The sequence below is a fragment of the Solea solea genome, chromosome 8 (genome assembly GCF_958295425.1).
Source record: "Solea solea chromosome 8, fSolSol10.1, whole genome shotgun sequence".
In the NCBI taxonomy this organism is placed as follows: Eukaryota; Metazoa; Chordata; class Actinopteri; order Pleuronectiformes; family Soleidae; genus Solea; species Solea solea.
This window is the reverse complement of record NC_081141.1, coordinates 9,318,306-9,600,548: the sequence shown is the minus strand read 5'-3', so window position 1 is coordinate 9,600,548 and position 282,243 is coordinate 9,318,306. Positions and strand designations below refer to the sequence as shown.

General features: G+C 41.0%; 22 protein-coding genes across 37 annotated transcripts in view; 14 read left to right on the top strand and 8 right to left on the bottom strand.

Annotated features, from left to right (window-relative positions):
- LOC131464276 (dynamin-1-like) overlaps positions 1-8,043 on the top strand; it is a 15,276-nt gene extending 7,233 nt beyond the window's left edge. The window contains exons 13-24 of one of the 4 annotated variants that reach the window (XM_058636684.1): positions 1-48; positions 211-222; positions 480-593; positions 729-838; positions 1,018-1,129; positions 1,688-1,699; positions 1,882-2,049; positions 2,138-2,224; positions 2,867-3,021; positions 3,108-3,275; positions 4,871-4,906; positions 6,643-8,043. The exon at positions 1-48 is cut by the window's left edge and continues 4 nt beyond it. In XM_058636684.1, coding sequence (XP_058492667.1) covers positions 1-48; positions 211-222; positions 480-593; positions 729-838; positions 1,018-1,129; positions 1,688-1,699; positions 1,882-2,049; positions 2,138-2,224; positions 2,867-3,021; positions 3,108-3,275; positions 4,871-4,892 — 1,008 coding nt within the window. In that variant the 3' untranslated portion in view covers positions 4,893-4,906; positions 6,643-8,043. Of the gene's footprint in view, positions 49-210; positions 223-479; positions 594-728; positions 839-1,017; positions 1,130-1,687; positions 1,700-1,881; positions 2,050-2,137; positions 2,225-2,866; positions 3,022-3,107; positions 3,276-4,870; positions 4,907-5,160 lie in introns of all 4 variants that reach the window. The other 3 variants (XM_058636685.1, XM_058636682.1, XM_058636683.1) reach the window with 3 other exon arrangements.
- Positions 8,044-8,408: 365 nt separating this feature from the next.
- On the top strand, positions 8,409-17,192 carry LOC131464293 (rap guanine nucleotide exchange factor 1-like). The gene is made up of 23 exons (XM_058636704.1): positions 8,409-8,534; positions 8,666-8,805; positions 9,265-9,476; positions 9,564-9,720; positions 10,011-10,249; positions 11,222-11,327; positions 11,452-11,524; positions 11,773-11,901; positions 11,984-12,130; positions 12,469-12,698; positions 13,113-13,165; positions 13,244-13,355; positions 13,436-13,511; positions 13,883-13,967; positions 14,416-14,508; positions 14,641-14,826; positions 14,918-15,002; positions 15,114-15,208; positions 15,338-15,416; positions 16,023-16,124; positions 16,200-16,297; positions 16,399-16,539; positions 16,637-17,192. The coding sequence occupies exons 1-23, from the start codon at positions 8,501-8,503 to the stop codon at positions 16,770-16,772; spliced, it is 2,808 nt and encodes a 935-aa protein (XP_058492687.1). The 5' UTR covers positions 8,409-8,500; the 3' UTR covers positions 16,773-17,192.
- A 378-nt stretch (positions 17,193-17,570) lies between these two features.
- pomt1 (protein-O-mannosyltransferase 1) lies at positions 17,571-26,439 on the top strand. 2 transcript variants are annotated; one of them, XM_058636687.1, is made up of 20 exons: positions 17,571-17,728; positions 18,287-18,406; positions 18,502-18,608; positions 18,697-18,747; positions 19,916-20,062; positions 20,529-20,637; positions 20,739-20,798; positions 20,908-21,001; positions 21,166-21,321; positions 21,568-21,698; positions 21,779-21,874; positions 21,950-22,042; positions 22,496-22,592; positions 22,890-22,982; positions 23,085-23,199; positions 23,282-23,379; positions 23,676-23,789; positions 24,759-24,885; positions 24,997-25,174; positions 25,785-26,439. In XM_058636687.1, exons 2-20 carry the CDS (start codon positions 18,294-18,296, stop codon positions 25,954-25,956), a joined length of 2,151 nt encoding a protein of 716 aa, XP_058492670.1. In that variant the 5' UTR covers positions 17,571-17,728; positions 18,287-18,293; the 3' UTR covers positions 25,957-26,439. The 2 variants fall into 2 exon arrangements, with proteins under 2 accessions (XP_058492670.1, XP_058492669.1); XM_058636686.1 differs by having other exon boundaries at positions 17,572-17,728; positions 25,782-26,437.
- A 263-nt stretch (positions 26,440-26,702) lies between these two features.
- Positions 26,703-43,185, top strand: snapc4 (small nuclear RNA activating complex, polypeptide 4). Of its 2 annotated transcripts, none has more exons than XM_058636676.1 (22): positions 26,703-27,062; positions 29,028-29,141; positions 29,220-29,254; positions 29,373-29,469; positions 30,255-30,289; positions 30,370-30,492; positions 30,991-31,131; positions 31,216-31,300; positions 31,389-31,470; positions 32,580-32,681; positions 33,870-33,942; positions 34,019-34,183; positions 34,779-34,929; positions 35,009-35,115; positions 35,206-35,300; positions 35,425-35,519; positions 35,665-35,765; positions 35,957-37,510; positions 39,247-39,945; positions 40,288-41,104; positions 41,758-42,022; positions 42,684-43,185. In XM_058636676.1, exons 1-22 carry the CDS (start codon positions 27,044-27,046, stop codon positions 42,847-42,849), a joined length of 5,121 nt encoding a protein of 1,706 aa, XP_058492659.1. In that variant the 5' UTR covers positions 26,703-27,043; the 3' UTR covers positions 42,850-43,185. The 2 variants fall into 2 exon arrangements, with proteins under 2 accessions (XP_058492659.1, XP_058492660.1); XM_058636677.1 differs by having other exon boundaries at positions 26,703-27,067.
- Positions 43,186-47,977: 4,792 nt separating this feature from the next.
- Positions 47,978-55,619, top strand: card9 (caspase recruitment domain family, member 9). The gene is made up of 13 exons (XM_058636698.1): positions 47,978-48,178; positions 48,303-48,372; positions 48,636-48,773; positions 48,903-49,021; positions 49,123-49,329; positions 49,399-49,482; positions 50,493-50,714; positions 51,369-51,494; positions 52,265-52,453; positions 53,394-53,448; positions 53,527-53,636; positions 53,746-53,804; positions 53,882-55,619. The coding sequence occupies exons 1-13, from the start codon at positions 48,065-48,067 to the stop codon at positions 53,973-53,975; spliced, it is 1,587 nt and encodes a 528-aa protein (XP_058492681.1). The 5' UTR covers positions 47,978-48,064; the 3' UTR covers positions 53,976-55,619.
- Positions 55,620-56,952: 1,333 nt separating this feature from the next.
- On the top strand, positions 56,953-71,787 carry ccdc180 (coiled-coil domain containing 180). Of its 2 annotated transcripts, none has more exons than XM_058636679.1 (37): positions 56,953-57,110; positions 57,739-57,833; positions 57,923-58,002; positions 58,569-58,678; positions 59,576-59,704; positions 60,145-60,255; positions 60,442-60,537; positions 61,259-61,422; positions 61,510-61,617; positions 62,543-62,622; positions 62,741-62,829; positions 63,024-63,143; positions 63,988-64,161; positions 64,505-64,620; positions 65,776-65,902; positions 65,990-66,044; positions 66,229-66,341; positions 66,419-66,600; positions 66,714-66,883; positions 67,064-67,244; positions 67,321-67,467; positions 67,549-67,693; positions 67,812-67,928; positions 68,016-68,093; positions 68,176-68,259; positions 68,500-68,636; positions 68,731-68,780; positions 68,933-68,990; positions 69,090-69,158; positions 69,473-69,539; positions 69,713-69,848; positions 70,126-70,286; positions 70,362-70,487; positions 70,595-70,691; positions 70,905-70,983; positions 71,109-71,238; positions 71,344-71,787. In XM_058636679.1, exons 1-37 carry the CDS (start codon positions 57,051-57,053, stop codon positions 71,506-71,508), a joined length of 4,206 nt encoding a protein of 1,401 aa, XP_058492662.1. In that variant the 5' UTR covers positions 56,953-57,050; the 3' UTR covers positions 71,509-71,787. The 2 variants fall into 2 exon arrangements, with proteins under 2 accessions (XP_058492662.1, XP_058492661.1); XM_058636678.1 differs by having other exon boundaries at positions 70,893-70,983.
- Positions 71,788-72,571: 784 nt separating this feature from the next.
- entr1 (endosome associated trafficking regulator 1) lies at positions 72,572-78,316 on the bottom strand. The gene is made up of 10 exons (XM_058636701.1): positions 78,167-78,316; positions 77,061-77,179; positions 76,895-76,975; positions 76,502-76,605; positions 75,920-76,073; positions 75,407-75,480; positions 75,189-75,300; positions 74,241-74,303; positions 73,272-73,411; positions 72,572-72,965 (listed from the first exon to the last, which is right to left on the bottom strand). Exons 1-10 carry the CDS (start codon positions 78,207-78,209, stop codon positions 72,875-72,877), a joined length of 981 nt encoding a protein of 326 aa, XP_058492684.1. The 5' UTR covers positions 78,210-78,316; the 3' UTR covers positions 72,572-72,874.
- Positions 78,317-78,389: 73 nt separating this feature from the next.
- Positions 78,390-85,111, top strand: chek2 (checkpoint kinase 2). Its single transcript, XM_058636697.1, has 15 exons — positions 78,390-78,526; positions 80,081-80,399; positions 80,825-80,949; positions 81,136-81,268; positions 81,464-81,554; positions 81,631-81,727; positions 81,872-81,925; positions 82,030-82,094; positions 82,578-82,677; positions 82,868-82,954; positions 83,059-83,222; positions 83,320-83,435; positions 83,560-83,645; positions 84,710-84,820; positions 84,897-85,111. The coding sequence occupies exons 2-15, from the start codon at positions 80,090-80,092 to the stop codon at positions 85,005-85,007; spliced, it is 1,650 nt and encodes a 549-aa protein (XP_058492680.1). The 5' UTR covers positions 78,390-78,526; positions 80,081-80,089; the 3' UTR covers positions 85,008-85,111.
- Positions 85,112-91,130: 6,019 nt separating this feature from the next.
- On the top strand, positions 91,131-99,702 carry LOC131464288 (WD repeat-containing protein 5-like). The gene is made up of 13 exons (XM_058636700.1): positions 91,131-91,501; positions 92,279-92,387; positions 94,487-94,560; positions 94,666-94,755; positions 95,673-95,762; positions 96,465-96,548; positions 96,882-96,937; positions 97,076-97,122; positions 97,219-97,294; positions 97,770-97,803; positions 97,900-97,974; positions 98,192-98,279; positions 98,920-99,702. Exons 1-13 carry the CDS (start codon positions 91,427-91,429, stop codon positions 99,018-99,020), a joined length of 999 nt encoding a protein of 332 aa, XP_058492683.1. The 5' UTR covers positions 91,131-91,426; the 3' UTR covers positions 99,021-99,702.
- A 2,399-nt stretch (positions 99,703-102,101) lies between these two features.
- LOC131464291 (inactive phospholipid phosphatase 7-like) lies at positions 102,102-107,069 on the bottom strand. Its single transcript, XM_058636702.1, has 4 exons — positions 106,299-107,069; positions 105,642-105,964; positions 105,391-105,572; positions 102,102-103,470 (listed from the first exon to the last, which is right to left on the bottom strand). Exons 1-4 carry the CDS (start codon positions 106,478-106,480, stop codon positions 103,264-103,266), a joined length of 894 nt encoding a protein of 297 aa, XP_058492685.1. The 5' UTR covers positions 106,481-107,069; the 3' UTR covers positions 102,102-103,263.
- Positions 107,051-109,454, top strand: LOC131464292 (putative uncharacterized protein BRD3OS). Its single transcript, XM_058636703.1, has 2 exons — positions 107,051-107,198; positions 108,114-109,454. Exon 2 carries the CDS (start codon positions 108,204-108,206, stop codon positions 108,522-108,524), a length of 321 nt encoding a protein of 106 aa, XP_058492686.1. The 5' UTR covers positions 107,051-107,198; positions 108,114-108,203; the 3' UTR covers positions 108,525-109,454.
- A 466-nt stretch (positions 109,455-109,920) lies between these two features.
- On the bottom strand, positions 109,921-125,931 carry LOC131464282 (bromodomain-containing protein 3-like). Of its 4 annotated transcripts, XM_058636692.1 has the most exons (13): positions 125,789-125,918; positions 125,480-125,570; positions 121,365-121,669; positions 121,137-121,248; positions 120,015-120,152; positions 119,713-119,860; positions 118,588-118,757; positions 117,975-118,370; positions 115,616-115,744; positions 115,330-115,536; positions 114,876-115,108; positions 114,432-114,730; positions 109,921-113,914 (listed from the first exon to the last, which is right to left on the bottom strand). In XM_058636692.1, exons 3-13 carry the CDS (start codon positions 121,451-121,453, stop codon positions 113,796-113,798), a joined length of 2,040 nt encoding a protein of 679 aa, XP_058492675.1. In that variant the 5' UTR covers positions 121,454-121,669; positions 125,480-125,570; positions 125,789-125,918; the 3' UTR covers positions 109,921-113,795. The 4 variants fall into 4 exon arrangements, with proteins under 4 accessions (XP_058492675.1, XP_058492673.1, XP_058492676.1 ...); XM_058636690.1 differs by lacking the exon at positions 125,480-125,570 and having other exon boundaries at positions 125,789-125,931; XM_058636693.1 differs by lacking the exon at positions 125,480-125,570 and having other exon boundaries at positions 115,354-115,536; positions 125,789-125,931.
- A 1,285-nt stretch (positions 125,932-127,216) lies between these two features.
- Positions 127,217-135,182, bottom strand: LOC131464283 (nucleus accumbens-associated protein 2-like). The gene is made up of 8 exons (XM_058636695.1): positions 134,978-135,182; positions 132,031-132,766; positions 131,078-131,292; positions 130,239-130,498; positions 129,515-129,691; positions 129,293-129,398; positions 128,583-128,680; positions 127,217-128,165 (listed from the first exon to the last, which is right to left on the bottom strand). The coding sequence occupies exons 2-8, from the start codon at positions 132,475-132,477 to the stop codon at positions 127,543-127,545; spliced, it is 1,926 nt and encodes a 641-aa protein (XP_058492678.1). The 5' UTR covers positions 132,478-132,766; positions 134,978-135,182; the 3' UTR covers positions 127,217-127,542.
- Positions 135,183-137,716: 2,534 nt separating this feature from the next.
- Positions 137,717-149,146, bottom strand: qsox2 (quiescin Q6 sulfhydryl oxidase 2). Its single transcript, XM_058636919.1, has 12 exons — positions 148,763-149,146; positions 146,344-146,444; positions 145,390-145,438; positions 144,131-144,236; positions 143,941-144,031; positions 143,689-143,834; positions 142,371-142,517; positions 142,165-142,294; positions 140,699-140,821; positions 140,446-140,596; positions 140,171-140,359; positions 137,717-139,576 (listed from the first exon to the last, which is right to left on the bottom strand). The coding sequence occupies exons 1-12, from the start codon at positions 148,995-148,997 to the stop codon at positions 139,005-139,007; spliced, it is 2,040 nt and encodes a 679-aa protein (XP_058492902.1). The 5' UTR covers positions 148,998-149,146; the 3' UTR covers positions 137,717-139,004.
- A 1,011-nt stretch (positions 149,147-150,157) lies between these two features.
- cfap77 (cilia and flagella associated protein 77) lies at positions 150,158-153,882 on the top strand. Its single transcript, XM_058636732.1, has 7 exons — positions 150,158-150,604; positions 151,603-151,670; positions 151,767-151,869; positions 152,844-153,090; positions 153,179-153,284; positions 153,377-153,472; positions 153,703-153,882. Exons 2-7 carry the CDS (start codon positions 151,608-151,610, stop codon positions 153,844-153,846), a joined length of 759 nt encoding a protein of 252 aa, XP_058492715.1. The 5' UTR covers positions 150,158-150,604; positions 151,603-151,607; the 3' UTR covers positions 153,847-153,882.
- Positions 153,883-154,568: 686 nt separating this feature from the next.
- On the top strand, positions 154,569-157,024 carry LOC131463814 (barH-like 1 homeobox protein). The gene is made up of 3 exons (XM_058635866.1): positions 154,569-155,022; positions 155,652-155,835; positions 156,832-157,024. The coding sequence occupies exons 1-3, from the start codon at positions 154,680-154,682 to the stop codon at positions 157,022-157,024; spliced, it is 720 nt and encodes a 239-aa protein (XP_058491849.1). The 5' UTR covers positions 154,569-154,679.
- Positions 157,025-158,575: 1,551 nt separating this feature from the next.
- ddx31 (DEAD (Asp-Glu-Ala-Asp) box polypeptide 31) lies at positions 158,576-173,955 on the bottom strand. 2 transcript variants are annotated; one of them, XM_058636893.1, is made up of 21 exons: positions 173,865-173,955; positions 170,527-170,642; positions 169,169-169,333; positions 168,944-169,080; positions 168,717-168,792; positions 168,498-168,541; positions 168,324-168,394; positions 167,584-167,693; positions 167,416-167,457; positions 167,233-167,297; positions 166,812-166,931; positions 164,777-164,883; positions 164,277-164,503; positions 163,483-163,635; positions 163,333-163,392; positions 162,846-162,896; positions 162,594-162,733; positions 162,397-162,481; positions 161,654-161,765; positions 161,336-161,561; positions 158,576-158,931 (listed from the first exon to the last, which is right to left on the bottom strand). In XM_058636893.1, the coding sequence occupies exons 2-21, from the start codon at positions 170,629-170,631 to the stop codon at positions 158,787-158,789; spliced, it is 2,241 nt and encodes a 746-aa protein (XP_058492876.1). In that variant the 5' UTR covers positions 170,632-170,642; positions 173,865-173,955; the 3' UTR covers positions 158,576-158,786. The 2 variants fall into 2 exon arrangements, with proteins under 2 accessions (XP_058492876.1, XP_058492875.1); XM_058636892.1 differs by lacking the exon at positions 173,865-173,955 and adding an exon at positions 173,541-173,668.
- Positions 173,956-176,419: 2,464 nt separating this feature from the next.
- LOC131464241 (adenylate kinase 8-like) lies at positions 176,420-189,063 on the bottom strand. The gene is made up of 15 exons (XM_058636628.1): positions 189,014-189,063; positions 187,470-187,646; positions 187,296-187,380; positions 186,817-186,859; positions 186,618-186,708; positions 185,901-185,969; positions 179,569-179,650; positions 179,356-179,427; positions 179,064-179,264; positions 178,848-178,970; positions 178,552-178,641; positions 178,210-178,351; positions 177,266-177,346; positions 176,950-177,079; positions 176,420-176,821 (listed from the first exon to the last, which is right to left on the bottom strand). Exons 2-15 carry the CDS (start codon positions 187,551-187,553, stop codon positions 176,732-176,734), a joined length of 1,383 nt encoding a protein of 460 aa, XP_058492611.1. The 5' UTR covers positions 187,554-187,646; positions 189,014-189,063; the 3' UTR covers positions 176,420-176,731.
- Positions 189,064-189,815: 752 nt separating this feature from the next.
- On the bottom strand, positions 189,816-206,468 carry tsc1a (TSC complex subunit 1a). Of its 2 annotated transcripts, none has more exons than XM_058636241.1 (22): positions 206,367-206,468; positions 204,611-204,728; positions 202,615-202,718; positions 202,381-202,533; positions 202,142-202,286; positions 201,856-202,010; positions 201,008-201,081; positions 200,193-200,416; positions 199,449-199,519; positions 198,678-198,789; positions 198,315-198,406; positions 197,778-197,880; positions 197,348-197,649; positions 196,570-196,721; positions 196,295-196,362; positions 195,218-195,384; positions 194,873-195,055; positions 194,683-194,793; positions 194,291-194,413; positions 193,971-194,158; positions 193,706-193,846; positions 189,816-193,263 (listed from the first exon to the last, which is right to left on the bottom strand). In XM_058636241.1, exons 2-22 carry the CDS (start codon positions 204,720-204,722, stop codon positions 192,708-192,710), a joined length of 3,336 nt encoding a protein of 1,111 aa, XP_058492224.1. In that variant the 5' UTR covers positions 204,723-204,728; positions 206,367-206,468; the 3' UTR covers positions 189,816-192,707. The 2 variants fall into 2 exon arrangements, with proteins under 2 accessions (XP_058492224.1, XP_058492225.1); XM_058636242.1 differs by having other exon boundaries at positions 196,322-196,362.
- A 2,009-nt stretch (positions 206,469-208,477) lies between these two features.
- LOC131464166 (bile salt-activated lipase-like) lies at positions 208,478-214,986 on the top strand. Of its 2 annotated transcripts, XM_058636515.1 has the most exons (13): positions 208,478-208,537; positions 208,692-208,839; positions 210,388-210,507; positions 210,896-211,093; positions 211,932-212,062; positions 212,209-212,316; positions 212,399-212,522; positions 212,607-212,790; positions 213,411-213,614; positions 213,819-214,016; positions 214,105-214,212; positions 214,571-214,696; positions 214,808-214,986. In XM_058636515.1, exons 1-12 carry the CDS (start codon positions 208,478-208,480, stop codon positions 214,662-214,664), a joined length of 1,677 nt encoding a protein of 558 aa, XP_058492498.1. In that variant the 3' UTR covers positions 214,665-214,696; positions 214,808-214,986. The 2 variants fall into 2 exon arrangements, with proteins under 2 accessions (XP_058492498.1, XP_058492497.1); XM_058636514.1 differs by having other exon boundaries at positions 214,571-214,986.
- Positions 214,987-215,607: 621 nt separating this feature from the next.
- On the top strand, positions 215,608-227,158 carry dok2 (docking protein 2). The gene is made up of 8 exons (XM_058635235.1): positions 215,608-215,980; positions 216,072-216,209; positions 216,549-216,716; positions 218,636-218,744; positions 220,803-220,972; positions 222,902-223,171; positions 223,855-223,959; positions 225,102-227,158. Exons 1-8 carry the CDS (start codon positions 215,921-215,923, stop codon positions 225,969-225,971), a joined length of 1,890 nt encoding a protein of 629 aa, XP_058491218.1. The 5' UTR covers positions 215,608-215,920; the 3' UTR covers positions 225,972-227,158.
- Positions 227,159-234,317: 7,159 nt separating this feature from the next.
- Positions 234,318-281,960, top strand: grin1b (glutamate receptor, ionotropic, N-methyl D-aspartate 1b). Of its 4 annotated transcripts, XM_058635261.1 has the most exons (22): positions 234,318-234,760; positions 236,416-236,672; positions 240,117-240,251; positions 243,735-243,911; positions 252,890-252,952; positions 253,844-253,941; positions 255,509-255,630; positions 259,706-259,880; positions 263,755-263,905; positions 264,498-264,584; positions 264,715-264,850; positions 265,024-265,151; positions 267,237-267,401; positions 267,983-268,101; positions 268,704-268,816; positions 268,899-269,047; positions 269,258-269,415; positions 269,521-269,682; positions 270,200-270,309; positions 270,621-270,766; positions 276,502-276,609; positions 279,552-281,960. In XM_058635261.1, coding segments are annotated over exons 1-22 (2,826 nt in total). In that variant the 5' UTR covers positions 234,318-234,759; the 3' UTR covers positions 279,618-281,960. The 4 variants fall into 4 exon arrangements, with proteins under 4 accessions (XP_058491244.1, XP_058491245.1, XP_058491246.1 ...); XM_058635262.1 differs by lacking the exon at positions 252,890-252,952; XM_058635263.1 differs by lacking the exon at positions 276,502-276,609 and having other exon boundaries at positions 234,319-234,760.
- The last annotated feature ends 283 nt before the right edge of the window (positions 281,961-282,243 follow it).

Here is a 282,243-nt window from a genome sequence, read left to right as displayed (position 1 = left end):
CAGCAGAAGAGCAGTCAGATGAACAAGAAGAAAGCAGCAGGAAACCAGGTGAGTCACTATAGGTAACCTAAAGGGTGTGTGTGTGTGTGTGTGTGTGGGGGGGGGGGGGGGGTGGGGGGGGCTCTAAAAGGGTACTCATTCATATTTCTCCCTTATCTCCTCACCCTGTCTCTCCATCCTCTTCCCTGCCACTGTTGCCATCTCAACTAGGACGAGATCATGGTGAGTGATTCTGTGTGTGTCATTTCTGATGTAATCTGTAAAACTAATCACGCATTACAATAATAACTATATCTAAATGAATGATTACGTTTTTCACACAGTAAACTGGTTGTAAATCGCTGCAGCTTGACAAACAGCATTGATTCATTATGTTTTACACTTTGTTGAAAGTGGTACAACAGTAACAGCAATTATTAACTGACTATTATGCCACAGTGTCTTATTTGATGACACCATGATTCACCTGGTGTGTGCAGGTGATCCGTAAAGGTTGGCTCACCATCAACAACATCAGTATCATGAAGGGCGGAGCTAAAGAGTACTGGTTTGTCCTGACGGCAGAGACCCTGTCGTGGTACAAAGACGATGAGGTAACACTCACTCACTGCACATCCATGGGAAAGCGTGCTGAACCCTTATTTTCCTCACTGTATCGGACATGTGCACTTCATTTGTCCGCAGTTCTTACTGCGCTGTTACTGACTTGCTGTTGTTGCCCATTGCAGGAGAAAGAGAAGAAGTACATGCTGCCTGTGGACAACCTGAAACTGAAGGACATCGAGAAAAGCTTCATGTCCAGCAAACATATCTTTGCTTTGTTCAACACTGAACAAAGGTATGTGTTTGTAAAGATGCACTAATAAATCCTTTATAATTACAGTATCAACCTCATAGATAAAGGTCAAACGGCCATGCTTTGAGTGTATGCAGATGATACTGTGTTTTATTATGTATCAGCTAAATCAGTATATTCACTTTGAACATGTAATTAAGTAAAAAGGATTGATGTTATAGGAATGTGTACAAGGACTACCGTCAGCTAGAGCTGGCCAGTGAGTCTCAGGAGGAGGTGGACAGCTGGAAGGCGTCTTTCCTACGAGCTGGCGTATACCCTGAACGCAACGTGGTACAATTCATTCCTTTATTATGTTTATGATATAATTTTTACTCTATTATTATGAACACATTTATTGTATCAATGCTCAATAATTCCACAATATGTACTACATTACAATGTGTCTGATTTTGGCAGTAACTGGAGTGGCTGGAGTACAGTTACAGTGTTTTCTTTATAGTTTTTTTGTCAGCCTACAGTGTTGTTCATCAATGTTTCCCGAACTTTCTGTATGGAGACCTACTTTTTAAAGATGGCAAACTATTGTGACCTAAATCATAATGTGACAAGAGCAAATTTCTGCATAATATAGCAGCTCATTTACAGCCAGTTAAATAATTTTGATGTTGTCACCAAGTAACTTCGGAGAGATGTTTGGTAAATAAATTAAAACTTCATTATATGTGTTATTTAAAACATGAATTGTAAATACAAATCTCAAACTTGTAGGGACCTTGTGTTTGAATCACCGCTCAACAGTGTGTCCTGACCTGTGTTCTTAACAGTAACAGTGTCCTGTATTGTTGACTGTACTGTTAATGTTTTTTTCTTGTATTCCGCCTCCTGCAGGACAAAGAGAAGGTGAGTCTGATAACATTTTTCCTCAGAAAGTAGATTTTATGTAGATCTGCAATTTGCTGGTTTGGTTTTACTCATAGTAAATTATTGATCAGTGTACACTAGATACTTGTTTCACCTCACTGTTTTAACTTCAACATGTTCAAAGATGTGAGGTAGACAACAGTGTCTCCATTTTGTTCCAGGTGGAGGTGGAGGAGTCAAGTAGTGATGGGCAGATCCACAGTATTGACCCTCAGCTGGAACGACAGGTGGAAATCGTCAGAAACCTGGTGGACTCATACCTGTCCATCATCCACCGCACAGTCAGAGACTTGATCCCCAAGACCATCATGCACCTGATGGTCAACAACGTATGGCACACACGCACACAGTCACACGCACAGATACACAACTGAAGTGAGGTAATGAAATGAGTCATGAGACTTCTCTGCTCCTCAGACAAAGGAGTTCATCCATTCTGACCTACTGGCTCATCTTTACTCCTGTGGAGACCAAAACTCACTGATGGAAGAGTCTCAGGAACAGGTGAGGAGACAGATGGACAGAAAGATGGTTTATTCATCAGGTTTATTGACTTCAGCTGTAGTAATAGTAGGAGCACAATATCTCAATTCATTAACAAGACCTTAAATTGAACTTTTGTCTTACCTGTTCATTACATGAACATATTGTCCAGCTAGGTGTACCTGCAGATAACACACCTAACAAACTAACCACTGGGACAATGGCCAATATTTTGGGGATTCTTGTGTAGACAGGCCAATACTTTCTTTTTTCATTCACCATTTACTCATTACTGTGTTGAGTAATGTGAGTTGCAGTTAGACAATGTACACAACTTTATTTTGTCCCAGAAGTTTTGGGTTTACCTCTATGCTCCACCTCTGGCTCTCCTTATGGACCCTTTACCTGCATGCAACTAAAGACTATTCATAACTGACTGATCAAACCAGACACAGAAAACATGTCCCTCGCCTATGAGTTCTGTATATTCACATGTAGATGTTGTACATGATATGGCCCTGTACCCTAATGCCCAGGGCCTGAGGTTTTGGGGTTCAGGTATGAAAATGTAGTGGATACTTTTGGTCCTCAGAGATTAAATGTCGATGGTCCCCCTCTCTCTCTCTCTCTCCCTCTCAATCTCTGTCTATTTCTCTTGCCCAGGCTCAGCACCGTGATGAGATGTTGAAGATGTACCACGCTCTGCGTGAAGGCCTCAGTATCATCAGTGACATCAGCACCACCACCATCACCACAGCGATGCCTCCGCCTGTCGATGACTCGTGGCTGCAGGTGACGGGGATGCCATCAGGGCGCAGGTAACCTAGCAGCAACAACCGGTATACAGGTATAGGACGTCCTGTGTGTTCAGCATCACAGAGTTGTTCTCGCTCTGCCTTTGTAGGTCTCCCATGTCCAGCCCAACTCCCCAGCGTCGGGCCCCTCCTGGACCTCCTCGTCCAGGTGGACGTGCAGCCCCTGGGCCCCCATCACGTCCCGCAGTGTCACCTGACCCTGGACCCCCCTCAGTCCCTTCCAGGCCCAACAGAGCACCCCCACCTGGAGTTCCCAGGTAATTACACAATCATACAGAATGTGTTCACTGTAAAACTGTTATGAACATAAAAACCAGGTCAAAACTACTTTCATCAGGTATTGAAAGTAAAGTTTTTTCTAGTTAATGTTAACATGAGATATCTTCTAAACTGTTGTCACGAACAACAGCTTCTTTACATTGTAATCACACCTTGTAATATGAACTGAATGCATCATTTCTGTGGTTGCAGATGTTTTCAGTTGTTGAGTGTCTCAGGTCAGAGTGGTGATGTTTGGTTTAACCAAAATGAGTTGTCTGTTTTTGCTTTTAACGTTTGATTTGAACAAAGTGGAGGCAGGAGAAGTGTTATTGTTTTGTAAGAAGAAGAGAAAGTGTGTTGTGATCAGAGTTTCTTCTTTGTTGGTGCTGTAGACAAAAAAGCAGCGATCCACAAACAACCCACACAGACATGGAAAAGAAAGACGGGTCTGTCTTTCTTTCTTCTTTTCCTCCCTCTGCTCATTCTCTTTCTCCTCATCCTCAGACTCTACATCTGACAAGGAACAGTCCCTCATTTAGGAAAAACCCCAGGTTCCTCTCTGGGTCTTATTACAGGGAAGTTAGCTTAGCTTAGCATAAAAAGTGTAAACAGCTGCAGTGGCCACGGCCCAACAGTGTCAGAGCAGAGAATGAAGCTGAATTTGAAACTTAATTTAAAACTAAATTTTTAGACACTTTTTTAATTACTCAGATTTCTTAAGGTGGTTACTAACACATTTTCCCGTGGGGTAACAAAGTCAGAACTAATATTCATACCTTTACATGAAATTTAAATTGAGCTAGGCAAACAGTTTCTTTCTGTGTTTATGCTAAGCTAGGCTAACTACACACTGAATAACCTGTACTGGACTCTCAGACTCACACTGTCACCGCCTGTACATCCACCTTCACATGGAGCCATGTCTGTCTGTCTGTCTGTCTGTCTGTCTGTTTTTCTGTCCTGTTAGTCTCTCTCTCTCTCTCTGCCCGTGTCCTTGTCTATCTGTCTTCCTGCCATTGTCTCTAATGGTGCTTTTCCACTATACAGTTCTAGCATGGCACGGCTCTACTCTACTCTGTGTGGTATCAGGCACGTCGTTTTCCATTACTATAGAACCTCCTCAATGTGGGCGGGGTCATCTCAGCACGGCTGCATGAAACTGCTGTGACTCAAACACAAACTAGTGACGAGAAAAGCAGGTCTTTTCTTTACGTGTACTGAATCATTAGAATCCATTACTTAAAAGAGATGAGTTCAGTACGTCCTACATGACCGCACTCCGTGTCACAGACACTGAACTAAAACAAAAAACCCAAGTAGAGTCGAACCGAGCTGAGCCGAGCTAGAACTGTATAGTGGAAAAAAGGCCCACATCTGTCTTTTCTGTTTCTCTTTCCCCTCTGCCTGTGACTCTGTCTCTTTGTCTCAGTCCACCTCTCTGCTTTTCTGTCTGTCTGCCTGCCTGTCTTTCTGTTTGTGTGATCCTGTTCTAACAGTACCACAGGGCAAAGACAGAATCTCTCAGGTGTGTCAATATCAGAGCAGGTAGCTCTGCCCCTTGACCACTGACCATATATGGTTATTTTTTCAGAATCTCTATCAGTGACCAGTGAGGAGTTCACCAATGGTACGTCACATGTCTGTGTGATGTCACTGTCCTTCACCAACTGTTTGTGTGTGTGTGTGTGTGTTGCTCAATGAGATTGCCATACCCACCCACTCTCCCAGCATTTTAGCTAGCCATGTGATTGACAGCTCCATCAACTTGGTACTGACTGTCTGTTTGTTATCTCTCTCTCTCTCTCTCTCTCTCTCTCTCTCTTTCTCTCTCTCTCTCCCTCTCTTTTTCTCTGTTGTTTTCATTTATTGTGTCGTCTCCAGTCGGAGAGCTCCTGCATATCCATCATGATCCTCCAGACCAGCCTCAGACTCCTCCCTCTGACTCCTCCCTCTGACACACATATGCACACACAGACACAGAGAGAGAGAGAGAGAGAGAGAGAGAGAGAGTAGATTGAAAATATTAATGCTGGTTTAACACAAGTTCTAAGCACAGACTCCACATGTTTTATCTTGCACATTCACATTAATTAATCTGGCGCAAACCACACTGAATGGTTTATTTGTGCCAACTGGTTTAAGCTGTTTCTATAACATATATATATTGCTCAGGTCAATCAGAAGAGATACTCAGCTGGTCTCCCTGTGAAGAGCTAGGAAGCTTAAGTTTTATCAGCACCTTCTGCTGCACTGACCTAAACATCCACAACTCAGGCACCTGATGCACAAGTGCCACAGTTGTGTTGAAACAGGTTTACAGGTGTGTTCAGACAGACAATGGACATTAACTGCTGGTTTCACTCAAAGTAGCAAGCGCCACGTGAGGGATGTGGAGGGCAATAATGGGTATTGGACGACCCTTCTCCCCTATTGATGTCCCTTAAGAAAAATAAATGACCCACATTTATGACATCACAGAAACAGACAATCAATTGTCAGCAAATATTGTGATGTGTGAAGTAATTGAGGTATTATTTGTATTATAGTACATACAGTCCATACCTTTTGATTCTAAGTGGTTCTAATTGATCCAAACAAACTACTTTCTGAGCAGTCCTAGCTTGATTATGCATGGTCCGGTTGGTTCTACCAAGTTCTGATTATGTAGACCACACTGACGTAAGGTGCATTCTCACTGAACACAAAGAGATTTTTTACATGTAGCATTTCTCGTGCGGCTGTGGTTGCTGGATAGTTTGTGTTTATTCACCACACTTGTGCAAGTAAATACAACTGGTGACTACTTACTACAAAAGCGTATTGCTGTCATAGTGGAAACTACTTTTTAATCAGTATCATGTCATACTATATTGTATAAACAGGATGATACTATATTGTATCATTATATTGTATAAACGTGATCATGTATCACGTTTATACAATATAGTATCATGTTATATTGTGATATTGATCCAAAAAAAAAAGCAATAGGCTTCCGTACCTCAATACTAGCGCTAACTATGTTTATATTAGTGTAACCAACAGACTGAAGTGAACAATGCTTTCTGGTCATGCGATTCACCATAAGACAAATGTCAGCCACCTCTAACTGGTTCCACCTGGTTCCTGCCAGTTTTTTTACCAGTTTTATTTGGGTCTAACTGTGTCATCAGGCCACTAATTGGTGTGGACTTCTCTTTTCTGTGGATATTGCCTCTAACTGGTTTCTATTGGTCCAAGAAGAGTACCATTTGTTAAACATGACATGACGTTTGATCCTGCAAGCCCCTTCCTGTTTATTTTTCAGTTGATTTACTGTTGTTTTCTTTTTCTTCATGATCATTTTGTGTCCTTTGTTCCCAGTCGTCCCAATAAAGGTAGCCCCGCCCATGGAGAGAGCCCACAGTCTTCTATTGAAGGTTAACCTGAGCCAAGTGTTTGTTTCTGTCTCTACTGAACTGTTATACTGATACTCTGCTGATGATGTTCTGTTACTGTGAACCTTACAAGTAATAATAATGATGATGATATTGATTATCAGCACATTTTAAATGTATATAGCAAATGATCAGCAAAGTACTATTGCAATATTGAGTGTATAAATATGTTGTCTAGCTGTCCATCAGCTGTCATGAGGGTGAGACAGGTAACTACCTGTCTATCTGCCCCCTCACACTGTCTGTCATATTGTATCAAAACAGTAGCAACAGATTCATGCGATCATCAGGTTTTAAAAAGATCTGCCGAAGACTCCTGAGATGGCGCAGACAGGAAGATGTCTCACTCCTCTGGATGTTCAGGCTGCTCTGGGATCAGCCTGTTAGCATGTTAGCCTGTTAGCTTGCTGTCTGTATCACAAACTGGAGTTAAGTAACTGAGTTGTGTTTTGATCAATGCTGAACTTTTCTTTACAGTGTAAAGTTTGCATATTGTTTTAACTTATGTATTTATTTATTGATTATCTGCAGTTGTTATTGTGGCACTAGTTTGAACTGGTTCAAGCTATACCCTTAACCGTTCCTGGTTCACACTAGTTTAATTTTGTTCACACTAGGTCTGACTAGTACATTCTAGTTTCAACTAGTTTCAACAAACAAGTGGTGCACACTAAGTGCTTAATATTTCACACTAGTTTTGACTGGTTGTAACTGGTTCTTTCTGGGGGACATGTTCCAACTTTTATGTTGTGACATGTCATTTCTTATTTAATTGTCTACAAATTATACACATACACACATATATACATATATATATATACATATTTACGACTTAATGACTTAGTATGTTGTTTTGTCTATAGAGTTAGTTGAGCTCCGAGCTGCACTCAACACAAGGCGTGTCACCAAAGTGCGTTTGTATCTGTAAATTGTCCTGGTGTTCAGATCAGTGTCAGCATGACTGTTCAGTTCTGTCTTAAAATTGTGTCCTATAATTTTGAACATTCGGTATTAAACAATAAAGTGTTGCACAGGTGGTTCTGCAGCATGGGGTTGAATGCAGCTCGGCCTCACACACACTCCTGTGATAGTGGATAGTTCACTCCGTGGTGTTACCATAAATGTATGAAGATTTTAATGTACCATATCTGTGAGCAACATATACAGATCTATTAAACTGAAATATGCAGCGGCCCAGACTGAAGTGTATGTGTGTATGTGGGTGTGTTACACTGTGTGGATGTATGTAGCTGTGTTGTGTACCTTTGTGTCATGTGATCAGGGGCAACAGAGACATGTGGACATGAATAAAGTTTGTGTGAATGAAGATGATGAGTTTGGAGTTTGTTTTGTGACATTCACAAATCATTAATTAAATGATCTCCACGTGCACTCATTCAAGGATTGTCAAACAGGGTGTATAGAAGCTGGTGTGGTGAAATATGCTAACATTAATAGTCTTTTGATTCTGTAACCACGCGATATAAATATTTTGTGCTGGTTTCGCTGGATTCCCCTCATGTCAGATATGATTAAGTCTGAGCTGTAATGACTGCTTACAGCCAGAGGGGAGAGCTGCTGCAGCATCTTCCTCATTTATGCTGAAGGTTTTATTTAACCAAAACAGAGAGTAGAGAGAGAGAGAGAGAGAGAGAGAGAGAGATACAGGAAGAAGAGAAGAAAGTAGACACTGACACAGAGAGAGTAAGACTAACATGACAGCAGAGGATTAAACTGTTGCTCTGCTGATCTGTGACCAGCCCTCTGTATTTCTGTCTGCCCAAATGTGGACATCCAACAAAGCTGAGAGTAAGACAGGTAAGTCGCATCTTGTCCTTCAAGCAAACTGTAGCCAGTCGCAGACTAAAAAAAAACTGATTTCCTGTCAGTTTAGGTTTACCTGTTTAACCTAGTGATGCTGATGAAGATGGCTCTTTCCTCTCTTTTAGCCTCTCAGTTTGTGTCTCTTACCATGAGGCTAAAGGATAAACTCCACCCACAGTGGATCAGACGCACTGAGCGAATCAAACCTACTCAAAGACGTAAACCACCTGATCTGAAGCTGCAGGAGCACACACTTCAAAACAAGGTAGTAGGTATAGACACACAAACTGCATAGTGAAAATAGTAACACACCCGCTTATGTATGTGTGTCTATATATATATATATACATATATACAGTATGTATATATATATATATACATATACGTATGTATATGTACATATATGTATACACATACATATATGTATATATAGATATACAGTATATGTATATATATACATATATGTATATATATATATATATATATATAGAGAGAGATAGATAGATAGATAGATAGATAGATAGATAGATAGATAGATAGATAGATAGATATACTTACACATATACATATATAGATATGTATTAATATTACAAAACAAGGTATTTACACATTGTAACACAAGGTGTACAAAAACACACACACTGACCGCACAAGAGTTTAAAAGAATGTGAATCCTGATTCACTGGCTTATACACAAACTGACTGTGTGTGTTTCTGTGTGTAGTCTGGGTGTGTGTTGTTGGACCAGCAGCGGGCAGTTGTCAGCTCTCTGCAGTACTTCAAAGCTCTGGTGGACAGACTAGGTATAGACAGACCTGGAGCAAACAAACTGGTCCTGGACCAGTCTGTGGTGGGGGCTCTGCTGGGTGGAGCCACCAGTGGAGTTCTGGAGACAGTTCAGACTCTGGTCCAGCTGGAGCCACACCTCCACAAAAGGTATCTAGCACTGCTTGACTTAGATGGGATCATCAGAGAGTTGCCTGTCTCCTGGCTCTGACCTGTCTCTGTTTGTCCTGTCTACAGTAAAACCATCTCCACCTGTCTCACTCATCTCTATCAGTCTCTGGCTGAGCTGATTCACTGGGCAGATCTTGTGATTCTACAGGGCGTTTCCAATGATGACCAGGAGTCAACATCTAGCGTTACCACAGTGATCAGGGCTGTGTTGGATGGAGTTAAAGTGAGGACAAACATTGGACTGACATGTGTCCAACCGGCTGAAAGCAAATAGCCGTTGTGTCCAACAGATTAATTATGCCTTGTCCCACAAACACCTGTCCTCTCAGTTCATTTACTTTTTTGTTCTCTTCTTTATTGTCACATCCCACTAATCCCTGTCCCTTTCTATCGTGTTCTTTTGCCCTCTTCTGTCTTGTTCGTATTGTCCTGTCCTGCTATGATGTGACTTCTTAATTCCTGTCCCTTATTGTCTCATAGTTTTTCCTGTCCTTGTGCTGTTATGTCTATCAGGATCTGGTTCGATTGGCTGTAGAGAGACAAGAGGGCTCTGCCCCATTGACTCCAATCCAATTACAGCCTACTGTTGGACAAATGGGAGAGTTTGAGATGCTGACTGACAGGACTACTGCATCTCCTGTAGAGGAAAAGAACAGAATGAGGATGGAGAGGGGAGGGGAGGATCCAATGGTTTCCCCTCCTCCAAAACCACACATGCCACTCCCCCAGGTGCCCTTCCCTCAGGGACTCAGGTGAGTCCTGATCTTCTTTTTAGTGGAAAAAATATTGTCCCCCATAAACCAGAGCAGAGGGATATTGAGTTAGTTTGTCTTTATTTACAAAGGCTAATTGACATTCAGTTTATTTATTTATTAATTAGTTTATTTATGTTTTAAAGGAATAATACATTTTTGGAGTGTGGTTGTGTGAGGCACTCCTTTTTTTCCCTTTTTAAAATGTTTGCTTTTTTCTCACCGGGAGCTGCTGGTCTACATCTGCCTTGTTTGGTAAGAGTGTGTCAATTCAGTAAATCTGAATGAAGCTAAACATATTCTTCAAATATCACACTTGCTCCCTGCGGTTGTGAGAACATTGCTGACAGTCTCCTTCAGCTGTATGTAAGACTATAACTTTCAGTACCTCATACAACAGCACTTCTACCTGAACTATCATTTTAAAATCTATTGTATTTAAAACGGACGGATGACATCATCACTTTACCTACACAAATCAAATAAAAGCAGAAATCAGATCATTAAGTAACCAATGTTGAATGTTTTTAAATGTGACTGAGCAGAGAACATGTTTCATAAATAGGTCAGTGTCTGAAACAGGAAGTAGGAAGACATGGGGCTTGCCTCTGACTTCCTGTCTCTCTGTAAACTGACAGCAGGAAGTAAAAGTAAAAGAAGTGACAGAAAAAAGAACACAAGCTACTCTTGCTTCCTTTTTTATGGAATTTAAAGGACCAGTGTGTAGAATTAAGGTGTATCGATTACATATGAACAGAAATTGATCATTTATAGTATTTATTATTTCAGAATGAGCCCTTTATGTTACACATGGGCATGGTCCTCTTCCCCAGAGTCTGCCATGTTTGTATTGTAACCCAGAATGGAGAAATCAAAGGGGAGACTTTTTTTTGGATTCTCTAATTTTGGACATCAGCCCATTTCTGTCTCTGTTTTTGTTTGTTTCTGTTCCTTTTTCTGTTTCTGTCTCAGTCCTCCAGCTCTGCCTCCCAAAAGGCGTCAGTCAGGCCCCGCCGCCTGCAGGGTTGCCATAGTAGCACCATTTATACGACAATCTGAAGATGACACACAGACACAGGTGTCACTTTTTATTCGCACTCTGTCACGTTGTTACACTGTATATACAGTGTGGCCATTAAGTCGGATGGTTGCCATGGTAACTTACTGTCTAAAAACTGTGTGTGTATTTGTGTGTGTTTCAGGAGTATGAGGACAACGACTCTTTTAAGAAATGTTCTTCTTCTGCAGACTCAGCTGATGAAAATACACACTGTGGTAACAATCTGACACACGCAAGCACACCACACACACACACACACACACACACACACACACACACAATTCCAGTCAGCAGGGATATGAGTGACATCACTTCTTGTCAGTTGACATAAAGAAAAAAAACAGAAGCAGTGTTTGCTGTCTCTTCCTGTCTGCAGTAATGTGTTAAACTGTTGCTCCCTGCATGAGAAACACATGCACTTTTACACACAGGCACACAATCTGTGTTTTTTGTGTATTTACAGACACAGAAGCAGATCCAGACTATGAGTTCCTCCATACAGACCTCTCCTCCTCTGAAACTCTCCCTGCTTTTCCACTGCCCTCATCACTTCCTCCTGCCCTGCCAGAAAAAAGACGATGTGCTACTGCAGGTGAAAAAAAAAAGTCTGACCTGTCTCTTCATCCGTCTCTACTGTATGTCTCACCTGTTTGTTGTTAACCCCTAAACCACAGGCTTGACCAGCTCTCAGGCTCCACCTTCTTCTGAGTTTGACTTCACACCTTATGACCCCCCCCACTGCGATGATCCTGAAGACCCAGTGACCTCCCCCCTGTCCCACAGCGGGACTCCACCTCCTCTCCCTGAGAAGACACGACACAGTTAGTAAAAACAGTACATTTTTAACTAAGCTATGCTAAACAGATCCTGGTCCAGTCTCTTATTATGACTCAAAGAAGGTGCTGGATTTGGGATTTGGCTTCTGTAAACTCAGTGAGCAAACAGCGTGGAGCCTGTATTTATTCCAATAAAAGCAGCTGAAGTCACTTGGATCAGCTGATGTTTATAGTGAAACCAGTGATGTATAGATAAGTGTAATTGCATCACCTTGCATTACTTAGCCACTATATGATGTCCTGTAGTCTGATGCTTATTAAATCAGATAGGATGATCCTATCCTCAGGAAATAAATTCTTTCTCTCCACCCATCTGTGTTCAGTCCATCAGTACCTGCAGTTCTGCTCGTCCTACAGCATTCAGTCAGCAGCCATGTTCTACCAGACACCTCAGACCCTCAGTCAGAATCCCAGCATCAGACAGCAAGAGATGGAAACCACCTACCAGTTCACGCACACACACCTGGACACACAGTTGCCGCCTGACTTAGACTCCACCCCCTCACCTGAGGTTTTACCTGCTCCAGCTTTACCACCTAAGAAGAAACAGCAGGTAACAGTAGATGTTTCACCTGAGGAAACTCAAAGAGATACCAACTCAAAGTGTTTGGTTAGAAAATGAAGTTTTGCATACCTGATGCTTTGTGCTGGTGGGCTCGCCACATTGTTTACAGCAATGGTCACATAAGGATACATTTCATGCTGTCTGTCCACGCAAAGCCAGATGAACACATACTGTTTGCTAGTTACTTCCTGTCTTCAGACTTTTCTCAGGAATGAAAGCTAAGCGAAGCCACAGAACGACAATGTTGATATCACCTCATTCAAAGTGTTTGTGTTGGAAGTGTTTAGACTTTATTTCAACAATCAGGTCTTTAACCTGTAGAGGTCAGCATGGACTCATTGTAGTAAGAAGTGATGAAGAAGGAGAAGAAGAGTTTCTGTGACCTGCTTATGTTTTTAACAGGATGATGAGGATTCAGCCAAAGACACCGATAAACAAGTAAATTGCAGAGACCGGTAAGACATACATTTATCAACAAACTACAACACGACTGTACACAGAAACAGTCAGTAATGGCTCACTCGCTTCTGAAGTTTGCAGCAAGAGCAAGGGGAGGAGCATGGCCTGAGGAGCAGGGATGAGCAGGAGGAGGTGTTGCTCACCAACCACCAGGAGATCCTCCACAGAATTACCATGAAGACTGAGGTATAACCAAGACAGCTGACTGCTCTCCTTAATGTCTTCAGTTTCCCTGTTTCCTGACATCTAACCTCTCACTGTCTTAGGAGGAGGAAGGTCCAGATGTGAAAGCAGCCTCTCCTGAGATCCTATTGGTCTATGCCATACAGACTGACAGCACTGGTAAGTCTTTTTTTGCAGATGTTCTCCATCACACTCAACAAACACTTCATAACTTACGTTGTATTCATAAGATACAACAACCTTCTTAACCTTGGGGATAATTTTGGCAGTTGACAGATCAAAATCAAAATAGCATACAATACAGTTAACACTGGAAACTCTGTACCATTGATTAGATTTGCCTAAGATGGGGATGTTATTAAATTCATAAGTGTCACATGCTCAAGTCTAATCGGTGGGTCACAGCTCTAATAGGTTGAGAACCACTGCCTTATACAACTTATTCATAAGATACCACCTTATATTTGAAAGATACTACTTGGTATTCATGAGGTAATTCGTAATATTTGTGTGTGTGTGTGTGTATGTAGAACAGGTCCTGTATCGTGAAGCCTTCCTCTCCACCTACAGGACCTTCATCAGCTCAAGTGACGTCATCAACAAACTACACCACAGATATCCTCCTAAATAAAATGTAATAGTGTAAAGTGAACCATGCAGGACCCCTCTATAATTAATAGAAAGCAGAGCTTTAAGAATTAAACTGTTATCAGTGAACCAAAGGATAAATCATTTTTTCGAATTCTTTCAGGCTGCATCCCTGTAGGACATATTGACCTCTATGAAATCATGAGTCTTCATGTGTGGACTTCAAGTTTATACAGTTATTGTGGATTTGAAAGTGACAAGAAGACAAAATAGAGGAGGATGAGAGCATTAACAAACAGACTAGAGAATCTCTCTGTATGGAGATTATTAAGTTTTCTATCTTACTGGTCAAATGTATCTCATCTGATCTTCAGGCTTCAGTTTGTCCTGCTGAGACTATTGAGAAAAAACATTGCATAATGATCACAGTATGTGGTCAGGCTTGATTTTGGTGTAAATCTTTGACCATCAACACGTACAGATATGTATGTGATGGACATGAAGCTGCAGAGCTGAAAGCTGCCAAGAACACTTTCCACCTGCTGGTCAGCGTGGTGGACGAGCTGTGGTAACACACACACACGCATTATTAAAACAGACTTGGATTTGGTCTGACATGAATCAACTCCTGGAAAGTGAAAGATGAGCCTCAGTCGGTATGCTCACGTACTGCGTGTTGTGTGTGTTTTTGCGTGTGCAGTGTGATGGAGCTGGATTCTGATTTGCTGCTGCTGCTGACAGACATGGTGTTCAGGCTCCTAGTTGGTGGAGAGCTGGAACTGGCTCACCTGTTGCGCTCCACCATTCTGTCTAAAATGGAGCAGAAATGGCTTAGTGGTTCCACTCTGTCACTCCGCCCCCTTGCAGCTAGGGGCATAGCAGCCAGGTAATCTAATTCACCTGACTGGATGAAGACACTGCAGGCTGAGTTGTTATTGGTAAAGTTATGACTGTAACTTGTCTCCTCTTGTCTCCAGACCAGGAACACTTCTGGACTTCAGGAGTCAGGATTTAGCTGAACAGTTAACTCTGATGGACTCTGAACTGTTCTACAAGATTGAGGTACAATTTTTCTCTCACTTGTATGTGTGTCCACCTTTCTGCCCCTTGCAAGTCTGTCTCACCTGCATGTATCACACCTGTCTGAATCACACGTCTGTCACTTCTGTCTAGCTTCCAGAGGTGTTGATGTGGTCTAAAGAGCAGAATGAAGAGAAGAGTCCAAACCTGACTGAGTTCACTCAACATTTTAACAACGTGTCCTTCTGGTAAAACACTGACACAAACTGCTGCTACAAGACACTCTTTTCACAGTTCACTGTGAGATGAACAAAATGTAAATGACATGATATTGTTCTTCTGTGTGTGTGTGTGTGTGTGTGTGTGTGTGTGTTCAGGGTTCGTTCAGTCATCATCCTTCAAGACAAACCTCAGGACAGAGAAAAACTTTTGCTGAAGTTCCTGAAGATCATGAAGGTGGGAGGAAGTTATATTGAGAAATGTAGTAGTGGTAATAGGTTTATTGTGAAGCAGCATTATGACAACAACAATACACCAGAAAGGAAACCTGGCGTGGCCTCTGCTTATATCGCACTTCCATAAAAAAAAAATTGTTAATTGGAGTTAGCATTGGACTAGAATAGTAAGTCAGGATTTATTGTATGTGGCAAGGCAGTGTTGGTTAGGATTACTGAGAGTTTCCTGGGTTTATTTGAAGTTAGTTAGCCAGTTTTACTCAGGATTATACAGAGTTCCTCAAGATTACTTTGTCAGGATTAATTGGAATTAGTCAGGGTTTCTTAAGGTTGCTTGGATTAGTTATGGATAGTAAGGATGCTGGGTTAGTCAATGTTATGAGTAGCTGGAGTTAGTTAAGATTAGACAGGGTTAGTTGAGGTTACACATTTTGGATTAGACATGGTTATGCAGGGTACATGACTAGTCAATGTTAGTCTTTGGAGAATGAGAATAGGATGTTGGAGAATGTTAATACTCTGTATGCTAATGTATGTGACATGATAAGTGACGACTGGAGCTGCAATAGTGACATTACAGCCATCAGTAACATACTCCTGTGTGCAGCACCTACGGAAGCTGAACAACTTTAACTCGTACTTGGCCATCCTGTCAGGGCTGGACTCCGCCCCCCTACGGCGCCTGGATTGGCAGAGAAACACAACTGAGGTCTGTTTAAAAAAATCTGATTCATTTACTGGTGGTAATCGGTTCATAATGAGTCATGTATGGGGTTGTTTTCAGGCTCTGGAGGAGTTCAGCTCTTTGATTGACAGCTCGTCCTCGTTCAGAGCATACAGAGCCGCTCTGGCTGAAGTGGAACCTCCATGTATACCTTACTTGTATGTATAGCACAGTAAATATCGATTACCTGTCATGTCTTTGGTCAATACATGTATACGACTCAGTATACCTGTATCTCCTCTCTGACCTGTCTGTTTAGGGGTTTGATCCTGCAGGACTTGACCTTTGTCCACCTGGGGAATCCCGACACCTTGATGACATCACAGGGTTCAAAGGTCAACTTCTCTAAACGGTGGCAGCAGTTTAACATCCTCTACACTTTAAGGAGCTACCAGCAAGTGTCAGTCAGCTGCAGTACCGACAGTACTCTTCTATACTTTGGCGTTATGTCTGTGTTCCCTGTTTGAATTAACACCTGCATCTCTGTCTTTCTGCAGTTCTTACTCTCTGCAGGCCAATGATGACATCATTTTGTTCTTTAATGGCTTCAGTGAATACCTGGCTGAGGAGGCATTATGGGAGCTCTCTCTCAGGCTCCGCCCACGGAACGCCCAGAGAATCAACCAGAGATAACAGATTGAAACAAACTGAACTGGGACAAACTAACCTACTAACAAGGATAATCACAAGGCTTACTTTGAAACGCTTTGAATTCAAGAGTCAAGCTCCAAGAAATACATGGACAAACTTGCTAATTAAGATAAAGTCAGTTCCATACTGGGCTAGCGAGCTGCAAACACATCCCAGACAGAATGACTTTTTAATCTGTTCAAATACTAGTTTAACTGGCTATCATTGTGTTAACTCATGCTAATCTGGACTGAAGCCAGACAGAGATAGAGTTATACTGGTGCTAGCTATAATATTAATATTCATATATTAATGTATATTAATCGACAGTACAGATGGACATGTCCTCCTCTCCTCTCTGCCCTCAGAAATGTACTTTTATTTGCAGCAATAGTCCAATAAAGCCCCCCTCCTTCTCTTCTCCCTGGTTGTTGTGTTTGTGTGTGTCTATATATCTCACCTGTTCCAAGGACAACGACCTCAGATGTTGGACTGATGCTTTATTTAAATAACATTATTAAGAACAAGGTCTGGGTTTGACTTTTGAACATCTGAACACTAATATTGTGGAAATAAACAGATGCAGGACAAGTTAACCAAACCTGTAGAGAAACTAGTCGCTTCAGTAGAGCATTGTTTCTTAAACACTTTGGAAGGAGTGAGTGAATAAATATTAAATAATAGTGAATTTGACAAGTTAGCTCATCACAAAACAACCAAAAATAAAAAGGAGAGCCGACATCTGCTGTTACCATGGTGACAGCAGAGGCGCCAGGATGTCCAACTGAGCTCCGAGCGACTCGGCGAGTAGACAGACAGAACTAATACATCACATCGAGCGGCAGCTGCTGTAAACACACCGGGGGACCGTCAAAAACCCACCGTTTTGACCTTGCAGCTGAGCCGGGAAACTTACCGTCAACATTGTTGGTTTAAAGAGAACGGAGTGACGTCACCAGGTCAGCTGTTGCGTTAATGTGACGGGAATGTAACCGCAAATGCTTGATGCTAACGGCTGGTAGCCCTGCTAATCATCTTTGAACGGAAACAACCGGACCACAACTAGTGTTAGTCCGGTGTTCATAAACAGTATGAGTCGGCAGTTTGGCTGGAGTTCCCTGCTGAAACCACTGTGTGGTTGGATACTGAGGTCCAATACATCCAAAACGAATCCACCGTGAACACACACACACACACACACACAGGTTTGCGCAACTACTCTTTGGTCACTTGGACAGCCAAAACAAATCGTTATCCCTAACGATTACTATGCCTAACCCTTACCTTAACCTAACCACAATTTAAATCTTAACCCTAAACATAATCAGTAATCAGAAATGAGGTTCTGCCTCATTAGGATCAGGATTTCATAATAGAAACAAGCTACACATGCACACACTCCTCTCTCTTAATCTAACTTTAGTTTATTGTTAACTTGTTTTACGTTCATGGTTTCTTTATTTAATATTTCTTTATATAAAGTAGCACAGTGATGTTTTTGTGTTGTACACAAAAAGGGTACTGATGCTGCAGCTCCCCCTGGTGGTGACGGCTCAGGTGGATCTGGTCCTGGTCCTGGTCTCCCTGCTGGGTTTGTGGACCAGACTGAGCCACCTCAGCTACCCCAATGCTGTTGTGTGAGTGTTTGTTTAATTCACCCATGTGTCAGATACCACTTCCTAATACATTCAGCAACAATCAGAAGTCTCTGCTTTATTTCCGGTGTGTTTAGGTTTGATGAGGTGTATTATGGTCCATTTGTTTCTCTCTACATGAAGAGAGTTTTCTTCATTGATGACAGTGGGCCGCCACTTGGTCACATGATTCTGGCTCTTGGAGGTCAGTCACTGTATCACAACATCTGGTACTGCATGTACAATATTCAATCTTCATTATTACTAAATATATGTTGGTGTGTGTGTTGCAGCATACCTGGGAGGATTTGATGGAAACTTTGTGTGGAACAGAATTGGAGCAGGTAGAATTATCTTTGCTTAAATCCGGTTTGAACTTACCCTGCTTATTTTACTACAAAAGTGACAAATCAAACGTGTTTTACCTGTTTTACCCATTCATCAATGGTAAAAACTCCTGTGAATTCAGTTGGAACCTATCTGGCATATAATCTGGTAGTTTAAAACAATTATAACACAGTATATTTGAGTGTAGTAGGTGAATTCAAGAGGCTGGCATGACTGCAGTGGCAGGGAATATAAAACTATCTTTTTTTTAATCTGTTTTTAAACAAGCAAGCAAACGTATAAAAACAACATAACAAACAATAAAACAAATCAACAGCAAAAAAATCGTTTATAAAACAGCAAATGCACCCACATTGATTTAACAAACTAAATCAATTATTAATAATAAATAATAATTAATTGATCACACATTACATTAATCCAGTCCTCCAAAATGGGAGGACCCTGACATAGCCATTTATTTGTAAATACCTTCTTACTGGCAACCAGCAGTATTATGAACTGTGGAAAAGCCAAGAAGCTGTGGAAGTGCCTTAAAGCAGCTGAAAGCAGAAGTCAATCTTGATTTTTCTTTTTTAAATTTCCATGCTAACTCTTATCATCTTTGAATAGTTATGCATTTTAGAGCAACCCCAAAACACATGATAGTGGTTTGCTTCCACAGACCCACATCCTGTCCAGCATGTTGACTGACTCCCCCTGGGCTGTCAAAGTGCTGGTGTTGAAAAGAATCTGATCAACTTTTTACAATTAAACTCTCAAGTTAGTGAGTTGGATCCAAAAGATTTAACCCCTTTAAACCAGGTTTTGAGTGAAATACCTAACCCTTGGTTAGGCTTGTCAACTCTTTCAGTATCTATTTCGGTCTGTAGTTCAATGAATCCAAAAAAAGCATAACCATTTTGAGCCATGTCAAGTCAGGCAGTTGACGCTGCACAGGGCCACATTAAGTTGAATCAACCTAATGTTTGAAATGTCTGGGATAAACTAATTTAAACTAGTTATTGCCCAACTCATCTGAACTCCACTGCTTTTGTTTACAAGCTGGTTTGATTCTGTTTTAAATTAAAACGTGTTTTGTTGTACAGCGTATCCCTGCAGTTTGTGTGTTTGTTTTGTTGTACAGAGTATCCCTGCAGTTTGTGTGTTTGTTTTGTTGTACAGAGTATCCCTGCAGTGTGAATGTGTGGAGTCTGCGGCTACTGCCTGCTCTGTGTGGAGCTCTCTGTGTTCCTCTGGCGTACCTTTTGACTCTGGAGCTAAAGTTTTCTCACCTTTCGGCTCTGGGAGCTGCGCTGCTTTTGCTGCTGGGTGAGTATGTTCATTCAGTGTCAAACATACTGTAGTCTTCATAGCAACGCAATGTTAACTTCACATGGGTTCTTTCTTCATGAGTTATTAGTGGAACAATGGAATAATTAGTATCTCTGATGCCACACATGTGTGAGGCATTCATGGACTTTATTTAGTGTGGGGTATAAGTGGACTACATTATATGTGGGGGATTTAGAGACTGAAATGGGCATGGGGCATTCAGACTATAAACCGATCATGGGGTCATGGGGGGTCATGTCAAACACATGGAGTCCTGGCTTTACTGAGTGTGCTGCATTTGGGGTCTAGTTGAGTGTGGGGTTTTCCTGCTCTTAATTCCCTCTAGAACGCCCGACACTCTAAAGTGTGTGCTGGGCGTTCAGGCTCTGCTCTGAGTGCATCTTTGTCTAATGTCTGAACCTTTTCTTCCTGATTGACTCTTTCAACTTCTGTTGTTTTCCAGAGAACTCCCTGATTGTCCAATCACGTTTCATGTTACTGGAGTCAGTTCTCATCTTCTTTGTGTTGCTAGCCTTCTTCTCTTACCTGCGTTTCCATAATGCTCCCAGCAGGTAAGGGTGAACTTGATGGGATATTTCCTGACAGGTTTTTCTTGATTCTCCTGTGACTCCTCTGCTTCTTGATGCTAAACCTCCTGTCACCTCCTCCTCAGCTCCTGGCTCAGGTACAGCTGGCTGCTCCTCTGTGGAGCCTCCTGTGGTGCAGCAATTGGGTGAGGAATTGATCTCTTATCTCTGGCCACATTAGAGTCACTGTAGTTTCAACATCTGGCCATTTGTATTTATTACATTATCACATTTTAAACGTGCTTGTTTTGTCAGGGTGAAGTATATGGGCGTGTTCTCCTACCTGCTGTTGCTGGGTGTGGCCTCTCTGCACACCTGGAACATGATTGGAGATCGAACTGTCAGTCATGTGAGTCCAACTTTAGACTAAACGAGCTTTGAAACTGACTTTATAAAAATCAGTCCATATAATGTCTGTTCATTTTGTGTGTGTGTGTGTGTGTGTGTGTGTGTGTGTGTGTGTGTGTGTGTGTGCGCGCGCGCGTGCGTGCGTGCTTGTGTGTGTGTATATAGCTCAGTGTGTGTGTGCAGTGTGTGTGTAGATTTGTGTGTCTGCTGGTTGTTCCTGTCCTGCTCTATGTGTTCTGGTTTTATGTTCACCTTGGTATCCTGAACCGCAGTGGACCACATGACCAGTTTATGAGCTCCGCCTTTCAGGCAGGTCTGCAGGTATGAACACACATACACATCCATTAGGAGTGTTTCCATCCGCCTATTTTTATGTGCTTTTTTAATCTGCGTTAAAAAAAACCAAATAAATGATTCCCGTATTTTTTGATTTTTACATTTGAGGGAAAGTTGCTGTTTTGAGTGCAATACAAACACATTTAGGGAATAACATTCTCTTTTGTTTTAAATTGGTTGTACATTTTAATGGAAACGATTTATTGATTGATGGATTGTCTCTATCTTCAGGGTGGTCTCTCCAGGATCACTCAGGGTCAACCTCTGGAAGTTGCCTTTGGCAGTCAAGTGACTTTAAGAAGCTCTACCTCACAGACAATCCCCTGCTGGCTTCACTCACACAAAGCCAACTACCCAATCAGGTGCTGCCACCTCTCAGGACCAATGGTCAACCCCAAACCCTTGAGGTAATGTTTCTCTTTTTACCTGTGTGTTTGTTCAGGTATGAAAATGGACGGGGCAGCTCCCACCAGCAGCAGGTCACCTGTTATCCCTTCAAAGATATCAACAACTGGTGGATTGTCAAAAATCCTGGCAGGTAGGTCACCAGTCTTCCCGGTTGCAGGGAAATGTAGTCCCTGTCTTGTCTGTCTCACATGTCCTTCTGTGTCAGACAGGAGCTGGTGGTCGGCAGTCCTCCTCAAACTGTCCGTCATGGTGATATCATCCAGCTGGTTCATGGGATGACCTCACGCTACCTCAACAGGTAAACAAGTCATCTGAACATGGACTGTTTTGGTTCATGAAAAAGTCAACAGAAATGATATGGTTCAGTTGTTTGACAAGGGATCTTAGAATATATGGAGGATCAGAATGCTGTTAGGCTGGGACTCTACCAGTCTCAATCTCTGATTATGTCGAGTACTTACAGTTGTTGTCAGGTTGCCTTGGCTCTAGTGAGCATGCGAAAGTCAGGTTACATTACATTACATGTCATTTAGCAGACGCTTTTATCCAAAGCGACTTACAATGGAATTGAGTACAATCAGTCAGGGGTGGGATAGAACTTGCGACCATGAAGTCTTTCGCATACTGGGTACCGGTCTTAACCACTGAGCCACTCCACCCCTCCACAGGTTATTTTCTACTATCTAGTATAGTTGTTTTTCTGAACTAGTGGTCATAATGTGAAGTTGTGATGTTTTCTTGTGTGTTTCAGTCATGACGTAGCAGCTCCCATGAGTCCTCATCATCAGGAAGTCTCAGGTTATTTGGACTTCAATGTTTCCATGGCAGCTCAGAACTTGTGGAGAGTGGTGAGTAGTTAAGCAATCTTAGTGGACTGTAAGTCTTAATATATGATGTGTCTCTCTCCGTCTCCCTCCTTCCTCTGTCTGTCTTCACCTCCCCCAATACCCAAACCAGAGCAGAGCAAACCCGTCTGACACCGATAGGCATCTAGTCAGTCACACAGCATACCTAGGTTGCTGGACAGGACAGGTTTAAAAATACTGTTCATGCACATTGTGTGTTTTTATGTGTTTATGTTGCTGTTGTGCCGTCAGAGGTATAATGTGTGTGTGTGTGTCTGTGTTTTGTGTGTCTGTGTTCAGGATATCACAAACAGGGAGGCTGAGTCAGAGGTGTGGAAAACGATCCAGTCTGAGGTACAATTGGTCCATGTCAATACCTCAGCTGTCCTCAAGGTGCAAACAGGAAGTGACCACAGTTCATTGTGTCATTAAGTGTCCTCAGAGGTATAACAAGTGTGTGTGTGTGTGTGTGTGTGTGTGCATGCGTGTGTGTAGCTCAGTGGCATGTCTCTTCCAGACTGGGGTTTTCATCAGCTGGAGGTTGTAGCAGAGAAACTGTTTAAGGCTCGCAGTTTGGGATGGACAGTGGAGGAACATCGATATGGAACAAGTACGACTCTTATCCCTGACCCTTTTCTGTAAAAAAATATTAGTTTTGAAATTGTGGTCACTGTCTGTGTGTGTATGTGTAGGTCAGGAGCAGGAGGAAAGGGAGGTGGAGCTCCATTCTCCAACTCACATCGATGTTGACAGAAAAATTTCCTTCTGGGCAAAACTTTTAGAACTACAGGTATGTCTGTCCAATCAGATCATCTCCTTGTCTTGATGTTGCCAACATTTACATTCATCAAAAGTGTTTTTTAAACTAAGAGTAACCTGGTCATAAGTTTAGAGACAGAAGTTGTGATGTTATAATGTCATAATGATAATAAATACATTTTACCTGCAACAAGTTTAACGACTTGTTAAAACTAACAATTGCATTTCGTTACTTAGCATCATTATCAACAACAGCACCTCATTCTTTGATGTCATGTTTCCACCATGACAGCAGACTGATGATGTAATGTTGTAATCTCATGACAGTGGAAGATGCTGACAGTGAAACAGGACGACTCCGAACATAAATACAGCTCCTCCCCCTCAGAGTGGATCACCATGGAAACCAACATTGCATACTGGCTCCACTCATCCTCCAACGTAACACACATTCTTGTCTATCTATTGGTGTCTTTCCACCGGCTCTACTCTACTCGCCTCAGCACGGTTAAGTTGCGTTTCCAGTAGCATAGCACCTGGTACCAGGTACTTTTTTTTTTAGTGTGCTACTGTGCGTCACCAGACTGCCGGCCACTGATTGGTCAGAGTGCCGTCACAGGAATACACGTCCGACACAAGAATCAAGCTGAACAGTGCTGAACTGGAGATCAGTTAAAAAGGCTGAACAATCCTAAAAATGTGGGTTAATCTCCAACAATTACCAAGGAAATGTCTAAATTCTCAATATTTAACAGAGGAGTCTGGTGTAATTAGCAACAGCACCGCTGATCGCATGCAGCATCACACACCCTGCCGCTCTATTTCAGTCCAGTGACTGTGACTGACCATGGAGGAAGTACTGAACAAATATTTTTAAATAACTGATTCTAGTGATTTGATTCAGTTACACTTTACAAGTTTTACACTTTTACAAGTCACTAGTCACTTGTTTGTGTGTGTGTGTCGCGTGTAAAACAAAGCCACCGCAGTTCCACGCAGCCGTGCAGTGATGACTCCGCCCACGTTGAAACCGCGTCATGCCGTGCTGAGGCGAGGCAAGCCGAGTCAGGACCATGGTGGAAAAGGGCCATAAGTTTGTAAGGACACTCATAGACATGAATACTTTATCTCACCTGAACCGTAACAATCACAACAGCAGCGTGAATAATACTCATGAAACTGCTGATAACTCAAAGATGAATTTTAATGTTAAGAAAGGGCATGAATAAAGGCATCAAGTCTTAATCTTCATAAGACATGATGTTTCGACGACCAGACCAGTCCTCATGATGATTGTTTTTAAAATAGAGTGGTGAAATGTTGTTTAAAAGGAAGAGTTCAGCATAAAGCAGAGAGGTGTTTATATTTTGTGTAAAGCATAGTGGTACATAAGAATTTTGTTTACCTCAGGCTCAGATTCATCTTATTGGTAACCCAGTGTCCTGGGGTGTGGCCATTCTCAGCCTGTTGGCCTATCAGCTGCTGGCAGCCGTTTACCTGCTGAGGAGGAGGCGGGGCTTCAAAGACCTACCTGACGGTACAAATCCATCAGTCCCTTTTAAACCCTTCTAAACACTGTTAAAATTCTACATACACCTCTGATATTAATTTCAGCCTGTGATAATGTGTGTGTTTTTGTGTTGTTCAGGTGTGTGGAGTCAGTTTGTGTGTTTGGGCTGTGTGTGTGTTGGCGGCTGGTTGGTTAACTTTGTTCCCTTCCTGTTGATGGAGAAAACACTCTTCCTGTATCACTACCTGCCGGCCCTCTGCTACCTGTACCTGCTGGGCCCTGCCCTGCTCGAGCACACACACACTCATCTGCTCAGGTACGCACACACACAAACACACACATACACACACTTTTATTGACTAACTGTTCTTCAAGGAACGAACAAAGAATACAGAGGTTTCTGTGAATTTATATTACAGATGAAAAACATCCACAATTCACCATTTGCTGCACTGATGTAATATGAATATAAGATATTAATGGAATATATTCTATATCATTTGCTGTGCTATCATTGCTATCAAGTCTGTTTTTTCCACCTGAAAACTTTTTACAAAACTAATTTCTTGCACCAAAAGAAAATAAAAAGTTTTACATCACAACACAAAAGGGCTGTTGATCCACTGTTGCCTTCATTGGTAAGTTTAAATGTGTTATTTTATTAACCTTATACAGGCAGCAGTAGACCAGCAGGTCCTGTGTCCCCATGAGCCAAAAAAGCTAGTTTTCTCTGTCGACTTTGATGTAGGGCGTAAGTGGTTTACAAAATTGTCGGTGCGATAAAGCAGCAATCACATTTTTATCTTGTCTTTATCTACTATTTACTTTATTTTTTGTATCTTCACTCACAGTTCAGATGTAATGCACCAAAGATGTGTACTGTACATGTGTAAATAAGTTTATGAACTCTGTCTTCCTTGCAGCAGCGTGACACACCGGCGAGCACTAGTTGTCTGTGCATCAGCTGTGTTGTTTTCAGCCTTCCTGTCATATCGGACCTTCTGCCCTTTGACCTATGGCAGCCCCGAGCTCTCAGCAAATCAGCTGCAAAGACTTAAGTGGAAAACCACATGGGACATTCTGTACCGCCGACGCTAGAGAGAGAGAGAGAGAGAGAGAGAGAGACAGGTGGACAGATAGATGTCTCTCTATGAGAAAGGGTGCATTTGTTTTCCCAATCATGGTGAGGTGACTGAAAACCAAGAGGAAGAACCTGAATGCACCAACAGGTGCCTCATGTCAAAGTTAGAACATCAGTTCTTGGACCTTACTGTGAAACCCCACCTGATGGAGTAACAGAGAGGATTGCCAGAAGACAGATTCACATCTGAAATAAACACTAAACTGCTGCTGACAGACTTTATGTGTGTTTTGAGTAAAAAGAAAAGGAGAAAGAAAAAGCTCATGAAATGTGAAACATGTTTTTATTCTGACAATTTCTAAAGGACTGTGTGTATCTAGGCAGAGAAAGAAGAGGGAGACTTTAAATACTGTACACTTTCCATATGAGAATAAATATTGTAGGTTTTCCAATAAAAACCCATCCGAGTCTGGATTTCATGACTGACGCGTTCCCAAAAAAGTGTTCTCCACAATATCTCATGTTTTTAGATTTATTGAATGATGAAATTAAACTTAATTGATCATTTTTAGTATATGCTTTCTTTTTTTATTCATTAGTTTCCTGAATGGTGGTATTAATATAAAGATGATAACATAAAAACAATACTAATAAAGATATCAGAATAAACTATGTTTCATCTGAACCAAACCAAACAGGAAAAGTCATCCACCGGAACCAAAAACAGCGGTTGGACAGGAAGTACGTGCAGGGGAACATAATTAAGATCGGACAGGATGAGCGGCGGTTTGTTTGGTTATTTCTTGTGGCAGTGAGTTTAGACGTAGACGGAGAAACATAATATATTGTATATACATACAAAAACAGCTAAATAAACTCAGTCTCTAAGACATTTGACCCGGGTTTCGGTTACAAAGGCAAAACAGCGCGAGAAATGTTATCTCCCCGCAAAGCCTGCTGGGTATTATGTTAACGACAGACCTGCGTTGATTGGTGCTCCGAGGCGCGTGGAGCCAAAATAATCACAAGAGTAAAGAAAATAAAGACAAACAGGATTTCTATTGAAGGAGGACAAACACACAAGGAGGAGACGGAGACTGTGGAATGTCAAACAGCCCTACACGTAAGGTGTAGTACTTCCACTGCTAATTGTTGTGTTAGTACTGCTGGGTTCAGTACCGAGTATACTGGTACTGCTAATGCTCATCCCACTGAAAGCATTGCTTATCCTATATAAGTGTAGTACTTATCCTACTGAGTACTGATAGTGTAGTGCTAATGCTATTAAATGTAGTACTGTAGCATTTGTCTTACACATAGTAGTAAAGTATTATTAGAGGACATATTAATGTTAAGTGCAGTACTAATACTGCTGAGTGTAGTATTGATACTGCAGTGTAGCGGTCGACCGCTTATGTTTGGCCGATTAATTTGGCAATTTATTGCTCAGCCAATTATTACAAATAAAATATTTTTTGTTCTCAGAAGCTTGTTAAATGTTCCCAAGTTCCTAAAACTTAATTTATTTCATTTAAACATTTAGAGTTATTTTTTGATATGTTTAATATTTAGTTTATACATAATTTTATTGAAAATACTGTATATAATTTCTTTGCAGTACAGACATTAAGTGTAGAGACAGACCAGTAGTGTTGTTCAATAACTGATTACTGAAGCAAATTTGTTTTTTGTTTTTTGGTTATCATTAAACAGTTAAATTGTTATCAGATGGAGTAGGAAAAAATGAATATTGGCTAAATATATGATCCAAAAAATGGCTACCCTAATTTCTAAGCATCAGTATCAGCCATAGAACAACCTTTATCAGTCAACCTATCCATTACAAAATCAGAATCAATACTGCAGTAGTATCTCTGTACAAAGCACAATACTGCAGTATAATCAATATGTATTCAGTAGAATAGTGCATTAGTATCTGTGTTCACAGTATTATGTCTTAGTTGACCTAAAACACTAAGTGAACTATCAATAAGTAATTGAGCAGTAAGTGAAATCTGTTATTTTCTTGTTTGAAAACAGTGATACGTTGTAGAACCTGATAATGTAATAAATCCCTGATAATGTAATAACCCCGATAATGTAATAAAAATTTGCATTTGAGTCCATTGAAAATGTAATAAAACCTGATAATGTAATAACTTCCCGATAATGTAATAAAGTGCATTTCCCAATAATGTAATACACTTTTTACCAATAATGTAATAAAGTATTACATTAATGGGAGGTTATTACGTTTAAGTTTGGTTAAAATATGTTAAAGGGTTGCAGAGAAATTGGCTCACTTACTGTTTGGTGACCTCAACGTCATGTTTGATTGGCTGCCACGGCCAAGTGCCTTTGAATTTCAAGATGTTGAATGCATTCGTGTGGCATGGTCTGAAGATCATGTGAGCGATGTTTTGAGAAGATTACACAAAATGTGTGACAAGACAAGCCTTTGAAAGGTTATGGATCAAATCAAAGATGGCAGAAAATCCAATATGGCCGAAAAAAACATTAAGGATGCGTTGAACTCGGCTTGGCCCAAGGGTTCCAGTGATACATCATTTGTGAAAAACGGATGAACAAGTCAAAAGTTAATGTACATACATGCATGTCCAACTTTGTCCTGTTGGTGGCGCAAGAGCTCTCGAGCTTGCGTTGCTTACACAGTATCACCACTTGAACCCAAGTAACGGGTGGTCTGCTGTTAAATTATTACAATATTGGGGAATTATTACATTATCAGGACCTGCGAAATGAAGGCTAACCTGATAATGTAATAACCTCCCGTCAATGTAATACTTTATTAGATTATTGGTAAAATATTTATTTATTTTATATATATTATATAATATATATATATATATATTATATAATGCACTTTATTACATTATCGGGAAGTTATTACATTAAGAGGTTTTATTACATTTTCAATGGACTCAAATGCTAATTTTTATTACATTATAGGGGTTATTACATTATCAGGGATTTATTACATTATCAGGTTCTACATACGTCACTGTTTAAGCTGCTCAGTCAGGTCTGTGTCAGGACTGTCAGTAACAACCTATCTTTGTGTCCACAGACATGGCTGTCTCTCTGTCAGAGGAAAGAGACAGGATTCAGAGAGAGGTGGAGAAGCTGGAGCAGAGTCTGTCTGGACAAAACACTGACCTTCAGCTGCTGAGCAGTGATACAGGTACCTGTATGTCTGTCCTTTTGTTTCTTGAGTTATGTGTCTGTCTTCCTAACAGTAAACATGTGTTCCTGCCATCAGATGATGAATCAGAAAGTGATGAGAAAGAAGATGAGGTGAGACAGGACACACACACACCATCTGGGTTGAATTAGCTTCATATTATCGTTTTACATTTGTCATGGTCAAACTAAGATCCTCATTAGTGCATAAAAAATATGTGTGCGTGTTCAGTCTACAGCAGGCCTGTTGGCTCAGAGAGAAAAGATCCAGAAAGAGATTGAGAACCTGGAGAATGTCCTTGGACCGAATAGTCCAGTTTGTGTTTCAGGTAATTGTCTGTTTTTCTGTCTGTAATAATCATCCTTTCTTACCCATTGACATCAAATGCATTTGTTTAAAATGGCATGATGTTTAAACATCGTGTAAATTATTGTTTTTTCACAAGTGATTTATATCATAGAATGTATGTCAATCAGTGAGTGACTATATATAAAGATCAGTGATGCAGGCTTCATGACCTGAGGGATATTCTTCAAAGCGTGGTCCGCTACACACACAGCCATTCATGGCAAAGTGCATCAGGTCAAGTTAGTATGGAAGGAGGGAATTTATTAATTTATTTTGATGTATTGTTTCAGAGACATTTATGTTACTCTAAGCCACATGGAAAAAGAGATGACAGTCAGTGTCGCTATGCCCTTATGTGTCTCCACTAAGAGGGAAATGTAGAAGTCTGATCACTGCAGCTGGTTGATAAACGCAGATTTTTGTGTCACATATGGTGTTTCTGAACCATATTCACTGGATCTCACCAGAATGTTGATTTCTGGATGTGCTGCAAACTAAACTATGACCATGAACAAGTTATCACTGTGATCAAAATAACCTGGTGCTCTCCATTGTGGTTTGTCCTGGTTATATAGCCAGGCTTAAAGAGAGCAATCTTAATGATATGGAAAACTTCTGTATGTGAGCCACAAGCTTCTGTACAGCCACACACCAGGGAGCTTCCCTTTGGTAGCTGTCATGCCCGTGTTTGTTTGTTACAGTCTAGTATTGTTAATATGAGTCAAACTGTCAATAATTCTGTGTGTTTATGTCTGATCTCTGTAGGTAATGACAGCAGCAGCAGCAGCAGTGATGATGACGTAAGTGACACATACCCACTGTTTGCATCCGTTACAACAGGACAACTCAGTCATTACTCACTGTGTCTGTCTTTGTTCAGAGCGAGCTGGGTCTGTCTCAGTCCGTGGAATCCTGTCTTCAGATGAACCTGGTCTACCAGCAGGTGCTTCAGGAGACTCTGGGCCAGCTGGAGACACTACTGACTCACAATGTCAAACAACAGGTCAGCACTAACAAAACTAAAACAGCAATTCATCTCCGACATAAACAACAGCAGGTCAGTACTCACACGTCCAGTAAGATATAAAATTTAATGCCCTTTCTTTTAGTCATTATCGTGACCAACAAAAATAAAAAATCACAAAGCACAATATAACTGTGATAGTTATGAAAATGTGCATTAAATACAAAACATTTAATAAATCAACTTATATTTTTTATTGCAGATATGAAACAACAAGAATCTGATATACAATCATTTTAAAATATATGATCCCCAAACAACTGGAAAGATGCAGCCTACCCTTTGTGGACAACATTTCCAAGTTACTCACATACAATATTAACAATTATCCCAACAATAGGAATTCACTACGGCCCACTTATTTATACACTTAAGTGCATTTAATTATGACGTGAGATCTATGCTTTCCCATTCCTAGTCAGCACTGAGACACCCACAGACAACAGTCAGTGCTGATAACATGTTCTCTCTCTGTAGAAGGAACTGGTATCTCAGTTGTCTGGACCAGTCAAAGTGCCTCCCAAACAACAGACTACCTCCTCTTCCTATCAACCGCCAAACACCATGTACTTGGGACACTTTCTTAAACCTTACTTCAAGGACAAACTGACAGGACTGGTAAGACCCGATGATTAAACAGACAGACAGATGGAAATACTGTTGACAGCTGCCCAATGAAGCTCTGTCTTTGTCTGTGTCCAGGGTCCCCCAGCCAATCAGGAGACAAAGGAGATGGCTAGCAGGATGGCAGGATGTCTGGACGAAAATAAAGTGAAAATAAAACGATGTAAGAATAAACACAGATATTTTGTGTCCAAACTGTAATGTCTGTGTGTCTGTCTTCATGTATTCATGTGCCCTCTCTTTTTCTTCAGGGGAGAGTTGGCAGAAAACACTGATAATCCATGCAGTGTCCAGAGACAGTTTGAAGAAACTGATCCAGCCCAAACTATCCAGGTAACACATGTGACCATAGTTGTCTCTCAGCAGTTGCCTTGTTTGGGAAGGAGCAGCCTATGCAACCATCGAACACAGGTCTCTTGGTTTGTGGAGGCTTAACCGGAATTCAATTGTTTCCAAAATATGTCACCATTGTCACTTTGTAAAAAAGCTGCAGCTGGACATGGTACAGATCACTGTAACATGCACTGTTAGCTATTCAGCTGAATTGAAACCTGGGGCATACATATAGAATTGTGTTTTTCGCACATGTTTTTCTTGTTGGTGCCTCCTCCTTTCAAAAAAGCCTCTGGCTCATAATCAGTCCTAGGATATGTTGGTCTTAGAGGGATACACCCAAGCTGAACAATGTGATGCAGCCTTTGAAAGAGACAGAGCACATATCACTATCAGGTAGAGCTGCAACTAACGATTATTTTCATAATCAATTAATCTGTCGATTATTTTCATAATCAATTAATCTGTCGATTATTTTCTCAATTAATCGATTAATCCTTTGGTCCATAAAATATCAGAAAACCTTAAAAAATGTTGAGCGGTGTTTGTCAAACCTAGAAATGATGATGTTCTCAAATGTCATGTTTTGTCCACAAACCAAAATGATTAACTTTTAATGATTTCTTTGTTATCCAGAGCAAAGAAATAAAGAAAAAAAAAACTCATTTAAGAAGGTTAAACAATCAGAAATGTTGTTTTGATCATGAAAAAGCTTTGAACCGATTAATCGATTATCAAAATAGTTGTCAATTAATTTAATAATCGACTCATTGATTAATTGTTTCAGCTCTACTCAGGACACTTAGCTCCTCATAAACACCCAACACCATATTGGACTTGGCACATACGCCACAGAGCATCATGGAAACGGCCAATTTACTGTTAAGTCACATAACATGTAAATGTGACCATGTCAACAAGTTGGTGACTGAATAAACACAGACTCATTGAACTGCACAGTCTGTTGCCAGGACAACGGTTCAGGCAGGTTTAGGTTTAAACTTTAGGGCCAGTGTTTTTTAAACTTTCAGTGAGTGTTATTATTGTGAGGCCCATATTGACCGATTGATTGTCTCTCTCTCTCCTTGACCATCCTGTTTCTCTGTCAGGGTGGAGTACCTGACTCAGAAGCTGTCCACAGCACCGGAAACAGATAAGCAGCAGCTCAGGGAGCAGATAGACACTTTGGAGAAAGAAATTGACTGTCTCAGGTATGTGAAAACTTAGAAACCTAATGAGACATGCCCTGGTCCTGGTCGTGGTCTTGGTCGTGGACTATAGCCATGCCAATGTCCATGCACTGGTCAAGCCAGTTATAGGCTTGGTCATATTTAATCATGAAAAACCAGGAAAATTTAAAATGGTCATTTCCAGGCCTGGAAACATTTTCGAAAAATAAATGCAGAAAGTTTTGTGGTCATGGAAATCTCATTCACAAGATGGACCTTGATCTTAATCTTGTTGACTAGATAATAAGATGACAATACCAGTGTTTACCTGCAGGGTTTCCACAACACACGCAGCTAGCTACTGTCAAATTGCAACAGAGAGCGTGACTCTGGCTTATTTAGCTGACAGTTTTATTTACAATTTGATCTTGGCAAGCCTGACATGCTCTTTAAATCCTATTCCCTGTGTTTGATTGGCATAAATGGTCACAATTCTATACTATTTTAGTCTTAATATAGTGTGGTACATATTGACATTTTATTGATTATTATTGATTTTACAATGATTCTTTTATTATTGTTTTATAAGTATGTGGATTTTAGAGAGTAAATATTAGTGAAATGTCACAGGAAAGTCATTAAATGTATTGTAAAATTATAAATGAACCAGGGTGTCCGCGGGGTCTTAAAACGATTTGCAGGCAAGATCAGCTCGGGGTTCGCATCTTGCGACGGTGACCACGCCGCTCCTGGTGCAAAATAATGTCCGAAATCGCACAAAATAAACTCCAAAATCGTCAGACATGGGAAAATGTAAGTTTGCGGACTCCTGGTTGGAGATTTCAGCAATGGCTGAAGCCTGCTGCTGAGAACAACCAGGAGGCTTTTTGTACAGTATATATTGCAGAAAGAAGATAAGTGTAGCCTCGATGGGCATCAACACCGTTCGAGCTTTGTTCCTTTCCAGCTTATGAGTTCCTTTTGTATGGTTGTGCTCTATAGATTTAACTGCAAACTGAAACTTTTGTAAGTTAAATATGTATTGCTGATTACAGCTTGACATGGAGAAAATATTTTGAGAAGGTCTTGCAAAAGTCTTAGAAAGGTATTGAAATTAACTTCAGGAGTCCTGCATATTCCCTGATGAACCCTGTTTGAACCCTGTAAATGCACTGTACAATAGCATGATGTTTATCGTTTCTGTGTCATTATCTGTCTCTGATTGGTCAGAAAGAAGAAGGAGGAGGAGCTTATTGGTGAACGATTTGAAGAGCATGATTGGCAGAAAATCTCTAATATTGATGTAAATATGAAAATCAACCTTCATATGACGATGTGTTTAGACCCATTAGACTCAGTAATAACCCCCATCTTATCAGTTTGAAGGGACAAGAGACGCAGAGGACATCTGTTGTTTTTGGCAGAACTTCCTTCACCCTTCCATCAATAAAGCAAGGTGGAGTCAGGAGGAGGTGCAGCAGCTCCGGGAAATCAGCAGTAGACACGGAGAAAAAGACTGGAAGACCATCGCAGAGGAGCTGGGGGTGAGGTCTCCAGTCACTTGCCTGTTTTTGTCCTACCAGCCTGTCCCTTGTCATCTGTTAGGGCTGGATAACGCCACCAATCGAACCAATTGAAACCAAAGGTCTCAATTCGATTCGATTCGATTCATTTCCAATTTAATTAGGAATATTTCAGTTACAATACCACTCTTAGTTGGTTATGAAAACATTTTTAATGTCAATTATAAAAAGTTTCCTCATAGCTGGCATATGGAGAATATTTGTGTTAACATTAACAACAGAATCCAAAGCAGTTGCATTAATGTACTTTTTATTTAACATGACCAGCAAACTGATCACATGACATTCAAGTGCTACATTTAGATCCGAGGTAGATTGCATCACAAATGCCATTGCCTGTATTTAACAAAATAAGATCTAATCTAAGAAAAGATAATAAATTACATATACCAGCACATACATTTACAGAATGTAATAAACACCCTAGAATTCCAATTTTTCCCAGCAAGCTGTCATTAGCTGTGAAACGTAGAAGAAATCTGCTTTTAGCTCTTTTTGACCCTAACCTGCCTGTCTGTCTTATTGGTCTCTGTCCCTCCCTCTGTCCATCTCTCAGACGGGAAGAACAGCCTTTATGTGTCTTCAGACGTTCCAACGTTTTGTCTCAGAATCGTTGAGACGCAAAGCATGGTCAACTGCTGAAGACACTCAGCTCAAAAAGCTGGTGTACAAAATGAGGATCGGAAACTTCATCCCTTACACCCAAAGTAATGACATCATACTGTGACATCACACTGTCCCTATGTCACTAACACACTGTAAGTTTTACACCTCTGTCTGTCTCAGTGAGTTACTTTATGGAGGGCCGGGACCCCGCTCAGCTGATCTACAGGTGGAACCAGGTTTTGGACCCGAGCCTGAAGAAAGGCCCATGGACCAAACAGGAGGACCAGGTAAGCAGAAGCCAGGACTCATTAATGAGCAGTGAACTGTTAGCTTAGCATAAAGCTTCCGGTACCTTATTCTGATTCTCTGTTTCTCAGCTCTTGCTCCAAGCTGTCTCTCGTCATGGAGAAAAGAACTGGTGGAAGATCAGGTTGGAGGTTCCTGGACGTACTGACAGTGCCTGTAGAGACAGGTGAGACCTGATTGAATGATGATTTAGAGAGTCACAGTTGGTTTGATCATCTCTTAATCTCAACTCTTCATCTACATCTCTCAATAAACATGTCTGTCTGCCTGTCTGTTATGTCTATGTAAAGATATATTGACTGCCTGAAGGCAGAAACAAAGCGAGGACCATTTGATGAACAGGAGAGAAAACTGCTGCTGCAGCTGGTGGAGAAATATGGCGTTGGTATGTCACTGTAGTCACCCCTTATTCTGATTATTTTAGTTGACAGGAACAAATTTGAGTATTAATTAATGTGTCTTCTGACTAGTTTTTTTTCAGGTTTTTAATGATAATGTCCTTAAATGAGAACTGTCCACTGATGTTTCAGGTCGCTGGGCCAAAATTGCTGCTGAGATACCAAATCGTTATGACGCTCAGTGTCTGAGAGCGTGGAGGAAGCTCAGTAAAGAGCTATTACCTCCTGCCCAGGTACTTTTTTTCTGGAAGGGTTGGTTTTATCTGCACATTCTTCCCTCTGCTCACAGACAGTGATGTTATAGATTATGTTTCTCAGAAATAAGAAACATACTTTTCACCTTGTTATATCAATAACATAAATGTTATCAACATACATGTACAAGAACAAACGTTTTGATTGATGCAGCTCTATCTCTCAATAGAAAAGAAGAAAATCCAAAAATCCACCAAAGAGTGAAGGAGGAGTGAACAACAAGAAACAGACCAGGAGGAAACCAGTGAAAAAAATGGTTGAGGACAGCAGTGAGGAAGAGGAGGAGGATATGGTGGTTGAGTACATGGACAGTGATGAAGAAATGAAGGAACATCAGGGGGATGAAAATTTGGAAATGATTGAAGAGAAGGAGCAAGAAGGGGAGTACACGTTCCCTCCCATTGATGAGTGGATTCCAATAGATAAAGAAGAATATTTACCCTTTCTGAGCTATCGTCCAGTTGTGTTACCATCTACTTGTGACAGCCACAGTGGGGTACAAGTCCGATCGACTACTGTGGGCAAGTTTGGACTCTCTGAGTTCATCGGACCAAGGCCCAGAGAGCTGCGATGGGAGGAGCGTCACATCAGCAACAGCATGATGATGTTGTCACCTACTCAGCTCAAAGCCTACCTGAGCTATGAACTGGCCACGAGCAACAAACAGAGGTCCTGTCCCAAAGGCAAACGTCAGACGGGAAGAAAAAACCGTTGTAGCCATATAGTGGATGCAGAGATGTGCTCTCAACTTCAGGCTGCTGTGATCCCCTGGATCGGCAACCTGCTGATCCCATCAAAAACCAGCCTGACAGCAGCAGATACCCTGAGGGAGCAAGGAGAGAAAAGAAAGCTATCCTCCACTTCTGTCTTTGTGCTCCTGCTGCAGACCATGAGTGTGGACACCATTGGGTGCAAGGAGATGGTAGAAAAGAGAAAAAAGAAGATGGTCTTACATACTCAACCTGCAACGCCTTCCTCTGTTCGGAGGAGGGGTCCGCAGACTGTTGCAGAAATCGTAGAGCAACAGGTGGCGTTGGATGAGATGGATCAACAGCACAAACTGATTCTGAATCAGTTTGACTTTTTGCAGCTACAAAAGCACCAGAAACCACTGCTGCTCAATCAAAAGGTACAACCACAGCGACTCATAATGCTGCAGCAACGACACCCAGTTCCTCTTCTTCCCCCATCAATCCGTCCAAGGAATCACCCGGGTTTTCTTCAGATGTCTCCTGGGTCATGTCCTCAGGCTGTCTTTATTCCTCATCCCATCCTCAAACCTCAGCAACCTTGTGCTGCTACCCTCCAGAACATACCATCCTACTTCCTGAACACATCCCCTTTAACTCTACACAGACCTCCTATACATGCATCTTCTACTCCTCAACAACTGACTCTTCGTCCTGTGTCTATGGTCTCAACACTTCAGAACACAACACCTACCAGCTCCTCCTCGGTCCTCCAACAGGCTGTACCATTGCCTCAGGCCCTCATCCCTAACCAAACTGTTTCTACTGGTTCCACAATGGTCAATCAAACCAATACAACCACTTTTTCTAGCCAATCTTCCCAACCCTCCATTCCTCCCAACGGCAGTCTGAATTCACCCAGAGAGCAGAAGGAGATAAATAATCAGCAGGTTGTTTGCTGTAATGACATAGATGGGACACACGCAGGTGTGATGAAGGAGGCCAGAGATCTGCAGCAAGTCACTAAAACAAAGGTAACTACATTTTTGATATTCAGTAGCTGTAGATAGTGAGCTACTGTATAATAATTTTCATGGGATATCATGGAATATCCTGGTTAAATAAAATAAAATAAGTAAAGTATATATAAATATTTAAAAATGTCCCAACAATATAGCAAATGTATCCGTCAGTTGTAAAGGGATAGTTCAGGTTTATTGACATGTGATTGTATGAGGTACTGACACATATGACGCATCTCCATTATACAGTTCTAGCACAGCTCAACTCTACTTCACGCTTTTCCATTAGGTGTAGTACCCAGTATCTGGTTCCACGCGAGCTTTAGCTGATTCTAAAATGTGACATCAACATACTGCTGGTGCAAAGCCAACACAAAAATCAAACCGAACAATGTTGAACTGTAGATCAGTTAAGAAGACATAAATCTCCTGAAAACGAGTGTTAATCGCTGACATTTAACAAGGACATTTCTAAAATCTCAATATTTTACAGGAGTCTGGTGTACTGCCAAAAACCAGCAATCATGAGCCACATCACAACCCGTTCAGCCGTGTTTTAATTCAGTCACTCTGTCAGATGGCGTTTGCACTCAGGTCATGCAGGAAGTACTGAACCTAATTTTTTTACTGATTGTAATGCAGGGCTCTCAGGTCTCATGCATTGAGCGTGACAGTCACGCTTTTCGGTCTTTTGTCGCGCACTCCCGCCACACATTGTATTTCTCACTCTCAGAAACTGGAGCAGAGATACGACTGCAGTAAATACAATTTCATCGTTGCATAGTCCATTTTAGTCAGGAGGCTACTTTTAGTTGTAATATTTAATTTTTAGATTTTATATCCTGAAAAATCTGCCACCATCGCCTACAACAATCATAACCCACCACCACCACCACCACCGACACCCCTCACCTACCCCTGCCCTTCCCGGTGAAATCTCACTCTGAACTGACTTCAAAACTTGAGAGCCCAGCTAATGATTCAGTACACCTAAAACAACTGCTTTGTTGGTTAATTTGTGTATTTGTGTCGCTACTAAAACGTTACAGCAGTTTTGTGCAGCCATGCTATGTTACTATAGAAATGGAAAACAACAAACGACTCACCTAGTGCAATCTTCACCACCTTATGTGTATGCTATATTAAGAATATGGTCACTGCTTTAACTCACCATTAGAGGGTAAGTAAAACCACTCTTCTGGAGCTAATTATGCCCAATGCCTGCTTGAGGGCTGAGTGAGGGAGAGGAGGAGGAGGAGGAGGGAGAGTGGGCAGCAGTGCAGCTGCTGTAGTCTGGTAGTGAAGTCTGACACTGAGTTGCACCTGTGTGAGGTTGTAAGTGAGATGACCCTCTCAGTCGCTCACACCGTGCTGTGGAGACAGAAAGGCGACAACTTGACAACAGTGTTTATAAAAGGGGAGGAGCCTGGGACAACAAGCCTCACACTGATTAGACAGGATTACAAAAGTATGGACTAAGGAAGCCAGTAGCTTGTGTTTGATTGGAGAGGCAATTTTCTTCCCAACATGTATAATTTCAATACTTCCTGACACTAAACTTTGAAAATGTACACCTGGATCAGCAAATACCATTTATAGATAACTATATACAGTACATTTGAAAAAGGTCATTCTTTACATTACTTTAAGTATAAAAAACAAGAGTTTGTCTAATTAATTCAATCTCAGACAAACTGGGTTGGTGTCTCTTGAAATTTAAATTGATTATTGGTTATTGCTCCTTTCAGGCTAAACCCCAGAGGAAAGCTGCTTCGTCTTCCCAAAAGAAAGCCAAGTCCCACGACAGAAGCTCTCCTCCTCAGCCGCTTGACGCTCCTTCCATCCATCCAGCAGCTCAGACTGCACCCTCCTCTCTGGACACACCTCCTGTATCTCCTCAAAGACCTGCCTCTGCAGAAGTTATCAGTCAGGCTTCTTTTTCAGACCAAACTGAACCTGGTTCACTTGCACCCCCTCCAGTAAGAGAAACTGCAGTGAATATTCCTCCCATGTCTGTTGACTTGCCACTTTCCTCTTTTCATGGCGAAGGATCTGCAACTCAAAACCTCAGTTCTCCCCAATCTACCTCCTTATCAACCAATCAGCCCATTGCGTCGTCCACTTCAAGCTTCAATGCTCCTTTACACTGTGACCATGACTACATTTTCAATCCTGACTCTATTCCAATTCACCCAAGCCCCACCCACAAAGACACAAAACCCATGCACTGTAAATCGGGCACCGCCCCAAGCACGCTCCCCAAAAGTCACAGCAGAGGGAGGAAACGAGGCAGAGGGGAGGAGCAGGGCAGTGTGTCAAGCATTCTGGTTGACAAAAATCTAGGTTGGACAGGTGATGCCAGCAGTGGGGCTGACACATGTGAGACCCGACCTGGGAAAAGGGTTCGGAAGCCCAGTCAGAAAGTCAGAGATCTGCTGAAATTGAAGGTAAGATCTGCTGCCTCATTGTTTGTCTGTCTTTTCACCTCAACCATTAGATGTCGGACAGTAGATTGTTTGCTTTATTGCAATTTTCTTAAGATAATTGACTCAAAACCTAATGAAAAAAAAAACTTTGAAGTGGCTGTTTTCCTTAAAGAAAACACAAAATGATTCCATGGTTACAAATTAGGGGACTTGACCGTAGGCCATTTCATACTTTCGAGGTTTATGATGGAACACATACGCAACTCTCTGTGGACATGAATTGCAGAAAAATTGGAGAGGCCTCTCTTCTACCCTTAGTTCCTTCCTCCTTGTAAATATCTTTCTACATTTTTTTGTTTCTAGGCTGACGCCATGAAAAACAAAACATCTTGCAGGACACAACACACAGCTCAATCTACAGTTGTCAAACAACAGGAGACGCAGCAACCTGGGTTGCAATTACAACCTGGTCAGTCAAAGTTGGTCATGACGCATGAAGGACTTGTCCAGCTGGCCGAAGGATCTCCCCAAGGCATGCAACTTGCATTGGTCCAGAAAGTCCCCATATTACCATCTAACCCTGTGAAATCATTAACCAATCCACTAGCCACACCCACTTTGCGATTTGCCTTGAACAGTCAGAAACCACTTGCACCTCTTGCAGCATCTGGCCCTAAAATTATTAACTATCTGAATCAGCCACATACCTCTAATCCCCTCCCCCAAACCTTAGTCATTCAACGTATCCCAAGCTGTGGTTTGTCCTGCCCCTCTCCACCTTCCTCCCAGTTCTTTCTGCCTTATAAAGGTGTGGTCACAGGAGACCCGGCAGAGCCTCCTTCTGTCAGGAGAGAAGCTCTTCAGTTTGACCCCTCTTTGATGTTCCAGGAGCCACCAGAGGCAGTCCAGGATTGGCTGAGTGGAAACAAAGGGGTAGTGGTACCTGGATTGGGTGTGGCTTTGCCCTACCTGCCTCCCTTTGTCAGCAGTCTGAGCACACTCACTGCTCTACTGCAGGCCAAAAAGTCTCTAACTGAATCATCAAGACAGTTGTTTCCTGAACCACAATACCACAAAACTAAATCCAGACCTGGGACTGGTACTGAGAAATCCCACAGTCAACTTCCACCAGTACAGCCAGACTCCACCTCTGACGTCATACCAGCCATGAACCAACCAGGTAACACACACCTGCCAGGTGCACACTGTAGAGGGTGACCAAAACACATCTGGCTCCATCAGTAACACTTAACGTACATACATGTTGAGTGAGTTCAACTACTACTACATGTATTACCTTTATTTAGACCAGAGTGGGACTCCAGCTAACTTAGGTGCTCTATGCATGCGCCACATCCCCCCCCCCCCAGGTTAAGCCTGTTTGTATACTGGAACAAGGGCAGTAGTTGTAATGGGCCACATCACAACCCGTTCAGCTGTTAGTAATTGAATAGCATTTCCATGCGCAGTCATATTAGCTCAGGAAGCAGTGACAGTGCCTCTGCATAATAGGTGAAATATGACCAATGTTTTTAAATAAATGGTCAATTCTTTACAAAGGCTAACTCCATTTTCATTAAAAAAAAACAAAAAAAAAAACTCTGCTCCAGATCAACTGTCATTAAGCATTTTAGAGCCCTGAAAAGACACTTTAAGCTGAAGTGCAATTAGAGGTGCTGAAGATGCACATCTAAATGCAGATCATTTTTACTTGAAATTGCTAATCTAAAATGAAATTGTAGTAGAACGTTTTTAGCCAAAGAAAATGTCACAGTCACTGTAATACTAATTTTTTAACCGTTGATTGATCTGGTGTATTTTATCTCCCAACAGCTCCTTCTCTCAGCTCTGATCACCTGCAGGGCGAGGAGGGGAAGGAGGAGGAAGAGCAGCTTGTGGCAGCAGTGCGTCAGCTTGTGACAGAGCGTTTCTCAAGTAACCCGGCCTACCAGATGCTGAAGGCCCGCTTCCTGTCGTGCTTCACTTTACCCGCCTTGCTGGCCACCATCCAGCCAATGACATTTCCTGAAGTTGAGCAGAAGGAAGACGATGTGGAGGAGATGGACCCAATAAAAATCAATGACATGGGGAGACCGAGGTAAAATGAGCAGCTGATGGAGATTAATGTTTTTATTCTTGTAAATCTTAATGATCTAACACTTAAAGTAACAGTATCAAGCTTTGCTATTTAAAAGCACAGTGTAGTCTCATTACCATTTGTGATGTTGAAGACACTTTTTATGTTGATTTGTCTTGTGATTTACCTCATCTGTCCATCGTCCTAGTCCAAAAACAGGGAAGCTTGTGAATTTTGTTTATATATTATTTTGAACAATAGTTGAAGAAAATCAATAATCTGTTTCAATAACAGAAATGTGTAAATATATCCAGCCCTGGGGGTGGGGGTTGAGCAGTAAAGGCATTTTTGCCATTACTGAAAAGGAACCGAGAAGTTTCATGGATGTTGTGAAGGAGGACATGAGTTCAGTTGGTGTAACAGAGGAGGATACAAGGGATAGAGTGAGAGAGTCAGATGATCCACTGTGGCGACCTCTATAGGGAGAAGCCAAAAAAATGTGTAGCTATTAATATAAAAACACAATATATTAAATGAAAAGTCGTGAATACAAATCAGCAAATAACATGAGGTTAAACACGGTTAAACCTTTAAACCTGAGTCCATGATGCAGTGTCACTCAAGCACAAAAAGGCATCTTTATGATCTATGTAAACATGTTTATCTTTATTTCTTTCTCTAGAAATCTTGATTTGCTGCGTGATGAATCAGGAGCTCCAGCCGTTCATTTCTCAGGAATCACCGACACAGCCACCCTTGACCAGACCAGACCAGATTTAGAAATTAAATCACCACTGTCAAAAAAAACAAGAAAAACAAGAGAGAATAAAAGAAATAATAAGAAATAATGAAAGAAAAAAGATTCACACATTGTATTAGATTTCAGTTTTTATTTATTTGTAATTTCAATGTTGAAGTTAATCAGGTGTTGACTTGAATTTAAAAGGCACTTTAAGTTTTGGAAAACCAAAAACTTGTAAGATTAAAAATACTCACATTCTTATCATGGTTCAGTTTCATATGTTTTTATACTAATGTAGCAGAAGTAAAGAAAAAAAAGAACAGAACAAACTTTTTAAGTAGATATTGTGCAACAAATATGGCTTTATTTTTGAAATAGCCTCTCTGAATGAAATGCTCTGTTATTAAGAACTTAATATTTTGAAATAAAGAGTCTGAATATATTGAAGCAGAGTGTGTGTTTACTGTATATACAGGACTTGACGGCCTATTAGTAATTACACATTAAAGGTGACATCGAATTTGGAATTCTTCCTCACATGCAAACATTTGGGAGGCTCTTAAAGCCTATATGAGAGGTCAAGTTTTATCATACAGTGCCCACAAGGTAAAACAAATTAAAGAGAGACTAACTAAATTGGAAAGAGATATTAAAAAGCAGGAACAGGATTACATTACCACCAAAAAGGAAGAACACCTTAATACACTAACAAGAACAAGGATGCAGTATAATAATATATATACCAACAAAGAGGAAGCAGCTATGGCCAGAACTAAATATCATTATTATGAATTTGGAAACAAAACAAGTAAACTCTTGGCTTGGCAAATTAAAAAGGAAGCATCTGATAAATGTATACACTCAATATTAACAGAGGATGGCAGACTCCTTGATAATTCACAAAAACATGCAATGTGGGGATTAGGTAAATTGGACACTCTAAATTGACCATAGGAGTGAGTGTGAGAGTGAATGGTTGTTTGTCTCTGTCTATCTGTGTGTGGCCCTGCGATGGACTGGCGAACTGTCCAGGGTGTACCCCGCCTATCGCCCGATGTAGCTGAGATTGGCACAGCACCCCCCGCGACCCTCTGGCAGAGGATAAAGCGGTAGATGATGACTGACTGACTATATAAAACTGGGCAGGATGCTGATAATATTGGACGGAATGTATGGATGGAATAACCCTTCCCAAATTACAAGATGAGGACAGAGATCTGCTTGATGCAGATATATCTGAAAGGGAGGTACTCCAAGCCATTAATTCTTTACAAAATAATAAGACTCCCGGGCCAGACGGTTTTCCTGTTGAGTACTATAAGGCCTTTTCAAAAAAATGATTGACTCCCCTCGCAAATATGATTAAAGAAGCTCTAGAAAATAAAAAATGACCAGACTCATTGGAAATCGCAACAATTACACTGCTTCCTAAACCGGGTAAGGACAAACAGAAATGTGATTCACACAGACCCCTCAGCCTCTTAAATGCAGATTATAAGGTACTATCCAAACTAATTGCTCTCAGACTGGAAGATGTTATACCAAAGATAATATACGCTGACCAAACAGGCTTTGTTAAAAACAGGTACGGAGCGGATAATGTGCGGCAACTGCTCCACAAACTGAACACCGCTCAAAAAAATGTCTATGGATGCAAACAAAGCATTTGACAGGATTGGACCAAGCTTTCTATTCAGGACTCTAGAGGCTATGGGCTTTGGAGAGAAATGTACTCAGTATGTTAAAACACTTTTTAACGCTCCCAAAGCTAATATTTTAACATATGATATTCTGTCTAACACTTTCTCATTATCCAGAGGCTGCAGGCAAGGCTGTCCAAGCCCCCCCCTGCTCTTTGCGCTTGCAATTGAACCGTTAGCCATCCGCTCCAACACCTTCATAGCCGGAATTAAATTTGGTACAAGTGAACATAAACTTTCTCTGTATACAGATGATCTCCTATTATATATAACCGATCCACACGTATCAGTCCCCCCTATATCGAAATGCCTCAAAGAATATAGTGCAGTTTCAGGGTATAAATTAAATTACACTAAAAGTGAGATCCTACCAATAAATATACAGGACAACAACATTAGAGCTCTCACTGACCCATTGAAATGGTGCAACATTGGTTTCAAATACTTGGGTATACAAATTGGCAAATCGGTTGAATATATATTCAAACAGAACTATATGAAATTATTGGACCAAACCAAACTTAACCTTCAAAGATGGATGGATCTCCCACTATCTCTCATAGGCAGAATTAATACTATTAAAATGAACATTTTGCCTAAGTTTATTTACTTATTTCAATGTCTTTCGATAAATGTTCCCAAGAGTTTTTTCAAAGAGCTTAACAAAATTATAACTCCTTTTATATGGCAAAGGAAAAACCCTAGGGTCAAACTCATCTTACTACAGGCTCCATATTCAAGGGGAGGACTTAACCTACCAAACTTTAGGAATTATTATCTCTCCTCTCAGTACCGAACAATTTGGATCTGGCTGCATGCAGAGAACAGTGAGGTTAGATGGGTCCCAATAGAACAGCATGAGATGAAGTCTATGCACTTAAAGGATATTCCATTTATAGGTACAAAAAAATGTTTAGCCACACTCACAAACAATTCAATAATACTGAACACATTTGCTGCTTGGCAAGAATCTCACTCACTTCTCGACACAAATATCTCTTTTCTTAGAAGGGCACCTTTGTGGGGTAATCCCAACCTCTCACGCCACATAGCTGACTCAGTGTTGCGGTGATGGAGGGACAGAGAAATTCAAACAGTTGCTGATTTATATATTAATGGTACATATGCTAACTTCCAACAACTACATGAAAAATTCAACCTTCCTAAAGGTAGTTTCTTCAATTTCTTACAAATTAGAGACTGGGTTAAAGAGAAGTCTAAAGAAACATTCCCAGATATCCCAAAAGAAACTCCTCTTGAAACCCACCTATGTAACAAATTATGCAGCTCAACAAAAGGAATAATATCTTCTATATATGGTATCATCAATGGAAAGTTACCTGTGTATAATAAAACATCTACAAAAAGGAAATGGGAAAAGGACCTAGGCTGTGTTTATGAGGAGGCAGATTGGCATCACCTATAAGAACAAGCACAGACTGTGCTAACCTCCACAAAACACAGGCAACCACTGCAGTGAAAAAATGTATTCTGATTAACTGGAAATCTGAAAATTCACCATCATGAAGACACTGGATTAATGAGCTTGTGTCTTACTACACACCTGAAAAGATATAATATAATGTGAGAGGGAAGCATGCAGCCTTTGAAAACATTTGGGGCCCTTCACAGATATTCTGCCTACTCTGGACTTGGCTGACTGAGGTGATGTTGTGGGTAGTGTGTTGTTTTTATATGGATATGAATATTTATAGATGGGTGTATGTATAAACTGTATATATAGACTGTGTAGGTATATAAGTGAAAGGAAATTGAGAACCAGGGAGGAGGGTTTGTGTAATATTTTTGTTTAGTTTTGGTTCTTCTGATGTTTAAAAATGTGTGTCTGTAAGGTTATATATTTGTGTATGTTTCTTTTGTAAAATACATCTTTGAATTTTACAAACTGTAGATGTTTGCTACACACCATTAATATCCTGTAAGAGCTTCTGTTAATAAAAACAAATCTTGGAAAAAAAAAAAAAGGTGACATCGAATGCTGGTATCACACATATATGTTAGTTATGGAGGTCTACTTACATATATTAACTTGTTTTCATGGTTAAAAACCTCCTAGTCGCTGCAAACGAGCCGATCAAAATATCTCCTCACTGACGCTCTCGTCAGCCGCGCTGTTTCCGACCAAAACCACACCCCCAGAACGTGGACTGTGTTGTGATTGGCCAGCCAACGAGAGCTTTCCCACTGTCCTGTGATTGGCCAGGTACCTGGAAGTGACGTAATTAGTAGGCCAGCTCTCAGATACACAGCTCCCCCTCTGGCACGGTGGATGCTCTGCATCTCAGCAGCTACAACGAGAGTAGTTCTTCTTCTTCTGCGGTTGAATGTACGCAACCGGATGTGCCCGGACTAGTTCCCGCACCAGGAGGCACTATTGTGGTGAGAGGAGTGGTGAGGTTTTCTGATGACATCATCAGCATAGGGAAGTGCGCTTCGCAGAACCCAGGAAAACAATAAAACCCTATTTTCTCAGCAGTGGCTGAACTGTTTGTTCTGAAACTTTAGGGTTTCATAAACGAGGTAATGACGCAGATACACACACACAAACACAGCGTTAATTGGAGCTTCCGGTCTATGTCGCCTTTAACAACATTGATGTCCTCAAAGAGGGAACAGACACAGGAATATTAGAGCACACCAGTCAATAGAAGACATTTTAGTAGTACATCACTTGATACTTTCAATACCTTGGCCCAACCGGACATACCCTTCAGATGCATTTACTCTGATGAGCTTGTGATTCTCTACTATCCTTTTACTTGGAATCATCATTCTCAGGTTTCTCTTAGTCAACACTGCAGATATAGGTGACAATGATGTCAAGAAGTTGCAAAAGACAGTTGGTGGTCATCCAGTTGCCAATTCAGCATTATTGGTTACTTCACTGCTGCTACCACAGGAACACAGTTGAATGAAAACTCTTCCAAATAGGGGTCATTTTTTCAAACGTTACATATCATTGCTTGTCACCACTAGGTGGCATTGTGACTATACCTTGGCCATGGGGATACTGGACTGAGGAATCTGAGAAAGCTTATGTCTTCCTCCTAGTGTCTATGAAATTGTCCTTTTGGTCTGACTCATTGTTTTGAAAATTGGTTTCAATTCACCTCATATTGATGAGACCATCGGAAACTTTCAAAATACACAACATTTGTCCTTCCTCTTCTTACTTCTCTCATTTCTAACTTCTTCCTGTTTCTCTTCAGTTGACTAATTACCTGACAGACAAAGGATTGTAAATGCACTAATACCACGACGTAAAAGTATTCTGTTACCAGTATACTCCTCTTAAAGAGCAATGGAGTAGTCCATGGTCTCAGACTTGCGAGATAATGACCTCTTCAAATTAAGCTGTGAAATGTCCTGTAACAATGTTTCATAACCAATGTTCATATAAATCTTGTCAGTGCCAGTCAGAGAGGGTGGAGACTGAGCTGAAAACAAGAAGTGAAAGGAAGGACTTTTTCCTCAGAGAATGCAGAAGCACTGACACAGACAGAGATAACAGACAGACAGACAGACAGGTGTGTCAGACAGCAGCACTTTGTTGTGTGAGTGTGTGTCTGTGTGTCTGTGAGTGAACTCCGAGTACTCAGTATGGATGAAGTATGTGAGGATGACCTGTGCTGGCTGCAGTTGGATGATTACAGGATGCTGCTCATCAAAACCATCGACCCTTCAAGAATCACTCCGTACCTGCGGCAGTGTCAGGTAACACCTCTCCTCCTGCTGCTACAGATGCACCCGCCAAATCCATTTGTGGATCGTCTATGATCAGTCTCTTCCTGCTGCACGTGTTCTTCCCTCTTTGTTGTTTTGTGGGGCGTGCTGTCAGGTGATCAGCGCTGAGGATGAGGAGCAGCTCTTCAACGACCCCACTCTGGTCATCAGGAGGAGGAAAGTTGGTAAGAAACGTGATATTTGTTATGTTGCAGTCCCACTGATCACTGGACTAGACTGCAAAAATCAAGTAATAGATTAGTGTGTTAATTTAGGTGTCATGTTTACATAACCGGTTATCAGAACTGGAGCAGATAAAAACATCTGTCTGTAGGAGAATCATGTGACTGAGTAAATGCCAATCGTAGCCATTTCAGATCTTTTCCATGTGAAAGTGTCTTGTGACGGTCTGACTCCTGAACTGTGCTGTGACCTTTGACTTTTACAGGAGCCCTGCTAGACATCCTGCTCAGGACAGGGGTCAAAGGTTACACGGCCTTCCTGGAGAGTCTGGAGTTGGATTATCCTCAGTTGTACAGTCGAATCACAGGGAAGGAGCCTAACAAGACCTTCAGCATTCTCATTGGTCTGTCTTCCTGTCTGTCCTTTGGTCTCCCTGTCTGTCCTGTCTGCCTCAAACTTGATTCTATATTGTGAGTGACTGCAGTTTTACTGCTCATATTTCATTTGCTATGATGTCACTGTGAATGTTCAGACACTGCAGGAGAATCTGGTCTCACTCAATTCTTGATGTCAGAGCTCAGTCGCTTGCAGAGGGCATTACAAAATGAGAGAAAACGTCGCCAACAGGCCTGTTCTGTTGCTAAGGAACAGGTTGGTATAGCAAGCAAGTTACGATAGATATAAAGATTTTTACTTATACTTTGTGGTACAAATTGTCATGTTTTGGTGTGTTGTGCTGTTTCGGCCTGCAGGAGGCATGGTCTCAGCAGCAGCAGCTGAGGGACCATGAGAAAAGGAAATTGACTGAGCGTGTGCAGAAGCTTCGGGAGGAGCGGGAGCGACTGAGCGAGGAGGTGAAGCAGCTTAGAAATCACAACTACAGTCTGATGACTGAAATCAATACCCTGAACCAAGAGAAGAGCAACGCCCTGCTGGCCAACAGAGACCTGCAGATAGAGGTGAGTTGACCTCTGACCCCTGGTACACAGAGAGTGGATTTGACCTCTGACATCTGTGTTTGTTTGCAGGTGGAATGCCTCAAACACAATGTGCAGCGAGCTGAGAGCCAGACTCGACTGCTGAGACGACGAACACTGAGACCACAGCTGGAAGTATGGGCTTTTAAGTACACATCCTCAGCACTGACCTTTCTGTGTCTGAGATAATGACACTAGCCCTCATTGATTCAATTTCTGCCGCTGGGTACACACGGAAAAACAGATTTGTTTATGTCTATGAGGGTTAAGTCTGTCCAAACTGATTTGAATTAGAGTTGGTTATTTTTTGCACACACCAATTAGTGATAGTGAATTTGACCTCTACATTTAACCCATCATTATTATACAGCAGTAGTGAACACACACAAGTCCAATTACAGGGCTTGACCTTTATTAATAAATAGAGTAATAAATAGCTCACTTCAATCAGGCGCGTTTCCTAAATCCCTAAAAGTAGCTGCCGATATGGTTAAAAAGAGAATGCTGGATGCTTCGTTGTTAACCAACTGCAGATCGATCTTAAATTTTAAATTTTAAATCAGGTTTCTGATCCCACCACATTACAGAAACTGTGTACAGAAATGATGTAAAGTTGACTCAGTGGGACTCACAAGTGACCATTGGAGGTTATAATTGACGATTGAGTGGCTATGACATGTGGAGTCTCAATCACTTTATAAGATAGATAGATAGATAGATAGATAGATAGATAGATAGATAGATAGATAGATAGATAGATAGATAGATAGATAGATAGATAGATAGATAGATGTGTTACAGATAAATAGTGAAACACGGAACCTAAATAAATAAAACATTGCACTTTTAATTGTTAAAAGTTAAAAGAGTCACTTTTAAAAAGCCTGATGGCTGTGGGGACAAAGGATTATTGGAACACATCCAGAAAATACCCTTACACTTAAACAATAGCATGACACTAGCTCTCTTAAACTTGGAGTGGAACCCTAATTAATGTTTTTCCTACTATTTCATGCCAACAGGTATGTATCATTGCCTCTAATAGAAATGACCATAACTGCAGTTTCCTGTTATATATTCTTTGATAAATGAGGGCCATTGTCTCTAAAATGTATCAACTGACATGTTCAAATGTGTGTTTTTAGAGCAGGAATGTGACTGTACCCACAGAGACCTTTTTTCATCCCAACAAACTGGAGGAGCAGAAGGAGGAAAAGCCAGAGGAGAGAAAAGAGGAGAAAAAACAGGAGGAGAAGGAAGAGAAAAATCAAGAGAGGCCTGGGGTTCCTTTCCGTCAAATGAAGGTCCTTGCTACAGTGTTCAGACTGAGAAGAGATCTCCACCGAGCAGAGGAGCAGAGGTCCAAGGTGTGTGTGTGTTCTTGTATTTGTGGTTTTGAGAGGACCAAAACGAAACTTCAAAGGGCTAAGACAAAATAACACACTTGGACTTACTGATGGAGGCAGCAGTAGATCATAACTCACATGTCCCACATGTAAAAACACTGAGTTTTCTTCCTTTTCCTATTGGAAAAGATAAGGTAAGATAGTCCATAATGTGTCCTGCAGTGGGGAGATTAAGTGGAGAACATATAGTGTAGACATAAACAGGCACAGACATTATTAGGGAATCATTTGGTTAAATGGCTAAATACCCTTTTCTGTGTTTGTCTACTGGCAGCAAGCTTGTTCTAGGCATAGAGGGCATAGATGTGAGTGTCTAGGGCTGGTCCCTTGCGCACATGGCAGAGTCAGCTCAGAAACAAGCACATTAACAGCATGTGCTTATTTTAAAATGAGAGTTTGCTTGATAAATAAATAGGTCTTTTCCAGCTCATCTTAATCAAATCAAATGTTCATTGTCTACCTTGCTTTCTTTTATCGAAACTATACAAATATTTCTCAAAGCCTGATGGCTCTTCTTGTGAGGCTCAAGAAAATCTCCACACTTCTCACATCTTTTAAAAAATGTTTCTGAGATGATTTCTGATTGGTGGTGACATTGGGTGTGCTTGCTTTCAGAGTCAGGAGGAGAAAGAGGAGCTGGAACTGTGCTGTACTCAGCTGAAGAGTGACGTCAGGATGTACCGTCAACGGAACAAACAAACCCTCAAACAGCTGGAGGAGGTGATCAAAGAGAGAGACAAGGTGAGGCGGCGGAGGAGGAGGAGGAGGAGGAGGAGGAGGAGGAGGCTATGAAACCCCACCATTCACTTCTTACGGAGCTACGTCTGATTGACTGACCCTCAAATCGATTCCTCATGCACATGAATGTGTTAAAATTAAATGTGTCCAGTTTAACTCTGTATATAATATAAAGTTATGCTATGCTATTCTATTGTTTATGTAGGAAAAACTATACAATTTGTTTATCAAATAGCTTGCCAGTTGGTGAACCTAGCTCTTATTTAGCTCTTATATTAACATTCATCCCTGAGTATCTGACACATGAAGTTCTATAGGAACACACTAAACTTGGGTGTGACTTTATTCCTCGTTCTGACTTTCGAGGCAACTTGAACACATTTAATGTCCAGACGGTTGGGGGGGGGGGGGGGGGGGGGGGTGTTAAGGGGGGCATTTTCCTATAATAGTGCAGATGGCTTCGCACAAAAATGTATAAAAATGACACTCCAAATATTTTTCAGGACTTCTCTTATGAGCCACCTAGTCTAATGTGTGTATAATGTCTGAGTGGGAACACAGCAGGACAAACTCTGGATAGTTCACTGTGAAGTGGTGACTGTGTGGCCTCCAGTATGCCAAACCACGCGCCACATCTGATGTCGGGTAGTCATATGTGAACACACAATGTCCAGAGAATTGTGTACTTTTTCTGAAGATCACACATGAAAACTGCTTTGTACAGCTCTACGGATGATGATGATGTTTACAGTCTGTGTCTCTGGTCATTTCAGGCTCTGGCGTCACGGGCGGTGCACCAGGAGGAGGCACGGCTGCATCTGCAGGACAAGGATCACTACAGGGAGCAGGTCAGACAGCTCACTGAGCAGTCTGATAGGCTGGAGCTCCGCCTGCTAAAGTCACAGGGGGAGGAGCTACAGCTCAGAACACGCTTCCGCAAACTCACCTGCAACACCCACCAGGTGAGGAGAAGCAGAATGAGGGTGGTTCAATCACATAGATACACATGTTTATGCCCTTTGTATGAGTGTGTGTGTGTGTGTGTGTATGTATATATACTTATATGGAATTGTATGAGGGTGTGTGTATGTTTATATACTGTGTATGGAATTGTATGTGTGTGTGTGTGTGTGTGTGTGTGTGTGTGTATGTATTTATACTGTATATGGAATTGTACGAGTGTGTGTGTATGTATGTATATATACTGTGTATGGAATTGTATGAGTGTGTGTGTGTGTGTGTGCGTGTGTGTGTGTGTGTGTGTATGTATATATACTGTATATGGAATTGTACGAGTGTGTGTGTATGTATGTATATATACTGTGTATGGAATTGTATGAGTGTGTGTGTATGTATATATACTGTATATGGAATTGTTTGAATGTGTGTGTGTATGTATATATACTTATATGGAATTGTATGAGTGTGTGTGTATGTATATATACTTATATGGAATTGTATGAGTGTGTGTGTGTATGTATGTATATATACTGTCTATGGAATTGTATGAGTGAGTGTGTGTGTATGTTTATATACTGTGTATGGAATTGTATGAGTGTGTGTGTGTGTGTGTGTGTGTGTGTGTGTGTATGTATATATACTGTATATGGAATTGTATGAGTGTGTGTGTGTGTGTGTATGTATATATACTGTATATGGAATTGTACGAGTGTGTGTGTATGTATATATACTGTGTATGGAATTGTATGAGTGTGTGTGTATATATAATGTATACTAATGTATATACACGATATAATGAATTTTATGTGTGTATGTATATATACTGTGTATGGAATTGTATGAGTGTGTGTGTGTGTATATATACTGTATATGGAATTGTATGTGTGTGGATCCTGTACAGTATTAGTTATAATGTATAATCATGAATCATGTCTCTGTCAGGAGAGAAGTGTGAGCAGTGAGGAAGAGGAGGAGCCTCCTGAGAACACTGTAAAAGGTCAGACTCGTGTCATTTGACCAGCTGCCTGATTAAAAGTGACCTGTGTTGAATTAAACCATGTGACTCTGTGATCAGGAAGCAGTGAGACATCAGGGAATGAGGAAATAGCACCATTGCAGCAGCCAATCATGCCTATAGGAGGGGCTACGGGGTCTGAACAAAAGGCCAGCCCTGCTGCATCATGGGTAATGTACCTGAGGGTTCTTTCTGCATCCTTTTGTCTGTCTCTCATCTGTGTATATCCCTGTCTCTCAATCTCCACCCATCTCTCCTTTGCCACATCTCTCGGTGCAGGAGAAGCAGACAGATGACTGTCTCACCTCCAAGAGTCACCCAAACTTCTTTTATCGCAGGTGAGCAGAGATTTATCCAAACTGTGATAAATAATGTGACAACAGGCTTCAGCTTCTTTTGGTTTCCATCACAACAGGAAGCGAGCAGTCAGGTCAAAGGTCAGCAGTAAGGAGTACACATCTGGTAACCTTGATGACAGCAGTGGCAGTGACATCACCGAATGGGACTAAGCAGATCTGAGATCATGCACTGTGACCAGAGGTGGATAGTAACGAAGTAGATGTACTTCGTTACACTATTTAAGTAGTTTTTTTGAGGATCTGTACTTTACTTGAGTTTTTTTTTTATTATTAATCAGGACTTTTACTTTACTCTACTACATTTAAATATTAAAAAATATATTTTTACTCTGTTACTTTGACGTTTGCCACCTAGTTACCCATTGCAAATTAAAATAGAAATATAATTAATCTGGGATTATCTGGAATGGGCGTGTCAGAGAGGACGAGAAGAACGTATGGTACTCATGAAGATTAGAGGTAAGGGTGGGACGCGTGGTGCGGTGGAGATCAACATCAACACCTACACGGCACATGTTACCACACTGACAGCATCTCCTTTGGTAGAAGACGACAGTCACCCGTGGTTATACCTGGCAACAATGTTTGGTTACCTTGGGATGGGGGAAAATCCTAAAACATACAGAATAAAGTGCCACGAGATAAAAGCGTTTAAGAACTCTCCATCCAACCGTTTGTGAACCATTTTTGGTTGTTTTGCTTCTTTTTATGCATACTATAGAAACACTTTGTACTTTACTTGTACTTTTGATACTTGAGTATATTTTTTCACAAGATGCTTTTGAAACATGAGTGCATTTAATGTGAGTAACTTTAAGTCTTTTACTCAAGTGATTTTCTTATGGGTGACTTTAACTTTTACCATTTTCACTGGTACATTATACACCTCTGACAGTGACAACTTGCACAATGAAATGCTTTGTTAGATTCTGTATGATTCTGTGTTCGACATTGTTTTTCAATTGAAAGTGTCTGTAGTGGCACTGCTGTCCAGTCATTGATAATATGGTTAAAATGTATATTACGATCAGAGGTATATGGAATACTGGGAAACCACACTTACCTCATCAAAGTACCTCATCATAAAACCAGAGGTGTCAAGTAATGAAGTACAAATACTTTGTTACCTCACTTAAGTAGACATTTTGGGTATCTATATTTTACTGGAGTATTTATTTTTCAGCCGACTTTTTACTTCTACTCCTTACATGTTCACACAAATATCTGTACTTTCTACTCACACACACACACAAAAAAACCTATCCAGATAAATCGTGCCATCTGCATAGAGTGAATTGTGGTTGGATGAGAAGTATAAACATATACCATTCTGACATCCTATTGGTTTGTACGTGGTCCTTGGAGTGACGTGATTTGTCACACTCCAGCAGGGACACAGCAGACGACTAGTACGAAGATGTCCGTGGCAGAGACTCAAGAGAACTCGAGTGAAATGTGACATGACTTTGATAGAAGTCACCTATTAAATCATGAGTACATGAGTATGAAAAGCATTTGTTACGATATGTTATAAGAAGTATCGAAACCGAAAGTAAAATTGTGAAAATTCTTAATCATAAAAGATAAACAAGTTCTTAAGCCTTAAAGCCCCTTAATATCAGGTTATAATGAGAACTGGCCCACAACCTCCTCCACCTGTAGCTAGATTATAGACAGAATATAATACTAAATATGATTGTTAGCTATTGTCAAGAATAGTGAGCAAGGTTTTTATAATAATGCCTAAGTTTATGTGAATAACACTTGTATTTACCTTAAAATTATGTATATTTGATGTAAAAGTTTGGACAGACTTCCTCATTCAAGTAAATGGAAAGGTCTGTATGCATACAGTATATATATATATATATATAAATATATATATATATATACATATACATATACATATACATATACATATACATATACATATATACATATACATATATATGAGATAAGTGTTTTTATTACAGTTGTCCCTATGTTATTTAATTTCTAATTTCAATTTGCATCATAAATGTTTTGTTTTTTCATTGTTCCATATCATAACAAACATTTTTACTTTGAAATTCTGTGAAATATCATCATGAATATTGGTTTTGCTTTATTGTGATAAAATATTGTCATATGTTTTTAAGCGAATTTCCCACATTTTTCCTCATGACCACACTGGACACTTGTCGGCCCCCAGGTCATTTGAGTTTGAGATCCCTGGCCTGAAGTAATAATGAAGGTTTTTGGAGTATGGTTGTATGAGGTGCAGCATGTGGCCAGAGTTGGCTTTGCCATGGAAACATGAAAAGAAAAACAGATGTTTTGGGACTTAAAAAGCTCATCTAATACAAATCCACTCCTGTTACATCTTAATATCTTAGTAAGAAAAGGTTTGCCCCTGTATCCCACCATTAGACAGCCTTTTCTGACTGTCTTTAACTTGCAGGGGGCACAGCAGCTGTGGGTTTGCTGCTGCCTTCTTTGTGTCTCTTACAACACTGAACAACACTGAAGTCACAGTTGAGTTACACATTTGACTGCAGAGGCAGCAGCTGATCAACGACTCCTGAGTGCAATGATGTAAAATTGCTTGTTTTTCTATGAACTTTGGTGTGGCAGCCTGTCACCTGTTGGAAAAGATCGTCTAATGACCAAAAAGATGTATGTACAGTAACTTTAGTATAATATGTATTCTTACATATTAGTTACATTGCATCACTGGTTTAAATGACACGTTTAAGGACATAATGTAAAGAGGGGAATGGTTTGATAAATTCACATGAGTAATGGTTATGTCTTTTTTCTCTTTTAGTAGCGTATAATCATGTTATATTTTCATAAAATACTGTGTTGAAAAAGACATCATTTTAGGTGGACTGGAGGCATTTGTTAAACTTAAGTAATATAATGTCTCAGCAACACAAAGCAGAATTAAAAAACATGCATGAGAACAGTTTGAGCTTTTTGTAACTGCGTGCATGTATAAAAGTATGAAGTTAATGTTTGTTTCTTAGATTTGATTCCATGTGTTAACTCTCTGAGCGTGTATGTGTGTGATGTACGATTTACTCCGCGGTACCTGAACGCAGCCGTTGTCACGGTGACGGGAAAACTTTCAAACTTGCCGCACGGCTCGTACATACACACGGTTTAACGGACAGGTTTTGTACCGATAGACCGTGAACAAACACGGACAAACAGACCGTGAGACACACGGCCTCCTCCGCCAGCATGTGTGAGAGCAGAGCGGTCAGGAGCGGGAAGGTTTACCGGCAGCTGTTTGACGCTCAGGTGGGTCAGTGTTCACGTCAGCACAGTCTGTGATGAAATGAATAGATTTTTGTTTGCGTGGGGATTATGTTGCTGTTCTTTGGCAGTGGAGTTAAGAAGTCGTCCTTGTGAACAGCAGCCATTTTGACAAAAAAACAACAACAACAGGTGTAAATAAATTCATCATGGCTGAGTTCCATTTAGCTCAGTGTCACTGTTCACTGTGCTCCCTGGTTCTGTCAAAGTGTCCTGACGTACATGAACTGATCAGAGCCATTGTTAATATGATTTATTTTTACATTTGTTTCTGTTCCCACTTTGTATGCTGTTTTCACTTTATCTGTCAAGGCACTTAAAGATGATATCTAAATAATAGCAATCATTTTTGTGTCTAATTCCCTAGTAATAATAATAATCAGTGTTATAATTATTATTATACAGTATATTACATTTCTGTTTGGCCAGCCCTATAATTGGTGCGTTTACCTGTCAGGATTCTAAACCTGAGCTTAACCAGCTGTCAAACAACAATCTCATCTTTGTGTCATCTCTTTAACGTTGTCCTCCTGACATTCACCTGTCCTGACTCCTGTCTGTCTCTGGTTGTGCTGGTGGAATATTGCTGACACCTGCATTTGTGTGTTTGTAGGTTCAACTGTCTCGGTCACTGCTGGCTGGACGGAGGGACACAAGGACAGTTTGTCTGTCTGCTGACAGCAACACACATTCCAGCACTATAAGCAGGTAACCCAGAGAGAGAGACTCTTAATGTGCTTTCTTTATCATTTTGTTTTTCATTTCTGTTCACGATATTATTTCTATCTCTCTGTCAGATTGTTGTCGTCCTCCAGCAGGGGGCAGCAGGTGGATAATCATGAAGTTGATGACGTTAGCCAACTTCCTACCACTCTGGGTTAGTGTTATTCAACACTTGGTAAATTGCCTTGGGAATAATACACAACTCCTGATATGGACATCCTGGGAGGGGATGTTTATAGGTCACATCTTCAGGCTTTCCAAAATACTGTATTTCATCTTCTTATGTGTTATGATTCATTTTATATTGTATATTGAAAAAAAAAACAAAAAAAAAAACTGAACTGTGACAAATTTCACAAATAATAATTTCATCAGATTGCGTATAGGTTGTGCATCTCTATATTGCACATATATAGCCTCTGTATACACGTTTTAACATAAGAATGGAAAAAAGCAGGCAAGCTAATAGTGTTCTAAGGGTTAATCATATTGAATTATACTGATGTCTGCTGGCTAATGCAACTGAAATGACTGAACCTGTAATAATAGTAATAATAAATAAAAGACCAGTAAACTGATAAGATAACGTCAGCACAGGCTGATCAGATTTTGTAAATTAGATGAGGGTCTGGTTGGTTTGTGAGGTATAACACAACCACAGACTGAGGGACAGCATTATATCCAACACACAACCAGTAACAACCGCTCTCTGTCTTACAGCAGCCCATTGTCCAAGCTCTGACATCATGACACGTCTGACAGAGAAAAGGTGTAAAAATCATACAGAATCTCTCAGACGACTGGATGCTGAACTGACAAAACTCGCCGAGGTGGAGATATGTACTCATTTAACAAGCACGGGGCAGTTTACACATTGAATCAATACACCAGATGTAGTGTACACACAGTGATAGTATTGTGCAAAAGTCTTAGGGCACCACCAGCATTGTTGTTTTTATTTCTGTCATATTCTGTGATCATTTGCATTTCATTGGAATGGTGTGACTGGAAGTTGCTCTTATAAATTAGCAAACTGTCTATTTGTCCATAGTAGACATTTGTCCACATGAACTAAAAGGACAATAACATTAATAAGGGTTGCACACCAGCCAGGGTTGTGCTATTGTTCAAGTGTAAAAGTAGGTCACATTAAATACTGGACACAGAAGCAGTTACTTTCTGACAAATGTGTTATTTTAAAACTGCATACTTATACATACATACTGCCCACATTTTCTGTATTCAGACTTTTGCACAATACTGTATAATACAGATACAATACACACTAAAGCACATCTTAGGTAGGATTAGGGCTGAACAATTAATCAAACTTTTATCAAAGTAGCAACACAGCCAACTGCAATTTTCAAATGGCAGGAGGTGCAATATTTTTCAAAGCCAAAATGTGTGTCAAAATATCATTTTTGATGAATTACTGTCTTGATCTATACACATCTTATTCTACTGACTGAATATAACATATTTGTTTTGACAGAAATATCACACAGTAAAAAATGAGAGTAATGATGTAAAAAACTCGATATTTATTCAAAATCGTTCAGCCCTAGGTAGTATACAATGACACAATACATTTGAGGAAGTATCAACAGTATAGAGTATAGACACTGATGTGATACACCTATAGTATAGCACTGTATGCACACTGGTTTAGAATGTGGTTTACACCCTACACCTTTTAAAGTCTGATTGACATATTGTTCTGTCAGGTGTGTGAGACTCAAGTGAGGACCTTTAGTGAGGAGCTGCTGTCCTTTCTGAAGGAGGTGGACCTGCGGTTGGACACATTGAAGGACAGAATGGAACAGGTTGAACACCTAGATGATGTCACTCTGCAGGTACACAAGTTCATCTCCAGTGTCAACATTTTTCATCAAAAGTCAGTCTTCATCTGAGGGTCCTACGACACATGATATGACTCTGGGTGACATCACTTCCTAAGGATCTAATAATCTCTGATGTCATCAACAACAAACCTCCAGAAATCCACCTAAAAAACAGAGAATTTATATAATCCAGTACAGTGTCTCTGCAAACACCAGCTGATCACAGTGAAGTGACATATAGAGGGATCGTTTCATATCATGGCACAAATTCAAATATGTTATTTTGTGACTTTACATTTTTAAGAACAGTAACCCTGAATCTTGATAGGTAGTGTTCTTGGGGCTGTAGGTGAGACGCGGGTTACAGTTCATATGCTGACATAATTACACAGTTCCAACGTTCTACCTTTTATTCACACACTCACACATTCACACTCTGTCTCCGGGGATAGGACCTGTGTGGTCTCTGGGCGCAGGTGGAGAAGGAGATGAAACTGAAGAAGACGCGAGTCGTGGAGATGAACCTTAAACTGAGCGACTGTGAGACGCAAAGAACCAATGAGGTCAGACTATATTTTTGAATGAGATTACACTGACTAAATGATAGAAATGTTTTTTCTGCAGTGTGCAGGGTAAAGGTCATTGAGATGCTGGAGAGTCATGGCAGGAGGAATTGAACTCAGCAGTTAGTTGAGGGTCAAACAAAATCCGCTACAAGGTCTGTCTCTTACTCTGCTTTGTGTGGGTAGATAAGAGCTGTGCTCAGGAAGTATTGCCAGCTGCTGGAGAAGATCAGCTTCCTGCTGCCACCTGACATCCACAGACTGATCCACACTGAGGCCATGGTAACCTCTGACCTCTGACACACATCATAACTACAGCATAATTTAGCTGTCACTATAAACAAAGTGCACACAGAATATATACAAGAATTGAGAGTGTAAAAACAGAAACTGAGGAGTGAAAAGTAATTGTACAAATGTATAAATTGTGATCAGCCACACAGTGGTGCAGCAAGAGGTGTGCATGGGTTTCTCTGGGTTCTCCAGTTTCCTCCCACATGTCCAAAAAAAGAAAAAGACATGCAGAGCTTATATGACCATAGGTGAGAGTGAATGGTTGTTGGGGACCTGTCCAGGGTGTTCCCTGCCTTTTGCCCTATGTCAGCTGGGATTGGTACCAGCAGCCCTGCGACCCTCATGTGAAGGATAAAGCGGGAGACAATGAATCAACTGTGATCGAGCACAGATTACATAGAGAGTGAGGAGGATTTCCAAAGTAGGAGAGTGAAAGCAATTGAAGAAGTGTCAAGCCCAAAGTGAGAGCAAGCAGACTGAGGCCTCAGTGCGACCTTCATAACTGTGCTCAGTCACCTGGAATAACAGCTTGATTCTCCACAAGATTATTTTTCACCTCTCATTTTCTGTTTTTACACTCTTGATTCCTGTCCCTGTGCTTATTTATATTCTGTCTGTGATCTCATAATAAAGACAGCTTCATGACACCATAAATAACCACACCCTACTCCATGGAGGTATCCTGACAGTTCTCTTCTGTGGGTGTCAGTTATTGAATCAGTCTCTGCTGGCAAACCGTCGCAACCTGGCCCATCTGCTGCTGGTCCTCAAGGAGGAAATCCTGCAGCAGGAGTCACTCCTCCGTCTGTGCTGGGAGGACTTTCTGAGCCGCTGGAGAAGGAGCAGGGTCACTGAGGTCATAGAACACTTCAGGTGGGTGGACAACTAGGTCATAGACAGATCAAACAGGTGAAGAACTGTAAATAAACAGGTTCAGGATCAGTCATATTTCTCTTGTAGGAGTCTCTGCAGCAGTGATGAGGATCAGCAGCTGATCTCAGTTCAGCAGATAAATCAAACTCAGCCAGATCTGACTGAACAACGTTGTGACCTCATCTCCAGGATCAGGTAACAGCAGCGACTCCTGTGAAGAAACATTAGAACAAGTTCTATACTGCAGTGTACAACATTTCTGTAGTCAAGCAGACATGATCCTCCCTGCTCACTGTCACAGGAGTGTCGTGGGGGGTGTTGTTCCAATCTCAGCTGACATAGGGCGATAGGTGGGGTACACCCTGGACAGTTCTTCAGTCCATCACAGGGCCACACATAGAGACAAACAACCATTCTACTATTCACGCTCACTCTCACGGTCAATTTAGAGTCAATTTAGCTAATTCCCATATTGCTCGAACCCGGGTTTTCTTGGTGTAAAGGCAGGAGTGTTACCACTACACCAACTGTGTGGCCCATGAATTCATATACTAAGTATTATTCCTCTCCAATATAAATAACTGGTGTCTTTCAGTTCTTTTTTATTTATTGCTGCCTTTAAGTCATATCTGAGAATATATATATTTTTTTTTATCTTGCTCGGAAACTTTTATCCTCATACTGTATCTGTAATTCCACAAGCTCATTTTCTTTTCTTTTTCTTTTATTCTTTGACATGGAACCCTACTTGTACCTGAGTGTCTGTATACCTTAATAGCTTTTTAAAATAGATGTACAGAATGCCTAAGGTTCTTCATCAGAACCCACCTAAAAACTTAGGGCTGAGCAGCTTGTATGTCTGTGTTTAAGATTGTCACCATTGTTTTCCACTACCTTTCACATTTATACTCAAACAACACTACAACATGGTGTACACACTATGTAATCCCCTATTGAGTGAGTAGGGAGTGATTCATTGGTTTAGGTAACTTCAACACATTGTATATTGTTAACATCAGTAATGTGTCATGGTTTTGGTTCAGGACTTCCTCTCTATTGGTTTTGATGCTGGTAACTCCTGATCTTTCCATCACATCTTGTCTCTGTGTCTGTATTTTAGCTCCCTGGTCCCACCCACCTGCTCAACCGCTCTGGTATCTGATTGGTTCAACCAGCTGGCTGCTGTGAATCAACAGATTGGTACCTGTTGTCTAAATCATATTTATGTCCAATTTACCTCAGATCTCAGGAGTTAGATGTAATGTTCACAGAAATAGTACAAACTTCTGTGTGTGTGCGTGTGTGTGTGTGTGTTCAGACAGTCTTCATGCAGAATTCCTTCATCAGCTGAGACTGTGCTATGAACAGAAGTGGCAGCAGCGACTGACTGAGGTGGAGCACTGTAAGGTAACAACAACACACACACACACACACACACACACACTGTTAAATGTGTCTTCTGTATAGAAAACCAAAGGTCAGCTCAGTGTTAAGTTCCAACTTGTGGTTTGTGGCACTGTTTGAGATCAGTGACTGTTAAATAATGGAAGATTGTGTCTGTTGATCATGTCTGTTGTGTATATCACTGGTTCCTCCTGCAGGAGGCGCTCTCAGCTCTGCAGCTGTCAGAAGTGGAGGTGAATGATATTGTCAGCCTGCAGCTGCTGCCTCTGATTGGACGACTCCAGAATCAGGATGAAGAGCGATTGGCTGCTTTAGACGTTAGTCACACAAACATGTCGTCAGCAGAGTTCATACATTATTTCATATTTTCATTTTATATGTGAGTGTGAGTCTATGTGTAGTCGGCTGCTGCCTATTTTGTGTCTTTGTGTTACACAATGACACGTGTCTCCCCACAATGATCACACAAAGTGGTGTACCTAATAATTTGACACAAAATATACATGTTTGCTGTCATAAAGTGATAGTTTGTGAGGCTCACTCTCAGTGCAAACAGACTTTATCCAGTTAACAAAAGGCTAACCTAATAAAATCAACACCACTTTAAGTTCAATTGCTTGAGAAAGTATTTGTGGCTTTATCTCACATTTAGCCATTTTTGAATGGAAACTAAAGTCAGGGTCAAACATCCACAGAGAATGTTATCGTTTTTACGTCATAGCAAACAGGAGTTGTTGATCCACTGCTGTCTCCATCAGTAAGTTCAGATGCATTATTTTGGAGCTTTGTAAAGGGAGCAGTAGACCAGCATTATCCTTGGCCCCTGCTAACTAAACATATTGATCTTCTCTCTCGAATTTGTTGTGGAAGAATCATCAACTTACAAACCCACACAGTGTCAGTTGGCTGTCTGATGGCAAAGTGAAATGACAGCATATTCCTAGGATAGCTGGCATAAATGTTATTAGGTGAGAATCTTTTCAAATGGCCTTACCTTTAATATCTGTTTTACCTAGTGTCACTGCTGGCAGTCATGTTCTCACTGAGAGTGAGTCTGCCAGGGTGCAGACAGCTGTCTTATTTTAACCATTGACAGCTTGTATTACTGCCTTATTTCTTAATCCTGATCACCATCTAAAGAAGCGGGCTTTTTCTCCACAGGAGTGCTGTGACTCTGTGGCACGTCATGCTCTCAGTCTCAGCCGCAGCGTGTTTGTTGTGATGCGAGGAGCAGCGCTACTATGGGAGACCCACAATCGTAGGTTAGAGACAAGAGAAGAGGAATTACAGCAACATTTGAATGACCTCCGGCTCTCACAGCTGGAACAAATACAGGTGAGTCTGTCTGTCATGAGAGACACTGCTGGAGTCCAAGTGTTTTCCCTGATACTTCTGTTACAGCCAGGCTAGGGATATTCCCAATATACCAAGAAACCACCAGCAAAACACGAAACAAAACATTTTAAAAACAAAAATGTCTGCTGGAGGTCTGGCTGTGAATGGTTCAAGGAAAGTCCACTGCTGCTGGGATGATCCGGCCTCTCATACTGGAACCTCTGGTGCAGGACTAATCAGCTCCCATGATCCACCTACACACTCACACACTTCATCACACACTCACCTGCAGGCACATACACAAGGAAAAGGTGGTTGTAACACTGTGTTACTGTGTTGTCAGGGTAAGAAAATGCGACTGGATGACCTGCTGGCTGGACTCCGTGAGCAGAGCAGTGAGGACACTCTAAAAACTTCTCTGGAGAAAACTGTCCTCTACCTGCAGGAGATCAAAGACAGGTGTGGCAGGACACATGCTATTGCCCCTTAACTGTTTGTCTGTATACTTTTATTGCAGTTGATACCACAGTGACGTGTGTGTGCACACGCTTGTATTTGTCACCTTTTTAGGACATTTTCTTATATCAACACTGATTTTGTCAGGACTAGTAGTCCTAATGGGGACCAAAATCTTCTTCTACAGAGATCTTCTTCTTCTCTTCACACATTATATTACTACTAGAAAATAGTGGCTGAAAACATGTCAAAAAAAGTACAACTCTGTGTACCTTTTCCCACACTACTGCTTGCTCTGCCATTTTATTTTAAACTCCTAAAGATGAGGAAATGAAGTTGAGAAGAAGAACAGAAAGAAGAGCAGACTCCTGCTGTGAGGCTGCAGGTACCACTGATAGAGAGAGGAGGCAGCACTGTAGATAAACCAGCTCTTTTTTCTGTATTTCTGTAAAGAATGTCGTTAAACTGTGACCAAAATTAGGGCAATGTTGCTTCTCTATATGGCTGTGGAAAAGGCAGTGTGGAATGTGTGTGTGGCAGTGCATTAGGAGAGGACAGAACTCCTCCAGCACATATGAACTTGCATATACATGCTTTAGGCAGGGCCAAAGCAGGTGACCATCGCCTCTTTACATGAACTTTAATAAAGTGTGTTTACATTTAGATTCTACTCATTAAAGCCAATAAAGTGTTACTGTGTTGGACACGCCCCCAGTGTTTCAGGGCAGGGATTGTTGCTGAATTTCAGATGATTTGAAGCAATATTTTTTAACTCTTGTAGGCTTTTTAAATCATTCATATTTGGCAAGTTGGTGGTCAGAAGATTTTTTTTTTCACTTTACAAGGACTTTAAATTCTGGGCTAAGATGTTAGGGTTAGGTATTGTTTAGGCTAGCTGAATAAATGGAAGTCTGTGTCTCTCTGTGTTTGTCAATTTAATTTACATTAAATTCAAATAGTTTTATTGGTTTTAACAAAAATATTCTTGCAAAGCAAGTCAAAATTACATTTGACATTTGTGTATTATGTATATGTGTATACGTAACAATTTACAAATGACATTTTACACACTTCATATTACACAATTAAAATATATATTTGTATTTATATACTTTGTTAGAATAATAGAGTGCTCTTACAGTGACTCTTTGTGTCCAGCTATAGTCAGTGTATCTCTGAGCAGTGGGAGGTGTTGGATCGTCTCCCATCTCTCTTTCTCGACGAGCTTCTCTCCTACAGCAGCAGCCTGAGCTCTTTCTACCACCTGGGACACACCTACACACTGGTAACCACAGCAACCACATGTCGTCCTCTTCATCTTCTTCATCCTCCTCATCCTCTATGCCTTCCTCATCCTCTTCCACCTCCTCAGGGTCCAGATGAACTGCAGAAGTTTCACCTATCAACTATGGAATCCACTAGCCTGAGTCAGTCTTTCTGCCTGTTTCTCTGTTTTTGTCTGTTGGTTTAATTTTAGATCATTTTTTCAATTTTTTAAATTGTCATTTTGTTTTGTTTTAGTCAAGTTGTTTTTGTATTGCCTAACTGTCGATTGCTAAGTTTTGTCATGAATACCTTGGGTTTGCTTTGTTTATTTTATTGTTTGTGTAGCGATCAGTGAGAAACCTGAAACAGAGAAACCAGAGGAGATGACGCATAATCATCCAATCAGCTGTCAAAATGACGTTGACCCCGCCAAGCCTCCTCATGATTGGCTGACTGAGGTGAAACTCTGATCAGTGATGACTAACATTGACTGATTTTCTATTGGTCTATAAAAAAAAAACATTTGTGTTTGTAGGCAGAATCCTCTCTACTGGATCTCTATGACATCAGCAACTACATCACATTTACGTCATCAAGCAGTGTGACTTACACTGGCCCCGCCTTCAGATGCCCCATCCCAAACCTGCAGGAAAATCTGAAAAAGGAAACACATCTGAGCCTGTTTCCTTTGGAGCTGCTTTCACACACACTAAGCATGTCTGTATACACACACACACACATACACAATGTACCTTAATCATCACAACTAAATAGCATAAACCTAATTCACACACTATGTATGGCTAACTGCGTGTGCGTTTGTTGTCCAGGACTCGGACTCTTTTCTTGGACAAACTTGAGCAGCACTTCCATGGTGTCCTCGAGTCAACTGTTGCTATGGTAACAGACAAGAAGGAGGCGGTATGTTTGGACCAAGAGCTTCAACTGCAGCTGCTGAACCCCCAATACATCGAGACCCACTTATATCAACCTCGCCTGGGTAAGACTGCCTTGTAAATCAGCAGCTTGTTAATGAACTGCCAGAGTAACATCCCACCTTCTAATATAACTCACAGTGATGAGTTCTAAAACCATCCCCATAAGCAAAATCAAGAGCAGTATACAGTATACATATCATTTTCCATAAAATCAAGCCCTCATCTTTCAGTGTGTTTTTCAGATGAGCTGCTGCTTCATCGCCAATGTGTGGAGGTCCATTGTGGGGAGGTGTTGGATGTGTTGACCTCCTGCAGGATGGAGTTGCGGGAGCTGCAGGCCTCCATCAGCAGTCACAACAGCAAGATCACCGTCACCTTGTCCAATATGGAGGACAACATCCTGAGTGCCAACAGCAACCAACAGTAACAGCTGATCTGCCGTCATCTCACTAAGCTGTGGTTCAAAACATTCATCACACGTGTCTGTGTTTCTCTGTAGGCTGGAGGCTTTGGGCTCCACCCTGCAGGACTGTGTGAATCAACACATCAAACACACCCAGAGCTGTCAGACTGCCTTCAGAAAGACAGTCCACATCAGACTGGAGGAAGTCAGAAACAAAACAACAGGACTCCTGAGCTCATTTAGGTTGATCTGAGCACCTGCACACTCATATGACAAAGGGAAGGGAAGACTTAACAGTGATTACTATGTTTTCTCCTCCTGCAGGTTGTTCAGTGAAGGAGGTGAGTTTGCTCCTCAGGAGTTGAAGATGTTACAGAAGAGGCTGAAGGAGGAAACCAAGCACATCACTGCCACTGAGCAGTCCATCTTCTCTGAGCTGGAGGTGTTTGAGTCCAAGAGTTTACAGCAGGTCAACTACTGTCTCTCCACCACATCACTCATGCTGGTTCTCCTTATATCATATTAGTCCAGTATGACTGTGAGACAGGTATCAAACTGTCCAGTAAAGATGAGTTGTTCTCCTCCAGGTCAAGAAAATGTCTGATCAAATTGAGGAGAAACTTTCTCTGCGGATGTCTGAGGTGAAATTCATCGAGAAGATCGACAAAATTATCAACAGCACACGAATTCAGATCAGAGCTGAGGTACCTGTCTGTCTCTATCTATGTATGTCTGACTTGTCTGTCTGTCTGAAGTACCCATCTGTCTTTATCTCTTTGACCTGTCTACAGGCCGCCTGCAGTAACCAGCATCAGTCAACAATCAACAGCAGGTTGGAGGACATGAGGAGGAGTATGGAGGACGCACAGGTGCACAGTACTACCAATCTACCATCTATAAAATGTCTGTCATGTGACTCTCTGACCAGTCTACGTCTCTGTCTGTCTGCAGGTGTCTCCAGATCAGGTGTGTTGTATTGTGTCTTCAATTGGTGAAGACCTGAGGAGGCGCTCTCAGTATCTAATATTTGAACAGGTAGGTTATCCTACCTGTGTATTTGGAAAACATCAGCTTTCTTCTTCAACCATCTCCTGTCTCTCTGGTGTTTCATTATCACTGGACTAACTCATATCCCTCTGGACCAACATTGGAATGTTTTACTGTTTGAATTACCTGAGGCTTCTTCCTGCCCAGCAGGACTACCTGACTTACCTGGTCCTCTTAATGTCCATGTGCAATCTAAATAACATGTGTTTTGATGACTGTCCATTGCAGGAAGACCTCACTCTGTCAGCCTCACCAATGTCCAGGAAGCGCAACCAATCTGCTCCACCTGGTCTACTGCAGCCCAGCAAAGCAGGTGTAACTGTCCTGGATGACCCAGCTACAGACATCATTAAGTTCCTGAACAGGTACAAGCTGCAGCTGATGTCAGTGTATATGTATAGTGTTAAATATTAACACAAATGACAAAAAACATCTTCCTTCTCTGTCATGAAATGTCAGGTTGTCTTTGGTCCAGGAGGAGGCAGCCGCAGAGGACAGAGACAGAACAGGTCTGAGTCCACCTGTCCCCTTTAACAAAACTTCTAAAGAAGCACACACACACACACACACATTATAATCGTCCTGTCCTATCATTCATTTACAAAGATTTGTTTTGTTCAGTGCCAATAGGAACTGACAGCTGAAGTGTGTGTGTCTGCAGGTTTGAGTTCTGTGCAACATATTCATCAAAGATGTACTGAGTCTGTCAGTGCACGCAGGTACACACATGCACACACGCACACACACACACACACACACACGCAGAGTACAAGTGACATAACTCGTAACAGCTGTGATGTGTGTGTTGTGAGTGACAGGGGCTGCAGATCCATAAGGACTGACCAAAGGTTCCAAATCTTTGGACCAGAACCAGAACAGGAGCCACAGTAAGTGTTTTCACAGAATATATATGATGTGGACCTGGTACAGACCAGCTCCTGGTCTCTGACCAGTGGTAGGGAAAGACTGTGTTTTTGTCAGAGCACCTTCAAATCTGGATTTATAGATGTACCATGATCTGCCTACGTTACAATGTTGAGCCACATTAGTTCATGTCAGCACCATATTATTGTAATAAGTGAATCATTTTTATTCATTTGGAGGTGGACTACAGGCAGAGCCAAACTCAGAGTTACAGGAGTCCTTTTGGATCCTCTGTGTGACTGCCCCTATCTCTGATCTCACTGTGTTTGTGTTTCAGGTCTTTCATGTCCACAGTGAAGTCTATTCTATGGAAAACTAACAATGTCCTCCTGGTGGCTGCAGAAGTAAGAGACAGCATGAACCACACAATACTAGAAGAGGAGAGAAATAAGTAGACACTTGTCAAACATTTAAGTTACTGTTCGTATCAATTCATTGTCAAAGTCCAGCGAACTGAATTTAGTATGAGTTTAATTTAAACAAACAAACATTATCCATCTGTCTTTCTGTCTCTAAGGACTTTTACCAGAGTGAACGTCACGGCAGGTTTCAGCTGCTTCCTGAGATTTTGGATCAATGGGCTGAGAGCATGCAGCAAAGGCTGCTGGGATACCAGAAACAGGCCATGAAGCTAATGGACACAAGCAGAAAAGGTAACCACCCCCACACGTACCTGACCCTAACTTTAGAACTAGGTCTGAAATGTTCTGAATCAGGTTTTGTAAAGATGAACAAACAGCGATATAGAAATATTAAAATGAAAGGCCATGCTGGTAATAAGGTATGAGTGAAAATAAAGGCACATCACTAAAAAAGTACAGGTAGAGAGCATGTGATGCATTGTGGAAGCAATCTGTGTATTTTATTTCTATGGTCTGAAGTGGAGCAAATAACAGTCTCTCTTTCTCTGCCTATCTGTCTGCCTGTCAGCCTTGGCCAACCAGCAATCTCTGTTCAGGGACTTGCTGCATTCGTTACCCTCTGTTTTAATCAGCAACTATGAGCAACAACAGGAGGTGGGGTTTGTAGAGATGGTGGATGGACTCAGAAAGAAGCAGGAGGAGTGTCTGGCAGCCAGTGAGCAGGACAAGGTGTGAATCTGGGATCAATGTTGAGTACGTGTTTGTGTTCATTCTGTGTGAGACCATGTTTGTGTTCTTTTCCAGAAGTTGAACGTCCAGCGGCTGCGAGTGTCTCTTAGAGAAAATGAGCTGCAACTGGTTGTGAGCAAAGAGGAGGCCAGACAGCAGCAGCTGCACGGCACCATCTGCTGCTTACACATGGAACTACAGGTGAGACAGATACAGGTGAAATAGGACATGGAGAGCTGAGACTGCTTAACAACAGGACTCTGTGTGTGTGTGTGTGTGTGTGTGTGTGTGTGTGTGTGTGTGTGCAGGAGTGTATGCAGGCCCAAGGAAAGGAGTTTATAACTTCACTAGCCTCTCTGACAGAGAAACTGCTCTCTCTGCTGGACGACCTTCTCACACCTGCAGGTAACCTTTGACCTTTTGACCTGCGTGCCCCACTCAGACTTGGGTCATATGTGCGTTCTGGCCAATTAGAAGATAAACTTGCAGCCATGGGCATGTCTTAGGTGTAATGACAGTGTCACAAATATATGATTTAGTGTATCCTAAAGGCATTAGCACAGATTGTTATCAAGGCTATAACATGAGTATTTTTTGTTTCCATAGAAACCAAGCTAGTGTCACACCAACACTCAGACAGCACCGTTACCATGGAGACAGCACCTAAACCAGAAGAAACACCAGGCACAGGAAACAGGTACAGTTGAGCGGCGTGTTACATCACAGCTGTGACATCACAACGACACATCTGGATGTATGGTATATACAAGTGTGTGTGTGTGTGTGTGTGTGTGTGTGTGTGTGTGTGTGTGTGTGTGTCAGGACCTGGCCTGGTATACCATACCTGTCGCCCTATAGCAGCACTGAGCCAGCAACCACACCATCCATCACCACAACCAGATGCACCATGGGACATGTGACTGTCATAGAGCAGAGAGACGCTGCTGTGAAGGTGTGGACACACACACACACACACACACACACACCCATCCCAGAAAAAGACAAAACAATTATTTACTTCATGTATGTGATTCATTTGTGTGTGTGTGTGTTTCAGCGGTTTGAACAGCTGTTCAGATCGGAGATGCTGCGTTCAGATGTCAACAAACAAAAACAACTGAGTGAAATAGAGACGTGGAACGAACACTGGAGACAACAAATAAACACACTGAAGCATATCAACACGCTAACACACACTGACACCCATGCATCAGTACACTGATACACACACACACACACACAAACATCAACACATATCAAAATAACAGACACACTGGCACACATTCCTTTAAGTTGTAGCTAAAAGAGGGAGGGGCTAAAGAAGAAGGCATGAGTTAAAGGAGGAGGATCTTCAGTTGAAGAATGATGTGAAAAAGGTGAGAATATTATATAAGTTCTCCTGATGTTCAACTGTTTTGCTGAGGGATAATTATAAGAGTTATAAGGCACGGACACATAAACAAAAGGCTCACTGAATAAAATCCACACCTGCTTAAGTTAACATTATCTGCTTTTTCTTGCTGTTGGGCCATTTCACTTTGAAAACCACTCACTCTTGCTCCAAAGTCCATAAAAGAATCTGTGCTTTTTACATCACAGCACACAGTAGTTGCTGATCCACTGCAGCCTCCATCAGTGAATTCAAATGTGTTGAGTATTGTGTGATTTTGATGTTTGAAATCATTTGTCAAGAAGTGACACAAACTCACCAAACGAGGCAGTAAACCAGCAGCCTGTGTCTCTGTGAGCAAAGAAAATGGACTTTGGTGTGAGAGTGGGAGAGTGAGCTATTTACAAACTTCACTTTCAAGCCAAACAAGGATGTCTAATTAGGATATTTAGTGGTCAACATGTTTTAAGATATTGCAGACTTAAAAATTGGCTAAAAAATGTTTTTCCTAGTTATCTCGCTGGTAGTCATGTGAGACCAAATCAAACTGGTTCCTGCAGAGGTCACACACAGCACAGTCAGTGCTCACTGTGTCAGAACCTCGTACTAGCACACCAAAGCTGAACGATCACGTAAACTCAACCAAACTGCCAGTGTCTGCTGGGGCTACAAAGTAAATGCACCATGGTAACCGTGGTTACATTGTTCAACCAATGCTGAGACAGAAGTGTGGGTGTTTTGATGCACATGGATGAGACTGGTGTGAAAGAAGTTGGCAGTGATGTTACAGCTGTTACGGTGGTGATGTCACAGATAAGTGTTGGTTCCTCCCTTTTTAAGCACATGTAAGCCCCGCCCCCAGTCTCTCAGGTGTAACAGACAAAACACTCAAGTGTTTGATAAACAAACATAGAGGTTTAATTAGAGTAAAATATTCACAGCTGCACGATCGATGACATGTTTCAGTCCTGATGACACCGTCTGTTACAATGTCGCTGTCATCACTCTGTCCTCAAGAGACAATGTTCAACAAACTGACCAATCAGGAACCAGACGTCCCCCCCAGTTGCTGTGATGCCATTAGCGCTTCAGTACAGGTGAGGATCGAGACTCACAGAATGTCCTTTCTGTGCTGTTTCCATGACAACCATATCCTCATGTCCATCAGAGGGAAGGTGCAGGTGTAGTCTGGACGGGTTCAGGACTCTGAGCTGATGGTAGAAATCTTGTCGATGGACTGAAGGAGCTGCGAGACCAGGTGGAGTGTCTCTGCTTCCCTCAACAGCTGACTGAAGACAGACAGACAGACAGAAAGTTTTAGGCGCAGGGGCTTCCAAAAAATGTATAATTATAAAATTCCAGTGGTATAGGCAATGACATTCATTGGGCGCGGTCAGACAAACATGTCACAGACAGAAAGATGCACAGATGTTGGATTTTAAGTCTTCTCGTCCTGAATCTAAGCAAGCACGATATGTTGACAGTTGCTAGTATGATGCTGATTTACTGGTGGAAATGACATGTGTTTTTAACCCGTGGAACATCTGTACACAAGCACAAGGTGGCACCATCCTTGTTTGATGGCATGTACTGACCTGATGGAAGTGTGGGCGTGGCTTGCCGATTTGTTCAGATACTCAGACGCCACCTGTGCATTTTGCCTCATCGTCATAATGACCTGAGACTCTGCCGCCTTCAGACTGTCGTTCTCTGACCGCAGCAAGTCCACCTCTACCTACATCACAGACACACAAACTCACACTCTGTCCACATCTGCATACATCTCATACAGCAGGATCACTGTCATTATTGTAAAGTGAAGAAGCTGTTTTCATGTGTCATGTGACAAATTGAATCTTTGTACAAATAAAACTTTTGATTAATTAGTTTCACTGTTGTGACAAAAACACTTCATCTGTAACACAAGAGGTTAAGAGTAAATAATGCAGTAATGATGAGTCACTGCCTCGTCCTGAACTTTCATAGCACATAACAGTTGCATCAAAAAACAGAAATGGAACCGGAATGATGCCACAACCAAATTAAGTGCGATACAGTTTCCACATAATTTCACAAGTCAGATAATGTTAGTCTTATTGGTTCAGTTCTCTATGTAGCAAGACAAGGTAAGCCCATTGTCGTCACATAACCTGTCATTTCATACATAAAACACCATACCAACATAACAGGCAAAAGTGCTAAAAGACAAAAAAATAATCATAATACATCTTAAGGAGCTGCTATCTTGAATTGTGAGTTTGGAGCATGCGTTCAAATTAGTTGACTTGAAATTACAACTTTAGGAGATGCTCAAACTGAAATGTCCTACTTTCCTTCAACTGGAATGCACTATAAGTCTGATTTAAAGTCCAATGTCTACCTAGTGGCTCAAGCATCAGGGAATGAAAACATTTTATATAAAGCATCATTTAAGAACACATAAGAATTGGTGTGTCTGCATGTTCAAATGTTCTGCTTTTCTTTCAGCAGTTCAAGGTCAGGTGCTTTTCACCCCTCTTCAAGGAATGATGACAGAAATATTGTAAATAGTGAGAAAGACATACCTGTAGCTGTTGAAGCTCTGCCTTCAGTTTGGACACACAGTTCTCAGCCTTCATTGCTCGCTTCTGTTATATAAATAGATAAGTAGAAGTTATTTATAAAAAAGTCAAAATGTTGTCATAAAATAGAGTCATAAAATACATTGAAAGGGATTATTTGTTTTGTCCTAGACATTCACACAATCCACAGCAGGGCATTAACAGAAAAGCCGATGGGTCGACGTCAGTGGCACAAGTTGACAAGTCGCATGTTTTTTTGTTGCTCTCTGTGTGTGCACTTGTGAGTACACAATACAATCTCTCTGATTTAATTGAGAGTTGGGTAACCGGTCATCACGCTGAGGTTAGAGGTTCTGAGTGTGGCAGCGGGCGAGTCCAGTGGGGGTTTACCCCTTTAATCACTTTCTGTTGTGCAACTAAAGTTACCTGAAACAGCTGTGTCAATGTGACGACGTCATCAAGCGTCCATCTGAAAAATGGAAGTCATTCATGCCCTAATCCACAACAGTATATCTGCTTTTAATCTGTACTCACGTCTGTCATCATCTCTCATCTCTACCTCCTCACATTAGATGAACACAGACACAACAGATGACTGAGAAATCTCCCCATCTCTGAAAAGTGACACTTGTTTTATTTGTTAGACTCTCGCTTTCTCACTCTTTTTCCTTTTTTAGGTTACTTTGCAGCGTGGGCAGTTATCACTGCTGGAACAGTGAGTCTGGTGGAGGTGCACAAGTGTAGTTCTCTCTCAGATACTCAGATTCTCAAATTTACATTATGCTGAAAGGTTAGAATGATCAACATTCTGATCAACACCAAACATACTGTATGTTGCCTACCCAAGCTTTAACATGAAGCTTCAGTAGAAACATCATCCCTGGTGTGAATGAACTGACTGAGTGACGAGGACATGGATGTGACGTGACAAGTCCTAGTCCTAGTCCATACCGTCATCAGGTGGAGGTTCTGCTCCACAGACTGAACCATGTTCTCAAGATCCTGAGCCTCCTTCTCCTCTTTACGCCTCCTGTGGAGCAGCTCCTCAGTCAGCTCCACCACTCTGATGGGGAAGAGTACAAACACAGAGGCATGATGGGTAAATTGTCTGTTGTTCTTTTTAACTGGTTAATCTGTGCTGTAGTGGGATTGGTCAGGGGTTTAATCACCTGCGTTCATTAGCGTCTGAACTCCTCTGCAGCTCCCGGATGGTTCTCTTTAACAACATGTTCTCCTCTTTTACCTGAACCACACACACACACACACACACACACTAATGTGCTATCATAATTTAAACATAATAATTTCAACAACATAAAATGTGCTTTCTCCAGCTGTTGCTGCCTGGATAAAACCTTTGAATGTTTGAAAACATGTTCAAAAATGATGATTTCTGTTTAATGAAACACCAGAGTTTGCCCAACAATGCTGAGTTTAAAATGAGCAAAAATAAAACAAGGCACAAAAAGTCCTAAAATAAAAACCGCTTTAGTTCTTTAATTAAAAATGTGGTAGTAGTAGTAGTGGTGGTAGCTGATGTAATATATAGAGGTAGTTGTGTTCAGAAGGGTTCTTTGCTCCATGTCTTCAGTTCTGTTCTTTATTCCATGTTTTAAATGTTCTCCATTCCCTGTTCTCTGGGGTTCTGCTCTGGTCATGAAACACTGTTTTCTGTGTGTTACCTGTTGTATGTGGCTGTTCCTTCCACTCCTTCTCCTGAGGGAAGTGCCAGGTTCTGCCATGGAGGTCTCATCATCCCCTTCATAGTTCTCTCCTCCTCCTCCTCCTCCTCCTCCCCCTTCTCCTCTTTGCTGGTCATCAGGTTTTGAGGAGAACCTGTTTGATTGAGATCCAGCTCAAACTAAAGCTATGATGAATATTCAGTTTCAGATGATTTGTTTGATGTACAGCGGAATGTTAAACAATTTGTAAACTGAAAAAATATGTAAACTGATCCTGGATCAGATCAAGGTAACTAAATAAATGGTATCATTTAAAATAACATCTGCATATCACCGTTGTGTTGACTTAACTTTGGGCCTAATCCATTTCAGGGAAGTTAATATCAAACAGTGTAATTTGGCTTCTACAATAAGACATGATGCAATTTTAAGTTTATAATTGTGTATCTTCAATTGATTTTACAATTGGTCTTGACCTGGTCTGTCTTGGTCTTGGTCTCAATACCCTCTTGTATTGGTATTGTCTTGGTCTCGGTTTTGGCGGTCTTGACTACAAGTCTACCAGTCAAAGAGCAGACTGACCTGGTCTCCTCTTCATCATCGTCCTCCTCCTCCTCTGTGCAGAGGGAGGAAGTGCTGTCTACACCAGACTGAAAGCTCCGCCCCCACCCCTCCTCTTCTTCCTCCTGATTGGACAGATAGAAACAGTGCTGGTTGTTACTTCATATGAGTAACTGATGGTTAACCTAGGACACCAGTGACTGTGTTGTAAATAAAGTGGTTTTAAGTTCAGGTGTGGTCTTCTCCTGTGTCTCATGAAACCTTGTTTTTTTTGTCCTCATCTTCAAGAAAAAGTAGTTTTGTTTTTTTGACCGCATCCGATCTTGACCTTTTCATCCAAGAGCCTGGGAGCTGTGTTAGATTCAGATTGAACCTAAACCAGTGAGCACACATTGAGTCATGAAGTTACTCTACCCGTGGTGCCAGAGAGGGCTCGTGGAAGAAATGGCTTCTGACATCAGAGTCAATGGTTGAGGTCCCAACATCAAAGATGCCCTGAGAGCAGAGGGTTTACAGAGACAGAAACATAGTGAGTCAGTGAAACTGTAACTTTGCTACAAAAACTCTGTGGTCTACCTACCTCACTGAGTGCCTGATGCTCCTGGTCCTGGTCCTGGTCCTGGTCCAAGTCCTCGTTTTTCCAGCGTAGGAACTCTCTGAAGGAGAAGGGGTTCAGCTCACCAGGCTGCATCTCTTCATCTGGAGAAAAAAACCAGTGAAGAGTTATCATGAGAATCAGGTTTATTACTAAGGAGGTTTACACAGACATACATGTCATTAGTCTCTGATCTTGTTGATGTGAGCGGATCTAACAGACCTAATGTAGCTACAACAAAGATCTCACAAAGACCTATGGTGGAAAAACATTTCATTAATATAGACCTAATATAAATAAAACACAAAATAACATAGATCTCACTTGGAGATTTAACTTGGACCCAACTTAAAAAGACAGTTCAGGTTTTTTGAAGGGTGACACATCGTCAGAACTGACCCGACTGTACACATGTCCTTACTGTGAACCAGTAGAGACGTGAGGAAAAACACTTAACAAAAGGCTCACCTAAGTTAAATCTACACTAGCTTCAAAAATGTACGCTATTCTAAAAATGTGTTTGCCATTTTTCCAACTATAAACTGAAGTTTGTGTCTCTTTGTAAACTCCAGGCACCAAAATCCACAGTGATTTTTAACTGGGAAGGACACAGGACCGGGAATCTTCTGCTTGTATTTGAACTTACTGGATCAACAACTTATGTCCTGATGTAAAATGCTGAGTTAAGTGACATGAGCTTAAGTTTTCCAGTTGGTGTATATTTTACTAGATGAGCACTTGCTTTGTAAAGTTGTTAAAATTGTTTTCCTTGTGTTACCACAGGCAGCCATGATGTCAATAACAGTGGTCATGCTTGGTTCTCAGTGATGGTCAGTGAACGTCAGATCTGACTGTGTCAGTGCATTAACGGTTAAGGTACACAGAACAATAACAAATAAATAAATAAATAAATAAAACAACATAGATGTAAGACAAAGACAGTGGTGGTGATGATGAATCCAGATGTTGTGTGTCTCGCAGCTGTTAAACTGTGGACACACTCCGTGTCAACTTGAAAGTGAAATGTGATGTTTGTTTGTTTTGATCCTAACAAACAAACGTATTCTGGAGTGATCTGAACGTGGACTCACCGTCCGTGATGATCAGGGTCTTGGCTGTCCTCTGTTTGGACATGATGACGTAGGTGGTGGACACAGTCACTTATTCATCCCTGTTGTCCTCGTCGTCGTCTTGTTTCGGCGGATGCTCCCGAGTCCCGCCGTCTCTCCACTGCAGGACAAATCCAGACCCGGAAACACACCAGGCGGCTTCATGATCACGTGACCCTTTCTCTAACTTTTCATTGGCTGCAACCATGACATGACGTGAAGGTACGGCATGTTACAAGGAAATAGGTTTCCTACTTAAGTCCCGATAAAATTGTTCAGCACGTGTCAAGTGTGACGGTGTCCGGTTAGTTGACCTGCACAGCGAGACAAACGTCTTACCCGGTGAGTGTTCGACTAATGTGTTAACATGAATGTGACACGGCTCGTTTCCTCGGTGATGTGAGGAGGCTCAGTGGGCTGAGAGCGGATGTGATTTTTATTTTTAACCAAATGACATTTTTTAATGTCATTTAGTTCTGGATCACGTTCAGTACATCCTGAGTAGCAGGCGGCGGAGAGAGGGGGACTTAAATGTCTTAATGTCAAAAAACAAATAAACATCAGGCCTGGTTATGGGCACGAGAGGAGGAGGAGGCAGAGCTGGTGCTCACCGAGCTCAGTGTGTCTGCAGAGAGTTGCACGCACGCGTCTGACGGGAACGCGCACGATTGAAGTAGAAAACATTGACAACATTGAAGGTGATACGTTTTATTAATGAGTATAAGTTATCCGAGGACAGTAGTTTATGTTTTTACTTAGTGACTAGAAACGTTCTTCTTACTAACATTCCTGAAAACGAGTTCTATTTGACAGAAATTAATTCATGAGTTGTTACATAATGAGTGAAATGAAAACGATTAAGCCCACAATAACTTACAGTGCATTATATGACAAGTATCCCAAATGCTCTACAAAATAAAAAAAACGGGGTGCATTTTTCGGCAGAGCTGGTGTTACAGTTGCCAAGATTGGCTTCCCCTACTTTATTTTGCCAGGAAGCTTGTTACACATGTGAAATGAACTCTCATATGCAAGAAGTTATCCACATATTACATGGGCACCACCGTTTAATTCTAAATGCTCTACAAAATAAAATAAACAGGGGGTGCATTTTTTGGCAGAGCTAGTTCTACATTTTTATGTCGCCAGAACGTTTGTTACACATGTGAAATTAACTCTCATATGCAAGAATACATCCAAATATAACATGAGCACCATCACTTCATCCCAGATATATACAATGAACAGGGTGCATTTGTCTGCAGTGTTGGTGTTACAGCTGCCGAGATTTGCATCCTTCATTTTATTTAGCCAAGTAGCTTGTTACATATGTGAAATTAACTCTTGTATGCAAAAAGACAACAATTCTTCTGCACCTACTTTCGGCTTTATTCACAAAGCACAAAGCAAAACTTTATATGTCATTTCATTGCTTGAAAAACGCGAGTTGGGTTTGGTGTGAACAAACCCATTTTTACAAAATGTTTATCATCTTTGACCAGTCATTGGAAAGTTCAGAGAGCGAGAGAGAGAGAGAGAGAGAGAGAGAGTCTCCACTACACTTATTCTGCATAAAAGTCCCTTCAGACACCAACAAATGTGTCAACATTGGCAAAGCATTTTAGAATGGAAAGCTTTCCTCAGCCTTGGGTCATCTGTTGCACATACGTGGGTCTGCCTGTGCTCATTTGATGAGGGGAGATCAGGAATGATGGCTGCAATACCAACATATATTTTAATGACCTTTGGATACAACTGAAAAATAAACTATTGTTTCCAATGATCCTGCCTACTGCCGCTGTACAATAGGGCCTGATAAATATGATCTTCACCTGTACATTTTAATTGTGGTTAGTTCCAATGTGTAATATTTTGTTTTGATATTTTAATCTGCAGAGGTAGACCATGTCTGAGGAGGTTCCACATGAGGGTGACCAACCCCAATCCTCCCAGCCTGCCACCCAGTCTCAGGCACAGTCCACCCTGTCCCCATCACAGGCACTTTCCACTCAGTCTCCATCCCAGCCCAAGTCCCAGTCCCAGACTGGTTCTAGTTCATCTAGCGGACCAACCTCAGCCAGCCAGTCGTCCAGTGGCTCTGGGACCCTGAGCAGCTTGGACACCATTCCTGTCACTCTGGCATCTGTCCCAGAGGAGCCTGAACCACAACCCTGGGGCCGCCTGCTTCCTATGGCCCGAGGTTTCAGGAGCCTTGGTGAGTTCTGGCAAAACCTGGTTGTGACCTGCTAAGACATTAGCATATTGTTATTAGTTGTTATTAGTAGCACACATCATATATGACCACCTGTTAACTCTGACTTTCAGTTCAGGATGTCCTGGGTACAATCTGTATGTTAAAAATACAACATCACTGGTTCTGCTTGAATGCAACAGTACACATGTATAGTACAGGTCGTAATAAGTTTTGTTTTTGTCTGACGTGTGTGCTCGACTGCAATAACTATTAATTTTAAATCTTTAATTTTACAAATAGTAAGAGTGAAGCAGCACCTGTTTGTTTATGCCTTAAAAATAATGTATGTAATGGTGATGTGTGTGATATCTAATCCAATACAGTATGTGCTCATATGCTCTTATCCTTACAACTATTAATACTATGTAAAATTGTGTTTGTTGCAGACTGTATAGAAGACCACTACCTGTTTGGACGTGGTGCAAAGTGTAACTACATTCTGGATGATCCTGATGAACCAGGATCCACCAGGGCCAGAATCTACAGCAAGAGACACTTCAAGATTTACAGAGTAAAATGACTTTGTTACTACAACTGTAATTACTAATGCTACTTCTCTGTCTCCCCTGAGAACTATGACATCTACCACTACTACTGTTTACTTGTTACTGACTCGTCAGCGTGCATGCGTGTTTGGCACGAGTGCGGTCTGTGTCTCTCAGTCTCTCAGACTCTGTCTGGCTGTCCGTCTTCTCAGGTGGGCAGTGAGGTCTTTGTGGAGGACTACAGTAATAATGGGACTTTTGTTGATGGGATACTGATTGGAAAAGACAAGAAGCTTCCTCTCGTCAACAATGCTGTCCTTGCTCTGGCTGAGCAACGAAACAAAGGTGAATGAAATGTGACCTGTAGAAACTAGGCACAACCTGTGGAACCTTGTAATAATGTTCACAATCCTGCTGAGTTCTGCTGATGCATGGAGACATTTTTAAACATTGATTTGCTGAATAATTAACAAAAATAACTGTCAAAGTATTGATAAAGAAAGATTACTAGCTCGTCTTAACCTCTCTCTCTGTCTTCAGTCTTTGTTTTCATTGACCTGATGTCTGATGATCAGTCCAATTTACCTAAAGAGCTTCAGGAGAAATATCTGCTGACTCGACGCATTGGCACGTGAGTGTGACGCTTAACACGACTGTGATGTCACATCCTGCGCCTCGCTATACATTTGATTGTGTATGTGTTTCAGAGGAGTTTGTGGTGAAGTAAGACTGGCCTTTGAGAGAGGGAGCTGTAACAAATTTGCAGTGAAGGTCATAAACAAGTGCAACTTTAAGTCTGAAGGGGTGAGTCTGCTCCTCTGTTTCCTACAAACATGATGTCGAAATACGTTGTTTCTCAGAGCTGTGAAGTGACAGTCTGATGTCCCTCTGGACAGATTACAGCCAGGGACAATGATCATGTGATGCATGCTTTTATTCTTGTCACAGACAGCAACACGAAATGCACAGACCGAGATAGAGATTCTACAAAGAATAAATCATGTGAGTCTGAAACTAATGAAGAGACATGATACAAACTCTTGATGGTATTGGTCAAACACCAACGATAGCCCTCTTGTCTCCTCTCCTTCTGTCCTTTCCTGCAGCCATGTCTCATGAAGACATGGGACTTCTACCAGACAGAGGACAGTTACTTCATCGTGTTGGAGCTGTGAGATGGCGTTGGACACTTTTCAAACTGTTAGAATGTGAAAGTGATACTCTGTGGTGTTTTGTGTGGTTGTATGACACATAGTCAGCATTTCACATAAAGGTGACTGTGTTGTCCCCCTGTGTTTAAACATGGCTGCCAGCAGGGACACGAGGGAACAGATGTAACCAAAGATACCGAGTATAATCTATGTCTGCTTAGGTCTTTGATTTCTGCTTTATCTCATTAGACGGTGAACATATTCTTAAGGTATTGTTGACTTAAACTCACATAGATGTTATTAGTAAATCTCTTTATCTCAGTGTCTCTGCATGTTTTTACTGAGAGGAAGCCTGCCTATATTGTGTGGTGTCTAGATTCAGAGGTCATGTACAGTGCAGTCAGCATTATGTAAAATGCTTATTTTATGTCAATACCTAATACAACCACATTTAAAAAAATCTTGGAGTGGACCTTAAACAGCCAATGTGCTGTTTTCCTCAGAATGGAGGGAGGTGAACTATTTCAAAGAGTGAAGTCTCAGCAGCAGCTTAAAGAATCTGTGGCAAAGCTTTACTTCTACCAGATGCTGCGAGCGGTGCAGGTGAGCACAGCTGATGTCATGTTACTATGGTTACGAGTAAAACTCTATTATCCTCCATAGTCTGAATGTGCATTAGACACACCTGAAACAGAGTTGCAGGTGTGTAATTGTGAGGATTTAATGGATTTAAACATTTATTTGTAAATAAATAACCTGTGTGTGTGTGTGTGTTGCATATGTGCATGTGCAGTACCTCCACAGTAATGGAATCATCCACAGGGACCTGAAACCAGAGAACATTCTACTGTCCTCGAATGAGGACATCTGTCTCATCAAGGTAGACATTCAGTCATCATGTTGACTGACTGACTGGTTGGTTGTTTGGTTGACGGACTTCTCTTTCTTCCTCTCTCTCTCTCTCTCTCCCTCTGTGTGTACCAGGTGACAGACTTTAACCAGTCCAGAATCCTGGAACAGGCCGTGTTGATGAGGACACTGTGTGGGACTCCATCTTACCTTGCCCCTGAAGTCTTCACCCAGGCATCTACCACAGGATATGGTATTGCTGTGGACGCCTGGAGCCTTGGAGTCCTCCTGTTCGTCTGGTACGCTCACTCATACATCCAATCTGTCTTGCCTCTGCTCTGTCTCTGCTCTGACTGGATGTTTGATGGCATTACCCCCCCCCCCTCTGTCTCTCAGTTTGGGTGGTTACCCTCCATTCCATGAGAAATTTGGTCAACACTCTGTCACAGATCAGATCATCAGAGGTGAATTCACCATGGTTCAGTCCAAGTGGAGATGTATCTCTGATCAAGGTGCTACTGCAATACTACTGCAATATGAATGCAGTCAGTACTACAGTAAAACTACTGCAATAAAACAATGTGTTGTGTGTTGTGTGTGTGTGTGTGTGTGTGTGTGTGTGTGTGTGTGTTACAGCCAAAGATGTGGTGAGGAAGCTGCTCGTCGTCGATCCCAGTAAGAGGATGACAATACAAGAAGGTCTGCAGCACCCGTGGTTACAGGTATCAACTGGTACACAGAACTGCAGTAATACTGCAGTAATACTGTACATACAAACAAACTAGCTCAAGTTTTCATGCCCATCAAGTCTGGCCAGTCCAGAATCTTACATAGGTTTCTCATGGGGGCTTGAAATCCTTGAAAGTTTGTGAATTTGCAAAAAAAAACTCCCTAAATAGTAATACTATGGGTTATTGAAAGTGCTTGAAAGAAGTTCAGTAGATATTTAGGTGAATGCCCTTGTGTGTAACAACACCACCTACTGTTTCAATTCAATTCAATTCAGTTTTATTTGTATAGCGCCAAATCATAACATACATTATCTCAAGGCACTGTACATAGACAACATCATGGAGAGCGGAGAAACACAACAATTCACACAATGAGCAAACACTAGGCATCAGTGGAGAGAAAAAACTCCCTGTTGTTTCATGCACCCTGCGTTGCTTGATGTACGTAGTCGAGGCCTAGGCTGAGCAAACGTTGAGTCGTGATTACTAGCACTGTTGTGGACACTGTCTCTCTCTGCAGTTGACAGAAGTACGTGATGCCTGGGAAATGCAAATTCCAAGATCTTTGCCTCACCAAAGAAAATCACAGACTGGCTTATCCAGATCCCAAAGACAGATGCAGATGCAGAGTGCTGCAAATTAAAATAAAATGTGACGCCATGGATGAAGCGGCTATTACAAGTTGCCCTCCCATCTTAAGCTGTGTCGGCACATCTGGTCCATGAATTTGAGGGAATTGGTCCTGGAAAGTCCTTGAAAAGTCCTTGAATTTGATGTCAGTCAAGGCTTGGGAATCCTCCTTACATCCTGGTTCAGGGTCCTACATCCAGCTCAGGTCAGGTCTAGAGTCCAATCTGAAGTCTCAATTCATAGTTTAGGGATTTACATAATCCTAGGTCCAGGTCTAGAATCTTATCCTGGCTCAGGGTTTTACGTCTAGTTCCTGGATGTCAGATTTTGTTTCAGGTAAGAATATTTTAAGAATTGAAGGTATCACAGTTCTAATTACATGAAGAAGTTACTGAACCACAGTAAATGTACTGTAATATTTGTAGGATCCTGAGATGATTGAGACGGCTCATAGACTCATGTACCCCGATGGAGACGCCCCCACTGCAGAGGCTGCCACAGCTGCTGTTGCAGGAGACTACAGCGCTTCTTCCATGGTAACCACACATTCAAACGCATGTATTCTGTTCGTAAAACCGACCCCACCCACTGACTCCCCCCCCCCCCCCACAGGAGGTGGTGTCACAGTCCACTGGGAGGAAACGAGGACGAGATGAAGAAGATGAGAGGGAAGAGGATCATCCTGCCAAACGAAGCCAGCCCCCACCTGCTCACTTACTGTAGTGGACCAATCTGGTTCAGCCATTGCTCAGGTCATGTGACTCTGCTCCCTGTTCACTACTGAGAGACTTGTGTAAATAAAGTTTCTAATGTTTTCTAGTAAAGTTTTCCGTGTGTGCTGGTTATGTGATTGTGATCCATGTGTGAGCTTACAGGTGTTGTTCAGCTGATCATCAGACATCAAGAGGAAAAGGAACATTTTATAGAATTCTTTTTCAGCAAACTGTCCTACAAACATCACTGTTCTCTTATATTACAGATAACATTAGTGCAGATGAATCTGAGTATGATTCTATACTCCATGTAAATATATATGTGTATATATATGTGTATATATGTGAGATATAAATATATGTGTATATATGTGATATATATATTTATATATATGAGTAATATTATGGGTTTATTAAGACTGTCTCTCCATGCAGGTTTTTTAAATCTCACTGTACATCTTAAATAGACCTGACCTTAACCATTCCAATTACAGTGGAATAGTGTGTGTGGGGGGGGGGGGGGGGGGCGTTCTTTGTGGAATCCATGCGGTAAGGATCTTATGTGACCAAGTACTTTTTAATTTCTTTAGCCAATTGACATTTGAATTTGACTTTTGCAATATTATTAAGGTTTTACTAGGCTTTATTATTTTTATTACATGATGTGACTGAGTAGCGGGGTATTCATCTGATGGAACGATCTTTTGGGAATCTGTTTCAACCTTTCAGACATTCTTTGAGACAAAGCTAAACAAAGCTTGACAGTTAGTCTGGACCACAGCACTCTTAAGTTAATATAGTAACAGTTGTATCATTTAAAGGCACAATGATGCCTTTAAATGCCCCTAACAATCCCCTGTCAAGCCTTCCACCTATTCTCTTAATCCTGGACTCTTTCAGCGTATTCTCTGGGTAACGAACAAAAGTGAATGTTTCCCCATAAATCAATTGGCTACTGAAATTCCGACTCACCTCATGGCATTCAAGACTGCAGCAGTCAAACAAGATCTTCAAAAATGGAACCATTTACTAGTGTCTCTAGCAGGTAAGTGCAAACAGTAAAAATGAATATCTTACTGAGGTACCTTTACATCTTTCAATGCCCACCTATCTACCTCCCCCGATCATTTTTCAATCTTATCAACAGCATCATATCCATGTTCATTTGGGCAGGTAAACAGGCCAGAGCAAATACATCTTTGCTCCAGAGCAATCCCAGGCCACCTTGGGTATTATTGGGCAGCTAACACACAAAAGATTTTCCAGATTTTGTCCAGTTAGAGGCAAATTCATGTTCCGCATCACTCCAGGCACCCTCCCCCTTTCTCTCGCAAATTTTACATCCAACCCCATTGTGACTAATAAGTTAAAAATTTGGACTCAAATCAGGAAGCGGTTGGGAAGGCTTTCCCTTCCCCAAACTACATCTCTTTGTAACAATCACTTATTTGTACCAGCCAATAATGACTCACGCTTTGCAGCTTTGGAAAACAAAGAAACTGAGATGCCTGGGAGACTTGTACATAGACGGACTGTTCGCCAGTTTCAACCAACTACGCTTAATCTTTGGACTAGGACATTTCGTTTCTTCCAACTTCGAGACTTTACACAAACCTACTCTCCTCAGTTTCCTCAAGCTCCACCCCTCAGTGGTATAGACTTGGTTCTCCGAGCTAGATCTTTGCCCAAGAGCCATGTCTCATTCCTCTATAATCTCTTATCATCAACAAATGATTCATCTGTAAATAAGAGCCGGGCCAACGGGGAAACCGAACTTCAGATAAGCATTTCTGATGCTCTATGGAAAAAAGGGTTGGAAGTTGTTAACTCCTCCTCTAGCTGTGCCAGACTTCATCCAATATAAAGTACTCTTTAGACTACACTATAGCAGAGACAAACTCTTCAAATTTTATACAGACAGGACTACTGAAGATTGTGACAGATGCTCTCAGATGCCCTGCAATGTTCTGGACATGCTCTAAATTGTCTAACTATTGGCAGTCATTTATATGTCTAAAAACATGCAGGTTGTCATCAAACCTGGACAGTAAATGCACTTATTCTCCAGTGAAGATGCTGCCATCTGTAACTGGTGAAGACGTGTTGATAGATGGACAGAAAGAGGATGTTTGTGAGGAGAAATGAGGAGACAGTAAAAGTAGAATCTAAGGCAGCCAGCAGCTACTGTAGCCAGACACTCATATAATATGAAAAGCCTTAACACTATTTAAGGCTTCTGTTTATCTTTTTAACAGATATAGACCCAGTTTTCTATACTTTGTATGTTATATTTATCTCACAACCAATGGCATTTGGTGTCCAGGAGGCATGTGGGATTCTTTTGATCTGGTATCCACAGGGACTAATCCATAGACAAGGTGGCTAGTAATGAAATAACTGTGCATATTCAGGCTAAGCTAAGTGAGGGTTTTTCTAGATAAGTATACTTAGTACAGTACAGGTACAGTAGGTGGGTGAGGTTTTTGGTCTTATTTATTAATAATACCACAAGATCATTTCAGCATAATGTACATCTAAGAGAACACATTTACATCCTTTGCAACATCTCCCACATCACGGAGGCATTCACCAATCACAGGTAGATTCAAACAGTGACAGAGAGAGCCAAAGAGAGAGAGAGAGAACTAGAGCAGGACCGCTCCAAGCCTTTATGAGGCCCGAAGCTGAATTTGATTTGGGGAGCCCTCTCCTACCACCTCGGAGTAGCTTGACTATTATTGATACTAGAGGGAAGTAAAATCACAAAAGTGATTTTAATTTGCACTTTCATATTCAAAGTGAAGCACTAAGTGTGGTGATACTGACCTTGAATTAAATAAGTAAACCAGTTAATGACTTTGGTTTTTAAAACTTAGTGCAAATGTGCACTAAATGAGCAAATCTCAACTCCAAAATAAAACCAAATCGCTTAAGTTCAACACTATTTAGACATTGAAATATACCTAAGATATCTAGATTTCTTCAACATATTAAAATGTCTTTTTCTCCACACACTATTGGGGGAGTCCCAAGCAACCACTAAAACAGGAAAACCCCCACAAGTAACTGAAACCAATAAATCACCCCAGATCGTGTGCTGGCAGTATGTGAATGTGTATTATAGACGTGTGATAGAAGAAGTACTGCAAATTCTGTATAACTTCAAAAACTTCAGTGGTCATCAAGACTAGAAAAGCACTATATACAGCAATTATATGACTGGAGTATAATTTTAATATGTGATGTCTGATCACATGACTCAGTTGGTGAACTTGTGTTAGCAGAGACCTCACAGGCCATGCTGTTTAGTTACTGTTGTGTCATCAGCTGTGACCTGGTTGGTTAAACACTGAATCATGTGGTGCAGTAACCCTGTGGATAGTGTCTGTAGGATGCACAGTGAGAGTCATGTCACCCTCTCAGCTGCTCCTCTGCTGCCTTGTTGCTCTGTCTCTCACCTGTCTGCCAGGTAAGACATTCACATTTTCATTCTGACTCCTCGCCATAACAGATTCTGATAAGTTAGACCTTCGACCAGTCTTTAGTCTAATCACCTGTCTGGCTCTTGCAAAATGATGTGATTTTTGAACAAGTGGTAAGTGTATGTTGAAGCTGTGCAGAGCGGACTGTGCGCTCTGACTGACTGTTGTTTCCTGGGTTTGTGTTTGTGACCTGCAGCTGTTCTCATTCTAAATGTTAATGTGATTCAGGGAAAGCATGAGCCACTGACTTCTGACCTCTAACCTTCACAGTCTGTTTCATCAAGACACATCGCTGTAGTCCAGCGATGGTCGATCACAACAATTTCTCAAATATCAGACAATAATCAGCAAGAACAGGGATGCGTGTGTATGCACCAGGTATTACTTGTGTTGTCGGGACCTAAATCTGTTTACACAGTCACATTATGGGGAGAAAACTCATGTCCCAATCACGTAAATGATTACATTTCAAGGTGAAGACATGCTGTATGGTTAGGACAAGGTTAGGCCAGTAGTAGTTATTGTTAAGGTCTTTGGGAAATGAATGTAAGACAATGTAATGTCCTCTGAAGTCATGGAAACCAGACTGTGTGTGTTTTTCCCCTTTAGGGCCTTTTCTGGTATCAGCACTGACCTTGTCTGGACTAGTGGTCCTCATGGAGTCCTAATGAGGCAGAGCCTCGTTCTTGAAGTCTAGGGGTCAGGGCTAAGATATGAATTCTTGTCAGGTTAAGGTTAGGGAAATGGCTGTCCAAATGAATAGAAGTCAACGTAGTATCAGACAAATAGTGCACTCGCATGTGTACGTGTGTCCAGGGGAAAGTTGTAATAATCCATCTTTGAGCCCCAGACTGAGCCAGAGCTAGATGGTTAGCATGCTGAATTCATTGCACAAAGTGGTGTTGGAGAGTATAGGTTTTTTAAAGTGTGTTTGTATTGCGACTTGTCTTATACCAGCCTGAGACACATAGACTCTTGCCCTCGTTGAAAAAAAGGAAAGAAAACCAGATTTCAACCCCTTAACAAAAGGCTTATCTTATAAAATCACCACAGTTCAATATATCTGAATTGCCCCTTTAAATAACACATTGCTGTAAGGATGTGATGTACAGTAATGTAACTACTTAATGTATTATTGTTATAAATCAGTGCAATGTTGTCTGCAAACGAAAGACAGACAAAACAGTTAAGACTTAATAACATAATGAACCTTTTGCGTAAAACTTCTCAATCTCACCTCTGTGATCTCGTTTGACTTGTCTCTGCTGTTAATGCCTTTCCTGTTGTACCTGACTAGAGTTGTCGTGCTTCGTTGTTTAGCAGCTACAGGTACTTCTTTAATATTCTTTCTCATACAAACAACCGCTTCAGCTAAAAGGATGTGAAAACTAAGAATGATGTTGCTAGAAGATAGTTACTTAATCTGTTTCACTGGACACTTTTTTCCGTCTTTTATTTGGAAATATTCAACGTTTCTTTGAAGGGAGCAACAACTAGGAGGGGCTTATGTTTATATTATTTTTAATGTTCGTTATTAAAAATGTGTGTGTGTGTGTGTGTGTGGGTGTGTGTGTGTGTAGGAGTGTGTCTTCAGTGTTTTGGTTGTAATGTAGGTGGTGGGCGTGGTAAGGGGCGTGGTTATGTAGAGCTCGGATGCAGCAAACCAGAAGTCATCAACTGTAGTGGAACAAAGAGTGGATTCAAACTACGATCCTGCATCACAACATACAGTCGTGAGTATTTTTAATAATTCAATAAAGTCATAATGACTATTTTCTTCATCATCATATCACCAACCCCCAACTTTGTATATCTGTAGAGTCTCTGGACATGATCTTGTCGCGGGGATGTGCAACATCTCGTCACTGTCAGCAGGCTGAACTGCCCGGAGTCTTGGTCACCTGCTGTGATTGGTCACTGTGTAATGGCAGCAGGTGGTGGGTGGGCTCAGTCACAGCTGTCATTACCTGTTTCATCTCAGCTGCTTATTTTTTCTGCAAGGACACTGAGGCCTGGATCAATTACACCTGACTACATGGACTGAGGTCTGAATCAGACTGATGATGGATTAATGAAGCAAATTTAGTTAGTTATAAATAATCTGTCAGACATGAATTATAATTCAAGGCAGATTTGTTATGTATTTATGCAGATATTTAATTAAACTGATAAAATGTCAGTAAACAGTACAAATGTATTTGTTAAAGGTCTAGTCTGTGACCCTGGTGTTCCCCAGGGTTTTGGCTGGGCCCACTGTATGACAAACTTAAGCCAAATATACACTATGTGACTTTAACAGTTGTAGGATCACATATCATCCTACTCATTGCTATACTGATGGTACACTCTTATGTAGCTGTCTTTCCTGTTGGATCAATAATCTTTACATGAATTATCACAAAATCGATCTTATTAATAGTCTTTATTTCTTCTGTGGACAGTGTACATACAACTTTAGTTTATGATTTACCCATAATTTAACAATCATAATCAGAAATTAAATAAAAAATCTATAATAAAAAGTACATCATTTTACAATTCCAACATTATTTTACTTTGTTTATTTATTTAATTAATTAATTAATTTGAATTTCTTTATTGTATTTTGACCTTCTTCACCTGCCGTATAAATTTCTCGTCCGCATGCGCAATAGCAAATACGTGGTCGCCACACTTTGGCTTGTAGCTAATAGATGCTACAGGCTAACCTCTCACGAACCAGCAACAGGTATCTGTATTTTTTCGGAACCGATCCATATTTGGATCTAACCACGGCTCTTTTTTTAACAAGGGACCGGTTTTGAAGCGGGATTTGTCTGCTGAGGCCACAGCTCACTTACTGTTAGCACCGTGAGCTAGGTTTAGCTTTAGCTCCGCTGCAACAGTATCAAAACAAACAGAAGCTTGCAGCGGCTAGCAGCGGCTAGCAGCCCGGGAGCAGGACAACATGGCGACGGAGGAGAAGAAACCAGAGACAGAGAACATCAAACAGTCCTCAGCCTCCACAGGTTCCGGGAGTAAAGTGAGTATGGCCTTTATATTACATATATATCTATATATACACTATATATATTTTATATTTAATCGGTTTCACTATTCTTTTCAAAGCTTAGCTTAGTTTCTCTGATCTGTAGCTTCATCTGATAAACTGAAGCCTCTGTGTTTGTGCTGCTTTAGCAGGGTTGTCTCAGTTGATCATTTACTTTGTTAACCTTCATCTGATCTATACTCTTATTAACGCTTAAATACTTAGCAGCACTTGACTGTATCAGACCTCTCCACATTAACAATGTATCTAGTAATAATCAGGTGTGTGACAGTGCGACTTCAAATATAACGCAAAAAAGAGTGATATCATGACAGCCGAAATGAATGCTCGACTTAATGCTGCTTTGTGAATGTCTGATGTGCTGACAATATGTAATCTTTGTTCATTTGAGCTTTCTGCCTTCTTATTTACGTGGCACGTTTGTGGTGCTGCCATAGTAAAAGCATTATGAAGAAGCTCATCATGTGTTGCTGTTTCAGGTTCTAGGTAGCAAAAGTCAGCTTTTTATGTCCTGGTTTCCCATCTTGTGATACACTTTTATGAAATGAAATGAAATGAAATGAAATGTATAATACAACTTAAATTAGCCTGAGAAAGAGCTGCTTTCGGTGCTTGTCAAGACCCAAAAAACACTGCCGAGATGATGTTTAATTTGTTATTCATACATCATACCCTTTTCTTATTTATTTAACCTTCTATGAACACTCTTGCATATACAATTTGAATTGTGTGTGTTAATTTGTTTTCCAGTCTAACCCAGCTAAACCAAACTACACAGTGAAGTTCACATTGGCTGGACACACGAAGGCGGTTTCCTCTGTCAAGTTTAGCCCTAATGGAGAGTGGCTCGCCAGTTCCTGTAAGACTAACTGCACAAACTTTCACATGTTAGTGAAAGACTGACTTACTCTCAGTCTCCAGAAAACAGAATCAGTTTTAAATCACAAAAAACAAGTGAGGTGTTTTTATTTAGGCTACTATTATCAGAAATAATGGTGCCTCAAAGATATACCTCAAATGTAACGTGGTAAAACCACCGTGACACCAGCTGCAGTTCCTGTCATAAACATGACCCCATTTGTATGGAGGGCCAAAATTAAATAAATAAATACACCATTAAATCATTCATTGAATGTGTCATGAAATAATTAAATGTGTCATTAATTAATTAAATGTGTCATTAAATAATTAAATGTGTCATTAAATAATTACATGTATTTAATTTATTAAATATGTATTAAAATTAATTAATGACACATTCAATTATTTCATGGTCCATGTTGCAGTGGATCATTAATTTATTTTATCTGTCAAACTCGCCCATCAAAGTCAGAGGGCGGGGCTAACGCTGATCGAGTCTGATTCATTGCTTTGGTCTGAAATGGCATGGCTGCCATGTATCACAGCATAGCAGCAGAGAAAAGAAATATAAACCTGAAATAAATATTTTTCTGAGTCCCCGAGCGCAGTTTTAAGATCATTTGAGGTGAGAAATTAGTCATTTAGAATTCAAAAATGTGGTTTGTGTATTAAGATATGATGTATTATATATAGTTTGGGAGCAACGGTATCTGAGGTGATCAACTTCATCTCAGCGGATGCTCGGTGATTAGTGTCCGACGGAGAGCAGCGTTACCTCGGCCTGTCCTGATGAAATGTCTGAGCCAGCAGATCAGAAAGCAGCCAGCGTCCGCTGAGGCGAAGTTGATCACCTCATAGGCACCGATCCTGTGGGTGCGCCGGTGCTCGAGCTTGTATAGCTGGTTCAGTGTCACAGCACTGTGTGTGTGTGTGTGTGTGTGTGTGTGTGTGTGTGTGTGTGTGTGTGTGTGTGTGTGTGTGTGTGTGTGTGTGGTGTGTACAGGTGCAGCACGATCGATAGACAGAGATCGTGTTACTCAGTTTAATCTTGTAAATAAAACTTTCGGCAGTGAGCACGCCACCCCTATATAGTCAGAATTATATGATGGTATTTCTATATATAATATAATATAAATCTGAGCCTATGCCTCTGATACTATCGCTGCCAAACTATATATAATAGATCATATCTTAATACACAAACCACATTTTTGAATTCTAAATGACTAATTTCTCGCCACAAAGGATCTGAGCCAGCGGATCATTTGATCAGGACAGGCCGAGGTAACGCTGCTCTCCTTCGGACACTAAGCAGCCAGCGTCCGCTGAGGTGGAGCTGATCACCTCCTATAACATAAAAATGTATTTAAGGTATATATTTCTTTTCTCTGCTGCTATGTTGTGATACATGGCAGCCATGCCATTTCAGACCAAAGCAATGAATCAGACTCGATTAGCGTTAGCCCCGCCTTCTGACTTTGATGGGCGAGTTTGACAGATAAAATAAATTAATGATCCACTGCAACACGGACCATGAAATAATTAAATGTGTCTTTAATTAATTAAATGTGTCTTTAATTAATTAATGACACATTTAATTCTTTAATGACATTAATGGTGTATTTATTTATTTATTTAATTTTTGGCCATATATTTGAAGGCACCATAATTTAAAGTAAGTGATGACTCTTAAGCCTAAAAACCCAAAAAAAATTCTAAACAACATAAGTGGAGAAGAGAAGTGACACCATTACCTTGGGGGTTCTCTTTCTATTCCATTACTGTTCTCCATGACCACTGAATATTTTCCTGCTGAGGTCAGAATAAAGTTTGTAAGGTTTGGTGAATGATTTTTAAAGACTAAATAGTTTTTATGTTTATTAAACTTTAGCGTGTTGTTCCATTTAGGGTTAGAATCAGAATATTGAATCCTCTCTTGAATTGTTAACAAACTTCATTGTTGCTTCTGCTGACAGGGCAGATCAATCTTCTGTTAAGTTATTGTGTTTTCAAGGAACACATTCTGAGAGTTCATAAATTATATTTTATGTGATCCTGTGGTGATGTAGTAACCAACATGGTAATGCTTCTGTGCAGCTGCTGATAAGCTGATAAAGATTTGGGGAGCGTATGATGGCAAGTTTGAGAAATCCATCGTAGGACATAAACTGGTGAGTCACCTCATTTCTGATTCTGGTCTGAATTCAGTTTGCATTTAGATAGGTTCTGTTTCTGATATTTGGTCTGCTTGTGGTTCTGTGTCTCTGTGTGTGTAGGGGATCTCTGATGTCTCCTGGTCTTCAGACTCCAACCTGCTGGTCTCTGCCTCAGATGATAAAACACTCAAGATCTGGGACAACAATTCTGTAAGACAAACATATACATACGCATTTAAATGTTTGGTTTCTCTGTGATGTGTGAATGTAACCTGGATTTAAAACAATGTCAGTATGTTATGTTCACCTACACCTGTCAAGTCAAGAGTCTCTTGTTACGTGCACAAGGAAAAATCTGGTGTCGTATTGGCCAATAGAATTCTTACTTTCTAAATTTTCAAAAAAATTAAAATAACATAATGCTTGAATGAAGACAATTACAACATATTGTATACACAGATGAGTGCAACATGCACTGTGTGTTTAATAATTACATTAGATTCACTAAATTTTAGGTGTTTATCATAGACGATGTAAAACAATGTATGTGGTCTCTTTTCCTAGGCCAACTAGGAAAGGAGAATATATTGAATAAGGGGGTGACTCTGCTGCTTGTAAATATAACTCAGTTAGGATAGAAGTCTATGGGGTCTATCTCACTTAATTTTTAGTGTTTAAAATCATTTTCTGAGAATTTTATGTTCTCGATCACTAGTTTCTGATCTTATTCCATTTCGGAAATTATGTTCCAGTTAAAGGAAAATAGAAAAAGTATAGCAAAAATGAGTGAACACCTGGTTGCAGGTGATGCCAATGAACTTCCTGTTGCTAAATGACTTCATGACTGGTTGCCACTTAGCATTTACTTGCTGTTTTTGTGTGCAATTTATCTGAATTTATAAATTGAATTGAATATTTTTAGAGCGCCTATCCAGTCAATGTACCCACAATGGATTTTCCATTTTGGCTTTTATGTTTTTCTGACAGAGGTTGAAGTCTGATGCTTCCAATGGCTACGCACTTAACTCACTTCCTCACATTTTCAACCTGTCTCAGAGACATGCTCAAGTCTGTCCTAAAGTTGTCAAGTAATAAAGTAATAATAATCTCTCTCTCTGTCTCTTCAGGGAAAGTGTCTGAAGACTCTTAAAGGTCACAGTAACTACGTCTTCTGTTGTAACTTCAATCCTCAGTCAAACCTGGTGGTGTCTGGATCGGTACGACACACACACACACACACACACACACACACACACTACACGCTATACAGTTTGAAATGATAAAGTCCAGGCTTGCGTTTCAACAGAGAACAGTATCTTTACTTGGTAGGCGATGTGGGGGCTGTACTCGTGTAACGTCATGTCGTACTGGTGCAACAACCCAATGGACAAACAATGGAGAATACAGCAACCCTTTTTTGCTCGGTTTGTGGCTGTTTTTCTCAACAAGAATGAGAATAGACTGTAGGCACTAGCCTCAACTTCCATGGGATGTTTACACCAATTTGCGAGGGAGTGGTGTTTTTCTGTCGCCCAATCAGCTGACCGTCATGGGTGGAGCTGGTCTAACCATACCATACCATTTTATTCTGGTACCCCAAGGGAAGGGTACCAAAGAATGAAACAGTTCAGGCTGGTTATTTTTTTGCTATTCCCATGCTGTAGTGTACTAAATCAACCGTTCCACTTGGTGGAAACTGAGTGATTAATGTGTTATACCTCAGAAATGTGTAATGTATAAACATTATTATCAATTGTATATTAAACATCTATGACATTATGGTTGAAGAAAGTTCTGAGTTGTTGCCCACAATGTGTGTTCTTTGTGTCCTGTGTGTGTGTGTGTGTGTGTGTGTGTGTGTGTGTGTGTGTGTGTGTGTGTGTGTGTGTGTGTGTGTGTGTGTGTGTGTGTGTGTGTAGTTTGACGAGAGCGTTCGTATCTGGGATGTGAAAACAGGAAAATGTCTGAAGACTCTGCCAGCTCACTCAGACCCCGTCTCTGCTGTAAGTCCCGACTCCTGACGTTTGACCCTACTGCTGTCTTTGAATGTGTGATTAATGATGGATGTGATCAGCTGAGAGTCTATGTTCACATTACAGACTGAGAGTGACATGTTGTAACATTACTGTTACAGCTGTGTCTCAGAAGAACCAGACTAAACTTCATTGAATAATAGAAATTCATCTGCAGCTTTGTTGCACAGATGCAAAAGCCACTCATTTTAGTTAAGCCTGTAGTCTATGCAGCCCATGAAGGTGGATGTACTTTGTTGAAGTTTGTTCAACCACTCTCACCAACACCTGACTCTGACCTGTGACCCCATCTGTGTGTTTTAGGTTCACTTTAACAGAGATGGTTCCCTCATTGTCTCCAGCAGCTATGACGGACTGTGGTATGTCTACACACACACACACACACACACACACACCAGAGAACATTGAGGTTCAGTCCACCTCAGCTGCTCAGAACATTTCAGATCTGTACCACACTAATGTTTATTATTGTTTTTGCTTCATTTGCGTGTCTACAGTCGTATCTGGGACACGGCATCGGGACAGTGTCTGAAGACTCTGATTGGTGAGTTCATCTCTGAATATTACAGAATATCCCTTTAATGACTCTGATGTTACATGTAGATGTACACGTGGCACTGATATGAATCTCTTTCCTCAGACGATGACAATCCTCCAGTGTCTTTTGTCAAGTTTTCTCCCAATGGAAAATACATCCTGGCTGCTACTCTGGACAAGTGAGTATCTGTGAACACATGAAGGGCGAACATACTTGCTCATGTCATTTTAACTCCACTTTAGCCCGATTTATGCTCTTTTGTTCGACATTGACAATCATTTTACAGTGTCATGCTTTGTTGAAATCTCACTCTAATACATCTGTCTGTCAGCTTGTCAGAGAGAGATGAAAATAATAAAATAATTCAGCAGGTGTGCGACACAAGAAAAAAATGTACAACTCTTTTATTTGTCCAAAATACGTCAACATTTGGTTTGAGGTTAGTCATGTGTTGCACAATGGAGTATAAATCACACTTTGTTCCTAACTAAAGCTAAACCTGTTTCTCTAACATCAGTACATCTTTCTGTATCATAACGTGTCCTGTGTGTCAGTGAACGCATCACTGTCAGGATGCAGTGAGTGTTAAGTGTATAGAGATCTGTGCTGTTGGCTGATGTTTAATACTGTTATCTGTCTTCTCTGGTTTACAGCACATTAAAGCTCTGGGACTACAGCAAAGGAAAGGTATTGTATTGTTTGTTATTTATCGTTTGTCCGTCTGCCAGTCCGTCTGCTCACCTCCACCTTCAGTGTTAAAGCCCTGTGTCCTCTTGTTGTCAGTGTCTGAAGACGTACACCGGCCATAAGAATGAGAAGTACTGCATCTTTGCCAACTTCTCCGTCACAGGAGGGAAGGTGAGAGTTAAACTGTGTCATTATTTTCACACATTGTTATTCAGAGTAGAAGGAAAGAGCTTTGTGTTCTTTATAGAATACATAGCATTAGAGAAAAGAAGATGGCCCCAGTCACGGGGCGTAAATAACAAATTACATAATCGCATCTGATGCTACAATAGCTGATGATTACCCTTGTCTGGTTTAACCTTTGACCTGTGTGTCTGTGGTGTGGCAGTGGATCGTGTCGGGCTCTGAGGACAGCATGGTTTACATCTGGAACCTTCAGACCAAAGAGATTGTTCAGAAACTACAAGGACACACAGGTATGACCTTAAACCTTCTAATGTGTCTCTTATGTGGTGTTTCCCTGTGTTACGGTTTGGAACGGTAAAGTGGAACAGACGCTAGCACATTTTATTCTTCAGGCTTCTTGGATGGCCGCCTCAGTGACATTCATAGCGTGCATGTACCAGTGCAACGTTTTGCGGCTGTTTGTCCCAACAAGACATCAAGCTTTGTATGACGAGACTGCAGGTGTTGAAGAAACACCTGTAGCAAGGGATTTACATTTTTCTGTTCTCCGATCAGCCGTCTGGTGTAGCTCCACTCAGACTTTACCGTACCATTTTACTCTGGTATCCCAAGGGAAGTATACCAAAAATGAAACGGTTGGGGCCAGTTCGTTAGTTTCAGACTGTGCTCTGAGTAGGGCTGGGTATTGATATCGATATCTATACTTGTTTTTCAGTATTAGTTACATTAGACATTGGTCAAATTGTAACTTTCTGCCTTCATATTTAGATCTTCTTGATCTTCTGTACCTTCTCAAAACACAACACACACACACACAAATACAAAAACAGTCCGGGAATCTGGGAATGAGCTGCTCTGGAAGTGTTTCTAACAGAAAGTATGAGAAGAAGAAATGGTAGTCCTCTTACCTCAGTGTGTGTGTCTCTGCAGACGTGGTGATCTCTACGGCCTGTCATCCGACAGAAAACATCATTGCCTCTGCTGCGCTGGAAAACGACAAAACCATCAAACTGTGGAAGAGCGACTGTTAGAAGTGAAGAAGATGATCATACACACACACACACAGGCCTAGAAGCTGAACTGGTTTTAACATACACACTCCCAACGATCACACTCACAGGAAATGACTCTGTCCTTGATTAAGTTAAAAACTCTTGATCTTTGTATGAACTTTTGTTGAAACCAAAGTTCAGTTGAAAAAAATGTATAGAAATTTTGTTTTGACAAGCGAACAATATGAAACGGTAACATTTACAGGACGAGATCTGTAGAGAAACAGTCAGAGCTTTAGATACAGAACACATCTGTATCCTGTTTATTGACCACACAAAGTCCTGAGGCAAAGAGGGCGGAGCCTGTTTGCCAGCAGAGAGCATTTTGTATTTTTCACCCACGTTAGGTGAAGACCTGCCTGTACTGTGCCCTCGCCCTTGAATTCACTTGATCTAAGCAATGGTTCAGTTTTTTGAAGTTTTGTTGTGGGGACACACAAACAGGTTTTCATCACATAACAAAAGGTTCATCTAATGAAATCTCTGCCCTCTGAAGTCTGTGATGTCTTAAAAATATGTTTGCAGCTTCATTTATATAAACACAATTTATCTCTGTTAGGCAGCCTTTTTCCAAAGCCATTTGAGAAAGTTTAGCTTGAGGGGTCACAGGAGCTGCTGGTCTACTGCAGCCTTGTTTAATATGTGTCACTGAGTTCATCTGACGGAGACCGGGGCCACACGGCGGAATAGTGGCTAGCACTGTTGCCTTGCAGCAAATGATGGAGGCAGCAGTGGATCTACAGTTCCTGTGTGCGATGGTGTAAAATTGTAAAAATTAGTTGTTTTTTGCAGGAGTGTAAGCGGTTTACAGAGTGACACAAACTTTGGTTTACTCTATAAGAAAAAAGGCTGTCTAATGCTGAGATAGTGGCAACAAGGATAAACTTGTTACTCTGGAACGTGTGCTCAGCTTTGACTGTGTGTCAGTGCCTCACACAAATACTCATAAAAAAAACTGAACTATCCCTTTGATCTTAATACCTACATGTAACTATGAAGGCCAATTTGAGGAAAGGGGTGGGTCTTATCTAGGTCCTCTCCAAATAAGGCAGTGAGACGATTTGTGTCGGACTTTCTGTTTTTTAGTAGGTTCCTTAAAAGTGGACATTTTTAATTTTCTTTCACAATAAAAGCCTCCCAGTAATTCGGTGGAGAGACCAATTTTGCTTTTCTGGAAGTCTATGATTTTGTCCAAAAAAAAGTATTTTTAAAGGTATAATTTATTACTGCAGTTTTTGGTTCTCTATTCTTTTCCAACAGATGAACATAAACACATCATGGTGAAATTAACCATGGCAACAATGAAAAAAAATAAATTTGGTGAAACATGATTTTTTTTCATGAACAGTGAACTGAAGAATGTGGGAAAAAAATAGGTGGATCAGCCCTTTAAAGGCGTTTCAATAATGACTGAAAAAATACATCGTCTGAGGGCGTGACATTAAACTTGTGTCGTGCTTGAATGACAGCTCTACTCTGGCTTCACATAGTTTCCATAGTAACTGTGTGTTTGTGTCTGTGCTGTGCTTTCTGACTCTGTCCTGTAGGTGCATTTAATGCCAATAACACACCGCAGCTCTTCATTATCAGTGACTTGAGTCTGTTTCCTGTTCACACTCACACAAACACACGTCAGTCAGCTGACCATTAAAGACAACAATGAAACAACAGTAACAAATGTTGACTATTGTTCAGAAGAATTTTGCAGTTATTTGTAAATAAAGATTTTTGACTATGAGTTGCCTGCTGGTGTCTGATTTTTGGATCCAAGTATAAAATATTTTACACATGTAGTGCATATGTCACTTTTGATTGACATGTTAAAGCACATTTTTTTCAGTATTGCATTTCTTGTGTGATAACTTGCACCATGTCGAGTTAAATACTCTCATTATAATCTGTACCAAAATATTTTGCCTTAGAGGATTTACAGGCCAACTCTGAGTTTTCGGTTTCAGAACAACTGATCGGTATGTTCACTCTGAGTTAAGCGTGTGCGTTGGGAATGAAAAAGGTCATCATCAATGGAGCTTTGATACTACGATTCACCATGGCATAGGGTAAACGAAGAGCACAGCCTCCATTTTATTCCAGTTGAGCAGAAATATTAACACATACATACAGTGTAATCCACTCATTCATCATTTAACAGACTTTTATTTCATCAAAGGCGACATAGACCGGAAGCTCCAATTAACGCTGCGTTTGTGTGTGTATCTGCGTCATTACCTCGTTTATGAAACCCTAAAGTTTCAGAACAAACAGTTCAGCCACTGCTGAGAAAATAGGGTTTTATTGTTTTCCTGGGCTCTGCAAAGTGGATCGGCACTTCCCTATGCTGATGATGTCATCAGTATACCTCACCACTCCTCTCACCACCGTAGCGCCTCCTGGTGCGGGCACTAGTCCGGACACATCCGGTTGCGTACATTCAACCGCAGAAGAAGAAGAACTACTCTCATTGTAGCTGCTGAGATGCAGAGCATCCACCGTGCCAGAGGGGGAGCTGTGTGTCTGAGAGCTGGCCTATCTATTACGTCACTTCCAGGTACCTGGCCAATCACAGGACAGTGGGAAAGCTCTCGTTGGCTGGCCAATCACAACACAGCCCACGTTCTGGGGGTGTGGTTTTGGTCTGAAACAGCGCGGCTGACGAGAGCGTCAGTGAGGAGATATTTCGATCTGCTCGTTTGCAGCGACTAGGAGGTTTTTAACCATGCTCAACACTATTTCATGATGATATTTCGACGTGTAAATATAAACACAGTCACTGAAATGCTGTCTAGTATAGATGTTAGACTATATTTATTGAGATTATTAACATTTGAATAATTTGTATAGTCATAATACATACTGTATACTTTTGTGAGTAATGTACTGAGGTGTGGAAGGAATTTCCTCCTGCAGGACTGGTAAAGGACTAATTTTATTTTATTTTATTTACAACACACTACACTATGAGTAGTTGTGCTTGTGCCATACTATACACACTGCACTCATCATGTTATTCATTTGAAACTACAGTTTAGTACATGCACTGAAGAATCACTTCATTACTGATAAATGGGCAAAATTGTTTTAATCAGTTCAACAAAACAAATGCATAGTTTCAACTTTTCTGACAAACTATTTTACTCATCACCTTCAGTTCTGTTTCTCTTCAGCCGATCAGAAAACACTGGACTGGACTCATCAGGGTTTCACACTTTCATTTTCACCTCCTATTCATCCTTTCCTCACCAACATATCAACTGTCCACTTAAATCCAGTCCATTTCCCCAAATGTGTTATAGGCTTCATTTCATGAAAATTCCAGGGTCTGAATCCAAAACTCCCATATTCCTCAACATCTTATCCTGAGAAATAGTCTTTTATGTCTTTTATGAAACCTGAACAAACAAGACAAGGTCAAGCAGCTGAGAAAAAAATAATACAATTATAACAGAGATTTATTTAAAAATGTGTAATAATGATAAATAATCTATACATGATTGATTCCAGATTATGTTCTGATTCAATTATTTTAATATTCACAGTTTGTTTACTTGATTTCACATTTAGCAAAAATAAATAAACTTATTTTTTTGTTCAATTTTAAAAACAAAGTCTAGTTTTAGTAAAAATACATTTTTAAAGAAATGCTTAAGACATTAAGCCTGGCTTAAACCAGCAGCTCATTGTGACTGCATGTAGTGCAACAGGTTAAAGAGTTGAGTCATCTGTTACTTCAAGTGTTTTGTTTTCAGTTAATGATGAAAACTGTACACAACTCACTTCCTACTGACACATTCCACCAGAGAACAAAATCAACCAAACCACAACCTGAACCAGGTGGATCAGGTTCTAGACTCTATGAACAGGTCCCTGCAAGAATCTAAAAATCTAAAAGTATAGAAATTAACACCGCAGGACCAGTCCACTCCAGACCAGTTCATACTGGTCTAAACCAGATTAAGAAGAAGTGAAATCCAGTGTTATGTGCCATTAGAGGTGGACAGCCAGGGGACTGAATCCAGACAGGACTATGACAGTCTATAGCAGCATCACAATCAAGTCTAAACCAGTTTTAACCACATTGGTCTAAACCCAAGGAGTCTAGAACAGTGTCCCAATAAATATAAGTATATGACTGGCAAAAAAATCCAAAAGGACCAGTCAATAACCAGTCAACTAGAACAGCGTATGTTAGTCTTACTCCAATCTGAACCAGTTCAAAGTGGTTCTAAACCAGAGGAGTCCAGCGCAGGGTGCCAATGGAGATGAGGGTTTGACAGGTCGCAGAGTCAAGCCAAACAGACTCCACCAGAGCGAAGTGCAGGAAACCGAGAGTGAACCCACAGGCGACGTCCGACAGGTGATGTTTACCCAGCAGCACCCGAGACATGCTGACCAGCAACGCCCACAGGTACAGCAGGATCCTGAGAGGCACCTGCAGGACAACAATTCACCAACATGAAAATGTTCTGTTGATCCTCCTGTTACAGTAGAACCTGGTCCAGACTGGTCTTTAATGTGGTTTATTACATCCAGGTCAGGCTTTTAACATCTGAGTTCTGACATCAACACTCAGGTCGGTAGGTTTCAGCATGTTTTATGTTTCTAGGTATTTGTTGACTGCAGTAATATTAATAATGCAATAATCTATGATTAGTGCATCCATGATCAGCAGAAATCAGTCGATTTAAGTTCATTTGTTGAAACCAACATGACAACAAAACAAATTAAAAAACAGTTAATTGTTCACAAAGCAGCAATTAATAATTGAGTAATTAATTACTTCTAATGTATTACTAAGCTCCACTGTGTAACTAGCACCCATATTCCAACCATTCTCTTTCAACTTTGTTTTGGTATCTCACTATGTCACTCATTTATAAGAGAACTGGGGTTCATTCCTGTTTGATTTCACTCCTGTTTCTGAAATGATATTATTATTATTACTACATTATTATTAAGTTATAATAGTTGCTTTGTTATCAATTTACAAAATGCAACTAAGAGAAGACAAATCTTAATAAAATCAATATTTGTGACCATCCTTTGCCTTCAAAACAGCATGAGTTCTTGGAGGGAAACTCAGCAGGTAGGTTGTTGTAACTAAGCACAGATCTCTGTATATAATCCCAGACAAACACCATGATGTTGAGTTTAGGGCTCTGTGTGGGCCATACCATCACCTCCAGTACTACAGTGTTATGACATTGGCTGCATGTTGGAGGTTGTTGTCCTGCTCCTGAATAGATTGAGGGCCAGTCAGACGCCTCCCTGATGGTACTGCATGATGGACAAGTGTCAGCTTGTATTCCACATCATTAATCCTGACCACACCCCCAACTCCATTTGGAAAAATGCAGCTTCAAACTTGCCACAGTAACCAGTAACCACCATGCGTCACTGTTGATTGTACAGCTCTCCAACTCATCACTCCGGAGCACCTTGTGACATTTTTGATCACCCCAGTTCTTATGTGTTTGTGCATAGTTGAGTCACTTGGTTTTGCTTTTGTGTCAAAGATATGGATGTTTGGCTGAAATTCTTCCATGAAGATCACTTCTGGCCAGACTTCTCCAGACAGTATGGCTGTACCTGGGTCCCACAGGTTTCTGCCAGTTCTGAGCTGATGGCACTGCTGGACATCTTCTGATTTTGAAGGGAAGTAAGCATGATGTGACTTTCACCTGCCACACTACGTTTACAGTCCTCAACCGTGCCCATTTCTTGTTTCTTCAAAAGAGCTTGAGCAGCACATCTCTTAAAACACCAAATCTTTGCCCGAGAGAGACCTTGTTGATGTAGTTTAACTACCTTGTGTCTTGATGCTGTACTCAGTCTTGCCATGGTGTATGACCTGTGACATGAAACGGTCTTCTGTGGTAGTCTGGCTGTTCCTAACCCAGTTTTAAGTCACAGCTGTTTCTGTTTCAAACTACAACATCCCTGACTTTGTGTTCCTATGAGAACTGATGTTGGTTTGAAGGCAGAGGCGTCTCACAGCAAGTATCAGTGTGATTTAGATTTTTCTTTTGTTAACTAACTTTGCATAACCACACAAAACAAGAGATTGATTTAAGTTTTTGATTAAATTTAAGGACATACTGATGCACAAACGTGTGCGTCCATCTGATCATATTAAATCATGGGAACCTGTATCTGTGGTTTGATGGTAATAATTCATTGTAGATATTAAAACATTATTGTGATCACAGACAACGTTGTTAGCCAAGAAAACGATGACATTTTACAACAATTACAATGAGTTAGTGCAGGACGATTGCAGTTTGAAACTCTCTGCAAGTGTCAGGTCTGAGGATGGTACAGCAGGAAAGATGATAACAACAGAGACACTGACCGCCAGCACCAGGTGATTTAGCAGGAACTTGGAAACCATAACGGCTCGGCTGGCATGGGCTGCAGGAAAAGAATACATATCCATGGCAACGTAATCCAAAAACCCCGGGGGTAAATCCCAAGGTCCTCTGCGTTTGACCAACTTCTGCATCCCAGCGATGGTCATCAGGTCCAGTATCAGGGCTGCACAGACAGAGACATGGACTAAGTCCAGGTTCATTTTTCATATTATCATCCCTCCACCCATCTTACCCAGCATAAGGTTAACAAGAACTTCCTGTCCAGCCAGCGTGTTGCTCCTCCACAGACAGATCAGTGTCCCACAGAGCCAGGGTAGGGCATGTCCACTTAAGGCCAGCATGGACACCATGGAGCGGATTGGGGCCCCAGCGCCATGGGGCCTCACACACACACCCAGACGCTTCGACAGGCTGATGTCGATGGCCAGCAGCGAGTTGATGGCGATGCCACGGAATGACGGGTTGAGCTGCATACAGTCCTGCTCTGGCCAGCGAGACGCATCCTTCACACCCCCGTCTGCCGCTGCTCCCCCCTCTGAGGAGTCCCTGCTCCCCCTGAGGACATACAAAGTAACATGAGAGCAGTACAGACACACACAGGAAATGCTCTCCCTGTAATTTACTTTAAGGGATAGACACTTCCTGCACAGATGTTTCACAGCAGTTCCAAGACCAAGATCTGTAGTAGAGACTCAGCCTGTAACGGTGGTTTGGTCTCAGTGAATAACTGACATTTAGCAAAAAGGCTCTCCTCTTTAAGTCTGCGATATCTTTAGAATGTGTTCACCAGTTTATTTTTCAAACCTGAACACAGGACCTGAGACTGGGACAGGGTCAGAACTGTTAGTCCTAACCCTAAATGTCATTTGACGGTGTCTGTGAGTCTTACCTCAGCCCTGCGTCCTCCTGCTGACTCTGCTGTCTGTACACGGTTCTCCTTGGACCACCACTGCTCCTACCCTCCCCCACCACCTGCTCCCTGCGGGGTGGCTGGTTCAGCGACATGAACTCAGGCCGGTTCAGGACGTTGTTGCGCTCTCTGGCCTTGCACCGGGCCTGGCGGCCACTCATGGTGAGGTTCTGAAGGTGGGTCTGGTGCTGTGGAGCACTGCAGGACTGTGACAGATCAGGTCTGGGACTCTGAGGGACTCTGCTATAAATAGAGGAACTGGCCTTCTTCTCCTGTCAGCTGTTCACAGAGGCTGGAAAAACACTGAACACACACACCCACACACACACTCACACACACACACACACACACACTCACACACACACACACACACACAGAGGAGGGAGAGAGTAATATAGGCCGACAGCATATGATACAAAAGGAGCAATCCACCAACTTCTGTCTGTGAAATTCTAACACTTCCTCTAACCACCTGTAGGAATGACTTCAGTCCCTCACATTCAACTTGAACTTGAAAGTGTATTGTCAGCCCATTTTACATGTTTTACATTCTGTGGTAAAACTTTTAATGTTTAAACCTAAACACGGGCACGGATCATTTATAAAATTAAATTATCAAAGCAAACTTCGTCAGAATTATGAAAAGTCTGTTAGCAGCTGTTGGCAGGGTTCACCTCAGGGGAACCGTGTCCCTTTAGCCTCAGTTCCTATACGGACAAGGCTGCGGACGCACCGTTGCTATTGGATACAGCAGCAGCTTTGCGTGCTAACGATGCTAACAAACGCTAACCTCTCCGAGGAAAAAGAAGGAAAGCCATAGTTTTGTAGCCAGACGTTTAGATAGACCAACCGTGACGTCATCACCGTGTCAAACTTTGGGTAAGCCACAGTTAGCAGAGCTAACATGGGTAAACTGAGCTAACAGAGGCTAACTGAGCTAACGACGGAATTAGCCTTTATCCCTTGGAGTTGAAGTCAGCAGAATGAGCAGATATTACACGCGGCTAACTGTGCTAACACATTAATGTTGTAAAAGTCTGTAATCCACAGTCTGTTACTGAGTGCCAGGTGACTTTAGCACTGATATCCTTATAATTCTTATGTTACTGCGTGTATAAATGACATTGTTGTACTACTAAACCTATGACTTGATACAACTGTTATATCTGCCCCTGATCTCTCTCTTGTGTCTCTACCTTGCCTCCCTCTTTCCCTGTCTGTCCCCCACCTCTCCTCTGTCAGAGTTTTCCTTTTAAAAGGCAGTTTTTTTCTCTCCATTAAAGCCTAGTGTTTGCTCATTGTGTGAACTTTTGGGTTTCTGCATTACTATGTTCAGTGCCTTGAGAAAATATATATATATATGTTGTGCTATACAAATATAATTGAGTTGATATATAATACCTATTTATTATTTAAAAATAACATAAACAGCTTTCCTCACACAGTCCAAAAACATGCAGATTTGGGGATTATGCAAATTGGACACTCTTAATTAATCTTGTGAGGGTGAGAGTGGATGGTTGTTTGTCTCTATGTGGCCCAGTCAATGGCTGCCAATGAGTTTCCCCAGAATTCAAAGTAACGACATCCTCAAAAGTTTTGTTTTGCCTACAAAAAACCCACAGAAGCTATTCTAAAAATAAACTAACTAACAAAAACGATCTCAAATCTTTTAATTGTTGGTTTAATTAGTATTTATTCATGGCCGTAGCCCTAATGTTAGTAATACATTTTTAATAAAGTGTGTCTAAATATATGGATCCAGTTGAAGTCTGACCCATCCTCTTCCTTCAGGTTCTGCTGGATCATCAGGGATTTGAATATGACTGAGTTGGAACTGGACCTCAACTGGTCTAATCTAGTTTATGGAATGCTGACACCAACATGTCAGACTGTGAACCACCTACTGTAGTGGAGCCGACGACTGCAGAGGAACCCGGTCCTCCAGATGCTGGACCACCTTGTCGTCCTCCCCTGGCAGAGAAGGCCCTGTCTGAGTCTTTTGGTCGACTGCGGTACCAGGACACGTCCCTGATGATCTGGCAGCAGCAGCAGCAAGATCTGCAGACAGGACCCCCTTCCACCTACCTGACCCGCAGCCAGTCAGCGTGGTACAGTAGATACGGGAATCCGGCTGTGCTGGTCCGGGACAAGACGGGGCTGAAGGACACTGAGGGACAGTCCAGGATCTGCAGCGTCATGTAAACTACAATTGGAACTCTGGATTTTTTGTGTATTTTAAATGTATTTATAGTGTCAGTATTTTAGTTTTGTAACTTCACAGGAGTTTTCCAGAACTTTTGTTGTGTCATGCCGGGACGTTTACACTTCAGGTCTAAGACTTTTTCATCATTGACCAATGTTTTAGTTTTCTCAACAGATGCCATTAGATACATACTTTGAACTATTGGTGTCAGCAGCCACACATTCAAGTCCCTACTGATGATTTTTAATCTAAGCTCTTTTCTCCATTCAGTACATGTTGAATAACTGCTGTGTACCAAATGACTCCTACAAAATGGTACCAAACAGAAGCAGAATCAACGCATGAAACAAATGTTATCTTCACAATGAGGCCAAAAACATTTTTTGAGAGGCCACCGTGACCTTTGAACTTTTCATTATTGAGTCCAAGCCATCTTTTGTGTCATAACTTTTAAGAATTCCCTCAAGAAGTTACTGCAGTATCATGTCCACAAAATGGGACAAACGGACAGCCAGAAGACATGGAAACAGGATGCATGGTAACAGGAGTGTACTGTATCAGTGCCTGGAAGAAAAGAAGGAAGGATGAATCCTGATCTGCTACTGATGATGGATGGTGTAAAAGTGTTTTTAGCATAAACCCACAAGATGACTACATGGACCAGAATGCACTGTAACATCCTAAGTACAGTCAGCATCTTTCAAGTAGTAGAATATCTTAGTCACATTTTAAAATACTATTTTAAACGAATAAGAAAACTTTAAAGCTACAGATACATTAAACTGTCATGTTTACAGGTTTAAAAATACATTTGACTTAAAACTGAATAAATTAGATAATACATCTTCATAATCTAATTTAGTTGATTATTTATGTGTATGAATTCAAAGCTCATAATGTAAAACAGTATTATATTGAGGTTGTAACACATTAATGTATGGGTTATTTCATCTAATGTACATTTCATGTTTTAGTGTTGAAAATAATAATAAAAAATCTTTAAGTCACATCAGTTTTTTTGGGAATTATTGTTATAGTATAGTATAGTATAGTATAGTTACCTTTGAAAGAGCATCATTAAGAGGCAGATCCTTCTCCAGACAGTCTATCATGTTGGATCATGGGTCTATACTGAGGCTGCAACAATTCATTCATACACATTCATTTTTGCCTCAGTTATTCATTCTTAATCACTCAAGTTTTATTTCTTAGTTGTGAATAACGTTCTGGTTCAGTTGTGTGCTTGCCCCTTGGACAGGCAACTGTCCAGGGGACACCCTGGACAGTTGCCTGTCCACAGGGCAAGCACACAACTTTACCACTAGATGTCAGTAAAACCTACTCTGCACCTTTACAAGTGACAAGTTACAGAGTGTGAGAAAAAGAGTCAAGTCCTTGTCAGTTTATGTGTTTATTTATGAAAACAAAGGAACTCAGAAAATAAGGATCCCATATCATTAATTACATCAAATGATTCACTTGTTGGTTTTTGTCGGTTTGTCCCCTCTCTTTCTCGGCATGTCTATTGAGCGGAGTTTGATCTAAACCCTGGACAGCTACTATACAACTACTATACAGTGCTCAAACATATGGAAGAAAGAACGTACGGCCGGAGTGCATGCAAATACATGAAATCACTTTTTTTCCTTTTTCTTAATAAAGTACAAAAATTAACTATTAGCATCATCAAAGCTCGACCATCAACTTAAACAGAGGAGGGTTACTGTGGCAACAAACTGTCCACCTGTCTGTCTGTCATACCAGGACAATGTATGTGTGTATGTCAATAATTACTGATTGTAAAATGTCCAAAGTAAAAAAAACAATTTGTTTTTGTTTCTTCAAACGGGTTAGTTTCAACTCTTCACACTTATATCACATGATAAACTAAACCATCGTCATGACAGCTGAGCAGCTCCACACACAGGAAATATGAAAAACTGATTGAGCTTGAAATGAGAGCAGAGACTGTAAATAAAGATGGAAAACACAATAGTGAGGGTGAAACACCTGGACAGCCCCCTGGTGGCTGGCTGTAGAACACAACGTTTCCACCGACAGTTACTGCCATCCTATGTTCATGTTTTTGATCAAATGTATTCTAATCAGTGATTGATGGTTTAAAAACAAACTGAGACGTCATGACTGACAGCTGAGACCAAGGACACATGGCAGCATCTGGATCCGGGATATTTTGGCTTCATATCTGTACAGTGTTAAGTGTTGATATTTTGTTACAGTCACACTGTTTGAAAAGGGTAGAAAACCTGAATCAGCTATTTATCACACATGAATATACCAACAGGTCAAACAATTAACAAACCATGTGACTCGAGACCTTGACTCCCAGCGCAGGTGTTTCAAAAGTCACCTGACCCCTCCCTCCTCACCACGTTTCACTTTGACTAAAAACTGAACAAAACGTGTTTCCAGTGCTCAGCTGGACCGTCAGGTGACAGCCAAGAGAAACCATGTGGTCAGTTTTAAATGTATTGATGAGAAAATAATGTGTTGAATGGAAACACAGGCTGAAAACCAGTGACTCATTCTGTTCACCTGTCACCTCACTCCAATCCGCCCCCATTAGAGCTGAGGCTCAGGTGACAGGTGATATGGAGGAGAGAGCAGACGTCACACAATAAATCAGTCTGATCTGATTAAATGAGCACAAACACGGTGATGAACACTCCCACAGAGCAGAGTGGAGTGTCACACACCTGACAGTCCTTCTGAGGTCACACCTGTGACCATAAGATAACTGTCCTGACCACAGAAAAGCTGCTGTGAAACAACCGGACACTCAACAGCACAAATGACACCTGTGTTCCAATCCAAGTTTTATCAGAAGAAATTTGCAGACTACTCAACTCTGATAAAGCAATAAGGCTAGAGTCATGACATCATCATGGTCTCTCGGTCTCGGCTTGTGTAAATTAAAATCCATTAAAAAAAGGCTCAACATTGCGGTGAACCGACAGTGACGCGGTTCAACACGACACGACAGACTCATCTGCACAAGACACCAATCTTTACTAAAACAGGATCTAAAACATATTTTGCCGATTTCTTTCATTCAATCACCAGGCTGAGCTTCAAAATGTTTCTTTTCTCTTCATAGGAAAATAAAAACTATCCTGAACAGAGAAGATAATATTTGATCTCTCTTGCTCTCTATGAGGCTTTGTCTTTCTTTTGGACATTTTATACACTAAAAATCATAAAAAATAATTGATAAATTACTATTCCTTACTTTAAGGACAGTTGTGAGTCCGAGTCTTGTGTATCTGTGAGGTGGGAGTTGTTATTTTTGGCGGGGGTTGGAACTTAACAGCGGTACAAAGACATTTTTTATATAGAGACACAAACAAGTTCAGCGCACAACCCAGGAAAAAAAGGAAAGAAATAAAGAAAATGTAGTGTTAAAAAGGAAAAAGAAATAGTCTGTGTCACTCTCAGTTGACAGAGCCGGCACTGGATGAGGAGGGGGCCTGGGTCCAGTAACCTCCTCCTCCTCCTCAGTATTAACCCCAGGGCAGACAGTGGGTTGTGAGTTTATGACCAGCAGAGGGCAGAGTTTAGTCTCAGAGGGTTTCTTTTTAAAACCACCATCAAAGGGGCAGAGATGAATTCAAACACATGTAAAACTTGTTGCAGACTAAACATTGGTCACACTATTTTTGATTGTTTTATGATCTATGCAAATGACAAAAACATTCATGTACTCTGTCAAGTTGAAACGTGACAATGGTGTCATGTGGTAATGCTCCATCACATTTAAAAAACAGATCGTGGGGGAAAAAAAGAAAAGAAATGAACTGCAGCCACTACACCGTGTACACTGTGACCCTCTGATCTATGAAACTAGAGTGGAACGTGACCTCCACAGGTGTGACATCATTTCGAGTTGTGCAAATCGTCATCAGTAAAAACAGAGTTAACACTCGATTGCTCTCAAGTGTTCTGTTATTTTTAGATAAAATCAATTTTGCTGATTTCAGCTTCTAAAACGTGGATAAGTTATTTTTTCTCTTCTGTGTGACAGTAAAAGTCAAAACAAATGACAAAACAAGACATTTGATGATAACTGTTTGAGGTTTGGGAAACATCCATCACATTCTTCATCATTTTCTGATATTCTTTATGAACTCAACATTTGATTTGAAAATGATCACCAGATGAAGCAATAATAAAAACATACAGTTGCAGTATGAATCATTGACTCATACATCTGTTGGTAATGGGGTCACAGGTAACATTACTGGCGACTTGTTATCGTCTGCAGCAAGTTTCACATAGATGTCATAGATGAGTGAGGATTTGTTCAGTCGACGCTGGATGACTACAAACAAAATGCCTCCTGCTTCTTGAGCACAGATAACACATTTGTTTTAATTCACCAGCTGCTGGTCAACACAAATGACAAATGACTATGAATGCAACGAGGACCATGAAGACGCTGCTCACACCTCAACATCCTCTGTATCCAGCTTTCCCACGCTGCCCTGAACTCACAGCTACTTCAACTCTATAAACAAAATCCAAGAGGTAACATTTCCAATCATCGACTGCTCCACTTCCAACTGATCAATATTTGAAATAAAAATGATTGGGGGGGAAAACCCACTGAGACGTCTCCTCCTCCTCCTCCTCCCTCCACAATGCTGTACAGATGCTTCTGGAATGTTTTCTATGGTCAGGGGTCACCGCCGGCCGTCCAAGAAGACGAAGAAGAAGAAAGCCATGACGGTTTATTTCTCTTAGCAGTGAGAGTGTTCAGAGAAGATCAGTACAACTCCTGGACAGACAGACATCCCGTCTTGTCTGTCTGGCTCAGCTCCCTCCCTCCCTCTTCTTCTCCAACTGAGGAGTTGTTGCTTTCTTCTTCTTCTCTTCGGTCTCTCTGCATATTCATCCAGGAAGAAAAAAGGAAAAAACAAAACACAACACTAGGAGCTAAAAAAAACAGGTCTGCCTATTTACATACAGTCTCCAAGTCTGGGCGCGTATGTGGTTTATATATATATTTATATATATATGTATGTATGTATGTATGTGTGTGTATGTGTGTGTGTTACAAGAAGTTCAACGTATCTTCGTCTATTGTACGTGTGTGTGTGTGTGTGTGTGTGTGTGTTCAGGATGAAGTTTACATGGACTAATCTGTATTTGTGTGTGTTTACTGTTTAGACAGAGTTCCTGTGAATGTGTTTAAGTGTGTGTAAACTCTGTGTTCAGTAACATGTGTGTGTGTGTTGTGTGTCTGAGCGTGTTCAGTCTGTGTCAGAGGAAGAGGAGGTTCCTGTTGAGGAGCTGTCATCAGAGGAGGAAGAAGAGCTGCCGCTCAAACGACTACCCCCGCCTCCTGAGGCTCCACCTCCTGCTGCCTTCTCTAAAAAGAGAAAGGATGGCAAGAAAGAGAAATTAGCTCAATGAGAAAAATGTCAAGAACACAGAGGTTTTGTTTAGGTCCAAAAACATATTAAGCTGTTGATCACACTGTACAATGAAAGGAATTAGCTCTAGCATTAGCCTCAGGTACGCTGCTTATGTGTGTTATTTGTTCAAGTAAACACAAATGATTCACACAGTCACTCCAACTCCAGCACAGTTAGCGCTGATGTTGAGTCTGGTGACATTCAGGGTCAAAGGTCTGCCACCACAGCAGGTAAACACCTCAAACACATATGTGGGTTCATTTTCTCTTAATGTGTTAAATATTTCAAATGAAAACCAAACAATTAATGCAGTCATTTTTGAGAGAACTTGTGAGAGTCCTGCTGGACTGGACTGATCACATAATACCCAAGGACGACTGCACTTATTAACTATGGTGATGTGACTTTCCAAATGTTGACAATCCCAAGCCACTGGTGCAATGTGCAACATCTGTAAAGCTCTGTACTTACGCAGTAGCTTCCGCTGCTTCTTCTGCAGACAGGACTTGACGTAGCGCTCCAGCTCTCGGAGTGTGGAGGGTTTGAGGGTTTCGAAGTCGATCTCTATCTCGTCAGGGTTGGAGTCCCTCAGCGACGGCTCTCTGGACTGGATGATGTGGACAACACGACCCAGCTTCTCCCCTGGCAGCCGATTAATATCCAGGCTAAGCTGGCGCTTCTCGTCGTACGTCATTGGCAGGGATGATTCTTCGCCATCGTCTCCATTGGCTGAGCCACCACCCGACGTCTTACTGCCTTTCTTGGGTTGCCTGGAAACACACATTCAGTTGCAATCATTTCTCAGACGTGTTTCAGACTCTATTTAACATCAACCTTTGCAGAAGTATATGACCTTTGTTAATGCTGTGTTCTTGTTACTGAAATGTAGCCTGTACTAGGGTAATTGACTCATACCTGGTTGCTGTCACTGTGCTGTTGGCTTTCCTGGCTGGTGCTTTCTTCTGGTTGGCTGGTTTGGGCTGTTGGGCAGCAGCCTTCGGCTTCTTCTCTTCCTCTATCTTGCCCTTGTTCCCTTTATCTTTGTCTTTCTCTTTCTTCTTCTCCTTGTCTTTCTTCTCTTTCTTCTTCTTTGGCTTGCTGACCGGAGCCTGGGACAAGACGGCCAACTGCTCGTGCACCGCCTTCAACTGGTGGAAGACTACTAATCAGTACCTATGTACCCTGATCAATATTTAGGAACAACTATCAACTGGTCAATTATTCAAGTAATGGATATCTTAAATCATATCAAAATGTAGGATTAAAAACGTTGATGAAAAACTACCGTAATTAGAAAGCAAACAGAATTACTGAACTTTAATTGAAAATATAGAATATTAAAAAAGAAGGAAACCAGTATGTTCTTGACCTGTGATTGCTCAGCAGCACCAACCTGCTCCTGTAGCTCAGCCAATCGCGTGGCCCGCTCCTCCTCTGAGTCAGACGATTCATCTGAGGAGGAGTTGTTGCTGCTGTCAGAGGACGCAGTGCTTTTACTGACCACTGGTGTTGTAGATGGTACCGACGCCTCTAGTCCCTCATCTGGGATCTTAGCAAAACGCATCTCAAACACATCCTAAGGAGAGAGAGCCAGATGAATGTTAACCAGCTGCTGTCTTTAAAAAGACCAAGTACAGTTCTGAGATTGAACTTACCTGCAGCTTGCGGGCCATGGCCACAACCTCATGGTCTGGAGGATTATACTTGTAACAGTTGGAGAACATTAACCTGACATCAGTTGCAAAACTCTGAGGATCATTGTACTCTCCTTTGTCCATCTTTTTCTGTTGGAAAATTAAATAAAAAAGAAAGTGTTAAGATTTATACCATGACTTCTACCAAAAACAGCTGTACCCACTTGAAATAGCACAATTATTTCTCATGTGTTAATGCAGGGTTATACAAAGGTACAGCGAGGTCATCGTGGTAACCCTTTGCAAACACACCATGACATTTCCTTAACAAATGCTTGCTGCTGCCCTCTTGAGGTAATATATTCACCAATAATTAGGTAGTCATTAGGCCACTGGAGAAATATGGAAATACACTTTATTTTATCAATGCAAACCTGAATAACAGGTTCCGGTTTTATATATTTTTAATTATCATGAATACTGCAATTGTAAAAATGTTCTTGGACTATGCAGAAAAGTTTTCATTATCGATACTTTTTCTTCTTGGAATGGTTAAATGACTGGCTTTTGGCCTTTTAATGCTTCAGTCTATCGTTATTCTATCAGCCTTTAAAATCAACCATCACTCGTGCTCCACAAATGGCATGTTGGATTCATTAGACTTTTCACAACACTGCATGCCCCAGTGATGTGACTACTGCACATGTGCACAGTGCAATAATTGAGTTCAAACTATTTAGCGTGCAGCCTATCAACAACTATCAATATAATAATAGATGCTTGGCACAAATTAATCAGAGGCACAAGTGCAGTGTCTGTCTATTATGCATCTGTCAATCAGGACTTGTTATATGGCCTGTACTAATCCAGCTTGCAACTTTCAGGAGAACATCGTCCAAATGCACTTCTTTGGTTCCTCTGTGGTGTTATACTTGAAATCAAACGGTGGTGAAGCTGCATATAGGGAGGAGGTTTAGAGTGCATCACTCACTGTGATGTGATACCAGCTTGAACACCCAAAACACCAAAAATGTCATTGTGGATTCAAGAACCCAGAAAAAAGTCCACTCTACGGCCAGTAACTATCAAAGCAGGGCTTGTGGAGAGAGTTCATTGGTTCAAGTTTCTGGGAGTCACCTTCAGAGAAGACCTCTCCTGGGCTGACAACACCTCAGTGGTGGTCTGCAAATCACTGTAACACCTCTACTCTTAGAGGAGGCAAGGACAGCTGACCGTTGGTTAACTTTTACAACTGCACTATCGAGACTGTTAAAAAAACATGATAGCTGATAAATACTCTGCAGTGCATCAGTAAAACAGGACATTATTGGCACTGAGCTTGAACACCTTCACCTTCAAAACTAGGTGCGTGCAGTCTAATGGGGCTAAAAACATCAAAACATCAGAGACATCACTCACCGTTGACATCATTTCTTTGAGCTGCTCCCATCAGGCAGGCTCTCTCTCTTTTTATTTTTTATTAATTGCACCTCAGGGGTTGTTATACAATGCAATGTCACACAATGATAATTAAGTGGTGGAATCTTGAACTTCAGAAAGAGGTGATCAAATCTCATCATCCTTCATTTGATTCACATGGACAAACTGTCACTATGATGGCAAGAGAGAAGACCACGGTTCAGGAGAAATTAATACTGCTTCAGAGGGATGTTGAAGATCCACTCAACCCTTCTCTCTCTCTCTCTCTCTCTGACTCACTCTGAGACAATAAACCAACCCCAACAATCTGTCAGACTTTGAGGACGACATAGGATGCATCACTCTGAAAAGACTACTTTCCAATTAAAAACCTCTGTATCAGTAGTAACCAGCATCCACACTAACATACCCAAAAACAGTATACAGATATTCAGGCACACAGGACATGTGTGTGCATGTGTAAACAAGAAGCAGCTTTTCCCTTCTGCAGTTGTTTGCCATGTTTCAGAAATACCAATGAGAAACAATGGAGAAAAGTTGAGTATATCTGCAAAATGTGAGGGTTTTGTTTATGTTTTCTAAATAAAGTTTCAAGTGTTTTAAAAAGGATCATCCACCACTCAGTGCAGATGACAGGAGCAATTTTCCCATTGACCACAATATTAAAAAAACATAAGATTTTATATTAAATGCTTTAATATCACAGTAAACTATGACAGTTCCTCCTTCACAGCAGTGGTTATTGCATTACTCCTGCGCGTGTGCGCTGGGTGAGCAACTCCATAGGACTGAACGGAGCCAAGTTCTTATAATACAGCCATGGTATTTGTCCAGTAAGATACAAAACAGCTCATCTTTAACTGACTACATCTTTGAATGTTTGTGCTTGATGATGTCATGACAGTGTGTGTACTGTGTGACAATGCCATGTGTGAATTACCCGGACGGTGCTGAGGTCCATGGGATGTTTGATGATGTCATGGTAGTCATGCAGCTCCAGCGCCTCAGCATCCACAGGCTTGTAGAAGGGCCAGGCATAGGCAGCATGTTTCTTTGAGAGCATCTCCTTGAGGATAGCGTCGCAGTGTTTCATTTGCTCGCCCAGCTTACCAGCCTTCCTCCCCCCAGCTCCTGCTCCTCCACCTACCACCTCGCTCACTGCCACCTCCTCACCCGTCTCACGGCGGGTCTTAGCAGGGCGGGCAGCTGCCTCGCGGCGGGATGAACCCAATTTGGCTGGTTTGGTGTCCTGTGCGGACGGAGAGTCGGCACGACTGGCAGAGATGGCCGAAGTGGTGGGAGTGGTGGTATCTGCTTTTCTTTTCACACCTTTCTTCTGTAAAAGACGGACAGGGAGAAAAGAAACAAAGGCATTGAGATGCACATGCAGGGGAAGAGGGAGACAGGTAGACAGAAAAATACAGAAAGACAGATGTGAAGCAGATGAAACAAATGGTAATGGTAAAGACCAGTGAAGAGACATTGGTGCGCACAGAGACACGCTGAAAGATGTGAAATGTAGTAGACATAGGCAGTGTCTTATTTGAAGTTACCTTAAGGACAGGCTGTGCAGATGGCATCATAGCTGCTGGGGGCTGTGGAGCAGATACGGGTGGTGTGGCCTGGACAGGTGTGGGCGTGGTGGAGATGACAGGTGTCTGAGATGGGGAGGGGGAGGGGTAGGATGGGGGAGTGGAGGCTGAAGATTCCACCTGCTGACTCACTGTGAGACACAGATCAAAAGAGGACGTTAGACTACGCAGTCCCTCTAGGAATACAATTAATGCAAATTCAACCAATTACAGCCACCGCTGTTGAACCTTTGATTTTTCGCTTTATCACCCCAACCTTTCTGACCAATTACCATAGTTTTCTGCAAGGCAAAATCACATTGACGGAGGGTGTTTCATCATAATCACTGATAAATTATGGCAGATCAGGACCAAAAATGGGAAATGGGAGTGGGATTAGAGATTAGGTTATTTGGATGCTCTAAATTGACCGAAGTGTGACTGGTGGTTCATCTGTGTGTTGGCCCTGCATTGGACTGGCAACCAGCTCAGGGTGTACCCTGCCTTTCGCCCTATGACAGCTGGGATTGGCGCAGGCTCCCCTGTTGCCCTCATGGAGGATAATAAATGAATGAATGAATGAATGAATCTACATAAAATCTGGATATGCAAAAAGGCCCCGGCACTGGAATGAAGCAGTACAGCTGGTTATTGCTTTACTACACAGCAAGGTAGTACCAGAGTATATCCAGTACCACTTACTACATTACTACTTCTTTATTATATTGCAGTATTACTATAGTATATACCACTGGTAATCAAGGTTGGGTACCATTCAAATTTTAATCTAAATTGGTAGTGGTACCTACCAGTGCCCTTTTCATGAACCTCACTGTTTAACAAAAACATAGTTTATGTTATGAAAAGCATGTCCAAATCTGCCTGTAGTAAGGAGCAGATACAAACCTGTTGGGCTTGGTATCTTCTCTCTTGTCCCTGAGCTTTCGAATAGGAGCATTTCATAATTATCTGTGCCAACTCTCGTGGTAAAAGAGGTGGATTTTCAGCAGTAATAGTGTGGCACTAACAATGGCAGCTCTGACGCTGCAGTAGTATAGTGGTATTGCCAGTGGTGGCTATGGTGCTGCAGTAGTACTGCAGTATTACCTGTGGTGGCGGTGGCAGGCTGCTTGCTCTTGTTCTTTCCTTTGGGAGCTGGTGGCAGCAACGCGACCTCTTCCTGTGGCATCTGAGCGACTTTCTGCAGGAAGATTTTCTCGAGGGCCTGAGCCATGAGCACAATGTCGTCTGTTGGCTAAACAAGTTAACATCACAAATCAGTGTTAGTGACCAAAGGTTCAGGTAAAAGGGTGTTTACAGCTATTGTTACACCAAGTGGCTGCAATGACATGAATGTTCTTTTAAAACTTAACTTAGCTGTAAGTTGCATGACATTGTTTTTTGTGTACCTTGTTGTAGATGTAACAGTTGGTGAACATGGTGTTAAAGTCCTGCATGGCCTCACTGGCACTCCAGTAATAATTGTTCTCCAAACGTTTCTTTATGGTTCCCATGTCCATTGGGTTTTTGATCACCTTGTGGTAGTCCTGAAATAAGGACATGATGAGCTTAGCATAAAGATGGGAAACACAATTCAATGAACTCCACTGACAAACATTTTATATTTTTTTTGCCTGTTTTGTGTACAAACACACACACAAACACAGCAAAGCCTGCCCCAGACTAGACGATGACTGGCCAGATTTCTGTCCCAATCTGGTCCTTTCTGACAATAGTGGGTGCCTCGATTGTACAGTGATTTGAACAGATCTGGGAAAATTATCATGTGGTGTGGGTGGTTAACAGACACAATTTTAACATCATCAACGCATCAGAGTCTTCCCGATTTCAAATCTTACATATTAAACATTTTGATATTTACAACTTAACAGTGACTGGGGCGCAATAACCAATGAGAGCAAGCTGACTGGGCTGCCTACACTGCAACGAGGATTAATGTGAAGACCATATCCTCCTGAGCCCAGTGGACGTTAGAGAAAGTGCACAAAGTTGTGGATTTATAGCAACAGTATGATTGCTATATTGCTGTAACCGAACGGAGACAGTCGGCCTCCATGTCTGTTTACATTCCGAAGTCACGTTGAATTTCTGTGAGATCCCAAATCCCTGGAATCTCCTCCCTGGAATTGCCAAGTGTGTTCCTGCGACTTCATTGGACCGTCTAGTCTGTGCTTTCTCAGAATTCAAACATTGAAAATCAGTTACCAAGTTCATTGTGTCTGTGGTGTCCCACGTTTTTAGATCAAGTCAGAAATCCTCTTGTGTGCAGCAGGCTTTAGTGCAGTGACCTTCTTGTCTTGAACTTGTGAGCGCATTATGTTATATATTCGTTTTTTTTGATGATCAGCTATAATGGCCAGAGCTTACTGGCATTAGCTGTTGAATTAGCTTCTGTGTTGGTCTGATAAGTGCGCCGAGTTGCAACGACTAGTGGCTCTCAAGAATTGTAGTTTGGGCCTTAAACAGTGCAGTGATTGATGTGTCTGTTTAAAGTTTGTGCAATATCATACCGCCAGGCAGAGCTTGATGGCATCTACAGGTTGGTAGAAAGGCCAGGCAAACTGATGTTTCCACAGAGTCTTCACCACCACGTTCTGCATGTACTGCAGCTGGTTTGTTTTTCTGAAAGAAACCACAAAAACAACATGAAAAATGAGAACAGAGCTGTGCTCATTCTATTTCAAATTTAATAATTTCCCAGGTCTCAAGGCACAGCTCGGCTGTGACTGATTACAAACCTGCCAGGTTTGGTGGGATTAGTGACCTCAGGTGGGGGTGGGTTGGTGACCTGAGGGCTGGGAGGTGCAGCCTCTGGGGCGTCCGACATGGTGGACGACGGTGACACAGCAATGCACCGTGGGCTGGCAGTGTCAGACCTGAAGATGAAAAATCAACTCCCTCTGCAGTCCGAGGGTGTGTATGTACGGGTGTGTGTGTGAGAGGGCACACAGTTGTGTGTTGGTGTGTGTTCAGTTCAGGGGTAGTTGGTGATGATGACTCAGCTTGATGTTTCCCCTGAGGAGGCAAACTCCCATCGCACAACCTATGACACAAAAAAAAGTGTATCATTTAATATGTAAAAATTCACGTAAGACTCTAAATTTAACTCACATTTTAATTCTAAAACATGCTCTGCAAACATACAAACATAGTGACACCACAAACAGAACAAACTACAGCTAATCCAGAGAAGGTTGTGGTGTATCATCTCTTCAGTTTCTGGACTCATTCTAAATTTGTCACTCCTGGACGTAAACGTTATAATGAGAAATCTCAACTAGTTTATATTTTAAAGACCACATAAATCAACTGTGAAAACAATTTGCAATAACAAAAAATAAATAAATATACAGTTTCTCACAGAAACTAATTAATTTTAATAAAAATATTAATTAAAACCCTGATTAATGTCCTGAAATAATGAAGAAAGAACATTTTAGAAAATTGTGAAAACAGAGAAAGTTAGAAACCGTAGACAATTTTACTTTAAAAAAGAACCAAAATGATTTGTCCATTATCGAAACGATGACGGATTAACTTTCTACCTATTGACCAATTAAGGACTCACTTCATTGTTGATACGGCACAATGTAAATGAAAAACATATTGCTTGGTGTTAAATGTGGAGGGGAAATGTGATGTGGGGCTGTTGATGATTGACTGACATGTTGAAAGTAACATGTGATCAAACATCCTCTGGTTTGACTGGATTCTCAGGTTTTGGACAAACCTGACGGACTGAGAGCCACTGTCAATCATCGACAAACCCGAGTTTTCACAGATGGACAGAGGTAGGCATTTACCACTGGTGGAGGCAAACCAGTCCACAAAGGCTGCATTGTAAGGGATCCATCTTTGATTGTTATATTCCAATTAAAACATGTAAAACTAATGTGTTGTAGTTCAGCTTCTTAAATGTGAATATGTTCTATTTTCTTCGCTCCTCTGACAGTTAACTAAATATTTTGGGAAAAAATAAAAATATTTTAAGTTCTCAGCCTTGCATTAGAGCGACAGTTGTTAATATTTTTGTTGGTGCCATATGATAATGGGCCAGGTTTAAAATTAATAGATCAGTAATATTTACCATAAATTATTTAATGATTTTGGCCAGTTATCAGACCAATACGAAGTATCATAATGGCTCATCTATTATGACAAACGGTCCACAAATTGTCAGCAGAGTCTAAACAAAACACGATGTGAACATAGCACATCAGTCTTTTTAGCCTGATATTTATTAACAACATAAACTACAACTCCTTCAGGGTTTGTCCTCAGGTTCTTACATGTGTTTCCTTCATTCCTCTATGAAGGTAACATATTTTTATTTTGTAGCCAAAACAAGACATTTGTTGATGTTGTCATTGTGCGGTTCATTATCACAACAGTTTTCACCATTTCCTGATACTTTATGGACCAAACAAAAATTGGTCCATAAATTCATGACAGTTCATAATGAAAATAATCATTAGTTGCACCCATACATGTATTTTACTTAAAAAATACATTACAAGCAGTAATATCAATATATATTTTTTTTTTTCCAAAGTTGGAATAACTAAATTAACCAATCACTGCAGATCTAGGATTTTCTTCTGGTACATTATTGATTTATAGGGCTGTAACAAACTTATTATCATAATCAATTAATCTGTTGACTATTTTCTCCATGATCGGCTTGTCCATAAAATGTTGATCAGTGTTGTTTTTATCTATTGTTGAGCTGCTGTAACGCCGTTTTCTCTCCACTGTGAGATAAATAAAGCTATCTAATCTAAAAATTTCCCAAACCTTGAAATGATTTCAAATGTTTTGTTTTGAGATGTCACAAAACAAGACATTTCTTCAAATAATGGGGAAAACAGAGTTTGTTTTCATTAAAAAAAAAAAACCAACAACACTGAAATGGTTATCAAAATAGTTAAGCTAGTAATCGATTAATCGTTGCAGGCCTAAGTTTTACAAAGGGAGAAAAAAAAACAGCATTGAAATTGTCACTGCCTCATTTTGCAAACTCAGTGTCAACAAGTAAATACACATAAACTAGTTTGAACAAATAACTAAAAGCGAATAACATATGCCGGCTGCCGAGAATACTTCTCTCACTGCTTTAGGGCTGCAAAAACAAACAGTTTCATCTCTTTCTATTATTAACATTACTAATCTGGGGGTCCATGCATGTTGTAGTGTGGAGGGGCGACAATGGCCATTGCGTGCCTCTAGAGAGACCACCAATAATTTATGTCAGAGTATAGCAAATGTAGACCACACCCTAAAAGCTCAAAGAAACAATGTTTATGACTGAAGGCGTACTTCCTGTTGCCAGTAGGTGGCGCAGTAACTGGCTCTGCAGGTTATTATAATCAAAGTAAACTATTTCTCTAAACAGTTTTAGCATTTTAAATGTAAAAGTAAAATGATTTTTCAGTCTCTTCAATGTGATTATGGTCTGGTTTCTTTGCTCGTCTATTGTAGTAAGTATTTTAGGTCAGTGGACAAAAATAGACATTTGAAGATCAAGTCATCTTAAGGTTCGGAAAACAAAAAACATTTAATAGACAATTCAACTAATTAGTTAAAAGAAAATAATGTTGAATAAAATTAGACTAGGGTTGCCATTATATTTCATAATCAATTAACCTGTCAATTCTCTTGAATAACCGATGAGTTGTTTGGGCCATAAAATGTCAGAAAATGTTGACCATTGTTTCTGATGATTTTCACAAATGTCTCACTTTGCCCACAAACCAAAATGACTCAGTTTTAACGATTTGTTGGCTGTACAGAGCAAAGGAACAAGAAAGCGTGGCAAATACTTCAGAGCTCGTTTTAATTATAAAATAACACCCATACCCATACCGATTAATAGATTATCAAAATAGTTGACAATGGATTTAATAATAAATACATTTTGATACCCATTGCAGAAACAGGAGATTAAAGCATCCTTGGTATGATCAATCTCATTCAACATTCATTAATCACAGAATTAGGGGTTGACAGTTTTAACTCTAAAAAAAACTTCTCACTGATCAATCAGACAAACTCTAGATCAAGAGTGACTAACAACTTAATTGATTACTTGGGCGGTTATTTAGATGATCGACAATGAGAGTTTTATTCAAATCCCCAGATTCCACTTTCTCAAATGTGAGACTTTCTTGTGCGATAGTAGACTGACTATAGTGTGTTTGTAATAATAAAAAATGTTCACTATTCTGACAATTTACGAACCAAACAATCAGCAAATAAACAGAGTAACTGAAAAATTAGTTAACGCTCAGTTGAGTAGACTCACATCCAGACACATCTGGTTCTGCGTCTGTTCCGTTTACATTTAACTACAAAACCGTTTCAGGCCCTTAAATTCTCTGAGTGATAAACTGAATGTACACACACACACACAGACTTGCAACACGGTTAAACACCAGGAACAATCACTAAAACCAGAGACTTAGAGCTGCTACCTGACTACCTGCTTCCCAAAACCATAAACAAACCCACAACCTCCCGTCGACTGTCCGCACATTGGCGGCGTCTTATGGGGTTCAACAGATGTCGGGGTCCGGCGACTGCTCGCTGTGGCTACCGTGAAGCTAACGGCTAATACTGAGCGGCGCGTCTGACAAACTCCACACATCCAGTCAACAACAGCATCATCCGCCACCACACACACCGAACCTCCTTATTCACCGGCGGTTTATAGACACAGAAACGCTGCAACAGCAGAGCAGTGATCGGTGATCTACGGGCTAACGAGGCTGCCCATTTATCTCGCTTTAAAAAGATGGCGGGCAAGCTGATGCAAAATACAAGCTAGGTCGCTAACTAACCGAGCGAGGCTACTTACCGAGGACGTAAAAGAGCGTCTGTTTTACATTCAGCGACTGTGCCGGTGTTCAACCGTGTGTATGAGTGGACAATGTGACATTTGCTCGCTTCTGAAACACACACAGAGCGGATCGATTGGTTTTAAAATCCGATCTTTGCAGATGTTACTGCGGTGCTTGGCTAGCTAGCGAGCCGTTAGCATGTTAGCTGAGCTTTGTCTGAAGGCGCCGAGCGGCTCCGACACACCGAGACCTCCTGCACGCTCCGAGACCAAAGTCCGCTCTTTTACCCACCAACCCGCCCGCTACTGGACAGAGAGCATGTTTACTTTGTTTTTGGGTCCTCCTGTGCGTTCAGCGATGGGCTCCGGGTAGCTTTCTCAAACCTTTTTTTATTTAGCCAAGTAGCATAATAGATGAGTTATCAGCTGTCTGCTTTGTGCGCAGGCGCAGTGGCAAACGGCATCATTCATGTTGTTGTGTTCAGATTGGCTTAGCAAGAGACAGGGATGCTGTGATTGGCTGCGGGTCGTCTTTGGGGCTGTGATTTGTTGCTAGAGTGTAAAAAGAGTCGTGATTGGCCAGCGTGGTAGTTGAACTCAAACGATAGGGTGAAATCGACAACTGTGTTCCTATGATTGGGTAGTGAGATTTACTATATTCACAATGGCGGCCGTTGTTAATCTTCGTTTCCCATCATGCAGAGCGACAGCATTTGACCAGTAACTAATCAGTAATTGATAATCAAATAATATTATATGAATACATCAGCAGCAGTATATACAAATAATAGAGTCATCCATTACACTGTATATGTAACATTCCCAATGAGATTTCTGTAATGTTTTAATGTTATTCTTCTGCCTCTGGTCTTCATGAACAAAAACAATTCATTCTTCATTTGAAAATAAGGTCAGTCCAAGTAGATTACAGTTTGACGTAATCTATAAGAATCTGAACTCCGGTTTTAAAACTTCTAGATTTGCAATTTGACAGAGGTTTTTCAACCAGAAATTCACAGACCATTAACTGCAACCAGGCTCTGATTGGATGATACCAGCTGTCAATCACACTGATTTTCACTATATGTGATGTGCTTTATTGTTTTGTTTTTTTCTAAATGGGAACAACATTTAACATTTTTTCTTACTGTGTCAGTGAATAATACCTGAAACTCGTACTTGGGACCTGAGAAAATGTTTCCCAAAAAACAGGGTCTGTCCTGATGTGGTGAAGTGATCAAGTTTAAGCTCCTGAACCAAGCAAGCTCCATCTCTTCTTTGGTCTTGTTGGTGTTGCTTTTCCTAAAATGCACAAGTTTATCATCACTAAATGCTGAATCCTCCTGTTTCTTTCCATGACATGATTTTTTCTCTCTGCCTTTTAATTTTTTCACTTGATGTGAATAGTGAGGGTGCATCAAAATGTACCTATGAGCTATGCATACTTTTGTGACATTTACTCTGGCATCACTGTTAATGTGTAAAGACCTACAGGCAGCAGGCATAGATTTTATTAGGTGAACCTTTTGTTTAGTGGTTACAGTCCTTCACTAACACTGATTTGTGAAGTGAGGGAGAGTGTCTGTGTCTCACACTTGTTGCAGCACACATGGGGTGCACATGGCAAAGTCAGTGCTGACTGAGTTTCAGTACCTCATACAACTTCAAAAAAGCCTCAACTATCTCTTACAAAGTGATCAATTCATTAGACTGACCTCAGATCCAATGAAACAAAATGTAGGAACAGCCGATGTCTGATTATCAAGAAGCTTTATTATCATTGAGTGAATATAATCATCATCATCATCATCATCAGTCCTGTTGCTATGGGCCTGTGTGCTGGACTGCAGGAGGCTGTTAACATGCAGCAGAGCCGAGCAGACAGACAGGTAGACAGACTGGACACAGAGAAAGATATAGGGGCTGACAGACGGAGGTAGGTCAGACAGACAGACAGGAAGGTCGAGAGGTAGACAGGTAATGAGGTAGGGAACAGAGACAGGTAGGAAGACAGACAGTTAAGGGGGGCACAGGTAGCTATTGTATTATTTACATACAGGTAGGCAGATGCGATAGAAAGCTTATTGGCTGTCTTCCAGAGGCTCCGCACCCCTCTCTTCTGTATCGGCCAATCCTCTGTGAGAAGGGGCTGGCTCTGCAGGCTGGGGAGATGGGTGTGAGGAGGAGGACGAAGAGGAAGAGGAGGACAGGGAGAGGGGGAGGTGGGCAGGTGGTTCAGTCTGTAGCCTTCCTCCCCCATCTGCCTCACTTCCCATCAGCCCCTCCTCCACCTGTCCGCCCCCTGCCCCTCCCCCACGGGAACCAGCAAACTGCAGGTGGGGTAGGAGTGTAGTTGGCACCTCCTTCTCCCTCTCTCTCTCCCCGGCTGCCTCCCTCTCGCGTCTCTCGGTGTACAGTGGGGCCTCTAGGCTGAGGTAGGAGGCACTGAGCTGCCTCAGGTCCAACTCAAAGGGGCTGTTACTGGGCTGCACTGCCACCTCTCCACCCTGACCTCCACCTCCTCCAGTTCCTCCTCCCCTCTTAGATTTACGGGGGTGTGAGGAGGTGGGGAGGCTATCAGGGAGGAGTGATTGGATCTTTGGGAGCCAACGTTTCCGGACTCTGCGAGCGTTGGTACACATGTCAGCTGCGATAACATTCATCTCACTCTCCTTAAAGTTAGGAGCGAAGTTCTGACAGTAGACTGAGGAAGAGGAGCAGCAGGAGAAGAGAAGTGAAGAAGAAGAAGATGTAGAATATGATAAAAACAAGGAGACAATGGAGGAAGATGGAAGAGGGCATGCATGTGATGGATATAAAGTAAACAGAATAAATGAAAAAAAAGAAGAGTAAGAGAGGAGAAGAAAAATAAGAGGAAGGATTAAAATGAGGGAGGAAGGATGCAAAAGAGGAGACAACAGCATGGGGTATGAAAGAGGAAAAGTCTCAGTGCTTTTGAAATACATGATCAATGAAGAAGAGTATGTGTGTGTTTGTGAGGACATTCTATACAGTGAGGACACGGTTGGTCCTCACTCCTCAGGTTTGCTATAGGTGTCCTCACAGCTATAGAAAGACCACCCTGTATGTGAACGTGTGTGTGTGCATGTGTGTGTCTTACGTTTCACGGTGTTTAACACTCGGTTGTCCAGGGGCTTTCGGCTCGGATCATTGGTGGAGGAGCGGATCCCTGTCCCACAGCTATTGGCCAGAGTGTTTCTATGGATACCATAACAACCCAATCAGCACCTATACCCAGCTTTAGATTAGCTCGCTCTGCCTCTCTCTCTCTCTCTCTCTCTGTCTGAGACAATGTGACAGAGCAGTTATGTAAAGCAGCAACAACCGACTGTCAGAACCTTCTGGAAATATTAATAACAGCCAGATGCCACATGATGTCTGATGGTGTTCTGTGACTATGATGATGTCAGAGTATCTGAGTGGGACACACAGTCGATGATGGAGCCTATTTTTTACTGATATTGAAACATGTTGGACATTTATTTACCTACTTACTAAATACTTTAACGACTAATCGCTCATTCAATTATTGGATCTATAAAACATTACTGGAATGTTTGATATATGATGGTGTGTTCATACTGGATGCAAATGATTAGTTCATATTGCATTACTTGCAGAAGTAAGGACTTGTGGTCCCTGAATTATTTGTATTCAAGTGAGTTATTCATGCAGATAATGATTTGGCATCTTTGTGTGACATATATCTTTTATCATATTCATGTCAGATACACATTTATTACAAATAATAGACTGTATGCTAATCTGTGCTCAGCCCTTTGCAGAACCACAGAGATGAAAACAACTCACCTGTCAAAGAAGGTAGCCAGCAATCTCCTGAGCAGCACCTTGTGTTTGACTCCAGCACACAGGTGACAGTTCATCAGCTGACCTCGTGTCATGAACACACCTGAACCTGAGCAGAAGATTTCACAGCATGAGTACAGTTTACATGACCCAGCTCTTCTAGACAGTTCTGTCATTACCATGACAACAACTTGAGAGTCAAATTCCTCTAATTGCACAACCTACCTGCTACCAGTTCCACCTTCTCCCCTGGATCACCCTCAGTGTAGAGTGATGGATGGCAACGATATCCAATTTGACTGATCAGGCTGGCAGGTAGGGCCATGTTGTCTCGACCAACCAGCACACAGGGCCGTCGCTCATTAGCCAATGGGAGAGGCAGCATCTCTAGCTTCTCTTGGACTGGACCAATAACAAAGAGGGAAACAGCAGGATACAGGGTCAACAGAATCTACAACGACCTAAGTGCTAAGCATGATGGACATTAGCACAATGTTATGATATGCACAGTCTAACATCTTTCAGTTGTTACTGAGTTTGTAAGAGACTGAATTAAAAGAAGTGCCATCCCAGTCACATCATTGTCTTCATGGTGCCTACCTGTGTTTTGTGTTGCACAATGGTTGTTTACAGTGCATTTGTAAAATCAAACACAAAAAAAACTGTGGAAAAGGAGTCAATGGCATTTAAAGGTGAGTCTACCTGTAGTTAAAACATCAGCATCTACCTGCTAATGTTAGTGTAGATGAGATCACTGATGGCCAAGGAACTATCAGGGCTAACTGCTGACTCAACAATAGAAATCCTCAAACTTTAATGACACAAGGATGAGACACTCTGGGACTCCATTATCAATATTAAGACATTCATTGTTTTCATTTTTGTCATAATGCTGGTTCAAGTACTTCACTTGACATTGGAAATGGGATTGTACCACAGTGTAACTTACTGTAGGGGTTTCCAGGCTGTCCATAGAGATGCTGGTAGAGTCCAGGGTGGACTGTGTTGCCATAGTAATCTTCCTCCAGCTCCTCCTCAGTTGGGGGATGGGAAGGAGGAGAATCTGTGGGAAGACTGGATCCCTCTGGACTTGAGCGTCCCCCGCCTGCCAGCAGGTAGGACTGCAGCCCTGGAACCAATGCTCCGCTAGCACCCAGAAAACACAGAGCACTGTTCCTGGAGGTCTGGAGTTCCCCCGCAGTGTCGACTCTGAGGACAGTGACAGTAAAACACCAGAGGCAACAGTCATCTGTTTTGAAGGCTTAATGATGAGAGGGCATTCAGGCTGATTACAAAAACAGCATTATGTAAAAACAACAGTCGGAAACAACACAACACATTTTTTTTATTCATGCGATGAAGTTACAAAAAAGGTCAATGCAAATATGAAAGTAGATCAGTGTCAGTACTGGGTAACAAGAATCATGCTGGGGGGGTGGACAGTGATTAAATTAGTTAGCACACCCTCTAATTTCTGAGAAATTTCAGCCATTGGTTGGATGTTGGCTGTTGGTTAACTCGCAGTAATCTGCAAATAACCTGAGTAAACACAGCTCACTTCAGTCACTCAAGTAACAAAGAACACTCTCATGTTTCTCATTCTATATATACGCACTGGTAGATTACCGGACAACTAGATCTTCCAGTTTCTGAAAATGATCCCTCATTTGTCTCTTTTCTTCCAGGAGATTATTAAGGATAAGGACCACTGAGAAGGAGCATGTGTTTGGGAATGAGTCAAAATGAGTAGACATTCATCCAGTGAAATTCATTTGGGTTTGTCCTCACCTGGCCTCCCCTCCTCCTCCTCCTGCTGCTCCTCCAGTTTCCTCTGCAGGAGGAGTGTCCACTCTCTCCTGTTTGATCCTGCTCACAGCTAACAGCAGCTCCTCTGGACTCAGGGCCGGCTGATCAGGACTGGCCTGTTGCAGTTGGGGGGCACCGTGTTGCTGCTGTTGTACTACTGTTGTTTCAAAGCCTCGAAGCTCATCTGCTGAGGTCGTCTGTGGTAAAAAAAAAATAGATTCAAAGATTACTGTGTTGATGACAACATCATCTTGAGCTCGTATCCAGTGTCTGGGCCTTAAGAAAGAAGCACTGTAAAAAATATTAAGTTTAAATTGAAAGGTGTTATGAAAATGATCTGACCAATAAGGAGCTTCAGGTAAAAATTGCTTTCAGCTGCAATTCCTTTAATACCCACTAGATGCTGCTATGACCAAACTCTGACTCTATTAAGCAGAATGAGACAAAGTTTTGCTTGGATTAACTCCAAGCCAAAGCTTTAGACAAATGTTGACCATACACAGCTTGGGTCTCCTAAACGTACAGTTGTGGTCAGTAAAACACTAAAATCTGTGTTATATATTTCTATGTTCCAACAGCTATCACTGATCTTAAGTGTTTTCTCAGTGACATGGGTCCATCATTTACTGAGACTGAGGAAACTACAAGAAATTCTGGTTTAAGTGAAAAATTATAAGGACCAGAAAAATGTGGATTCAGCATTTAACTATGAGCTGGCCAGGAAGTTAGCCAAAGTAAGCCAAAAGATTGTATCGCTGACATCACTGAATCCCAGAGATTTCCGATTGCACTCAATGCAGCACCTTTAAGTACAATTGTCAGTACTGCACCAACCAATGCAGAAGCACTTTGCTACATGGACTAACTCTCTACAAACTCTAATCTACCTGAGCTAGCTCTGTATTTATGCAGCATTGGGACATGGTCAAACCAACCTGTGAGTCACAGCAGAGAGGTGAAGAGGAGGAGGAGGCCTTCATCATCATTAGCTCCATACCTCGCTCCACAATGTTCTGGATCTGCAGGTACCCAGCGGTATACATTAGCACCAGCTGCTCACTGGCAGCCATGCTGAGGCGTCCTGTATAGCAGAATGACAGAATCTGCTGGAAACATGTCGGTGTCACAGAAGATGGCAGCTCAAATACTGCCTGGGAGGAGGAGGAGGAGGAAGAAGAGGATGAGGAGTCAGCAGCAGAGCTGAAAAGGTCTCTGAAGTAGAGAGAGGAGGCAGCAAGGACAGCTCGGTGTGCCTTAAAGGCCTGACCCTGCACCAGGATGGAAACATCACAGTAGTGACCCAGTAGCCGCTGCTCGTTGAGGCTGCCCAGCACACTGCTGCCAAAGTCTGGAATCTCCACCTGCAGTAGCCCCTCTGACATAATGAAGGCTGGAGGTTCAGAGGATGATGGGACAGGAAGTTACTGTGGGTTCAGACGGGCTGGTAGCTAGAAGGAGGCGGTCCAGAACATTCAGAGGTAGACTGGCTGAGGATGAGGTGGTTTAGGTGTCAGGGATGCTGTAGATATCTCCTCCAAAACATTTCAGATACATAATGTTGTTGTGGAGGTTCAGAGGTCAGGCCTAGTAGAGGTTGTGGGGGATCCGAGGTAGGGAATACGAGGAAGCTGTAAATAACCAGGATGGAGGTCAACTCAGTGCAGGAAACAGCTAGAACAAGAAGAAGAGTAAGAGAGGGAGGACCGGTTTAAAACATGTTTTTTCTGCACCTGCAGAACAAACTTGAAAAAGTGTTGCACATGAAACAGTGGTGATATAACATGTGATGAACATCCCTGACCAGCTTTCAAGAAAATGTCAGGTCAGGAGACAAAATGAAGAGAAATGTTTTGAAAGTGTGTCACTGACTGTGATACACTTATACAAATAACTGTGCACACCTGTGCCTCACTGCTGCCAGGTGTGATAATGATAAAGATGTACAGCTGCTCTTCAGTTGTTTAGTCACATCAGAGAAACAGAGTTTCACTGCACCAAAGCCCAAAGTAAATAGCACACTGTAAAATAACCCTATTTAAAGGACTGATGCCACTCTGTAGTAAGTAACTTCAAAATGCTACACGGCAAAAAAGTCACCAACATCACTGATACCGCACTGTAAAAACTCTCTAAGTAGTAACACAACACTGTTTAAAAAAAAGTCACTGAAGTACTGACACCACATTGTACAAAGTCCAGAGACCACTGTTAAAAATGTCTCCCAATATAGAGACCACTCCTGGTAAAGTCACTTGACTTAAAACACAAAATCACATTATTTCAAGGTGTCGTTTAATCAGGCTTTTCCTTCTTCTTAAGAACAACAGGTGATGAGTTGATGATGCAGAAAGAAACTCCACTGACACAAGACTTTGCACCAAAACAAAGAGATGTTTATTTCGGCTCTGCAGTTTGCCCGAGAGAGTATTTCAACAACTCTGAGTCCCACTGGGCGGGATCCCACTTTTAAAGGCTTTGTGATACATCAGTAGGCAGACACTATATATATGTATAGGTTTCTCAGGGCGATGTCCCGGCCTCTGTGGTAATCAGGACGTACGTAAGCATGTTGCAAGCATGATGAATAGCTGTCACTGGAATGCCTGCTGCTGCGAGGCATTCCAGTGACAGAACTCCTTGATACGCATCTAAACCTTAAAGGATCTCTGGGCCCCCTAGAGATCTATAAGAAAAAACTTAGTGGTGTTAATGTGTTCATCTAAGTAAGATACTTCAAAGGCACATCACATAATGAGGCTGAGGCCTTGAAACAGTCTAAAAGAGCCAAATACATCCAAGTAGAGTACAGTATAGTTCAGAATTAAAGTTTAGTTCAGCCTAGTACAGCACAGTACAGTCTAGTATGATTCAATAGAGTGCAGTACAGTGTAATCAAGTCTAGTACCATCTCTTTGTTATGCTGCTACAGACCTAGACTGCTGGGGGAAATGATGTGGTGCACTCACACTCGCTCCTTCACACTCAGGGTATGAATATGACTTTATTACATATCATTAACCTTGTTCTTTCTCTCTCTAGTTCACACCTTTCCCTCCTGTCCCCTCTCTCTCTGTCCTCATCTTGTAGGCTGCAGGATCCAGATCCAGTTTTGAGGCTACTATTATTATTATTATCGTTAGTATTATTATTATTATTATTCTAATAATAACAATAATAATAATATTATTATTAATCATCATCATTATTATGCTATGATTAAAATTGCTATCAGTTTAATTTACTGCTACTTCTTGTATAAATGACATTTTAGTATTATAAAGATGTTATAACATGTTTCCTCTCACCCCAGCCGGTCGAGGCAGATGCTGCACATCTTTGAGTCTGGTTCTGTCGTAGATTTCTTCCTGTTAAAAGGGAGTTTTTCCTCTCCACTGATGCCTAGTGTTTGCTCGTTGTGTGAACTGTTCGGTTTCTCTTTTCTCTATAATATTCTAAAGGTTTCTGCCTCACTATGTACAGTGCCTTGAGATAATGTACAATAATGTAGTACAGTCTAATAGAATCCACTACAAATAAGAGTTTAGTCTGTTTCAGAGTTCAGTTCCGTTGTTGTTTAGCAGCTACAGAAGAGAGACAAGCAGACTAATAGACAGACAGACAGGCAGGCAGGCTTGCACACACACTGACTGACAGGTAGACAGACAGGTAGACAGAGAGACAAACTGAGAGACAACAGTGTAAACAAAAAAGAGACACAGAAAGAGAGGGAGAGAGAGTCAGATGGGTTAAAAAGCTAAACAAATCAAACAGTTTCAGAGTGCAGACAGACTATCAGACAGACACACAGACAAGCAGATGATGTATGGATACAGTTAGAGAGGAATGTCAGAGAGACAGGTGGACAGACAGACAGCTCCTCACCTCCTCTCTGCTCCTCTTCCTCCTCAGCCTCTCCTCCATGCAATAGGCAGGACAGCTGGCTGGGAGAGGTTTTCTTTTTCTTCTCCTCCGCTCAGTCAACGCATCGTCTGGTGTGTCACACAAGGGGGGGTGGGTGGTGGGAGGAGAGGTGGTTGAGGAGGGGGGAGGCAGAGAGACACAGCAGACAGCCGAGGAGGAGGAGGAGGGAGGAGGAGGAGGAGTCATCTGAGGACAGTGAGGGAGCTAATGCGGCTAAGTGCCCTGCAGAGGACGAGAGAGAGACATAGAGAGAGAGAGAGTGAGAGAGGTAGGGAGAGAGTTAGGAAAGAGGTTGCAAGGTTGAACATGAAAAAAAGGTTGAACACATGAAAAAACAAAAACACATACATTTGAACTGTTACAGTGATAACACCTCTGTGTTTGTGTGAGTCTGTGTCTGTATCTGTGTGTGTGTGTGTGTGTGTGTGGGTCTGTGTGTGTGTGTGTGTGTGTGAGTGTGAGTGTGTGTGTGTGTGCGTGTGTGGCATGACTTGGCCAAATGCACAGCGCTGCATTGCAGTGCCGAGGCTGAGTTGGCATGCTGAGTACATAGTGTGCATACTGCGACTGTGTGCCAGGCTGACAAACACACACACACACACACACACACAGAGCAGCAGCTTTTTTGCAGCCTCAGCTACATCATCACATATAGTTCTGTTCAGTTTTCAACACAAGAGACAGATAGTTATAGAGAGACAGAGAGGGAGACAGTGACAAAGACAGACAGACAGCGACAGATGGAGACACTTAGGGTTTGTTGAGGCTAAATAAGGACATGTACAGTATCTCAGGAGCAGTGTGTGTGTGTGTGTGTGTGTGTGTGTGTGTGTGTGTGTGTACATGTCTCTCTACAGATGTGTGATGTCAATTGTGAGGACATTTTGTTCTGTCTTCACAAATTCAAAAGTATTTACTTAATTTGAATATAGACTTTACAAGAATGGCAACCAGTGTGCTATAACTATATAACTATAGAAAGACAATCATTTGTGTTTTTATATGTACCATTATCACATCCACCTTCATCATCTCAGTTTCCATCACCTGTTCTTCCATTTCCACCCACAACACCACTGTCATGTCTAGCTACACAGCCATGGAAACAATGTAATGGACAGACATCATTTTATATTTGGACCTGTCACTGTGATTGACCTGCTGCCTCTACACTGCCCTCTACAGGCAGACAGCGGCACTAATTCAGTGAGGGAACCTGGGAAACTGAGTCTCAGAAACAGGGGTTTATTATTTCCTCGTTCTGTAGCTGATGCTGCTTCTGTTATTTCACTGTGATCAGTGTGTTCTGTTAAACAAAGTGACACTTCGACATACCGCTGTGGCACCTGAGCCTCTCACCTGTGTGTTTCATCACTGGTGGGAACTCCATGTGCACCAGCAGCAGGAAGCAGAACATTTATGCTTCATTTTCTCTCACTGGTTCTCTGTTCAGAGGTGTTCACAGTGCAGTCCTGAACGATCACATAATTGTGTTTTTTTTATATAATTTTACCATCTAATGTTGCACATAAAAATCTCTATAATGTTAGTGTGAGTCATGTATATATGAAGACGCCACATGTGTGAAACTTCAGTGAATCCACCATCTTGGTATGGGCAAGTCTGTCTTTTAGTAGACAAGGAAACTTTAGACAAGGAATTTTAGAATAAAACACAGTAACATTGGCATTCAATTGATTTTGATTTCATTGTTTTTATATGAAATTGTTTATATTAATTTTGTCCTAAATGACAGAAAATTAAAGACAATAATTTTGTTGTATATAATAATATTCCATGGTAACCCTGTGATGGACTGGCTACCTGTCCAGGGTGTACCCCGCCTTTCACCCTGTCAGCTGGGATTGGCACCAGCGCCCCCCATGAGCCTCATGTGGAGGATAAAGTGGTAGAAGATGAGTGACTAAGTGAGGGAACATTCCATGGTAGTGCGTGACGAGTACAGGCCCAAGCTGCACGTGAGTAAAGCATCCTTATCTCACTCAATTCCACACACACACCAAGATAGCAGTATGGTGTCAGTGTCTCCAGCAGTCAATGCAGCATCTGCATAGTGAATATGTCTATATTGTTCACACTGAACTTTACACTCAGGAGGATGTGATGAGTGTCCTGACACTTTGTGCAGTCAGTAAAAGAACATCACTCCTTCAAATACATCTTAAATGAAGCCACTGCATAACAGGTCCACCTTATATATATATCCTTATTTCTAGATAATAAATAACTGACATAAAACTTGATTCTTAATCAATGTGACGGGAACTACCAACAAACATTAATATGATATCTGCTTAGATTTTGTTTTCCTACTTGTAAACATGGGAGTTGGCAGTGCTCATGACCTACTGTATTATATGCATCTTACCATCTTCACCTTTAGTTCACAAGAAAACAGAAGAAAACAACAACCGAGCCTGATGATAAAAACCAAACACACTAACTTTATCTGGTACAAGCAGCTCAAAAGCTAGTACGGGGAGTCACAGGGGGCAGAAAATTTAAAATATAGATGTAAAATAAAACAGGATTTAAATAAAATGAACACTATTTATACTACTACACAAAGAACATTTGAAATAACTGTAACAGCAGTAAATAAAAAGCTAACTAAAATAAAACATAGTAAACTGAAAACGTGTTACACCTTTTTCTCTACCATGATCAATGATGTCGGTCAATTTTTAATTCTTTTTATTCTTTTTAACATTGAACATTTGCACAAGTTCAAATTATTTGGACACAAACACATTTTCATTTACACTGAAGAATAAACTCTCAACTTTAACATTCAAACATCAGTCTCATGACCTCCACAAGTTTTACAAAAATATTTGGACTACATCAGGATGCATCTATTTTATTTATGTTATTTTTCCACTCTTGTCTCCGTTTCTTATTTATTGGAAAACAGCAGACAATAAAAGCCAATGTGAAAATGCTACAAACAGTAAACGGTGAATAAAATGTCATTAAACCTGTTATTAGAATTGTAAAACAGTCAAATTTAGTGGCCTTTAAAACATATGTTGTATGTTTTTTAATACTATATTTATGTTGTTGTAATTTTATTTCCAGTAAAAGTCACTGTGTAAAAATATAATGTTATCATTATTTTCCAACTTTCAAATTTGAACATTGGGTCAACATACGACTGCCTTTGTCCATCTGAAAAAGGCTTCCTTTTTGTCTCCTACTTTTATCCTTTAGAAAAAACATCTGAGAAAAGTAATTACAAAGTTGTAAAGTCTTGAATTTACACTGTTACCAGCAGGTGTCACCAACCCAATCGTCATAAACCTACATCAGCCAAAAAAACCAAACAAAAACAATTAAATATATATGTATATATATACTCCATCAATAACATTACTCGATCAATCAGTGAGTCTGACTAAAAGAGATGAATTCATCAGGACGGGTCCATGTTACACAGTAACAACAAATACAGGCTTCTGTCTCTGTCTCTCTCTCACACACACACACACACACACACACACACACACACACACTGTCAGCAGGTTAAATGTTTGGCACTCAGAGACTCCATCCAGCAGAATGAATCTTATCAAGTCCAGTCCAGGTTTGGGGGTCTGTCCATGTCCATCACAAATCTGTTTCTGGTCCAGTCCACATGAAACACAGTGCACCAGGTTGTAAATAAAGAACAGAATGTGGATGTGACGTGAGACTAGTAAAAACAAGACGCATATCCATTTGACCTGAATAAAAACAACAATAAAATCTGACCAGACCAGGTTCTCCATTTAGCTCTCAGGAGAATGGAGAGAATTCAACACCTTCAGAAGGGGGTGGGGTTAATCTGGGTCACAAGGATGCCTATAGACCACTACATTCTGTTCCTTTCATGATTTGGGTGAATCGAGTTGTGCAAGTTTGAGAAACACAAACACTGGGTTACACTGACAAAGCTCTGTATAAACCAGTCTGGTCCAGATCAACCCTGTCAAACGTGGAGGCGGGAGTACTTTAGTCTCCACCTCCTGGATCTAACTTTGAAGAAGAAGAAGAGGAGCATGAGGAAGAGGCAGGAGCAGATGTACAGGACCACACAGAGACTCATGTCCACACTGTTAAAATCCAGACCCAGAATCCACACTCCTCCTCCTGCTGGTGCTGGTGCTGCTGCTCCTCCACCTCCTCCTCCTCCTCCTCCTCCTCTCCTTGGCACCTCACTCCTACCCTCCTCCTTCTGGGCCTGGAGACCGGGCCGAGGCTGCTGTTGCCCATCACGCACTCTCATCTCCTCCTTCCTCTCTTCTCCTCCCCCTCCTTGTTGCTTCTCCTGAGGCTGGCGGGTGTGCATAGCATCGGGGTTTGGAGGAAGTGCAAGGAGTCGTGGAGGAGTCAAAGAGTATTTGGGGGAGAGGTTGGAGGCTCCATAGTGATGTCGGAGGAAGTGGAGGACATTGTCTTGGTTCCAGACGTGGATGCCATCTTTCTCCTCGTGGCAGGAGGGGCAGAGGGAGGGGCTCGGCCATGGAGCTTTAGGGAAGAGGGGGTCATCACTCAGTGTGCCTGAAGCAGAAGGAGCAGTGACTGTGAGTGTGAGGACAAGTTAAGACACTCATCTTATCTGGTGACTATCATGCTCCACCTTCTCTAACTACACTTCCCACAATGCTTTGGGGATGTAAAGAGAAGTTGTAGGTAGAGCAGTAACAGTTAGTTTCTGTAAATCAGTCTCACTACATTTACATTTATAGCTAGATTGCTCTAAATGAAATCATTTAAAACCAGCTTTGGATAAATACAGAACCAGTGACTGGGTTGTATTTGTATCACACTGATGAATGTGTCGGTTAGTTTAATTGAAATGTGATCACAGATATGAAACAGCGACCTAGGGAACAAATTAGCCTCAGGGAGCAGGTAATACTTAGACATCCAGGTCAAGACTGTTTTTCATTCATAGTTTACTATTTGCAGCCTGACAAGCAACGCAAGACACAAGAAAGGAGTTGCAGTTGAGAGACCCGAAACATCTACGACCATGGTTTTGGAGCTTTCAGTTGGCTCTGGTTCAGATTGGCAGTAATGTAAACATGACACCCAGGTGCAGTGGCAGCTGGTTTACCCGTGTTCAATAACCCTGCAGATGTTGGTGCATACCTGCCAGTCTGTAGTTGACCATGTTGTGTTGGTTCCACAGCCACAGAATCTGCTGCTCTTGGTTTTGAACCTTGTCCATACTGACAGCGGCTGCCTGTTCGAAGTGTTGACCGCACTGCTCACAGCCGAAGAACGTCCTGATGTACCGACGCATCACCTGCAGCACCGGAGCCGCCTGGCTCTCCAGGCCTGTGTGAGTTACATGATTACAAACAGTGTCATAGACAGAAACCTCACACAGACCTTCTCAAAAGGTGTGTGTGTGTGTGTGTTACCTGTGTTTTCCAGTGTGGCAGGCTTGGCATCATGTTGGACAGTCAGAACATGAAACAGAGTCCACAGTGAACATGGGTAACCTCGAAGCCCTGCCCTGCTGCCCTGACAGCTGACCCACCGAAGCTCCTTCCCCAGGAACACACCTGAGATCTGGACAAATGACAGGAAATTACACAACTGCTCCTGGTACAGATTGTGACTGTGTGTGTGTGTGTGTGTGTGTGTGTGTGTGTGTATGTATGTTTGTCTCACCCTCATTTTGTTGTCTACCAGATCCAGGATGGCCTGGTAGGGGATTTGCTGCAGTGGTAGACTGAGCAGCCAATCAGATAGAGTCTCCATCAGCTTCACCACTGAACCACCACCTGGATACAGCTGCAGAGGAACAGTTTGTCTATAACAGCCGCTCCCAAACTTGAGAATGCTCACACAGCCCAATTTAAATTCCCACCAAAATCACATCTCCGATCAACACGTAAGACTATAGTATTTCTATAAAGATAATTAATTTCACAGAGGCAGAAAATAACAGTAAAGCAAAAAAAATTGACCTGAAACTAGTGATTGAGACAATTGAATCCCCAGGAAAATGTTTACTGAGGTTATAAATCAAGTGAGAATTAGGCTCATGTTCCCATTGACTTCCATTCAAACAGAGTTCATTTTTCAACCAGTGGAGTCACCTTCTGGGGGCTATTTAGCATATTGTTACTTCCTGATTTACTTCACAGAGAAAACAGGAAGACTTTTATGCAAATATTTGGCGCAGTCCAATAATGAGTCCACTTCACCTTATTTCTGAACTTACACATCTTTCCACACATGCATGTGGTTATTACAGCTGCCCTCAATGCAATATTTCAAAAGTTTAGCTTTATAACAAAGTGTGTAACTGTCCATCAACATAAAATATGAGTAAAAATTAACAAATTAACATTGAGTGCAAATATTGAATTAGTAGACACATAAAATGTCTCAATATTGCTGTATATATTACCTGCTATACTAGGTCAGATAAAAGTCAAATCAAATATAATTCAATCACCATGAATTGGTTTAATTCCTTTTAAGTATTTCTTAAAATCGATTGTACATATTTTACAGCAGTTCAAAACTGAAAATTAAAAACACATTTATTTATATCTAACCCTTTAACACCTAAGCCTCAAAGAGTCTGCTTATTTAACCCATAAAAGGGACAGAAAATGTCCTGTGAGTAAGTGCTTTCAATATCTGGCAGTTAAATTTGAACAGTGTAAAACATATTTGAAATAATCTTTTTTGAGTTTTTGTCTCATTGTCCAAAAACAGGTAAAAAAATGGAAACTATGTACTGGTATTTTTCCCACTTTTTCCCTTTCTGCTGGTAAAGGCGCTGATTCGTTGGCTTCCTGCGACAGCACACGTGAAATGACCATAATAACAACATGTTTGCTTTGACGTGCAACTTCTCAGCTTTCAGAAAGCTTCAGTGTTTTTCCAATAGCACAAACTGTCGCGTCATTACAATAATGCAATGTGTCGTTTTCAATATGCTTGGTCTTATTAATGACCTGTCATGGCCCAATGGGGGTCCACAGCCCACACGTTGGGAATCACTGGTCTATGGTGATAGTGGATTAGTGAAGTGAACACAACGTGCTGTGGGTTCCTACAATCTTTGGCACAGTGAAGAAGACAGCACTTTGTCATGAAGCTCTGTGCAGACACCTCGTTACCTTTGCGACAACGATGACAAAGTCTTTGAAGACCTTTAGCTCCTCCCCCTTCAGGATATTATGGGTCGCCAGCTCGACTCTCAGCAGATAGTGGAGAGCTGATTCCAGATCAGCTGTGTACACCTGGGACCTGCAGAGAGACAGAGGTTAGTTTACTGAAGATCCACTGCCTTTAAACCAGACCAAATCTGAACTGAGTCTCTGACCTGTTAAAATCTCTCCATGGTTCTGTGCTCTGCTTGTCAGACTGCGCCACCATCTGACCAATACTGGCACCTTCTGACTTAAACCTGCGTTGAACTCCAGGTAACGTCCTCAGCAAGGAGGAAAAGAAGAAACGTAGTCGCTTCTCTCTGAAACCCCAGAAGATGAAGTCAAATACACATAATATCATTTTTAAAACATATTTCCATCCTCAGTTTCTGATGATGACTCGTTTACTGCTGAAGGTTCTTAGTGTCAGATGTTATGTTTGTTTTCAGGCTTTTTGTCTACCTTGAGATTTGTTTGTTTTCAACATCATAACAACTGATAATATCTTTCATCATTGTAATAATAACGTGCTGAGTAATAATGGCCTAATCTAAACAACTGATACATTTTGCCTCTACTGGTAATGTATCATGATACTATAGGACATGATTTTATGTCCTTGTAGTGACATTGTGACGACATGAAGTTATTTGAACAGTATTTTATTACAGTATTTACCTTTGTGCTTGTGACATTTGTTCTTCTATGTTTGAAAGATGTTTCAAGAACCCAGATAATCCCTTAACCTAAAGTTCACCGCAGTCTCACTGTAGCAACAAAGCCCTTCATCAGCTGTGATGTAAAAAGCATCACTGCGTCTCACAGACACAAAAACACTACTGCACTGAGAAACACGGATAGGGTTATGTGGAGCTGGTGGGTTCACTCAACATCCTATGAACTCATTTGACAAGGTTTTGAATATAACATCTGTTTATATTTAAATGGCACATAATACAGCTTTAGACACACGCTTGGTATAGTGGTTAGCACTCTTGCCTTTGCAGCAAGAAGACCTGGGTTCAAGCCCTGGTTGGAACAAGGGCCTCTCTGCATGTTCTGTGTGTGCGTGCGTTTTCTCCGGGTTCTCCGGTTTCCTCCCACAGTACAAAATCATGCAACATGGGGATTAGCTAAATTGGTCACTCTACATTGACTGTGAGTGTGAATGGTTGGCCATGGCCCTACTGTCCAGGGTGTACCCCGCCTATCGCCCTATGTCAGCTGAGATTGGCACAGCACACCCTGCGACCCTCCTGTGGAGGATAAAGCGGTAGACAATGGACAGCTGGATAATACAGCTTTAATGCAATATTTAAGTCCATTCATGAGATGCGACTTCAACATGTTCTGCTTTAAGAAGTGAAGAACGAGTTCACACAGCAGAGACATAAACCACACTGGTGGTGGATTGTGAAACTGCTGCGTTGTTGGTTTTAAAAATAAAGATCCATTGCTCTGTAGATGTTTGTGTGTCTGCGTATCACTCACACATGCAGGTGTGTGTGCGTCCCGTTGGGGTGCAGCAGGTAGATGGAGGGGGAGCTTGTGATTTTCAGAGCATCCAGCAGGGGGAGATCAGTGCTCAGCGCTCGCTTTACCACCACATGAGAAAACTGCAGCAGGTCCAGAATCACCTGACATATAGTAAGGATCAAGTGAAAAAATAGAATGCGTCAATAAAATAAAACCGATGAAAGACACACAAGTGTTGTAAATCAGATTTTCATACCAGTTTCTTACCTCTCGTCCAACATAAGAGTCCGGATCCTCTATGATGATGGCGGTGTAGTGATCTGACCTTTGACCTAACAAAGACAGCAGCTCCGCAGAGCTACAGACAGAAAAAAGAAGTCAACTCTCAGCAGCTGCTGTTCATTTCCTATCAAGTGAAGTTGTTGGTCTGGTTTTAATAACAGGTTGCAACAAATACCTGTATGCTTGTAAAGGAGGACAGTGATCTGGCCAGTCCTGCCTGGTGTGATTCTGCAGGATGTTAATCATCAACTGTCTCACTGACTGAATCTGTCTGTCTGCACCTGACCATGGAGACGGAAAAATGCCTTATTTCTCAGTCTCATCACGGTACTGACACAATGCTATAAACATGCAGTATGCTGGTAGAACTTTTGTTGATGGAAACATCATGAATTCAAGGTTTTATGAAGTGAGGATACACAAGACTCTGTGGGTGGGTTTCCATCAGCATGTGTTATATGCACATTTTCTTTTATACATAACAAAACTGAATGGAAACACAAATAATCCCAAATAATTTTGATATAATGCATATATGTTTTTTTTTATACTTCACAGCAGTGGAAGAATTTGTGTAACAATAAAAAGTAAATGTGAACTAACAACTGCAATGGGAACAGATCACATGATTCACTGTACACCACCACAATGAATTTGAAATGAAACAATCAACATGTCATTAAAGCGTAGACTCTCAGCTTCAATTTGAGGGATTCAACAAAAGAATATCGTTGACCATTGAGGAATTCTAAGCATTTATATACATCCATTTTCAGGGTGTCAGAAATAGACAATTGACTGAAATGCTGTTTCATTGTCAGTCGTGGCCGGTTCCCTCACCATTCCCTGTCAGAAGAAGCAGGAAAAGGTCTGCAGCTGACTGCAAATGTTGAATTTGCATTTGGTGGCTTTACAACATCCAGCCAAGTCAAAATCCCAATAGAAGAGGTAAGCAACACAAGAGCTTTTGAATGGAATGGAATGGCCAGGCAAAGCATCTCCAGAGAGGAAACTCAGCTTTTGGTGATATCCAATGGGTTCCAGACTTCAAAGGGTTTTCAACCAAGTATTAAAAGAAGCATTTCATTCCACATGAGTTGAGTTTGTCCCATTATTTCTGAGCCCCTGAAAATGGACAATAATGTATAAAAATGCTTATAATTCCTCAATGGTTAATGCAATTATTTTGTTCAATCCCTCAAATTAACACTTTAATTGTTTCATTTCAAATTCATTGTGGTGGTGTACAGAGGCAAAATGACAAAGTTTGTGTTTGTCCAAAAATATATGGACCTAACAGTATGTGTGAGGACTGATGAGGAAAACCACAGCATTCCTCAGTTTAATGCAAGAAGCAAATATTACAACCATAATATAACATTTAAACATTGATCTTCCTTAGTCCTAGTATGACAATAACAGTACTTCAAGTACCTCTGTAAATGGTTCCTGTGTCTGATGGTACAGCATGAGCCTGGAAATACTGCAGACAACAACATCAGTGAAGTGATTAGAGCAGAGTCACAGTTCAGTTTACGTCTGTATCTACCTTAGTCCTGGAGGCGCTACTGGAGAAATGCTTATGAGTTAAACGTCCAGAGCAGAAGCAGCAGCGTGGCTGCAGGATCGCACTGTTTGCAAATCACCTGATGTCGAAAGTAAAAGCCAGGATTGGTCATCTGTAGTGATGCAACTAACGGTTATTTTCATAATCGATTAATCTGTGAATTATTTTCTCGATTAATCGAGGAATCGTTTGGTCCATAAAATGTCAGAAAACGTTAAAAACTGTTGATCAGTGTTTGTCAAACCTGGAAATGATGATGTTCTTGAATGTCTGGTTTTGTCCACAAACCAAAATGATTCACTTTTAATGATTTCATTGTTATGTGGAGCAAAGAAATGAAGAAAATACTCAAATTTAAGAAGCTGAAACAATCAGAATTCTTGTTTTAATAATCAAAATAGTTGATGTTTTGTTTCAGCTTTAGTGATGTGGGACAATCTCGCCATATTAAAGTCAATTTAGCTATTTTTATTTAACTCTTAGTGTCATGTTAAAGTTACATTTAACTTGCATCCTGATTGTATCTTGCCCTTAATCACTGTGTAGAAGTAGGCAGGGAATGATCACATCATTCCATTTGTGTAATGTTAAATTGCTCTCACTAATAAGCGTCCAGTTACCATGGAAACCGCCGGTTGTGCTTCAGTGACAGGACGCGCTAAAAGATGCGACATAATTCACGCAATGTATCATGGTCATAGCAACAGGAATAAGGTGGATATAGAAGTAAGATGCAATGTAATTTCATTCAAATGTGCACATAAAATGGTGCTGACTATATACAGTATATCACAGTGGACCAGATACTAGTCTGCACATACTTTGAATGTTGGGTAAAACTTGATGCTGTACTCTTTACAGACGTCAAAGTTCTCCTCCTGAGCACAGTCCACTACCGCCACACTGATGGCTGGATGCCAGTCTGAGGGAGAGAGAGAGAGAGAGAGAGAGAGCGACAGAGAGAGAGAGAGAGAGAGAGAGAGGGAGAGAGAGAGGGGGAGAGGGAGAGAGGGATAGATATGATTCGGGAGACTGAGCATGTAGACAAAGTGATCCGTCACACAAACAAATGTTTCAAGTTTCATTTAAATAACAAATGTTTATTTCTTTATTTCTTAACCAAACCAGGATTTCTTTAAGAAATTCAAACATTTGTGTGCATGAGTGTGTGTGTGTGTGTGTGTTTTCACTCCCAGCTGTCTCTCTTTCAGGGTTCAGCAGGTCTTTGTTTCTCAGATGTCCTTTGACTCCGACAGCAGGTCCCCCTGAAGAGAGGGAGTGTGTGTCTGTGCCTTTGTGTGTGTGTGTGTGTGTGTGTGTGCAGCAGCAGCAGCAGCAGCAGCTGGTCTCTAGTTGAATTATTCCCCAGAGGCAGACATAGACTAAAGACCAGAGACCAATTCCCATTTGTTATGGTCTGTGTGTGTGTGTTCCAGGTATTAGTCGTTTTGTGGGGACCTAAATCTGTTAATGTATAGTGACATTATAGGGACTTGTCTTCCTCATGGGACGGGAAAATGATTATGTTTGGGGTGAAGACATGTTGTATGGTTAGTATGAGTTTCTCCCTCATTGCTTGGACATTTTGTCCTTGGTTTTAGAATTAGGTTTATGTTATGCTTATGGAAGGGACTGAGCTATGAAATAACTTATGTATCAATGTTTTTAAACCATCATTGTGTGCGTATGAAGTGAGGACATTTTGGCTGGTCCAAACAACTTTTAAGGGCTTTTTCAGGGTTAAGACCTGGTTTTAGGGTTACAAATGATTAGGTTTATGTGATGGTTAGGATATGGATTCATGTTGGGCATTTAGTTGTTATGGTTAAGGTTAGGGTAAGGGGTGAAGCCAGGGAGTGTTCTAGTTTCTGTGAGTTTCTGCGTGTGCAAACACATGTCCTCTGCAGTGTTGGTATATTCGGAGCTTAATCACTAAATTATCTAGTTTCTACAGACTGCAGGTGTTTGACTTCTCTGTGGGTACTAACACTCATCAAAAACTCCTCCACCCTCTAAATAGACAGTAGAAACCCTGCAGTCTCCACTTTCCCATCAAACCTCGCAAACAGGTTTGTCGACTTAACACATTATAATAATCAAACCAATTTATTAAATATAATTCTGTTGGACACATGACAATCAGCCAATTACTTCTTGTCACTCTCCAGTGGAACCTGGAGCAGCTGTGACATAGAGCACACACATCGAAGGTCATTACCCAGGAATTTGTTTGTGCATCGTTCAATTGAGTATGAATCCATCAAGGTAATCCAACTATTAAACTATTGCAAAACACTGAACGCTGAATGATGACAAATCTCTGAACCTAACCTTTCAATTAACAGAAAATAGGATGGCCAACTCAAACTATATTTGATTTGGTTTTTCAGTTGATGAAACATGACAATATTTAATCTTATTTCTTTATATTCAAAATTTCATATTCACACCAACACATTTATAAATCAGAAACCCAGTATCAAGCAATGAATTATTTTTCTTCAATGAATTCTTCCTAAAGTAGATACCCTAAAGTACTGCAAGAAGTTGTAGGACTTAAATTACTTATTGCCATTAATATGTTGATTATTTTCTCAATGAATTGCTTAGTTGATTTGTCCATAAAACGTCAAAAGAATTGAGAATAAGGTCAATCAGTGTTTCCCAGAGAAACCAGAGCACATTCACATTTAAGAAGCTGAAAGCAAACTTACAACTTCACTGCAGCTCTAAATCTGTACAAACTATAGCCTTATGTCATTCGTGTTATTGACATTATTTGCTTTTATTCCATCGTCTAAAATGAACTTAGTTACTTGTCCCTGTATATCAGTGGTGCTGAAGTAACTAACTAGTAACTACAGATAGAATGAATCTTTGAATCTGAGCTAACTGAGCTGTAAAATCATCAGGTGTGAGGTTACTTCTCTGTAACATCAGACCACACTGGGTCACAAGCTGAAGATCTTTCACTGAGCCTCACATCGGGAACAACTCCACCAAAGACAACAACATGTCTAACTTCCTCAGCTGAACCAGTCACAACCTCACTATAAAAGTCGACAGTTTACAGCAACACAACACAACAGTTCAACAACATGGACCCAAGAAAATACTTACAAAGTCAATAAATAACCTGGAGTCTATTAAAAAGAGTCACATTTTGACTGGAGTGAGGTTTTCCAACTACAAGGAAGAACAACGGTACAGGAAACAAAACCACTGCGTCTGATAAAATACCTTTAACGTCCAGGGCAAGTGTCTTCCATGTGCTGGAGTACTGGATGCAGTGACCGCACCAGGAGGAGTAGAACTGTACCAACCAGGCCGAGGACGAGTTACTAACGGTGGGCTTCAGGCTGCTGCCGCTCAGGATCACCAACGGGTCATCCTCCGTGTACAGCCGGGCTGCAGCTCCCGAACACTCGGGGGCGAGCCAGAGGACCACCGCCGCTTTAAACCAGAACCTGAGCATCCCTGTCACCCGGACACACACACGGACACACACTGAGAGCGGGCGGTCAGAGAACTGGAGGGTTTGTACCGAAGAGAACCGGGGCGGGTGAGCGAGACATGGAGGAAAAGCTCAGTAGCTAACAAATACGTGTGTTTACTGCAGAGAGAAGAGAACAACAGAGTTCCCACTCTGAGTCAGAAACACACAACCTTCTACAACGCTGTAAAAAATATTCACTTCTTCACACAGCCAGTCACAACTGTTGACACATGAACCGAAAAATAACTATTTAAAAGGACAATCAATGTATGCGACCGGGTCATGTTGTTGCTGCTATCACATTCTAAGTTGTCTGTATAAAAATAGTTTTTTTATTTTAGCTGTAGAGTTGAAGGTGTTTTACATAGACGATCTTTTTCAAACTAAGCCTGACGTTGACTGACGTAATACGCGCGTTGCGTGGAGGCTGGCACAAAAGATTTTAGGCTCTGGTAAGAAATTGTCGACATAGCGAGTTAAAGAGAAAACATACACGTATATGTATATAAATGTTGATATCATGTATATGTGTTGATGTGATTTTACAACCTGTTTGCATATCCTGTTTTAAGAACTATACATTAATAAATTACAGCGTCTGTTTATATATTTTGACAGAGAAAATGTGTTGTATGTTGAATAGCTTTTTACAAGTAGATTTTTAACTTTCAAGTGTATCCTACGATTCAGTGAATGCAACAGCGCTCTCTGCTGCCTCCTACAGGCCGCAGTACGCCGGTGCACCCACGCTCCAATAATGCAATAATGGGCAACGTTTTCTACATGAGCGTAATGGAGGATGCTGAATATAAACGCCCTCCTTACAAAGGCTTTTACAGTAAAACGCCTGCGATACAGTGCATCAAGTTGATTTGTAAGGACATTAACATCCGGTTTTCAAAGTAAAAGACTGAGAGCTCCATATTTCTGTACGCGTTTGAAAGCACATTTTGAATGGGAAAATTAATGAAAGTCCTCACAGCTACGTATATAATATATATATATATTATATATATATTATATATATATATATATACAATATATATACTGTATGTTTTAAAGACATTATAACTGGACTTTGAGCGACTTTATAAAGAGAGTTCTCGAAAAGGTATGAAACAGTTGTGTCTACTAGTGTGCTGTATACACTATATTACTCTGTTCAGTCACTGTTATTGCTTTTGTTACGACCCCAGGGTTGTGACTGCTTTTTCCTTGTGTATATGTGTCTGCATGCAAGTGTGATATGGGTTGCAGGTGTGCATGTTTTGAGCGAATGACATGTTACGTGTGAATCTAGGTGGATCCTGGGAGCTGATTGGTATCAGTTTAAGAGGCATGATCATCCCAGTTGCAGTGGACTTCCTTGTACCATTGGAGAGTGTTCTTATTATTATTTACTACCTGTGTCTGAATGTTGGTGTTTTATTGTATTCTACTGACTACAAGTCAAGGTTCCCATGTAATAATAAAAATAAAATGAACTTTAGTTTGAAAACTTTGAACTTCCGGGTGAAACGTTGTACCTTTCCCCCGCAGTGTGTCATGTTACCATAGCAACGGAGTCGCCTGTTAGGAGGACACAGGTGAGCGTCTGAAAATAAAAGTTATTAAAGTGTGTTAAATAGAAACGGACATTTGTGTGTAGTTCGACGTTTAGTTTTCGTGCCCACACCCGTGTGTGTATGTGTACTTGTCTGGCATAAACACTGACCTCGTCAGGACCTGTAGTCCACATGGAGACCAAAACCTGGTCTTAATGAGGAAGAACCTCATTTCTGAGGATCTGGTTAAGTTTAGGGCTATGAATTGAATTGTAGTTAGGTTAAGGTTAGGGTTAGGCAGTAACTGGTTATGGTTAAAGATAATGCTTTAGTTACAGGCCGTCAGTGAATGCATTTCATTGCAGTGTCCTAAGAATAATAGCTGCTCAAAACTTAGATCATTATTTATTAATTAAGTTATATGACTCTTGCATAACAGCTGAGGCAATACTGTCGCTCTTTTAAATAAAAACGTTTTATCAACAGAACTTATTTATTTCTGGTACGAATTAATGCTGCATTTCACAATACGTAAATGTATTGGCACTGCAACTAATGACATTTTGAATAATCCAGGTTTTGCTTGGTTATTTTTTCAGTCAATCAATCAATCAGTTGTTTCACATCGAAAATCTCTATCTCTGTCAATGAGGATCAAATAAACCAGAGCATATTTACGTTTAAGAAAAATTTAATAAAATAAAACATTTTTATTTTATGAATAATTAACTTGCACCAGTTAATTGATCATCAAAATGGGAGATTATCGCTTTTTTCTTTTTTTTTTTACTTTTAATGACTGATTTATATGTTTTAGGGTTGCAATGATTAATCATTAAAACAAAATCAATTCATCACTGTTACTGTTGTCTTGAGTACAGGATGTGAGAATTACAATGAAAACTTCATTGTAACTCCTTAAAGCTTGATGATGCAGGGACATCTAGTGGTGTGGTTGTATATCACAACTAACTGATTACCCCACTAAAAGGATTAAAGAACTGTTATTCATCTGCTCTTCATTATCCACGGTCTGACAGGGAACATGTCAACGCCAAGGCTGGGTGTGGTCAGAGAGTCCATGCTGACCAATCCGTTGCTTATTAAGGTAAACAAACAAATAACAGAGAAGTGTCTGTTGAGCATTTATTCTCAACAGAATGTGAAGCATGTTGGATTATTGTTTTGTTCTTCCTGTGTACAGGCATCTCTGGGTCAGACTAGGTCCAGAGGTCTGTCAGTTCCTGGTCCAGATTTCACTTTTGGATCCAGGAGCAGCTCACTGGAGGACAAAGGTGTGGTGGAGGGTAAGTCTCAACTGTCACTGTACACAAAAACAACAACAAATGGACAGTGTATAAATTCAGGGGCGTAGAAACAGGGCTGGTAAAAGATGCATTGCTCTGGGGCTGAGGTGAGACGCTCCCCCCCAAGTACAGCTGTTTCCACTGGAGTTAATCTCTGTCTATACCTCACCCTCACACAGTGTCAGGTTATCAGACATACAGACAGAAAACTGAACCTCTTTGGTGGAGGTAATAAAACTTTAAAACTCTGTGTGTAAGTGTGTGTGTGTGTGTGTCAGCTGTCGGAGTGTGTTTGTGTGACAGACACATGCCTCCAGGCAACAGTCACTGCTGTCTCTCACATGCACACACACACATGCACACACACAAACATGGCATTTCAGATGTGTTTTTTATGGTGAATGTCTTAAAAAAATTGTATCTGTTGTTTCTCAGTCAGTTACGTCCTGCGTCCTGTTTGTCTGTTGTCACATATAAATATGTGTGTGTGTGTTTGTCTTTCTACCTAGAGTGAGGACAATTTAAGGTGCCATGCCTGTGAGGACACGTTGTCCTCACTTAAAAAACGTTTTTCAGGGTTGAAATGAATGTGTCCTCATGACTACACAAAAGCCTGTGTCCATGATCACTAACATTACTGAGTCATAAAGAAAATACACATCATATAGTGCATATAGTGATTGAAGAAGTGTGAAGTGTGGTTGTATGATGCACTGCCACATAGTCAGCACTGACTGACAGCAGCCAGCAGTCATGTTTTCAGTGAGATTAAGTGTCACTCATCTCAGGTTGGGTATCTGCATTGAGGGCATGGACTACACTTCAAAAAACCTTGAACTATCCCTTTAAAGATTGTGTTAATTGTATTTCTGAGTATTTTTACTTCAGTTGTTTGTTTAAATTCAATAAAGAACTGTAGTTTTTGATGTCACAAACATATCAAACCAAGGAGTCTGCTGTTGTCTCTGTGTCAGTTCTGTCCAGCTGGAGGGTCCAGTCCAGACGAGAGGACTCTGGTCCTCATGGACCACTCGTTCCAGACTTTGTGACTCTGAATCGTGATGCTTTGAAGGCTGGTCTGGTAACGTCCAAAGAGCTGAGTCACTACCGAGCCCAGGGGGGTGGAGCCAAGACAAAGTGTCCTGCACCTAAACAGCCGGAAAGAGGCGGAGCTTCGCGGCATTTTGTGATTCCAGAGATCACCCATGGGGTCACACCCAGGTCAGACAATAAACACACAGGTGAGGTCTTGATCAAGACCATTGATTCTTGATCAATAATTGATGGTGAATGATGATGTGTCCATCAGGGCGCCGTCTCCTCTGTCAGACCTCCTCTCGCACCAGTACGCTCACCGCTGGATGGACGACCAGCTGAGCAGGAATCAGAGCAGCAATCAAAAACAGCTGCACAGGGTAAAAGAGCGGGAAAGTGAAGCTTGAACATCCACTGTGTATGTACATTGAATTAAGACTGTGTGTCTGTATAACAAATAAACTGTGTGTAGATTAAACCAGGTGCAGACACTAGGACCAGTCTGCTGAGGAGAGGCCGTGTTCTGCCTGTGACACAACCACTGCTCAGACCCAAGCGCTGCACTCAGGTGACACACACACACACACACACACACATTCTTGCACCTTGTTCTTGGCGAGCCATAATAACCTAAGCCTAGCCCTTGCCCTAACCTTAATATAAACCCATTAGCAATCCTAATTCTACACCTTTACATTTGTGAGGGCCAGAGACAGCACAGAGACATGTACACATGCATGCAACCCTAGCAACAGTGATGAGTTTAAAAATGAAAATGTATCATATGCTCCTCCTCAGGTTCCTCCTGCTTTGGACACCTTCAGGGACCAGGAGACTCGGCTCCGGGCGTTCAGGGCTCATCAGTCTGAGTCTGTGTCCAGGAGAGGACATCTTGGTCTGGGGACGTACAACATAGACCGAGCTCAGAACCAAACTGACTAAACCTGTCTTCACACTAATAAACCATTTAAAGCATCATTGTTTATCTGTGTGGTTCTTCCTCAGAGAACAAAGAGTCAGACTGTGACCAAGTTCTTCAATTCAACTTCTTAACCTAAAGGTCTCTTTCATTACTCATTTCATCTCACTCAGTTGGAATAAATGTCCTCTTTGGTGTCTCACTACCTCACTCATGCTTCAGAGAGCAGGGGATGATTCATTAAGCTTAAGTTTATGGCTTTTATGCTTCCACCTTCCCTCCATCAGTGGATGTGGATCCAACACATCACCCCTGTCATCACAGACATGAAAACAAAAGAAACACACAGTTGTGTGAAGCTGAAAGACTATTGTGTGAACTCATTTGAAGGGTTGAATGTGGTGGACATTTTTGTTTATATTTAAAAAATGACACTTTAAAATATTGTAGACTGGTATATATTTTATTAGCCTTTTGTTAATTAAATGGTTTAGTCAGTGTTTTTTTTTTAGTTTTCATGTGTTGTCTTTTTAGCGAAGAAACAGCAAGCTGGTACAAAAAAGGAGCAACAGAGATTAGAAGAAAGAAAGAAAGAAAGAAAGAAAAATTGAGACAAGTCAGCATTTAAGGATAAGACTGCCTCTCCCCCCGCCTCTCTCGCTCTCTCCATGGTGCTGAAATCAGTTGCTGATGGATTGATTCATTTTCCATGTGAATCAATAATCCTCCCGCAGCTGTTGAACAACTCAGTCTTCTTTTGTTGATTTAACTCAGTCAATGTGATGATTTTTTGTTTTTACCTCCGGACTCTAAACTTTCTACTGAGCATCTGAACTGACTCTGAGTTGGGTCGGAGATGGAGGTTTCTGCCTCTAGGTTCCTCATCGACTCCCTGCTTTCCTTTAGGCCGCCTGGCGCGCTCTTCTCCCGGTCAGACTCTCCGGGACTCGGTCCGGACAGCGGCAGGTGCTCGGCGCCTCCTTCCACGCGGAGAGAGGTCGTTTCCCGGTTAGATTCTCCCCTGCTGCCCGCTAAGCTGCAGCTCCGTTCCGCTGGCTCGTCTTTTCTGATCCGGGACATTTTAGCAGACTGTGTTTACTCTGACCCGGGACAGAATGGAGAGGAAGCCGAGCTGTTCCAGTCCGGAGCGGATGAAGACAGAAGCGCGAGCTGCTCTTCTTCAGACAGTGAGTCCAGAGGTAAAAGAAAAGCTAAATAATTCAAAAGTGGTTTCAAAATAAAAGTAGACTTTTATTCACGTAGTCATTTCACTGAATTATTAACGAAAGTTCATTTACTTGACAGAGAAATTATATAAAGTGGCTGCGATAAAACCTGGAGAACCAGATTTTAGATGAAGTATTCCTGAGTTTAGTCAATAACCGCCTAACAAATAATCAATATGCTCATTTCAGCATTTAATTCAAATTTAATTAAATTAGTTATTAATAAAAAATTAACTTTACTTACAACAAAGTGACTTGATTTTTTAATTAAAAATAGTTCAGGATCTGCTCATTAATTATTCACAAAAATCATATTTTTATTACCGAAATATTGATAAAAGAAGCTGCAGCAGACAGAATACACTGATAATAATGAAAATATAAAGTGTGTAATGTAATGTTATGTAAAGTGTCCTTGAGTCACCTGAAATGCGCTTTTACATTACATTAAATTAAATTAAATTAAATTAATTATTATTATTATTATATTATTATCTTTGAAGAGAAATATTTCAGATGTTTTCAGAAATATGGAACCTTTATAAAAGTTCCTCTCACAGACCACCTGACACGACTGATGTGATGTCATTGCCTCCTCTCAGTGCAGGCAGCAGCTCGTCAGAAGAAGCCTCGTAAAGCTCGAACAGCATTCAGTGACCAGCAGCTGTCCAGGCTGGAGACAAGCTTCCAGAGACAGAAGTACCTGAGTGTCCAGGAGCGGATGGAGCTGGCCACGTCTCTGCAGCTCAGTGACATTCAGGTCAAGACTTGGTACCAGAACAGGAGGTAACAACACCACCCATCACCCACCTGTCCTACAGAGGACACACACATCCACCTGTCCTACAGAGGACAGACACACACTCCCACCTGTCAGAGGACAGACACTGTTCTTGCTGTTTTGTGTCCGTTGATTAGTGTCTTGTATTTTAGGACATGATCTTCATCCGCAAGAGTCATATCTTTCTAAATAATTAAAAGATTTATGTAAGATACAAAAGTGAAAACCACAACAGCAATCAACATTATATATAATATATCATTATATATAGTTATATCAAATCATGTATTTCATACATATTGTTTATATCAGCTGTTGTAAAAAAATGCAGCAGATGGAGATGATTCTGAGGCAGATTTTTATTCCTCCACATTGAGACTCATCTGTGATGAACTTAGTTTTACAGAGAAAAGTCTGATGTCTAAACTAATTTTTGTATTGATAAATTCTACATTTTAAATATTGCTAATATTACACCTTGTGTAAACAACAAAGGTTGTCTACATGTGAGGTATAATTCAGTTATTTTGAAGTATTTGAAGTAAAAAATTAAAAAAGCAAAGCCTACTTGCGTCTACGATATCCTTAGAATGCCAGGCCATTTTATTAGACAGTCTTTTTAAGTGGGAAATGGCATTTGTAAGCTGCCCTCACCAAAGCCCACCGAGAAAATCAGCCTCTCCTGGTCTGCTGCTGCCTCATCACAAAAGTCACAAAACACATTTGAACTTACTGATAGAGGTAACAGCTTCAGTGATGTAAAATCACTGATTTAGTGCAGGGAGTGAGATGTTTACAAAGCCAAAGTGTTTCCAGTAATAAAAGTGGCAAATATATTCTTTACGTATTTTAGACAGGCATTTATTGAATTATTTGAGCCTTTTGTCGTGTGTTCCTGCTGGCAGCTCAGTCTTCCAAGTCTCAGGCTGGTTCTTTGCGTCAACACAACATCATACAATCCCACTTTGAGGATGTTTATAAATGTACTTCTCCTCCATCAGGACCAAATGGAAGCGACAGTCGACTGCAGGTCTGGAGCTGCTGGCTGAAGCCAGCAGGATGTTCTTGCCCACACACTACCTGTACCCTCCTGCCACACCTTCAGTGGACCTATACCTGTACAGAGGCCACAACCACCATCGCCACCACACGACCCTGCCCCTGCTACCCCACAGTGATTTACGTCCACGCTGACCATTGAGAATGGGAGGGACTGGGGGATTTGGAGGACTGTGTCCCTCTGGACAGCAGCTGCACAGACTAGTCTGTCTCTGCACCTGGATCCTGTAATGACCTGAACCACAGTGCTCTTCATCTCTGTTGGTTTAATAGATGTGAGATTATCACATCAAAACTCTGTGGAACGGCGTCCCCAAGGACATGCAGCTCCTCATCCCCGTAAAGCAGCAGTCATTTTGAAACTTTCATTATTGTTTAAGCTCATCATGTAGATTTCTTCATGTCATTGTTCTAGTGTTTGATCTTAAACCTATTTTGAAAGGCTTGTCCTGTGTTTTTCATGTTTGTCATATACAATAGTATAGAACTCTGTTTTTTTATAATTTTTATTAAAACAGAAGATCAAACCATTTAGAGATAAAGACTTTTCATTGGGTGATCAGGCTGGCTGATAATCTTTGGATGTATTGATACATTTTTAATAAACATCATTCTGAAGCCTTTTCTGTTTGTATTTTCTTTTTAGGACAAACCAAAGCTTGATGGTCTCAGGACACTTTATGGCCTTGTCTTTGACTTTCATGCTGCTCTCAAAAACATTGACTGCAGTGTTGCCAAGTGACTTTGGGCTTGTTTTTCTGTAAATTCGCTTACATATATCGTCAGTCGTGGGATGCAGCTTTTTGGGCTTTATGAACCGCTCCTCCTGTTTCTCTCACAGCTCTCACGGTTTCCAAGTACACAGGTGACTGACTGCTCACATGCCCGGGAATGAGCGGGTGAAATATGGGAAAAAAATATAATAAGGAGTGGGAGAAAGAGAGTGGCTTAAAAGAATGGATTTGCCCTCAAGTGGGAGACGAGTCAAAGGCACTCTGCAGATTCTGTAAGTGTGAAATAAGTGCACACCATGCAGATCTAATTCAATATGCTAGCACCGATAAACACAAAAAAAAACACGCAGCACCTTTTTCATTGATGAGGCTTCACTGTGTCAAAAAAAAAGAGACAAGCCACATAAGTGAGCTGAAGTTAGCCACTTACATAGCCTGTCACACATCAATTAATGCTGTGGAGCATCTCAATGAATTAATTGCATCTACTTCCAATGACAAAGAAATCAAAATGCACCAGTGTGTGTGTGTGTGTGCAGTCCAATTATCAGAGGTTTACTGTGTATATAAACCCATCGGCTTTATCATGTTAAAAAGCTGGTTTAAGTCCCTCTTGTGGTCACAGTGTAAGTGTGTTTTTGATTGACTGGTTCATTCTGGCCTCTGTCTGTGTCCAATTGTTCCATAACACAACATTTACAGAGGGATCAACTGTCAAATATCAAACACATGTGAAATATTAAAAGTGTTCAACAAAAGTGTTCAAACATTAGATTGACCAGAGGACGGGACACATTAGTCCATTAGTGCTGCACTGTGAGTCTAGTCATATGTTGCATGTAATATTATGATATTACTGCAGTTATATCGAGTGTGCAGTTGATAATGGCTACAAATAAATGCATGTGTGAGTGATGATAAGTGTAACAAAATGCAGGCCAGGGGACATCTGTAGTCTGTAATGAAATCATATTTTACTGTATTTCAAACACGTGTCCATAAATAAATCACTATGTGAAAATCTCAAGTGAAAAACACTGGTTCATTACAACTTACACTTAATTACACTTATATAAAAAGCTGAGTCTTTTTCCTGTCATGTGATGAATTCAGATTCCAGATGTGAACATACTGGTAATGGTGTAATGAGTACTGAGGAGGCGTCAGTCAGCTGAGAGCTCCTCCTCTTCTCCTGACTCTCCAAATGCCTTCTTCATCTTTCTCCTCTTCTTCTTGGAACCTCCTTCGTCCAACCCACTGGAGAATTCAGAGCGAAACAGGCTGACCTCCCTCTGACTGGGACAAATCCTGATAAGGACAAATGATGATGTTAATTCTCTTTACGCTTTCTTAAACATTAGAATCCTTCTCTCATTGCTTCTAACAACTGGTCATATGACCATGTCATCAGAAACAACTTCATAACCATGAGGAAGTTTCATGGAGATCTATTAAATCTGAATTAAAAAGGTAACTGAATATGTAGAAAATACAAATACATGACTATTTAAATAACAAATGTTCATGTCAATCAATCAACATCCAACTTATAATGTACATGTACCACTAAAACGTACCTAATAAATCCATCAATTAATACATTTAAGAAAGTAAAAACATTAAACCTTCTGAAAAGGAGTCTTACACAAATGACAGTCTCTGTGCCAAGAAAATGCAGCACATTCCAAGGCTTTAGGAACTGTAGTTTGTGTCAAAGACCTGATATTAACATGCATCCTCTTGAATGATCTGATCACTTGCAGATCACACTAAGCACAGATCTGAATGCTCCCAATCTGCCCTACATGAGTCGTATCCCGTGTGCTGTGATTTTTTTCACTGTGGACTTTGGTGCAGGAAGTGAGTGGTTTACAAGGTGTAAAAAGTGCTGTTTCCAGTGAGAAGAGGCTGTCACATAGTAAGAAAAAGCAGCAAACATATTTTAACTTATAAGGTAAGTATCATGGACTTGATCAAATGCTGATTTTATTGGCGACAATCTGTTTTTCCTTGTGCGTGCCTCTCTTCCACAGCTTAAGTATAAACTCTGTTGATTAGCAGCAGAGCAATCTGAACACACATCACACTACTGACCAGTAACCACAGGATTGTGAAGCCCAACACGGAACACAGACCTGTAATTATGTCTCTACTGATCCCTGTGTGTGTGTATGTGTGGACAGACCATGTCCAGACAAGCCTGTTTGTGAGGAGCAGCTGTTCACAACAAGAGTGACAACAACACACAGTAAATACACAAACTCTGTCCTGTGTGGACGCAGTGTAAACACCATGTGTGACTGAAGGGAATGAGTGTGTCTGTCTGACACCATACATCCGTTCTTTGCTCATTAACACACAACCCCTGCTGAGATGACTGGCACACAGAAGCTAATGAGGCTCTGCTAACTGAGCTCCACCTTCACAATAAAAGCACCTCGGATGTAATGCAAGAAATGTGAAATTATACAGTTAATGATTTAAAGTTCCTGTTAATTGATAAAAAATATCTCTTTGACTTTGTCACCCCACAGGTAATTGTGTTACTGACCACCTTGCAAAATCTGAATGATTAAAAAAAAAATAAAGGTAAATGTTTTAAAAACAGGTTTCAAATCTTGAAAAATATAGCCTCATTATTAAAGTATCACTTTCACACTCATATTGGTCTACTCGTGTTTGTGGGGACCAAAGTCCACAAACGCTGCTTTTATTATGTGTTTGTAAATAATATAAACGTAAACGCAACGCTATTAAACTTCCTGTTCAACAAAAATGCAGGGAAGCGACATTAACCCTCTACAGTCGTGCCTAAATTAGTTCTGTTTTCTCCCTCCTAATGCACTGCCACACAATCAAACTGAGTCTGAGACCATTGCAATTTGTCAGTGTTTTTACAGAATACAAATGTTAATGCTCCGGTATCAAACCACTTATTTAAAGGAATCATAGGCGCTGATCCCGTGGGTGCTCTGGGGCTCGAGCACCCACCTGGGGATAGCCATCAAAAAAAAATAAAAAATAAAAAACAAACTAAATAAATAAATAAAACTGCATCTTTAAAATGAACGGCAACTATCTGAATTAATAAGTGTGTATGGTGAATAAAAACGTGTAAGTCCCATCGTTGTGTGGGCATGATTGTGCGTCCCAACTTCAGTTTCCGGAGTGGAGAAATATCTTCATTCTTTTCTTTGTTACGTGCGCACGAGTGACACTTGGTCCTGTTAGCTTAACTGTTAGCAAAGATGACGGACACTGTTTACATTCTGAGGTCCCGCCCCCCTACGAGTGGCTCTAAAAAGTGCAGGATTAGCGTTGCAGTTTCAAGCCTCGGACCAAGTGTCACTGGTGGGCACGTAACATAAAAAACAATGAAGATATTTCTCCACTCAGGGGAAACTGAGGTTGGGAAGCACAATACTACCCTTATTCTAGTAATACAACACTAAATGCAAATCAGTGAAGTATTCCTTTAACAAATCGCCATTTTAATTACAGTTTACCACATACACACATCAAACACAGCAGGAGTCTGCTCTTCTTCCTGATTTCTCTACTTCATTTCCTCATTGTTAAGAATTTTAAATACAGTGGCAGAGCTTTTCTGTGTGTCTCTTCAGGACAAAGACAGCTCAGCTAGTTAACAAACCAAAGGCAGAACTGTGATGAACTGTTGATAAAGTGCACTGAGGGTTTATCACAATCTCACCTCCCCATCTCTGCTGCCTTCTTCTGGTTTTTCTCTGGACCCTTGGTCTGGTTTTTGTTGTGCTTGGCCCTGGGGCCCACTGAGCCTGCGGCGGAATTCAGACCCTGTGGCGCATCTCTGAGGCCGAAGCTCTTGGCTGTGTGACCCAGGTGGAGGGACCGTATGTGGAAGATGTGTTTGAGGTGAGCAGGGTACGTGGTGTATGCCCGCAGGAAGGACTGAAGAGCTGGTGACATCACAGAGGCATTAATTACACACATCAACCAACCAACAAAGAGAGTGATTGGGTGGAAGAGAAGAAGAGAACACTGACGGTACCTTTCTTGGCCTTTTGCACTGACTGAACGTCCATGTGAACAAAGTTCTCAAAGTGTGTTTGCAGAACTGTTGCTCGCTCCCTGATCTCCTGCTCCAGAGCTCTGGACGACATCTGAGAAAAAAGAACAGAGCAACAGAGACAGTGTGTCTTTTTGAAAGTGAGGAGAGTGCAGCAAATGAATGTATCATGTATAACATGACTACAAACAAGTGTTTCAGAAGTATTCTGCATCCATACTAACACACATGCGACATACAATAAAGCAAGCATAGAATCATGCAAACACACTTATGTTACTCACTGTTACACCCTGGACCTTTAACACTGACTCATGATGATGTTGTCTATCTTGACAACAGTTTTAAGGATTAACAAACTGGACAAGCCAGACATGTACCTAATAAATGTAGACAATCCTAAACCACGCATAAAATCCCATCTATCTCCAAGCTGGAATTTTGAACTTCCTACTCCTGTAAAAGAATTCTGAACCAGATCCAAAACCACTACTACCCTCTAAAGGTCACCTGGGTCCTGTAATCCAACAAAAACTTGGAAAACCCTTCATGTTTCCTACAAGCAGTAGAGATTTTACTGAAAAGTCTGATGGTGTACTCTCACCAAACATGGTGTAAAGTTTTTATGTGATGCAAGGACACTAATAAGAAGAGTGACCAAATAATAAACAAATAATCCTGCTGCGATGAGATCTGAGATCTCTGTAAGCAGGAAGCCATCTTACCTTACTGTGGTATTTGCCCCGCCCCTTGTAGGCGTCGTCCATCATCAGACAGGACAAGATGTCCAGCAGCTTCATCTCTGATAGGCTGAAACATATCAGACCCATCCAGACAGTGAGGACCATGAACGTCAGTTGTTGTTCTTTTGCTCTACACATTGATTAATATGGTACTAGAAGGTGATTGGCTGTGAACAGACCTGATATTGTGATTGGCCAACTCAGTGATGAAGGCAGTCTCAGCGGGGGTGAGGAAGAGGAGACTGCTTCCCTTTCCTCCAATACGAGCAGTTCGGCCAACGCGGTGAACGTACTCTGCCGTTGCTGATGGGGGAGTGTACTGACGAAACACAGCAACAATAAAAAAGCTTCAGAATATCTGAAAGCGTCATCATATCCACACACTTTAACCTGTAACTTTCCAGGACTACTGATCTGAAGTTAATATTTACCTGAATAATCCAGGTGACTTGAGGAAGGTCCAGCCCTCTGGCTGCCACGTCCTGAAACATGCAAACACAAGGCATCACACAAAGTGCAATGCAGGTGTGGGACAGGTGAAACTGTGAAGAACAGGGTGCGGGACAGGTGAAACAGTGAATAACAGGGTGCGGGACAGGTGAAACAGTGAATAACAGGGTGCAGGACAGGTGAAACAGTGAAGAACAGGGTGCAGGACAGGTGAAACAGTGAATAACAGGGTGCAGGACAGGTGAAACAGTGAAGAACAGGGTGCTGGACAAGTGAAACAGTGTGGAAAAATATTGGACAGCTGTGGAACAGTGTTGGACTGATCAAGCAGAAAAGTCAAGTGTGGAAAAGGTGGATAACAGTGTAGAGCAGGTGTATAGCAGGTGTGGGACAATTGAAACAGTGCACAACAGTGGACAGTGGAACAGTGTTAGACAAGGGGAACCAGTGTGGGACACAGATACTGACCGTACACAGCAGGACTCCAGACTGAGATGCAGAGAACTTCTGAAACACATCAGATCGTTCCTGTTGGACAAAACAAACACACCTTCACTGACCACCTGATCATAAAAGCACAACCAGAAGCTCCCGATTTAATGAGTTGGGCACTCTTACCTCCTGCTTCATGTTGCCATGGAGACGCATGAAGCCAAACGAAGACTTGTGATTGGCAGAGGGCCCAGAGAGGACAGAGGTGAAGAGAGAGTAAAGGAACTCTACAGACTCGCAGCTTGAGACAAAGACGATGAGTTTGTTGTTCTGTGAAAACTAATTACAAATGAAACATGGACCGGTCATATAAGAGGAGCAGATCAGGTGACCTGGGGTAAGAGATGTTAGACACGTTAGCTCAACAATAAAGAACGACAAACAATACGGCTTCACTATGTTTATCCTGAGACTCTGATTGTGATGTATGTTAGATAGTTCAGTTTTTTGATATTCTTCCCCATCCCATCTTTCTCCTAAAAGACACAACCTTGCAAGGTATGTGCTGTGCCCATTTTTAGGGATTGGGTCCATTAGTTCTACTAGCAGAATACCTTTAAAACCACTTTTAAAAAACACTATAAACCACTCACTCCCTGCACCAAAGTCCATACAGAAAATCAGTGACATTACATCACAGCAGATAGAAGTTGTTGATCCACTGCTGAATCAATCATTTAATTCAAATGTGTTATTTTATGACTTTGGTGTTGAATCATGACAGAAACAAACCTGTCGTTGGAGACTCTCACTCACTGTCTGAACTGGCAATAATACTTTTATTATTGCATTTTATTATGTAATGCATTAGTACTTGACCTTCATCAAGCAGTTTGGATTTACTTTAATGTTCTTGTCGACTTCGGTGCTATGTCAGTAACACAAACAACCACACATTATTATTAATGTCTCTAGATTACCTGACATTTGTCCAGTATGAAAGCAGCCAGACAGACCAGTCTGATCTTACTGGGAACCACCACCACAAACTGCTTCAGGGCTTCGGGTACTGCAAAGCTCTCTGACTGATTGGCTGGGCTTGGGTCTGATATGAGAGCTGGGACGGTGGTGAGGTCAGAGGAGGCGGAACCAGATACATGGATGGTGACAGGGTCGCTCAGACAAACATCGGCCAGGTGAGTCACACCTGGATACAGCGGGATGTTACAGAGTGGCTGGTTAAATCCAGTAGACAGTACACTGACTAAAGGTAAAGTTTCTCCTATGAAGTCTCTGAGAGGTGTATATAATATATATAGTTTTAACAGAAGAAGAAGCTGAGAGGGATGTTTCTGAGGAAGAGCATGATGAGGGATTTTCTTGAGCGAGGCCAAATGTGTGAACATAATATGAGATGCCGGGGAGCTGCTGAGGACGGACAGATGAGAGAAACACAAGCTCATCCCTGTGATGTCATTACCTTCTGTCAGTGTAGCAGAAAGCAGGACATTCTGTCTGCTCGGTCCTGCACTGTTCAGGCTATTCAATATGATGGTCAGATCCTTCTCAAAACCCATGTCCAACGTCCTGAAAACACACAGCAGGTAAAGCACTGGACATGAGAGTGGAAAAGCAGCACATACTGGTTTCTTCATGATGCTGAGTCAGTGTTAAAGGAGACATATTATACCCTATTTCTCCAAGTTAAAATAGTTCCCTGGTGTCCTAATGAACATGTCTGTGACATGCTTTGGTCAAAATACCATAAGGATGAAGCACCATAGCAGTTCAATAACCCTGCTAAACCCGCCCCTTTCAGAACGCTCGGTTTTGTGCATGGTCCCTTTATATGCAAATGAGACACAGGCAAACACACACCCACTTCTTCCAGGGGGAAGCTCCTGTTCCCTCTGCTCCATTCCTCTCCCCCTCCCTCCACTAGTTCTCTGACAATATCAACATGGCAGCGTGCGTGGAAAACAGCGAGAGTGGAAGAGGAAAGGAAGAGATGTCCGACACAAGGATCAAGCCGAACACTGCCGAACTGTAAATCAGTTAAAAACACTTAGGGACAGCACCGCTGATCGCCAGCGGCGAGCTGCATGAACTGCCACTGTATGTGACTGTATCAGACTGAGTCTGTGGAGGACGTACTGAACAAACACTGAACAAATATTTTTAATTAGGACGTGTCAGAATGGTCAGTTATGAGCTCTATTTGACCTTTTCTTAACAATGTGTGTGTTTGTACGTCGGTGAAATACGGTCACTGACTAAATACGGCGACCGCTGGCCGCAGTCTGATGTGAAGTGGTGCGAACACACAAACACACGTTTGCTGACTTAATCCGGCACATTAGCTTCATATATAAAATCCTCTGAGGCTGGAAGTTTGTGTAAAACACTGTGCTCCACTGTGCAGCCACCAACAGCACACTTGTCCCTCTGCGTTGACATAATAGCGCTCTTCCTCCCTCGCCTGCACTCTCACATTTTATAGGGACAAGGTGGAGCTAAGGTGGAGCTCTCCAAGTACACTTACTGGTGGGGTGGTAACATTCGCGGTGAAATGCGCATGCTGCCGTCATAAGCGCAGGGAATTCAACATCGCGTGTTTTATCGCCTATACTTACACTAAGGGGGACCACGAACAAAGGACTGAGTATTCTTTTTCCACACTTTGGCGACTGGTAGGGCCTCCAAAATCCCAAATATAAGTATTAAAATGATTAAAAAGTCGATTTTGCATAATATGTCCCCTTTAAAATGTCCGATATGCAACATTTAGCCTCAAACGATATCAGGTAATAGAGTAGTTACTGAGAGCACAGAGAGGGCCATCACACACCTTTTCTGTGTGTTGTTATTGAACTTCTGCTTTAGAAGGAAAATGCTAGACCCTGTGTATAAATGCACTGCATTTAAATTTGAAGTAGGGTTGCTGACTGTGCTCACATGATGAGTACATTTCAACACTTCCCAGTTATCTTTATGATTTGTTAACTTTTTAGAAAATGGTTACAAAATCAAGATGTCAAGAAGGCAGAGAAAAAGGTATGAAAGCTTAGTGGCATTCATTTTTGTTTAAGTCTGACACGTACTCAACTGCAACAATTAGTGGCGCTCAAGTACTATGTACTTAACCATAAAGTGGAAATAAAGAATAAGAACAATAAAGACAGACTCTTGCTTTGGAGCAGTAATTTTCTTTGAGAGTAGAATCAGTGCAATCATATCAGAGGCAACAGAAGTCATTCTCAATGCTTTACCAGATTAAAATCTTTTTTTTTTCTTTTGAGGGAGACAATGCCAAGAGAAACAAGGAAGAATTTAAGAAAGCAGAAAAACAAACCATCTAAGGATTTTTTGTCTTTTACAAAAAATCTTATCCTCCAGGGACACAAACCCTGAATCTGTACTGAGACTCTGCAAGTTATATTACTACTGGAACACAAAGAGGGAGAAAGATCTGAGATATAAAGATGTTTCTTGTGAGTGACTTCATTGAAAGTTACCTGTCGGCCTCGTCCAGAATGAGCCAGCGTGTGGCACTGAAGGCGATGCTCAGTGTATTTCTGATATGATCCACTAGACGTCCAGGAGTTGAAATCAGGATGTTAATTCCCTTTCGGAGCCTGAAGACACAATGCAGCATGAACAGCTTTTCAAGGACACAGAGCTTCATCAAAGACAACTAGAACATTCACAATGACCCCACAAAACACCGGTTTCTAACTGACAACCTGTAAGTCAGACTGTTTTCCAGTATGTTCCAACATTTTGCTTCATATTATTTTCACATTTCCAGTAAACATCCTGATTTACTTCCAGCTCACAAGAGCTTGAACTCCAGGATGGACACAATGACTCCATGCTGTAACTATGAAAACAGATTCCTGGAACTTTTTTAAAAAAGGCCAGTGGTAGTAAACATACCTGGCCTTCTCTGCTTTCCTCTTCTCTCCCCCCATCAGGACACCTGGGACAATCCAGGTAAATGGCTACAGAGTGAGAGGGAGTGAGAGTAAAAGTGACAGCGTAAGTAACAACTATGTATCACTTAAAAAGTAAATAACCTTCAAACCTTTAGGCAAACCTTCCTTCTCTTATTGATATTACCTTCAGAAGTCTCTGGAGGGTCTGGAAGGTCTGCAGAGCAAGCTGAAGGACAGAAGAAGTCTCAGAGTTAAGAGTCAACCCGGGACACCAGCACAGTAAATACAATGACTATTGTGTCAACTTGTCTGATAACAAGACAAAGCACATGTGTCTCTAATCAGATCAAACCTCTCTGGTGGGAACGATGATGACTGCCAGAGGACCATCTGACCTGGTGATCTTCGGCCGCACTAACTGAAGACTCTGGACCAGTGGGACGGCGTATGACAGCGTCTTTCCTGAGGACATATGTGTTACAATGAGTGACCACATGCACACATAACTCAATCCACTGCAGTCATGACTGATGCACACATAACGTCAACATGACTGTCAGAGGAGGCCGAGCAAATGTTCGTTCAAATCTACAAACAACAAAAAACATGGAGAACTGAACCCTGCCCTAAACCAACTGTGCTTTAAAAAAGTCAGAAATATGTCTCTCCCTTTAGTATGTAAATACAGCACATCTGAATCTGAATCATCAAATACATCTTTTTCCAAAAGATTCTGATGCATTAATAATCATTTTTTAAATGGAATCACCCTCTGAAACTTAACCAAATCATGAGGTATCTACAGATTACCACCTTCAGTAATCAGTAAAAGTAATGTGAGTCACCTGTTATAAGCTATAGGTCACACATTACTATGAAGGTAGTTAGGTCTAGCATTTGGCATGGGCAAGAAGTCGCCAGTTGTGTTAACACATTGTGTGAACACACTGCAAGAGTGATGAACACAATATCAGTATAAGATTTCTCCACATCGATCAGGCAGGACTGTGGACTCTGCAGATGTTCTGTGTGGTGACCTGATCCAAGATCAGTGACTGATGATGGTGGAACATGCGATCCTGATCCTCTCACCTGATCCGGTCTGAGAGCGAACTACAGCGTCACGTCCTGACAGAAGGACTGGGATCGTCTGTTTCTGTACACTGAATATGCGCAAACACACAAAAAAACACACACACACGTAAGAAAAAACTGTTTTCCTGTTTTTTGCAATTGAATCATGAAGTTCACATGATGTAAACTGACCTCGTTAATGTGGACACATTCAATACTTTGTTGAGCGTCACCACCTGGTGGACAGAAACCAGTCAATCAGACAACAGAACAGCATACACTGCCACCTCTGCTGATGAGTCTGCATATTTCTGTGTGTTTGTAGTTCTGATCGATGTGTGGAACCTGTTAAGATAAGAGTGCTGTCTCTGTGTGTGTGTGTGTGTGTGTGTGTGTGTGTGTGTGTGTTACCAGGTGTGGGTGCAGATCCAGATCTGAAAATGAATCACTGGTAAAAATCTTCTCCTTCACTTGAGAAACAGCTGGTCTAAAGCAAAGACAGAAAATGGAAGAAGTGGATCTTATTAAATGTCTTGACTAACAAACAAACTATTTAATAGAAATACTTGAAAATCTGAAACCATGATGTCAGCTGACTTAGGTCAGATGAGCAGCCAATCAGAGGAGGAGCTGGGTACCTTTGGATCTCAGGTATATCTGGGTTGTGTTTGAACAGAGAAGAGGTCTTGATGCTGCTCCTTCCCGACTCCTTCACTCCATCCTTCTCCCTTGTCTCCTTTTTCTTCTTCTTCCCGGTCAGCTCAGGGGGTGGAGCCTGAACACACCACAGACAGTAATAAACAAGTGGTCACATTTGAGGAGAAATTAGACCTCAGGGAAGATGAACAAGTGAAGGTGCTTACCTGGGAGTGTGCAGAAGGAATAGGAGGAGGAACAGGAGGAGCCTCGATCTTCTCGCCCTGCTCCTCTGATGTGTCCAATGGCTGCAGCCTCCTCTGTTTGAAGGAGCCACTCTTCTCCTCTGTGGGGGTGGAGCTGTTCCTTCTCTTCTCTGCTCGCTGTTTCTTCTGAATGTTGAACAGATAAACATTAAGAATGTTTCAGAGGAAGAGCTTTCATGGTAAAAATCTTTCTGTAAATGAGCCAGACACACTGAACCAAAATAAATGTGTGTGTATGTGCCACAAACAAGACTGACGACAGAGACCTGAGACCAGTGTTGGCCTTTTTATTAAACACAGTCTTATGGTGCATTACACCGACAAGTGCATTCCTGTTTCCACGGAACTTCACATCAAGTTAATTGGTTATCATGATTGCCAGTGGTGGCTGGTGATAAATAATCTGGGCGGGGGGGGGCATATTTTAATGAAAAGAAAAGAAAAAGCTCTACACGAATCAAAAGAAATGGATCGAAGTGATGAGTGATCAATTAAAGATCAGACATGACGATCGCTGTTCTGAGCTGAGAGAAGTAAAAGATTGAGAGACACGGAGAGAAAGAGAGAGACACACACAGAGGGTGGGTGAGACAGAGCGAGAGAGAGCCCCATGGAGAGAGAGATGGGCAGACTGTTGCCTCTTGCTGTGGCAGTATAATGTTGTTTCAAACCAGTTTGACGTTTGCAAACGTTTGTAAAGACATGACTGACTCCGATGACCTCTGAGCACAACGGGAACACATTAATAGCCCCGTGAACAGTCTCAGAATAAAATCAGTCAACTTTTTTCTTGAGACATGAAGTATTATTCAGTTCAGTCCATCTTAAACAAACCAGCACAGTAACAATAGGGTTGGGAATCACGAATGCAATACACAATACATGGTCCACGATACCAATAATATCACGATACAAGAATTCTGTGATAACTAATATATTGCAAGACAATCATATAGTGAAACATCAGGATATCTGTTAAAGGTGCAGGATTTCTCTATTTATTCACAACATAGAGAACTATCAGAACATAGAGAGTCTATGTCTATGTAATGAACATGGATGAGGCATCTCTTAATGTAGCCTTCTCTGCCATTATCCTGCCGTTAACTCATTAATAACCCATTCTTCAGCCAGGTAACTTCCGCCCAGTTTCCCTCATTCATTTGAGTGGCGCTGCCACTCCAGTTTGTTCATTAAAATATAATTTGCCCTGGCATAGGATTATCGTATTGCACGAAAAAGACAACGATATATCACCAAATTGATATTTTAAACCACCTCTGAGATCATGAAAACGAGATGAAGACAAATACACTTACTCTGGCCCATCGCTGCTGAGCACTCAGAGGTTTCTTCTTAGCAGACAGAGATGAAGGCAAACTGCTGCTGATGTTCAGACACAGCTGGTTATCTTCTGTTGACATCCTCGACAAGCCTGAGAAACACACATGCAGGGTTAGATTCATATTTTGTGTTATCATACAATCACTGATAGTCAATGGGATGGGACAATACCACTTATAGCACTTATAGTAGTTTGGCATACATAAACCACTTACTTACTTCTCTCTTGTTTGTACCCAAATGTTGAAATGCACTTATTGTAAGTTGCTTTGGATAAAAACGTCTGTTAAATGACATGTAATGTAATGTACTATACTGATATCACAAACTTGAGTATCTGTTACAGTCCCATACAGTCATTTAAGACAATTTATGAACTATGAAGCTGTTAACAACACATCTGTGCTGAGTCATTTTAAATAAAGTCATGGGATTTATTCTCAAGCCACAACCTCCAGGAGTACACAGACACTGTACTCTGCTACATAAAAAACTGTATTGACAATGTCACCGTCAACAAAAGGGTCAGGGTTTTTCCAAATCAAAAACCCTGGATGAACAGCAAAGTGCAGTCCCTCTTAAAAAGCCGAAACGCCGCCTTCAAGTCAGGGGACAGGGCCCTGTACAGCGTTGCCAGGTCAGACCTGAAGAGAGGAATCAGGGAGGCCAAGGCGGCATAGAGGAAAATTGAGGACCATTTCACTGTGAATGATCCCAGAAGAATGTGGCAGGGAATAAATCACATAACAAACTATAGAAGCAGTAACCAGGCGACTGCTAGGACTGATGCCTCGCTGGCAGAGGAACTAAACAGCTTCTTTGCCCGCTTTGAGACAGACAGGCCCTCAGCAGCCACAGCACTCCCACCCCTCCCCAGCACTGGCATGATGACACTTCAGGAGCATGAAGTGAGACATGTGCTGAGGACTGTGAACCCCAGGAAGGCGGCTGGCCCTGATGGAATACCCGGCAAGGTACTCAAAGCTTGTGCCGACCAACTGACTGGAGTCTTCACAAACATATTCAACCTGTCCCTGGCGCAGGCCATCATCCCACCCTGCCTCAAAACTTCCACATTAATTCCCGTTCCCAAGAAGACAGCAGTGCACAGCCTCAACGACTACAGACCTGTTGCACTTACGCCTGTAGTCATGAAGTGCTTTGAGAGGCTGGTCTCCCAGCACATCAGGGCCTGTCTGTCTCCCACATTAGACCCACACCAGTTTGCCTACAGGGCAAACCGATCCACGGAGGACGCTATCACTATAGCGCTCCACGCCGCACTGAGTCACCTGGAGCACCGGGGGAGCTATGTCAGAATGCTCTTCCTGGACTTCAGCTCAGCCTTCAACCACATCCTACCGGAGATCCTGGTGCAGAAGCTCTCACACCTGGGTCTCTCCAACCAAACCTGCCTTTGGATTAAGGACTTCCTGTCAGATCGTCCTCAGTCAGTCAGACTTGGTCCACACCTCTCCAGCACCATCACACTCAGCACCGGCTCCCCACAAGGATGTGTATTGAGCCCCCTCCTCTTTACTCTCTACACACACGACTGCTCCCCGACCCATCTCTCAAACAGCATCATAAAGTTTGCGGATGATACCACCGTAGTCGGGCTCATTTCAGATGGAGACGAGTCTGACTACAGAGATGAGGTCAACAGACTAACAGCGTGGTGTTCAGTTAATAACCTCAAACTGAACACCACTAAAACAAAAGAAATAATACTGGACTTCAGAAAGGGCAGAGCGGCCCCGACCCCACTGCACATAAATGGGGACTTAGTGGAAAGAGTCCACTCCATCAGGTTTCTGGGTGTGCAGATATCTGACGACCTCTCCTGGACTGTCAACACCACGGCGGTGGTAAAGAAGGCCCAGCAGCGTCTCCACTTCCTGAGAGTGCTCAGGAGAAACAACCTGGAGGAGAGGCTGCTTGTAACCTTCTACAACGCCACCATTGAGAGCATCCTGACGTACTGCATTACAGCGTGGTTCACAGGGTGCTCTGCAGCAGACAGGAGAGCGCTACAGAGGATCATAAACACAGCCCAGAGGATCACGGGGTGCTCTCTGCCTAACCTGGAGACTATTGCCAGCTCTCGCTACCGAAGCAGAGCTGGGAACATCATCAAGGACTCCTTCCACCCAGCTAACCAGCTGTTCCACCTGTTACCCTCGGGCAGGCGGTACAGATCCCACAGAACCAGGACTAACAGGCTCAGGGATAGCTTCTTTCCCAGAGCCATCAGAGAACTAAATAAATAAACGAAAGCAAAAACCTTCATAGGGAAACACCATTGGAAAGTGCAATAGTCTGATGCTTCAGTCACTTTGTCCTAGCTGCTATATTTTGTCATCTTGCTGCTATATTTTGTCATCTTGCTGCTATATTTTGTCATCTTTGTAAATGTCATAGTCATAGTTTCTGGAAAAATGTAAACAACATTTTCATATTCTTATTTTATTGTTAATACTTTATTTTCTCTTTTAAAATTGTTATTTATATATTGTATTTTGCACCAAGGGAGTGGCACCCAAATTTCGTTGTCCACAAAATAACGACAATAAAGGCTATTCTATTCTATTCTATTCTATTTTAAAGACATACATTCTCCAACTGTGAAACAAATATTGTTGGCTCAGCTTGCTTATTTTTATTTACATTTGTACAGTCTGTGCAGAGTGAAGCATGCGATATATAGAAATGTTCAGATTGTATCAACTATCGGATTTTACATTGTTATCTGTCCAATATTCAATCCAGTGATTTTGACCAGTATTGGACCGACACTGATTCCAATCCCTAAATTCAGTGAATCACTTACAGTTTAAAACATACAGGTCAGTCAAACAGCCGTGTGTGTGTGTGTGTGTGTGTGTGTGTCAGATTTAAAAACACCAGCTAAAACGATGCCAGTTTAAGTTACATACAGTGTTTAGCTTCATAAAATAACTGCTGTTGTAGTTTGGGATTGTTTTATCACCTGGGATTGAGACACTTTTCAGAACGGTGTCTGGAACTGTGTGCATGAGTTCAGTGTCTGCTACAGTTAACGAGCAACATCCATTAATCACACGTTAGTAAAGTACAAAAGATGGATGTGATCCTGCCGTTACACACACACACACACACACACACACACACACACGTGAGTATTTTACACGTACAAACGACACACGCGTGTATGTCCGCACGTAGCTCTCTTATATCGTCGCAGCTGACCATAGCATCATGCTAACAGCAGCTACTCTATCTCTGTAAATACATTTCAGTTTAAACTCGTTAACAACATTTCAGTAAAACTCACCGAACACACACGTGAGGAAAGCTTCCTGGTGCTCACTGAAGCCCCGCCTCCTCCAAGCCCACGTGTCAGTTCGTGGGCATGCGCACTCGCCTAGGCTAGAACCTCAGGTCTCATGGCGAGTGTACACACACACACAACATAAACATAAAATGAGACATAAAAACAATGGCAGATACTGTAAACAGTGTTATAGCAGTTCTTAACAAATACAGACAACAGTTTTTCTCACATTTTTTGTCATACAATGTTCTAAATGTTGTAATGTGCTCTAAATGCAGCATACAGGAGGTCCATAGAATGAAATAAATAAATAAAAACAACAACATACAAAAATACAACTACATACAGTAAATACAACACAACATATGGCTGGTTAAAGTCTCAGTGATGATGTTTTCTGATTCATCCAAGCAGCACATAAAGTTGTACATCAGATGTGTATCACCTTTCAGAGTCCTGACCTAACCTTTAACTGAGGTCATGAAAGAAGGTAGAATTATTATGTCAATTATTAAGTCACTGAAGATTCCCATTTTATCCCATGTCATCATGGGAAAAAACACACACTACTCACATGAAAGTCAACAAAAACTTTATTGGATTTACAACAATATGATGCCAACTTGTAGTACTGCATTACCAGGTAGGGGATTTGATGTCCACTACTGTGCTCAACTGTCAGAAATGGCTGCACAATCCATGGTGGGGTACTGCTGCTCCGCCAGCATACTTGTAAACTGCTATCATATGACTAAGTCTTTTTTGTTTGCAACAAGCGACTACTCATAACCAGTGATGGGCTAATATTCGCTAACAAATGCCAAATCTGCAAACTATATGGATGATGAAAATTGTTATTGTCAGAGTCTAAATGTTTTGAAATGAATTGAAACAAACAGGCTCATAAACCTACCTGTGATTCCATCTTGAATTAATTTGCAAATTCATATTTTTGACCCTGTGAGCTTGCTGTTGTACGCAACGAGGCATGAGATGAGAGGTGGCAGGTTTCCATCCATCCATCCATCCATCCACTGCTTTATCCTCGATGAGGGTCGCGGGGGGTGCTGTGCCATTCTCAGCTGACATAGGGGCGACAGGTACACCCTGGACAGTTCACCAGTCCATCGCAAGACCACACGAACAACCATTCACTCTCACATCTATGGTCAATTTAGGGTCTCCAATTCACCTAAAGGTGGCAGGTTTCCACAACTCATTAATTGGATGTCTGCATTTTGGGATTTGGGGAAACACACATTGACCTTTTACAACATTATCATTTATTCATGCAAACAATCAAAAGATGAATCAATCATGAAAGTATTAATTAGTAATAAACTGTCCCCAGCTTCTTGACACAAAAAGGGACCTGAAGACAGACAAGGCCAGAACATCTTGATCAGTCCCCTTCATGGACTCAGTTCTGACTGGACTTCAGGCCTGTGATTGATGAACTGGATCAGCAGAGTCCTTGTGAGGACCATAATCAGACCAACATGTCCATCAGTCATCAAGTGATGCAAATATCACCTGATACATTTGCTCAGAGGCTTCGCGGCAGCATGAACAAGACAGACTGTGTCTTAGGTCTCTGCAGGAGACGAGGACAAACAGTCCATCATCACATCAGCAGCCGTCAGCTCCCATTTCCTTCCCGCTGCACTTCCTGTTGTCGACAGAAAGACTTAAAAATAGAGCTGTCAATCATCCAGGGGGCTTGGCGCCACTGGGACTCAAACCGCCGCTCAGGAGGATTAATTATAGTCATTGACCAAAATGTTCACTTTGAAATGAGCAGATATTTGAACTTAAGATGAGAAGAGACGCTGCAGCATCTGACAGCTGCCGTCACTCACACACTCTCATTAATATTATTCTTATTAACAACTTGTCCAACAGTGACAACACAACGCTGCACTGTTCTGCAGAGTCCAACATGTCCATCTATGATCACTATCAGTTAAGTGCTTGTAGTGTGAAATGATCAGCGTACAATGTTTTTTAATGAGTGAAAGCTGCTGAACTCTGAGCCAATGAGGCTGCACACATGCATGCACACACACACACACACACACACTGAACTCTGAGCCGATGAGGCTACACACATGCATGCACACACACACACACACACACACTGAACTCTGAGCCGATGAGGCTACACACATGCATGCACACACACACACACACACACTGAACTCTGAGCCGATGAGGCTACACACATGCATGCACACACACACACACTGAACTCTGAGCCGATGAGGCTACACACATGCATGCACACACACACACACTGAACTCTGAGCCGATGAGGCTACACACATGCATGCACACACACACACACTGAACTCTGAGCCGATGAGGCTACACACATGCATGCACACACACACACACTGAACTCTGAGCCGATGAGGCTACACACATGCATGCACACACACACACACTGAACTCTGAGCCGATGAAGCTACACACATGCATGCACACACACACACTGAACTCTGAGCCGATGAGGCTACACATATGCGTGCACACACACACTGAACTCTGATTGCAATGCAATGTTTTTATTTGATCAATTAGTGTTTCAAGATTAGATGAAAACTGTGTGAGTCTCATCCTCCAGATACAGATATCACATTTGACTCAGCCCAACGTCCACCCAGGAATATGTTTATCAACCTCACAGTTTACAATATTTATACGGAAGATATGACACAAAAAAAACCAAGGTGAACAATTTATCTCTTTACACAACAAGGGACTACAAGTCCCAAAGAGACACATTGAAAACAAAACAACAACATTTAAAAAATGTGGGTCAGAAAAAAAATCCATTTGGGTCCAGGTACGTTGAGGTGGAGTTCCTGTCAGACTGTATTTAATCTGCTTTCCAGTGCCTCGAACACAGAGTGTGGATCCTGATCAGCATCTATAAGAATCGCATCTGGATACACAGACTGCACACATCCACACACACAAACAGACACAAAGCATGATCATGGTTCTATAAAATGTTCTGTGCACTTAAATTCTGATATTTTGTTAGTGAATTTTGGATTTTCAGGGTGTGCAGTATGTACAGTACCTGCAGAGACGCCGTGTGTGTCCTGTACTGATTCAGAGAGTCTGTCACACTCTGCATACTGTCCTCTGGTCTGGTCCTCAGCCGGTCCTGGACCTGAGAGTTGGGAGCAGGTCGAGTCACACCGTGAAAACTGAAGGAGGTAAACCACAGGTGTTTTTTACTGCTCAGCTTAAGGTCCAACGTTCTTATTTGTTCATTTGATATTTCATTTATTTCCCTACATCATATGAGTGAGTTATATGAGTCTGTATGAGAGCTGCATGAGTACATGAACATGTAAAGTTAGGCAGGTTTGAACAGAGTGCTGTGTACTGGCCTCTCTCCGCTCCATGGGTCTGTTGCTCGGAGACTCAGTCTCTCCACACAAATGTCATCCGTCAGCTCCAAGAAGAAAACTCTGAGAACACAAGAAGGCGCTTTGATCAGCCACTTATTGACATCACAAATCAGTCATTAGCTTGTAGCAGCTGATGTTGGTGGGGTGAGGGGTTTCTGACCCCTGTGGTCAGAAATTAGCAGGAGCTTAAATACTGCCCTTGAAATGTTTGTAATTGCCCTTGAAATGTGCATGATGGCAGCTTTTAGTGCTCCCATAAATTGCATAGTTACCCTTTGAGTCGAAAATGGCGCATGAGACACCTGGAGCACACACTTTTATATTTCACTGGACTGAAACTCCAAACCTTTCAGAATGCTGTGACCAGAGTACTAACCAGACGCAGCAGACACAATCATATCACCATCATATGGCTCTCGATAAAAGAATGATAGATTTTTAAATGGCCATGCTCCATCTAACATTACTGACACACTCACTGAGTATACACCTGACAGAACTCTAAGATCATTAAACAAAGGTCTTGTTAACAAACATTCTAAATGAGCGTATGATGTCTTCAGCCACTATGGTCTAACTATCTGAAATTCTCTGCCTCATACAATGAGATATGCTACCACTGTGTGTTCTTTTAAGGGCAAACTAAAACATGTTCGTTTTCACAAGCTTAGCAGAAATAGGTTTTACAATTTGTATTGTTATTTATTGTTTAATTGCTTTCAAATACATGAACCTAGTCTTTTTTTTCTTTGTTTTTATCTCAAGCACATTGCGTCTAAGAAATGTGCTATATATATATATATATATATATATAAATAAATGTATTGATTGATTGATGATCTTAAAATGATCCATAAATGATCCACAATGCCCCCAAACAAAGTTGTAGATCATATTAGTGTGTGTATTAGTACATGTAGTACCTGTTGGGCTGCTGCTGGGACTTCTGCAGCATCTTGGCTTGCTGCAGGTCTTGAGGGAACCCATGGAGAACCCAGCCTCTGCAGCTGCAGTCCACCTGGCTCAGCCGTTGTTCCAGAACCTGCAGAACCAAGGGGTCTGGAACTACAGTGACAGTGGATCATCAGTAACCACAAATGAACTGACTGTGTCCAGACAACAAGGTCTATAAACACAACACAGGGTCTGAAGGTTCACCTGTCGCTGGTCACACTGAAAGTGATGGACAAGGGAGTGAATGACATACAGACACAAATTAAACAGTACTATTTCCACATTTTCACTGTGTGTGTGAGTGTGGTTACCTGGTCGGCGATCATCCAGGTATGGTTGGATCTTCTCTCCCAGACTTGAACCATCAGCTGCTACAGACCTCAGCAGCTGGCCACAACAAACTGACAGACATAGAGACAGGAGATGATAAGTGTGAGGCTATGGTGAGGTCAGCTCAGGCCTGGTGCCATAGCACTAGTGAGCAGTGGAGTGTCTGTACCTAGGTTATAAGCAGTGTGGATACAGGCAACAGGTTGTGCTTGAGTTAGTGTTGCCAGTTGCTTTGAGGACAGTAATTCCCATTGAAAACAGAAAAGTGTTTGCATACCATCCACTATCTTGTATTTCTCTGACAGCAGTCTGGCCTGGTGACTCTTCCCCGATCCGGGCCTACCAAACAGGAGGATTCTGGGAGTCCTGGAGCGTCGATGAGTCTGGACAAAAGCCAGCGCTGAGACAACAAACAGTTCAGAATCTGCTGCATATCACCAGTCAACACATTCAGCCCATCATCAGCTTATGTTGGTGTTTTTTGTATTTTTACCTTGTTGGTAGACGTCGGTATATGATTGGTTACTGTTGACGGTCTTCAAGACATGTTGATAGGCTGACATTAGACCTGTGACTTCACAGCGGAAACGCTGCAGCTCAGCCAGATGCTGGTTCTCTGATAGGCCATGGTCCTTCACCAGACGCTGAGCAATGACATCATCAACCTGCCAGGTGAAGGTCTGATGGTACACATCTGCACAGAGGAAGTGATGTTGTGAGTAATCAGTAAAATCATGTCTTCAAATGTATCATGACTGTGGCAAGATGAGCAGACACAGACTCACCTCCAGTCAGTGGGTCGACTAGTTTTCCCATCCTCCTCTCCAACAACACATCATCAGGAGCGTCAAGCATCACTGACACACACACACACACACACACACACACACACACACACACACACACACACACACAGATACACAAAAAGATTTAGATAAACAGTAAATAAGTTCTACAAATGAACTAAATGAGCTGACGGAATCCTCATCTGTCCTCACCAACATGTTCAGGGATGACCCCAACCTGCTGAAGACTCAGAGCTTGCAGACGAGTCTGAGGGATTCCCTCCAAAACCCAGCCCTGTAACACACACACACACACACAGTCTCACAGTTTGCTCTATGAAACCATATTTTATTCATTCTCGCTGGGCAAAGACTTCTTGGGTTCTAACACAGAGTTGTTGCATTTCAGAACCAATGCTTGGTGAACCAATGCACATCACTTAATAACGGTGTGTTCATGTGACGTAACTATAGTGAAATTGCATGGTTAAATTTAAATGACAAGATTTGGGAAATGTGAATTTGCATCATTTTCGTCAGTGCAGGAGAGGGCTAAAGTTGCCAGAACAGTTGTGCTTGTGTTACTTGTAATGCGAATAAATACAAATTATTACCAAAGTCACATAAGTAACACAAATTTAAATATTGCTTATTGATCAGTGGGAATGCACCTGTACACATATGGTATAAGCCCTAGCTGCTACGTCATCACTAGTCCAATTAGTCCCTTTCATAACCATACACAGTACAACTAAAGAAGTGGCAGGTGTGGTGTGCTACTACTGCTGTAGCTGACAGACACACATCATCTCTGGCAGAATAAAACGTGCAAAAGAAGGTAGTGTCCACACAATCACTCTATGCCACAGAAACAACCTCCTTTTGCATGGCTACTGCTGTAGCCCATCTGCTTAGTGGTTCAACATTAATAAATGGTCTGCATATCTTGGTTCAGAGTTTCCCAACTTATAATGATTAAGGCCACAGCATCTGAATGACATCAGATCATTAGGATGTGATGTGTGACAGCAGGTGTATTCTCTGTTCACTGCTGCTGACACATAAAGTCTAAATAAAACCACCGTGTTTAACGCAGCCGCCTGTACACTCCGTTCTGCGGAGCGATTCCCTCAGTGCTGATTTACAGGCTAAATAAAGATGACAGGACCGGCAGCACTGACACACACAGTGTATGGATGACAGGCTGTGAGTGTGTGTGTGTGTGTGTGTGTGTGTGTGTGCTGGATGTACAATTTTTGTCTTCAATGGCTGTTGACAGTTTCTTGTGAAATGTGAAATGATGAAATAACACTAAAAATCAAGTGAAGCTGCATTAAAAATGTTTCACATTTATTCACTTGTTTGAAGGACCTCAACTGCCTAATATTTAAGAATAGAAGAAAGGTATATACAACTCAACTCTAAAATATAAAATACATATATGTTAGAATGAATAATTAAAAACAGGAGAAACTGACAAAAAAAAAATGATTTTGTGATTCACAAAATCAATTAAATATATACACAGTGGGGCAAAAAAGTATTGGGACACCCACCGATAATTGTGGGTGACAATGAGGCTATTCAGTTGAATAGCCTCATTAATAAACACTGTTCGTACCATGGGGTCATACAAATATACATTATCATATACAGTTTATATATAAATATAGATCATAGTTCATCAGACCACCGACATGCAATTATGATCTACTGAGAGAGAGAGAGAGACAGAGAGAGAGAGAGAGAGAGAGAGAGAGAGAGAGAGACAGAGACAGAGGATGTGAGACAGGTAGAGTAATTAATTTGACATGAAAAGGCAGGGCTCTGATGGGAGTTATCAATCATCCACACACACACACACACACACACACACACAAACACCAAGTCCCTGGTGTATGAGTGATGGATTTAGCCTGCAGCCAAAAAACAGCCATTAACTGCTCAAAGTAACTGCTACACACACATACACACACGCACACACGCACACACACACACAGAGCTACACACTAAACAGTGATGTGAAATGCTAAATGCTGAAGCTAATCGCTGCTGGCTGGAGGCTGAATGAAGCATTTGTTTGTAGAGTTTAGAGAAAAAGATGATAGTTTAATGCTGTTTACTGCTGATCACTGATCAATGAGACTGCTGCCCTCTCTCTCTCTCTCACATGCACGCACACACCACACACACACACACGACAGACTTGTTTCCTTGTCAGAACAAAGGTAACTGTTCACAGGAGTGAAGCATAATAAAACTGGGATTAGATGGTGTTTGTGCAGACTTCATGACCACAGAATAAAGGAGAGAACAAGCATTAGAGAAGTGAACATTAACAATGAATGTTTAGCATCCTTGTTAACTGTTCTCCACCTGTACCACATAAAAGCCCTGTCTACTGACCACTCTGCCTTGCTAAAGGACCACTCGGACCACTCACATGAGCCACTGACTAAATAACATTCAGAACCAAGTCAGAGATGAGATCTCCTAAAGATTCTTTATAGTTTTCTGGAGAACTTCAACAACCACTTAAATAATCCTTAATACCTTATAACCTCTGCCCACCACCTCCTGCCCCCTTGACCTTCTCACCTTCTTCAGTCAATGCTTCTGATCTTCTTCCTTTCTTCACCCACCTCATTAACACAACAATCTCTATCATCTGGTTGCTTTCCGGACTCTCTTAAAGAGGCCAGAGTGACCCCCCTCCTCAAAAAACCTACCCTCAACCCATCTGAAGTAAATAACTACAGACCTGTCTCTCTTCTTCCTTTTCTTTCCAAAACTCTGGAGCGTGCTATCTTTAATCAACTCTCCTCCTACTTTCACCGGAATAACCTTCTCGATCCTCATCAGTCTGGTTTTAAGACAGGTCACTTGACCCGAAACGGCACTTCTTGCTGTCACTGAGCAACTCCACACTGCCAGGGCTGCCTCTCTCTCCTCTGTGCTCATCCTCTTGGACCTTTCTGCAGCGTTTGACACAGTTAACAACCAGATCCTTACTTCCTCCCTTCAGGAACTAGGTGTCTCAGGCTCTGCACTTACCCTACTCTCGTCCCATCTTCAAAACCAAACATACAGAGTAACCTGGAGAGGATCTGTGTCGGAACCTTGTCCTCTTTCTACTGGGGTCCCTCAGGGTTCTGTCTTGGGCCCTCTCCTCTTCTCTCTCTACATCAACTCTCTTGGTTCTGTCATTCACTCTCATGGTTTTCCCTATCACAGCTACGCCGATGACACCCAACTCATTCTCTCTTTTCCCAGCTCTGACACACATGTAGCAGAACGGATCTCTGCTTGTCTGACCGACATCTCTCAGTGGATGTCTGACCATCACCTGAAACTCAATCTCGACAAGACCGAGTTTCTTTTTCTTCCAGGAAAGGGCTCTCCCACCACAGACCTGACCATCACCCTCGACAACTCTGTGGTATCGTCTTCTCATACTGCAGGAACCTGAGTGTGATACTGGACGACCACCTCTCCCTCACTGCCAACATTGCTGCAACAGCATGTGACTTATTAGGATAGGTAACAACCTTTTCCACACCAAAGTTCATAGAAAAAAAGATTTTTGGCTCATGTAAATGGTCTGTATTTATATAGCGCTTTTCTAGTCTTGATGACCACTCAAAGCTGCTTTACACTACACTTTTGTCGTTCACCCATTCACCTCACTTATCTTTCATACACATTCACACTCTGCCAACACAGCTGTCAGGAGCAACGTAGGGTTAAGTGACTTGCCCAAGGACACATCCCATTGAGACTAGAATCGAACCCACAACCTTCAAGTTGAAAGACGAGTCGCTTTACCACTGAGCCCAATGTGAGATGATAGTCTTCTGCTTTCTTGTTTGGTAACTTGGTGTCTCTGATCCATTCAATGATATAGTGGCATAGTGATATAAAATGATTGATTTCCTTTATGGTCTTTGGTGCGTGGAGAGTGAGTGATTTACAAAGTCAAACAAAGGTTCTCCCTTCTCTGTATTTGAATTGTCATAACAGCAGAGTAGACATGTGAGAGAAGTTCAGGTGCTTGGTCGGTCAACTGACTGTAGTTGTGAGCTTGAGTTTGTGTTGTTGTTGCTGTAGTGGTCATGTTGTTGTTGTTAGTGGTGACAGCAGTTTCTCCTGCTTTAATTCTCTTAAACCGATCAAAGAGCAGCTCCTGCGTCCTGATCAACGCTGACAGGAAACAGCACGTGATTCTAATGAGGAGCAGCAGAGAGGATGAGCCCAACTGAGAATAACACGCGTGATGTGACAGCAGCACAGCTGTTTGATCAGACCATCTCTGGGGAAACGCTCCGACACGCTGCTCGGCCTGCTGGGAATCGTAGTAAAACATAGCAACAACCAGAGTGCTAATTATTATCATCACAGCAGGACATTATGGGGGAGAGACAGACTGAAAACGGAGGATGTCTTCATACGGTTGTAAAGTTATACTACATCCCATTTATGTCAACACACACCACAAGGTGCTGCTGTGGTGTCAAAGGTTAAAGAACATCACTACTTCCTCAGAAGTGAAGGCTGGTTTGATTGACAATAAATGAACAGAGAGACTGTCGGCAGATCTTGTCCTAGTACAGCAAGAGAAGAGTGTGCTGCATCATCTAATCTTGATGAAGGTAAATTCTACCTCAGAAAAAAGGTGTGGCCAAGGGCAAGCAGCACCTGTATACTGTCATCAGATGAACTGGACCAAACCACCGGATGTGATGTCATGGGGGGGTTTAGGGTTTGGTTATTTGTGTGGGTTTTGTATAAGTTTAGTGTGTTGTCCAGTTTATTTGCAGTCATATTAAGTTGACCTCTTTTAGGGGCTCACATCTTGAGTTGAGTTGTAAGTTTTATTTACCTGCTTTTTGGGTAAAATAAAAACCCACCTTTTCTTTGAAATTGCTCCTGTGTTCTGTTCTTTACTGCTTGGTCCATGACACAGAGATTTAAGGGATGTGTGGCTTTTTGTTCTTTATCAAATTGAAAAATTGATTTTTGTTCCAGTAGAAAAGGGTCGATCTTAGGTCATTTTGTATAGTGTTCAAGAGCGCGATCCTCTGGATTAACATACTAGCAAATAATATCTTTAAGTTTAAGCGAATAGACAGATTTAGCAGCATTAAAAAAGTGAGACTTAAGATCACTCCACTGGTGTTTACATGTAAACTTCCTGGAAATACTGCAGCTTACGTCACCGCGTCTGTGGTGACATCCAATCACATCCCAGGTAGGTCTTGCGAGACAAGAGCATATAAATCGTGACGTGCAGTTTTGATTGGTGTCAAGTATGAATCTTTGATAAAAACAAAGGAACTGTATTATTTAGTGCAGTCCTGGTAGGTAGGGGTGAGTAGCCATTTTGTTTGGGAACTTTTTTTCTCCTGTTGTATGTTAGGGAAGCAGGTAAGATTCCTGTATTTTCTTTATTATTTATCTGTGGATAGGTAAGTTAGTTTTTCTATTGGCAGATATTTTGTTTGTTATTTTGGCCTTGCTCAGCCTGAAGTTAATTTTTTTGTGTTGGACTGCAACTTTGGTTATGTTGGTCTCTGGGAGTTGGGGGGGAAAAAGGGAGAGCACTTTTGTATTACGCTCAGGTTACCCTGACCAAACCACTCTTTGAATTGACATTGTTTTTGTATTTTTTCAATGAGGCATTAGTTTTTTCAACAAAATCTTGGCAAATGTGATATTTTCTATTATTACAATATTATACGTTATTTTATTATATGTATATTTTATTCTTACAACATTATTACTATACCATGTTTCGCAACCAGCTTTTAAAATGTCCAGTGTGTCATCCAATAGTGTGTGAGGGGTAAAGACTCAAATCGGCAAGTTAACGGGTAACAGATCCAATCGCAGTCAAATGTTTTAAGCCGAGTCTGGACACAATCTGGTAGTGTGTGCTGATTACAGACACAACTACAAACATGTTGCCAATGAAAAACAGTAGGTGGGACACAGGAAATGGTGTCAGAAGACAAAGACGACGGGAAGTAGAGTGAAAATCAAAACAGTCGTGATTAAACTGTCGCTCTCGTAGAGATGGTCTTGGTTCTTGTGAGAGTGTGATGCTTTCGCTTGATTTGACAAATCATGTCGTCATGTATGTACTGTGATCCCTTATCAGACAGTTGTTAAATGTCTTTAAGTTGCCTTAATAAAATCATCTGAAACGAGGAACCCTCAGACCTCTGGTAGAGGACCTGAGCATGGAAGAGACACAAGATTGTTTTGTATATCAAAACAAAGCCAAACATAAATGCCAGTCTAAACTGTTTGCACACTGTATGGCTTCAGTGGATGTTTCAAAAGCAACGGGTCATCAGTCAGTAACACTGAGACACACATGAGCGATCATGTTTTATTCATGCTTTCCCAGAATCTTAAATGCTAGAAAGGAGTTTTGCCTCATCTCTCCAGGACTGACTTGGAAGGATTAGCTACTAAGAAAGGATCATTGTATGTGAGAGTGTTCTGTCCTGATGCTGATGCTGTGTGTCTGAATGCAGACTCACCCTGTTGAAGCAGTCAACCTCGTTCAGTCTCTGCTGGATCAGTCGGGAAAGCAGCTCAGCAGGAAGCTCCTGAGCACACAAACAATATTTAAAGATCACAGGATGCCACACACACATAAAGGTCATCAGTGCACACAGTTATGGACTCTGACACTAACCCAAGGGAAGTGTAGAGGCAAATGGTTTTTCAAATGTTTTTTTGGGGTCAAGGACGCTAACGGGTGAAGAAGCATTCTGATGAACCCCCTCATAATCCTGACACTGATTAAGCACTACAGCATGATGAATGGCACCTGTTTTATAGTCATGAACATGTGTAACAATGCCATTTGTTTATGAGTGAATTTTTATTATTTGTTTTATTCACTTTTTTCACCAATTAAACTGAGACTGCCTCTAAAACAGTTTGTGGTCCACCACACAACCCCACTTTTAGATCACCATTGCTGCAGCATCATCAGTACAGCCACACATTCCTCCACATCAGTTTTGATTCAGTCATGAAATTGACATTTTGTTGACCCCAAAAGTTATGGGTCATGGACACCCATGGGTCCCTGGACCTCACTTTGAGAATCTCTGTTCAAGATAATCTAAAATCAGTACTAACCACATGTTTTTGTGACTTGAGAGACGTTGTTGTGGGTGCACCACATTATCAGGTCATGAGGAGTTGTGGTGTGTGTGTGTGTTTGTGTGTACTTGTGTAAGTCGTGCCTGTTCACCCAGCTCTGATTGGTCCTGCAGTAAACTGTCTGTGGTCACATGAACAGCTCTTAGCTCAGCACTCAGCTTCTTAGCCTGAAAGATAACAACAATTAAATAAAATAAAGTATAAAATCCTTTAACAACATACATAATGAATACATTGTTTTAATCTGGTGTGAGTAAACTCTTCATATTAAACTCACCACAGTGTTTCCCGACAGCTGGAGGACCGAGCAGCATGATCTTGGGAACTGACAGTGCGAGAGAGATCTTCTTCATTTTCAAATACTTTTCATGTGTTCAAAAACACTCCCATTTTCTATCACTTTATCCTGGATAAAGGTCGCCAGTCCATCACAAACAACCATTCACTCTCACACCTACAATCAATTTGAGCTCAGTTGACACAGTTCCGCTTCAGAATGCGGTTCATGCCGACTGTTACTAATAAAGAGTTTTATAGTAACTGAGACATGTGAACGTGGTGTGTTATAAGTGTGTGTGTGTGAAGTTACAGCTCCATCTAGTGGCTCATTCATCATGAGAACTTATCAGAGCTATCACTGAACATCTGAACACAAGAAAACAATGAACACTGAGTGTGAATCGTGTTCCCATTCCATTCCAACCAATGACCTTTTGACCCCTGGGCTGAGAAATCCCTGAGGTTCATGAGTGTTGACTTACTGTCCACACTGCTCCTCTGCAGAAAACGGATCAGGTAAGAGATCGGATCATCAGGCTGATCAATGACCAGACTGGATACCATGCTCTGAAACACACACACACACACACACACAAATGAGGTCTTCCTCTCAGTCATGTCTCTTTCTGTCTGTCTGGCTCACACTGGTCCTTTACCTGCACCAGGTGGAAAATACCATGTGTGTCAGCGTAAACTGACATCTGGGGAGGAATCCGGAGAGGCTTCACTGTCTCATCCATAGGAGCAAGAGGAGGAGGATGGAGGCTGCTGATGGTGTCACTGCAAATATACTTAAGACAGTCTATTTCCTGAAGGGCCCTGAATACACCTCACTGCACACAAATATAAAAACATCAAACCAAATTGTTAAATACCAGTGATTATTATTTATCATTTTGTTCCAGATGTTGATATTATATATTATATCTAATCACCAAACAACAAAAATTTTACTTTTAATGATCCTCTTGTAAATAAGTTCAAAGACTTTCAAAAGTATTCCTCCCAGTTTATTTATACAGTATATTTTTTTTACAAAGATGCACTGATGTGGACTCCTCCTCCTCACTTGCTGCTTTTGTCTCAGTTTGTATGTGTTCAGAAAGTATATTAAATGAAGTCCATCATCCATCCATCTTCTACCGCTTTATCCCCCACATCAGGGTCACGGGAGGAGCTGTGCCCATCTCAGCTGACATAGAGTGATAGGCGGGGTCACACCCTGGACAGGTCGCCAGTTCATCACAGGGCCACATATACTGTACATATACATAGACAAACAACCATCCACTCCCACTCTCACACTCACACCTATGGTCAATTTAGGGTGTCCAATTGACCTAATCCCCATGTTGCATGTTTGTGGACTGTGGGAGATGCTGGAGAACTCGGAGAAAACCCACGCACACACAGGGAGAACATGCCAACTGCATGCAGAAAGGCCCTTGTTCTAAATTAAGTCTTCACTATTAAAATAAGCAAGTGATCTGAACCCTGAATGAATATTGTCACAAACTTGTAATGTTATAAACTATTTTTTTAAATTAAATCTTGTGTTCATCATGTGAGTAACTGATGGTTATACTAAAAACTTCTCCCATGATTAGAATCTTTTTCAAAAAACCTCTTCCACATTGGTTGGTTGTTAGTGGGGTTTAACAGAAGAGGGCATTCTAAATGTTGATTCTTCATGTTTCTGCATAGAACACGAGCTTTCTTCATTTACTTTTATTAATCATAATTAAAAAGGTTATGATTTGGCTGCATTTTCTCTTAGCAGCATTACTCAAAAAAAGCAATAGATGGATTTTGATTACATTTTCTTGGGATGTAGATTATGGCTCATGGAGTGAATTAGTCAATGTTGTGATTCTTTGTTTTGCCTTCAAATACTTAACTTTTATACTCATTTAATCCACATACTTACAGTATCATGTTCCTATACAGTTACACCACATCCTCATTCTATTTTACATTAATAAAAACGAATCCACCTTCTATGTTTCCTTTAACCCCAAGAAGTGGTGTTGAGTTTGTTATTGGCCTACGTGAGTTAATGGCGCATTTGACTAATCGAGCGCAATTCCGCTCGATTAGTCGAATGGTGTGAACACAAACCCGTGTCAGCAGCTTGATATGTTTCCCTTATAAACACATTTGAATCTTAGTTTAGAATAAAAAACACTAACGTGAGACTTACCTGTCGTTTCACTGTCGGATGCTATGAAAGCGTTTGTTTGTTGCTATGGAAAACGTCATCAGCGCGCGTCGGTCGGCGAGGTTTGTTTGTTTTTCCTCCTAACTTTACTTTTCTTACTATTTATTTGTCTCTAGAAATCATGTTTTACATGAGACATGTATCTCATACGTTCAGAGTATATTTATAGATGATACAAAACGTGTGGAAACGATAATCATACATTTGTATGCCAATGCCACGCACGCACACACGCGCGCGCACACACACAATTGTTGGGTTTCTCTGCTCTCTATAATATTGTACCGGTTGTTACTTCACTACTATGTACAGTGCTTTGAGATAATGTATGTTGTGATTTGGCTCTATACAAATACAATTGAATTAAATATATCTGAAAATATCTATATCTATGATCTTGTTTTGTCCACAAACCATTTTCTTTCAGTTTTAATGATTTCTTTTTCAAATGCAGTGAAACCAGAAAATATGCTGAAAAAAGCATGTTTTGATTTTTTTTTTAAACAACCTCTAAAACCAAATAATTCATTGTCAGAATAGTTTGAATATTCTTTGCAGCCCTAAACTAGAACACAAAGACACACACAGACAACATCACTCATATTGAGAACCAGGAATGTGAATTGCCCCCTCACAGTCTTGATACCACCATTACCAACCAGAGACAAAAACTCTCTGAATAAAGGTAATCACAGATTACTAAGAATCAATGACTTTCAAGTACTTAAACCAATACTTACAATTCTAAGTATAACAAATTATGTACAAATTTGACTACAGCGCCGAGGTTTGATTCGAAAGAATCTTTACTGGTATAGCATTCACAGTTTTGAGGTGAAATCAACAACACTTAGGACAATAAGAAAGAGAGACAATAAACCAGATCATTGAGAGTGTGACTAGTTTGGTTCAATCACTTGTAAATAAATATAAGATGAGTGCAGTTTTGAATGTGAACTTGCACGGATCCCTCAGCTTAATGTATGATGTAACTATATGGCACTATAGCATGGCAGCTAGATTCCACAGAAGAGGAGCAGCTCAGTTAAGATGACGAAAACAATTCTTCATTTTCAAAGGATGATTAATAAATGAAAACAATCTTTTTAAAATATTGTACTCAATTTTTGGTAATGAATGTCTAATAAGTTCTACATACTGGAATTTTAAAGGACTAGTTCCATATTTGCGAAAAAGTTTCATGTTAAGATCACACCGAATGTGATGCTTCATTTGCGTGATGTGATTACATACAAAGCTAATTCAAAGACTTAAAGACAACGCAAAATTAAAATCCTGCAAATGTTTTTTTTTTTTTTTTATTGTACGCTTCAGGCACTTGAGTCGAGTCGTTTGACCTCGTGAAAATTTCACATGCTGGAAAAGCCAGTCAGCACTGAGACTCATCCAATATCCTGTTATTGTATAAGAAATGCAGGTTGCTGCAATATTTGAAAGAGGGACTGAAGTGAATGGCATGGGACTGTGTTGCCTGGCATGACGGACACATAATGTGTGTCTACTTGAGAGTTTGCATTGACTTTGTATGTAATCCCATTATGCAAAAAAAGGTAATCATGTTCAGTATGAACTCACCATTATTGCCTGATGCTCAGGAGAATATCAGTCTCAGGTGATTGTCATGGCTCAGAGCTGCCAGTGTCGGTCAAATGATCACAGTGTTTGTTGGGTAAGTGATAAAATACTGAGTAATAACAATGTAACATCGGATACTTTTTGATGTGAAAAGTTTTCTTTGGTTTTCACCATCGTACAGAATCACTGCTTCACATTACCTGAAACTTTATTACGATAACCTGGTTGTAAGTACAGAGCTGGAGCCAGAACATGGTTAACTGAGCTTAGCATAAAGACTGGCAGCAGCAGTAGTTCCTCAAAGCTAGGCTTCCTGAAATTAGACCAAGATATTTTTGCACCTGACTCTGGTGTCCATGCTGTGAACCTGAGGAGACTTGGATCATTCATGTCAGTGTACATTTATGCTCATTATTTAAGCCATTAAAGAGTTTTTTTGTTTTCAGTACATTCCGACACTCAGCACGGTCTGTAGCACACAAAGCTGCTGTCAAATGGTGTTTTCATGGAAAGTAATTTGTGAAATGCGGTATATTGATTGGAAGTTAATGGATAGCAACCCCACAATTTCCCTTTTCAACATAATATATAAATAATGTCAGTATCAGACCTTTTTACTTGTTAAAATCTGAAGGGCATTGGCTCTAATAACCTATTATTAAAACACAATATTAAGGCTTGTTACAGCAGCTGACGTCGTGCTACAGACTGAACGCACAGTAGTAAGTTAACCTGAAGATGAGGCACACAACAGTGGCTCGTAGCTAAGTATCTATTGGCAATGGAGTCAATTGTTTTTCTACCCAACATATTGTTCACACTGATGTTGTAGCATGAATAAATTAGTGTCAGTGTTTTGATGCTATTATAGCATCATGTCATTCATTTTTGAAAGTGAAAAGTAGAACTCATATTTGGTAGCAGTAAGGCAGGTGTGTGTTTTAGCACAGGATGATCACAGCTGCTGTAGCTACACTGTAAATCCATCCATTCAAACAATCTAAATTCCCTTAATTTCTCCTCCCTAATGTTTGGCTTAATACATTTCCCCGACTTCAACAAGTCTCTTTAGACACAAACACAACGGTAACTGAAGAACCTGCTGTCAAGATGAATAACTCATTTCATGATAATGATTATCATCATCATTGTGCAGCTGACAGAACATGAGCAAGATAAAATATTTCAGCAATATTTAAAGCTATTTTATTTGGTTTTCAAACTTTCTTTCTTGTTCGGCCATATGCTAGAAGAAAAACATGTATTAACTTATATTAGTTGTCTAATATTTATTTGATGAAGACAGCAACATTAGCCCGAAGATAGCATTTTAGTATTTTGGTGGGGTATTTTGTTTAGTTTGGTACTGTGGACCAGTCTGACATTAAATATGAAATTGGTAAAAACAAAGGAGACTTTTAGATGTTATATACCAGCTTATATGCAGTAAATTGATGACTGAATTAATTATTGACTTCAATTATTGATCTTTTCTGTTGATTGATACTCAGACTGATGCTCCTTTGGTTTTAAGACTGCAGTTTAATTTTATGTTATATCTGATCTATATCTCTTGGACCCTGTGTGTATTAATCCTCAATCACATTTACTTAAACATTAGCAGCTCTAAATGGAAGGACTTAAACTTAAAGCACATGATGATTTTAGCTTATGTTAATGTTATCATTAGTTGCCACAGCTGTTGAAAAGAATGATTCATTATGACACTATAATGGCATCATTTCTGGGTAAAAATCTATTCATTTATGTAGAGTGTAACTTTAGTCTGATGACTTTGTTAACCATGCTGGTGACAAATAAACGGATCGTAAGCTTATTGGCTGGTTAGCTTTTAAGCTAGCTTCATGTACATCAGAATGAATTCCATCAGTCTTTGGGTTGATCACACCACTACTGTTCCACGGGACAACACAGGATACACTGTTGTGTAAGAGGCTAGGTATTTTAAGGCACAGAGTCAACATGTGAATGAAAGCAGATGAGAAGAAAGAGACCCAGTCAGGTACGGTCAGCTGACACCTGAACTGGTGCTGATCTTTGGACAACCCCTGGCTCTCCGTCAGTACTCTGGCAGTGTCTCATCATAGTCCATGATGCTCAGCTCGTGTCTCCTCTGTCGAACAGCTAGGGTCAGGTCTGCAGAGAGGGCAGGACATGAACTTGGGGCTGGAGGTTTAGAGGGAGGATGGATGGTAGCTGCAGCCTTGCTTGGGGGCACCAGCTGAGGACTCCTTGGAGGGATAATGGTCTCCTCCATCTCTTGACCAAAAGGAGGGATCTCTGGCTTGGCTTCCTCCTCGTTGTCCTCCTCTTCTTCCTTCTCCTCTTCCTCCTCCTCCTCCTCCTCCCTCTCATGTGGCTCCTCCTCTTCCTCATCTGGGCTGTGATTGGTCGGTTTGAACAGTTCCCGTGCTCGCTGCTCCAGATAAGAGCCAACAGCCAGAGGGGATTCAATAGGAGACAAGGAGAGAGGGGAGGAGGAGCAGGAGGGGAGGTGAAGGGGGGAGGTGGAGAGAGCCTCTAGAGCTCCATTTATTATACCAACAGAACCAGAGGATGGGCGGGGCCTGAGGCTGCTCTGAGCAACAGGTAAGACCACACCGCTGCCATTTGGCCTGTGGGAGAAAAAGATGACATCACATCACATCATCAGCTGAATCTTCAGATTGGTTGTTTTACAGTGTCAACATGAAACACAGAAAATATAATACTCAACAATAATCAAACAACAAAACACACATATCTGCTATGACCAGTAGCTTTTGGGGCTAATGTGACTGAGCTAATTGACTTTATCCTTATCTTTGATGCTGTCTATGAACAGTATCTTATATGTTGTGATTCAGCACTATACAAATAAAATTGAATTAATAAATGAAAAAATGAGGTTGTACCACTTTGTAAGTCCATAGAGAGATCGTCATTTAAGAGATTTAAACGGTAACAACAGTAGACTCTATAGTGTGTTATCAAACTTTAAACCCTAATGACAGCTGAGGCTGCAGTGCCCCAAGTGGTGAGTGGCTGTGTAGCATCTTCTGCAGCAGGATGGTTCACCTGCCATCGATGTCCCAAGGTTGGCCGTCTGTAGCCATGGCGAGGTGTACCTGACTGTACAGGTGAAGCATCTCAGTCTGCAGGCTCTGGGTGACTCTCCGCAGGGCGACACAGCGACTGTCACAGGCCGAGAGCTCCGCTCTAAAACACAAAGCAACACACATATTAAGTGATTTGTTCCAGTATATCTGCTGCTGCCATGGTGCATCCACTTTACAGAACATAGTAACTGGAGAGAAAGTTGTTTCTATCTTAATACTCTGACCTGCCCTGGGCCTTCATGTCCTCAAAGAGTTTCTTCTGATCCAGAATCAGCTGGTCTTTCTTGGCCAGCTGGTTCTCCAGCTCTGCTATCCTGTGAGTGGCTGCCTCTAGCTTCTGTCTCTGCTGGACATCACTGTCTTTAAGATGCTGGTACTCTTTACCCACACTGCACTGCAGCATGGATGCCTCCTTAACATATGCATGCAAACACAAAACACACGCACACACGTCATGACTTATTGCTACAGGTCTGACTATCTTAACTTAACTGGGTTTCTTTTCCCAGTAATGTATTATTTTGTCGTTGCCGTGTTTTCTCACAGTCCAGTGGTCGCCCGGTCCTCCCTCTATCTGATTAGTCAGAGTTCGGTTGGTTTCTCTGAGCAGTACAAGCTGCTGGTTCAACAGGAAGATCTGCTGCTGCAGCTGCTCACTGCTGCTCAGCTGCAAGAAAACACCAGAAGACACTGACACATCATCCACACAGTGGGGTCATAACTGAGGCTCCTGGACACCCCCTGACAGATGCTGTGTGTTTACTTCATCAGTGAACACACAGCATGGTCAAAGCATGGAAGCACATCAATATACAAACACAAACACAATCCATCCATCCAGTCTGTATGTGCATTTACTTTATTTTAAAATGCCCCACAATGAATGAAGGCTCCGTCATTGGATGAGAGGAACTGTCTAATAACATGGTGTCTCACCTTGAGTGATAGCTGAGTCAGCTGGTGTTCAGCATTGTTAGCCTTGTTATTGGCCCTCTGAAGCTCCGCCTCTAGAACTTTCAGCCTGGTCTGACACTCTTGAAGCTCACTCTGAAACAGTCAATCACAACACAGGTGGTTGCCAAGTGTGCATACGTGTGTCAGTATGTGTGTGTGTGTGTGTGTGTACCTGCAATCTCTGGTTGTCTCTCTGCGCGTCCTGTTGCTGCAGCAGCAGTTGTTGGACGTGCTTGTGCAGCTGGTTAGTTTGTGCATGTGCGTCCAGCTGCAGTTGTGTGTAACGTCTTTGCTCTTCCTTCAGACTCAACTTCAGAGACCGAATCTCCTCATCCTGAACACAAAGCTGAGCTCTCTGCAACACACAAACACACTCATGTACACACACTCCTCCAGACAACGGGTAACCAAAAGAGAGTAAAATTCAATTTTATATCAATCTGTACAATAACCAGGCAGCTTGTGTGTGTTAGCATGGCAAAATTATGCTCATACAATTATGAAATGTGGAAATTACCATCGCGACATTGTGCTCCTCCAACGCAGTGGCACTGATGACTCTGCGTAGCAGGCGGCGGTTTCTGATGGCATGCTGCTGCCGTTTGAAACGTTCAAACTGAAGCTGACTATGGATCAGCAACAGCTGACTCTTCAGACACTGAAGCTCCTCCCCCGAGGCCAGGCCTGATACGATAAACACAGTGAAAAAAAAAATAAAACTCACCTTAAATTTACAGCCTTAGATGAACAAACAATATTACATATACTTGTTTTGTTCTATGAATTTAAAGATTTGTTGACTGACGACCACAGAGTCCAAAACATGTTGATGAAGAGGTTCAAGGCAGTTTATTTAATTATTTTTCTGGTTGGGCTCGTCTGGTTAGATGAGTGGGGTTGGTGTGGTTAGCAGGGTTACTTTGGTCTGTTTTTAGTTGGTTTAGTGTGATTAGAGAGGTTTATCTGGTTAAAGGAGTCAATTTGGTTAGTGGGGTCCGTCTGATTAGAAGGGTCAGTCTAGTCAGTAGGTTGTGCCTGGTCAGTGACGATAGTCTTTCAGTTGTGGTAGTTAGGTTAGTGTTGTCTGATTAGTGGGACTCGTCTCTGTTCCATTAATGTACTTGATATAATGCAGAATTTCTCCAAACATGTTAGTTCAATCAAATCATAATGTAAAGATCTAATTCAAAAGCTAGACATCGTCTCATCACCCTCGTCTAGTACTGTGATTCCAGCTTATTTACCAATAGCACCAGTACTGATCAGGACAATGGGTCTAACCAGAGGAAACACTGCAACTACAGGCTAAAGTTAGCACATTACAATAATAGCATACCTGCAGCAAGCAGTAATTAATAAGCTTGTTGTGCGATAACTGGACTTTTAATACCATTGTGGTTAAAGTTAGCTAACTCAACATTTTTACTCACACCAGCCAGCACACACTCAAAATTCCTTAGAAAAATGCTATTTAGTATACCAACAGTTTGTGTTTTAGAATGTTGTGAATTTCAGTCCCTTCAGTTCAAATAAAAAATGATCAACCAGGTTAAAACTGTTAATGTGGTGAGTCTGAGTGTGTTAGTTCAGGTACCTTTGGTTTTCATGCTCTGCTGTTTACCTCCAAAATGACGATCCACTGACTTATTCACTGCTGACAACCTGCCACACACACACACACACACACACACACGATGTGACACAAACATCTCCACAGTTTGACATTAAGCTGACGAAGAAGAGTAAAAAAATACAGCGCAAGTTATGGAATCTGAAGATGATATGAAGACAGCCGTCTCTGTGCTGAAGTGCTTTCCAGAGGACCTCTGATCTTTACTTTCTACACCACATCCTCATTAACAGTCTCACCTCCTGCTAAGGCATTCATGGGCATCATGTCCATGGACAATTAACTGGTCCAAAACCTCTAGAGGGGAGACAGAGGTTTGATCCTGCTCCCTGTCCTCCCCCTCGACTCCTCCCTCCTTCTCCTGCTGCCCTGGAGCTTTTTCCAACATCTCCTACAGGTCACAACAGGATCAATAACACAAAAATGTAATTATTTATTATAAAATATATTTTTTTATTAGATTTACCAATGCAACTAAAACAACAGAAAAATATGAATGAAGTTATATCCCAAACAAAACATTTAAAGAAATAAAACTGTACTTTTTTGACAAATATTACAGGTGCCAACTGCCAAAAAGCATAAACATCATTTCTGTGGCTGAAGATACTTTATTTAGATGTGGAAATAAATGTAAAGCTAAAGTTGAGGTCAGTCAGCAATAATGTAGCCAATCAAATCACTTTATACAAACATTCTAGCACAGGATCCGGCTAATCACATGACTTTTTATGTGTTTAAGCTCAAAAAGTACATCATCCAACAGAGCTCTTCTCTGTTGGATGATCCATGTCACTGTTCACTTCTGAAAGCAACCTCCAACACCAGGCATCAGACAAACCCTCTGACAAGCTTTCAGGCAATGTGGATTGCATATGTGTGAGTGCAAATTAAAAGGTATGAGCTCTGGGACACATGACTGGAGATTTACTTCGCAAAGATGTGAAACTTGCATTATCGTAAGAAGAGAACAGGTTGATATGAAGGTTAAATTCAGTGTAGTCTGGTTTAGTTTACCTGTGTCTTTTTCCGGATGAAGAGTGAGGCAGCTTGAGGCAGAGCGAGATCAAACAGGGGCTCATAGGAGGGAGCGGAGTTCAGATCCAAATGGAAGGAGGGAAAGAGGTCAGGGCCTCCTTCCTCAAATGGGTGAGTGGAGGTGCTAGAGGGGTTAGGTGGGGTAAAACACAGTGAGTTGGACGAAGGAGGAGGGAACAGTGAGCCTGAGGGTGACGTATCACAGTTGGGAGTAGACGTGACAAGCAAATGCTGAGAGGAGGCAGAGGGGGGAGGCAGGGGTGATTCCTCTGATCTGAAATCTGGAGATGGAGAGATGGATTCAATAATCATCACCAATATAACATAATGACATCATCCATCACATCAGAATCAGCAGCAGAATGAGCCAACAGACTGATGGTGGATTGATTCACACTCTTCTGTTCACCTTCACTGCCATTGTTGATGACATCACTCCGACCTTTCCCCTCCCTCTCTATGACTGGCTGGATGGATGACCTCTCCAGCTCTGTGAGTGGCTGCAGCTTCACCTGTGAGGGAGAGAGGTTATTTTTTATTCAGCGATTTCATGCTTTTACACATCCTCTCTCTCCTCTGTTGAACCACAAAATGTTCCCCGGGCAAATTAAGGTCCGATTAGGTTGGGAACTTAACTTTATTCACTTTGCACACACCTGTCTTGCGTGGAGCCTTGATTTGGAGATCTACAACAATAATAATATTATACTACATATGAAAGATAATAAAAATATTTTTTTTTTTTAAATCGCACTTGTCACATTGATTTATATGAATTTGCTGTGCAGTTCCATCATTTCTCAGCTCTGTCTTCGTTTCTTTCTCTTAAATACTTGCTGGGAGGAGCTAAGAAGCAAGTGAAGGAATTGAGGAGAGATATTTGCCAAATGAACAAAGCCCAATAAATACCTTTCCCAGAAGACAATAAAAGAATGGTCCTTCTTACCTGATTGTTGCCGTCTGGAGCCAGACATCTATCTGGGTTCTCTTCACTAGATGGTGTTGAAGGGACAGAGGCCAGTGAGGGACATTTCACACCTAGGGGAAATGGACCAGTTATGATAAATATGTGACTGTTAATTTTGATCACATACCTTTATTTATTGAACCTTTTCTTAGCTCTTTTTACAGTAAACTACAGTAAACACAAACTTTATTCTGAAGACTTCTTTCCTTTCCATTTTCCTCCCTCAGCTTCACACTTTTATTTTAATACATCACATACGCTTAAATGTGCTTCTCTCTTTTATTTTAACCATCAACTGTTGAACATTTTATCTTCTCTTTGATTCCTTCACCAGTGTCTCACCTGAGAGGGATGCAGTTCTGCTCAGAGGGTGGGTGGAGGCTGTAGCAGCAGGTTCAGGTGGGGGTGTGGACATACCACAATGAGACGAGGGGCTCCATGTGACATCATCAACCTGAGCACAGAAACATTAGGCTCATTGGTTCAGGTCTGATCATAATTCTAATCATAGCTAATTACGTCAGCAGACAGAGGACTCAGGGCATGATGGGAAACACCTTGCTCAGCCGATCTCAGAGTTAAGCGGTGGTTTGATGCTTTAATTAAACAACGTGAAGTTTAAAAAAATCATGTAAAAAATTATGATTCTTATCCTTAAATATTTTAAATCTAAGACTTTAAAATAATGTTTCTTCAATTTTGATTGGCATAGCCTGTAATGTGATTACAGTGTGATTACAGCTCACAGTGTTGCTAATGTTTGTAGCTTGAGAGGCACAGGTTTATCAGACAGAACAAATTCAACCACTATCATGTCTCCTGCTGCGGTCTGGTCAGGCATTGACCTGTGACCAGCATCACAGTGTATAACATGCAGCTGCATTATTTACATGGCTGACTGAGGGACATCACAGACTCAATGATCATATGATAAATAAGGGTTTTCAATTTTAAAAGTAACTGTTGGATGGTGAAATCAATGAACTCCTGTTATTACAGAAATTAAATCCTTTGAGACACATTGGTGCAGCCTGCAGCAGGATGTGATGTCATCTGTCTCTACAGGACGATGAAATAATAATTCATTACAAATAAACAGACCAACACATTTACCTGTGCGCAGGTGTCAAAGGTCAGCTGAGGCAGAGTTGGACGTCCAAACAGTGAAGGACAGACTAAACTTTCTGTCAACACACAGATCATGAAACAATCCCCATTACATACAGTTCATCCATTCAGCTATTAACCATCTATTTATCCATGGCTTTAGTCATCTATTAATATATCTGCCTCTTTATTTCTTAATCTATTCCATAGGGCTGAACAATTCATTGAAATTTTGTCAAAATCGCAATGCAGCCTACTGCAATTTTCAAATTGCAGGAGGCCTAAAATTTGTTAAAGCCAAGATGTGTGTCCAAAATACCATTTTAGATGAATTACTGTCTTGATCCATACACATCTTACTCTACAGACTGAAGAGAACATCTTTGTTTCTCACAGATCTGCACACATATCACACAGTAATCATTTTAAATGTGTTTTTCAAATGAAAATAAGAATTCCTGACAAAATAATCGATATTTATTCCAAATCGTTCAGCCCTACTATTTGTTCATTTAGTTATCCATCCATGTTCAATCTTACAGAGTACAGTTACAGTTGGGAGTAAGCAGCACCAGACACACGGGGGCATTCACAGCACATGCATCAGCTGCATCCAAGATGCTGATTAAGAGTCAGTACTTCTACAAGTTCTTCTCACTTCAAAAAAATTTAACTATCATTATTTGGAGTTTATTAATGGGACATTTCAGTAAAATAATTAATGTATTAAACATTCATTAATGAACTCACCTGCACTGCTGATGCTCTCGTTGTTGTGAGGACTGCAAGTAAGGTCCAGGACAGGGAGGGGGAAGGACAGTGGAGGAGGTCTGGGTGAGGGTGAGGAGCCTGAGGAGGAGGACGGTGGGTCTCTCAGGGAGGTGTAAATGTCCTCCTCACAGGAAGACTCCAGAGGGTCCAGAGACACTCTGGAGCACTCTATCACAATGTCGTGCACTTCGTAACACTTCCACCTGGGACAGGAAATAACCTCTGTTACTTTAAAAGGAAGTCAAGCGAGTAGCATATTACAGGAGTAAACTCATTCAGAATTTTATGAGAATTTTTGTTTAAGGCAGCTTCAGAAACACAAGTGAACCATTATATTTATCAGACATTGGAACCTTCTTTTATTTACACATTTGACTTTTGTGTTCACATATCTCATACATCTAACTGGCTGTGTCAAAATAGTATCAGAGATGTCTGATAGATTCAGGAAGTCTGTGTGCCTCAGACAGTGTTTGATACATCTTCAATGGTGTTTTGGTTTTTGTTATTGTTGTTTTTTTAAGACCACCTGCTGTGCGTGAAGCTGTTAAGTGGCTGCTCTGGAGCTTTCAGTCAGACTGTCTGCCTCAGTAGATGAAGGCAGCCTAGTGTCATGTAAGTGCAGATCTTCAGCAGCATCATGCATTATGATCAAAAGCTCAACAACTGGACCATATGTTTCTTCTGAAGCAGATTTCAAAATAAACTGCTGATCATTAGTTTGCTTATTATAACAGTGAGAAAGTTGAGTAGCAAATGTGAGCGGTTCAAAGTTTGTCTAGACTGTTGCTCACCTGGATGGGTCCAGTTCATGGTCCTGAGTCCCTGTGACCAACTCAGGGTGAACCCTGACATGTTCCAACATGGGCTAAGAGACACAAACATATAGGGAGGACATTAACAACACAAGTGTGGATCCTTTTTACAAATCTTTCATTAGAAAAAAAATCTAAACTCTGTCCATGGGTTAGGAACTATTTTTCTCTGAACAAAAAAAACCCCAAAAACAAATGCAAACAAGCAAAGCATACTGGACCAGAAGGTAATAGTAGGGTGCTTTGTTATTATTACAGGCACATTTGTTTTAAGGAAAACCTTTACCCTGAATTTTAAAATAATGCATTTCACTTTGAAAAAGTCTACATCCAAGTGTAGATGAGAGGAAAAACATAAAGGAACATTTTAATATCAGTGTGGACGAGGCCACGTTCTAAATGAAGCACAGTATTCAGAGTATTTAAACAGCCCTGTTATCTGAGAAAAGGAGCAGCTGCTGTTTACAGCTGCTATTTCTGTGCAAGTGTAGCAGCAGCACAGAGTTACTGCGCACTTTATCCACTACTGCCAAGTTTCATGAAAACAACAACACAACAGAGTTCACACTTGATATTTGTGTGTCACTTTTATTAATGTACACAAATGTATGTTGCTACCATGGAGTGAGTAAACATCAGTCGTGTTCATTAGGGAATTCAGTTTGCAGGTATACTGAAGGTATACTGAAGGTATGACAAAGAGGAAAACCTAAACATATTAAGATTCTCTTTCAGGTTCTGTAGCTATCAGGATGCTTTTCTGAACCTGAATAATATACAATGTGTTACAGGAATAATAATTAAATTATTGTTTGGTCTGTACTGACCTTGATGACCTCCTGGAAGGTGTCTAGGTTCTCCTTCATGCTGTAGTGGAGTCTCAGGTAGGAAATGAAGTTACAGGGAAACATCCCATACAGACGGTGGAACAGAGAATACACACCAGCATGAAGATGGACCAGGTGGACCACAGGTACATGACCTGCAAGAGGAAACAGCCAGAAGAGCAGCACACTTTACAGAACACTCTTTAACCCACACACATTACACATAATATGACATGTCTACATGAAGAAGTTGGAAAAACATAAACACACAGTGTGCGTGCATTACCAGGGTTTCTGTAGCTCCAGGATGCCAGGCGTCCAAACACGTCAAAGTAATCATAGATGTGTTGCTTCCCAGTCTGAGGGATCATGGGTAACAGAGTGATAAGGACCAGGACTGCGGTGATAAGGACGACCACATCGCTGTCAGTCTAAGGAGAACACAACAGCAACGAAATAAACAGACACAGTCAGCAGCTGTGAACACAGACAATTACATATTTTCAACACATTTTCCAACCATACTTTTAGGCAGCGCAGCAGGGACGGCAGCAGGGCTGAGCGGCTGATGTGATGAACCCATGGAGGCTGTTTCCTAATCAGGTGACCCAGCAGTGTGAGACCAGCCAATCTGGTCCCAGGTCTGTTCAGAGACTCATTCAGCTTCTCTAACAAGGGCTGATGGATGTTGATTTTTTTTAATGATAAAATAAGATAAGGTATAAACATCTGGACAAAACAGAGGGAGGTAATGCTGACCTTATGATGAGGCTCTCTGACGGTGGACAGGAGCAGCACTGCCTGAGGGGATGTGGAGTCAAGGTAATAGTCCACCAGAGATGAGAGGACAGCCCCTCCTTTGTCTGAGGCGAGAAACTACAGGTCACACTGACAGCAAAAGACAAACAGAGACAGGTACAAGCAGGTAGGGATGTCCCACTCCTGATCTCAAATATCACATCAGAGCCAAACTCTGGAATCACCCCAATAACGTAACACTGATCTTTTACTCCAACTGCAGTGTTTCCACATGCACTGTCTGTCTGCAACTATATTGTACACATGCTGTAGACAAACAAAGCACTGGTTTAGCTAACAGAGAGCTGATGAAACCCCGTCCTCTCTTCTCCCTCTTTTTTCCTACCAGCAGTACCAGCTGCTACAATGACAGATGACAGAAATCTGTTCTTCTTTCTCTCTAAACCTCAGTGGGGAATATTATTTACTTACAATGACATTAAAAAGGTATAAAGTGCAACTCTGTTAGGCAAATACAAGTGCTGAATCGGAACTCTGTATCACCAGATATTTAAATGCAAAAACATCAGTAAGGGATCAGGGGCCAAAAAAGATGTTGGGGAAATCCCTGGACAGAAGACAGGTTGAGGCAGGTAGGGACAGGCACTGACAGAGACAGGTACAAACAAGTTGAGACAGGTACAAACATGCAAAGAGATGTCTTTGAGACAGGTTTGGACAGACAGGGACATGCACAAACATGTAGAGACAGGTGATAGGTTGAACCAGGTACAAACAGGTAAACACAGGCGGTGCCAAGTAACAGGTAGAGATGGATTACAAGAAAAGACAGGTCAAGTTAGGTAGAGAAGGACAAAGACAGGTAGACAAGACACCTGGGCCGTTTCTCAATATCCATACTTGTCCGTACTTGCGTACTCTCGTACTTCACGTCATCAGCCTCAGTGCAAGTTCTGTTCCAATTCTCAAGTCCGTGAGCAGCGAGTACAGTTCTCAAACCCGGAAGTGTTTTCACTCCGCCCATTTTACGTAAGTATGTATTGGGTGGTGTGTACTTGGGAAACTCATGTATCCCAGAACACATTTCGGGGGAACATAGTAAATGATAATACAAATATAAATCTGAAATAAATATTTTTCTGTGTCCCGGAACAAAGTTTTAAGATCATTTGAGGCGAGAAATTAGTCATTTAGAATTGTGGTTTGTGTATGAAGATATGACGTATTTATAGTTTGGCAGCGACGTTTGTCGGAGGTGATCAGCTCCGCCTCTGCGGACGCTCGGCGCTCACTGTGCCCGGCACAGAGCAGCGTTACCTCGGCCTGTCCTGATGAAATGATCCGCTGGCTCGGACGTCGCTGTCATTAGATGCTCAGTGTGATCCATAGATTTGTTGTTGACGTGTTATTTTGTTTTTAATGGAAACGTTTTGACCTGACAGTTTGAAAGTTTGTATATTATTAACATTTTATTTATTCTAACTTTGAATTTTAGATTTATATTAAAGTCGCACGGTCATTGTATCTCTATCTGTGTTTAAATATAATATGTACACACATACATATACATATATATATATATATATATATATATATATATATATATATATATATGTACTACTCTACAATGCTGTAATATATCTATTTTCCACATGGTACTGTATATTTGAATAATAATGAATTAATAAATGAAGTTAAATATTTAAAATGTGAAAATAATTACAATATATATGCATTTATTAAAGTATTTCATATGTTCATTTATCAACACTGTAGGTGGCGGTAATGAGGCTTAAGCACTTGGCACCACCCGCAATTCAAAACAGTAGAACAAGGAAGTACGCTGCTGTACCAATTGAAGAGATCATACTTGTGTACTCCCGAACTTGGCGAGTATGTACTTGAGGCGTACTTCTCAAGTACGCAAGTACATACTTGCGTACTTGAGTATTGAGAAAGGGCCCTGGGTTTACTCAGAGGCTGCAGATGGACTCACCTGTGCTCAGCTGCTGATTGACTGTCGCTCTCACTTGCTCCACCTCCTGCAGCTCTGAACTGTCCAATGAGGGCAGGAGCTCACTGATAATCACCTGTTCCTTGGACATCATTTACACCTGGAGACACAAATACTGTTTAAAAATGAGTATTTATCATTTAAAAGGAAACAATTAGATGATCATTCAGTGAGCCGATAGACAGTTTTAATTATCAAACCATTTCAAATGTGACTTTGAGCTCATCAATCTGTTCTTTATGTCTCAGTGAACATCAGAGTTTCACCGTTTACAAAACCATCTACATGTATATATGATTTTAGTATGGTGATTGAAAATAAGAGGTAAGCATGGTGCCATTACTGTGGTGGCACCTGCTAACAGCTTGAATGCAAACTTCCTTCTGATTGTACAATTTTACTACTTTAACGTGTCTTCACATTTTTACAATGATGTCCAAGGAGCCGGGAAGAACCTGCACCACTTTCAGCTGCTCCAAAAGTAGCTATAAAAATGACAGTAAATTACACAAGTCTTTACAGCATGGATGGTGTTTCTGTATATCACAGTCAGCTTGACACAGCTTCCTAAGAAAGCAGAGGATCAACATGTGGACAATCATATAGCTGCTCTGTAATGGCACACACTCATAAGGTTCTGTAAGCAAGCTAATGTTACAGTCAATCCAGACATTACACACCCAATACTTTGTTTATTGAAATATGGCAACTTTGAAGCAAATAAAATAAAAAAACAAACTTGTTTTTACTTAATTGTATTAACACTATGATCACCATTTATGATGTCTATCAGAAATGTGGGGCCATGAATAACCTTGACTATCACTGACATACACACACCTGTGTCACTTACAACTTATTCTCAGAGTGAGTTACAAGCATAGTGTGCTGATCAACATTAAATACACTTCTTGTGTGTCAATTGGACCTGTTGTCCTGTACTCACTTGACTGTGTTGAGACACAAACATTCCCTTCACTCTGGTCAAATCTCACTTTTCAGAGGGAGGAATCACATAACATTTTACATTTGACAAAAGGTCAAGATATATTTTTATTCCTTCAATAATCAAAAATGATTCTTTGATTGATAAGTGTTGCCACAGTATTCAATTAATTCTTTGATTACATATAATGGAAAGGGGTGGGACAAAATCCTTAATCCATCCTTAATAATGAACTCCAGGTGTGTATGTCCACACACAGTTAGATTTCGCACATTTAGATGTGACATAAGAGACACAATAAACATGTGGTTTAAAAAAATTAAAAATAAACAGGTCTTCATCGAACTCAAAGATCCAAACTTAACCTCTCCTCCAATATCCAGTATTTAGGAAAAAAAGTAAATCTGCTCAGGTGCCAAACCTGCTGACAAACAATCAACCAACCAAACACATGTGTACAGTATGTCTGACGTCATCGCTGCAATGTAATGGGATAATTGTGACGTAACTGTGAGACATTTTACGTTATGCGGTGAGCATTGTGACCACTTCCTGTTGCAATAAACCGCAGCTCTATACACAAACTCACAGCTAGCTAACGACGAAGCTACTGTGCTAAGAGCTCGGTGCTAAGCTAACAGGCCAGCAGTCTGCAGTGTGTATCAGAGCAGGTGACAGCTGTTTCTCTTTAGGCCCTGCAGCAGTTGGTGTACTCCCGGTGCAAACGCAGTTCATGAACGTACAGAAAAATAAACACAAAAACAAAGATTAACTTCACAAAAAACGGGTTACCTTCAAACCTGTTGATTTGTGCCGGGCGCAGCCATGTTGAGCAACAAGAAACCCCGCCCTCCAGCGGTGACCTGATACTCTAAACTGTCAGTCAACATCAGAGTGCGTTCAGGGACGCTGGGAAAAACTGTGAAAACATCCAAAGAACACAACTATATGGCTTCCCGTTATATCTGAGCCACCACACTGCGGTACAATTTTGACCAGTTCCCCTAGCGGTACATATGCTAAGCTATTTTAACATATACCTATCTGGAATTAGATATATGTGACGTCATTTTGACTGGTTGTAATTTCATAGTTTCATAGTTGTAGATATCTGTGACGTTGTATTTACTAGACGTTACAGATATCCGTTTTTTACTAGTCAGATTGACGTCACCTTTGCCATTCATGTGTATTGGGTTTGTCAGAACTGTAGCTATCCCTAATTCCAGTTGATGTCTACAACTAATTCTGACTATCTGAAATTTAATTTAAGATATCTAAAAAGGACAATGTATATATTATTAGCAATTAAATTGTAGATAGCCTCAACTGCAGTGCGGCCTGTACCTCCAAAAGTTAAGAAAAATAGCTTTAATATGAACATGTTTGAAAGCTGCTAAAGATGTGTTAATGAGAGAAAGAAGACTTGAACTAACAGCATTAAGGAACTATTTTCATCTTATCTTGGCAAGAATATTGTCCAAAAACTTTATTCTCGTAAATTTACGACTTTATTCTCGTAAATGTATACTCCTTCGTAGTTCTTGAGCATTTATTTATTTGTCATGTGAAAGGGAGATAGATCCAGCATTCAGTTTGGTTTATTTGAGACTAAAATCAAGTAGGATTTTCCACAATAATTTATAACCATGCAAGAACATCTGATAAAATGATCACTAGGGCCTTCCTTAATCTTTCAAATGACATGCCTTTTTTATTATTATTAATTGTGTAGCAGTCCTATGTCTGTCATCCAGTTTATTTTATTCAGGAGTTTTACACAGATGTGGGCATCTGGACTCATGTTTCTTCTGTCATCTTCAGGCCCTCCTTCATTACAGCACTGTCATCTGATATTTAACATATCCATACAGCAGAGCATATCAAGAAACATGTGAATGATAAAATAAATCGAAAGTATAATAAAAAAAAAAGTGGCATTTATGATATTTGAAGGTAAACACCACTGCTGATGAAGGTGAACAATGTGACGAAAAGATACAAAAAAAAACAATGATACGGCCTCTCTCTAGTAACATCCAGTGGCCACAGTTTGCAACAGCAGCGCCCTTCAAGCAACAAAAAATGAGGGTCGCAGGGGCTGCTGTGCCAATCTCAGCTGACATAAAATAAAAATTACTTTACAGTAACAGTCCTCCTAATGTTTAAGATAAATGTTGGTATAGTTCCATAGCAAAGTTAAGATATATTTAGTAGGTTACCTTTTCATCCATTTGTCTTTAAGAGGAGTGTTTAGTATGGAAGTCTAGAGCATTACATCCTCCCCTATTAAACTTGTTAATTATTACATTTACAGTTTTCCTTTTCCAATTTATGTCCATTTTTGTTCAGATTAAAATTAGATACATGCATTGCTACTCCTAAATGTTTGACTGTGGAATTTAATTTTAACCCCTTACAAGTCTTGATGAGAACTTAGATCGAGACTAAGACCTGAAGCTTTAAAGAAGGTATCTAATAATTTGATTGGCACATTTACTATTGTTTTTAAAAATTTTTTTTTTTAAATTGGTTGGTCTCATTAGTTAAATGACTAATAGAAATGTGTTTTCCTGCATCTGAAACACCCTTACCATGTTTTAATTAATTTGGCCAGAATTTGTGGGAGTATAGATAAGGGGGAATTGCCCTTCACGCAATGTGTGGAACATTCTGAGCTGCGTCCAAGTGTAGCCAGCATCTGGGTTGCAGGCAGTCACTGAGTGATTGTGTCTGTCTGTGGTTGTGGTTGTGTGTGTGTGTGTGTGTGTGTGTGAGTGTGCATCATCTGTGTGTCTTCTCATGTCTTCTGTTGCAGATAAGAAGTTTCCACCTCTTCACCAGAGTACAGTATAAGTAGCAGTATTTCATTGTGTGAAGCACAGAGACATTCAGGTGAACAGATGAGGATGATGCTGCTGCTTGTCTTCAGCATCGGGCTGAACTTGGCTTCAGCTGCAAAAGTGAGTGAATTGAATTGGAATTTAAATTTGAATTTGGGCAACTGGGGGCAATTAACTTGTCCTTGCATTGCAGTGTAGTGTAACAGATGAATAACTGTGAATGAATTATCTATTATATTAATCACATTAATAATGTATTTGTGAATGTATTTAGCTGGGTGTCGTGCAGACGGAGGGGGGGCAGGTGGAGGGAAAGAGCCACAACATGGGCCTCTTCAGAAGTGTTGATGTCTTTAAGGGAATCCCCTTCGCTGATGTCCCTGGAAAGTGGGAAAAACCAAAACCTCACCCTGGATGGAGCGGTAACCCATGACACACAACAACACACAGCAGAGATGGGGGACTCGAATTACATGACTTGACTTGAATCTGACTTAAGTCACAAATTTCAGGACTTAAGACTTGACTTAGACTTGACAAGTTGAACCTGAGTAAAATGACTTGAAATGACTTCACATTTTGTTTTACGGAATATTTACGGAAGAGTTAACTGCGATTTGTTTTTATTTGTTTTTGAAACACAGAAAACATTGGGACGTAGCACCATAGATGGATGAGAGAGGCTACAGTTATGGAAGATTCTATTGCAAAAATAACAAGATTTCATAATAAAATAATAATATAATAAGATAAGATAATAATAATAATAAGCCAGTACCTCGTACTGGGCCAACTTCAAGCAATGGTTATGATATGGGCGCTACCATCAAGTTTGAGGCATTTTAGAACTGGCTTTGAAACAAAATGCATTTTAATTAAAGAGAAATTGACTTCAATATGTGAGATGGAAAATTTCAAATTATTTATAATAATGTAATGTCGAAACTGTAATTTTGGCTGGTTTTATTCTCTCTGGTCTGAGTTAGAACATAAGAAATGTTATGAAAGATTTTGTTAGTGGTAAATGTGGGATAGTGGCTTTTTCTAAAGTTAGTTGAAACACAATGAACTGCAGTTACCGGACTTAAATACAGTATATGAAATGGCAAATTCCACATTTTCTTACCGTCTGACTGTTGTGAATAATGTCCCAGCAATATTGTCTGCAGTTCCCAGGTTTGACTGCAGTTAATATTAATATCTAATATAGGTTATAATATAGGATTTGTAGCTGGGTTTTAACTAAAGGTAATGATAAAGATGGTTTTCTCTTCTTTTCTGTTTAATGTTTAGATATGATGAGTGCATCTATACTGAAGCCACTTTTGACTCAAATCAGCCTTCAATCTCCAAATTCATTGAATCAAAATGTTAAAAGGTTCAAAATGACTGTCGTTTTTAACACATTTAAATGTGGAATATCATCTACATCTTCCATATTCATATAACTTGCTTGATTTAAAGCAGGGACTTGACTTGCTTGATTCTTGCAAGAATGACTTCTGACTTGCTTGTGACTTGCATGACCTACTCCCATCTCTGACAGACAGTACAACTGACACAGTTCACTGTGTAGATCATGCTACAATATAGACCTGTGGCATTCTCAAATACTCTCAAATATGATATCCAGCACCATGGTTATGCTGATGATACTCAGATATATGTACCTCTGAGGACAACAAAAGTAGGTACATCAAAGCTCTTATTTAGAGTCGAATTCAACTATGGCAATTTGCTATACTCAGGGTCAAGCCAAAAAGCCCTGTTAAGATCCTAGCTACTTTGGCACAGTCTTAAATCCTGTTGTTGACGAGGCTTGCTTAATCAGGGACATCTTTTAAATCACTTCTAAAAAGCGCTTTGTTACTTTGTTTTGAGAAATGCAGTACAAATCAGGATTACTGCCTCTGTAGCCTATTTCAGCCTCATCAGCCTTGGTGCGGCTGTTGTGTTTCTTTTGTTTCCAGGAATCCTGAAGGCCACAAAATATCGGGATCGCTGCCTGCAGGTGACGCTGCTGCAGACAAAAACCCAAGGCAGTGAAGACTGTCTCTACCTTAACATCTTTGTTCCACAAAGAAGATCATGTAGGGGACGCACACACTCCTACATGCACCCATTAACACACATGCACACACAGGAATCAGACATGGATCTATGGTGACCTGTGCTCTGCCTGTCAACCTATGTAATCTGGGATTGGCTCCACCTCCCCTGCAACCCTCAAGAGGACAAAGGAGATAAAAACAGATGGATGGGTGACAATAACATTGTTAGCGTTTGCTGACCCAGTTGTCTTCTTGCAGTCAAAGACAGAGCAACTTTTGGCCCTCACATTTATTCCATGCATAATCAAGTGTTTGATAACCATGGGCTTCTCAACATACAGTACCTTCTTTCATTCAAGTGCCAGCAATTTTTGGTATTTGGTGACACAGAGGAAGTCTGTTTAACTTTCTCCATTTCTGTGTCCAGTGTCAAAGAGCCTCCCAGTGATGGTGTACCTGTTTGGTGGTGCCTTCCTGTTGGGCGCGTCAAACGATGTGGAGTTCCTCGGAGACGCACTTTATGACGGGAAAGAAATGGCTGACAGAGGCGGGGTCATTATTGTCACGGTGAACTACAGAGTTGGTACAATGGGTTTTCTTAGCACCGGAGACTCCCGACTACCAGGTGTGACCACAAGACAACACCAATGCAACAAGTGGCTAAAATCTATTTTTCCTTATGTCCCAGCTGACAGCCATGTTTTCAGTGAGAGTTTGCATTACGCTAGTTCCCAGCACAAGGGGCCAGCAGGAGGCATGCACAGATCAGGCAGTGCTGACTATGTGAAGGTACCTCATACAACCAAACTGAACTATCACAATCACAAGGATTTTCCCCATTGTAGACAATCCTGAAAATGGAAATTCACCATGATCGACTCATTGCTAGTGCTTTTTTATCATGATGCATAAAATTGTATATAAGGTTCATGGTATTATCATTATTCCAGAGAGGTAATTTAACCACATACGTTAATGAACAGTAATGATTAATACCATCACAAACACAGTTACAGTGAGTCATTCTTATTCAGCAGTCAACTGATGGTGTGAGTAAACTGTGACTGGGTGAAGTTTTCTCACAGTGCCACAGCCCCATGTTCCAGATTAAGCTTGTGTTATTGCCTTCTGTTGATTTCCCAGCATGTCTCGTATCAGAGGTAAGGTTTGTTTGGTGCCATATCTGTGTGTTGGCAAATACACTGTGAGCTCAGCTGCTAACGGTCCTCAGATATGATGAGTGGTGTAGACCTGCACAATCAGACCATCAGTCTCTAGGTCACAGGTGTAGTTCAGGTGTTTTAGTCTCCACCACCTCGCTCTCAGACCACATGAAATTACGCATCTGCTCTGTTGTATTTACTGAACGTTTGTGAGTGGAAAAACAATCAACCAGAGACAACAACTTCTTGTGACTGTTAATAGGATCTCACTGTCATCATGTGACCTTTGTTACCTCTCAGGTAACTATGGTCTGTGGGATCAACATGCTGCCATTGCCTGGGTCCACAGGAACATTAAAGCATTCGGGGGAAACCCAGACAACATGACCATCTTTGGCCAATCAGCTGGAGCTGTCAGCGTCAGCTTCCAGGTCAGAGGATATATATATATATATATATATATATACATATATACTGTATATATACACACACATATAGATGATGTAGATCTTATTTGGATTGTGCTGACTGTGTCAGTACCTCTGTCTAATCTGTATCTTTCTGTCTTTGTCCCCAGATGCTGTCCCCCTACAATAAAGGCTTGTTCCGCAGAGCAATCACACAGTCTGGTGTGTCCCTCTGTCCCTGGGGCCTTCAGCAGAACCCCATCTCCCTCACAAAAAAGGTGACAGACAATATGAAGCTGCTGATTTTTACATGTGGTTTTGTGTTGAACCTAATGTCTGGACATATTTGTGTCTCTGCAGATTGCCCTTAAAGTTGGCTGTTTGAGGGCCAACGTGGACGACATGGTGACCTGCCTGAAGATGAGTGACCCAGTTGGTTTAACCATGGCGGGAAAAATAGATGTCTTATTGATTCTGGGAAAAGGTGAGACCATCTGGGACACACGACTACGACAAAAACAAGCACTATTTGATGTCCTGTCTCAGTCTCTGTCTGTCCCCTCTGTAGGCGTGGTCATGGACCTACTGGAACTCGCTCCAGTGGTTGATGGTGACTTTATCCCAGATGAGCCCAGACATCTCTTCCACAACGCCGCTCAATTTGATTACATGGCTGGAGTCAACAGCATGGACGGCCATTTTTTTGCTGGAGTTGACGTTCCCTCAATCAACAAAAGAAATGCCACCACTGTGTTAGTACAGCCACACTGTGGGGATTTTTTTTTATTTCGATGTGTTATCTGGAGTCTTCAATCAGGCTCTCTACTGAGCTGAACTAGAAGTTACTGTTGTCTCAGTACCAGGACTATCAGCCAGACATGGCTAGGCCTGAGATATGAAAATGTAGAAAATGTCAACTTTTTTTGGGTACTGTTTTTTATGTTTTCAGTCATACCCCATCCCGTTTCCAGCTTGTAAATTTGTAAACTGACAGATAAATCAGAACATATTCTTAAGATAAGGTTGACACAAGACAGTCATATAAATCTTCTTAGATCAGCCTTTTGTAAGTGGCTAAAATGTGTTTTTCCTCCTGTCCCTCATGCAGCCATAAGCTGATTATGGTTAATGGCACTGTGCTCAACTAAGTCAGTGCTGACAATGTGTCAGAACACACTGAGTCAGCTCACATTGAGCAACTAGACTTAGTTTGTTTTTTCTTGAAAAAAAAACCAAACAAGGTCTAGTTGCTCAAAACCCTCAAAACCCTGATCTTTCCTTTTAAATGTATGAACTATGAAGTTGTCATGGTGAAACTTTGACAGTAAATGTGATGATATAGTTTTTAACCAACACATCTCCTGGTCCTCAGGGAGGAAGTAAAGGGTCTCTTGGCTGGGATAACCAAAAAGAAGGGGACTGCTGCCATTGACTCAGCCTACAGTGTGTATTCATCTCTCTGGGGGCCATTTCCAGACCCAGCTCTGGTGAAGAAAACAGTGGCTGACATCGAGACTGACTTCCTTTTCCTGGTCCCGACACAGATTGCCCTCCAACTGCATGCCAACAACTCCACGTTAGTGATTGGTAGACAAACCCAGTTTAAGTGAACAGATCAGATTTATCTTTATTATTATTATTATTATTATTATTATTATTATTATTATTACACAGTGTAGGGAAATATTTTTGACCTGATTCTGGGTCCAAGTTTAAACTAATGTTCTAATCCAAAATGGTATATACATTTCCTATTCTCCTCCCCTGGTTTGTCCTTCAGTGGTGCCCGTACCTTCTCCTACCTCTTCAATATGGAGACACGAATCCCAGGATTCCCTCGCTGGGTGGGTGCAGAGCACTCTGAGGAACTGCAGTACCTGTTTGGTAAACCCTTCTCCATCCCGCTGATCTACTTTCCACGACATCGAAACCTGGCTGGTTACATGATTGCATACTGGACCAACTTTGCCAAGACTGGGTAAACTCCTAGCATACACTGCACACATACACCCTTGGGGCAGTTATGTTGTGTCCACTCTATGAAAAGATTTTCTCTTCCTGTCCAGTGATCCCAGTAAAGGTGATAATAAAGTCCCAGTGCCTTGGCCTGAATTTACCATATACCACCACCCCCACCTGACCATTGACCACAAGATGAGCAAATACTCTGTCAGGTACTATGTTCTACTGTCTTCTACTACAAATGTATATTTATATATATATACATCTAAATTCTTAATTGCTTGATTTTACTTTGTAACATTGATTGTTCTTTTTATGATTGCACTTGGGTTGAGCTGCAAATGAATACTTTAGGTTGTTCTACGATCTACTCTACATTCATTTCAAGATGCTGCACTCTGCTCTTCTCTGTTGCCTACTGTGCCTCTACTTGACTATGCTTAACTGTCTGCCACACATGCTCTAGTTCACTGAGTTCTACTTTGTCTATTCCTCCCAGTCACTAACCCACACCTAAACAGGCATCCACGATTGTGACTGTGTTGATTTTGTCTAATGTGGTGTCTGCAGCTACGACCTGAGATCAAACTATGTCGACTACTGGACACAGACTTACTGCAGCCTGCGAACCATAAGAGAAGAAGACAAGGGAGGAAACTGTTGATGCCACTGTTATTTTAGCTGTTAATTACAAATGTATGAAGGATTTTTACTTGATAAATTGTATGATTCAAAAATGAAAATAATGATAAAATAATAATAAACCATCAAATGTAGCATTCTTCTTCTTTCGGGTTCTCCCTTTAGGGGTCGCCACAGCGAGTCATCTGCCTCCATCTTGTCTTCTTCCTCGTGTCCTCTTCTGTTACACCGACTGTCCTTTATGAACTCTTTCACAACATCCATGAACCTTTTACTGTGAAAGAGAAAATGAGAAGGGAATTGTATTTAATGCAGTGTCAGTGAACTTGTTTGCTGTTCTCTTGTTAATAAATGATCCTAAGGTGGAAAGTTTTGATGTTGTTGTTGTTAGCCTTCCTCTCCCTCCTCCCTACATCACCTCATATGAGGAGGTGGAGCATTTATTCATGCTCAAACAGCCTAACCTAACCAGCAGAGAGGACCTGTTTTTGAAATGTGTCTCCTGATTGAATAAAGTACTTGGACTTCTCCATCACTGACTTTAATCAGCAATTACAAGAGATGCTTGTGCTGCAATGCATTCTATTGAGGACTCTAGGGAGATCTGACTAGTATGCCTTGCAGCTGCAGGCACTAAAAAGACATGATCACTAGGGGGCACCATGATGCCCATGATGATTTTATAGAGATTATCTGTGCAACACATAATGAATGAGGTGGTAAGAAACACCTGAAGAGAGAAGATGGAGACTCAATAAGTAACCAAAGGGAAAGAAAGAAGAATACGACAAACTAAATGATACTGAAAAGAGTTTCCCCACAGCCACTTATTTCAGCATTACACATTACATCAGAGACAGGAAACAGATGACATCTTCCATCTGCATCACTCTGATACCACAGAGAGAGAGAGCGAGAGAGAGAGAGAGAGGGAGGAGATAAAGACTTAGTTAGAGGAGAGGTATACACTCAACATCCTGGACTGAGAGAAGTAATTCAACCAACAAACAAAGAAGAGAGAAGAAGAGACGAAACAAAAGAAGTTGCGAGGAGTCGAGTGAAAGATTGAGGAAGAAGTTAATGTCTGAAGAAATGATTCATACGCAACACAGGGGGGGAGAAGGTCGAGGAGAAGAGTAGAAGGAGGGTGAGAAGAGGAGTAAAAAGGACAACAAAGTGGACGACAAGGAGAAGTTTGCTCTGAACAACAGAGGAAGCAGAGAGAATAAGGAGGACAAAAGGGGAAAAAGTTAAGTTGAGGAGAGGAGGTGTAGGGTCATGGAGGAGGACATCAGGAAACAGGGGATTCTGTACCTGCAGCAGCAGAGGTTTGGAAAGGTACAAACAGAAAACACATGCTAACAATACAATACAGCTAACACCTGAGCTAATGTTGGCACTGTGTGTGTGTGTGTGTGTGTGTGTGCAGAAATGGAAACGTGTGTGGAGTGTACTGTACAGAGACAGCTCCTGCTCCATCTCCAGACTGGAGTTCTTTGAGTGTAAAGATGGAGGAACGGTAGATAAAAGTGACAGAAGTCTGCGCAAACAGCAGGAACACAAGAAGGTACTAACACAACTGGACTCCAGTGGGCTTAACTGTGCTGGGCTGTACTAGACCCTACTAGTCTTTACTGAACCCTACTGGACTCTACTCAACCAAACTGAGGTCTACTGGACTCTGTTGGACTTTGACGTTGACTCTACTGGACTTAGACTCTACTGAACTCTTGACATGACCACACTGGACTTCAATGGGAACTCTACTGTTCTATACTGGACTCAACTGTCCCTCCTGGATTCTCCTGGACTCTATAATGCTCAGCTATGTTAGAATCACTTCTACTTATGATTATTTTCTACTGCACTGTTACCTTGGTGATAACGTCCTGTGCACGTCTCCTAGGTGATCCGTTTGTCAGACTGTATCCGAGTGTCAGAGGTGGAGATAGACGGGTGTCCCAGAGATACAGCACCTTTCCTGGTGGAGACCACAGACAAGATCTATGTGTTCGCTGCAGACAGAGGGCAAGTGGATGACTGGACACACAAACTGTGTGAGATTGCCTTCCCTGTAAGTACACACACACACACACACACACACACCAAATCTGAGGTTTTTATTTCAACATACATCAGAAAACACGTATATCAACAGACATAATCAACTCAGAATGTTTTTATAAATAAAATAAATCAAACTACATACTATATGTACATATATAAATATATATATACATATATATATATATATATACATATAGAATACAATGGGGTGCAACATACTTTAAAAAACAGTTTGCAAGAACGATAAGGTTTGTTTATTTAATAGTGCAGGCCTGACCAACCCGTGGCTCCTGAGCCTCATGCGGTTCTTTGCCTAGTTCATGCGGCCCTTACGTTCATATCAAATTATGTGTTTGTGGGTTTTTTTTGGTGTACGCATGTTCGCCTTAGTTCAATATCAAACGCACACATGCACGAGGGAAAACCTCATTGGTGAGTAAACAAAAAACGAAAATACGAAGATGAACAGGACATTTTTAACAGAGTGGAAGAGTTTATATTTTCTTGTTGAACAAAATGGCAAGCCATTCTGTCATGTCGTTGGTGTGACATTTACAGTACATCTGTCTGAGCAGAGGTCTGTGTGTTTGTGTGTGTGTGTGTGTGTGTGTGTGAGGGAGAGACAGAGACAGAGAGAGTGAGAGGACGGGATGGGGGGGATGTTCATGTGTGCCTGTGTATATGATGTGGCTCTTTGCTGTAACACCGTAAAAAAATTGTCTCTTAGTCTCTGAGTGGTTGGCCACCCCTGTTATAGAGGGTCCACAATTGGTAACAGGTATAAAAGTCTAACAGAAGGATCGTGGCTCACCATTTTGTGCCAAACTTTGTCAGTCGGTTCAAAGAAAATGTTTCTCAGTGTGAGATTGTGAAGTATTTAGGTCTTTTACTAGCTAGTAGCTACAAAATATCCTGAAAAAGGGAGTCAGGGAAAATCTTGCAACAAAACGCGCAAACTCAGGGTGGGAACTGGTGCTGAATGTACATCAGGCAGTATTGTATGAGAAACCATCAAACTTCTGTGATTGACATAGCCACATTTGCATGAGAGTACTTGAGAGTAAAAACATAATCACTTAACACAGACTGCTGCTGCATCACAAGATGCATTCTGAAACTGTTATATAGAAAGAGGAAGCCATATTTCAAGTTAAAGTTGTCTGGGCCTGAACTCTGAGATTCACCACAAGGCAATGAAAATGTGTCAGCTTGTTTTTGTGAACAGAGGTCAGACTCTAAGATGAGAAAGACCATCTAGACTGTTAACAATGAAAGGTGCAAAAGTCAGTATGTGTGATGGTGTGCAGGAGCTTCAGTGTCCATGATGATTCCAATGAGAGTGAGAGACATAATGCTATTCAGATGCCATTATTGATTATTGATTATGTACATCATTAAGAGGAGAATCCGCTAACAGTGACCACAGACTGTTAAGCATCTCAAGTCTTGCATTGATTAACATTCCACATACAAAACTGCAACAGTCTGTAGCTTCAATTCCCAGACAATTGTCTTGGATTGTTCGTGTCAAATGTGTAATGGCATTTTGAAATGAGGAACAAAGCAATATATGATAATTCACAAGATCTCATCTGGTGGACACTTAACCTTGACTTCTTGTCCTTAGTCAAACATTCACTTCCGCTTTTTGCTTATATGTGACATTTGTACACATTTTATAAAGCAGCAGCCAATTACATCGTCCCTTTAGGTATAGTACACATAACTAGACCGTAAAATAATAAAATATTACCAAAATATTAAGTTTATAAAATGCAAGGAATGCATCAAATGTCTTTGATTTGTGGATTTTATTGGATTGTTTTCTGACTGTCATCAGTCAGACATTAATAATGCACTTAATCTCCCATTGATTTTTAAATAAAGATGTCTGTATTCAGTGCAGTTTGTTTTTGTTTGTGTCAGATGAGTTGGACAGAACCTGGAGGGAAGCGCGGCAGCCTGCAGAGAGGAAACAGGGTGGATGAGGATGGAGGGATGGAGGACAACATGCTATACAGCAGCAGAGACACAGGTACATGTCTAACAGCTGTTTGTCTCTGGGTGCATCTCATTTTAACTGACTGGTGCAGGCAATAGTGGATCAACAACTCCTGTGTGCAGTTAGAAAAGACAAAGGTAAAGAGGCAACTTTGTGTCCCTGTTGACAAACATTTTTGTTAGTGAGAACTCAAGTCCCTGTTTCAAGCTGGTTCTTGGCAAAGGAGGTACACTCAGTACAGTCACTAGTGATTATGTGTCAGAACCTCATAAAACCACACCTCAAAACCTGATGCTCTGATGAAAATACCTGAACTATTCATTTAAATCTACAAACTAATTTGTCTGTAACAGTTAAGAAGACCCTGATGATGATAATGATGATGATGATGATGGGCAGAGACACATCAGGAGAACTGTACACAGGAAGTTAAAAGTGGAACTTGAACATCTCTTTATTTATGATTAATGTGTTTTGGCAGAATTGACTTAAGATGAAAGCCTAAAAGCCTTAAATCCTTGAGTTCAGACCTCATTCTCAACTCTTCGTTTTTGTGCAGTGAACAGTTTTTAGTTCCACCCCCTTCTTCTGTTGCACCATCGACCAAAACTCACTTCCTCTTGCAAACTTTTTTCCCCATTGCAGCTAAATTTAGCAGCCTGTGGCTTAAGTGATGCATTTATGCACTACCACAAACACACAAACACACACACAAATCCTTAACATGTATGTATTAGCTGGAGTCTCATGGTGAAACCTGAAGCTCAGGACTTAACACTCAGCTCAGGGGTGAGACTTGTAGATGCACTGATGCAACCGACACTTTCTACAACACCAGATTCTGACTCTGCGTTTGTATTGGTACATTTTCACACGACATGTGTGAGTGTTGTGTCATGGAAACTCAAGTTCCTGCTTGCCTGTGTGTGTGTGTGTGTGTGTGTGTGTGTGCGTGTGTCTTTCAGTGGTTATGAGGACTTGTGGTTGTTGTGAGCCGTTGTGAGAGCCTATCCTCCAGTTCCCTCATCTTGAAAAGTTCTGTAGAATAAAGTTAGGGTTGAGGTAAGGAGCAAGGGAGTGCACTACTATCAGTGTCCTCACAACTAGGAAACCCAGCTTTGATCTAGAAGGAACAGACATCCTGTCTCTCAACAGAAAGCTGGTTTCAGCAGCAAAAGTACTCAGATTGTCACCCTGCAAAGTATACTATATGCATCAAGGACATCCTAGTATTACTATCTTTAGTACTACTATACTGTTTTGTTTTTTTTTAACCACCAGTTACATTCTGTCAGATCATTGAGGCCATGATGAGAAGCTACTGTTTCCCCACATCCTGACCTGACACACCTGCAGCAAACACTGCGTCTTTGACTCAGAGTCAGTGCTGACTGTCTTAAAAGCTCTAAATCTTAACGTTGCTGGTCTAATGCTGCCTCATTTGGTAAGTTTGCATCACATAGTTAAACCTGAGCGAAGGATTTCAAACACTGAAATAATGAAGTAACTTGAACTTATTGATAGATGAGGCAGCAGTGGATCAACAACTCCTGTGTGCTGTGATGTAAATTCACACATTTTCACACAAACTTAATCTGTCTGTTGGCAAGTAAAAGCATGTTTTTAATATTTATTGTAGACTTAAGGTGGTGGAGAGTATATTTTTTGAGCCTTTTGTGAAGTGGCTAAAGTCATTTTTTCCTTGTCTCTCTCCTGGCAGCCATGTTTTGAGTTGTGTTTTGGTGCACAAGCAATGCTGACCATGTCTCAATACCTCACACAGCTTTGATGGGGACATGAATTCTGATTTGGTTGTTTTAAGATGTGACTCAGTTTGTAATCTTTACAGGAATCATAGTCACATGACACGTGACCATGAGCTGCAGTGCTCCATGTTACACTGTAGCACCGTAACACACAGATACCTTCATTTTTAGATCAATGTGACTTTAACTGAGATATGAGGTTGTTATTTAAGAAGCTGGAATTATTTAAACTGATGATCAAATATCTGAATTGTTATATTGTGTTAAAACTTATCAATCATTTCTTTCATCAGTACACTTGTATGATACTGTGTGTCTGTCTCAGTGCGTGAATTCAGAGTGTGTGTCAGGAGGACTGAGGCATCTGACCGCTGCAGACTGAAAGGAGACGGTCTCCTGCGAGCAGACAGGGACGCTCTTCACCTGCTTCATAAAACAGGAGACGTCATGTTCACCTGGCCGTACAGATACCTGCGCCGCTTTGGAAGAGACAAGGTGACACACACTCACACACAGATCAGACAGCAGTGAGACAGACCAGGACATTTGATGACAAGACCAGGGGTCTCATTTATAACCAATTCGTACACACAAAATGAGGCCTGAAAATGGCATATCCCTCCTCCCAAGCTAAAAGTTCTGCACACGTGTATACCTAATCTGATCCATGCCTATGAATATTTTGCTGACACAGATGGTGTCTGCAAAATAATAAGTATTGTGGCGAGGAAAAAATGCAATTAACAATGAAAGAGAGACAGACAACACATAACAAGGCAATCAGAGATGACAGACTTCGCCCCATTCACGCAACAAGCCTCTGGCGGTCAGTATGTGTAACGGACTCTGTGGTGCAACGGTAGAGTGTCTGACTAAAGATCAGAAGGGTCAAAATTCTTGGGCCTCGGACACACAGACAGAACCACCAAAAACAATACTTCACTCTCACTCAAAGTAATAAATGCAGATTTTTCCTGCAGAGAAAGTCAAGGTGTCAGTGGATATAGTTTCCTTCACCATCAAAAGGCAGTCACAATCTCTGGTGGACACTCTTGACAGGAAGAGATCTGGCAGACCTACGTTCAAGCACAGCTTAATAGTGGTCGTAGTAAGCGAGACTCATTTCAACTGTGAAGAGAAAACTTTGAGTTGCAGGTTTGACAGGTAGAGTTGCAGCAAGAAAGCCATCGCTAAGACATTAGAATAAGAAAAAGAGGATTGTCTGTGCCATGAAACACCACCAGTAGACTACTGAAGACTTGAAGAAGGTGTTATGGACAGATAAATTGAATAAAAAAATAAAAATAAATTGAAATCTCTGGTTCATCACGCAGGATTTTTGTATGCCGTAGAGTAGGCAAAAGAATGGTTCCTCTGTGTGACATCGACTGTCAAACGTGATGGTCTGGGGCTATTTTGCTGGTTCCAGGGTCAGAAATAATATATGTGTAGCATTTTTTTCTGTTAACAGTAAATTTGAAAATTGATAGATCCATCCATCCACTACCGCTTTATCCTCCACCAGAGGGTGGATAGGCGGGGGTACACCCTGGACAGTTCATCAGTCCATCAGAGGGCCAAACACATCGAGACAAACAACCATTCACTCTCACACTCACACTCACTTCGGTTAAAGAGCTTCTGCATACTGGGGTATTAACCATTACAGAAACATTAAACATGACTGTGACTTTGGGTGGTGGTCTAATACATTTGTTAATAATGTGGATTATATTTCATATATTTTCTAACACTGTTCATGTTAAAAGCAGTAAAAAAATGTATATGGTTTGTGTACAAAATGACTGCAGGGAAACTGTAGTCATTGACTGTGACCTGAGGGAGGGAGACAGGACACTGTCATCATTATGAAATGATCAGTTTGACTGCTGTAAACATATAGTATAAATACTGTGGTGACACTCATAGCATTAGCCTGAGAACTGAGAAACAACAGATTTTCTAAGAATAGGGAACATCTTTAGAGCTAGTGTTGGCAGCTCAGTGTGTCGACACACTCTGACACACAAGCTTCTGCATTCAATTATGAACCCTTTTTAAATGTAACTGTCCTCTCTGTCAGACATTACCAGCAGCGGCACATTGTATTTTCTTTAATTCCTAGTGTCACAATATTTCTGTTGTCATCTCCACCTCATTCACAAGCTCCATGACTTCTTCTCAATGTTGTGATGCACCTTAAAAAAAATAATAACCAGCAGGGTATAAGACTTATCCATGTACGCTTATTTTGTGTGGGAAAGGGAAAATTGCTTGGTGGTGCGTGTGCATACGTGGTTTTAGCATGTGACGTATGCACTATTTTACAAATGACGACAGACCAGGACAACTTTACACTCTGATTAATGTCAATACTCAAAGCTTGATGTCTTGCTAAATCTCAACTCTGTCCACTGTCTTCAGTCCACCTTTTCCTTCGAGGCAGGGCGGAGGTGTGAGTCTGGCGAGGGGAGCTTCGAGTTTGAAACCAAACAGGGAAACACCTTGTTTCAGGTTGTGGAAGCAGCTATCAACCTGCAGAAGATCTCCTTCCCCCACAGACAGACCTCCAGTGGGGACCGGGCGAGTCCAGAGATGCCACAGAACCTGAACCTGAACACGCTGCCAGCCCAGAGCAGGACACTACCACTGTCTCAGCCCCGCACCCATATCCCACAGACCCCTGCTCCTCAGGTCAGCTGACATTTCAATCTGTATGTGATATGTAGCAATCACTTTTTAGTCATAATTTAGTTGTTTTTTTGAAGTTTGTTTGCATGAGGCTCTGTCAAATTCAGAGGTGCCTGTCTGTCCGCCCCCGTCACCCAGAACTCAGTGAAACATGGTGGAGAAACAAGGAAGAAACAGATCATAGTCATTTATCACTTGACTCACATAATAAAATCTAAACATGCGTAAGCATAGATTATCTGAGGTATATGTCTGCTTTATATATGTCTGCTGGTAGACAAATTACTATGCGACTTCACATCACAGCAGACAGGAGTTGTTGAGCCACTGCTGCCTACATCAGTAAGTTGTGTTATTTTGTGACTTCAGTGTTTAAAATCCTTCATTCAGATTTATCTTACAAGACAATAGTAGTCCAGCAGCTCCTGTTCTCTTGGGAAAGCCTAACAGCAAGAAGAGTGACAAACGACAAAAGATTCTTAAAATAACTTAAGATGGTATTGATTTTATTAGATAGTCTGTCTTGGTTCTCGACACAGGGGGTGCACACACCACAGTCAACACTGACCACTGGTCAGTGCCTCAAACAACCACAATTCAACACACCTGAATCATCCCTTTAAATATTTGCATGCTGTGTCCTTGGAGCTGATGCTGGACATTGACAAACTTTTTGACGTCTGCAGGCCGTGGACGGCGTGTACAGCACAGTGTGTGAACACTTGAATCCTCAGATGAGTCATCACAAAGAGAACTCCACCACATCACAGCAGCAGCTGCGCCCTCAGCTGGTAGGACATGGAGCTGTTTTACTTTACTGGAGAGGATACTCGTCATATTCAGATTGGTCCGGGTTAGGTTGTGAAAATACTAATGACTCTCAGCTTTGACAACGGACATATGTGTTTGCTAGATCCTCAGTGACATCATCAGAACAGACACATCCTCTTCCTCTTTCTGTTACATTATAGATTTTTGAATAATGACTACACATTTCCAGTAGTTTCCTACTCCTTGATAAAGACACTGTCAGATATTTGCACATTGCTGCAATTAATATTTTTCTTTGCTAACAACAAAGAAAGGAAACTGCACTATATGATTTTACAATTTATGATTTGTTAGCAATATGTTAATTCTGCCAAATCATCAATGCCTCTGGGCTGAGTGAAGCCATGGACGCCATCTACATCACAAGCAATTCACTCTCTTGCTAAGCAACAAGGAAATAATCCTTTTGCAAGCTAAATCCAATTCAAATATTCTCTGTACACAGTGAAAAAGAACTTTGTTTGTTTGTTTTTTATGATTACATGATTTACATACACTGCAGGGTGCTTTAGATTTACTGTAAACATGATTGTCTTTGCTCTTTCACTCTTGCTGGGTTTCCCTGGAACATTTCTTTGTAGGTTTGGTCATATTTTCTGGTTACATTGTGTCATACACTTCCTTCATCATGCATTGTTGTTGAAGGACCGTGAGAACAATGAAAGTCTTTGGTTGTTGGGAGATTATTGAACACATGCATGTCAGTTTTGAGTGGTGGTGATTTAGCAATGATGAACCATCGTGGTGTGTGTGTGTGTGTGTGTGTGAGAGTCAAAGTGCACAAGCACAACACTGATAAATGTGTTTTGTGCATGAACATTCGTTTAGTGTTTTGAAAAATGGTTGATTCAGATTTGAAAAATAGATGAATCATGTTTTTGAAGTTTTGCTAACTATGTGAAAGATTTGTTAAAGATATTTTGTTATGGGATAAGTTTGTCTCTTATGACTCTCATCCTATTGTCAGGCTGTGAAAAGTCTGATAATGAGCTGCACAACAGCTTCACCTGCTGGACAAATTTAGCTATTACAATGACTGAGAGATGATCGATCATTGGTCACTGATTGGTACGTAACCCTTTTTTCCCTCTTTTTCCCTCAGTCTCATCTGGAGCCTCCTGTTGAGAAAGTACTAACCGGAGTGAAGAGTTTGACTCTGGACACTCGTGGTCTCCCTGTCCCTCGTAAGAACCAGGTAAAGATGATTTCTAGCTGCCCTCTGCCCCACGCTGAGCCCGGCCCCAACCTGGTCCCAGGCTCCATCTCTTCACACAACCATCTTAGTGCCAAACTGAGTGCCAACTTGAACACAGAGCAGATGTACTCTCAAATCACACAGTTGGCTACCAGGGAGCAAGGAATCAAGAGGGAGAGAAGGGAAGGAGGAGGCATCATGGTTCCCCCCTGCACCCCCCCTCTAATCAATCCAGACCCAGATTACTCCCTCCCCTTTGATATTATCACCAAGAATGTTATGGCGGATATTCTGAGCTCCCATCAGGCTCCTATCATAATCTCTGAGTCTGCCACAGACCCCCTCTATGACAGCATTGACGAGATGAAGATAAGAAACTTCCTGAGCCAAAGTGACAAACCCGGGCTAACGTTTAGCAAAGGAGAACACATCTATGATGAACCTGAGGGCTGCGGCGCTGCTCCTGGTGGGCAGAAATCCACCACTCCCTCCTCAGTGTATGATGACCCAGAGGAGATGAGAGGAGATGCCTGGAGGCTCATGGGCACACCTGCTGATCCCAAAGGTCACGAGTACCCATACAATCCCCGGGTGGATGATTACGCCGTGCCTAAACGACCACAGAGGGCATTTCCTGTTACACAAAGCACCACTGAAGAAGATAATATAGAGGAGGAAAAGCAGGAGGGCGAAGAGGAGGAGCAGGAGCAGGAGCAGCAGCAGGGAGAGCAGGAGCAGGATTCACCATACAACAACGTCATGGTGAAGAAGGTGTAGAGACTGGACACAGCTGTAAATAGATAGATCGGCTCATTATTATGAAATTAATAATCACTGATCACTCCTGCTGATCGGTGACCCTCTGTGACTTCAACACTGCTACACACAGCACAGCTTTTCCCATTGTTACAGTTATCTGAGGGCATTACCATGGTCTCTAAACATATTTAAAGGTCCAAACTTTTTTATATGGGGTCCCAGTGCTTAAATATGACAAGCAAAATGTGTGCACAAAAGACTTACAACAATATTTCTGACTAATATTATTGTTACTAATATTAGTTCCAAGCCATTTCCACAAGGTAATTTGTGTGTTTGACATATGAATCAACAATCTAATTTTATGCATGTGTTATTGAAACACAGGCTTAAATAGTTATTAAATGAGACCAAAATAAATGCATTTACACAGATGTGTACCTGCTTTAAAGTATTGCATGTTTTATGTTTTTAAGAAGAGAGCACAGCACACATTTTAGGTGCAGCATTCTAGTCTATTTCAGTTTTTCTTCTTCTTTCTTTTAGTAAAAACAGAAAATCCAACCTTGCACTTGCAATCATTTTTGCTATCTTTATCTTTTAGGCTGTTTTTGGTTTAACTTTGCTTGTGCTCCATTGACAAAGCAGGGGTAAGTTCATCCCCATGTCAAACATCTATTTCTTGTGGCTGGTATCTGATCTGTTATGACAGAAACATGAACAAGCTCCACCTCAGAGGTGGAGGTGCACTGTAAACATCTAATGTCAAAGGCTAGACAAAAAATCTGCTAATTAATTTGGCAACTAATAAATTAAATGAATAAAAGAAACCTGTGACCCATCGGTGTAAATGTGTAAATATAAACATGATAACACACCAACTGTATAATGGTGTTTAAACCTGCGATTGAATGATTTCTATTTCTGTAATAGAGACATTATTTTCTGCCCAGGGACTACTGATGTAAATTAACTTGTAGTTAACACTGATAAGTTGTGTACTGTACCTTTATTAATAATATTAAATTACTAAAAATTATATTTCCACTTTGAATTGTGATATGTTGAGAACAGGTTTGCCACATTGTAACATTTTGCATGTTGTGGAGCATTAATATCTGAGGATGATACTGTGTTGTCTGTCAGCACCGTGGTGTCCCAGTCAATCAGTTTCTTGTTAAATTAACAAATAAAGTATAATATGAAATTCATTAGGGGAATAGTGTCATCTGTAGAAAAGCAACAATTACAGTTTCTAAGGAATCCGTTCGCAGATTTCCATGAAGAGACTGTGAGGATAACTCTCCCTGCTGAGGCAAACAGGGTAACTCATAACAACATACTGTATGTGGGTAGACAGCAACAGCGGATCAGCTTTAATGATTCATATTAATTAAAGAAAAAAAAACACTTTGTTGAATATGTTTTTCACTGTGTCCCCACTGGCAGCCTTGTTTTCAGTGTGTAAGCATCTTTGTCTTAAGCAGGTTCTGGCCTGTGTCAGTACCTCATACAACTATACTTAAAAAGATGCTACTGAGCTTTAGCAGACCTGACAAATATTGTGTTTGCATTTCAAGTCAGTTTATCATCAGTAATGGTGGTCAGGTTCTTGGCTCCTGTACATTTTCTTGTATGCATTTTATCATGTTTTTTTTTCCAGGAGACATGATGAAGGAGTTCTATAAATTACAGTAACTCAAAGCAAAAGCAAAATAACAAAAATTTGACCTCAAACATGCACAGTTTTTTAAATTAACATTGAATTAACATTTAAAATGAGCTCTTATGTCACTGTAATCTTTGACGTGTTGTCACCCAAATCTGCACAGTTATAGTCCAAGTGAATATTTGTGCTTAATTTAATATTTTAAGCGATAAGATTTTTTAGGATTATACAAACCACATTTCCAGAAAAGGTGGGGAACTTTCTCTGTAATGTGTTGTTTATTTAGCAGATAAAGGTAGAAGCAAGATACTGTAAAATATTTTTTTTATGTTTCTGTAATGGGTAATACACCAGTATGCAGAAGCTCTTTCACCGAAATAATATGTTTATGTTATGTTTTCCATGACTTTTCCAATTTACTGTTTTACAAAAACCAGAAAGATTTGTTTTAGTGGTTGAATGTTACGCTTGATTCATTTCTGACTTCTCAGAGAAGCCCAGTGAGCCAGCTCAATTTTGGGTATAAAAAAGGTGAGTTCAGTTTGTTATTTACCAAATTAATAACAGTTTTAGTTTCAAACAAGTTTTTGAAAGATTTTTAAAATATTTATGTTTTCTTGTTTTTATGACAGGTGGTGGAATAAATGTGCACTGTATAGATTCAAAGATTAAAGGCTTAGTCACGATCTACAAAATGAGAAAAGATTCAGGCAGTCAGGGAAAATCTTGGTGCATAAAAACCAAGAAAAACCATAAAAACCAAGGGAATAAACTGGTGTTGAGTTTGTGAACATCCAGCCCTCGGGCATTAATACACAAGAAACTGTCATACTACTGTGATGAACGTCATAATGTAATAAATCCCCGATAATGTAATAAAAACTTGCACTTGAGTCCATTGAAAATGTAATAAAACCTGATAATGTAATAAAGTATTACATTAACGGGAGGTTATTACATTATCAGGTTAGCCTTCATTTCGCAGGTCCTGATAATGTAATAATTCCCCAATATTGTAATAATTTAACAGCAGACCACCCGTTACTTGGGTTCAAGTGGTGATACTTTGTAAGCAATGCAAGCTCGAGAGCTCTAGCACCACCAACAGGACAAAGTTGGACATGCATGTACGTACATTAACTTTTGACTTTTTTTTTTAACTTTTCGTTTTTCACAAACGATGTATCACTGGAACCCTTGGGCCAAGCCGAGTTCTTAACTCGGCTTGGCCGAGTTAAGAACCGAGTTTTTTTCGGCCATATTGGATTTTCTGCCATCTTTGATTTGATCCATAACCTTTTAAAGGCTTCTCTTGTCACACATTTTGTGTAATCTTCTCAAAACATCATGTTAAAGGGTTGCAGAGAAATTGGCTTACTTCCTGTTTGGTGACCTCAACGTCATGTTTGATTGGCTGCCACGGCCAAGTGCCTTTGAATTTCAAGTGTGTGGCATGGTCTGAAGATCATGTGAGCGATGTTTTGAGAAGATTACACAAAATGTGTGAAAAGAGAAGCCTTTAAAAGGTTATGGATCAAATCAAAGATGGCAGAAAATCCAATATGGCCGAAAAAAACATTAAGGATGCGTTGAACTCGGCTTGGCCCAAGGATTCCAGACTGGAACCCTTGGGCCATTGTTTTTCACAAACGATGTGTCACTGGAAGTTCCAGTGACACATCGTTTGTGAAAAACAGATGAACAAGTCAAAAGTTAATGTACATACATGCATGTCCAACTTTGTCCTGTTGGTGGCGCTAGAGCTCTCGAGCTTGCGTTGTTTACACAGTATCACCACTTGAACCCAAGTAACGGGTGGTCTGCTGTTAAATTATTACAATATTGGGGAATTATTACATTATCAGGACCTGCGAAATGAAGGCTAACCTGATAATGTAATAACCTCCCGTTAATGTAATACTTTATTACATTGTTGGTAAAAAGTGTATTACATTATTGGGAAATGCACTTTATTACATTATCAGGTTCTACAAGGCGGAACTGTTGGTCTCGCTGTAACCCGGACTCATTTAAGTGACGTCACGTACCACAACAAAAACTACACTGGTGACAAGGTTTGGATAAATGTGCAATATTTCGCAAACTAACAACAAGCCAACATCAGCCGAACAGAACAATGATTGTCTCATTGAAGAACGACCAAAACCCAAGATGAGAAAAATGCCACCAAAGACCTCTCTGTGTGTTGTGTCTCAAAACATTGGCAGGAGACAGCATTTGTATTGCTAATACAAAAAAATGTTATTTGCACAGCAAATTATTGATATTGGTATCATTTCATATTTTAGGCAATATTGAGGTTATTTGTGTTGCTAAAAGAAAAAATGTTATTTGCAAAACAAATTATTGAAAGAAAACTGAAACGTTTGTTCTAATATTGATTCAATAAATGTTATACTTGACACATTGTTATAATATCGTGAGAGTCAGGGGTCCCTGGGAAATTTCTTCCTCCAAAGGGGGGCCCAACAAAAAAAAGTTTGAGAATCACTTAATCACTACAGGCCTAATCCTAACCTTACCCTAACCTCAGCCTAACCTCCTTAAAATGTAGTCATTTATGTTATGGGGACTTGACCATAATGTGACTGTGTAAACAGATTAAGGTACCACAACATAAGGGATACTACACACACACACACACACACAAACACACACAGCGCGAGAGAGAGAGACAGAGAGAGAGACAGAGAGAGAGAGAGAGAGAAGGGGATGCTCTTTCTGTCTCCAGCATAGTGAGAGGGAGATGCATGCTGGGATGCTATTGTAGCCTGCAGAGTCCCTGAGGGGGTCAGTGTCACTGTGTGTGTGTGTTTGTGTGTCTACTGACCAGAGGGGTATTCCAGAAAGCGGGTTATGTGAGAACTCTGAGTTTGTTAACCCTGAGATGAGGGAAACTCTGAGTTATCCGTTCCAGAAAGAGAGGTAACTTAAACTCTGGGTCTGTTACTGCGGTAACTTACTCTGTGAACATAACCTGCTCGCTGGCAGGTTTACTATAAGAAACCCAGAGTTTCTACCTGTCTTCTCCCACACGAAGAAAGCAGTTAGACATGGATTGCCCATTCATTAGAAATCCAATCGACATCGAAGCCGTATTGATCAGAAATGCATTACGTCGTGAGAGAATCTTCCGACCCAGATTAGACGTTTTGATTAAAAATAAAAGACAAATTCACATGTGATTTGGTTCTTCTTTATTCCCTAAAAGTACAAAAGCAACAGTCAGGATTTGTAATATAGTTCCAACTATTAACATATTTCACATATTCACCTATTTCACCATGACAATGCACCCACCTCAACTGGCGTTCAAGTAATAGAATTTCCAAGTCTGTTTTTCTGATTTGCTGGTCCAGGTACACCATTTCTTTCTCGGTTTTTTGAATGGTTTTCATTAGGTGCACCCTGTACAACTCTTTTACCGGCAACTCGGAAACATATGGACGTTTAATTTAATTCCTGCAGTTCTACATACAGATTTAACATGGTATTGACCGAAAATCTCACTGTGTCAAGCTGTGCTCTCGAAGTTGATGGACCCTCCTCATGGTGATGCCCAGCCATGTTCTGTTGAAGGACAAGAATGTGCTAGTTTGTCCATTATCTATGCTCATCACTTCAGTGTACATGTCAAACTCCAAATTCCACTCAAGAATGTAAATGAATATGAATGGGTAGAGCAGTGCCAGTAGCTATACATAATATTAAGACACACTTCAGTAGGCCCCTCCGGATCTCTCCCTGTGGCAGCAGACAGCGTCTCCTCCTCCTCTATATAATTCAGATTGCATATATATATATATATATATATATATACTGTATATATATATATATATATAAAAGTTTTATTTAAAAAAAAGACATAAGTGTATACTTGCATCTGATGTAGGCACTTGTGTCCTGGGGGGTGACAGGCTCAGATGAGCTTCCCCCGGGGATGCCTTCAGCCACAGGGCGACCCCTGTATTGGCTGAGAGCCAGCTCCTCAGCCTCTGTCAGAGGTGGTGGAGGTGGCCCTCCACCCGTTTTTCGGGCCTCTGCCTTCTTTCTGTTGGCTGAGCAGAACTCAATGTTTGCAATCTGAATTAATATTTACGTTACGTTTAATAGCCTAAGTCAATTAAAAATAAAAAAATAAATCAAAGTGAGGTGCAATCATAGCCTAGCAAAATATGCCTTACCTTTTTGAATGATGTTTTTATGTTTCATTTTGAGCTGCTTCCAAGTCCTCCTTTCTCCTGTTGGATTGCACCTAAATGAAAAACTCAGATTTCATTCCTACTTATATTCATAACTATAGACTATGTTATGATCTTACGGTTAAATGTTACGTCAATGGAATAGTACGTTCAAACTTACGCGTTGACTCGGCAGCAATTTTCTCCCATGCGGTCTCTCTCTCCTTCGCTGCTGCAGCTGTGTTGCATTCGCGGCGAAATATGTGCTCATATTCTCCGTAGCCCAGCATAAGGATCTCCAACTCCTTCGCACTGAAATATGTTGATCTTTTTTTTTCTCGGTTGTCATGGTGACTCGTGGTATCGGGGCTCCATTGATGATGGCTTTTTTCAGTGGTTGTGCACGCGCGTACCTCGAGGTTAACATACTCAGAGTTGATTGAACTAACTCAGATCAGCTGTTCTGGAACCGGATACTCAGAGTTTCCCGACCTAGAGTAAGTCAACTCAGAGTTCAGGGATAGACTCAGAGTGTGTTGAACCTGCTTTCTGGAATACCCCTCTGGAAGCTGAAGGGAACCCTCTCTTCATGACACCAAACACCACAGAGATACAACTGTGATGTCACACATGTCCTACTTCATGTTCACAGCTGAGCTCAGCAAAAGGCACGAGACAGTGATGCCACAGGGAGACAGGCTAACAGACAGAAGCTAACAGCAAGGAGGGAGCAAACAGATATACCAACCTTTGTTGGAATCAGAGTCAATAATAACAATACTGTATATTATATGAAACTTGAAAGGGGACAGTTAGTGGTGTGCACAGCCATTTGGAAGGGCAGGCATTAAATTAAAAGGGCACCTACTGCACACTGGTGGGGCAGGCACCATGCATCATTTCCCACATTAGCCCATTTTCCACCAACCGTTCCAGGAACTTGTTTACCTGACTTAACAATCCTGAAAACGTGGGCCAATCTCCAACAATTACCAAGGAGATGTCTAAAATCTCATAATTTAACAGAGGAGTCTGGTGTATGTAGTGAACTGAATATCATTTCCTCTAAGGACACTCTTTAGGACACTGTCATATATGGACTGTAGGGAACTTCATAACAGCAACCTTTGTTATTGGAAGGACACCCACAGGAAAGGGAAATGCAAGAGCATCTTATAGGGCACGGCATCACTTTTCTCCTAATCCATTTATAAAAATGATATTTTGCTTTAGAGGCCACAAATGGCAGCCAGTAGAGCATGTCCTTGTGTTTTTACCACTCAAGAGGGGACACACATACTTAAGAGTCAAGAGGGCACTTTAGCATGCAGCGTTTTTGTCCATTATGGCACCAGGGGCGATTGCCCCCCACCTGTGCACACCACTGGGCACTGTGAAAGCTCATAGCACTGATAAGGCTTATGTCCTGTTCCACATGTGGCTTATGTGAATCAGATCATCTGCCCCCCTCCACATGGACATTGATATATTTATTTATTTATTTTTAATTAAGACAGATGGACTTTATTTACCTCTTTGAGGTGGAAATTACCTTCTGGTGAAAATATAAAAATGTCACATTCAGTATATTATCTTCAACATGTTTGTCAACAAAAATTACCAACAATTGATCAATAATTAATCAATAATAATCACTCAGTTTGACACAGCAATTGACAGCAACACAGTTGTGATGTCACTGTGTATGTGATAATTACAGGTTATAGCTAGTGAACAGGGGCCATGAGAATGAGTGTTGTTTCTATGGCAACCACAATAAGGATCTAGAGCCACATCCCTGTTGCTGTGGCAACTGTGCGTCTTGAGAGTGGATGGAATAAGCAATATGATACAAAACAGAACCACTGAAGACAAACAAGAAAAAGAAGAAGAGTGGCATCTAAATAGTTGAGTTTTTTTTCTTTTGATTAAGCTCAGACCACACACACACACGCGCGCGCGCGCGCGCGCACACACACGGATACGCACCAACAAATGTGTCCCATCTGTTGACTGTGAATAATTCCATGCTTCATGTATGTGCATAAAACCTTTCACATGAGTCAAATGACTTCTTATAATATAAAATAATACAATATAATGCACACTGTATGATTGTAAGATAACTACCATGTATATATTTGCATCAGTATAGAAAGAACCGTGTGTGAAATAGAGCCATGTAAGAGTTGGACCGTCAATCACAGACGAATTGATAGATTGATTGACAGCCCACACGTATGTATATATCATGCGGGATTATTTTGGATTTCTATGTATCTTTTTTATAATCTCAACATAAATCCTAAATCACACTTTATTATGAAACACTGTTATAAATAGTCGAATAATGACATGCGAAGTAAACCGATTGCTCATACATAAAGGCAGGGAAGTGCGATCACGCGGGAACTCGACGGTTCATTAAATCACAAACACAGGAGCGAGAGATTACGCTCGTGCCCGCGCCCAAAGCAGCCGCGCGCCTCCTCTCCTCACTCAGCGAGCGCGCGGGAGCGAGCGTCAGTATCCAAGGGCAGACCGCGGGAACGCGAGCATCAGGTCATCTGGACGTCCGTCCGTCGACCGACATTCACCGGACAGAGTCACACGAATTAACGGTGAGACAAACAATGAAGAAACGAGTGACTGTGTCCAACGGACAGATAACCGTGAAGAGACGGTGAATCAACAGGACGAGACGATGAGCGACTTCACCGACAAACTGTGACTGACAAGTGCGTGTGATGTTCCGGTGTGAGGCTGTGAACGACCGTTACAACAGTTCTAAAAGGGACACAAACGACCTTTAACCCGCGACAGACCTGAGTCACCCACCGGTACCAGACGGATCAATCACCGTCAACAAGAGACTGAAGGACACGGCTCTGTGACGGAATCCACAGCTGCTCGGCTTTAAAAATCGGACGAAACCAGTGAGTCACAGTTTATTGTGCTTTTATTCTGGTTTAATTTAGCATTTGTCATTCATTTATCATTCTTTCGTTCGTCGTCCACCGCTGTATCCATTCATTTGATGATGCAGGTAATTAAACTAATAATAACAACAACAATAACAACAATGTCATATGTGACGCAATTGAAGAAAGTGATCACTTCATCTGCTGTCTGTCATATTTCTGTAAATCGTCAAAAACAAAAAAGGATCATAATATTGGATTGAGGTTTATTGTATAGACACTCAGAGATTATCTCCTGTTGAGTCTCAGCAGAACCAGTCAATTATTCTGACAGTAAAGACAAATACTCTATAAAATCTATTAAAAAAAGTATGAGAAATAAAAATCTTATATTCTCACTCTACCTTCTGCATCCTCATTACTCCGTCATCACATCTACATTCCCTAGTCCTCAATCTAACATCCTCATAACGCTCACTCCTTCCTCACCCCTTGATCCTCAGTCCTACATCCTCACTCCTTCATCATCTCTCCTCCTTCATTCTACATTTTTGCTCCTTCCACCATCTTCACTCCTCCCTCCTCACATACATGCATACACTACATCCTAACTCCTACATCATCAATCCTTAATCTTTGTTTCTACATAATCACTGCTCCTTCCTCATACTTACATCCTAACCTCTATATCAGAGGTCTCAAACTTGCGGTGCGCGGTCCACATGCAGCCTGCCAATCAATTTCATACGGCCTGCCACTTAATATATTATAAAATAGTTATAATTAGTTATTTCTATGTTTTTATCTATATATTCATTTTGCATCATAAATATGTTTATATTGTGAACACTGTTATGTTGAAATGATGTGAAATATCCATCAATTTTCTACCATTTTATCCTCCACATGATGCTCAGCTGACATGAAGGCGGGGCACCATCACAGGGTCACAAACAACCGTTCACACTCACACTCACACCTACAGTCAATTTAGCTGTGATCCCCATATTGCATGTTGTAAACTCATGCAGAAAGGCCACAAGAGTGCTAACCACTACACCAACCGTGTGGCCCATGATGTGAATATAATCATTAATATTTTCTCAATTTTCTTTTTTTTTTTTTTACCAAACTAGAAATTTAGTGGTCCGTAGGTCATTTGAGTTTGAGACCCCTGCTCGTTTTATTATTGTTTTTTTCTCATTATTATTTATTATTGTTTTAAAATGCTTCTTTTATTCATTTCCTTATTCTTTGAATCTTTCCTATTGCTGATTTGTATTGTATATACTGCACTTTGGTCCACCCTGTGGTTTAAAAATGTGCTTTATAAATAACGTTGGATTGGATTCCCTTATCCTTACTCCTTTATATTTTATGCTATATCTTCACCTGTCACCTTCACACCTCCTCCTATCCTGTTTCCCTCCAATACAATCTCCTGTCATACTCTGTCTGTCCACAAGACACGCCTGTGACATCTATGTGTCCACCTGCTCACCTGATTTCCATTGGCTCAGTCACCTGATCATCCCTGTCCACTCACACACCAACTCCATGAGAGTCCCTATGTTCTTGCATTGGGCAGAAAAACAAATAACAAACAGTTCGAGGCACATCTTCTCCTCCTCCCTGTGACGTAACCTTCCTCTGCTCCTCCTCCTCCTCAGTGGAGCTGCGTGGTGTGCTGCTCCTCACTGTGCTGCAGTGCTGTTCAGTGGCCCTTGGTGGCTGCGAGCCACGGCTGGTGAACATCGGCGCCGTCCTGAGTCAGAAACGTTACGAGCAGGTGTTCAAGGAGGCGGTGAGCCAGGCCAACACTCTGTACGGGAAGGACAAGTTCAAGATGAACGCCATTTCTGTCACACACAAGCCCAACGCCATCCAGATGGCCCTGTCTGTGTGTGAAGACCTCATTTCCAACCAGGTGGGGCGCTCTCTTCTTCACCTGTGACTTAACATTGGTTTAGATGACAATTTCACAGACCAAACAATCATCACAGAAATTCATCAGTAGATAAAAAAACAAGTTTCTGTTTGCACCCCCTGTGCCTTGAACCAGCCTGAGACAGACAGGCTGGTTCCCAGTGAAGGCAACAGGGAAAAACAGATAATAACCACGCAACAAAAGAATCAATAATAAAACCTAAACCAAAATGCTGGAAACAACTGTCACACATCAGCTCCACACAACTCTCTGTGTTTCTCACTGTAGCAATGTTTGGATCATGTGCTGCTAGATGACTCAGTAAACATCTCACCGTCCTGCACCAAAGGCCACACAGAAAATCAGTGTTTTTAGCTCATAGTGACATGGAACTGCAGGTCTAGTGCTGCCTCATTTGGTAAGATTGTGTCATGGAAAATCTGAATGAAGGATGTCAAACACAGGTTACAAAATAAAAACATTTCAACATTTCAACAGTGGATCAACAATGTATGACTAACATACATTAAAATCATTGATTTTCTCTATGGACTTTGGTGTAGGTTGTGAGTGGTTTACAAAGGTGACATAAACTTTACTCCCCAGTGCATAAAGGTTGTCTGACAGCAAGATAAAGCAGTAAACATATTCTTAAATTCTTGAAATCCTGCAGAGTCATGATAAATACCAACACTTTTCTGACAAGTAGTTAAAAATTCAGGTGAAATAATATAATTCAGAATCATAAAACTCACAGATGTTGTAAAATATTTTAATCATAATTAGCATCATCATTGTCGTCATCGCCAGAGGGAGAAAAAAAAGAGAGGCTGGAGAGATGGAGGAGGACATAATGGAGGACAAACAGGTCATTACAGTGGGGTGGAGGATAATGCAGTTCTCCCTCAGTGTGCTACATCTCCTCAGACAAGGTGAAGGTCAAACATCCACCTTAAATGAGATAAAAGCAGATAAAAGTCTGGAAAGTTGAATGTAATTATTCATCTTTGATTTTGATTTCATTCATTTATATATCTGTATTTTAAAATGATTTATAATGTTTCCCTTTGTTTTAATAATAGGCTTTTATTACGGCATTTAGGCAATTTATTGATATTCCATATATTATAGCAGTTTTTCAATATCAGTTAGGCCAAAATTCAATATACAGAGATTTATTTATCACACAGTTTGTGTGACATGCTGAGGCGACTAAGAGTAGCCCTTTTGATTATAATAATAACAACACAAGGCTCAGACACAGTGCAGGGGATGTTTAATTATGAACAATGACAAATAATGACACATTCCTGAGCAACATGTTCGTGACCTTCAGCTGTAAATCTGTGATTGAAAAAAGTACATGAGGGGGAAAGAGCAGCTGCTGCAGGGAAATCAGAGTGATTAGGTTCGTCTGAATGTGTCCAACTATGTGTGCTGGTCTCATTTAGTTGGAGACTACATCTTGGCTGCCGCGCCTGATGCTAGTTAAAGAATGAAGTGTGTGACAAACTGTTGCATCAGTCCAGTTTTGCTTTTACAGCTGTATTTCAAAACCATCATCGTTGTCCTCAGAGTTCTGACTGAGCAATGCTGTATGTCTGTCTGTCTGTCTGTCTTTCACTTTTCATAAAGTGTAGTACAAAGTCATTGATAAATGCCCACACACACACATCAATAAATGTAACAAAGACATTATTCACACGTAAAAAGGTTATCATAAATGACAAAGAATAGAAAACACACAAAAAGAAGCTAAGGAAACATTATCATTGGCAAATAAGAAACACCACAGGTTAAAAATGATAAACTTTTAAACGCTTGAAGATTGTAGATGGATAAGAGGGACTGAAACAAAAACAAATTAAAATTGAAAAGTAAATAAGAATAAAAGTGCCATAATAACAGGAATAATGTAAATAAGTTGATTAAAAACCAAACTTAATAAACAAATAAATAGATATTTAATTAAAAGCCAGACTAAAAAGTTTAATGAAAATTAAATAAGAGTCAGCAATTAGAAAATTGAAGTTCTTGCTTGTGAAAATGTGTTTTCCTCATCAAAAACACAGGGTTAAAACATGCTGAGTGATTTGGGGAATTCATGTCCTCATAGTGGTGTTGAAACCCATTAGAACTGGTACAAACGTTGGTGTCCACCTGTCCTTGAACTGCCATGACTCCACCCCCGGGGTAACATGTCTCCTCAAATACTGGTGAACTACATTGATATTTGTTTATGTGAAAAACACAAAAAGCAAACGAATGAGAAGTGTTTGTTTCCTTCAGTATGACAGTGATGCAGTGACAGTTGTTTATATATCACTCGGTTCACTGCAAAGGTTAGTCCTTACTGTTAATGAGACAACATGATTAAATCTGATCTAATGTAGCATAAAAACCTGAGGCTCAGAAAACCTTCACCACATTTTTACTGCCACCACCTTTTTAAAGGCTTATTTATTTATTTATTTATTTATTTAATTAATAATAAATAAACTGAAGACAAACTTCACATTCAACATGATACATCAATGTGTTTCCTCTGAAGAAGAAATTAGGCCAAAATGGCGGGGAGAGAGCGAGAGAGTGAGAGAGAGAGAACGCGAGCAACAGAAAAGAGAGATGGACATCAGATTAACATTCTCTTTCTGTGCAGAAACATAGATGTAATACGTCCGTCATCCCAGAGGATGAAGGGATTACACACACACGCACACAGGCACACAGGCACACAGGCACACACACACACACACACACACACACACATGTTTGGTTGTATGAATAAATATAAATACAATGAAATTGTGTCCCTTGTTTCTTAACAAGTTAAACCGTTTATGCTTCAACTCTTGATGGTGGGTGGAGTCAGCTTTTAATGATTACCAGTGCAGTGCCTGTCATGGACGAATTCGCCTTGTGTATGGTTTGTGTTTTTAATATTAATAGTTGATTTGCTGAAACAAGAACATGTGAGAGCCTGGTGTCACAACACTGAACACACCTGAATGTACACATTCATACATATTGATAAATATTCAGTGGAGACAGTGGGAGTTGACATTGTCTCTGTGAGGACACACTGTTTGCAGGCAGCTTAAAGGATGCCTGTGAAATTGGAGAGAACCACAAACAGAAGAAAAAAGCCTCAATTAGTTATTTATCGCAAGTCTCACTAAAGAAACAAAAGGAAATCATGTAAAAAATGAATCACGTAAGACACTGACATTTGTTTTTGTCTCATTTTCTTCTGCTGAATTTGTAAAGTGGAAAGAGTGGAACAAAGAGAAGAACATAACAAAAAACATTTTAAAATTAATTTTGTAATAATTGTAATGTAATAAAATGTTGTTTTTTTCTCAGAACATAAAGTCTTAATGTCTTTGTGTCAGCCTTCATGCTCTGCTTTTCCTCAAACCACAGTTTGTTTGTCTTCTTCCGCAGGTCTACGCAATCCTGGTTAGTCACCCCCCTCAGTCCAACGACCACCTGACTCCGACGCCTGTCTCCTACACTGCCGGTTTCTACCGAATCCCTGTGGTCGGCCTGACGACACGTATGTCCATCTACTCTGACAAGGTAAGCTGAGCCACCATGAGACATGAGATATTTTTGCTGGTGTTCCTCATGGCTCCATCTTGGGTCTCATAGTCGTTTCTCAACTTTTTTTACTTTGGCTAAAATCAAAGTTCATCAGCTGTCTCTACTGATCTATATTAGAACTCATGTGAAATCACCACAGTACCTTTTCATGAGTGATTTATAGATCGGTCACTCATGAAGTTTGATACTAGGAGGTACAGTGATTGTAGTAACACCAAAACTCAATGCAGCACATTTTCAACCAACATGGGTTCACATGCTTGGTATTGGTATTAACACAATGAGGGTAACATGAATAGTGGACAGCTGTGAAATTAATGTAACTCCTACAGGTTCAGGGTTATTTTGTAAAGGACAGTGATGTATCAGGAATGGTTTGGACCACTGTTTCTCCTTATTGTGCAGGCATAGGGGGACAGGATTTCTGTTAATGGAATAGAAGAGATACTTAGGGAAGTTATTTCTCTGCATTTGACCCATCCTAGAATTAGGAGCAGTGGACTGCCACACTGAGTAGTGACCAGGGAGCAATGGGGGTTGGGTTAGGGTTGCTCAGTGGTACCCCAGCCCTTTCGACCTGGTGGGGACTTGAACCGGCGACCTTCTGGTTACGAGCCAAGTTCCCTTTCCACTTAACCACAGGCTGTGAACCCTTCTTCGTTAGCAAAACCAACAGGAAGGGGTCAGACCGAGGAAATGGATATAGTCTACAGTTAAGTTGGATATTGCTGTCTTTTTGGTGACTTTTAACACACTTGAGTGGCCTACAGTGTCAGTGATCTAGATCATATACTGTACGTTATGTTACTCCTGTTTGGGGGCATCTTCAGACTCCATTAGGTGCAGGCTGTAGATTATTTATTCCAGGTCAGATTTGACCAGACACCTGATTGGATGGAAACCTCTCAGACTTTCTCAGGTTCTCAATATTGATGAAATATCATCAGCCCCAGAATATCTCAACAACACTCAACACTTTCTTTCACAGGTTTCAGACCCACGATGAAATATTTACTTGTTTATCAGTCGCTGTTTCAAGTGAAAGAACACTGAGTCACTGCTTGTGAGGTTTTCACAGCTTGTGTGAAAATGTAGGTTGTACAATATTGAACTGATTTAATCCACATGCGTCCACAATGACATGATTTCTTTTTAAAACGACCACCATCCGTAGGAACACAGATCACATGACAGGTCAAAAAGAGGAAACACATTGTCTACTCTGCAGTTGCAGTTGCACAATAGCAGTGGTGAAGAGAGTGGAGGTGGCGTTAAATCATCGGTGTTTATGTTTTCTTGTCTTGATGACCTTGATTATGGGGGTGCTGGTGGCAGGGGCAGGCAGGGGAGAGAGTTTAGAGTTCTGACAGCTTGGTGGATCAAGCTATTTTTGAGTCTTGTGGAGCTGGCACGAAGGCGCACAAGCCTTCCCTAGCCTGTGAAGGGAGTAGAGGCATTGTTGTGCCTTCTTGGTTAGGGATATGGTGTTGGTGACCAAAGAGAGGTCCTCACAGATAAGCACCCCCACAAAGTTGCTGCTGCTCACCCTCTCTGTAGCAACACCATTGATGGTCAGTGGGGCTGGCAGTGCTTGTCCTCTCCTAAAGTCAATCACATTCAACAGGAGATTGTTGTTTTTGCACCACATTGTGAGCAAGCTGACCTCATGTCTGTAGTTAGTCTCGTTGCTGTCAGAGAGGAGACCCACCACAGTCATTCACAAACTTCACTATGTGATTGGTTTTGTAAGTGGGCGAGCAGTCATAGGTCAGCTGTTAGTGTTGCTGACCCACACTGCCTGTGGTCTCTCGCTGAGGAAATGCAGCAGCGAATGGTATACGGAAGTGCTGAGCCTCCGACAGTCCAGATTGTTGATGAACTGAGTTTTGATGATGGTGCTGATTGCTGAGCTGAAGTCCAGGAACAGCATTCTAACATGTGAGCCCTTTTTCTCCAGGTGAGTGAGGGCAGGGTGGAGAGTGGAGCAGATCGCATTCTCTGTGAACCTGTTGGTCCGATATCCAAACTGGAAGGGGTCCAGGGTGGGGGGAAGGGCGGATTTAATGTGGGATATGACCAGTCTTTCAAAGCACTTCATAATGACATTTTCAAATTCCATTATATGCAGTAATTGATCATCTTATTAACTTGTCTTCATTTTATATGATCAATAATTGTCTTTATAGTTACTAAACAGCAGCGACAGGCTAATATCGTGTGCTGTCATCGCTCTTCTTCTTCTTCTACAACTTAAGAAACAGACCAGAGAACCAGCAGGGGTTTTACCTGCTGTAATGAATAATGAATATGATCTATGATGTATAGCAGAATAAAATCCCATCTGGCATGACAACTATTCTCTCTACATGTATAATATTGTCTGACAAATGCTGTGTATTTAATGTGTGTTCCTCAGCTGTGACATGAATCATGAATACGTTTCTCATGTTGTTTGTTTGTCTGTGGCTCTTGGTCCTTGTTGTGTGGAACACTCATCACCATCGCTCTGCTGCTTCTGCTGCTCAGAATCATGAAAAAAAAGATCGTATGAAATGTCACTCACAGGGTTCTTCCTCTCTCCTTCTTTTCATAGGAAGATGTTTTTCTCATGTCAGCCATATCAAGTGTGACAGACAGACAGACACACACACATAATAGTTCACTTCATTTGTGTTGAGTGCACTCATGGCTCTGGGATAGAAGCTATTTTCTATATTTTTAGTCCATTAGTCCATGCTTGCATAGCTCTGAAATGCCTCCAAGAGGGCATCAGTTAACAAAAGTGACGTTTGGGATGGAGTGATGTGCCTGATGATCAAACCGTCACGTTTGTCTTATGTAGAGATGATTCTCATACCAGCAGTATTAGTTACTTACATCATTAAAACATTTACTCAACATCCCACTGTCTATGATAAAAATCACATGGCCAATTGTCATTAGTTTGCTGTAGTTCTCAAACTAATAACTGTTGTTATAGTTACACTTGTTTTTTAGCCTCAATGAACAGAAAGTGAGACTTTTATCATGAGTTTCAGTCTGGACAAAGAGAGTTAGACACCACATGGCCAGAGAACTTTAATTGTCATACACACCTTAAACCATAGATTATTGGTACATGGACGTCATGTGATTGACAGCTCGTTCTGTCCAATAGGTGGATGAATGTAGGTGTGCCTTAATGTGCTATGGGAGATGATGAGCTCTCACTCCTCCACCGCTGCTAATTTGGTTACTTTTAATGGTGCCAGACAAAATAACAAACAAAAGAACAGTTGACAAAGCGATAGGTGACATCGTGGTGGGTTGTCAATTGGCAAAACATTTGGATGATTGTCATTTTGAAATGACAACATCAGTGCACATGCAGCCTGAACCACAAACATTTATACCATTCTGTTACTAAACAGGATGTTCTCTGCAAGGACATTTGACTGACACCTTCATCCTTGTCCTCAGAGCATCCACCTCTCCTTCCTGAGGACTGTGCCTCCATACTCTCACCAGGCAAATGTCTGGTTTGACCTGATGAGGGAGTTCAGGTGGAACCACATCATTCTTATTGTGAGCGACGACCATGAGGGCCGAGCTGCCCAGAAGAGACTGGAGACACTGCTTGAAGAGAGAGAGACCAAGGTTTGCTCACACACAGACACACACTCTCTCCCTCACACACACGCACAGTATGAAGATATGTGTGTGTGTTGATCTGATCCAGAAGTGTGAGGTTTTCACTGCATGAAAAATAATAGCTAGTGTGTGTGTATGTGTGTGTATAGCCTATGTGTGTGTGTGTGGGCTGGTGTGAGTTGACTCATCTGTCCATCAGACTGCAGTTTCAGTCAATACAATAATATCTGCATAATCTTCGACCGTTGCTTTGGAAAGTAACTCCCAGTTCAATATTATAAAGAAGCATTTTGTTTTATTATTATTTTGTGTGCATGGCTGCATCAAAGAGTGACCCAAAAATATGGATTACCCATCAAGAGATGACAGACATATCTGCAATAACTTATTCAGATTTAGATTTATTAAAGATTTATTAAAGTCACACAAGTGCACACTTGCTGTCTGTGGCTACTGGCCACATATGTCAGAAATATGTTAGTCTATACTATGATTTTTATATCGATACACAGGGGTAGTTGATCCACTGCTGCCTTTATCAGCCTTTGAACTTCCTTTGTTCAGTAACACAAACCTACCAAAAGGAGGTAGAGACCACCAGCTGTCATAACCCTGCAAACTGGAAACGCTGATTTTTCTGTGGAATTTTGTGCCAGAGATTGAGCAGCTAACACAAAAGACTGTCTAACAATGGGATAAAGCAGAAAACATATTCTTGAAATGGCTTAGACTTTAGCCAGTGTACTGTAGGTTTTATTGCTGTGAGCCTTATGTTAAGTGGCTACAATCTGTTTTTCTTGGTAGCCATTTTTCCACCGACAGCATGTCTATCTGTCTCACGCTGGTTCTTGGCACAGTGGTAATGCACAGCTCAGATATTACTTTAGTCTTATTTCCACCAAGCAGTGCAGTGCAATTCAACTCACTATGGTGAGGTTTGGAGTGGTACACCCTGATCTGAATTGGGTTTGCACCTTGGGGTGAGCCAGATATGTAGATCACCTAGCTATTTATGTAATATGCATTAATACACAGTATAGATTGCCAGTAAATTCCACAAAGAAGAGGGCAGCAAAGTAAACAAAGAGCAACAATAGATCACATCCAGCATTCTGTGTTTTCTCTTCTTGGCATGTGACTATTAATCACAAGAAGAATACAGGCTTCTTTGAAGAAAAGGCTGCAGGCTGCATGAGAAACACTGCAGCTTTTCTCGACCACTGCGTTTTAGTGATGTTTCTCTGTCACCCAATTAACCACTGTGCTTGGTACCCCAGTGAAAGGATGCCAAACACTGGGATGGTAAGTTTCAGTTATTTTGGCATCCTTTTCAATATTTGACAATGGAAACAAATATAATTTTGAATCTTACCAAATAGAACTCTACTGTCTGATGGAAACAGGGCTTTTACTGTATGTTGTTACCTCTTACGACCACACTTCAGACAAGTCCAAGTTAGTAACTCCAAGCCTGTGACTACTTCTGGTCCATTGAGCTGTCTCTCCAAAACTCAGTAACCAATCAGCAGGCAGCTTTCTGAGGCACCATGGTCAAAATCGCAAACAAAAAAATACTGGTGCAAAGAATAAATCAGGAAATGCAAAGAACAAGTGTATTTTCAAACAATAGAATACAATATTTTTCAATGATTAAATTGATATTGTATTTGCTTCTTAAAATGTGTTGTTTTGCTTTGTGAAAAGTGCTGTTTGAAAATAGACACAAATCTAATCCCATAGTCAGTATTTGTACAGAATATTATCATAAACGCTACGATAACATGTAGAGAAGAGACATTTTCGCCGTTTTGGTGATAGTTAAATGACATATTGTCATATTTTTAGACATGCCTAAAAGTTTTGAAAAGATTACTGGAGAGAGTTTTAACTCAATAATTCTTAACTCTACACATGGTCTCAGACACTATTTACTTACATATACAATGTGTGAAGACAAGAAATGCTGAATTTTCTTTACCGGATCTTTAATCTGGTCACTGTTACATTTCCCAAAATATGTTCAATATATTCTTATCTTGTAAGAAACACAAATGGTTTCCACAAATGGCCATCATTCTCCTCAGATTCCTGACTAAGACGACATGAATGCATGTTGATATGATTCAGTGTGACAACACTTCCTAATAACACCATCATCCAAAATAAACCTCTTCCAACCAGAGAAACCAGACACCGCATCATTTCATAGAGAATTACGAGGTTTCCTTCAGTATTGCTGTGATTCATTGACAGTTTTGCGTACGTCACTGCGTTCACTGAAAACATCTGCTGATCACAGTGAATGATCCGCAGATGTTTAATGATACATGTGAATAGATACAGCACTGACAGTACTAAACTGCACCTAACATTACAACAGAAGTTAGCAGTTTGACTTATTAATGTTTTCTGTCATCACGTTGTTTCCATCTGTCAGATTGTTCAGACTCCAGTGTAACAATGATTGCAACAACTGTCTGTAAAACTGAAACTGCTCTCTAAGTCATCGCTCTGTCACCCCTCTATAATCCCTCCGTCATTCTCTTGTCTTTAATATTCTTCCTGCCAGAGGCTTCCCTGCAGCTTCTCTTTCATCACCGCTTTCACTTTTTCTTTGTCTTTACTCTCCACCAAGAATGCCCTTTGTTCTTCATTCAGAATTCAACAATGATCATATAGATTAGTCATCTATTATTAGCCATGTCTCTAGTCTCTGTTCTCATTAAATTTATGACCATGAATGTCAAAGTGGAGGTGGAGAATGTCTGCTGGTTTGCTTTTGGAACATGTGGAGGTGGACAGTCTTTCTCTTAGTATGGAGGTGGAGAACATCTCTCATTGTAGAGGTGGAGCATGTTGAGGTAAGTGAAGGTGGAGGTAAAGAAAATTTCTGTTGGTGTGGAAGGGACGTGGACAGTATGGTGGTAAAGGAGGTTGTAAACATCTTTGTTAGCATGGAGTTGGAGATTGTAGAGGTGGTAAACATCTCTGTTATCATGGAGTTGGAGATTGTAGAGGTGGTAAACATCTCTGTTATCATGAAGTTGGAGATTGTAGAGGTGGTAAACATCTCTGTTATCATGAAGTTGGAGATTGTAGAGGTGGTAAACATCTCTGTTGGCATGGAGTTGGAGATTGTAGAGGTGGTAAACATGTTTGTTAGCATGGAGTTGGAGACTGTAGAGGTGGTAAACATCTCTGTTAGCATGGAGTTGGACACTGTAGAGGTGGTAAACATCTCTGTTATGTAGTTGGAGATTTTAGAGGTGGTAAACATCTCTGTTAGCATGGAGTTGGAGATTGTAGAGGTGGTAAACATCTCTGTTATCATGGAGTTGGAGATTGTAGAGGTGGTAAACATCTCTGTTAGCAGTGAGTTGGAGATTGTAGAGGTGGTAAACATCTCTGTTATCATGTAGTTGGAGATTGTAGAGGTGGTAAACATCTTTGTTAGCATGGAGTTGGAGACTGTAGAGGTGGTAAACATCTCTGTTAGCATGGAGTTGGAGATTGTAGACGTTGTAAACATCTTTGTTAGCATGGAGTTGGAGATTGTAGAGGTGGTAAACATCTCTGTTATCATGGAGTTGGACACTGTAGAGGTGGTAAACATCTCTGTTATCATGGAGTTGGAGATTGTAGAGGTGGTAAACATCTCTGTTAGCAGTGAGTTGGAGTTTGTAGAGGTGGTAAACATCTCTCTTATCATGTAGGAGATTGTAGAGGTGGTAAACATCTTTGTTAGCATGGAGTTGGAGACTGTAGAGGTGGTAAACATCTCTGTTAGCATGGAGTTGGAGATTGTAGAGGTTGTAAACATCTTTGTTATCATGGAGTTGGAGACTGTAGAGGTGGTAAACATCTCTGTTGGCATGGAGTTGGAGATTGTAGAGGTGGTAAACATCTCTGTTGGCATTGAGTTGGACACTGTAGAGGTGGTAAACATCTCTGTTATCATGGAGTTGGAGATTGTAGAGGTGGTAAACATCTCTGTTGGCATGGAGTTGGAGATTGTAGAGGTGGTAAACATCTCTGTTGGCATGGAGTTGGAGATTGTAGAGGTGGTAAACATCTCTGTTGGCATGGAGTTGGAGATTGTAGAGGTGGTAAACATGTTTCTTAGTGAAGAGGTGGAGGACATGGAGGTAAATAACATCTGTGATAGCATGATGGTGAAGAGTGTGGAGGAAAGAAACATTTCAGTCAGTGTGGAGGTTGAGAAAAGGAAACATAACCTCTCTATCAGTTTGGTGGAGGAGAATATGAGGCATTTGTCTGTCAGTGTTTTTACCAGCAGCTTTTTGACAGCTTTTACTCATCTAGAATGTTTGCTCAGTAACATATGAATCCCACTCTCAGGAATCTGACATTACCTCTAGAAAACACTTTTCCAGTGCCACTAAATTAAATCAGGAGCCAGAACTCCACAAAGAGGCGGTCTCTCTGCTCTCTGCTCATGAGATTAGACTAATAATTTCCCACCCCCTACCCAAACATGTTCAGGAGGTGACATATAGACAGTTGAGGGGAATGCTAACAGCAACAGCAGAGGAAGCTAGATTAGCCAGAAGATGACATCACAGACAGCAGCTTTAACATTCTTAATTTTAGATTTGTTGACGCTTGAACAGCTGCTTAAAATCCATCTAACATATGAAAAACATGTGGATAAATTGGTTTCATAAAAACAGTTTAGTTTTTTAACTAAGATAAACCTAATTATTTACATGTTAAATAATGTTTTTGCTGTCTTGGGGGACTTTTGATGCAGAATATCTCTTATTTTCTGCTTTTTTATCCTCATTTTAGTTTTTCCTTCTTTGGTTGATTCTTCTGTGGACAGTTGATTTTTTTCCTTTTGGTCTCACTCTCTCTCTCTCTCTCTCTCTCTCTGTCAGTCCACTTCATCTTTTCACCTCTGTCTATTGTCAGCTTTCATCATCTCAATACTGATGGAGAGCCCGAGTTGTGCAAACACATCTCAGCTGCTTCTGTTACAGCTGTTGACCTGCTTCACTGTGAAACCATGGACTGTTAATAACATTGAAAAATAAAGCCCAGGAAGGAATGGAACTAGCAGTTAGCCACTCTCGGGCAACTCCGCAATTTGCAAAAAGAACTCTGAATGGAAGTCAATGGGGAAATTAGCCTATGTCTTACTCCATTTATAATGTCAGTAAACATTTTCCTGAGGAGTTAATGATCTCTATCTCTAGTTGCAGATCTTCTTCAATAGAACAAGATGTCAATTTTGTAAATTATGTTTCCATTTAGAGGAAAATAGAAAATAAAGCATGACACATGAGTGGAAACCTGAGTGATTGACAGGTGGTATCATCCAATAGTCGCCTGGTTCCACTTGCAAAAACTGTCATGGCGCTGGTACAATTATATACAAACGGGAGTTTGTTTTGCAACCAGAGAACGACTTCCCTTTTCATTTACAGTCTATGTGTGAAACCGCCTGTCTGTCTGACTATCTGTTTGTCTGTCCACTGTCTGTTAGATCTTTGACTGAAATGAGCATCAGTTTGGAAGAGCAGGGAGAGATGAGTTTTCCAAAGAAACCAGAAGGAAGGAAAAATCATGCTTTAGCTTACAGGTAAACAAGAAGGGGGAAGGGGGTACATTTAAGTTAAAAAACATCCGCAAGAATAATTTCAATCCATCAAACAAATACACAACTAACATATACTATCTATAAGCAATGTGCTTGAGGTCCAACTTTTGAGCAATGTTAAGAGACAACAACCTTTGTGTCATTCCTTTTTCTCTTTCTTTGGTATTTTACAGCAGTTTACATCCTTAACTTCCATCACACACCTTACCTACAGTATATCTCATCTTTTGCCTCTGGTCATTTCGTACTACTGTGCTGTTATGGAATTACACAGTTCCTTTGTGTACAAATAGATTTTCGATTGTTCCACAAAAAACCCCTCTTGGTTGTCAAGACAGTAATAGCCAAAGTTGGTCTGTGGTCGACTGTGGTCGCTGACTCAATTATGTTTACTTTACTAGCAAGTAGAATAAATAAAACCAGTGACTACTTGCCTAGAGCTGATGCTAAAGCTAAATATGTTAACTTTAACATGTGACCCCAGTTTAAATGAGGTGACAGACTCATAGTTTCAGAACCTGTCAGGTAGTACAACAACCTTACACAGTTTCTGCTAAGTTCTGTTACTTTGCACCCAGAAATCTAATACAACATCACAACACTGGAAGAATCTCAATGCCAACTGACACACGGTTTATGTCCTCACTGGATTGAAGTAGTTTTGCTTGGCCTAGTGAAATCATTTACATTTACTCATGGTTTTGCAGTGACTTTGTGTGTAATCTCGTCACGTTAAAACACTTATGCCATGTCAATGTCAAATTTATTTCTATGTCATGGACATAGAAGAAGAAGTCTCCAATGTAAAGGACAAAGCAGTTCACGATGAGCTCAAGCTGGAACAAGTGGGGGAAAGTAAAAGAGTTTGAAAAGTTTCAATGTGACTTTGTCAAACAGTTTGAGCCAAAGACCTTCATGAATATTAGAGGAGAGTGGGATAAAGTCAGGCAGTAGATATAAATATTACAGTACATTAGTTAAAGTAGGTGAACAGCACTGCAGTGTATCTGTTATTTCTAAATTTAACATCTACACATGTGATTCATAATGTAAAAAAATATATCCTGTTAATGAACACAGCCATAATGATTTTTTTAAACATGTTTTTAAATATTTTGACTGCTAAAAGTTTGTAAACACTGTGAGGTTGTATTTACCCAATTATTTCAATGATTAACTCATTGCACACTTCAATGGGACTAAGATCTGTTTTTTTCTTTTTAAAGTTTTAGCTTAAAAATCACAAGCTGAAAAATAAGTTCCATATTAAAAACATTCCAGAAGCCTAGTGTGCACTGTATGGATGTGAATGAGATATGATGTATCATAATGCTAGTTGGGAAAATATAAAAATCAATCCAGCCCATTAATGATCAGCATAACTCTCGTGTAGTAAGGATACATAAATTAGGGATTTATGCTAAAAAAAAGAGAAAGCTGTGGTTTAATTAACCAAAAATGCGAAAGAAGAAACAATAACAAAAGCATAAACTAATGCTGGCTTTATATACCCCTCTCTTATTTCCACCCACAGGTGGCTTCACTGTATTATTAGTGAATATAATAGTGTTGCTAAGCAACCACAGTAGTTTTGTCTGTTTACTTGTCAATTTTTTTTTTTTCATAATTTGCCTTCATAATTTCTTCAGTAAAAAGTCAATGAAGGCAAAGTAAAGCGTTCAGAGCCTACATGCAGTACTATGGTTCACCCTTTCAGTCCCTTGTTCAGCTTATTCCTAGCTAATGGTCATTGGTCATGGGTCAGTGGCACCAGTTCTTGTGGTCATAATTCCTTTGCCCTGTAATTAACTGTTGCCAACCACACAGTCTGGTTCTTGTTATTGTGACCAATGAGAGCTGATAAAGACCATTGAAATCAACCAATCAGCAGCAACCTGTGGTTCAATTGTATAAAGTAAATTGCAATAATGTTACACATTAGTTCTGGTTTTCTATGTGTTCATCAAAGCTGCCACGTCCTTAAACTACATGGCTGTAACGCAGCTCATTTCATGTACACTTTATAACAAAAGATATTGTGCTGTTCATTTTCTGATACACATTATTTTCACTGTTCAACCCATAGACTGGATTCAGATTTATAGTCACAGCTTAAGAAAATATTTTTAAGCAGAGTAAGTGTCTTAATTCATTTGTATGCTTGTGTCGTGTTCAGGGACTCTGGATGTAAATTTAATGAGATTAACATTTGGAGCAGATTGAATCGAGGACTAATGGGATTCTCAGCTGCTACTCTGGCTTAACATCAGATGGAGTTTCCTATGAGGACACTTTCACCTCGATTCATCCTTGGCGATAATCAAACTTTGCTGATGAGGATATGACAGGTCACAAAACTCGTCACAAACTGAGCTGCATTTTACTTAAAAACACATTTGATTTTGGAGTAGGTTGTTCTTTACTGACATCTGTGTTTTTAGATGAGGGTGTTGGTGGATTTGTCCATATACAAAAATTCTATGTTGCAGTTAACCTTACTAAAATAATTCTGATTCCACAATATTATTGCCATAATTATAAAACTCTGCTTTAAACACTCAAAAATGTTGAAAGCCTACTGAAATAACTTTACCTCACAATTTGTTAAGAAACTAATTGTTTTTGCGTCAAAAGTGGTCCATATTTTAAATTAACATTTTAAAGTATAAAAGAACTATCAGGTGGGATGTGCTCCAGCAGTAAACAGGATAAGCGGTAGAAGATGATTGAATTAATAAATGAATGAATAAAAACACCAGGACTGTAAACATTTTGAAAAAACAACTGGTTAAGGTTGAGGGCTTTAACTGGTTTTAAGAATATCAAGAGAAGACTAAATATTGAAAATATCAGTTCCTGCCCAAAATCAAAACTAAACTTCACTTCAAACAGTCAAAAAGACAGACAGGCAGACAGGCAGACAGGCAGTGTTTACAGTTGGTGAGACAGATGGCTGGACAGACGGAAGATAAACAAGTCAGGTGGTAGTGAGATAGACAGTAACCAGATACATGGACTGTTGTGAGACAGATAGTTAGACAAACAGACAAGTGGGAAGATGGACTGACAGTGAGACAACAGATGAGAAGACAAACAGACACATTGATTGAGATAGGTAGATGGTGTGACAGACAGGTGAGGAGCTGGATAGATAAGTGGATATTTGAATAAACAGATAGAGAGACAGACAGACGGACAGGTGGACAGTTAGTGAGACAGACAGTCTGTGATGTGTCTGCGTGCCTCCTCCAGCCTCCTGACTTGAAGCACAGCTCATTTGTTGGATGCTTTACTGGCTCCATTTTTTCTGACTGTCTATAATCTTCTGTGTCTGCATATTTTCTCTGTGCACATTACCCATCAGACTAAAATCAGGAACTATGAAAACATCGACCAACAGAACTTTGACTTCAGGAGAACACCCAAGGTATAAACTTGCATGGTCAAATGATGCACGCCGCCCAACCAATCTCTGAGCTCGCCCAGTAGTAGCCGAACGCACCAGTCAGTCCTGCCCACCCAGAATCCAATCCAGCTCCAGAGATAGACTTATCCTGGTGGCACGTCTTTCTCCACCATCTCTTTTCTTTCCTTTGATTTTTCATGAGTCCTGCACACTGGGAATGGGTTGACACTCGCAAGGAGAGAGCCCCTTCCTCTTCCTCCCCCACCTCTCCCTCTTCCTCCCCCCCAAAGTTTTTCCATGTTAAGGGTTGCATGCAGCCAGGTTGAGACTTGGCTCTGTCTGCAGATCTGAGGAATACTAGGACCAGGATCCTCTCACTCCTCTACAACATCAAAGTTCCTTTTTTTGGGGGGGAAATGAACCATGCCCACCCCAACCCCCCTCCCTCCTCCCATCTTTTTCCTTTTCACTTTTCACTTGAATCTCTTTTTTTAATTTGCGGTTGCATCAGCACTCTCTAACATGCACGTCCCTGATTGGTTGGTTGGTTGGAGTCTTGAAAGCGCCTCAGTTTGCATGTGCCACCACACCATGCACAACTTTTTGCCCCTCCTTTTTTTATTCAAGCTTCAACTTTGAGTTTTCTTTCAGTTCAGCAGATCTCCAATACTTTTTGTCTTCATTTTTTCAGCCTGCCCCCCCCTCTTCCTGTGGTAGTGTGGGTGAGAGGGAGCATGGTCAAGGCTGGGGTTGGGGGAGTATTGGTAGGGGGATCTTGGATGGTTCTGTGCTAACGATGCTTGTCCTATGATGTGTCCTGTGGTGTTTTCGTCCTGCTGTGTTTCTCAATGTTCTACGATGGTGCCTGTCACCCTGCGTTTTTGCCTGTCACCCTGCGTGGTGGTCCTACAGGCAGAGAAGGTGCTGCTATTCAGCCAGGACACCAACCTGACATCACTGCTGCTGGAGGCCAAAGATCTGGAGGCTCGAGTCATTATCCTCTCTGCCAGGTTTGTAAAACACAGGTTTTTATATGTAGAGGTTTATAGATTATTACCAGCCGTTTGAATGGTAATTGATTTCATTTTCAAATGTAACTGTCATTTTTAAGTTTTTCTTGCAAGGTTGCAGGTGTGATCAGGTGCTTAACTTAATATGAACCTCTTGAATAATAGATCCAGAGGAACCCCATTACTGACCATCAGCCACAATAGTCTCAGTTCTTTAGTTCTTCATGTTAAGCAATATTGTTTTGCCTAATTTTATCCACAACTCACACAGCTCTAGTTTGGGACAGTCGGCATGGCTAGTTGGCACATAAATTAGTTAGTGTGTGAGGGGGAATGACTCGAATCGGCAGATATGTGAGGCTAAAATTCCTGACCTCAGTTGCAGTCAATCATGATTTTTGAGTTTGATTTTTTTGAGCCGACTCTGGACTGTACTGATTACAGAACCAACTGTAAACTCATGTTGCCAACAGCCAATGAAAAAAACTCTAGTGTTTTCAAAATCTGTAATGACTGTGAAAGTTGTGTCGCGTTTTCCCCAACTTAAGACAGACATGGAAAGTAGAACATCACTGAGACCGATTGAGTTTATTATTAAAAGTATCACAGCTTTTTTGTGCAGTGGCTTGTGTGGAAAAATTACAAATGCACCAATCTATTCTGCTATTCTGTTTTACTAGGTATCGATGCCCTGTATCATCTGTATCGTACATAGTAATTTATCGTCTTTATATGCAGTCATTTATCGTCTTTATATGCAGTAATTTATCGTCTTTATATACAGTCACTTATCGTCTTTATATGCAGTAATTTATCGTCTTTATATGCAGTCATTTATCGTCTTTATATGCAGTCATTTATCGTCTTTATATGCAGTCATTTATCGTCTTTATATGCAGTCATTTATCGTCTTTATATGCAGTCATTTATCATCTTTATATGCAATCATTTATCATCTTTATATACAGTCACTTATCGTCTTTATATACAGTCATTTATCGTCTTTATATGCAGTCATTTATCGTCTTTATATACAGTCATTTATCGTCTTTATATACAGTCATTTATCGTCTTTATATACAGTCATTTATCGTCTTTATATACAGTCATTTATCATCTTTATATACAGTCACTTATCGTCTTTATATGCAGTAATTTATCGTCTTTATATGCAGTCATTTATCATCTTTATATACAGTCACTTATCGTCTTTATATGCAGTCATTTATCGTCTTTATATGCAGTCATTTATCGTCTTTATATGCAGTCATTTATCATCTTTATATGCAGTCATTTATCATCTTTATATGCAATCATTTATCATCTTTATATACAGTCATTTATCGTCTTTATATACAGTCATTTATCGTCTTTATATGCAGTCATTTATCGTCTTTATATACAGTCATTTATCGTCTTTATATGCAGTCATTTATCGTCTTTATATACAGTCATTTATCGTCTTTATATGCAGTCATTTATCGTCTTTATATACAGTCTATGGTCATTTGCAGGAGGTTGTATGTACCATGAATCATGAACAACATTTTCACCTCTCTGTTTGCAGTGAGGATGAAGCTGCAGCAATGTATAAAGCGGCCCGTCACCTCAACATGACTGGCTCTGGTTACGTGTGGCTGGTTGGAGAGAGAGAGATGAACGGTAAAGCTCTGAGTGAAGCTCCAGATGGTAAGTCAACCTCTGCTCCCTCCTCTTCATCACTCTTCTGCTCCTCTTCATGCTATGTCTCCTGTGAAAGCTTCTCTCTGCTTCTCAGCTCTGCTTCCATCCAAATCTCAGTCTAATTCTGAGTAGAGTCTAAAATCAGAAAGATAAAGGCTGGCATTTCCATGAGTGATAGGCTTCATCAGGCAGCTCTGATGTTACGCTGGACATCAAACCCTGAAAAACAAGCTGCAGACAAAAATACACCAAAGTCTCCAGGAGCTTTGTCATAAATTCTTTGTTTCTATATTTGCACTCCAATCAGTTTAATCTAATTTCAACATGGATGTCAAGCTGCTGGCATTTAAAATTAGTTTCATGCTGACATTGTTTTGACCAAATACATTCTCTCTGCACAAGACAAAAGGGATTTAGTAACATACAAGAAACTTTAAAACTACACAAAGATATATTAAAAAAAATCTAATATCTATGTTCCATAGAAATGTTATTTTAAAAATCAGATGTCATCAATATTGTTGAAAGTATAGTGGAATCAGAGGTCAAGAGCAAGGTCAAATTTATTTATGTAGCACATTTAAAAACAATGCTACAGGGGTTTAAAAAGTTAAAGGAAGAAATGAAAAACAATAAGTAAACAAAATAAAATTAGTAAAAAAACACAGCAATGGAAACAGAGAAGAAACAAGATAAAAGCTGAACTGGTATTAAAAGGCAAAGCAAATTAGTTTGTTTTTAGAAGATACTTAAAACTTTCAGAGGGTGAGTATATTATGGGATGGTTGGGGTAAATGCTGTTGTCCTGCCTGGGATATTTAGGAAATTGCCTTTTATGATTGGAGTACTGTAGAGTTGTAGACCACTATGTGGTTGCCATAAATAAAGGAAACAATAAGTTCAGGTTTTGATTAGATTGAAGTCAGAGTTTTGGGTAAATTGGACTTGGAGCTAAATTAGACATTTTATTTACCTTAAACTTGTCGTTAAAATGTTAAAATGATTCGTGGCATTTGATGGTGTGTTGCCTTCTGTGGCTTTTATGCAGGGGAGTCTATTATGACACAAAACAACACCGGCTCGAGTACCTTGACCTTACTTTTATGATAGCGTCCTAACAGAAACCAGTGGACAAGAATGTTTTTATTGTCAGCATAAGCTTTCAAATAAAAGGATGGAAACTGTGCTGCCGTGTGCCTCGCTGTCTCTTGCTGCCTCTGTTTCTTTCTGTCTCTGTCTCTCTGGTGGTGCTGTAGGTCTCTGATGAAGGAAGCTTATCCTCATCACAGTCAGTTTAGCTCTCAGCATCCTGGTGTGTTTCTCTCTGGTTTCTTCTCGTTGCTGGTTGAACGTTTAAACATACAGTCAAATGTCTGTTTAAAGGTTTTGAACCACTCGTTCTTTTATGGCTCATTGTAATTGTGTGGCTTTTAATGTGTCTAACATCTTTTTATTTGTTTCATTTTCTATAGTGTGTGTCGTCTGCCCGCCCGTCTGCCCGTTCTCACAGTAGCCAATAACATGTGCTGCTACACAGGGAAGGGTGGGGGTGGGTGGGTGTAATTGAGCTTTATGCAGGTTTGATGAGGTGGGGTTGGTGGTGTTTGTGTGGTTATTGGGGTGGTGTGTGTATGTTTGTGTGTGTGTGTGAGGCAGGGCATGGGGGGTGGTTGTTAAACAGCTGACCTATGTCTGAACAAATACCGGTAAGATGCCGCCCCTGCTTTCTGGTGCCTGCTTGATGCTTTGCCCTCATTATTGGTACACTGGTCAATTCCAGTGCAATATGGAGTGCAGAGGTGGAGGTTATTTAGACTGCCGATTACACAGTCAGCCAGATGCACGTGGTGAAAGAAAAACACTCTTTGACCAAATGTGTGTGGACATCCCTCTGCTTTAGATCGAGGTCTGTTTAAATTCTTCCAGTGATATTTTAGGCATAGGGTGTTTATTCACTATCACATGATCCAAAGTACAAAGGTACATTAAAACATTTGATATAAATATTGACATGACATAACTTGGTTAGGAAATGAAATGTTGATGTTTGACTGATCTGTATGTTAGAAGTGTTTTTCCATTTGGTATCACTTTTCTGTTTTAACATGACAATATTTCTGCACACAAACAACTTCATTAAGGAAGTATTTACTTTTCCTCTCATGTGCTCACTGAAATATTTGGGTGTCCATATATTTTTGGTCAAATTGTGTTATATACAACCTCATATCAGTCTATTGCTGTTCTTCCGTTATTAGTTTTATTGATTGGATATGAAATTATAATTCTCCACTGCTGATTATTTTCTATCAAAGTCAATCCCCAATCACATGGATGGATGAATTGATCAAGATAAAATTCTCAACAGTGAAGTGACCTTTGGAAATGAGTAGGTACTAGATTTTATATTTCCAGAAGACAACCCAGTCTGTCTCTCTGGCTGCTGGGTCATTTGCTCCCTCCTCTGTCGTTGTAAAGATTCATTTAAGAAGACGTTCTCACCAGACCAGCTGCTGCACTCAAAGAAATAATGGATCATTTTCCTGCACATCTTATTCCACTATTTTCCAGATGTGTCAAAAATGATCCATCCTTATCTTATCTGTGTCAGGCTGCACTCTGAGAATAATGTTGAGCTGTTTCTCTGTTGGAAAAGGTTTCTTTTTAGGGAAACTGTTTCATGAAAAGCCTTTTTATAGTGACATTAGGATAGTCCTATCATTTTGATTTGTACGATGACTTCAATTGGTGAATAAAATGAATAGAATTAAGTTTGATTTAAAAAGCCATCAGTCAATGATGAATCATATAAACAATATTATTTTTTTATCTGAACACAACAAATGCATTAAGTGTATGTAAGTGTTTATGTGTAAAGTGTTAATGTAGTTTGACCTCTCAATCAATATGAGCACACACACACTTAGCTCTGCCACTCCCTCTCTCGCTTGACCTCTCACTTAATCCATGCATACACACACACACACACACACACACACACACAGACATACTATGTTAGACATACTATATCTACCATCCTTCAGGATTATAATTAAGGCTGTGTCTGACACAAGTCCCTGAAAAGAAACCAATGAAACTTTACTGAGATGTTTTTTCGATTTTGATGTTGTTTTTCTTCACCAGGAACGTTGTCACATGATGAAGAAAATGTTACTACATTTGGTGCTAAACTCAACTTCAGCACTGTTAGCTTTCTTCAGTGGAAGTAATAGCCCCAGTGTTACTCCTTAATGGTCATGGTTCATCATCCATCATACCACTTTATCCTCCACATGAGGATCGGGGGGGTGAGGGTTCCAAGAACGAAATTATAGCTAGGTGTTTAGTAGTTAAGTGGACAGTTAGATTTGTGATGATTTCTATTTTATTTTGCAAACAAATGTTATGTATCTATATCTGTAAATATATCTGTACTGCCTCTAGTTGTTATCTGTAATAGTTTTAGTTTTTTAGTGGGAAATGCTAACATTGTTAGCCAGCTATTTAATGTACTTACGAAAGTAAATGTTGGCTCTCTGTACATTGATTATAAAAGTTCAAGCTAGATAAAGGGAAATGTTCATTTCCATTACATTTTAAGGATGGGCTGTGGTTAGTTTTGGTGGAAAGTATTGTGTTTGGTAGTTACAGAAGGATACAGTTTGTTGGCTATATGCACTGGTTTCAGGGGGAAATGCTGAGAGTGCTCGTCTGCTGTTGTTGGTCAAGGACAGATGTAGAGACTTTTCATCGCTGTGTGACAATTTTCTGCTGAAGGAAAATACATCACACTGATAGTTCATAACGTCTCAGAGGTTTTTTCCTTCCAGAGACAAACGACTGTGCTTCTCAGAGTGAACTTCCCAGCATGCACTTCGATATTGCTTAACACTGACCTGACGCCTGAAGCCCAGAATGTGTGTGTTTGAATTACACTGAAGCACTCTTGATTACATGAGTAAAATTAAAGTGTGGATGAGATGTTTTAATTAATTTGTGTATAAATGAGAGCTTTTTTTAATCTGCTTTTTTTAGTCTGCTTAAACTCCCTCCCTGTGTGTGTGTGCGTGTGTGTGTGCAGGGCTGCTCGGCCTCCAGCTGATTAACGGTAAGAACGAGTCGGCTCACATTGCGGATGCTGTAGCGGTGGTGGCTCAGTCTCTGCAGGAGCTGTTTGAGAAGGAGAACATCACAGAGCCTCCACGGGGCTGTGTGGGAAATACCAATATCTGGAAGACTGGACCACTCTTTAAACGGTTAGTACCAATATTTAGGTCAGAGGTCAACCTGGAGTTGGTAGTGATAATTCTTTTTTCAGTGAAAGAGAAATCAGATCTTGAATCCTTGTAACAAAGTTTTATTTATTTATTTTTTTACTTTTGAAAGATTTTGGTCTTTATTCAGTAGAGACAGGACTGAGTGAAGTACCTGGATTGTCACATCCTGACATAGGTTGTTTAATGTTCAGATAATCACAGTGTTCATTTCTCTACTGTGTACGGTGTTTTTATATGTTATTCATCTTCATGACCCTTTGTCACATGTTATACATGTTATATACAGAGACAGCTTCACTGTGACATGCAACAAAGCATAATCTGTGGTGTTTTTGGAAACATAAAGCTTTTTACCAACTGAATAAAATAGAATAGAATAGAGTTTATTTGCCATTTGCACAGGTACATTACAGTACTTGTACATTAGAATTCTTGTGTGTTTCTGAGTCACACAATTATTAAAATACATACAAGTAAAATATAAAACACAATAATAAGATATAAACACAATATGCAATCAATAAATACACATAATACATATATGCAAACATTTTTTTGAGAAGGTATTGCAGTGTAGCCTAAATCATTATTGCACATTAGTGTATAGGTACATTGATGAGTGCTCATAATTAATGTATCATATCATATCAGATTCACAAGCACAAGAACGTATTTTCTGCAGGGAGGGGCTGCCCTACATACATGCCTGTGCTTAGCAGCATTTATGTACAAGCATGTTAAAAGCAACTGATAGATACTATGTCGGCCTACCAGATACATCACACATATGTATCTGGAACTGCAACCTGGCTGCTTGGAAATAAGCTAATGCTAGCTTCAGCGTTACCTGTTGTAGATGCTGCAGTGGCTGGTTCAGCTTCAACAATGACAGTGTTGTTGTTCTCTTCTGTATCACCAACCAGTTTAAATTTCTTTTAGATGTTGCATGAAAAGAATTCTGACATTCTTTTCTTCTGCTTGCTCGTCATTGTTGCTTGCCTGCACATGCACTGGCGCTGTGTGTGTCCCTGACCTCTTCCATGTAGGTTACTTTACTAAATTATGTGTCCTAATGAAATTTGTTAGTAATTACATGAACACATGATGTGCACAAATATAAACTTTAGGTTATTAACATAACACTGGTTCTATGGTTCTGGTAATATGAGTGAGATGTCTCACTATGGGATGCACACCCCTGCTGCAGCCCTCAGAAACATCAATCTCATTACGCCAATCCTGATTAGCTGGTGAACGTGTCCGTCCGCATCAGGTAGTCCCACCTACCATAAATACCGTATGCAGACGGCACCACACGCAGCACATGTCCTGAACAGAAACTCCCCTGAATAAGGCCCAGGATGCGGCCAAGCACCTAGTCGAGTGCGCTTGCAGGCCCACAGGTGGCAAACCCTGACTAGTATTTGCCAAAGCAATCGCCTCCACCACTGGGTGTCACAAAGGCGATTCTTTGTGACAGGTTTCCCTATATGAGGATTTGTCAATCAGGTCCTGCAGGAGTGACAAAATCACTCCCACCGGACACTGAAAAGGAATGTGGCCATTTGTGTGACACCAACTCTCAAACACTCTCCACTTACAGTCATATAGAGACCTTGTAGAGGAGGCTCGAGCACTCTGTATAGTGGAAATCACACGAGGCGAGAGTCCCATGGCTGACAGATTGAGCCACTCTGGGGCCAAGCCCACAATTCCGTGCGTTCTGGGTGCTTGTGGAAAACTGTCCCCCCCCCCCTTGCGACAACAGGTCCCTGCGCAGCGGGAGCTGCCAGGGCCGAGCACGCAACAGCTGATATATCTCTGCCAGCCAGTGCATTGCAGGCCAATGCGGGGCTATCAGAATCAGTTTGTGGCCCTGCTCCCTCACTCTGGACAGAGTGGTGGGAACCAAGGCCAGCGGGGGGAATGCGTAAAGAAGCTCATGCGGCCAGGCGTGCGCTAGTGCTACTGCGCAGAGAGGAAAACTGTGTACACTGCACGTCTTCTCCCGACGCAAACAGGTCCACCACGGTCTGACCGTAACAGGCCCTTATCTGTTCCACAACCTCTGGGTGTAAAGCCCACTCCCCGTGTAAAGCCCACTAGATCCGCGCCCGTGTTCAAGACTCCCGGGATGTGCGTGGCTCTCAGGGAGAGGAGGCGACTGCAGCTCCACAGGATCAGTTTGCGTGCCAGCATATGCAACCAATGGGAGCGTAACCTCCCCTGACGGTTGATATATACCACTGTCGTGGTATTATCCGTCCTCACCAGGACATGATGACCCATGAGAGACGGAAGAAAATGTTTCAGGGATAGAAACACTGCTGAAAGTTCCCGAAAATTTATGTGAGACCCTCGCAGACCGGCCCTCGTGAATCCCTCCCCAACCTGTCAGGCAGGCGTCCGTAGTGACCGTCTTCCTGGACAGGACGGAGCCCATGGGCACCCTGTGTGTTAGAAATGACGGGACACACCAGTGGCGCAGCTCCCTGGCGCACCCCGGCATAACCAGCACTCTCATGCAGGCTTGATCCCGCTCCACTGAGAGGTGTGCTGTGAACGTCACCGAGTCCAGGGACAAACCCAGAAAGAGTATGTCCTGAGCTGGGGACAGCATGCTCTTTTCCATGTTTATCAAGAAGCCCAGGTCGCACAGGTGTTGCATGAGAATACGCGTGTGCCCTGGCCTCCTGCTCCGATTGTGCCAAAAGCAGCCAATCGTCCAGATATGTGGCCAAGTGGATGCCCTGTCGCCTCAGCGGGGCTATCATTGCCTCTGTGCACCGCACAAACACCCTCGGGCTTAAAGACAGGCCGAAAGGAAGTAAGCGGTACTCGTAACAGATCCCCTGGAAAGCGGATCTCAGATACTTTTTGTGGGGAGGATAACTCGGGATGTGGAAATACGCTTCTTTCAGATTGTTCTGACGCACAAAACATAGCAGGGATGCATGTGTCAGCATCCTGAACTTATACAGGGCGAATCTGGCGTGAAGCTCGGGCCAGAGTGATGAATATGTCATCCTTGTCCTCATCCTCTAAAATGAGGAGTTTCAAGGGGACATCGTCATCGTCCCCACAGTCCAAGTCTAGGAAGTCTTCCTCCAGCGGGGGAACCGTGGCCAGGTCGAGCTGGGAGCCCCAGCTGACACTAGCCCCCGGGACCTCCTTCTCCTCTAAGGCTTCGCCTGTGGCGCCGTCAGAAGGGAGATGGGGGTCACGGGCAGACAGGCTAGCTTGGCCGTCTGCAAAGTCTTTTTGCGGTGAACGCCACACAGGATTGACACGAGCTGGAACATCGATAGCCAGCTGGGCGTGTTGCAGCCCCAGGCAGCTTAAGGCTGACATGTAATGTAATGTAATGTAATGCATCAAAACCTATTTTTCAGTAAGTCACTGAAATGATCATGAAGTGGTTGTCAACTCAGTCAGTAAATACTGCAAAAAACAGCTGATCCAGGGTTGGACATAAATACTGTTGAGAAAAAGTGTGAGTGTATCCAGTTTGAATTGTACAACACTACAAGTGGAGCCATTTCTTCTGTCTGCAGCTGAAGATAAAAGCTCAGACTCAGAGACGCTTCACTGATTTGATGTGGCTTCAGCTTGAAATACGACTGACACAACTGGGCTAGTAAAGCTCCTCCAATGTTCAGTATCACACTAAGTCTCTGCTCTAACACAGGAGCAGCTGTGTCATGTGACTTGATACCTCAAGGCATATACCATTTCCTCACACCACAGCAGCAGCATTGTCATGTGACTTATCATATATCCTCATCTATAAATTCAACCACCTTTTCATTCAACTGCAAGTCAGCACTGTTCTGCTCTCTGATTGGCTCCTAAGGGTGCTGATGTCATTAAAGTACCCCGACGGTCTGACTGGGCGGATCGAGTTTAACGACGATGGTGACCGACGTTTTGCTACCTACAGCATCCTGAACTACCAACAAAAACCAGGTCGCCTTGTCCAGGTTGGAGTATTCAACGGATCACAGGTAGAATGCTCAGGGTTACATTTGGTTATACACCTGGGTTTAAACCAGGTTACACACCTGGTTATAAACCTGGTGATACATGATTACAGACCTGGTTATAAACGGGTTATAAACCTGATTATAAACCAGGTTACACATGATTATAGAAGTGGTTACATCTGGGTATTCCCCTAGTTTTAAATCTGGTTACACATGGTTTTAAACCTTGTTATTAACACCTCTACCCAAACAGACAAAGTCACTAGAGTCTGTGTTTTGCATTTTGAAGCAAAAGCCCACAACACAAGCATAGAGCTTACTATCTTAGACTATTACCCAAAAGTTGTACACACTAAATAAATAATATTTTAAAACATATCTATGGGAACCTGATTAGCTGAAAGAGACCTCGGCAGGCTTGTTTACAGTGACATCCTTTCTGGTATGCAAAGGCAACTGTAGTTACCTGGTCCTCTGCTGTTATGATTTGCAGTCTCACTGTCTCACTAATCTTGTGTCTTTTTAAATATAGATGTGCAGATGCAGTATTGATGCTGTCATTTAGTCACCTTGTCACAGTAAGGGTGTGTGTTTGTGTGTGTGTGTGCTTCAGGTTGTGATGAACCCTCAAAGGAAGATCATCTGGCCTGGAGGAGAGACAGAGAAACCAGTTGGATACCAGATGTCGACTAAACTGAAGGTTACTGCAACTACGACCAATACTGCTGCTACTACTGATACCACTAATGTTACTACTACTACTACTGCCACTGCTGCTTCACCTCTATTTTGTATAGACTGTGTAATATGTTTGTCTGTTTTGTGTTCAGATTGTGACGATCCATCAGGAACCATTTGTATACGTAAAGCCAACAAGGAATGATGGGACATGTAAGGAGGAGTACACGGTTAATGGAGTCCTAATCAAGAAGGTGATCTGTACTGGACCCAATGGTACCATACCAGGTACACTGACATTTAAAATGGCCATGTGAGGGTGTTCTCTAATGTTTTAAATGCCCTAATATCTCAGTCTGAGTCTCTTCTGCCACAAAACTATATAAAAGTAAATAAATAAAGAGTCTAGAAAAACACACATCACTGATTTATCTTATTAATTTGTACTTGTGTGTATGTAGGTCAGCCCATCGTTCCTCAGTGTTGCTATGGTTTCTGCATTGACCTGCTCATCAAGCTGGCGATGAGCATGAACTTCACCTATGAGGTTCACCTGGTGGCTGATGGGAAATTTGGCACGCAGGAGCGAGTAAGTATTTCCAGTATTATCTTAGCCTCTCATGTAAAGTACTTTGTGTGTGTGACGTCTCAGACTACTCCATTTTTGTTTTAAATCAACTTCCCACCACAGTATCAGTGTTTTAAGCCCCTAAAATGTAGAAGTGGCCTAATTATTAGGAAATACTGAAACCGAGAAACCAAATTTCCAGGTGTGTTAGTATAGTTGCAGAGCCCTTTTAATATGAGGTGTGACTCAATTCCTAGTGTGGATCCTCACGAGTGTGTATTCATCATTCAGATGTTATAAAAATGCATCACAGCACCATGACATGGGCTGTACCATGTCAGTCACACAAATCGCCGGCTCCTTCGAATGTGGTGATTCATGTTCCAAATGATTTACATTAAAGAACCTAAACCTAAAGAAGTTAGAAGAATAAGAAACTTTTTTACAACAACACAACAACAGGCTTGGTGGAGCCTGGAGACTTATAAAAGATATAATTGTGATATAATAATTTTGAAGCCTTCTTTTCATTTAATACTTAACACTTGCCATGTTATTTCAACCCATTCTTCATATTATTTAAACAGGGTTTAGTTCTGAAGAATCTGCATCTGTGAATTAAGAATTTGCAAGAAGAAGAAACTTAACAAGGTTTATTTCACCTGATCAAACCTGCGTTTGTCCTACTACCTCATGTCAGAAATGATCTGCTCTGAATATTTAAAAACAATTATAGAGTTGACTGCATTGTTTTAATAGTTGACTTGCATATAGGACATTGAAAAACTATTGTTGTAAAAATAGTGTTTTATTCTGTTAATCTGTTGTTCCAAATCAGAAATCTGTGGGGAGTTTAGTAACATGGTAACAAAAGTCCATGGTGGTTTCTCAGCCTGAGATACATCACATGCCGGCATCTGCGTAGATAAATCTCCATTTCCTCCAGCATTACATCAAATATAATAAATATTAATAAAACTGATACAAGACATACCTAGAACTGACTGAAAAAACGAACAAAACATACTACTATTTGTTCTACAACTACATTGAAAAATGAAATATATTTTAGATAACCTTGAGTTGTGTGGGCTGACTGTTCCTCAGACTTCGGAGGACCTAGGCTAAAAATGTAAACACAATTCTCATCTGGATGCAGTTTTTGGAAAAATGTGTTAGTATGGATGTCTCCTTGGCTGAGAAAGGCTCAACGGTTTCCCCTATTTTAGCGTTTGATTCAGAGTAAACTGCAGCTTCTCATGACAACAGTATCAGCATTTAGCTCTTTATCCAAACCCTGTCCTGCCTCCATTTTATCATACCAGGATTCTTCCTTTAAACTGTAGATTGCTGGTCACATTGTGTGTCTGTGTGTAACATTACATCACTGAGGCTGTGCACATGATAACAGTTCATCACTGTGGATCTTACATCTCTCTCTCTCTCTCTCTCTCTCTCACTCTCTCTCTTTCTCTCTGACCTGTTTACTGATTCAACACCAGTACATCGCTGAGGCTTGTTGCTATGGAGACCACCATTCTGTCCCCGACTATGACCTTGTTGAGGCTGAGAGACATTAAAGCATTACTGTCTCTCTATCTGCATCTTTTTTGCTGTTCCAAACTACATCCCCTGCCTGCTTCCACCTCCTCACTCACATCTGTCCTTTTTTTTTTCAATTCCACATATTTATTTGCATCCCATGTTAAAACATGCCTTAGCAACTGGACTTAAAGTTTTTCTTTAAGTGGTTTCACATTTCATCCAAGAAGCTTCTTCAACCGACACCGACATGTCTTCTATCCACATTTGATTTTAATCTCATCACGTCTACACCTGGTGTTAACATGAGTCCATGAGTCTATGCTGAAACCTAATCTCTGAGCAGCTCATGTCTGATTCTCTCCTCATTTTGTCCCCAAAAAAACAACAATGAGAAGACGGTAGAAATGATGTTCTTTTCACCTTGATAAAATTCATCTTCACCTTGTCATCGGGTGTCTGACAATAACAACTCGACTTACCTCAACCAATGTTTTGTGACAACGTTGGCATTGATTTTTCTGTATTGTACTGGAAACATCAGCATCTCTTCTCTGCATCCAGGTCAACAACAGTAACAAGAAGGAGTGGAACGGGATGATGGGGGAGCTGCTGGGAGGTCTCGCTGACATGATCGTCGCCCCCCTCACCATCAACAACGAGCGTGCTCAGTACATCGAGTTTTCCAAACCCTTTAAATACCAGGGGCTCACCATCCTCGTCAAGAAGGTGAGCCGACACTTAAAGCTACAGTAGGCAGGATTACTAGAAAATGGTTTGCTTTCTGCTTGAGTTTCAACCACAGCTTGTTAAAATACTGAAGTTTTCAGAGCATGGCTCTCTGTACTGACCTACTCTCATTAACACACAAGCTTTATAGCCAGAGGACCCGAGGCAATTCTCCATCTCCTTAGCTCTCTGCCCACACCTACAATAAATGTTTGCTTTTTTTCACATTATTTTTCCAACTCTCTTTTAAATACTTCCCTTTTTTAAGATTGCATTGCACCATTGGCAGTTGGACAAGTGATCTCCCCTCTCAGGACACATTTACCCACTAACAACCCCCTTGCCTCACATGTGTCTGATCCAGACAATATCTAACTGTGTGAACATGTCTAGACACAATTATGTGGACATTATCCGGAATTCATGTCTGAAAATAGCATGGACAAAGAAAGTTCTGGACTATCACCGGCTTAGTGATTTCGGGGCTGACATTCTTTTAATATAACTCTAAAATCTGGATGTTATTATTTAACATGGTGTTGTTGATAATGATGATGACAATTTGTTTGTGTTGTGTTCAGGAAATCCCTCGCAGCACTCTTGATTCATTTATGCAGCCATTCCAGAGCACACTGTGGCTGTTAGTCGGTCTGTCGGTCCATGTGGTGGCAGTGATGCTTTACCTATTAGACCGGTTCAGGTAATCACGCGTCATAATGCAATTACAATCCAATACATGTTGTATTTAGTGACAATGAAACCCTTGATATTTTTCTTCGGTTGACATTTTGTTGGTCTGTGTGTGTGTGCACGTGTGTGTATGTTTGTGTGTGTGTGCACGTGTGTGTATGTTTGTGTGTGTGCACGTGTGTGTATGTTTGTGTGTGTGTGCACGTGTGTGTGTGCACATGTGTGTATGTTTGTGCACATGTGTGTATGTTTGTGTGTGTGTGCACGTGTGTGTATGTTTGTGTGTGTGTGCACGTGTGTGTATGTTTGTGCACATGTGTGTATGTTTGTGTGTGTGTGCACATGTGTGTATGTTTGTGTGTGTGTGCACATGTGTGTATGTTTGTGTGTGTGTGCACGTGTATGTTTGTGTGTGTGTGCACATGTTTGCGTGTGTGTGCACATGTGTGTATGTTTGTGTGTGCACGTGTGTGTATATTTGTGTGTGTGTGCACGTGTGTATATTTGTGTGTGTGTGTGCACATGTGTGTATGTTTGTGTATGTTTGTGTGGGTGTGCACATGTGTGTATGTTTGTGTGTGTGTGTGTGTGTGTGTGTGTGTGTGTGTGCAGCCCGTTTGGAAGGTTTAAAGTGAACAGTGAAGAAGAAGAAGAAGATGCCCTCACCCTGTCCTCCGCCATGTGGTTCTCGTGGGGAGTACTGCTGAACTCTGGGATAGGAGAAGGTGATGAGTGTCCTCTGCTCGTCCATTCATCCTGCATTCTTGCGTTCAGCGGGTTAACAACACATCACCTTGTTCTGTACAGGAGCACCCAGGAGTTTCTCAGCAAGGATTCTGGGTATGGTGTGGGCAGGATTTGCCATGATCATCGTAGCATCATATACTGCCAACCTGGCAGCCTTCCTGGTGCTGGACCGGCCTGAGGAGCGCATCACTGGCATCAATGACCCCAGGGTGAGACATGGTGTGCTAGTGTGTGATGATGATCACACACATAGCTTGTGTGTGATCATGGTTATGTGTCCGTACGTCTGATCTAATTTTTTTTTTTTTTTTAAATAAAACCTAAACTATGACTTTAACCTGTCTTTATCCGGTTTAACCTGTCCTTCAGTGTAAGTTTGAGCCCAGCTCATTTCTGACCTAATCTTCTGTTGCCTTTAGCTGCGTAACCCATCAGATAAGTTCATATACGCCACAGTGAAGCAGAGCTCGGTGGATATCTACTTCAGACGACAGGTGGAGCTGAGCACCATGTACCGGCACATGGAGAAACACAACTATGAGAGCGCTGCTGAGGCCATCCAAGCTGTCAGAGACAAGTAGGCGTTTATACAGTTATTGTCCAATCAGCTTTTCTTCACCTGCATCTTGCTGAGCTCCATTTCCAACATACATATTCCCTTGTCTCTTCCCTTCTCCTACAGTAAGCTTCATGCCTTCATCTGGGACAGCGCTGTGCTGGAGTTTGAAGCATCACAGAAGTGTGATCTAGTTACAACAGGAGAGCTTTTCTTCCGCTCTGGCTTTGGAATTGGAATGAGGAAAGATAGTCCGTGGAAACAGAATGTTTCTCTGGCCATTCTCAGGTTAAAATAAAAACCTTAATTATAATCTGCAGGAATCTTTAGTTCACTCACCTTGTATAATCTCTTTGGAGTCAGTTCGCTTTAAAACGTATTTTCTTACCTCAGTCCCCCTGGCTTTCTTCATTCTTTCTCTGCTTTTTTTATTTATTTAAAACACAGTGCACATGCCATATGTGCATGCTCAACGTCGTCTTCTGCAGTTTCCATGTAGTGGTGCTGCAGCACCACTTACAGGCCTGGCACACAGTATGTGCTACAGCCATGTTTGCGTTTCGTTGTGTTTCCGTGTGGATACGGCCTGAACGCTGCTCTACTGCAGCTACCTACTGTATCCATACATCTACTCAAACTCTAGTTACACCAGTCGATGGCTGTGTGATTTTATACTGATACCCTACTGTCTGTGGTTTTTTGTAAAGCTTGATTCTCTCCTTAGTATCTTCTTCTTGAATGCCTACATCACTTCCTTCAATTTCACCTTTGATCTACTTTAAAGAACTCTGTTGTTTCTCCTTAGTTCTCATGAGAATGGCTTCATGGAGGATTTGGACAAGACGTGGGTCCGATACCAGGAGTGTGACTCCAGGAGCAATGCCCCTGCTACACTTACCTTCGAGAACATGGCAGGTAGGATTTAGACCAGATGGTGAAGACTGTTGGGACAGTACCCTGGATCAATTGCTTTTGTATCAGTTATTGGCTGTCAAACATTAATAATAATACTGATTCAAACGTTAATAATTGATAAAACACAATGCCACATCAATAGTTGGTTTAAATAGAAGGATATGGAGTTCTGCTGGGAGGAGGTGACCCTCTGTTGTTAAACAAAGGGCCATGTGTTCTGCAAGTTGACTCCTTGAATGAGCTATAATCATGTTGAATGAACTATGTTCCAACAAGATATCGATGGTAAAGGCTTCACTGGTCCTCCTCAGGTGTGTTTATGTTGGTTGCTGGTGGCATCGTTGCCGGGATCTTCCTTATCTTCATTGAGATCGCCTACAAACGACACAAAGATGCTCGAAGGAAACAGATGCAGCTCGCCTTCGCTGCTGTGAACGTGTGGAGGAAGAACCTGCAGGTACCCATCTCATCTTAAGATGTTTTTATTTGAATCGTTATTTAGTGTTTATAGCAAAGTTTAGTTTGATCGTCATTGAAGGAATATTTATTCGTTTTTCTTTGTGATTTAGTGATATTTTTGACTTTGAGGAAAAACAAATAAGTAGTATGGTAAATAATCAATTAGTCTATGAATAATGAAACAAATCTGTTGATCTGTGTGGAGAAAAAATATCTGAAGTCTGTAAAAAGCAAAACATTGTAGAGGTTTAGACCACCTTACCACCAAGGAATCTATCAGGAAGAGTCTCTTGCTTCATCTCAAGTAGCGCCTGCAATTATGTTGTAGAGCATCTCTGATGTTTATTTCACTGACATTTTTCCACGTTAACAAAGAAAAGTACAGCATGAAATAAATCTCATTTAAATTGCTATTGAAATTTAAATCACCAGTTCTATACTGCAGCTGTGGTTCAGGTTATGTTCTTCAGCTCAGTGTGTTCTGTCACTGCTGTGAATCATAAACATGTAATGCTGTACATGTGCTTCATCCACTATTTATGTGTGTGGCACAGGTCAGTCAGTAAACAGACAATCTCACAGTCGTATCAGTGTTTCATATTAAAGTTGAATGATTTCCATGTTGTTGGGTTAGAGTTGTAGTCTGTGATCAGCTCAACTCAACACTGGGTAGTGTAGCATATACCCATATATTTATATTTATATGACATAAAGATTATAATGTGATAAATGAGAGAAGCTATAATTTAACATAAATGTGTGAACAAAGAGGTCACAAAATAGATGAAAAGAAATCCTCAATAGGTTTTGCATGTTTCACAGGTCTGATCCATAAATAAATGTGTCTGGTCTCCAGCAGAGCTGAATGACATCATGCAGCAGACAGACCAATAACAAGGGTGTGTGCAAAGGCACTAGATCATTAAAACACATTTACAGTGGTACTAAAACCTTGAACCTGAGTGACCTGATGAAAACAGATGGCAAATCATACATCATATGATAAAATGATGTATGATTATACAATGAAAACACATACGATTACGTTTAACACTACAGATGACTGGCAACTTAGTCATATATTGTAAATTTAAATGCTGTTTTCTTTCTTGATTAGAATATTAGATAACTGGAGCATCAAAAAGAAGATAAAATGACCACAGAGATCAGCTGATGATTCTAATATAGACATTTTCAGGATGGTCATATAAATATAGATAAATATAGATAAACCAACAGAAAACCAGATTACAGAAAACAAAGATTATTTCTGTTAAAATATTGTTCCAGATGTTTTTCTGACTTGTCAGCAGCTGGCCTCACATTAATAATGATCACTTCTCTGCCTGAATTAGCACTTCAAACGCTCGCTTCTAAAGGCTAACAGCCATCTGAGGATGATTAGCATTTCAAACAGCCTTGTCTTGAGGCAGAAGGGGTGGCGGTGGAGAATATCACAAATAATACGCTCAGCTCTCAGAAAACTGTGAGAGGAAATGAAGATTGAATCACAGCGTCCACACAGATCAACAGAAACGTCATGAGGTGAAACCAGAAATATGTGATCACACAGGACAAACAGCTTTTATTTTGATGATATACTAATTGTGCTCTGGTGTGAACATTTTGGAATATCACGTCTTTTCGGTACAAAAATGCACAAGCTGAACTGTAATACTGTATTTATTTGTTGTAAGCTGCTAAAATGAGCACAATTTATATAAAAAAGTATATGTTAAGTGACATATTTTGGACAGAAACAAATGCAGCACTTCTTGTCACTGTCAAATTTTGAGCCAAAACACAATCTCCCTGTGCCTCTCTCACTGATCACCTCTGACACCCCTTGTCTTGAATCTCTTAACCCTTCAATTGTATCAGCAACTTAATGAAATCCGTCCATGATGAAGATAAAATGAAAGTAGCAACATAACTATTGATACAAATAAATAAGGTGACAGTTAGTATGATCAGGATATACAGATCAGGGTCATACAACACTGAGAGCTGGAGAATAGCATATGGTAACTATTAAGATGACTGAGGCATAAATTGGAAGCAATCTGGGACTCTTAAATTTTGTCGAGCAAAACTAATTAGTTGGTTGATTGATGGAGTGTATGGAGATGCAGGTTTTACTTGCTTACTACTTACAGTAGGGACATAGTTTAATGTCCAGAAAGCTTAGCACTGCCTTAATCCATTACAGGTTTCTTAGTGAAACACTGTCGGTTCATTTTTACTGTTCTATAAAAAGTCAAACACAGTAACTGACTGTGAGTGCAGATCTTCAGCTGTGTTCAGGTGGTTTACAGTCACTATATTTAGCAGTGAAACATTAGCAACGCTGAATATTTAAGGACATTTTACTGATGACTGTGGTGAGCAAAATGCTGAATCACAGGAACAGGATCAGTGATGTTTTGTTTCATACTGGTTTTATTTGCCTGATACTGTGATCAAAGTCTTCCTCTGAACCGTCTCCTCTAATGGACTTAAATGTTGAATTGAAGTAGAAATGCTTGAAACAGGATTACGGCGTTTTTCCACTATATAGTACTGCCTCGGCTCGACTCTACATGGTTTAGTTGGTTTTCCATTACAATATAGTACCTCCTCAATGTGGGCGGAGTCATCGCAGCACGGCTGCATGAAACTGCCGTGACTTTGTTTTTATTGACTAGTGACTTGTAAAGCAGTAATTTTTGATGTACTGAATCATTAGAATCAGTTAATTAAAGAGATTTGTTCAGTACTTCCTCTATGACCCAGACCCCATCTGACACAGTCACTGAATAGTGCTGTCACTAAATGCACCGGACTCCTCTGTTAAATTATGAGATTTTAGACTTTTCCTAGCTAAATGTTGAGGATTAACCCACGTTTTCAGGATTGTTAAGTCTTTTTAACTGATCTACAGTTCAGCATTGTTCGGTTTGATCCTTATGTCTCTTCCTGTGACGACACTCTGACCAATAAGTGCACGGCAGTCTGGCGACGTCACACATGGTATCGGCTGAGCTTGCTTGGAACCTTGCCTGAGCAGGTACTAAAAAAAGTACCAGGTACTATCGCTAATGGAAAGGCAAAATAGCTGTGCCGTGCCGAGGTGAGCCAAGCAGTGCTAGTGGAAACACGCCATTACATGTCCTGATTGGGCCCTAAAGTAAGTGTGTGGTCCTTCTCACCATGCAGGGCCGATATTCACCTGTGTGATGCCCTGTTTGGGTCTCAGGCTGTTATTATGGTCGTTTTATTGATTGTTTGTTTTAAATTTTAAAGTGAATGTGTTGACAGTTTTAATGAATTCAAACTAGAGCTGGGTATTTTGGGAAACTTTTCTCCTGGTGATTATCTCTTTTTTTTTTTCTTGTGATCAAATCTCATGTTCAGATTCAAACAGTGATTGTCTGGTACTGAGATTTTGAGTTTAGTTTTGGAATCCCTGGCTTACTCAGTCCAGAATGATCAGAATGAAATTTTTTATGTCCAGAGCAGATGCATTATGTTTCAAGTAAATATGAAAAGCATTATCCTTCAGTGTGTTTACATGCATGTTAAAAATCCAATTTCAGTCAGACTAAGCCAATAATTTGGTTTTCTTAATGTCAAGTAAACACGTTAGTCCTTCTGAAATCGAGCTAGTCTTAGTTGGACTAACGTACCTGGATAATGCAATTCATAGTCCAATTATTTCTTAGTCGACCGGAGTCAGACCTGGGCCGTTTCTCAATATGCATACTTGCATACTACGCTGTACTTCTCTGTACTTGCGTACTCCCGTACTTGGCGAGTATGTACTCCAGTTGTACTTCCCAAGTACATCCTTGAACTAAAATTTCCTCACCCGTCTTTGACCCGGAAGTAGAAGGAGACGTACTGCTGCAGTCCTGTTGCCGTAAATCATACGTCAGGGGTGTCTTTCTTCAGACAACAGAGCAACCATGAGAGAGAGAGCCATGCTTAATCTAATTTGTATCGTGGTTAACATGTACAGCACGAACAAAACATTCAGAACCACAGCATGATCCATCTTGCCGTTCGCTGATTGTTTTTCTGTGATGTAAAGCTCACCAGGAAACTGAGTCAATACACACTAGCTTATAGGGAGATACAGCGCCACCTAGTGAATAAATGCTCCCTTCATCAAAATAATGAGGTAATGAGGTGATGTTGGACGCAGGGAGGGGAATGCTAATGTAGCAATGGACATGTTTAAATTCTTTACTTTTGAACATGTGGTTTAATGACAAAAACAAAAATATGAGTGATTCTAAACATATGAGGCAAGTTGTCAAGTTTGAAGGTAAATGTTGAAACTATAATGACTATATGGTTTCAGTCTGATACCCAGCTCTAGCTTCAACTGTCATGGGTCAAAGGTCAAAATGAATATGATGTTTCAAATCAAACACCATGTGATCATCATCCACGTGCTGCTACCCCTCCCTTTTGTGTTTTCTCTTTTTCGTTTACACACAAACACTCGCACACACACACGCACACACACACGCACACACACCAAACACACAGTTGACATTATAACAGCACAATGTTGGTATAATGATCTGATGTGATCAGGTGTAACATTGTCACTGCCTCAGTCAAGGCCTCATCCTCCATCTTTGTTACCCCTAATCTGTTTCCCTTCCCCCGTGTTCCAGGATGTGTTTCCTTTGCTGTATTTAGTTTAATTTGTGTTGATGTGTTTGAGCCTCATGTTGATTGTTGTTGATTTACCTGCTGTGTGTTTGTGGCTGTGGACAGTAAAACAGAGTGAAGCTCTTTGTTTTACTGAAGCATTACTTCATCCTAAACAGGAACCAGCTTCACTGGAACATGTCAACACACATGTACAGGACACATACACATGTCAACACACTTTTCAACATCTACAGGACTCACACACTTACAACAACATACATGGACAGGAATAAAAAAACATCTCACACACATTTGCAGGGTACACAGTAGAACACTTTACTGTAATATTTATACACTATACATTATATACTGGACTTTAAAATATTTCACTGTAGAATACAGTATATAGTTACTTTACTGAGCTTTTCTATGCCACTGTATGAGTCTGTTAGTATTTTCACTGCTGTCTGTTGGTATACATGCATATTATACTGTTATACTACTGCAATACATTGCATTGCTTGAACATGGTAGTCCAGCTGCATTGTCATCACACACACACACAGTATATTATATTACATTACATTACATTACATTACATTACAAACACTCACAGAGTGCAATAGTGTATCTGTAGCAAGGATAAATGAAAACGGCTGTGATTATATCTGAGTGTTAGTGAGTATACCAGGGAATATTTCTGAGTTTGAGACAGAATTAGTATATTAGTATTACATATTTGTGAGTTATAACTATTGCTGAATATTAACTAATATTATTGAGTATTAAATAATATAACTAAAAAGTATTACAATTGGAAAGTGTTAGTGAGTATTAGTATCAGTGATTATTATTGAGCAAAGTGATTATTAGGGAATATTAGCAATAAGAGTGAGTATCCGTGAGCTCAGCGGTTATTAGCAAGCTAATTATCAGTGAGTGTTATTGTTCATTAGCGAGTATATGTATTAGTTAGTTTCAGTGAACACTGAGATTATTGGCCAGTGTTAGTATCAGTGAGTATCAGTGAGAAGAGTGTCTCTGCTGCGTGTTAATGTGTGTGTGCACCTATCGTATGATTTATTTTAGGATAGAAAAAGTGGTAGAGCAGAGCCCGAGCCAAAACTGAAAACCTCTTTTAGGTCCATCACTTCGACCTCCGACCTCAAACGCCGTAGGGCCTCCGGGGACACCACGGTAAGGAGATGAAGACCACCCACCCTCCTCCTCTTCTTCCTCCACCTCCACTCTGCATCATATTCATTTGTATCTGTTCTTCTGTTTATCTCCCTATTCCTTCACTTTACGTAGCCTCTTCCCTCTGTCACTGATTTTCTTTTTTCATCAACATCTCCCCTCCTCTCCTCCTCCATCATCTCCTTGCAGAATTCTCTCAGCCACCCGTCTGTCAGTCATCTTTTCAAATCCATCAGCTCATGTTTCCCAGTAAAGACAGACAAGTCGACAGATTTTGAAGACAGCTGCGTTCGTCCGTTCGGTCCGTCCAGTCAGGTTAGGGTTCGTCTTGTTGGAGGTTTAGACATTTGTTGTGTCAGGGTTATATTTTTCACACGATTCATGTCGTCCTCTTGCAAAGGAGAAGTGAAGAGGGTCAGACTGTGTGGTCTCTTTTCTTCTGTGGACCTTTTGTTCTCTCATCCCAACTCTTTGTCTGTTGTTGTCATGTCTACTGTCTTTGAGTCCTCCCTGTCTGGTCTTTTTTCCACCCTGTCCTCTCCTGTCTCTGTCCCTTCATCTCACTTTCGATGCCCAAAATATCGCACACTATTATCAGACACACTAACCCTTGGATCTTGCCCTCAGTGGTCGGTTGGTGGAGACTTGTTTCTTTTGTTTAACTCTTCTTGTCCCCAACATCTTGTCCAGGTGACAGTTTGAGGAGCTGCTGCTTCTTCTCCTAGAGAAAATAAACATCTGTTGTTACAGGATTTACAGGATTCAGCTCGATGTCTTGACAGATCTATATTCCTCATCACTTCCATCATCCTTGTTGACGTCTGTGGAAGTGTCCTGCTTCACTCTTGTCTTTTTCAGCTTCAGTTTGGAATAGAAAATACCATTTTGTGTCACAGAGTAGAAGACAAGGTTTGTGTCTTCTCTGTCAAGACACTCTGACTCATTTTGCCATCGTATTCATCCTGTAAAATACATTTTCTTTAACAGTGTGTTAAAGACTGCTGCTTCTAACAACTCAGGAATTTGAAATGTGTTTTCTGTTTCCCTAGTCTCTCCAGATACACTGTCTATTTCATGTAAGGGAGTGTAAAAAGGGCACTGTCTGTAATTACCATTAAATGGTTTATTTTCTGCTGCAGCCCAGTTTCAACGATGAGTAACATACAGATTTTGGTGGAAATACATTGGGTTGTGTGGGAGGGGTAAGGGAAATCAGACTATGGCTCATTTCTCTTTGTGATCATCTCTCTTTATTTTCTATATGAGTGTTTTTCTTCTATCTCAGTGGATTTGAATGGTGTCTGGACTCTACATGCTGTTTCTACACACACACTGCCTCTGTCCTCCTCTGCAAGCATGACTGACCTGTAGTCTGAAAACACGTCAGCTCGCAATTACTTTCTGCTCACGCTTTTCTTTCTTAAAAAGCCAAATATGTGTGTGACATTGGTTTAAATCAGAGTGGACACAAACGTAAGACAAATGCAATGACATCACTAATACTTACCCCAATAGATGGGGATCTCTTGTGTTTCTATGGTAACCAACCAGTGGTAGTTACAGAATAAAATCAAACTAAAGATCAGACATTCACTGTCTGTTGTTGCAGCTCATACTCAAAAAAAGAAACCAACACAAATAAAAGTGTATTGTTCAGTACAGACAGTTAATCATGACAAGGATCAATCTGCAGATTTACTATTGAGATCTGAACTGTTGAGCCGTCGCTGTGCTGCCTTGCTCTGCTGCTGCTGCTCAGAGCAGACGCATAAAAATGTAATGTGTCTTGTAGCTGAGCTGATCTGAGTTCAGATTACATGACGGAGAATGATGTTTAATTCAGCAGCAGCAGAATGAGGAAGGAAAACATCAAGTGTCCTTTTTAAAGAAAAAAAATACTGTGGAAAAACAGCATGAACATAAATAATAGAGATGTTGTATGTAGAGAGCTAATCATTTTTCTTACGCTGCACTCACACATATGAAGTGGAGACTGAAACGTTGCCCTGTACCTTTGAATTGGGCTGAACTACGTTGTGGATCTGCTGCTTAGTTCAGGAATGTTCAACTTGTTAAGTGACAGCACAAGCAACTAATTAACTCACATTATGCAAATATTTCAGTCAAACGAATCACATTTATGCATTTAAGCTCAAACACTCATGGAAGTTCACAGGTGTCACCTGCAACCAGGCACCCAGCTGTCAATCACACTGGTGTCCACTCGTACTTTTCTCCTGTAAATGGAAACAGAATTTATTAAACTGACATCATGTTCTTTTAAAGAAGATTATTAACTGGTCCAAACAAGAACAGTTTCAATAACAATAACAACTGTGGCTATGGCAATATAATACATTTGAATTGTTTTACTGACATTTCCTGGGCCACAGACATTTTTAATCTTTAACTGACTGTAGAGAAGATCAGTTTTTAGGTTTCTGTCATGGCATGTTAGTTCTGATGGAAAAGAAAACGTTTTACACCAGCTGCCTAATATTTCTCTACTGCTTTTGATGTCAAACATATAAACGCTGTAGAGGTGCTGAGGTCATGAAACTGGATGAGCTCTCATGACTCAAACCACAAGATTAACCTCAAAGAATTTCATGTATGGATCATAATGGTCAGACAAAATTATAATTGACATCATCAGTGGATGTGTCCTGTCCTGAGTATCTATAGTAGAAGAAAGAACACTCACAGGGGGTCATGTGATCCACTGTGTCACGACAGGTCACTTCATGTAAAAGGCGTTCCATGCTGGAAATAGAGCGGTTGACTGGGCAACACCATGAGTCCTAAACAGAACAGGGTTAAGAACCAGAGATAACCTAGTGGAACAGGTGTCTTGCAGTGTAGGCAGCTGATGTGTGTGTTAAATGAATTAATGTGTGCGTGTCCTTCGCCTTTTTTTTCTGTTTGTCTTCCTCCACCTGTAGCCGTACCCGACTGACATCACTGGCCAGCTCAACCTATCAGATCCCTCCGTCAGCACTGTGGTCTGAGAGAGAGAGAGAGAGAGAGAGCAAGCTTCACTGCTGCTGCTGAGCCACACACACACACACACACACACACACACACACATTATATAAACACACAGATGGACAGATACAGCATCCTCTGAGACAGGAAGGAGATGGTGGTGTTTGGAAGGCATCTGACACACACACGCACGCACGCACGCACACACACACACACAAACACACACACACCATCTGTGATCCCACTTCACCAACACCAAACACACACTCGCCTTGCCCCGCCTGTAGCTGTAAGCTTCCTCCAAAAACAAGTGTTTTATTTTGAAAGAAACTGTCTTAGACTGCTTTTATTTTGGTACGTGTCTGTGATGTTATACAGATAGCACTGTCGCACTGAGTGACTGCACTGAATTATCAAACCAGAACTGTCATTTAATAATTGATGGCCTGACGGTCGGAAACATCCTTGTTGATTGGAAACCTATCAAAATGGAACCTGTCAATTGGGAAATGATCAATCAGGAACTCAATTAGGACCTGATAATTGGGAATTGATTCACATTTGTCAGGTCCTAATTCAGCTGTAGACCTGATGATCAGGAACTACTCTGTTGTTTGGGAACCCATCAATAACGAACCTGTGTTAGTAACCTGTTAATCAGGAATCCTGTGACCGGTAATCTGATGACATGGACACATGTGGATATTGTCAATCAGGACACTGTTATTTAAGAAACCTCTCACTGATTAAAGTGTGGTAGGCAGTTCAAGCCTCTGTGACAGGAAGCTTTTCTATTCCATGGAGCCACAGATATCAAACAAAACACACCATTCACGCAACAAGCCTCTGTTGGTCATACTGGCAAATACACAAACACAAACAGACAATCAGACACACAGAGCCACTAAAAACAATACTTGTGGGCTGAGGTAATAATGGACCATTAATGCTAAAGTTATTCAAGCACGTATGTATATATATACATGAATATAGATACTGCATATAATATTTACATTATCCTAAACTTTAAAATGATATTTCCCAGAGGACTGTTTGACTTAAAATCTTACATTTATAGATCATTCAGAATAAGTCTAAAATGTATCATGTATCTGCCAACAAAAAACAACCTAACATTGGTTAATACAGTGGAGTAATTTAACTGTTTTCAGTGTTACTTCCTGACCCAGAGGCTGGACACCCCCTTTACTCACAGAGCATGCTGGGAAATGTAGTCACTACTCTACTACCACTGTGTCCCTGCTGATGATGTCAGTCTCTGTCTACCTCCACAACACTGCCAATAACAGAAACTGATGTCCTGTGAAAACCTCCCAGCTCCTCACAGGCCTGCACACACAGGCCCGCAGAAGTTGGAAGGTTTTTACGCTGCAGAATGAAATCTTTTTAATGAACCCTGTCAATAAAGTTGAAAAACAAAAAAACTATAGACATTTGAATGGAGATAATCAAAGAGCTGAGAGCTGCATTGAGAACAAGAAAAACACAGAGTGACTGAGGAATTTTCATTTTTACATCCAACAAATTTATATTGACATCTTTTGTACAGCAGCAACAATACATTACTTCAAGGCACATAATGTTGAGACCTAACAGTAGTCTTCATCTTTAAAGGGTATCATAGAATTTAATGAACAAACTGAACAATAAACAAAAATGACATCAAATAATTAAAATAGTAACATGAATGTAACGTGAAGATATAAATAGCATAAAACTTGCTGCAACTTAAGTTGAAGACATAAAATGAAAGGAACAAGTTTGTTATTATTAATCAATTTATTTACAGATATGAAAGAAAATGTAATTAAAATGGCTGTAGCTCCAATAGCAGATGTAGCTATCAAGCTAAACAACCAAAGTTCTGAGAGAATCAGGCTAACGCTGATCTTCAAGCAGAAAATAACTGAAGTTATCCGTTATTCAATCAGTACAACTGAATTGCCTGAAGCTAATCCACCAGCTAATGCTATTTTTGTTTTTTGTTTAATTTATTAATCAATTATAGAAATTACATGATAAGGCAAGTGAAAGCTAGTTTGGCTGATTTCGTATAAGCCAATGACAGTGAACCAGTAAAGGCCCATTTATATTCCCATTACGTCCATTTTACGTCCGTCTGTTCAAACGTTATCTCTGTCACAACCCTACATACCTCTGTGAGTCTTTGCTTTGGTATGGACATTTACGCAATACTTCCTCTAGAGGGCAGTGCCGAGTACCAAGTTGCAGGCATCAACAAACATGGTGACCATTGAAGAGGTTATTTTATTGTGCTTCCCTGCTAAGTGCACAATGACGGACTAAATGAATACAAAGTACAACTTTTCCATAGATAGGCCGTTACTTAAAATCTAAGTTTTATCCCAATGCTAAAGCTAATGATGGTTTTCCACAAGTGATTTCTGTCAAATAATAGTTCTCTTGTAGTCTGAAGAACAGTAAGAGCTACTGAAAAGACAAAAGTACATTAAATGAACGATGTGATACAGGTTACAGGATTGACTAATGTTAACACTAATATCGCTAAATGCTAAGCTAAGGCTTGTTTTCCCATCCACAAAATACAAAATATAATTTCCAATAAAAGCAAAATTATCTCTCCAATTATTTAAAATCAATTTTTCC

What these genes read in the sequence shown, in the direction of transcription:
- entr1 (XM_058636701.1), bottom strand. Translation starts at nt 78,209, where the DNA reads ATGTCCAAACAGAGGACAGCCAAGACCCTGATCATCACGGACG. An exon ending in GATGATGAAGAGGAGACCAG is followed by an intron (nt 76,074 to 76,501) that starts GTCAGTCTGCTC and finishes TCAATCAAACAG; the next exon opens with GTTCTCCTCAAAACCTGATG. An exon ending in CAGAGCTTCAACAGCTACAG is followed by an intron (nt 73,412 to 74,240) that starts GTATGTCTTTCT and finishes TCTGTGATGTAG; the next exon opens with GTAGAGGTGGACTTGCTGCG.
- LOC131464293 (XM_058636704.1), top strand. Translation starts at nt 8,501, where the DNA reads ATGTGGACATCCAACAAAGCTGAGAGTAAGACAG. An exon ending in AAGATGACACACAGACACAG is followed by an intron (nt 11,328 to 11,451) that starts GTGTCACTTTTT and finishes TGTGTGTTTCAG; the next exon opens with GAGTATGAGGACAACGACTC. An exon ending in TTAAGGAGCTACCAGCAAGT is followed by an intron (nt 16,540 to 16,636) that starts GTCAGTCAGCTG and finishes GTCTTTCTGCAG; the next exon opens with TTCTTACTCTCTGCAGGCCA.
- card9 (XM_058636698.1), top strand. Translation starts at nt 48,065, where the DNA reads ATGGATGAAGTATGTGAGGATGACCTGTGCTGGCTGCAGTTGGATGAT. An exon ending in GTTCTGTTGCTAAGGAACAG is followed by an intron (nt 49,022 to 49,122) that starts GTTGGTATAGCA and finishes TTCGGCCTGCAG; the next exon opens with GAGGCATGGTCTCAGCAGCA. An exon ending in CCAGCCCTGCTGCATCATGG is followed by an intron (nt 53,637 to 53,745) that starts GTAATGTACCTG and finishes CTCTCGGTGCAG; the next exon opens with GAGAAGCAGACAGATGACTG.
- pomt1 (XM_058636686.1), top strand. Translation starts at nt 18,294, where the DNA reads ATGCTGCAGCTCCCCCTGGTGGTGACGGCTCAGGTGGATCTGGTCCTG. An exon ending in AAAGCCAACTACCCAATCAG is followed by an intron (nt 21,699 to 21,778) that starts GTGCTGCCACCT and finishes GTGTTTGTTCAG; the next exon opens with GTATGAAAATGGACGGGGCA. An exon ending in GGCTCCACTCATCCTCCAAC is followed by an intron (nt 23,790 to 24,758) that starts GTAACACACATT and finishes TGTTTACCTCAG; the next exon opens with GCTCAGATTCATCTTATTGG.
- ddx31 (XM_058636892.1), bottom strand. Translation starts at nt 173,586, where the DNA reads ATGCACACAGTTCCAGACACCGTTCTGAAAAGTGTCTCAATCCCAG. An exon ending in TTCCTTCTGCACACTCCCAG is followed by an intron (nt 169,081 to 169,168) that starts GTAAGCACCTTC and finishes TGGTGTGTTCAG; the next exon opens with GCTCCACCCCCTGAGCTGAC. An exon ending in GATATACCTGAGATCCAAAG is followed by an intron (nt 168,793 to 168,943) that starts GTACCCAGCTCC and finishes TCTTTGCTTTAG; the next exon opens with ACCAGCTGTTTCTCAAGTGA.
- LOC131463814 (XM_058635866.1), top strand. Translation starts at nt 154,680, where the DNA reads ATGGAGGTTTCTGCCTCTAGGTTCCTCATCGACTCCCTGCTTTCCTTT. An exon ending in TTCAGACAGTGAGTCCAGAG is followed by an intron (nt 155,023 to 155,651) that starts GTAAAAGAAAAG and finishes GCCTCCTCTCAG; the next exon opens with TGCAGGCAGCAGCTCGTCAG. An exon ending in ACTTGGTACCAGAACAGGAG is followed by an intron (nt 155,836 to 156,831) that starts GTAACAACACCA and finishes CTCCTCCATCAG; the next exon opens with GACCAAATGGAAGCGACAGT.
- LOC131464166 (XM_058636515.1), top strand. Translation starts at nt 208,478, where the DNA reads ATGAGGATGATGCTGCTGCTTGTCTTCAGCATCGGGCTGAACTTGGCT. An exon ending in CTGTCAGCGTCAGCTTCCAG is followed by an intron (nt 212,063 to 212,208) that starts GTCAGAGGATAT and finishes CTTTGTCCCCAG; the next exon opens with ATGCTGTCCCCCTACAATAA. An exon ending in CTGCATGCCAACAACTCCAC is followed by an intron (nt 213,615 to 213,818) that starts GTTAGTGATTGG and finishes TTTGTCCTTCAG; the next exon opens with TGGTGCCCGTACCTTCTCCT.
- tsc1a (XM_058636241.1), bottom strand. Translation starts at nt 204,722, where the DNA reads ATGATGTCCAAGGAACAGGTGATTATCAGTGAGCTCCTGCCCTCATTG. An exon ending in CATCAACAATGGCAGTGAAG is followed by an intron (nt 197,650 to 197,777) that starts GTGAACAGAAGA and finishes CTCCATCTCCAG; the next exon opens with ATTTCAGATCAGAGGAATCA. An exon ending in TCATCCGGAAAAAGACACAG is followed by an intron (nt 196,722 to 197,347) that starts GTAAACTAAACC and finishes TGTGACCTGTAG; the next exon opens with GAGATGTTGGAAAAAGCTCC.
- chek2 (XM_058636697.1), top strand. Translation starts at nt 80,090, where the DNA reads ATGTCTGAGGAGGTTCCACATGAGGGTGACCAACCCCAATCCTCCCAG. An exon ending in GGAGTCCTCCTGTTCGTCTG is followed by an intron (nt 83,223 to 83,319) that starts GTACGCTCACTC and finishes TCTGTCTCTCAG; the next exon opens with TTTGGGTGGTTACCCTCCAT. An exon ending in TGCAGCACCCGTGGTTACAG is followed by an intron (nt 83,646 to 84,709) that starts GTATCAACTGGT and finishes TAATATTTGTAG; the next exon opens with GATCCTGAGATGATTGAGAC.
- LOC131464282 (XM_058636690.1), bottom strand. Translation starts at nt 121,453, where the DNA reads ATGTCGGACGCCCCAGAGGCTGCACCTCCCAGCCCTCAGGTCACCAAC. An exon ending in TGGACCTCAGCACCGTCCGG is followed by an intron (nt 115,745 to 117,974) that starts GTAATTCACACA and finishes ATTTTCCAACAG; the next exon opens with AAAAAGATGGACAAAGGAGA. An exon ending in AGCACAGTGACAGCAACCAG is followed by an intron (nt 114,731 to 114,875) that starts GTATGAGTCAAT and finishes GTGTGTTTCCAG; the next exon opens with GCAACCCAAGAAAGGCAGTA.
- ccdc180 (XM_058636678.1), top strand. Translation starts at nt 57,051, where the DNA reads ATGTGTGAGAGCAGAGCGGTCAGGAGCGGGAAGGTTTACCGGCAGCTG. An exon ending in AGACGCAAAGAACCAATGAG is followed by an intron (nt 60,256 to 60,441) that starts GTCAGACTATAT and finishes TTGTGTGGGTAG; the next exon opens with ATAAGAGCTGTGCTCAGGAA. An exon ending in AGAGAGACGCTGCTGTGAAG is followed by an intron (nt 71,239 to 71,343) that starts GTGTGGACACAC and finishes TGTGTGTTTCAG; the next exon opens with CGGTTTGAACAGCTGTTCAG.
- cfap77 (XM_058636732.1), top strand. Translation starts at nt 151,608, where the DNA reads ATGTCAACGCCAAGGCTGGGTGTGGTCAGAGAGTCCATGCTGACCAAT. An exon ending in CCAATCCGTTGCTTATTAAG is followed by an intron (nt 151,671 to 151,766) that starts GTAAACAAACAA and finishes TCCTGTGTACAG; the next exon opens with GCATCTCTGGGTCAGACTAG. An exon ending in GACCCAAGCGCTGCACTCAG is followed by an intron (nt 153,473 to 153,702) that starts GTGACACACACA and finishes GCTCCTCCTCAG; the next exon opens with GTTCCTCCTGCTTTGGACAC.
- LOC131464288 (XM_058636700.1), top strand. Translation starts at nt 91,427, where the DNA reads ATGGCGACGGAGGAGAAGAAACCAGAGACAGAGAACATCAAACAGTCC. An exon ending in CCACAGGTTCCGGGAGTAAA is followed by an intron (nt 91,502 to 92,278) that starts GTGAGTATGGCC and finishes TTTGTTTTCCAG; the next exon opens with TCTAACCCAGCTAAACCAAA. An exon ending in GTGTCTGAAGACTCTGATTG is followed by an intron (nt 97,123 to 97,218) that starts GTGAGTTCATCT and finishes CTCTTTCCTCAG; the next exon opens with ACGATGACAATCCTCCAGTG.
- snapc4 (XM_058636676.1), top strand. An exon ending in CTCACAATGTCAAACAACAG is followed by an intron (nt 30,493 to 30,990) that starts GTCAGCACTAAC and finishes CTCTCTCTGTAG; the next exon opens with AAGGAACTGGTATCTCAGTT. An exon ending in GAGATCTGCTGAAATTGAAG is followed by an intron (nt 39,946 to 40,287) that starts GTAAGATCTGCT and finishes TTTTGTTTCTAG; the next exon opens with GCTGACGCCATGAAAAACAA.
- LOC131464292 (XM_058636703.1), top strand. Translation starts at nt 108,204, where the DNA reads ATGTCAGACTGTGAACCACCTACTGTAGTGGAGCCGACGACTGCAGAG.
- dok2 (XM_058635235.1), top strand. Translation starts at nt 215,921, where the DNA reads ATGGAGGAGGACATCAGGAAACAGGGGATTCTGTACCTGCAGCAGCAG. An exon ending in AACAGCAGGAACACAAGAAG is followed by an intron (nt 216,210 to 216,548) that starts GTACTAACACAA and finishes CACGTCTCCTAG; the next exon opens with GTGATCCGTTTGTCAGACTG. An exon ending in CACAGACCCCTGCTCCTCAG is followed by an intron (nt 223,172 to 223,854) that starts GTCAGCTGACAT and finishes TGACGTCTGCAG; the next exon opens with GCCGTGGACGGCGTGTACAG.
- LOC131464291 (XM_058636702.1), bottom strand. Translation starts at nt 106,480, where the DNA reads ATGAGTGGCCGCCAGGCCCGGTGCAAGGCCAGAGAGCGCAACAACGTC. An exon ending in CAGGAGGACGCAGGGCTGAG is followed by an intron (nt 105,965 to 106,298) that starts GTAAGACTCACA and finishes GTATGTCCTCAG; the next exon opens with GGGGAGCAGGGACTCCTCAG. An exon ending in TCTTGTTAACCTTATGCTGG is followed by an intron (nt 105,573 to 105,641) that starts GTAAGATGGGTG and finishes CTGTCTGTGCAG; the next exon opens with CCCTGATACTGGACCTGATG.
- grin1b (XM_058635261.1), top strand. An exon ending in CTGGCATCAATGACCCCAGG is followed by an intron (nt 269,048 to 269,257) that starts GTGAGACATGGT and finishes TGTTGCCTTTAG; the next exon opens with CTGCGTAACCCATCAGATAA. An exon ending in GGGCCTCCGGGGACACCACG is followed by an intron (nt 276,610 to 279,551) that starts GTAAGGAGATGA and finishes CTCCACCTGTAG; the next exon opens with CCGTACCCGACTGACATCAC.
- LOC131464241 (XM_058636628.1), bottom strand. Translation starts at nt 187,553, where the DNA reads ATGGATGAGACAGTGAAGCCTCTCCGGATTCCTCCCCAGATGTCAGTT. An exon ending in GAAATACAAGATAGTGGATG is followed by an intron (nt 178,642 to 178,847) that starts GTATGCAAACAC and finishes TATGTCTGTCAG; the next exon opens with TTTGTTGTGGCCAGCTGCTG. An exon ending in CCTGGATGATCGCCGACCAG is followed by an intron (nt 178,352 to 178,551) that starts GTAACCACACTC and finishes CTGTCACTGTAG; the next exon opens with TTCCAGACCCCTTGGTTCTG.
- qsox2 (XM_058636919.1), bottom strand. Translation starts at nt 148,997, where the DNA reads ATGCTCAGGTTCTGGTTTAAAGCGGCGGTGGTCCTCTGGCTCGCCCCC. An exon ending in CACAGGAACCATTTACAGAG is followed by an intron (nt 144,237 to 145,389) that starts GTACTTGAAGTA and finishes CTCCATGGTCAG; the next exon opens with GTGCAGACAGACAGATTCAG. An exon ending in CCTCCTTTACAAGCATACAG is followed by an intron (nt 144,032 to 144,130) that starts GTATTTGTTGCA and finishes TTCTGTCTGTAG; the next exon opens with CTCTGCGGAGCTGCTGTCTT.
- LOC131464283 (XM_058636695.1), bottom strand. Translation starts at nt 132,477, where the DNA reads ATGTCAGAGGGGCTACTGCAGGTGGAGATTCCAGACTTTGGCAGCAGT. An exon ending in GGAGGAGGAGGGGAGGCCAG is followed by an intron (nt 130,499 to 131,077) that starts GTGAGGACAAAC and finishes CACTGTCCTCAG; the next exon opens with AGTCGACACTGCGGGGGAAC. An exon ending in GAAGGTGGAACTGGTAGCAG is followed by an intron (nt 129,399 to 129,514) that starts GTAGGTTGTGCA and finishes TCTTCTGCTCAG; the next exon opens with GTTCAGGTGTGTTCATGACA.